The sequence below is a fragment of the Cinclus cinclus genome, chromosome 5 (genome assembly GCF_963662255.1).
Source record: "Cinclus cinclus chromosome 5, bCinCin1.1, whole genome shotgun sequence".
Taxonomy (NCBI): Eukaryota; Metazoa; Chordata; class Aves; order Passeriformes; family Cinclidae; genus Cinclus; species Cinclus cinclus.
The window spans coordinates 32,085,667-32,355,702 of NC_085050.1; the positions used below are offsets into that span (position 1 = coordinate 32,085,667).

The 270,036-nt window shown below is 42.0% G+C and overlaps 3 protein-coding genes across 4 annotated transcripts; 2 read left to right on the forward strand and 1 right to left on the reverse strand.

The window, feature by feature from the left end:
* Nucleotides 1–556: 556 nt before the first annotated feature.
* IRF2 (interferon regulatory factor 2) lies at nucleotides 557–40,026 on the forward strand. 2 transcript variants are annotated; one of them, XM_062492826.1, is made up of 10 exons: nucleotides 557–805; nucleotides 17,642–17,768; nucleotides 18,705–18,812; nucleotides 23,737–23,836; nucleotides 24,442–24,618; nucleotides 26,605–26,651; nucleotides 29,184–29,295; nucleotides 32,117–32,281; nucleotides 37,286–37,332; nucleotides 38,681–40,026. In XM_062492826.1, the coding sequence occupies exons 3-10, from the start codon at nucleotides 18,726–18,728 to the stop codon at nucleotides 38,990–38,992; spliced, it is 1,047 nt and encodes a 348-aa protein (XP_062348810.1). In that variant the 5' UTR covers nucleotides 557–805; nucleotides 17,642–17,768; nucleotides 18,705–18,725; the 3' UTR covers nucleotides 38,993–40,026. The 2 variants fall into 2 exon arrangements, with proteins under 2 accessions (XP_062348810.1, XP_062348811.1); XM_062492827.1 differs by lacking the exon at nucleotides 557–805 and adding an exon at nucleotides 1,625–1,913.
* Nucleotides 40,027–73,699: 33,673 nt separating this feature from the next.
* Nucleotides 73,700–103,316, forward strand: ENPP6 (ectonucleotide pyrophosphatase/phosphodiesterase 6). Its single transcript, XM_062493585.1, has 8 exons — nucleotides 73,700–73,955; nucleotides 84,201–84,380; nucleotides 90,398–90,509; nucleotides 94,706–94,847; nucleotides 95,697–95,876; nucleotides 98,184–98,321; nucleotides 102,177–102,300; nucleotides 103,093–103,316. Exons 1-8 carry the CDS (start codon nucleotides 73,700–73,702, stop codon nucleotides 103,314–103,316), a joined length of 1,356 nt encoding a protein of 451 aa, XP_062349569.1.
* Nucleotides 103,317–122,686: 19,370 nt separating this feature from the next.
* Nucleotides 122,687–188,646, reverse strand: STOX2 (storkhead box 2). The gene is made up of 4 exons (XM_062493586.1): nucleotides 188,268–188,646; nucleotides 136,607–136,759; nucleotides 127,368–129,633; nucleotides 122,687–122,882 (listed from the first exon to the last, which is right to left on the reverse strand). Exons 1-4 carry the CDS (start codon nucleotides 188,431–188,433, stop codon nucleotides 122,687–122,689), a joined length of 2,781 nt encoding a protein of 926 aa, XP_062349570.1. The 5' UTR covers nucleotides 188,434–188,646.
* Nucleotides 188,647–270,036: the final 81,390 nt, after the last annotated feature.

The window sequence follows — 270,036 nt, forward strand, 5'->3', positions numbered from 1 at the left end:
GTGCTCAAAGGATCTGATCGGTGATTGTCCTCGTTGTGGAACTACAACATTGTCCTTTTCCAAAGGCAATGACAGCCCTTGCACGCGCGTATACCAGACCGAAACCAAGACTCCCACTTCAGCAGAGGGGCTAGAGACGCAAGGAGCTATTCAGTCGGCGCCGGTAGAGCAGAGCGGCAGAGATTCCTCTCTGGTCTCCGAGAAAACCTGCTTTGAGCCCTGCGTTTGTGCGTCCCAGGACAGTGCTTCCTCTCTCTCCGGGGCTGGCTCCAGCTCTCGGTGCCGCCTTGCGTGTTGCGGGAGGCCGGGGATCAGCGGGAGCCGGTGCCGGGCGGCGGTCAGTGGCGGACCTCTGCGCTGCGCCGTGCCCCGGCGCTGTGCCGCGCCGTGCCGTGCCCCGGCGCCGTGCCGTGCCCCGGCGCTGTGCCGTGCCGTGCCGTGCCGTGCCCCGGCGCTGTGCCGTGCTGTGCCGTGCCGTGCCCCGGCGCTGTGCCGTGCTGTGCCGTGCCGTGGCGGTGACGGGCGCAGCGCTTCCGCGCCCGCCGCCGCAGCCCTGCCCCCGCCGCCTGCGCGGCCGGCCCGGCCCGGCGGAGAGGCGGGGGGATTTCCAAGCGCCGGCGGCCTCGCCGCTTCCTCTCCTTGTTTTGCTTTCGATCTGGCCCTCTCTCCGCCCGGGCGGAGGCACTGAACTTTTAGTTTTGCTCCCGCGATTATTCAGCGCCTGTTTTCATTTCCATTTCGTGTCCCCTGGCAACGGCGGTAACCTTGAGGAATTATATAAGGGCCGCGAAAACGGGCCGGGAAGGTAATTCTGAATTGTTTTCTAATTTTTTTTCCTATTTATTCTTTTCTTCTTATTTAATTTTCATTTTATTTTTCCGCATTGCCGCCGTTTCCGTGTGCAGGGTTGCGGGGGCTCCCGGGCAGACGCGCATTGGTTTTAAAAACAAAAGGTCGGGCTGCAGCGACCGGGGCCGAGCCCGATTCCGCCGCTACATTTGAGAAGGGGGGGGGGGGAAAGGGAAGACGCGACCGCGGCAGAGATGGAGCGGCCGGGGGGTACGCGCCGCTTCCCGGGTGTGGAGGGAGCTCGGGTGCACAGACAAAGGCTGGGGGGTTGGATCGGGAGGGCCGCGGAGCGGGCCGGGCCGGGCCGGGCAGGGCCGGGGAGCCCCCGCACTTGTTGCGAGGCTGGCGGCTGCGGTGGCTCCGATAAGGGAAGGCGAGCGGCGGCGCGGGCGGAGGGGCCACGGACGGGGGTCGCTGCTGGGGGGGGCGGGGGGGGGGGGCGCTGCCCCCGCGGGGCCGGGGGCGGGAAGGGGCGGGGCCCGGCCCGCCTCCCCTCCCCTCCCCTCACGGAGGGTCCGTTACACAAGCGGCGGGGCGGGGCCGCCACCCCCCGGGCCCAAGCGCCGCCGCCCGGAGGGAGCCGGGGCCGGGGGCACCCCGGGATCCCGCCCTGGTGAGGGCACGGCAGCGGCAGTGCGAGGGGGGAGATGGAGCGGGGCTGGGGGCGGGCTCCGCGGGAGCGGCGGAAGGAGGAAGTGGCGCTGCCGCTCGCTTCCCTGCAGGAACGGCCTCCCGTGCGGGCACGGCGGCCTTGGCGGGCGCTGTCCTGCCCCACGCGAGCGAGCAGAGAGCCAAGCGATGGACGTCTAACCCCAGAGGGAAGTCGGGAACCAGGATTTTCTTTGTGCGCAGTACTCAGGGTCAAATTTCAAGCGTCTTGAGATGGCTGGGATGGAAGTTGCAAGTACCTGAAGGGCAGGACCTCTCGGCACAGGTTCCCAAAGGTCTCTAACTCTCGTTTTGATTAGTGTGAGGTCCTAAACAGCAGAGTCTGTGCCTTAACCTCACTTCTTTAGACACAGAGCTCAGATAAAGGAATTCCGGAGGGCAGAACTCTCCTTCCGGTAAGTGTGCAGTTGTAATTTATAGCCCGCCATACCCTGCTAAGGTCTCGCAGACAGCATTCTATTGAAGGAATGAGCAGCTGTAAATTAAGACCTCCGTTTCTGAAGATGAAATACATGTTAAAGGTTTCAGTTATTTTATGCAAGTCTTAACAACCTTTGCAGAATGCCTGTGTTAGTACCATAAAAAGAGAGTTGAGCAGCAACGTTTGAATTCACCCTAATATAGAGACAGTCACACAAAAGTGGCAGATGGTTTCAGTCTGAATTGCAGTCTTAACACCAGCCCCTTCAGATGCAGCAGTGTCCTCCTTTGGTTCCTGTTGGTAACATGCTGCTAGGGAATTACTTCATGTGCCCCTTTCTTTCTGCTGATTAACCATGATGAAAGGTGTGAGAGCTCCGATTCCTTAGGCACAGTATCACATCATTGTGGTCATGTGCCACACTGCAGGTCTTCAGTGAGGTACAGGCATGGCAAGGTGTCAGCCTGTGAGCCCTGTGTTATCTCTCTGAGGCTGGGGGGTCCCAGCAGGTTGGAGATGCAGGAAGAGCAGTCAGTCATTACTTTTGTTTGGCACGTATATTAGCACTGCTGCCCAGTTACTTGCTGATGACAGAAGTGACAGATTTTAGGAGATGTCAAGTCAGCCTCTGGTGAAGAGCTGTTCATCACAGGCCACGCCGTGTGGAAATGGCCAGCCAAGAGGTGTGAGAAGTAATGTGCAGGCTATTAGGAAGAGGGGTTAAAGGCCCCTTTCTCCATTGAGCAAAGGTCTTTGATGGGTGAGACCAAGTGAAGTTAGAGGCAGCTTTAATACAGGGTTGAGAAAATGATGAAGAAAAAAGGGTGCTAAGATTCCAGAGAAAATAAAAATATTTTTTGAATAAATAGAGTCTACATTAGAAGAATAGGCTTTACGTAAATAAATTTGCAGCCAGGCTATGTATGCCTTCAATGAAAGCATGTGCTTATATATGCCATATATTTATTTATGTTTAAAAACCAAACAGTGGTAAAGAGCTGATGGATAAGGATTGTAAAGTTTGCCATGACAACTCACTCTCTCAAAGTAGTGCATCAGCTCCATGGTGTTAAAACATCTCTTTGGTAGAATACTTGGAATATCAAAAACTTTGTGGATGTATAGAGAGGACTGAGTTGCTTGCATGTGCATGATGTGGGAAACTTTTAGTTAAAGAGGAAATAACTGTTTGGGGAAGTAACACAGGGTCCCATGGCTTCATGTTCTAGGCCTGCGTAGGAAGAGTAGAGAGATTAGGGCTATATGACTGACTGCCCAACCTAGATGTTGGCAATAACTGTCCTATATTAAGGGAGCGTAGAGAAGCTCCAAGAGTAGGAAATGCAATTGTTAATTAGAGGCCTCAGTTGCCCCCATGGAGATTATGTCATGGCCCAACATGAGATTTGCCCAGGTGCTAAAAACCCCTACTTTCTGTGTGTAGCTTGTACAGATACACTGGGGGTAACAACTCTGGACAAGGTACTGGCCACAAGAATTAAGTTCAGAATTTTGCATTCAAAATCACAGCCAGTTCTGACATGACACTGGTCATAATGACCTTAAACTCAGTGTTTAAGGAGCAGCAAAGGCAAGAGTTGTTGTGGCAGTGTTTAGTCTTCTGAAGTAGATCTTCATATAGCAAGGAAAGAAATTAATCAAATGGTAAGAGGCAGCCAAAAGTGTAAAATAGTTTCAAGTGGCATGTACTTCTTCAGACACTAATAGTAAAAGCTCAGAGTAATTGTATGTCATCTGTCAAAAATACCGAAAAACCTGAGCAGGCCAACAAGTAAAGTAAAGCAGTTCAGTACAAGTAAAATTTGTAAAGGTTTTGTCACTTTGAAATGTTAAGATTTTGTCTTCAAATAGGAAAGGTGGAAAAGAACAAAATCTGTGTCAAACACAATAAGGTAAGACAAAGAGTCATGCTGCTAAAGGCATGAGAACCATTAGAATATACCCTTTGAAGCACTTCAAACCCGGGAAGCTTGCTGATAAGTTATCCATGTGTAGAAGGACTGCCCGAGGAAGATAAAGTCGGTGGAATACTGAAACAAATTCTCAGAGCCTTGCTTCACCAAGAAAGAGTTTAAGGAGATTCTTTGCCAGAGGCTATTTTTTTAAGGAATGAACATGTTGGGGACTTTTTCACAGTGAAGTGTCTGTGAGAGAGGGTTTCAGAGCAAACCATTGGGAAGGATGAAGGAAAGGCAGGAGGTGATACTTATCACAGAGTTTTGAAACAACCTAAATGGAAAGTTGCTGATATGTTGCCTCTTGTGTGTAACTCCTTGAGTAGGCCTGCTGTGGTGCTCCAGAAATAGGATGTAACAAATGAGCTGTCAGTTTTTCAGGGTTTCTGTGGAGACTCAGAACTTGAGGATGGGCATTGTTGGTTGGTTGGTTGCCAAGGATTTGTGAATGGGACTAGTGAACGCGGGTATAAATGTGAAACAGTGACAAAGACTAGACCTGACTTTTGTTGCCAGGGAGTTGAGTGTCTTGACTCTTCTAGCATTCTCTAAAGATATTGCTGGGGTGTTGTCTGGGTGATGCAGTCTTTACTAAAGCAGCGCCCATTTCAAGGTGGGATCCGTTTGCTTCAGGCTGTGCAGTCATGACCAGTTTGCTCAGTGGAAAGAGATTGTTAAACTCACCCCAAGTCTGCCCAGGACTATGCTATTCAAGGGATGGAGGAAGGGATAGCTGGGAATGTGACAAGTTTGCTGATTGTATTAACTCATTTGGAGCATGAAAATCCCGAAGGCTGAACCACAAAGTCTGCAGAAGTATCTTATTTTGAAAGTGGGGATGTAAGTTTGCAGATGAAGTTCAATACAGACCAATTTCAGTGTAATGCATGTGGAAGGGACTGCAATCCTTATTTTCTGTACACAAAAATGAAGAGTGGACTGGCTTTCTACTCAGGAGAAAATCATACAACTTGTAACTTGTATAATTCAATGAAAAAATAAGCTTTGTGCCAAGATGTGGCTAATAAAGGACAGAACAGGTTACGAATTATTAGGAAGGAGTTGAAAAAAGAACACAGCATCATGCCACTACAAATACATATTGCTCCCCTCTCCTGATTCAGGAAGTAGTGAAAGTTGCTGAGCTAGAGGAGGATGTCAAAGATGATGAAGGGTAGGAAGGAGCTTTTGTGAAAGAGTAAGTAGCTCAGAAAAGAAGTGACTGAAGGGACCAGGGGGATATTCTTTAAAATCATTAGTGTCATGGAGAAAACCAAGAGGTGAGATGAATGAGACCCAAATAAAACAATTGGGAGGCAACTTCAAAAAACCAGAAGTTTGTCCTGCAATATGTAAATTGTTGTGCTCACAGCCACTGTGAGTATGTCAGGAGTTTACTCGGGTTCATGAGTGATTAGGCAGTCTTTTGGAGAGAAACTTGCTGTGCAACTTCGCAGTCAGGACAGTTCAATATCAAATTTTGGGCACTGACTGCTGACAGATCTTCAGATGCTGATCAAGAATCATTGCTGAAAACCTGCTAATAGAAATTTCCACTGAGAAGCATAAGCTATGGTCCATTTGCAGATAAGAGAGAGAAGCAAGGCCATGTGTTATGTGAAACTTGTAGCATAAGATTTTATCAGACTTCCAGGAAAAAAATGGTCTATGATGATCCTGTTTAATTTGGACTTCCTACCCCAGCCATTGTTAACCTGACACCAGTTACAATCAGGTTAAGTGTATCCTGTATGCATTTAACACTGCATTGGAGTGGTACCCCTGCAAAATTCCTCTGACAAATGCAGGATTAGAACCTCAGTTTGTATTTTATGCACCATATATTAAAAGTCATGGTTCATTTCTAGGTAAAGATACAAAGCTAATCACGTTACTCTTGCTTATCTCTGTGTCTCATTTGTAAAGACTGCTCTTTTGAAACCTGATTCTTCAAAGGCCTTCAATGATTGTGATATTGAGGGCATAAACCATGAGGCAGTGTTTACAGAAGTTTTATTGTAGCTTGTGCTGCTACAACCTGTGATTAGTGCAAAACTTTTTCTGGTTTGTCCTTTGAGATCTCAAGGACAAAACAACAAATAAATAAGCTGAAAAGATTCTGGATGGGGTAAATGAGAGGAACAGATTAATTAAGTTGCATATTCCTCATGTAGGAATAGCATTATGCAAAATATCATTTGGTGTAATTAAATAATTTCCTCTTGAGGTTTTTTGGTTTTGTTTTGGTTTGTTTTTTTTCAGAAGTTATATTGGAACTGTAAGAAAGCTCTTTTTTTATTGACTGTGTGTAAACTCTTGTGTTAAGATTCAAATAGCCTCTAAAAAACCCCTGAAATAAACAATTCACAGTTAATGGAAGGGAATCCATGTTAACAGTTTAGAGTTTAATGTCAGCCTATGTGTATGTAAATATATATATGCACATATAAACATATCTATGCATCTACATATATATAAATACATAAAACTAAGATATTTTGTGTATAGCATAAATAATGCATTGTACATTACTTCTTATTGACAAACTGAAAAGATTTTAAAACTTGCTCTTACAGTTAGTACTGGATATGTTTTCAATTTCTTGGAAGCTCATGAAAAATTTCTGTTTTTTGAATGACCTAGAGAAGAAAGAAAGAAATGGTAAGCAGTACCACTGTAATGTTTGGTTTCTGAATTTGTAATGTATTGCACGCCCAACTTTCTATATACTGGAAATCTTCTGACCCCTTTGTTTGCTTGGGAGCAGATTGCATTAAATCAAGTACAGCAGTCTTTGGGACAGGGCAAACATTTTATCTTGTTGTAGCTTGGACATATATCCAGGAGCAAATCTGTCTGCATGTGGCATATTGTTTCACCCCATGTGCAGAATTTAAATTTTAACTCTCAAGTTATTTTAACATTCAGTTGTTGCCTATATAGGTTGCTATCTTTCAAGATAAGCTTGGAACTAATAATTTTCATATTCTTGTCTATCAAATAGTAGGGCAGATTGCTGTTTGATGGTTTTTAAGCTAACCTTGACAGGCTTGGTTTGTAGCTCCCAGTGTATTTCTGGTGTTTTGAATTGCATTAAGGTGCATCAAAACTGGTTAAATCTGTCCTTTGTTCTGAGCTGCACATGATAGTGGATGTTGTCCAAGCATTTCCCTTTTGCTGTAAAATTAAAGTACTTTTTAAAGACTTAGATACTTAACATTAATGCAGCACAAAAGAAGGAAGGGTTGCTTACGCATTTGGTTTTGAAAAGTGTGACCTGTGGTTAAGTTCTGCTTTTTGATATGTATGGTGGGATATGTGGGACTTGAAGGGCCTGATAAGTGCACAGAAGACAAAGCCTGTACTGTAGTATTTCTATTGATATTGCAAATTTCTTGACAGCATTCCAGGCACGCTCTTACAGCTTTATCTAAGCAAGATACTGCCTTTGTTGTGTAATAAATTAAGGTAGCAATAAATTTAGCTCTTTATGTGCATTTCATGCATATATGTATAACACATTTGGTGCGTGATGTGGGTTTTTGTGCATTTGGTGTACTGGCTGCTCTTTTAAGGTGTTTTGTTGAATCCTGTAAATGGTCTTCATATGCAACTGAGACATTAATCAGGTAGAAAATAGTGAAGTACTGAATTTAATTGGTTGAGGCACATAAATCTGTAAAATCAAAACTAAACAGTCCCACCCCAGAACACTTTCCAAAATTGTGACAGCATCTTAAAAAGTTTATCTAAAATAAAAGTAATTCTGCAATAAGAAAACAGGCGGGATAGGAGTGTAATGTTTTAAAATTACTGAAAGCTTGCCTGCAGCATTTGAAATCCCAACAGTGTTACATGAAAAAGATGAAAGCAACACTTGAGTATAAAATTGAAACCAAATATAAACAAAAGTGAAACTGACTCCATTGGTTTTCATTTCCCAGTTGGCAAAAATGAAAGAATAAACACTGAAGAAAGAAGCATGAGAGCTTGAAAAATTAGTTTGGTTTTACCATTTATTTAATCTGTCATCTAAATTAGACTACTGCATGGCAGCACTCCCTTAGCAAACTATACAGTAGAGGGTAGGGATTGCACACCTGGCTTATCCAGGTACCACTTTTCACAGCCAGAGGTCTGGGCAAAGGCTCTGCAATATGGGAAGTGGTGTCTTCTTCAGTCACAGAAGTGCTCTTTTGAAATGTTGTGGCAAACACGTACACAAAGTACAGTGGAAGTGATGACATCCAGGCTGATGGAAAGTGAATCAGTAATTCAGCTGGCCAGAGTGCTTGAGTTTTAGTCATGTTGAGATTCCAGTTGCTAGTAGAATTTGCTATAAAATACATAGGTGACTTTTTTTTTTTTTTTTTTGCATGTCACCTTTGGGGTCATCCACTTAGATCAGGGGCAGATCAACAGTAACCAAAAGCTAGTATCAGCTTTGCTGATGCCATGAAATGACTGTGAATGGTTTCACTCAATTTCCACGGATCAGTCACAGCTAAAATGTGCCTTGTGACCTTGAGAACTATCTGGTGAATTAGCCAAAAGATGGACAAACATTGGGTGGCTGTGTAATCTCAAATGAATGTCTGTCTCCTATTTAGAGATGCACGATCCTGGGCTGTATTGAAAAAAAGTTGGGTGTTGATGAGACACTTGGACAATCTCTGCTCTGCTAAAGCTGTACTGGGGTGAAATGAAAAACTTTAATTCCAGAGGTCCAATTCTCACACATTTCAATGCATTGCATTCAAGCATATAAAAACTAAATTTTTTGGATGCCAGTACAGTTCTGAGATTTGAGTTTGGTGAGAGAATCCAAAGAAGTGTAGTTTTGTTTAATTTAATAATATTTATGCAGCTTAGATGAGAAATGAAGATGAGGTCTCTCACTCTAGCTCAGTAGTATTTTAGGAAACTTTCGAGATAGGAATAGCTGTTGCAGATCACAAAGTGAGACTAATTGCTTTTGGTCTGTGGTCAACACAAAAACTTTAAATTAAAAGCACATTTTATAACCAATCCTATTAACTATTCATATCCTGTATCTCCTGTGGCAGAGGAGAGTAGCATTTTTAGAAAAAGGAGCATTAGATCATGCAATTTCAACAGGCATAAGTACAAGCATTTAAGATTTAGTACACTTTAAGTGCACACCTTTCAAATGTGTGTACAAGAGAAAGGTAGTTCTCTCTTAAATTCTCCAGTGTCAAGCAATATCTCTGTAATAATTAATTCAGATTTTTTTTCTTTGTGCTCAACACATCTGCGTCTTTCATGGTGCTATTTTTGTAACTGTAAATCAGTTCATATGACAGACATGTTTCCAGTTCACAGTGGGTGATTCAGAGGATCCCAGCCCCCAAGTCTCTGCCTTCCATGATTCTCTGTAAAGAAAGTGTATAAGTAAACATGAGAGTGTTTTTTACAAATCTGGAATAGTGTATACTTTTCTTCAATACCTTTTCTTAGAAGTAAAGGAGAAATTTCTTTGCTGAAAGGGCTGGGTTTGCTTCTCTTGCTAAGGTTAGGCAGAGGTAGTTTGTCTTTTGCTCTTTTGCTGCTGGGTCTGGGTGCTGTGCTAACAATTAGAAGTTTGGGTAGCAAAGGTGTAATTGTGGGTTAGCTATTAACTTCAGTGGTAGAAACTGCCCTTGCCCAGACAATAAAATGAAAGCTTTAAACAAATATTAAATCACACTTTAGTGTAGTGTGCAAATAGTTCTTGGTGTGTGTTGCAGAACAGTATGTTATACAAACAAAAGTAGCTGTGAGAAACAACCCCAATCCAAGTGAGGTGGATTACATCAGGTGCAGGTCATGGTCAGTGAATGTGAAAACTCTTCCTTGAACGCATTTCTTGGTGTTTTCTATCTGGAATAGTTTTTTTCTGCATCCCTTAGTGCCTCTAAAATGTCATTGTCTTCTTGCAATCCTGTCTGAACTTCACAAGCCATCAGTGTGGGAGCAATGAGATCCAGGGCTTTTACAGTGGCTATTTTCTAATATATAGCACCCTGTAAAGCACTCACCCATAATTAGGCAAAGGAATGTTAGGCAGGACACTGAGATAAAGGCTGCCCAAGCTCTAAAAGGTACTCTCACAGTTTAAGATCTCCATCTTGAAGGTATGAGCATGCATAATTTCCCACTGCTTTCCTAGGTACCCATATAGAAAAAGTCCTTGTTAAAAGTTTTAGGAATGTCTCTTGATAACCTAGTCATAGAGCTCATGAGAATACAGTGGTCTAACAGAATGACGCTGAGTTGCATCAGTGAAGTGATTGTTTATAATCGTTTGAGCTTTAATAGCCTAGTTTTCACCAGGCTGGAAAATTCTTTATGAATCAGGTGTCAAACGCTGAGTTTTCCTGACAGCCTTAAATAACACACAGAGTTTTGCTTCCATGGATTCCAACTGGCACAGCTAAGCAGCAGCAGCAGATACATGTGGGTATTCAGGAGTGGATTCGCATATGAAAGCTTATTTCCAGAATAAAATTGATTATTTTGAGGATAACTGCTCCCCAGTGAAAGGAATTAATTACTCTCTGACAACCATGACAACAAATCTCTTGTTGTAAACAAGTCCCTCCCAAACTTGTCTGAGTGAAATACAGGAAAGTCACTACCTCTCTTTTAGGCAGTATTTGAGAGAAAAACATTTAGAAATTCCAGATACTAAGGACAAATCATGGTCAGTCATCAGATGTAGCACAAAGCTTAAGAAGAAAACAAATCAGATATTGGACTGATTATAAATAATCATTTTATGACTGCTTTTGAGACTCCTGGAGGCGGTGGCAAAGGATAGTGTCTCTTGTACAGATGTGCTGTCATCCTGATGCCACCGGAATCTGGCATCTCCCATCTTCACTCGCTGCAAGACCTGAGGAAAAAAAGGAGAGAAACCTCCAGGAAACAAAATATTTTTTTAAAGCTGAACTTAAAACAATCATTTTGTATTGTCACCAGACTAGCGGGCATTGATGTGTGTGCAGATGAGCATTGTGGCAAGGATACTGTGGAGATGATCTTTAGCAATCTGTTAAAAACCTGGCCCAAATTCCCAGCTGATGTAGGTTGCTGCAATGCCAGAGAAGTGGATGTGCTCAGCCACAGACATTGTGTTCTTCAAGTGTCGTGATAGCGTTCAACACAGGAGCCAGCACAAGGGAAATTTCATTGTGGGTGTTGAGAGACTGAAGCCTTGCTTCGTTATGGCTAAGTCCAGAAGCAAAAAAAAGAGCAACCTTCTATGTTTATTGTATTAAAATAAGATGGATTTTCTTCAGTGAACTTCTAGTCTGCAAATCCAAGGGCTAACTTTAGTGAGGCCTGAGATCACTGCAAAGTAACAACTCATGCCTTTGCTGCTGAGGGAGAATAAGCTCTGCATGGAAACCAAAGGAAGGAGTCTGTTTTGATGTGTAACGTCTGAATCCCAGCCAGAGCATGTTAACACCCTTTGGGTGGAACAGAAATGCTATAGGGCTGATGAAACACACTCCATATACAGTATGAGTTCTCACAGTACATTTTCCTGGGCGTGTTTAACAGGCAGTCTGTAATGCTGATTTCAGTACATGTTTGAGTTACTTTTGCCTTTGTTTTCTTTGGGTTTTGTGTTGTTTTGTTTTCAAGAAAAGTTGGGTTGGTTGTTTTTTGCCCTCTGTCACTTGAGGATAAAAGGGCTTTTCTTCATTCTACTTTGTGTATCGTTCTTGGGTGCAGCAGCAGGAGAGGAGCGTATGCTGAATGCTTCCCTCCTCCTCCATCTGCCTTGCAGTGAGGGGGGCACAACTTGGACACTGCATTGCAGAGCCTTGGGAAGTTGGGTAGCTGTTGCTAGCATGAATCTGTCATGCAGCAGCCTGATTTCCCAGGTTTTTCACCACCCCACAAAGCTTTCCCCTTAGCAGCCATAGTCCTGTTGTAGCCCTGCCACATTTCATTTGGGAACCTAGGGAAGCAGGGGAGGTATTGCCTAGTGATTGCCTGTACATATTCTTCTTAATGGCCAGGCCATGTCTTACACCAGTCTGCCCAGGACCTGGGCTCTCCCACCCTGTCTGCTCTCCAGTTCTTGGCTTTCTGGCCTGTCTTGATGAAATTGCCTCCTTCCTCGAGGCACCAGAGCAAATAATGTACCACCTTTTCTGGCTGCAGTGAATGCTTTCTTGGTGATGGACAGGAAAGACATAGTCTTTTCTGCTGCCACCAAAACATTAGGAAAGAGCAGGAAAAAATATTGCTGTTGTTGCAGTGTGGATCAAGTGTTACAACCAACACAGGAGCTGGGTCTGTGGAGCAGACCGACCATGGCAAATACCTTAATGGAGCTCACAGCAAGAGGTGCTTAGTGAGAAGCAAATCTGCCAGTGATGTGTCCCCTATCCCGCCCTGTTCAACAGGGCATCAGTGACAGAATAATGGTAAGGAAAAAAGAGGCACCATTAAATGCAATTAAAAGACCAGAGAGGGTAGGTTTTAAGTAGCTATGAGTCCAGAAAGCTGTTACCGGTTTTTCTGGGTTTTTCTGGCTTCGTATCTGTTTTCTAAGTGAGGATTTCCCTTTGAATCTGTAATCCTTGTACCTCTAAGAATGGCAATGCCCACTTTTACTCATTTACTACTCTTTAATGAAGTGGTTTGCTCTTAGTTAAAAAAAAAAAGATGTTTGCATAATTTGGGGTTATCAGGAAGAAGGTATGCTCTGCAGCACTTGTGGTAAGATTTTCTTCTACCTCATGGCAGACAGGAAATGTACCAGGCAGAAGTCTTGCCTCCCCACACACTGTGGGCAGGGAAGTTCAGGTGTGCACAGTCAAAGCAGCTGGGTAAAGTGCACTTCTGTTGTCCTTCCAGTGTCAGTCTCACATTTCTGAAATAATTCTGGGCAGATGAGTCTAACAGGTTCTCTTACTTGGGAGAAGGCTCTATCCCTCTGATGAGTTTGACTTCTAAGCAGGGCTTTGCTCAGAGTACAGATGGTGAAATCTGTGAAAGTGGTATTCACAGCAGAATAGCTGAAAAAGGTGGTCATATTGCAAAATCCTATATGAAGGCAGAGTTCAGTCTGTGACCAAAGAGCAGAATTTTGCTCCAAGTACTGTTCTTTAAAAAAAGATCATATTTCCTTGCATACTGGAACAGTCTTGGCACAGACGCAAATACAGAACCCATTTCTCTGAATCCTAAAATTAGCATATGGTCTCATTTCAGCATATCTCTTTGGTCACACGGGATGATTGATGCTTTGCTTAACTGCATCAGCCTTAGCAAACAAAGGGAATAGTTTAAAAGTTTATCAGCAGAGCACAAGTAAAGGTAACTTTACAAAAAATAATATTGCTCATTCTGTATTTGCAGAGAAAAGATAAATCAATGTCATGCAATATTCTGCATAAGTCCTCTGAGGAACAGATGTTTTTCCACAGCTTTGAGCATAGGCTGTGACCTACTTCATAAATGTGCCTCCAAGATCTTATCCCACCTTAACTTTTAACAACCATTAATATTTCCATGTACTGACAAACCTTGTAACTAGGTACTTTGCGATAGGGAAAGAAGAATTGCTTTTCTGGCCTTTTTGTTTGTTTGTTTGTTATTTTTTGGTTTTTTTGTTATTTGTTTGTTTGTTTGGTTTTTTTTTTGTTCTATAGGAATTTACTTGTAAGAAAGTACCCACAGACAGAGAGTGGCTTGTGTTTTTGGGATAACCTTTGTGTGTTTTCAGTTATCCAGGTGCTGCCAGAGTGAAACTGAAGGAAAAAGAACATCATGTACTGCTCAGATGTGGTGCCTGCCATGCCATTGCTTTCACTTTCTGTCTACAGCTGATGTAATTCTAGTGAAGAGCTCTTCATTCTCAAAAGTTACACTTTCTGTAGGGCAGGAGTGTTATCTCTGTGAAGGAAAAAACAAGTCAGACTTACTAGAATGTAGAGCATAGAGTAGGGAGGGATTACAAGCTCTTTATCAATCATTATGGAGTGAAAATGTGTGTATATGCAGATTGCAACCAGTTTATAGCTTGTTGGGGAGTAACCTTCACCATGTTCTTGAAATTTCTCATTGCAAAAAATAAGCTGAACTGACCACAGGACTACCATGAATAGTGCAGTAATTAAAGCTTCAAAGAAGATCGAAATAATCCCTCCATAAACTGTGGTGGCAGGCCGTCCGTGCTTCTTGTATGGGAATAGCCCTTCACAGGCTCCCAGTGGCCTCCCCCTCCATGCAAATGCCAGTGAGTTGGGGCTGATATCTTTCCCACTCACTGCTGATTTGTGAATAATTTTATTGCTGTCTTCATGTCTATCGATATATTTAAGCTCCCACCCCCAAAACAGCAAATGCCCCCTCTAATATTAACAGGTGGTAAAAATAGAGCAAGAAAAGGGAAATTATATTCCTGGAGCTACCAGTCTTGATACATTTGTAGGAGGCATGGTTAAAAATAGTGATTTTTGAAGACTGGCTATCTTGCTAAGAATGCCTTACTAAGAATTACAGAGTGATATCCTATCAGGTAGTCCTACTTACAACATCTAAAGGAGCTCTTCTTTTCAGATAGGGCAGAAAAATGCTTTCTTAGGTCCCATCTGCAGCTGGCTGTGTTTCTTGATGATTAGTCTTCCTTTCCTCCACCATGAGACAGTGATAAACCAGAAGAAAAAACAAACAGGAATTATTTTCTACATAATGCCAGAAAGATTTGGTCTCTGGGAGTACTAATCATTTTCCTGTGTTCTCAACAAAGAGATGGTGGGGGTCAGTACTATCCATATTTAAAGCTGTTGTCTAAAACACAGGAACAGTTTTGGATTAAGGGGTTCCTCTCTGTCCTTCCCAGCTGCTCCTTTCCACTCCTAATGCCAGAGTTCCTTCCTGTCTTGGTTGTACTGTCACACATGTCTTTGAGCAGGATGAACCATGGTCCAGGTTCAAGCAGATGAAGAAGACACTGCAGAAAGAGTTGTTGCTTGTAAGCCTGCTAAGTTCCTAGACTTCTTCAGAGAGCTGCATATGCAAAGAGTAGTGTTAGCATGCAGCAAAACTGGGATGGGACCGAAGGGTGATGGAGTATGAGGTGCTTCTTTGCCACTGGTGGAGCTGATGCTGCTTCTTCCCTCTGCTCTTTCCTCCCTCCTGGCTGGCTCTGCTTCTCTTCCTGGTTCCATCCATGGTCTCTGCAGTGTAGAGGAAGTTGGTGTCAAGTGACTCAAAGCAGGAATTAAGCCATTTTTCTCCTGGTTAACCAGAGTGTGAAGGTTCAGGCAGACAAAAGTAACCAGGCTTCTGGAGAGGTTTGCATAGGCCAGCAGATTTTTTTGCTGGGTGGGCTTTGCTTATCCGTAGCTCAGGAGATGATGATAGTGGTGAAGCCAGTGGGAACTGAATTTCTTGGCAGCTCTGAAAATGCTGTTAGACATGCACTTGCCCCTGGTACAACAAATACCAGTGGCTGTATGTAACTTCTTCTAGGTGTGAATGTGCAGGGGAAGTGCAACATTTAGGATGACCACGAGTGGGACATAGGTGGGAAAGTGCTTTTAGTTTTACAGCCAGCTCCAGATTATAAATGTTGATGTTTTGTTAATCTTAAAAGTATTGGAGAGAGGTTGGCAAGAAACTTGGTGTACCTGCTGTTTTAGGCTCACCTTAGTTTCTGTCTTTGTAGGTTTGTTTTATAATTGATATATTCTGTTGGATGGTGAAGCTGGTGTGGTGTTAGGCAGTAGTCCCTGAAACTTTACATGCTTTTGCTGCCTATTTTGGAGCATTTCAAATGTCTTTACAAACTAGAATGATTCTTAGTGTCAGATGATTGAATCTGTACTCACTGATGGACGGACGCCAGGTTCTCCCACCCAGAACCAGTGGAATAAGGCTTCAAGTGCACCCAGTAATGCCATTTATGGACAGACAGGAACTGCTTTTAAGGCACTGCAGAAGCTGATATTTCTTTCTGTACAAATAAATCATGAGTTTGACATATCTCTGGATGAAGATATGGCACCTTCATTTCTACAGGCAATTACTCTGTAGAGTTGACTTGGTATTTTCATCAAAAGGATGTTGTTGACATGCAACTGTCAAAAACCCTGCTACATTTTAGCACCATTGTGGTCAGTGCTGTTCTGAGGCAGACAGGTCTGGGTATGTCTTCTGAAGACATCCAGCTTTATTTTCAGCTGCATGTTCTCTTAAAGGAGCATGGGGTGGGGGCTGTGTTTTGATGAACAGAAGCATGGCTATGCTTGCTCCTCTGTGAAGGACGTACCTCCAGAAGATTCCCACTGTTCCCTCCACTGTAAGATTATTTTTACCTGGGTTTGAATTTACTTTCAGATGAACAGGTCTTGGTAGCCACTCCTCTCTTCTCACAAGCCAAGCTTTTCTCCTGATTACCTTGGATTAATTTGTCTTGATGTGGGTGATAGGTGGGAAGGTATGTACTGACAGCTGCAGTTGTTAATCCCAGAAGAATCCCAGGGTGCCAAAAAGAAGATGAGCACCTCTCTGCAGCATCTGTAGGGGAGCAGCTGGGGAAGCCCCCAGGGATGTGGGAGGGAAAAGACAGGTTGCCTCAACTCTGCCATTTCGGGCAAGACTGGCTTCCTTGTAGTAGCACTTGTTGGCAGCTTTCTCATTTCCTGAAATGTATTGCTTTTTTACAAAGGCAGCTTCTGTTTCTTCCAGGTTGCCTGTCCCAAGTGGGATTCTATGCTGCTCCTTTCAAGATGACTTTTCTGCCTTCTGTCTAAGTTGTTCATTCAGATGGGCTTGAAATTTGTCTTAGGGGCTCACTACCCAGAAGACAAGATGAGTCTGACTGCTAAATGAGAACACTCATATTGAATGTTGAATCTAATGCACAGCGTTTCCAGGAATTGTTTCAAAGTGCATGCATACTTAAAGATACCTTATAAAGAAATGCATCTGTAGCAGATAATTGTTTCTTCCTTGTCAGACAAATAAAAATTTGCTCATGTTTTTAGTACATTGCCATTTGCATTTTTTCAGCTTTGACTCAAACTGTAGTAGGGGAGGATGGTAGAGATCTCCTGTACACATTCTGCAACTTGGATGAGAATTGTTGGTGCCAAAAGGAGGGTTGTGCAGTGGCATGGCCAGCTGTTTGCCACCAACCTGGGGGCTAAAAAAGCTCAACCCATATCACCCTTGCCCAGAAAACAGCTTCCCTCTTACACAGAGAGGGGATATGCACAAGGGCTCGTCCACTGTTGGATTCCTGGGGATAGATGTTTTTTCATATCTGAAGTGAACCTGAAAGGGAGCTGAGCAATTGCAACCATTTTCTGAGCTATTTTAGAAATCAGTAGTTATTGCAAGAGGCTGCAGCTGAGGCACGAGTGACCAGCTCTGCAGAGTAGTAAACAAAATACCAGTATGTTTGCTAAGAGATTAGTGTGAGCATGGCTGCTGGTAAATTCTCTAAAACACTTCAAAGAACCTTATTGTTACATTCAGGTTTTAATTCCTTATTAGTTTCAAGGAAATACATGTCCTCAGAGCAATGAGAGGAAACTTTGAACGTTTTTCTTCCTCTTGTGCTGGTTGTGGGCTTGGTACTGCCTAATTGTTAGTCTGTCCCATGCCTGTACTCCCATAGGAAGCAAGAACAAACCCATTTACATTTTTGTCATTGCTGCATGCTTTCAAATTTTTCTTTCTCTTTTTTGTTTTTAAGATCAAAGGTGACAATAGTGGAGCAGAGAAGTTAAGAATGATGCAGAGAACACAGATGTGAAGAGCAAAAGAGAGAGGAAGGAGCTGAGCCCAGTGCAGAGGGCACAAGGAGAAGCAGCAGCCTAAATGCAAGTACTTGAATGTGGAAATGATGTGTTCCACAGTGCTTAACAGGCATTTAATGTGATGCTTTAATCTGCATCTAGTGCCAGCTGGTTAATGTTTTTAAAATTTTCTGCCTTAGGTTCAAGACTTTGGACTCTTATGTCAATAATTTACAGCTCTAAACAGGGAAGTGGCATCAAGGTCATGTGTGTGTGTGTGTGAGAGAGAGAGAGAAAAAGAAGTTAGAGTCTCAGCTGGATAATATAAGGTGGCGTAGTGCAGCTGAGAGGTGTGTGAAGCACTCACTTCATGGCTGAACTGCACTGAAATATAAAATACAAGCTAAAAAATCAGTGACTGGATTGATCAGAGAAAGCTGGAGCAAGGGGGTCAAACTACTCAGCCAAGCCAAATTGGTCTGCTAAATTGCTGTGATGTAAAATGTACTTTTATTAATTCTAGTCAAGTCCATAGGACTGAAACAGCCATTTGATAGCCCTTTTGTTAGCAGAAGCATCATTTTAGCTAGTACAATGATGCCTCCTGAATGCGATTTTTTTTTCATTACATTTTTCTTGGAGATACCTCCTTGTGGTCCACATACCTGCAAAGACAGGTATGTGGACCAAAAAGTGGTATCTCCAAGAATGTAAGTGTTTGTATTTGTGACTTCTGGTGTCCCACCTGCATCAGCAGAAAAGCTTTTGCTGATACCCTATGTCATCTTCAGCTGAAGGTTTTCCTAATACAAGTGTACCAGAAGAGTATTTTCTGCCATAAAGAGGACTTTTTCATCTCAGTTGCTCTTATGGGAGGCTCACACACAGATCTAATATAATGATTATATTTACAATTGTTCAGTTCCTGCAGAGCTTTAATAAGTGTACTGTGCAGAGGTGGAGGAGCTGCCTGGAAGTTCTGCCTGACAAACAAGTAACCTTGTCCCTTGTTCCCTGCAGCTCCTTCCCAGGTGGGTGACAATGCCTGTCGAAAGGATGCGGATGCGGCCCTGGCTGGAAGAACAAATCAACTCTAACAGAATACCGGGGCTGAAATGGCTAAATAAGGTAAGGGGAGGGTCTGCATGCACATGCTGAAGGGGAACTTGATAGCAGTGGCTGAGATATGCATAGGTAAATCAGCTCATTCCTGGTTTTCAAAGGGGTGACGTGTGGAGGAAGGGCAAAACTGAATGCTTCCTGCTGAACCAGTTCCTCCGGTCTTGGTCTGTCCTGCCAGATCTGAAGCGTCCTGCTTTGGCCTGGTGGATTTGTGGCTCATTTAAAAGCATTTTCCAACTCTTTGTTGTTGAAGTGAGTGTTTCTGGAGACTGCTTGGACTTTTTTTTAACCTGGGAACATATTGTTCAACAAGTAGCATCAGAGGGATGTATTCAAAATACTCTCCTGAGGAGGAAGACTATGTTCTGTGTTACACCCGGAGTTGGAGCAACTTTTCCTGTTTCAGACTTGTGTGACTTCTCTGATACTTTTCAGCCTAGGAGAAAATAGAGTGACTTTTCCCCTGCCAAACTCAAACTTAATATTCCTGGTCCTGAGCTCTTACTAAGTGCGCAAGACACTTTGAGTGAACAGTCGTGAGCTCAAAAATGTCAGTACCCAATTTGAATTTATTTTGATTGGTTGAGTAAAACCTAGGAGTGTATTTGAGACTTTGAATAAAAATGAATTGTGGAAATGTTGCGTGCTTTCTGCACCATGCATGAGGGTAATTCACCACACTGAAAAGGCATGAAGCTGTTTTTGCTACAGAGGCTAGTTTATTAGCAGAATGGGTGGAAATGCACAAAAGCAGGCGCAGAAACATAGGAACTGTCTGTCTGGTTAAGTCACTAAGACAAGTAGTCTGGTATCCTCCCTATAGCAGCAGTAGTTGTAGCACTCAGGTGCTCATTTTAAGAGTTGAAGAATGACAATTGAAATTAGTACTTTATTTTTTCGGCTTTCAAAGCTATAAATGCTCATGTCTGTGAAATTATAAGGAGTGCTTTAAATTTCATCTATGAATCTTTTAAATTTCATCTGTGAATCTTTTTTCTTAGTAACTTCCTGCATCAGTGACTTTCATGTTGTGGCTGAGTAAATAAATATTGCTTTATCCATTCCCTAGTTAGCTGCACTGTGAATTTGACTAAGTCCTTGTTCTTGCATAATGGTGTCACAACTGAAGAGGAAACCAGTTTTTACTCTTGTCTTTGTAATTTGAGTCCCATGTTTTGGTCCTGTTCCTTGAATATCTCTATTTTGGTGTTAGCTTTTCTACTGACAGTCTATGTCTGCTGTCCTTTGCTGGGTGTTCCTGCCTAATCGTGAAATAATTTCTCTGTCCTGAGTTTTATTAGACCCTGATTTCCCACTTCTACCCTCTGATTTGGCATCAACCTGGATGGACTTTATTATGCTCAACAAATCGTTCTCCTGAGCATTTCTGTTTAAAAATGTTTACACATTCATTCCAACAATGGATCGTTAAACCAAAAATATTTCTATTTTTACTGTAAATCCTGACCATAAACAAAGCCATGCATGGAATCAATGAAGTGTCATGTGTATCACAGCCTATTCTATACCCACAGAATCAACTTTATTGGCTGTAGTATTTTAATCAGAGTTTGATAAAGGACAATTCACAGTTTAGATAAGAAGGTGTGTCAGATTATCAAGAGAATGAAACTCATGTGTGTACATAGTTTTTAAGGAAGTAAGATTTAAATATGAAAGAAATTATTACCATTCTGAGTTGTCATTGGCTATCTGTTTTTGGGCACTTTTTCTGAACTGAAGAAAGAATTAAACTTCTCTCAGAAATTGCAAATCAGGTACAGTTTACACATAATTCTTTCACCTACTGTCATTTCATCATTATACCTCCAGAACAAACCCCTCTGTATAGGGCTTAAAACATAAATATTTATGTACCTCTCTGGTGAAAATGTTATCCTTCTGAGTGGCATGAAAGAGGAAGGGAATTTCTTTACCTTCCCAGAGCGACAAAACTGGGAGGGTTTAATGAAACAACATAGTTCAGTAGAGGGCAGAGGGGATGTGAGAAGGGGGATTATGAGAGGTCAGTGTTCCTCATAGATCTGGAAAAGGAAACATTCCGAGTAGCTCTAACAGAGAGGCAACCTGCTGCTTTGATGGATGCTTGCAGTATTATCTTGGAGATGGATTCTGCTATTTAAGATTTGTCCTATGGCTTTGTAGCTAGTATGTGGTCTCACACTCAAGTGCTTGTTCCAAGCATTTTGCAATGCCAGAATTCCAAGTGATCACAGAACATTCTGAGTTGGAAGGGACCCAGGAGGATCATCAGGTCTAACTCTTAAGTGAATGGCACCTGTGCAGGGATTGAAACTACAATCTTGGTGTTAGTAGCACCGTGCTGCTCTAACAAGCTGAGGTTTATCTGCTTTCCTCTTCATGCCTATTTCTAAGAATGTCACAGCTTTTCCCTTTTGGTATTCCCACTGGAGTTTTGTAGGAATTCCTGTTACAAAGTTTTTGTGGATTGTGCTTTTTACTTTAGGTGAGGCTAATTTTTAACTGAAACACAAGATTCCTACACAAAAGTCTAGTGATGGAATGCTGGACCAGTCAGCACATGGTCTTCCAAGTCTGAGAGAAAGCACTGATAAGCCCTTTCCTGTTAAGGTTATTATTAAGCAGCACTGACTGAAGAAGAATATAGGTAATGTTTGATAATGTGTGAAATAAAGTAGTAGTATTTAAATAGAAAGTATCTAGGTAAACTAGAGCAGAACACTCAACTACTTGGTCTTGATGTTATCAGTTGTCTTTGCATGATTTCAGGGAAGATTACATATTTCATAGTTGATGAGAAAATCTGTAGTTTCTGTATAGAAGTTTAAACTTATATATGATTATAATACACATGCCTTCTGTGATTTTGTGTTATAATTTGGTATAATTCATGTGCTTCAACACATCTGGGGTTGGGAAGAACTTTCTGTAATGAACAGAAGCACTGTAATGACAACCTAGACTGCTGTTGAGTGTCCTTGCAGCTTCTTTTAAGCAGTGAGTACAGCTGATGATGACAGGAATCTATGTCTGGAGTCTAGTTTAGTCTGCTAGGTTTTGAATTATCGTATGGTCTATTTTAATCTGGTCTATTCTTACACTTCTTGTTGATAGAAACTTTTTTCTATTGAAGTATGGTTTTTTTCCCCCTCATGCTTATTATAGTCTATGAAAGATTAAAGGCAGGGTAGCTTATTCTGGGTGTAATGAATATAGTGTTATATTCATCAGACTGTTCACTGTGAATAGTGTTGTGGATAACAAATAGTGGCTTTGAGGCTTGCTTTTGACTGTTTTGAGTTGGGGAAAGACATATCTCTGTTGATGATTTACTTATACATAGAGGGGAGAGTAAAGAGACAAAAGACATGTGACAGAAGTGGTGGAGCTACATTAGGAGGATGACTGAGAGAGTACGGACTTGAGGGGACTGAGGAATATGTTAAATCAGTGGTTACACCAAATTAAAGATGAAGCCAAGAAGGGAAGAAAGCAATTCTGAACTGGTAATTGTGACAGAAAGGATTAAAGACAGGAACTGAATGACGAAACACAGGCTCAGAAGAAGAAAAGATCACATGGGAAGGAAGGGAAATAAACCTAGCCTTGGCAGAGTGAAATATTAACCAGACAATCAGGCAAGAAAAGTGGTTGTTGGGGGAAGGGAAGGGGTGAAGGATTCATCTCACCTGACCATGTATCTACAATGCAGTTGTTTAAATGAGAGCTGCCTGTCTAGAGTTGTATGTAGTCAGTAGAGAGAAAGAAGCGTGCAATTTTAGGATGAATTTCAGGCAGGATATCTCAGGTGGCTGCTGCAGGAGGAGGGTGCATTTTGCCCTGGAAGTACTTTTCTCTTCACAGACTGATAATTGGATCTAAACCTGCAGAGTTTATAGTGCAAGATGTCTGCATGTGAAGCCAGATAAATATTCTTCCCAACAGGGGAGAGAAAACAGGTGTTGTGGAACAAGCTCAGTTTATATGGCTTTGCAGAAGACAGCATGAAGAATTCTGAAGCTGCCCTCTTGGTCAGGACAAAGGAATTCATTACCATGTTGTATGACATAAAAACACCTCTGATCCAGCATCCTTCTGGCCCAGTATTCTGTGTGCTAAGTGCTTGTGGAAGTGTAGGAAACATGTTGTTCAAGCTCTGAAAGCCATTGGGCCCCCAGAGCTGGAGCTGCATCCTAAAACTGTCATCTTTAATAGTTGCCAGGGATCTTCCAGGATCCCTTGGGGAATCAATTTATAATGGGACCATGTAAGACATGCCATGATTTAGTTGTGTGTTAAGAAAACAATTTTTTCCTTTGCATTTCTTGAAGTACACTTCCCTTTGGTCTAAAGTTTCTGAACTAAAATGTGTTCTGGTATCTACAGTGTACTTCTTCACATGAATGTCTGGTTTTTTTTTTTGGTCCCCACTGGAGAGATGTCTACTATTGATAAGTTCTTAGGTCTGTTTGGTTGGCATACAAATTTGCAAGATCTCTTTTCTTCACCGTGCTGGTATTTACTGGTTGAATTCTAAATCCCTTGATTTTGCTCTGTTCCTATGGTGGTTTAGTTTCAGATATATTTTTCCTAATCATAAAAGTGTCTGTGCTGACAAGACTACCCTTTGTATGAAAGCTTAGAAATATGTAGTACTGCATGTTTTTTCCATGTGTCAGCTTGGAAAGCTGCCAGGCTCATCTTCTGTGAAGTGGCTTCTGAGTATTTCATACACTTGGACTGTGTTCTGCTTTTGGTGACGCCAGTGGATATTTTCCTGTTGATTTCAGTGACAGTAACACTGGGCTAGAAGGGAGCAAAACACTTGGAGATGCTGAAACTGTGCTTATAAATTAGTGACTTAAAATCATCAGAAGATTCCTCAAGCCTGACAGTGTTGGCATTTCCTGTTTGTTTTCCCTTCCAGGAGAAGAAGATTTTTCAGATTCCCTGGATGCATGCTGCAAGACATGGGTGGGATGTTGAAAAAGATGCTCCCTTATTTAGAAACTGGGCAATTCACACAGGTATTGGAACTCTTTTTTTTCAGAACAGATTTTCACATTGTTTTCCCTTTTAAAGTTACATTTTTCTTCTTTCTTGTCTTTGCTTTTACTAACACAGAGAGTGAACTTAAGTCTCCAGATTTGTGGGAGGCTATGTTTTTTCAAGGCCTACAGTACTCTCCAGCTTAATTGAAGTTCCATAACTCATTTGCATTGAGGAACACAGTAAAACTTAATTGATTTAAATGTTAACAACATTGGGTCAAAACTGTCAGTAGAGCACAGTCAGCACTTTGTAGACATAGGCCCTTAGGCTTTTTATGCCTTTCTATGGATTTGAGCCAGACATAATGAAGGTAAATGCTGTGCAAGCTTCTCTGTGTTGTTATGGAGTCACATCAGATCTGCAGTGCCCTGGGTCTTTCTTGAGCACAAACTGTCCATCATCTGTTCTAGAAATGTGCATGAGAATGAGATCACAGCACTCTCTTGCAACCTCAGCTATTGTTCGAATTCTTGTCATGGGAAGCAAAAGCTGATACCTTGAAGCTAACCTATGCTGTTATTAATTTGCCTTGGTTCTTCAATCACATGTCATATGTACCTAACTTTCTTTTCTTGCTTAGGAAAATACCAGTCAGGAGTAGATAAACCTGATCCAAAGACATGGAAGGCAAACTTTCGTTGCGCCATGAACTCCCTGCCTGACATAGAAGAAGTGAAGGATAAAAGTATAAAGAAAGGAAACAATGCCTTCAGGGTGTACCGGATGCTGCCGTTATCTGAAAGACCTTCCAAAAAAGGTAGAAGGGAGAGCTTAATGAACATGAAATGCTACTGAGGGCATTGTGTTGAGTAAAGCACTTACTGCAGGTAGCTCAGTATGCCACAAGCCACCAATGCAAGCGGCACATGGTGCCCTGGCTGGCAGGGAAATGGCTGGAACTTAGGAACAGCTGTTTGAAAAATGGGCTATATTCAGAAGGGAGAATCAATGAGATCTGATACCCCCAAGGTGTTGATATTTGTCTCTTAAAGCTGATGGAGTTGTGTTCAGAATCTAGTCTCAGATCTCCTTCAGTCAAGGAATATGATTAGGGGGTATTAGAGCTCAACACATTTAACTCAGTAGGGCCATTCAGAATATGGTGGCAGACATTTTGGATCTTTTTTCAAGCAAGGGCACAGTTAAACAGGCTCTGTCTTGAGCTGAGTCAGAGCTATACACTCCGCTCAGAACATTAAACAATGAAACCATATTGTTAGTTGCAAAGACCATGAAAAACCAACCCACAGAGCATGATAATGGTGAAATGGGAAAGTATGTGAATCCCCAGATGTAGGGATTAAATCTCCTGCCTGCCAGGAGAAGACCTAACCAGCAGGTCAATCTCATGAGTATTTGGGTTTCTTTTGAAGTAGAAACATTGGTTTATTTAGGGCTTATTAGGTTTCACATGGCTTCCTTACTGGTTTATGCAGTAGAACAGTGGTTTCCTTAGTCCTCTGGTATCCTTTGTTGGCTAGAATTTTGGATGAAATAATAACTTGCAAACCAAACACATGGCGTTCCTCTAAAATCCAGTTCAGTTCACCTGTAGCTACAGCTTGCTATTTTCTTAGATTGAGAAGTGAAAGGCAGATCTTCAGTTTAAGGTCAGTGTGACTGGAATTGATGAACCGTGGCATTTTTGGGGCAGAATCATACTGTGAAAGGGAGATCAATGTGCAAAAGGTAGAACATTTGTTTTGAAACTGTTTCCAGTCCCTTGTCAATAGTCAATTTTGTACATTTAGGTATATTCCCCTGGACCATAACATGTCCCTTGGCAGTAGATTCGTTTAGGAACTACAAAATTTCATTTTTAAAGCTGAGATTTTGGGAGTGGGGGCTGTAGCAGGAGAAAATTCTGCAGAAAGTCCAGTTACTGTAAAACCCTGACATAGTTTGGGCCTCATATATATTTTCACATTCCCTTTTTTGTGGCATGTGGCTAAACATGAGTGGGAACAAAAGAATCTGGCTGCAAACATTTCTAATTTTCTGTGGTGTCATGTAGTAGAGATGGGAGAAACGCCTGGGACAAGTCTGTGCTAATAGTGGGGTAGAGCTGAGCTTGCACCAGCAAGACTGAGCTTCAACATCACGTCAGAGCAGGGGCAGCAACACTGGGGTCTTCCAAGACACATGACAACTTGTGAGGGTCACATGAAGCATGTTTTTTGGGATTCCCAAGTCCGGCATGATTGCATAAACCACTTTTGCCTGAATTGTAATATGCATTTCTCTACCAGGTTGCAACTATTTACAAAAATGTTGGTTGAAGTTTATTGTGATCTCTTTTCACATTAAATCAATTAACAATCTCCCTTTTCCTGTAGCTACAGAGAAAATGTCAGAAATGTGAAATACATATATTTTGATTTTTCTTCCCTTTAAGAATGTTTTTCTCTGCCTTCCTTTTTTTTAAACAGGCCTTGTTTTGTAATTTGTTGTTCTTCCATATTTTGCACTTTGACTTTTTGACTGCAGTTGCTTTCCTTGGTCCCACAGTGATTCTCTTTTGTTGCCTTTTAAAAAACAAAGCCAGAGCACTAAAGGTGAATTTTTTGCTGCCCAGGCCTTAAGGGAAGGGTAAAATTAAGCAAAATTAATTATGTTCTTCCTTTACTAGGAAGTCCTGCTATTTTGAGTGTCATTTTGGGGCTATTTGTTGTTAAATATAGAAGGTGTGGAGGATAACTCATGGCACACAGGACTTCATGAAATCTTCCTTCTGTTGTTGCAGGAAAAAAGACAAAATCTGAGAAGGATGACAAATTCAAACAAATTAAGGTAAGAAGTGTTTTTTTAACAGTGCAAGAGCTTGTGAATACAATCTGTTGCAAATATTTTTTAATAGCCCCAACAGTATATTGTGGTGGGTACTTGTGAATGCTTGTGGTTTGGTTAAGTAACTACAGTTACCCAGGATGTTTGGGGTTGTTTTTTTTTGAAATGTGAAGGCTGTTAAAGCTGTGACTTACGTCATTGATGGACACAGCCCTTGTGTTACAATGCCTGGAGGCTGGAAAACTGGCAGCCTCAGCAATACATTTGCCATTTGTTTGTCTCTGTAAGGAGAAATACAGTAATTAGGGAAAGAATGCTTCTGAACAATAGAGCTACCTTTTGGAGCAATTAATTTCTGTGTATAAAGCACTGGAAATTCATTTTTATTTAGGCAAGGGTCAGAGTTGCACTTTGTGCTTGTATTTTGCCAGTTAGAAGGCCTCAGCTGTAAAGCTCTTCAGCTTGAAATTTCTGCTTGTGCAGAGCATGGGCCCAGACTGACGTTGCTGTCCCTGCAAGGCACAGTGTTTCCTACCTTTCACACCTCTTCCAAGTGCCTCTGCGAGGTGGTCAGTATTACACACCAGCAGGAGCTAGTCCACCTTCAGATTTTCTTAAAAAAAGCAAATATCAGAGATTTCAGACTCTCAGTTTTCAGTAAAATTGGTGTCCTTGAGCTGTCAACTGTGTCTACAGTGCAAGGACAACTTGGTCCGCTATGCTCACTTGTGAAGGGCTGTGCCACCCATGCCTGGGTTCAGGCTCTGCAGTCCCTGGCCAGGTAAACTCAGAAATCTGGGAAAAAGTCCTCCACTGAAACTGGGTTTGGAAGGCAAGTGTTGCCCCAGGAGCTGTGATTTGTGGAGTGACATGTCAGAATGCGTAGACTTCTAGATTGTCTTAAAGGAATCATTTTTGAACTGTCCTGTTTGGCTCATACAGCCATGTGTGCTTGTTATAAAGTGACTCTGATGGTAGCTGATGTTTAGAGAGAGCCAGTAAAACTGCTTTTTACTGGTCAGTACTGCTGGTCAGAACTGCTTTGGTCAGAGCAGAACAGCACATACACCTGCCAGCACATACACCTACCTACCAGCGATACCTACTGTTACTTCTTGTAGCTGTGAGCTGGCACCAGGTAGAATTCTTGTCTGTCCCCCCATTCTGACAGATGTGTGCAGTGGCTTTTAAAAGAGGTGTGGCCTGCTTTTAAAAGAGGTGCTCTTTCTGTTCTCAGCTACTCTTAGGCTGTTGAATGTTGAAGGCTGTAGTAGTGAAGAAGGGTAGTAGGTAAATTAAAGCAAATGCATGTTTCTGAGCATGAAAGCTGCTTATAAGTGCTTTGCTTGGTGATGTGAATTCCTGAGATCCAAGTTGCATGTTTTGAATTGATTACTGTACAGTTACCCTGAAAAATCTCTCTTAGTGGAGCCCAGTGGTAGGCTACTCCAGGATTTGCCTGATAACTGCAATGGAGTGATAGCAGCAGAGGGAGAAGCTGTGTTGAAGTGACGATTTTTTTTTTTGAGTAGATCACAATCACAGCATGTGACATCCAGAAAAAAACAGTCACAGTGCCCCCAGTATTTTATCCCAAAGATTACAGTTTGTATGGTTAGTACTGGGATGGGCTGGCACCATAGGTCCTGAGGTTCACCTTAGCCCTGCCTTTGATGAAGTGCTTTAGAGCAGTGAAAATGAGCACAGTGTGGACAGCTCTGCACCTCTGTGTGAGTATCTCTGGCTCAGCAAGCAGGGGAGAACTTGCAGCCTTGCAGGACTAGTAGAGTAAGAATAGAAGACTTTAGACATTGTAACCAATAAACCTGTGAGACAGTCAGTACCAGGGAGGAAGTTGAAGGTATAGAATAATACTTTTAAAGAAATCTGAGTTAATGGAATTAATTTTTTGGTGTCTACTCTGAAGGGATTTTTTAGATTCCCACTTGAGTATATCAAGTTTACAGAGAGGCATCTCATGGAAAGCTCAGTCTTTGTAGAACAGGTGGTGTTTTCCAAATGCTCTTCCCCTGTGGTAATGTTTATGATGTGATCTAAAAGGCTGTATTTAGTGTAAACACTCTGGTTTGCTTTCAGGCTTGCTATAGAGAAAAATTAAGGCTAGAATTTAGTAATTGCTATACAGAAACTAAAGCTTCCTTTTAGAGAATGCAAAGAGATAGGGCATATTTGGAAGGGACTGAGGATGAATATTAAATAGAGTACTGTTTTAAAGCAGTGTTTCTTCCTTGTTTGTTTCAAATGTTAATCTCTTGTAGTAAATGGCTTACTACTTTCTTGCTCTCAGAAGGCTTACTCTAAATTTGAAAACTAAAAATAACTTTCATTTCAAAGCACAAGATTTGGAAATGAATTAGTCTTGGGCTTCTCAGAGAAATATTTGTTCCAAGGCAGTGTCTTGCAGAGAGCAGGGGTGGGCAGAAGTGATGGGATTTATTACCATCTCAGAACAAAGAGATGAACTGTCTCTTCAAATAAAGCAATCCTGACCCAATGGTACTGTTTTCATTCTAGCAAGAGCCAGTTGAGTCATCTTTTGGGATGAATGGGCTAAATGATGTTGCTTCTGACTATTTCCTGTCCTCCAGTATAAAAAATGAAGTTGACAGTACAGTGAACTTTGTAGGTAAGTACTCCTATGCTTTTTTTTTTTTACATACTAAGCATACAGGTGAGTTCAAAAACCCTTTTGATCTGCCAGACTTATCTTTCCATCAGCATTTTGCACTTCAGGGAATGCCACAGTTGCAGTCAGGTAGACCCATTTCTCAGGCCATTCAAGATTGTGGTTGCAGGTCAACCCCATCACTTTGCAGAGACAGTGAGCAGTACTGTGCCAGTGGGGTGGTTTCCTTGAGAGTAAAGCGCTTACAAGCACTCTTAGCTTGCTTCTCATGATGGGGACTTATTCTACTGAGGGTACTCCTCAGCCATGAGGAGACTGTAGCCAATGTCATGTGGAAGTTAACTGCAGTCAGATGGCCGTTTCCCATTGCTTAAAGAAGAGGTTTGTATAAAATACCATTTTATTTGGGAATTCAAACCAGCAGGCTAAAGAAATTTGGTTCTTTTTACTGATACCTCAGTAGCAGAGATAGTTTTTAACATCACTGAGCTAATGAAAAGGATCATCAAAGACTGCATTTAGAAACTAGTACATCAGAAATTAGCTGTCATCTCAGCACATGAATAATTGGTCCTTGGTAGAATAATTGGACTGGATTTTGGGCAGCTCTTTTTTGGCTAAGGTTGTCATTGCAGCAAGAGTGCCTAGTAATATGACCCACATACCATTTTGTCTAGAATTTCACTTTTAAATATGACAAACATGGTAATATGCTGCTTGGAAAGATGGCAGAAATAATGTGCAGTGACTGTTTTTGATCCCATTTCTTAGGTCACAGGGCTTTGCATAGTCATTCACCTAAAGTGCTTGTGTGGCTGAGGAGTTTGTGAGTAGTTTTGCTCTCTTTGTAGCAGTTCATTTATTCAGCTGTTGCTTTGTAAGAGTATTAGAACATGCTTGTTGCTCCTACTGTTATAACTCAAAGGAATAGCACTGTAGTGCTGTAAGTGCTTCCTGTTCACTGACTGAGGATCAGGCAGGGAACTGCTATCCAGTGTTGTTTAATTACTGAGATGTGAGATGTGCTGCTTATCCAGATTGGAGAAAGAAGCTGTTATTTAGGATTGCAGAAAGGATTTTAATGTAAACAAGGAGGAAAAATAAATTACAATTATTCTGCAGAAAGACAGGAAATCAGCTGGAGGGGATGAAAGACAAGCAGCACTTGCAGAGTTTGGCATACATGCAGCTCACTGGAAGCTGTGGCATATTGGCCAAGTGAGCAGTAGTTTTTGCTGTGCATTTTATCTCTCAGGATGGGTAAGAATTTGTCAGGTATTGAGGAAAAAGATAAAACAGTGCAGATGGCCTGCTTATACCCTGTGTGGGTTGCGCAATATTGGTTTCTCCCAGATAAAAAAATTAACTGTGTGTGCTCTTGCACCACTCTCACCACACTCAATAAAAAGCTGATTGTTTCAGAACCAGGAAAGGTGAAATAGAGGGGAAATATCTGAAACGTAATTGTAGTGATTCAACTTTTGAAGTCTATCCGGTATGTAATTTTCTTTTTGCTGGCATTGTTGCTTAAAATACACATCTAAGTTTTGAAGAGTTTCCAGTGGTTACCTGGCACTTCACAAAGCAAAATAATACGCAGCTTTTCCCTGGGAAAAACACCTGTCACTTTTCTTTTTCAAAAATCCCTGTCTAAAGGTAGAATGAAGGAGTGGATTGTGTGTATAGACATGTGCATTCATGTTTATTTTTCTTAGTTCATGCAGGAATGGATGCTATCTTTTGACTTTTTCAAATTTAATAATTATTATACTGAGGTTACTTAACAGAATAATTGCAAGGTCTGTTGTATTTCATTGCCTACATGTTTTTCTCTTCATGGGTCAAGAAAAAAATTGACTGTTTGAACAACACAGCATTGTGTTTGTACAGAATTTATCCTTTTGTTCATTCTGAAGTTTTATTTTCAGTGTAAGAATACCTATAGTCTTTCTCTTGGATAACCATGGTTTCAGGTTAGCCATCCTCTGAGATTGTTCCATCCCTGTGCATTCTTGTGATATAACTCATTGGCTTTCAGTTCTGTGCTGGATTAATGTGTTTGTCATGTGTTCATACAGCTGGGATTAAAGGAGTTGTCCAAGTTGTACAAGACAGAGGAAATTCTGTCAAGCAGCTTCAGATAAATGAGCTTCTGGCTTTCACCATACTTTTGCTTTGCTCAGTAATTTCTTGGTACCTTGGTTTGTCAACCTTTTTCAAAAGGTTGTGTAGAACAACTAATATCTGCAAAGCATTTCAGGACACTTGGAAAGCATCCATGTTTGCTTCACTTTGTAGGAATAAGTAATGCTCCTTTGATATTAAATGTCATGTGCTCTTTTGGTGTTAAATATCATGTGTGTGGGGGAATGGGAAACCCCTCTGTTAATAACTGACTGAACTGTAGCTTTCTGTCACAGACCATGGGGATTGCAGGTACAGCTTATTTTCTACAGACCATTGATGGCATTGCAAGGGTCAGTGAGAACAGTCATCTAATTGGAAGAGAAATTTTTCATAGATTCATGTCATGTATATAAGAGTCCCCCAGTGTTTTGCTTGACCCCATGGCCAGGTTTTTGCATGCCTGTTCTGGTCTTTTGTTGTACAGTTTACATGAGAGCATTGAGAGGCCATGGGATGTTGGCAGGCTGCTTGTTGAGAATCACAGATATCCTTTGGAACTCTCACTGAAACTTATATCTCCTGAAAGCAGGTGGTGGGCATGGAAAAAAGTGCTGAGACTATTGAAGACTCAGTCAGACACCAAGCAGGCTCTTCGATGTTATCAGTAATCAATTTTCTTGTTTCTAATCTCAAGTTGTAGGACAGCCACACCTTGATGGCATCAGTGAGGAGCAGGTGATAGTTACCAACCCTCCTGATGTTTGTCAGGTGGTAGAGGTGACAACAGAAAGTGATGAACAGCCCCTCAGCATGAGCCAGCTGTACCCTCTACAGATCTCCCCGGTCTCATCCTATGCAGGTAAGCAACTTGACATTACTTTACACCCCTTTTTTTGGAAGTGTTTGGAAGACACTGGGGAAAAGAGGGCTCTTCCAGGCTAGCTAATGAAGATTCAGGAATGCATACTCATCTGCTTTCTGAATTGTTAATGAAACTCAAAAATGCACAGTCCTCTGCTCATTTCGTTGGAAAACAACTTGACAGATCTGAGTTTGAAAATGTGAGCTGCAGGTTTTAGCCTGTGACCAATGGAAAAAGAACTTTTTTTATATATAATGCAGAGGTCTTTTAGAGAGGGGTTTCAGTGGTACAAATGACATGCCCTCTGCCTTACTGAAGATCAAAGGTCTTTTTTGCTCTATGTTTATTCAGTGTCTAGCACAGTGTGCAGTGCTAAGGGCTGCAGTAATGGTGCGCATGAAGATATGGAGCTGAGGGCCCAAGGTGGGGGGGGATCTGTTTTGCTGCAGGCTGGAAGGGCCATGTAGTGACTGATAACAAGTGATCTTTCAGGCAGCAGAGCTGTGGACATCTGGCTTCCAACGTCTGCCTGCCATCTGGATTCTCTGATACCTAAAAAGAGGATGAGATAACAGGCTTTCCCCTACTCCCAGTGAGGTTTCTTTTTTCATCTAGCCCCTTATTTTCATGTAACTGTTAGGAAGTTAAGAGTCTTTGGCACTCATTTATCCCTTATCCAAGTTTAACAGTATGTTCAGATGTTTTTAAGGGAGAACAGACACAAGTGTACATGTGGACATGCTATACAGAGACCCCAGAAACATAAAAGCCTTATTTCATAGGAAGCAGGAGAAAGCCACATTAGAAAGTAGAAAAAGTTCTAACTTGTCCTTTCTGTTCTAACATGGTGCTAACTTGCAAGCCTTAGGAGACTGGGTAGAAACACAAATATCACCTTCTAAGGCAAATTTAAGTATAAATTGTTCTCCATGCATTTTATTATTTTACACATGGTTTTGCCTTTGACTTACTAGTCTGAAATTTCTTCCAGACACATTTCTATAAAGTATGTATTTAGTAATTTTTATCTTTGGGACCAAGTGAACAGTATGATGTTCTTTTGGATTGTATCCACTGTTAGTCTCACACATGTTGATAAACGATTATGCTTCCCAAAATGTTTAGTCTGCAATGACCAAAGCATTTAGAAGACCTTTGCAAAGCATAAGGCAGGGAGATATGAGTAAGTTTATTAGCAGCAGGGAGACAAGGGCCTTTGAAACATTTTTCCTCTTTACAAATTTGTCTTGGAAAACTTTTCCATCTATGCGAATATGACAATGATGCAATCTTTTAACTTCAGCTATAGGATATAAATTCTTGAAACGCAAAGAGAAGTCTCTGTCTGGAAGTCATGGTGGTTTCTTGGACTAGAATGACAGAGAAGGGTGGACTGGTGACCACCTTGACATGAAGAAATAATGACTTACCTTAATCATTGCAACCAGCCTGCATAAGGAAAATGAAGGATGATTGAAGTACTTCTGCTATCCCCTTATGCTGTCTTAGTACCTTGGTGGCCTTCAGTTGTTTGAACTTATACCAGGACCGGCCAGCCCAAAACTCAGATAACAGAGTGCATGCCACTGGCAGCTTTTGAATGCCTCTCAGGGCAGCTCTTGAAGATCCTGGCTACTGTAGCTAGAGGCCAGCAAGAAGTGGAGTACTGCAAGTGTCTGTCCTGGGACAAGCCTTATTTACTATATCATTGAGCAGAAGATATGTTGGAGACATGTTTGTGAACTTTACAGGTGACACCAAATAGGGCACACCAGTCGATATGTGTGAGGGCAGAGCCAGCATCCAGAGAGTCCTGGAGAGATTGCAGGAATGGGTCAGCAGAAACCTTATGAAATTTAGCAAGGGCACACATGAAGTCCTGTGTGTAGGAAGGAAGAGATTTTTGCAGCAATAGCGGCTGGGGCTGATGGTATGGAGAGCAGCTCTGCAGAAATGTGGATAGGCAGTGAGCTGAGTGTGAGACACCAGAGCACCTCAGCCATGGAGAGAGCCACCAGTTTCCAGAAGCATGGCCAGTAGATCTAGGTAAGTGATTATCCTCCTCTACTCAGCACTAGCTGCACTACTTTAAAAGTACTGCATCCAGTCTTGAGCTCCCCAGTCCAAGAAACTTGCAATCAAACTGGTGCAAGTGCAGAGAAGGGCTATGCAGGGTATGGCCTCTCTGTGAGAAGATAGAAGGACTGGGGCTTGTTCAGCTTGGAGAAGAGATGGTTTTGACGACTTAATAGCAGCTGCTTCTAGTGCAGGGATGTTCCTGAGAAGGCAGAGCCAGGCTCTTCACAGCAGTGCACAGTAGGAGGATGAGAAACAACAGGCTAAATTGGAACCAAAAAATTCGGTCCAGCTGGATATAAGAAAAAATACCACTTGTTCCACCACAAGGATAGTCAGGCAATGGAGTGGGATGCCCAGAAAGATTGTGCTGCCTCCATCCTCAGAAGTTTTCAAGAACTGAAGGGATAAGGCCCCAGAGAACCCAATCTAGTTCTGTAGCTGGCCCTGCTTTGAGTGAGAGGCTGGGCTGTAGATCTCCTGAAGTCCCTTCCAGCCTGAATTGTTCTATGAACCACTTGTTTGTTTGTTTTTTTTTAAGGATGTATTTGCTCTTGAGACCAGAGCGAGGACAGGAGTCTGTGTTAGAATCCTGAAATTTCTAGGACACTCCTGTGACTATTTGTGCTTTGTCTTGCTCCACACAGACCTGTATAAAACCACAGGAACCTTGGCCCTGTGTTTGTGGGTTTGCTCTGTCAGGTGCTACTGGCTGAATGGCAGGAAAGAGTATGACCATAGCAGCTGTGCAGGAACAGTTAGTTGAGCTCTTCTAAAACAACAACTAAAAAAAGTAGCCAAATATGTCAGCTGTCCTACATAAATCTGGTTTATTTCAAAACACCTCTGGTTTCTTTCTGAGGTTACTCAGGCAAATGATATGAGTCGCCCATGTGAGTTTTTTCATATATCCACTGATGTCTATGAAATCCTTTTGGTTTTTGTTACTGAGGCTGTTTTCAACCGCCTGTTGTGTTTGACACTAATTCAAATACCCTTCTTGGTAGAAATAACCTCTCTAACTTTCCATGCCTACATGGCCAGCTTCCCTGGCTTTGGTAACTATAGTGTTATCTTTTGCTCAGCATTTTGTTATGTATGAACACCAAGGATGGATTCTTTTCCAGCTGCATCGCTCTTGTTTTGTTGTGACGTGCTTCTTCGTGTCAAGGAATATCTGTTACTTGTCTCTACGTGGATTTCTTCTATTGTTTCTGTCTTCAGGGCTGTTTTTCCTTTGTGTGAATTAATTTTTCCTCTCCTCCCCCCAATATGGCTTAATTAGCCAACTTAGTCACATTGGCACATCTTTCTCTGCCTGGTCAGTGAAGGAGAAGCCCTGCAGTGCATTAACTTCACAGGGCACTGCAGTTAGATTTAATGTTTTGGACTGCTCCTCTGCTTACTGCACGCTGTGGAGGAGAGGGGCTGGCTTTGGAAGCAGCAGTCTGGAGTAGCTGGGCTGGAGTAGCAGGACTTTGGGTACAGTTTCAATCCCAGGGTCTGAAACAGTGATTCGGCCCATTGGTTTACAGTATTCTGCCTAAACCTAATGCTTAGCCAAGCCTTGAGAGGACAGCAAGGTAGTGCCAATCCCTCTGAAGACGTGCAAGGACACAAGGCACGATCCATGAGCTCTTAGCTCATGTTATGTCCAGTGCAGAACATGAGGTTGGTGTCCAGGAAGGCAGACTTGCAGGGGCTGTGCAAAGCAGTTTGCACAGACTAAAATGCATAATACAGAGCTGAGAGTGAAAACTGGGGCTTTAGAGCTCTGTTGCCTGCTATGATAATTCATTGCATCATTCCTTGAATTGTGTGATTTCTGTGTTCCTTGTGGATGAGCCCTATCTGTGCAGCCCTGCTGTGGGGGTAGGAGTGTTGGTATCCTGATAGGTGCCTAGGGTTACTATCCTCCCAGGAAACAGGACACAGTGGTTCAAAACCACACCAGCTGAAGGGAGCCTGCAATCCAGGCTGCCACTGGATTAGTCTGAGGAACCAGTGGCTGTGCTGAACGCAGCAGCCATCACTGCCGACTGAAAAGAGGGGTTTCTGCCCTGTCTCAGAGGTATCTGAGGCACAGCAGTCTCAAACACCTGTGGGCCAGGAGCCTGACCCACAGACAGTAGGAGACATGTCTTCAGGCACATGTAGGCTTGAAAATACAGTAAAAATTCCTGGAGTTCAGGCTCTTCTGCAAGGGAGGGATGCAATTGCAGGAGGATGGCTGTCCCGCTAGAACTGTGCCCCTGTATTTGTACTCTGGTTGAAGTGATGAGGGTGAGGGAGGCCATGTGCAGTGGGGGGAGGTGATGGGGCTGGAGACTGTAGTATTGCTCAAGTGGTGGGTGAAGGTTTGAGAAATAGGCTGGGGTGTGGTAGCAAAAGCAAAACTATTCCAACTGTACCAGAGTGTATCAACAGTACAGTAAAGCCCCAGAAGTGACAACAAACCCTTGAAGTGGCAGGCTCAGATAACAGTTAATGGAACAAAACCACGTTTATCTCCTCTAGGGTGGAGTTGTTACTGATTTTGCTGGGAGATAAAGATTTGGACAGAACTTTGCTGGTTGTGGGGCCTGGACTGGCTATAGAGGGGCAAGGGAGAGAGGGCACCCCCTGCTTGCTGTAGATTCTTCCAATAAATCACAAATCTACTTCTTCCCTCTCTATTGCTGTCTTTTCCAAAATATAGACATGTTAACTGTAATAAAAATGTGAATTTACCCCAGTTGTTCAAGGCAGCTGTGCTATCTAGCCCTGCTGCGGCAGGGTCTCCATTCTTCTCCATTGTTTTCTAGTTGTTTGCCTTAACTCTGTTTGGTTCCACTTGTTGGACCTACATCAGGCCTCTTGAGCTGGAATTTGTTACTATAGATAGAATAGTGTGAGTTTCATTTTTGTTTCTATTTTGTTTGACAGAAAGTGAAACAACTGACAGCGTTCCAAGCGATGAAGAAAATGCAGAGGTAAGTGCTTTCTTGATTTTTAGCATTTTGGACCAATGTATCAAGATCCATGCCCTGAGATATTTTTCCCCTTTCTCCATTCACCTCTCTCTACCAGAGGAATATTAATTTTGGTAATAGCCAGGGGAGAAAAGCAGACCAGGAAGGTTCAGGGGATACAGATATTTGGATGACTGTTACAGAATTAATATCTCTACAAGTTAATTTCTCCTCATCTGTCCAAACTACAAGATTAATTTCTATAATAAGATGTTCTGCAGAGCCATCAATAGTGCCAGCTATATGTTAACGTGATGCATCAATGGGTAGCAAATATTTTATCTTGGTTGAAAGCTCCCTCACTATGTTTTCCTTGAATGGCACCTGAACTCATATAACTGGAGGAAACGCTTATATGTATGACTGAAATGAAGCTAGAATGTTTGAGGTAGGTGGGGCAGAAAGCTTTCCTGAGCAGTCAGTTGGGTATTGCTGGGTGAAAGGAATCAATGGGGAAAATAACTTGAGCTGCACATACACAAAAACACCACTTGCCTTTTATTTTGGGGCCTGCCATCAAGGTACCAGACCCACCAATCTCCATGTGTACTTAAAGGCCAAGTGAAGCTCATTGAGGGCTCTTGGATGCCCTGGGCTTCAGCTGCATTTTTGCATAGGGCCTTTTGCAAGGCTCTCTCCTGCTGTGGCCTCCACCAGAAGCTCTCTGAATCCTCATTCTTGGAGGACCACCAGTTGTGCGCCTGTATAACAGCACAGCAAACCCACCTGATCTCTGGTGCTTTGGCTGGGGTGGTATTCCAGTAGACTGCCAGCAGTGACTCCACAGACCTCCTTTGACAGAATACACCATTGCAGCATCTGTGGTGGGCAGACAACTGAATGCTCATCTTCCTTTGATGAACTTATTCCCTGTGATGAGGGATGCACTGTCAAGTGACAGTGGTTTCCAGCAGCCTCACCTGTATTGCTGATTTGGGTAATATTGGGTCTCTGTGCCTTCCTCGTGGCAGGAAGATGTTCTCTCTGGTAACAGAGACACTACCATTTAGAGGTCAAAATGTCTGCATCAGTTTTTGTCTCTGGCATACTGGGAATAAGGCCTTTATTTTCCGTTCACAAGAGCAGATAGTGCCTCCTGAGTACTGAAGAGCCAGCTGAATTTAAGCGCATGACTTCAGAAAAGGAGAGCAAAAACATCCTGAGCCAGTGGCTAGAGGCTCAGGCTCTTAGAGGTGGGATAATTCCTGTGCAATTTGTGGATATTTCTATCTTTGTGTTGTTACTTGGAGTACTTCACAAAGTGGTGTTCACTTATACAGTCTTTCCTTCTTTCTTCCCCCATTTTTAGGGACGACTTCATTGGCAGAAAAAAAACATTGAAGGCAAACAGTATCTCAGCAATCTAGGAATGAGGAACACTTCTCATATGCTTCCCAGCATGGCAACTTTTGTAGCCAACAAGCCTGACCTCCAAGTCACCGTCAAAGAAGAAAGCTGCCCACTGCCTTACAATAGCTCCTGGCCTCCTTTCCCAGATATCCCTCTGCCACAAATAGTGTCCACAGCCTCTACAAGCAGCAGCCAGCCAGACCGTGAGACACGGGCCAGCGTCATCAAGAAAACATCAGATATCACCCAGTCAAGAGTCAAGAGCTGCTAAGCCTTTGACAGTGTGTTTTTTTAGCTTTGTTTTTGTTTGGTTTTGTATTTTACGTTTCTCTAAGAGAGGTTCATCCCTTGACGCACACAAGACAAACCCTAAGGTAAAGCCTTGGCAATATAAAACATTACAGTGTCTGACTCCAGTGCTGGAGTGTTTTTAACTCAGGACTCCAGCAGTCAGTGTGTATATCTGAACCCATATTTCCAAGGTTGCTACATAGGAAAAGAATCCAAGAACTTTGGCCCACTCACAGGTTCCAGTGTTTCATAAGAGGACCAACCCACCACAAGGGAAGTGGTGCTGCTGCGCTTCTTGCTGTCAAGGCTGTGATGGAACTGAAAGCCTCAGAATGGGAGAGAAAATGTGAACTAGCTGGAATATTTTTAAATAAAGAAAAATCTATTGTGAATATTGTACATAGTGCAGTACTAGCAAAGTTGCAGTCTGCTTCTGCACCTTATTAAGAAAGCACTTACAAAAGGCCTTTTATTACCTTGCTCTACTTAATGGCACATTGAAGGTCCCTCTCCACCTGTATTCTTTTCCAAGGCTATTCTTGCTAAAGTGTCTTTAAAGGATAGAGGAAGGGAAAGGAAACGGAAACTTTCCATGTGGATTTCATACGTTCTGAGAATGCTTTCATCATGTTTGTTTCTAATCTGCTATGCTTGAATGCCGCGTGGTACAATAGAAAAAGAAAAGAAACTTATTACAGAGATATTATGCAAATTCCCAGATTTAAAAAAGAAGAAAAATACTCTAATTCTAACCAGAGCAAGCTTTTTTATTTTTTATACAGGGGAATATTTTATTCAAAGTAAAATTCTAAAGTGAATATAATTTTTTTTAATCTTTTCTACAGCAAAATTTATAATTTTAAGATTCAGTCCTTGGTTATCAGCAGTTATGACATCCTTGTGGCACATTTTTTTTAATTTTGTAAAGGTGAGATAGCTTTTATGAGCTCATGTAGCAATCAGATTATCCTGTGGATTGATAATAAATATGGTATATAGTTAAATTTTTAATAATCCTCTTGTTTGTCTCTCATTTTTAATCTTTCAGAAGCCCTAGAAGGCATGGGTTTGATAGGGGAATGTGACGTCTCAGAGTGAGCAATTAGCATAAGCTGCCTTTATAATTTCTGGAACACCCATCCAACAGGATGGGAAGTGCTGTGCCTGAGGAAACTTGAGGTGGAAAGAGCAACTAGAACTCAAAGGTCACTTATTCAGGTTTGGCCTCAAATGTAGAGGTTGTGAGCTGGGGCACCTTTCAGCTGTTACTCCATGGTTGTGCTTTGAGCAAGTTACCTCATGGAAGAGATCTTGTCCAAATCCATCCCCCCATCCAATGCAAGCTCAGCTGTACTTCCCCCATTCCTCATAGATCTCCATGTGGCTTGCTGGCAATTTCCTTGTCTGGAAAAAAATCTCATTTTGAAGTTTCAACCAATTAATGGAATGAATCAGAAATCAAATTAGCGTTGTCCAGGGCTTTCAACATTACTACATGATGGCAAGTTCTCACTCCTGGAAAGCCATAGAGTATCTGAATAAGGGTGCACGATGACTTGCATGGTGGGCAGGCTGTGTCCATTGCAAAGCACTGTGCACTTTGGGCTGGCACAGACACAAGTTGAGAGCACTCACCCTTTTGCAGCTTTATAAGATGTTGGATGTGACACAGATTGATTCAGGTACGTAAAATATGTGGACAGAGTGCCCTTCAGATGTGATTACCATTCTCATACCAGCCTGACAGCTGTGAGAGCAGAGTATATTGGCCTGATGAGCAATAACATGCTCAAAAACGGCTGTGTCACAGGCAGATATGCTAGATGGCTATTGAAAAGGGAAAATAAACAGAAGACTTTCTGTGTTCTTAACCTGATCCTACAGTTCCAAGTTTCATCACAAGTCCATGTGAAACTTGAAATTTTGTCATCCACTTTCTGGTGGCCTGGGAAGACAAGGTTAGAGCTTGATTAGAGTTGGGAGTAAGAGGAATGCCCAAGCAATATTTGGAGTGGGACTAAAAACTTGCAAGGGTTAAAACTATGTATGTAAACTTCTTAGTTTCTGTCCCTTTCATTTGGTGATGTATTTACCTTTCCAATTTCTTAGCTTCCAAGGCTGATTCAGGTAGGCACCTGGAGCCTGACCCCCAACAGGGCTGCCAGAGCAGAGTGAGAGCTGAGCTGTCTTTTCTGTGTGTTCTGCCTGACTTGCCTTCAGTAAGCCCAGCTGGTCACTGGGGTGAGAAGGGGTTGCCCAAGGGCTGCCCAGGGCACACAAATGCTAATTTGCAAAGTAAGAGCTACCACTTGCCAGGAGAAGGATTTGCTGCTCTTAGCATCACCTATCTGAAACTTAGGAATAGGCAGCAGGTAAAGGCAAGCACCTTCAGCTTAACCCATGAATTAAGTTTTACATAGCTGGAGAAAGTGACACGGTCGCATCTCCCCTCAGGTCATTCCATGTGAGAGTAGGCACCAGCGTACGCATTGCCAGGCAGCCTGGCTTGCTCTCCCCTTGATCCTGCAAGGAGGGCAGCTGAGCTGCAAAAGCACTGATCCCCACCCTGCTCCAGTAGCTGAGCAATAGGAGACACACAGCTCCCCCTTTGTGAACAGTGTGTATGCTTGGCAAAATCCCCTCTTCCCAGGGCTTGTATGTTTGAAGCATTTCCAAGAGGTATCCAAGCATGGGAGTTACAGTATGTATCCATAGCACTGATCCATCAAAGAGAGCATACACCTTGCAAAGACAATGACGCCTCTGCAACATGCTCAAACCAAATGCACTGTGGGGTTATGTAATGCAACAGAGGATTTCTTTGGACTGGGACATCAGACATTCATTCTGAAATCCAGGGTTCTATTGTGTTTGTTACCTGTGCTTCCACAAAGTCATAAAAACCATCCAGCCTTTGATAACATAACTGCCAGTTCAGCTCTGAAACATGGGGAACCAGGTTCCTGTCCATTAGCACTACAACCAATACCAAGTTAATCTTGTGCAATTCTGTGATGTGTTCAGCCTGCAGGAATCTCTGATGGGAGGCTGGGAGGGAGGTAAGAGCCAGGTTCTCCCTGTGCAGCTACCACAGAGCTTGTGGCCAAGAGCACTGCCCATGCTCTGGCAGTTCAAGCAGACCCCTTTGGGGAGCTCAGCTAGCAAGGAGCTGTGACACCAAGGTCTCTGACAAAGTCTGTTCCCCTTGAAAGGGACGTCCACAAGGTAGGAGAGAAGTCATCAGGGGAATAGCAGAAGTAGAGAAGATAGATTCACTTGGGTTCTGGGCTGTGCCCAGAGGTGCTTCCTGGGATGAGAGTATTTCTGAAGCTTCACTGTTTACGTTATGTCACTTATACAACCTCCCTCTCTCCCACCACCCAGTCTCCTTATGAACTTTCTAGTGAAGGGTTACCTTACACAGCATCCTCTTCCTCAGTAAGGCCCTAGTGAGAGCTGCCTTTTCTATCCAGGCATTTGTTTTCTCAAACTCTTAGGAACTTTTAATAGGACATGTCTAGTTGTAGAACTGTTTAAGTCAGGCAGGGAGGGGCAGATGCCGATGGGGTCCAGCCTGATGATGTCTCATATCCTTTGTAAATCAGAGGTTTAGTCTGTAGAGTGGTGGAAGTCTGACCACGTTATCAGCTCTGGTTCTGGCTGCATGAGATGGTCTACAACTACAGAGAGCTGGTTTGAAGTCTGAGAAAAAGTGAGGAATGACAGTAATGAGCAAAAATGAAATCTTAGAAAAGACAGGCTCCTCCTGTCTTTGCAGATTTACCAAAGGGGAATCACCCCTCTCTTACTTTGCATGCCTTTGACCTCAGCTATCAACAATATCCATCACCTGAGCTTGTGTTTCTTGCCTTTTCAAAATCACCTGAAGTTAGCCTGTCTTCACTTGGAGAAGGTACTGAAGTATGGATATTTATCTACCACATGATCAGAAAAAGAGGTCATGTACAGGGTCTTGGGCATTTAAAAGATGCAAGCCTGAAACAAGCCATGAGGTTATCTTTACACGGTCTTCTGCTCCCATCCCATACATTCATAGTTTACTGAGTAAACTAGGTAGATTATATTTCCATAGGAGGAATATATACACCTGCATGTAGGAGATGAATTTACAGAGAAAACAGTTCAGGGAAGCTGGGTTGGATTCATTCCCTTGCCAGGAAAGCTAACACCAGTCAATTATTTTGCAGGGGAGTTTATGAATGATTATATATTTTTTTTCTTGGTTTGGAAGGGGTCAAGACTACTACTGAAGGACTCCTGTGAAGGTAGGATCACCCTTTCCATAACTCAGCTGAAGTAAGGGGAAAAATGAGGGAGAGCATAAAAAAAATTAAACTGATGTTCCCAAGCATAAGTTTATCCAGGTGTGCTTATGAGTCACATAATATTACAATCCAGGCCCCTGCTGGACATCCTCCTGGAACCTGGCAATATCCTCATACACAAAGATATTCAAATCCCATTCAAAATTACTCTAGGTGGGTCAGCTCAAAATTCTCCAGGACCAGGCCCTTACTCTTTTTTTTCCCCAGCAGTCAGGGATGGCCTCAGTTCCTGTTTGCAGGTGTCACCAGTGGCCACCCCATTCCCTCCCCTGCCTGCATGCATCAGCATCCAGGCAGGCAGGGAAATGTGGTGTACAACCTTATGCTTTTCATCTTTGTTGGGAGTTCCTGGGATTCAGTAGCCAGGCACAACCTGAATATCTCTTCCCCTCAGGACTGCAAAATACATTCACTCTGCATTGGGATAAATGGGAGAAAGAGGTGTCTGTACAAAGTGTAAAAACTGTCCATGCCAGTGCAAGCTTTGGCTTTCCTTGGGGATCCTTGGAATTACCAAGGTTTGTTAAAGGGTTTTTGCCTGGGACAGCAAAAGCCATCTGGGTCTTTAAATTGTTCCTCTCTCACCCAAGATGCATCTCTTTCTCCTTTCTCCCCACCTCTGCTTGCATCTGGGGCTTCAGCCAAGTTTAGAACAGGTATTGCTACATATCCTTTGCTACAATCTCTCCCTCCCTGTCACTACCTTGGGTCAGACACTTGGTAGGGGAGCCAAGAGGTGGCCATGGCATGGGGCTGTGTGATGGTAGCCTTGGAAGTACGTGGGCCAGGACACCCATTTCACATCCTTAGATGCCTCAGGGAGGCACTCCCTGCCCCTGTGTCCCTTCTGGCATCGTCCCACTTGGTAGTGCAGGTGGCAGACCAGGTTGGCTTCATCCCTGCTGCCTTAGGTTAGCTGCTTTTGCAGTTTGTCAGGTTTTGGTGGGGGGGGGGGGGGGGGGGTGGTTGGTGAACTTTTGCCAGCTGGATTTATTGCAAGGGGCTAAGGAGGGGATTGCTGGCACATAAGCAGGTTTTTCTTAAGCCATTGAGGGTGTACTATCTCCCTGGTGATGCTATAGCAGAAGAAACAACTCAATGACCTTTCTGATGAGTGCTTTGAGGGGGATTTCCACCTCTGCACTAACAGCAGCAGGTGCACAATGTTTCTGTCAACAAAAATGAAAATAGTAGTGGGGAGGAAGGAAACCACAGAGACCACAAATGGTGCTTCGCCCAGGACCCTGGACTTTCTGAGGAGGCAAAGGCAGTTGCACAAAGGCTTGGGATGCATGAAAGTCAGCTATGGTACATTACTGGTCTTCAAATGAGCTTCCTTTCTGTGTGTGGCAGCTTTAAATAACTCAGCAAAGGCACAGAAATCCCTATCAAAGTTTGGTGTATTATTTTTTGATGAGCAGCTGATGATAGGTAGCTCCTTTGGGCTAGCTCTGCTCTCAATTACACACCCATGCTCTAAATAATTCAGCAGCAGCTAAAAGGTATGTTGCCAAGTTTCTCACTGCTGCAACTCCAAGCACTGTCCAGCCTCCCCTGTGAATTTGTGTTCAGAGCTAATTTTGGACTGGTGCCAGAAGGTGAAATGTCAGTGGAAATAGCTCCTTGTTTTATACAGGCTAATAGTGGTGTAGAGACAGTGGAGAGGAATCCGAGTCACTGATTTTATTTTAATTTTGGAAGGAGCACCTCTCTGAGACCTCTGTGCCATAGCTGTTCTCTGGAGAGCACTTGGTAGTGCCTGTGGCTGGGACTCTGGTACTGCTTTCACCCTCTTCACTCTTTTGAGTCTTCTCAGCTGATTTATACACCTCATCCTGCCCTTCAAAGTCAGTGCCTTTGTATATGTTGCTCCAGACTGTTTCTTAGGAGAAGGTGAACTTTTAAGGTCTCCAAACCCAGGCAGTAGGGTGGGGATTTGCCAAGGTGCTGCATTATTAACCCCTCACAGTTTCTGCCCTGAAACATGGCAGAGCAGCAGGAAGTTGGGCGGGTGCTGTGTGTCTGTTTAAAGATGTTATCTCTCACAGTCAGTGTTGTCAAGTTTCAGTTTTCGGTAGTATTTTTACTCTCAGGCAATTTTTTTCCCCGTCTTTAATTTTTTTATTTTTAAAGAACTTTAAAAATTACTGCCACACAAGTCACTGTAACATTATAAAGGCCATATTTTTTTCCCATTGCACATGACAAGGCACAGGTCTGTCAGACACAGCAGCTGGGATACTTTTCTGAATACAATTCTCTTGAGAAAGGAAAATACAGAGATATAAATAGGGGTGTGGGCTTGTTTCTGGTGCAAGCCCTTGAGAGCTGATGGCTGTTAAAGCGTGCTTTTATCCCTGGGGTGGGGTCAGTCTCAGTGCCCCAGGAGGCTGCATCAAGCTTCCAGGTGGCCATGGTATTTGTATGCACATTCAGCCACCTGGGTATTTGTGGGGCTGCTGTATCCCAGCCCAGCTCCTTCTGCCTTCATTTTTGTTTTCCGTTTGGTTTCCCTTCACATCTTTGGTTCCTTTAGCCAGGTTTCAGCTGTTTCACATGTGCACTGTGTGATTCCTGCAGCTGGAGTCTGCCTCATTTCCATTCCAGTCCGCTCCTCCTTTATCCCTCCTCTCTGGATGCCTTCCTGACCTCTTCCCCCTGCAGTCTGTAGGGCCCTGCCAGCCCCCCTCATCCCACCCTCTGATTTTCCCTAGCTGTATGACTTGGTGCTTTCAGCCTCTCATAAACAGCCTCCAGCAGTGCCCTGGCCATCTGTAGGGAATACTTCGATCCTGTACCACCCTTGGGGCAGTGTGCTGGTTTAGGCTGGGGCCAAAGTCTTGGGCTAAATGAACTTAGTGGACATTCTGTGGATATCTAATGCATATTTTTTTGAGGTCCTAAGGGAATTATATGTGTGCATTTTTCAAAGGATGGGAAGGGGGAGTGGTTAATTAGGATGTGTTGGATAATGTGGGACTTAAGCTTGACATAAAGGGTATGGGATAAGGAGTGGAGAACATGCTGGTTTCAGCTGGAGTAGAGTTGATTTTCTTCATAGTACTAGGAGGAGGCTATGTTCTGGATTTTGAACCAGAATTGCCCATTGTGTCACCTAATGCCTTTTGCCTCCAGCAGACAGCCACACGGTGGGAGATGATAAACCAATTCACAGGGATTACATAAAACATGGGATAGGGCAGCCTTGAGTCACCAGAGTGGGGCTTTCCCCTTGCCCAAAACACTGCCTTGCTCCTCGCAGCGCGGCTCCCACCAGCACAGCCTGCGTGCCTTTGGGGGTGCTGCATCTTCCCGTGGGGTGCTGTGGTACCCCACTGTGCACAGCCCTGCTGGTGTGAGGCCAGAGGACCCTGCAGATGACGCCATCCAAGCTGTCTTTCCCTAAAAGCCATTTCCCTGAAGGCTTCCACTGCCCCGGCAGTGTGACTCATCCTTGTATTTGCACTTTTTGTGGTTTCCTTTGGCATTTGCCACACTTTGCTGGAGAAAATGAGATAGTTCCTGTTTTGCTGGAAGGCCTTACCGTGCCATGGCTCAGTGCATTTTGGGAGAGTATTGCTACTCTGGTGACTGCTGTTTGGAGACACAAGTTTCTTGCTATCACAGAGAGACATTTTGAGCATTTGATGTTTATTGTAGAGGAGAACTTACAGGGAAAATGTAAATGATGAGCATGAGCAAAGCTGATACAAGACCTCTTCATGAGCATTTCAAAGGCTTCTTCTAAAATGAAGTATGTAAAATTAATTATATAGAATAATAGAATCTCTTGAGGTTTAAGGGGGCCACCAGGATCATTGAAATCTAGCTCCTGGTCCTGCACAGGACAAGAGTCACACCATGTACCTGAGAGCATTGTCCAAGAGCTTCTTGAACTCTGACAGGTTTGGTGCTGTGATCACTTCCCTGGGGAGCCTGTTCCAGTGCCTAACCACCCTCTGGGTGAAGAACCTTTTCCTAATATTCGACATAAACCTTCCCCGACACAGCTTCCTGCCCATCCCATTGGTCCTGTCACTGATCTCCACAGAGAAGACATCACTGCCTGACTGTGGAAGGAAGCTGTAGACCATGATAAGGATCCCCCTCAGTCTCCTCTTCTGCAGGCTGAACAGACCAAGGGAACTCAGCCTCTTCTTACAGGCCGCCCCTCAAGGCCTTTCCACACAGAATAAATAGTTCTAAAATTAATTGTGTGTAGATGCGCCCTTAGGGACATGGTTTAGTGGTGGGCTTGGCAGTATTTGGTTAATGGTTGGACTTGATGATCTAGGAGCAAATGAATCTATGACTAAAATACAAGTGCAAGTTTTCTGAAAGGAAAGAAAACAAAAACTGAAATATCAGTTTAGAATCAGTTACCTAGAGATCAACAACCCACTCTGCCATGCCTGGGCTCTCAGATGTTCTGGGGAGTCTGCCTGGGCACCCACATGCCCAGTGTCAGGCTGAACACACCCTCCCTTTGGGAATGCACCCAAATGTCCCAGCCAGCTCCTGCCACAGCTGGAGAGTCAATGTAGTGCTCCCACCTAGCACAGCAACTGGTAAATGTGAGCTGGGGAGCTCACAGCACTGTGACAGCAGGGCTTCCTTCACACAGCCAAGTGGCCATCTCTGCTGAAATTACCCTCACCTGAGGATATCCTCACCTTGTTCATTTTATGATTTTATACTTTCAGGTTCTAGGTGAGATGGAAGAAAAGCAAAACCAGAGAACCACGATAAATAGTAGGGAATTACATTTATGTCAAGTCCACATTTATTCAGGGAAATCTGGTTAACTGGGTTCTAAATAGTTTTACTTAAATCTCTTAAGTTTCCATCTGAATAAGACCTTTAAAAGCAGACAGATGATACTAAATCAAGTTCATTGCAGGCTTACCTGCAGGAACAAGTTATCCCATCCCACTGATCCACTCTGACTGTCTGCAGCAAATGCTAATTTGAGGTAACATAGCCTTGATGAAGGAGAAAAAGGGGATTAGCCAAAGGAACATCTATCCCAGTAAGTCAGAGTGATGTGATTTTTATTTAGATGCTTTAATTAACCAAGCACCATCTTTTTGTGTAAAGAAGCTTCTTGCTGCTCTGTGGGACTCGGTGCATTCAGATGCAGGACAGCAGTGTCTGAGGACACTTCATCAGAATTATTACCCCTCTCACTGTTGGTGCACATAATCACCACAGCCCAGCCAAGCTGAAACAATGCCCCAGCTGGGTCACTTCAGGTGAAGCCAACAGGATGTGCACTGGCTTCCCTTCCCTTGGCAGCAGCACAAACATCCCCAGCGGCACGCCGGGAGCTGGTGCCCATGGCCAGAGACATGCTGTCCCACAGTGGCTGGCACCCTCTAGACAAGAGGTGCTTATTTTTCTCCTGTGCTAAATGACACACAATGCCAAGCCATTCAATTGCCTTACAAAAGAAAGCCTGGTCTCAGCTGGCATGAAGCTGCCTGGGTTATTTTGGTCCTCCTTTGGATGTTTCTTCCTGTGCTAACTTGAAATAAGATGTTGAAAGATAGGCTTCAGCTTAAAAGGCAATGTAAGGAAGAGCAAGCTGCCTGCCCCAAGCCAGTTGCCCCCAGTGGAAGAGGTGAAGGTATCAGGTGTGGCTGTCAGGTTGTCAAGTACAGCTCCAAAGCCCCAGAGGGATCTGTACCCGGCTGGAGGCCATGGATGGCACAGAAGTGTGCTTGAGGGTTTCTAGAGAAGTGCTGTCATGAGCTATGGGGAAGGATGCCCTGGGAAAGATGTGCCCAGCACCTCTGCTGCTTTTTCCAATGTCTTTTGTTGATCTGGAGACAAGAAAACGGTTTGGAACTACAAGAGCTCTCATGTTGTATATCCCTCCATACTGTCCTCAAGCTCCTTGTTAGGACAGAGATAGAAACAGAAACAATATCCTCCAGGATATCCCCACATCAGCTCAGATACTGGGGTGCCTCTGCATCAGGGGTTCAGGGTCTGAATGGCCACACCCTGATGTCCAGAGAGCTCAGGCTGAGGGAGCTGTTATAACTCACAAGCCAAATGCATTTTTCCTGGATGCCTCTCCTTGCAGCAAACCAGGTCTGTTTGGCCAAAGCTCAGGTTACCATTCTGAATACTGTGTCAGTTTGAAAAAAGTGGGGACCCTCTTTTTTGGAAGGGTAAATCATGCTCTTGAATAAAAATTTGTGCCAAATTTATGCTGAGAATTTATCTGCCTAATAAAATTTATATGCATTGGTTGAGGCCAGTTCTGGATTTTTAGCAGAGGTCAAATTGATGAAGACCTTACTCTTAGTAGTGTCCATGGCTTCTCTTTGTTATAGCAGCAGCACCTTCGTAGATTCCTTCATTCAGGCAGTAATGTCCTTCAGCTGACAACCTGCACACCTTCTTATGCATTCAGAAAATGCCAGTAGCTGCTTTTGCTGCAGTGCTGCCCTGAAAACTCACACTTGATGGTTTCTTCAGTGGGAACCCCACACTGTCTATCATCTCTGCTTTCCAGGATTCAGGACAGAGCCTGCCCACCTTGTTCCCAAGCTGCCTACCTTCATGCTTACAAAACAACCAGTATAAATACTTCAGAAACTTTAAAAAAATGAAATATTATTCCTCTCTGACCCCATTTCTATTTAAAATCCTGCCAAACTGGGTGTCTCCTGCAAATATGAGTGTAGTTACTGTCAGACAGGCAGTACTGCCCAGCTGCATTGAGCTCAACTCCATTTTTGTCATGATAGGACACCAGTTTTGTGAAAGCCCAACCACATCTGCCACTGAGACTGCACTCTCCTTGTGCTTTTGTATATCTCTTATAGGTGTTACTGCTCTGCTTGGAAACTCCTTTTTTCATTGCTTTCCCTGACTGAATATATATGTACTCAGTGCCATGACATTGTTCTCTGAGCTTGGACTGTTTCCAGCTGATTAATTATTACAGCCATGAGGTAGTTTTTATAACAGGAGGACAGGGATGTGCGTCAGATTGCTGGCCTGAATGGACCAGTATCCTGTCTCCAAGATTTTGGATAAGTATTTGGACAAGATTATTTGAGCCAGGATAAGTGAATTTGCCTTGCCATAGTGAATTTGTCCTTGGTAAATCCCTCTGCCATTTGCTAATCAGCATTTTGAAGAATTTCTGAGCTGGAGGTTGTATCTGAATGATTATTTAATCCTAATAGACACATCTTGCACAAATGAGCGCTCTGATATTCTCTGGCAATGAGTTTCTTCATCCAGATGTATGTTGTGTAAAAAAGTACTGCTCCTCAACTGCTTCAGAGCAACTGCCTGATAATTTAACCATAGAACAAGCATTCTCATTTTTTTCAGATATGCAGGCTAGGAAATTGATGCCCTATATGTTCACATTTCCCAGAACCATGCGTTCACATGGTTTGGGCACAGGTTGAATCTCAGTTACCTGGACAAAAGCATTGGTGACAGTGTTTAGTGACACTCTCTGGGCACACGCTACTGGTGCCACCTCTGCAGAAGCCCAGATGAGACCTACAACCCCGGGGTTTGCCGGGTCACTGGGTCACCAAATGGACACAAGCGGTCACCATTCTTCAGAGGCGCTCCCAGGACAAGGGAGCGTGAGCTGGCATGAGAGGTGCTTTCAAACTTGAGTGGTTGAGCATGAGCCACTGTGTAACCCATCCCTGCTGCTTCTGGAAGCACCCTGGAGCTGCCTGCCATTGTGCTCCCTGCCTGACCATAGGCTATGGCACTCTGCAGAGAGACAGCATGTACAAATGTCCTGCACACCTGTATTTCCAACCACACAAAGAAAAAAAGCCCATTGTGTGCAATGAACAAACACATATTTGACGTTTTTTACAAAAGCTTTTCTTTCAGACTGCTGTCTGGTTTTCATTGAGGAGTGTTACTTTCTTTCAAAGAGGAAGCAGGTGCTTAGAAAGGATTTGTTTTTGCAGCGAGGGGAAATTGCAGGACCCTTGGCCATAGCTCAGCCCTGCTTTGCCTGATTCAGAAAGCCCCATGCTTGGCAGAGCTGTGTGTGCTGAGCATCCTTCCCAGCCTGCAGGGTGGCAGCAGCCAGCAGCCCCTTCCCCTGGCAGCTCAGGGGGCACACTGTTCATGCCTGTGTGTGTGTGCCTGCACACAGGCTGTCCCTGCAGTGTGAAGGGCACCAGGCTGTCTTTATGTTTTACTACTTGACAAAAAGCAGAGATAAAAGAGAAATTTCTATGGTGACAAAACAGTCCTGGAAACAAGTGTTGCTGCCAGTCAGGGGCTGTACATGGCACCCTGTACTTGGGGAGTCTTGGAAGCTTTGGCCAAAAGCCTAGACTTGACAGGGATGGGAATGAGGAGGAGAGGAAGGCAGTCCTGACTGTTTCTCTGTCCTTCTCTTTGTCTACCCTTTCTTTCCTGCTTGATTGAAGGTGGCTACTCAATAAGAGGCTTTCGAGCAGAATTTACTAACTGCTATGCCACCTGCTTCTCCACAAACCTGGCAGAATCCCATTTTTCTTCTACTTCACAGGCTTTTTGAAGAAATAGACACAAGTAATTAGTTTTTACCAGAGATTTGCTTCATCTCATTGCCTCACCGACACTTTGGCCATTCCATAGAAGTTATGGATGAAAAGCTGTTTCATTACACAGGAATCACTCACAAATATGGGGAGAATTCCCACTGCCCACGCTCACCTTCCAAGGCAGTGGTGTGCATGTGTGCTGAGCCAAGGTGGCTGTGATGTCTGTGCCCAGACAGATGCTCCGTGTGGCCTTGGGCACTGGCAGTGAGAAGGAGCATGCTGAACAGCAGCTGATTCCCAGGCTGTCTGCTGACAAGTGACCCTGGAGGCAAGGCCAGCCCAGGGTTGAGGAGCAGAGCTCACTCCCTGTCAGCACTGCACATCTGGTACTGCTCAGTGCAGGGGCTGCCTGGGCATGGCACGGGACAGGCACAGTGTGCTCTCCCTCCTTCCCCTCCAGCAGCCCTTTGCACAGGCCTGCTGAATGCAAGGGAGGAGAGAAAAGAAACAGGAACCTCTCTTTGGAATCACATCATCCCAAAACTGAGGGAAGAAGCGAAAGTTAAATAAAAGGCACTGTTTTTACCAAAGGTTGTTGAACTTCCTAACCTCACAGCGAGCAGTTTCCATGCTACAGTCTGTGCAGGCATGGCTTGGGTCAGTGCAACAGTTTCAGCTCCATGTTTCCTGTCACTAATTTGTATTAATTACCAGCTGGCATTATATGAAACATTCTCTTGGGTGTCTTGTAATGCAGCGGGATATCTCAGACTACCTCTAGAGTGAGATGTAACAAAAAATTATTAAAGTCTCAGTTTCTGAGTTACTAGGGAAGCATTAGATGAAAGTAGGTGCAGCTTTCTACACCCACTGTGGTTAGTATGACATATCACATACTTATCCTAGCCCAAAAAAGAAATAGCACCTTGACTATTTTTCTGTGCCTGTGTCACTCAAAAAAGTCTGGCACAGTAGAAGTACAGGCCTGATTTTCAGATGAATGGCTGATACAATTTTCACTTGCAAAGGCTGAGAACAGCATTAGTGAGAACTCACACCCAGCAGGACTTTCAAAAGTGGGTGGGTGGTAAGGTTGAATGGCAGGTCAGGAAAATTTTAGCATCAACTCTAGTGCAAATATAGCTTGAAATCCTATTAAACTCTAGGGACACAACATGTTAGCAGGTACCAGTGACCTCACAGGTATCACCAGAACCCTGATATTTCCTCTTGTTTCATCATTGCATATCCCAGCTGTGGTCAAAACCAATTTTGATCAAAGGAGGTAGCCTTGTTTTTTTTCCCAGATTGAAAACGGGAAAAAAATGGGATAACCACAAGCATTGTTCTATAGTATATAAGACTAATCCATTAAAGGTGCACAGTTACAATTTCCATGGGAAAATAAATACAAACTATGGCATGCTCCCCCATAGCTTCCATAAAGTGAAACTTCAGTGTGATCAAAGGTTCAGAAAGCTGTGTCTTCTCTCAGATAGACCCAGGACAAAGAGTTTCTTGAAATATCATGAAAAGTGCTGTACTGGGCACTTGATAGTCTTCCCATCCTCAGGATGGCATTCACATCTGTTGCTCTGTGAATAAGAAAGCATTTAATATTTCTTAGACAAAACTGGGCTAAGATGGAATTATAGCTGGGAGGAGATTAATAAACTCCAAGTAAAACATATTACAGGACTGTAGCAATTATCTATCAAAACAAAGTATGCTAAAGCTCTAGAAAAATCAGACTTGCAGGTAAATTTAAATTGAAATGTTAAGACATGAACACAGAGAGACATAGGCAGCCAAGCATGGCAGGGATGATGGTGCCTCTCTGAGCATGATGTCAGTCCAACCCCACAATTTTGGGACAGCACCTCATGGGATATAACCTGCTTCATCTGCTGTGCATTCAGCTGAGGGCACTGGGGCTTTGTTCTTAAAGTTTTACCTCCATTTAAATGAAAGTATGTATGAAAAATGGTGTTGATTTGTTTTCATCAGATCTGGATATTATCCTGAAACTCTTTCCCTTTAGTTGGTACAGACATTAGAATATGTCAGTCCAAACCCCTAAATTTATTACTACTTCTATGGAAGGTCATACCACCATAATATCCGTAGTTACCCCATATTTAGCTTTCCAAGCATGCTGCCACGTTGACTTCTTATAAATTTTTAAAGCAGTTATGCCATCTCTTCATTTCAAAAAGCGGTTTATATCCCCCTGGTATTCATATTGGGAATAAGACACCAAATCTCTTATTTTCTGATTCCCAGACCCACCTTACAGATTTGTTAGATGACATGCCTAGTTACGGCTCCCTCACCCAGATATTTACTCTTGGCTGTAGTCGCCATCAGCAATTCCACTTAATTCATACCTGAGGAGCCAGAATCACCAGCCACCCCCCAGCTCCAGTTCTGCTTGCTGGCTGAGGAATAGCCTATCCCCCTCACACAGAGATTTCTTTAAACCCAAGCCTGTAAATAAACTACTTTGAGGTTAGAGTTTCATGTCATTTTCAGGTCAGACTGAAAAATGCTTCTAGCAGCAATAAAAAAACTCCCCACCCTCCTTTCATTTCACCTAAGTTTAAAAGAGATCGCATCCACGTTGTTCATGTAAAAAACCCCTCATCCCCTCTCTCAAGTGGTTTGATGGGGTTTTACATCTCTATCTGATCTGCAGGGATTTTTTTCCAGGCATGCCCTCCTTGGGGCAGGTAAGCAGAGCTGCTTCTTGACTCGTAGGCTTCGCTTCAGGTCCTTTCTTAGAAAGTACAAGCCATGCAGAAAACCTTGCTGAAAAGTCACTGCATGCCTTAGAAAGTGAAAAACTTGCTCTTGAGCAGGGCCTGAAAGTCAGACTGTTAGCACCATGCTCCAAGAGCTGGCAGGCAATGGAGCTCCCTGCAGCCTTGGGGAGGCCATGGGTGGATGCAGGGGTGGCAGAACCCCAGTCCCACCCCTCTGGCCTCCTGTGGCTTCACCAAAAGCAATTAGTGAGCAACCATCATGCAGTTTAATCAGATATTATGTCATGCAGCAGAGACAGTTTAAAAACAGGTTTCTTGGTGGCAGCCCAAGCTTCCAATCCCTTGCTGTGTGTGTCTGTGTCTGAGTCTGACTGTGGCAGTCATGGAGGCAACTGAGCAACTTTTTCTAGCTAGTTTCTGCAGGTACTTTGAAGTGTGCTAGTGAAGCTGCTCCTGTGGATTTATTTCACCTGTATTCTGGAGCTGAAATTAATCTCTAACAAAAGGGTAGAGGGAGGAAGAAACACTGGGGCCTACACTGCTGCAAGCTCTTTGACAAAATGGATTTAGATGCAAAGTATGTGTGCCATGGCCTGGGCCAGTGTATGCAGAAATGAATGTGACACTGATGAGCAAAGACAGCCCCAGCAGCAGCAACTCCTGTCCCAGAGTCCTCAGAGGAGGTGTAAGGTGGCTGCCCTGAGGTGGGGGCATTTCCATCCCCCTCTCCACCAAACCATTTTTACCATTTCTGTTTTCAGGCTGTGCTGCTCAAACTTTTGCAGAAACCAAGTTACTGTCCCATAGCCCAAGGTTGTCTTGCTGTTCCTTAGTAGGCTGAGAGTGTTAAGATAATTCTTGGAATACATGTCCCCATGGGAAGTTTATCAGAGAGTACTTGTTTTGCCATGTGAGTGTGAGACCACCCTATGACCCACTGGCATACACCAAAACCAGTAAACACTTTGGAAAAACTGAACTTCGCATGAGACGGACTCGAATCAGATATTTTAATGAGAACAACTCACATACACTGCCTGTTCTTTCATCTTCCATATCACATAAAGATTTGCAGATGGTTTATGAGATGTTATGGTCTGTGCTCTCACAGCTGCAAGATGTTCAAGTTGTTTATAGAGACTAGAAGAGAACAAATTCAGCCTTGGCCCCTTCTCCACCTACATGTGAAGTGATATGTGGAACAAAGTGTCTAATGTTTGCACTGAACCTCGCTTCCACTTGCAGAGCTGAAGACACGAGGAAACAAGAGCAGAAGACTGCAGGACCTGAATATAATCACAGACATTCACTTGAGGCTTCTTTCAACACCCTGCTCTGCAATACAGCTTTAATGTTTTCACTGTTATTCTGACTGATAATTCTTTCTGATATGATCTTACTGGAGAGAAAAGGTGCTTTCTGAGGGGATCTGCAGCTGTGCATCCAGAACAGACACACTAAAAGTATCTGCAACCTCAGCATGACAGGAAAAAACTTGGGTCTGCCAACACCACCCCTTCTCTCCAGCTTGTCATCACTTGGCAATTTTTGGTGTTCAGACACACTGCTGACAGAAATTGTGTGAGTTGCTTAAACAGGAGAATCTATGCTCTGGATAATGCCAGTGAATCATCATCAAACTTCTAGGAAAATGTTTTTACCAAGGTTAGCCAACAGAGCTGTAAAGTCACCTACCCCAGAGAAAAATGTCACATTTAAAGCAGCAAAGGGGAAAAATCTTGGCTAAGTGAGGGAAAGGCTTAAGAATCGACATTACTCTGAGGGAAGGGATAACTATCACATGCACCTTAATTTGCTGTGAAATAAATTCGATACAGCAAAAAGTAGCATTTACAGAGAATTCTGCCTGGTCTTGCAACAGCTATGAAACCCAAGACTACCAGAAGAGCAAAAATTTTTGCTCAGTGTGTGTTGAAGGGACTGCTCCAAGCTGCTGTCTCTGATGGGTCAGCCTCTGATGCCACAAGGTGTGCCGAAAGCTGACACTGCACTGTGAAGGTTGGTGTGGCTGAGAAGCTTCATCTACAACTGAGAATATGACCTAGCTGACTGAAGAAAGAGCAGTGACATCTGAAGGCTTGTGTTTCATCCTCCCAGAAGAGGTGCTTTGGTGATCAGGAGCCGGCCAACAGGCTGCCTTGCTCTGAAGCAGGTTTTTTATTACACAATGGGACATGGAATTAGGCAGAAAGCCTGGGGAGAATTCTCACTCTTGGATTAAAGAAAAAACGTGATTTTCATAGTTTGAAGGAATGAATGGTGAATGGTAAGATCAGCTAGGTTCATTTTCGTGAACGTTATATTAAGGACATCTGAGAAGAGCAAAATGTGATTGAAGACGGGTCAAAAGAGTGGCTTGCTCAGGATTTTTTAAGCGGCACAGCTTCTCTTGGGACTCTGACAACAAAATAAATATGAAATGCAACAAACCAGGACCCTATCTGACTCCAGAAAAACTGAAAGGTCCACATGGAATTTTGAACCACAGAGGTCAGAGATAGATTTCAGGGCACTGGATGGCTGAAGCCATGAAAAAAGTGTTACATTTCAGAGACTGCAGAACACAATACCACTGCCCAAGAAAGGTATCATGCTGCAGAGACCAGGAATGGCATAACGGGCAATGAGCTAAGGTCTAAACCTTTGCCTTTGCGGGTTCTGAACTCAAAACAAGAGCAAGCCCTGGATTCTGGGAAAAGAATGGGTGGGAAGGAAGGGGAGGGGAAAGGAGAGGGAAAGGAGGAGGGGAAGGGGAAAGGGAGGGAGGATTCAAAATCTAACCCAAGAAAATCTTATGTACTTGTTGCAAGTTAAAAGCACAAAAATGTGCAGTCATTATAGGCACAAAGGCATTAATCTTTATGTAATTTGACTGGGGAGGCCCAGAAATTCAGATGCACAAGGTTCCTGTTTCTGTGTCATAGGGGATATTGCTATGAACCATGAATATTTTGTTCATTCTGGCACTGAGCAGATAGCAAGAAACTGGAAGGGATTCAAAAAACAGTAGATATGATTTAGGAGACGCTGGAAGAACTGGTTTGAGAAACAAGCAAACAGATGTAAAATGGGATGAAAAATGTGCTGGAGCTCTTTAGAGAGTATAAAACCACTGAGAGAGGAACTATTTAGTTTTATAGAACAGAATATAAACAAAATGGATGTACCATGAATAACAAAGAGCTCTGCAAAATTAACACTAGCTAGTCTCACTGCACTGATTTAAGTTAGCAGTCCTTTTTCTTGCATCTCATCTACAACCAGGGCAGCAGCAAACAGGCAGTGCAGCCTCCCCTCCACAGCCAGCCCACTGCACGATGGATTTAAATCCTCACTTCTTCCAATCTAGAAGTGCATGCCAAACTTGGGTGAGCTTGGGTGGCCCAGTGCAGGTCTGCTGCCATTGCTCCTGCCCCAATATCTCCAGCAGTGCAGGGATGCAGAGGAAACAGTGGTTGGCAATTTCCCCAACTACCCCAGCAAGAGCTTCTTGTTGCTGTGAGTAACCCCCAGGAGCAGCTTGTCTGTGGGGGTCTTCAATAAATCTGTATGGAGGTGAGGTGATAAAAGCAAACACCTTGATCTGGTGCCCCACACCAGAACCCCTCTCTTGAGTACTGCCAGCTCCAGTATGCACTGTACACGACTTCACCTGCTCCTTACAGCTGCCTGGCCATCAGCTGCTGGGCACTGCTTTCCTCTTTGGCCACACTACCTGCAGTGCATCAACAGACCAGTGAGCCCCAACAATTTCAGATGATATCTCTCACTCCATCACAAGCCCTGTGCACAGCAGGAGACAAGACCAACAGGAGGGGTGAGCTGCCTGTTCAGACAAGCCCACTCCTTGAACTCCTGAGCACCAGCTTTTTTTTATCACCTTCATGACTTGCACATGGACAGAGAGCTGGCAGCGTGTTGAGCATCCTTGCAGCCCCACCTCCTTCCTTTCCAGCACTCATCCCTATTTCTAAAGCAGACATGAAGCTGCAGATGCTCATACTGAATCCATGGAAAATATTTCAGCCCATGCACATCAGAGCTTTGCTGTGAGACATGTTTTGCTCCCAGCTGGTGGCCCTTTGTGGTCTGCTCATGCCTGCAAGTGACCAGAGGGGTGCTGTGCTCCCAGTGAGGTGCCTGCCCTTGCACCCATGCACTCCCACCCCCACACACTCATGCACCAGTGCATTGATGCACCTGCACAGCCATGCACCCCCCTTCCAATGCACCATGAATCAATCCATGTGCCCGGGAAGTCGCAGCAGCTCCTGCCAGCACTGCAGCAGAGCTGTTTGCTGCCTCCACTTCAGTGGCCATGGCAACTGTTGTTGTGTAATGAAGTGTTGCCAGGATCCAGGCCAGAAGCAGAGCTCTGAAAAGGAAATGAAAAGTAAAAAAATATCGGACCATGGAAAGGCATGATGTCAAGCCAATGAAATCCAAGTACCCCCCCTTCCTGGCGTCACACGCACTTTTCCACACTGGCTGCCTGCAATCCAGCCTTGCCACGGCTGACCCAAGGACCAGCAGCTGAAGAGTCACTGCTCAAACCAGTGCATGTGGTTGTTTATGCTGCCGTGTTCTTTCTTACTCCCAGTGATAATCAAGAACAAATTGTATCCACCACTCATCTAGTTGCTCTTTAAGGAAGTGGTTCAGACAATGGAACACATCTTACCAAGCAGCTAAGCCAACAGAACAGACTACCTACTTCAGGATACCAGGCTGGATGGAGCAGCTCAAATACTTGTTCTTTTTCCCAGAGTTGTTTCTCTTTGCTTTGCTGAAAATCTCTTCATTGAAAGAAGAGGTGTTTTTAAAAGTGCCAGAGCTTGAAGGTCTCTCTAGGTTTGTCTCCATGAGGGGCAAATTCACCAAGGAAGCAGGAGGCCTGGGTGCAGCCCTTTCTGTGCCAGCCAGTTCAGATGCAGGAACTTCATCCCTGCTATGGTGAGCCCTTTCCAGACCAAACAAGAATATGGGAAATACACTGCACCTTATGGAGCTGCAACTCAGCTGGGTTTTGCCTGGGTGATTTCTGAATACCTCTCACTGCATAACAGGACAGAAGGGAAGACAGGAACTGGACAGGGAAACACACATTAAAAAAAAAAAAAAAAAGGTGGGAAAACAGGAACAGAGGTGAAGGAGCAGGTCTGCTAGCCTTTAATTCCTGGATTGCACAAGGGCATCTCACCTCTGCAGCCTGTAGCCCTTGCCAGGCTGGCCTGCCAGTGAGTGTATTTGTGAGAATGAGAGGGAAATGGAGAAGGAAGGCTGTTTTCTAAACAAGGGAAGGGGAAATTGCCTCTGTCCCCAGACAGAGTGGAAATTTGAGGAAATGCTATGTTTGCACTGGGCAATTTCTGTTTTTCTCTCAGAGTTTTCAGTCAATGCTAGCCTTGGTAAGTGGTGTCTGTGAGTTAACACTCTGGGACAACAATGCTGTGAGGAGAAAAAAACACTAATGGAGCTTTAAACTATTTGCAAAAAGTACCCTGGTGAGTGCTGTTTCCCTGCCACTGCTTCCACTCACTGTAAAACCCAAAGTGCCCATCTTACTCTGAGCTCAGGAGAGCCCACAGCTCGTGGCTCCTTCCAGGCATCACTCACAGCTGCTTTCCCTCTCAGTGGCAGTGAAACCTCGCAGCTGTCACTCTTCCCTGGCAGCATCCTCCAGGACGGGAGGCGGGGAGCAGGGAAGATGCAGTGAATGGTCTCCAGGAGATGTCAGCCGCCTTCCGTCACCCCTGCGACAAGGGCAGGAACTTCTGGTGAAAATTTTCACCCCTTGTATAAATGTATAGTATATGTATATGTATATGTATATGTATATGTATATGTATATGTATATGTGCATAATGTGCATTATAATGTGTATGTATATAATATAATAATGTGTATGTCTATATGTACATGTATAATGTATAAATGCATGTTTATTTAAAGAGGGACTTTGCCACCGCAATGCTCCAGCTCCGCTCCCTGCAGGGGTGGAAGTTGCCGGCGCAGCCCAAGGCTCTCCCAGGCAGCTCCTCCGTGGATGTGCAGGAAAGCGTTCGGAGCAGGAGCACTCGCGTGTTTGGGCTGACATCTAGCGTCGGCATGGACGGCGCCTTTCCTCCCAACATGTCTACAGTGATCTGAAAAGAAGAATGAAGAGGACATTTCTTTGATTAGTACTTTTAATCTAGTTAGAGACCTGACCCATAAGCCCAAAAGTATCTTTGCTCCATTAAAAAACAAATAAAATAATCATAGAACGCTCAAAAGTGGAAATAAATATTGTTAAGGAAACTTCTCTGCCCTAGATTTCCTGCAGCAGAGTGCCAGGTGTCTGATTTCAGAAGGGCAGGAACATTAGATAATGGAGTGGTACAGCAATAGGAACAGCTCAGCCTAGGTGGCTGCAGGGAGGGACCACAAATAAAGGAATCCCTGGGCTTCTATACTCTTACAGTCCATGTACCAGTTCCAGTGGTTATTTTTGGGTCTGGGGTCTTCCAGCTGTTCACTAGCTAGACAGTTATCACCCTGTGTTGCCTCTCACCTGTGTTTTTCTATTTTTGACTTAGATCTGTTCTGACTTTTCCACATAGTACAATCAGAAAAAAAAAATGTAACAGCTGTTTTATCTGAAGCTGCAGAAACAGACTTCAGGCTTATAAATATGTGAAGGAAGAGGAAAAAGTGTTTGTGCTCTACTTTCCCCACAGAACTGGGAAGGATTCTTGTGCAAGAGGAGTCCTTAGGCCCTGTTGGTCAAAGTCCATAGTGTTTATGCAGGAGCTGGCTTTGCTGAAAGGGTCAGATGGAGTCAGGGAGCAGACCTTATCATCCTGACAGAGCAGGCATCCTGCCATTGAAGTTTCCCCAGGAAGTTTCCTGTTGCTGTTTAACCTTTAAATATGTGGTCTTTCTTGTCAGATTTCCCATCAGATATCCCATTTCAGACAGCCAGGGAATTCATACTTAAATTCAGATGGTGCAGGGAATCTTGTGGAACCAATAAACTGCCCTGTACATACATTTGAACTTCAGAGTGTACATGGAGATATTTTATATTAAACTCTGGCCCATTTAAGGACAAAATAGTCCCTCATGTTGTTTTAGTTATAGTGTATTTTACTTCATGAAGCATTCAAATATATGCGTATATGTGTTTATGACCACTGTTTATGTTTGATACAGATGCTCTCACATGGGCACATGGCCACATTGCTGCCATCACACCATATGCACTCTGCCTTCTCAACACAAAACCAAAACAGCAGAGAGTTGATCTTGGCATGTGGAAATAGGCACTGAAAACAAATCTCTGTAGAGGAACAAGCTTATTACCCTGCAGTTATTGAAAGCATCCTTTAGTGACAGGTTTCCTCCTGGCTCAGCCATGATGCTAAGGGGTTTGGTGGTGGATCCTCTAGGGAGAAAATGATCTGACATAGCACAGACAATATACATGAAAGGTAGTAGCAAGGGTTTGGGGCTTCATAAACCTCTTCTATGATACCAAGGCCATCATACCATTTGAAGAACTAGTTTTCTTCCAGAAGCCTTATTCCTGAGCCAGCTGTTGCTAGAGGTACCCACTTGAGCAAGCACTGCCTCTGCCACAGCAAACTGCAGCAGAAGGGGATGCTTTGAGACCACACCTCAATTATTAAATCTGATGTGTTGGCTCAAAAGAAGACAAAACCTACTTCTCTTTTGCAATGTATTCTTTTAGAGTGAGTCCTGTAAAGCATTAGTGGTTTCATATTTCATAAAACCAAGTAATGCTTTTGTTTTGAGGAAAAACATACTAGCAGCTGCACAAGGGCCACATAAAAACTACTTTGGATGAGTAATCATGAGTTTCTGCCTATGGGCTATCCAGAATGAAACTTGGTTCAGAGACTGATGCTTCTCTTCTTAATAGGAGTTTTTCCAAGCTCCTCTGATCTGTATCCCACAGATGAAGTTCCTCAGTCCAGTGTTTTGTCTGCTTGGAAATCCTGACTTACTTCCAGGGCACTTGTGAGTCTCGCCTTTTGGCTGGTGGCAGCAATGCTGTGCCACCCACAGAGAGTTTTCTAAGGAAAATGTCTCACAGTGGTGCATGAGCAGCATTTACCTTTCAGTTTCTTTGGCTTCAGGTGTGCTTCAAGTGTCATCAGTAGGAAAACATTTAATGGCTCATGCAATGTATCTTTAATTACGATGCATCCAGTGTCTTGCTTACAGATGCTCATGTCACACATTTTAAAATAACATACTTATAATTCATATTTAGAAAGTATTGGTCCAATCTACTGCTTGTAGGTGATTCCTGTGGCTTATTCCACCATGGCAGCAGTGCTATGCTGATGAGGACTGAATGAGCAGGGAATGGTACCCACGGCACTCCCAAGGGATGTGCCTGACTCCTGTGCAATACTAGTTCCCAAAGGAGAACAGAAATTGGAAATCACCTTCCCAGCCTACCAGAGCCATGAAGGATGCTGGAGATGCTGGGCACAAAAAGTGCCTGGGGAATGGTGCAGTCACTGGCAAGGGGCAGCATGAGCTGCTGGCATTCAGATGAAAGGAAACCACATCAGAGAGACTCAAGTTGTTGTCAGACACAGTGACACTGACTCTTTCCCCCAGGGAAGGGAGTGGATAACTCTAGTACTCTGCACAGAGCATGGGAGAGTGTGTTGGCACAGGCTGTGCTTCCACAGCAAAGGACCATCTCCTGGATTTGTGCCTAACACCCACTGTGGGGACCTCAATACTTCTCCAGACCAGCCAGGGTGGACACAGTTTGAGATGCTCCCTTAGCCCATGTTTAAATCCTCACCTGCAGTACTGGAAATATTCCTGTTTTTCCTGAGACTATGTTGCCTCTGAGCTGGTGCAACCATTTCCAGCTTGTGGAAGAAACTGCAGCTGTGGAGGAGTATAACAAAATAAGCCAAACTCCAAACAAGAAAAGCAAACTAGCTCTTAACCTTGTTTCTTGGAAAAAAAAGATATCCATTTCAACTGTTTCTTGCACCTGCTAAATGCATTAGCAGTGGTGTTGTATCTTGAACGAGCAGTCCTGATGAAAGAAAAAATAGCTTCTTTGTTGTGATCCCGTGTGCTTGTGACAGCCATTGAGGAGATGATTTACAACTCTGTGCTGGAAGCTGGACAACCACTCTCAGTATTCACATGGCTGCTCTCCATCGTTTCCAAACTTCCTTGAAAGAGCTAAGCACTTTGCCACCTATTTTCTCTTTCAAAAAATCATCAGAATGAGGTTTTGCACATGTTGACCAAGCCAAGGAAAATAAGTCCTTATTGGGAATTGGAGGCAGAGGGCCATTTGCCCTGGAGGTTATTACAGGGTGTGCAGTTCCAGCAGCTGACAGCACTGCAGGAAATTTCAGACGTTTTTTGCTGCCATGCTGTGGATTAACACATCAGCATAATGTCAGGAGGAAAAATACAGAAAATATGAGCCACGTGCTATTAAAACAGACTGAGCAAAGAGCTTGGTTGGCGTCAGGCTGCCCCAGGGGACTGGTGCTGGAGGAACCACCCATGCTTTCCTCTTTGGGCCACCAGCTGCCTCTGCTCTGCCTGTGTGGCTTTAGCCACGCTTTTCCACTCCTCTGCATGGGAGTGGCCAGGGACATGCCTAACAGGATGCAGTCCAGAAGCCAGTACCAGCCCTGGTCAGCCCTGACCTGTGGCAAACAAGAAACCATTTTTTTCAAATAGGTTTTCACTCAAAAAGAACCATGGGGATGGGAGCCCAGGCTATTTCTGACACAGTATATCAAAGGAAACAGTTGTGGCCTCCAGCACCCACAGGCCAGCACAGGGTTCCCTGGAAACAAGGTGAAAATGAACTTTGGGAACATGAACTACTTTGCAATGCCTTTCTGTGGTGCTTATTTAAAGCGGCAGTGAGAGCACATCATTTTGTCAAGATGCAAGTGCTATTTGTGTGTACTATTTGTTTGGGTGATAAAAGAGGAAGGATGACAAAGAAAAGTTTTTACTGGTTATCCTGAGCAGGGGAAAGGGCACATTTTCACCTGCTTCACTGTTGGTAGTCAGCGTGGTGCCTTCCAGCCCATTCCACTCCTCCCCACGCTGTGTCAGCCCCAGGGAACAGCGTGGGGAAGCAAAAGCCTGAAGTGATTTGGCTTCATGACAACTTTCCTTACCCCCTCAACAGGTGCCTGATCTATCAGACAGCTGATATAGGAGGCCTACCAGAAGAAAAGTACTTCTCAAAAAGAATACAAAGCACTGGGACTTCTGGGATCCCCTGGGATGATGTTTGCTCAAGAAGGAGTAATCCTTCCTACTGTTTATTTCTCTTCATTTCAAGTGATCAGAGCTTTGTTTAGCTTCTTCTCCAAGAAAACCATAAACCTTCCTGCAGCCTTAACTTCTCTGAGTCATACCAGGTGAAGGGAGCATTCAAGAGCAGCCCAGTGCAGTGTCCAGTCACTCGGGCAAAAGGGACGACAGTGTGTCAGATGACACGTACAGATGTGCTTCACACATGCTCCCCCTTTGCTTGTTTGCCAGTGTCCAGATAGGCTTATCTGGGCTAGAGGAAAAGCTGTGCCACCAGAGGATTTGTAAAACAGCAGGACTGCAAGATCCCCTTGGCTGGAGGCAGGGAGGTCTCTCTGCAGGCAGGAGATAGCCCTTGGAGTCCAGAGTCATTTACAAAAGAAGGAGAAAAGGAAAGTGGGGGTCTTCAGGTTTTCAGCTTCTCCTGGCAGCATGAACGGTTGCTTTCTAGAAAAGGTGAGACTGATTGAAAACATATTGACTTCAGGATGTCCATATGAAGAGAAAAGCATTTTTACATAGCACTAAATAAGAACCTCCACACTGGGGGCATATTTCAGGGAAAAGAAGGGTATGATTTCACTCAAGTCTAGGATAAGGGCCTTGACAGAGAGCAGAAGAATGTCAAATGACAGACTGTCTTCACTACTGGAATTGGAAGATGTGATTATAAATCTCAGTACTTTGGAGAAGAACAGTAATACAAAGTCACAAAGTCAAGGTAACAGAAATAGGATGCAGATATGGCATAGTGAATTCAGAACACACTAAACATCCTATCTGCAACATGCAGATCCCACTGAAATTCTGTTGAAGTCTGCTTTGACTTGCTGTAAGAGATAATGAGGACAGAAACCAAGGGAATTTGTCTCAGACAGAAACCTCTGAGTAGTCAGATGGAAAAATCTGATCAGATACTGCAGGATTGAGGGCTGTTCTAGCTCCTGTCCTCAGATGAAAGATTCCTACCATCACTGAGACCAGCTCCAACCAGAAGTAGTATGTTAGGATTTCCCAACCTGAGTACACAGCTAGTGAGAGAAAGTAATGCTGATCCTGATGTCAAGATATGACTGTGCCTTCCTGTAAGGAAGGACGTCATCCATGGTGCTTGGACAGGGATGGGAATTTACCTGTAAGAAAATCTGATGCCGATAAGGCTTTGCTTGAGAAGTTGTAGCTTGTTGATGGAGAAACACCCAAAGCTGGGTGAAACAGATATCATGTGGATATTTCTTTACCCAGAACAGTGGTTGGGTTGTAAAACAGCTGTCTCTTCTCGGTGGGAGCGAATTCCCCAGAGGTGACTCAGCAGTCAGCAAGATGAGAACCAGACACTCCTAATTTTTGAGCAACGGGCAAAACTGAGATTTTAATCTGTGTCCTCCAGGTGAGGATTTCAACCTCCAGCATAACTTTACTAATGAATAAGATACAGTAATGAAAAGCCAGGACTGATGAGATCAAAAATATGAAAGCCAAGATGAACAATTTGCAGTGGCACACCAAAAACAGTAAAAGCAACTGCAGGCAGCAAACTCTCTGCAGCAACAGGGCATGCTTGCTGCAGGCAGCCTGTCAGAGGCCAGCCTTTGGCAAATAATTATAAATATTCTCAGGTTATCTTAAATATAATAAATATAAACTGCCAGAATAAATGTCTGTTTCTTTGTTAGATCATGATGCAGGCCCAAATCCTTCAGTTCTCAAGCACTAATGTCAAAAGTTAAAGATGAACTCCCTATAACCTCTGGACTATAAAGGATGCCAAATATTTTTGAGTTTTAAAATTATATTTTATGCTAGACCTGGATAGCTTACTTTGTAGGTATACTAAGTTCAAGCTAATGTTTTACGTCTCTTTGTGCTCCATGTAGAAATCTAGCAGAAAGATCAAACATAGAATATTTTTTTATTCTTGGAAAGTAGGCACTGGAACACTGATTTGCCAGATATTTTAACCTCTCAAATTGCCCCTCATTTAATGGGAAAATCTGAAACCCAAATACTTTTCTTAAATGGGTCTACATTTGATTAGCACTAGATGGCTATAAGATTGTGCAAGATTGTTAGACTTCAACGTCATACTTTCATTTTTTAAGGCTGATTCTTAAGCAAGATCATAAACTGGAAGGAACTGCTGTGCAAGGCACTGGTGGATGTGCAGAATACCTTGTTGTTTTCTTGGAGGAGCTACTGGCATATGAATAGATGTGTTGAGTTCAAGTCCTGAGGAACATGTTAGTGTCACAGCACAGCAGGATTAGCAACACCTATTTTATTTGGCTGATTATAGTTTTGTATTTTTATACTAAATACACTAAATAACCTTGATCAACCTACTTAGCTTGCCAAGTTCTCATCCCCACTCACACAATTACCTGTTGACACCAGTTTCTAGAAAAACAGTAAAATCTTTCACCACAGTTCCCCACCATACAAGAAATGACCACACAGCATAGATGAAGTAGAATACTCAGTATCCAGGTGCTTAGGACTGACTATCTGATTTTGCTGTCTAGCAAATCTAGCTTCCCTGGTTTCAACAGAGAAATGCATTGCACAAGGTTTACTCAATGAGATAAAAAACTCCTGTGTTACAGAACACCGATGTTCAGACAAGCACAGTCTTGGGCTAATTAAGTAGTAATGCTGCAGAGATGTGAATTATAAATGTTGAGGAAATAGTGGTGGGGGAGATGGGTTGATATCCAATCAAAACTCAGATTCTTTGGAAAGTTGAAGACAAGTTTCAGTCCAAGACATTGACACCCTCTCCTTGATCTGGACAGTCCTGTGCTCAGGCTGACACATCATGGGATGAGGGAGGAGGTGGCCTTGTATCACATGCAGCCATCAGATGCTGCAGGCTTCCCAGTGTTTCTTGACCTGAGCTTCTATGTATCTTTCAGTGACAGAAGTTCCCTGTGTAGTGAGTTCAAGCTCACTGGTGAACTGTGTATTTTTCTTTATTGCCTTCACGACCGCTAGGAAGTAATTCATAACCCTCTATGGCTCTGCAGGGTTCAGGTTAAAAATTGTTATTCCAACCCACACTAGCTATATGAAACATGCCTCTCCTCTCCTCTCCTCTCCTCTCCTCTCCTCTCCTCTCCTCTCCTCTCCTCTCCTCTCCTCTCCTCTCCTCTCCTCTCCTCTCCTCTCCTCTCCTCTCCTCTCCTCTCCTCTCCTCTCCTCTCCTCTCCTCTCCTCTCCTCTCCTCTCCTCTCCTCTCCTCTCCTCTCCTCTCCTCTCCTCTCCTCTCCTCTCCTCTCCTCTCCTCTCCCTGGAACTTCCCTTCTCTTTTCTCTTCTCTCTTCTCATGACCACTGTAGCAATTCAGATACTTGTGTAAAGTGGTCAACAGTGAGCTATAATTACTGCCCAAGAGAAACCATTAAGAGAAGCCGCTATTGGAGGTCTGGGTAGTGATCATATACGCAGGGTTAAGAGAGATACTGGGCAAAACACTTGAAAGGCTCTCCCACTGATTAAATACTCCTGTTCACCCTCTGTAAGAATATAAAATTCTAGGATGGCTGGAGTGTGTTCTGTTTGTGTTTACCCGCACTGGATGCACTTTCTTCCTGTGCATTTGTCCCACCTACACTTTTAACAGTCAGGGTCTCCAGGAAAAAGGCCTTGCACACCTGAATAATGCTATGGTGTGAAGAGCCACCCTCTTTGCTCATTCTGGTTGCACTTAATGAAAGCACAGCCAGTTCCCCAAGTAGAGCATTGTCAGGGAGCATTCACAGAGCAGTGCTGACAATGATGCACCAAGCCAATGCAGCTCCTTGCAAGGAAACTGGGAGCCACTGAGGGGGTCTCCACTAGTTCATTAAGTTTCTTCATCTCCAAGAGATATTGTTCAACTAGAAAACTTATTGATATGACTTGGGACTGTTGTAGTGAAGGACAGAGTAAGAGATTTGGAGACGTGCTCTCTAAATGTCACAAATGCCTGAATTGAGGTGCTTTAAAGAACATTAAACAGCCCCTGGCTGTCAATCAGGGTGGTCACTGTCCCACTTTGATGTACTCATTATTCAGCATGTGAATGTTTTCAGTAAGGCAAGTCTCATACCAGATAGGTAGGTTAGGGGAAAAACTTTTCCTCAAGAAACAGTGAAAGATCACTGCTTTTCTCCAGGAAAGCTGGAGTTTCTGGTTTTGAAATGCTCTGTAGCTAACAAGTGTATGACTTTATCTGTACATGGCTGACAGCAAGAGCAACCCACTTCTTCTGTCTTGAATTCCTCGTGACTGAACTACTGCACAACACAGGATCACAGAAATAACTGGCTTGACATAAAGTGTCATCCAGGAAGATCTGAAGGAGCAACAGATGCCTTGCCCAGTGCACACCTCTGTGCAGAAGCATTTGTGAGAATGCACACGGGAGGAGCAAAGAAACTGATGCTAAACTCCTGTGGCCAGTGACTTCTACCAAGGTAGGACCTGTCAGCTCAGAGGGCTGATACACATATTGCCAGAAGTTTTCTGTGCAAGTCAGCAGAGGGGCTAGTATCACCTGTGAGTTTTTTTATCTTGGGTTTGGTGGGGAGAAGAGGAAGAGGAACCTTAGACCAGCAGAATTAAAACTTCAGACTGGAACAGATCTTCTTCCTCTTCTTCAAAGAAATGCAAGCGGCTCAAGGCTTTTATGTCTGGATGTCACCTGCCTTCTTCTCTAATGACAGAAAAGAAACAGCCGAACGAGTCAGGCTGTATTGGCCAAAGTGTTCTACTTCTACTGTGTGTGAAGGAGAACAGGAACTGAAAAGGAATTATAAGCTGTCAATGAGTCATGTTATGATTCTTATCTTTCTTTTAGAAGAGAAAGAAGGACAAGTTTTCCTCTTAGATTTTCTAGTTCACTGGGGAAAAGAGAAAGAATGTTTCATTTTAGCAGCTGTTTTTCTTGCATGCACTCCTGGACCTAAGAACAGAGATAGAGGTGCACTGCCAGGAAGGCTGGTATAGCTGACAAGGTAGATTGAACTATTGGTGTGAGCCTAGAGAATTTTCTTTCATTTCTATTGTCATATTTGTGATTTCTGTAGGACTGGGAAAAAAAGGAGGCTTGATTAAAGGACACTGGAGGCAGTTTTTTGCAAAGATAATTTCTTGAACAATCTAAGTGGTTGAGGATCTTTCTCAAACAATTTTGGATCAACAGGGCATCTCCTCATGTTCAATTTGAGTTGCAGGATTTTCTTTCCTTTATGTATGCTTCTTCCTAAACCCTGTCTAACAGCTGAGAAGTGAGGACTGTTGTCCCTAGACACCAACCCAGGCTCTGTTAGCTTTTGTAAGAGCATTTGTATCAAAATATTGTTGTGCTGGAGTCTCCACGGCCATCTGGGGCTTTGTGCAGACAGGGTGCTTACAAATGAATGTGAACCAAAGCAAATCAACATTGCTTGGCATGAATGAAATGTATTGCTAGGATCTGCCTCTGCCAAGCTAGACTGTTTGGCTCCAGTCCCACTCTTCAGGGGGATTGTCTGTCAAAACACACGTTGGTATTATGCAGCATCCTTGTTACATGGCGTGCTAGTCCTCTAACCTCTCTCAGGCCTTACTCTTATTTGTTGAGTGGAAACCTGTAAATCTCCAATTCTTAAGGCAGACTTTGAGCTCTGGTACCTTGCACCAATTGTCACTCATGCTACTCTGGCAGCTCAGACAGAACTTTCTCTTAAGGGGCTGTAAAATAAAAGATTTCAACCCTTTTGAAAAGAATTACTATTTCTTAATGCCTTAAAATGTTAAGAGGACATATATTTGTACCATCTCATAATGGAAGCTTGGCTTCTTGGTCTAACCTCCTCAAAAACCTGGTCATCCTTTCAAGGTGAGAGTCCATCTCAGACACTTTTTTGTCTCTCCTTTATTATCCCACTCCTTCATGGGCAGCAGTTGCTGTTCCTGCTGAGCCCTGCTGGTAAACCCAGAGGCTGCACATTAGAGGACAAGCCAAGACATCAATGTGAATGACCTCATGGGTCTGCCAAGAAGTGCATAATAACATTTCCCTCCCCATTTCTGGACATGTTTCTGAGTTCATTCAGCCTAAGTATGGACATAAAAAATTACCACAGTGGCTTGGCCAAGACATAACACCACAGGTGGCTCCAAGCCCATAATACAGTTTTTGCTATAGTGAAAATCCACAGTAAGCACTAGTAGAAGTACTGTCTCTGAATACAAGTTCTGCAGGGCTACCTCCCATCCTGCAAGTCCAGCCAGGGGCAACAGGAGGATACACATACACCTTTCAGGAGGTAGATGAAGTGGCAGTTCCTCAGCTGAGACCCTGTGGAGTCTGGAGATGGCTGAGAAGAGTGGTGACTCTCCATAGGTGTGACACACAGCACGTGCCATCCCTCAGGCAGGCAGCTGCCCACACCACTGCCCAGGCTGTCACGTCGCCCAGCAGCCTGGTGTGCAGCTGCAGCCTCGTCCCTGCAGGCAGGGCAGTGGCAGCCTTGCACAGGCTGGGACGCTGTCAGAGCACGGACCAAACGCCTGGGTCACGCAGGCTTTTCCTTGCGTGGCAGCATTTGTGTGTTTTCCTTCAAAGTTCAGGCTAGAGCATGCCTATACCACCTGGCTCTCCCAGGAAATGTCTGTAAGGACCTTCAATCATCCCAGGGGACCGCAGTCCAGATTTCCCTCTCATGGGCAGGAAGTTTTATGGATGGCCCTCCAAGGCTCAGCTGTCTCTGACATGAGGTGCAGCACAGCTGTGTGACCCTGGGTTGGTTTTTGCTGAGAAAACTGCTGCTGCACTGTGAGAAAATAAATTAACTACAGTCAAGCAAGATAAGAAAAATCAAAACATAGAATTAAAGTTGTCAAGATGATGATAGCTAGTAATGCAAGGCTTTGAAAGTAAATGTTATGTGAAGAGGGATAAAGTCCCAAATAACTAGCTCCCTATGTTGCTTTAAAGATCCCTAAGCTGGAGCATAGAAATTCTCCAAGTCCTTGGCTTAGGTTTAACTGATGTGACTGTATGTCCTGAGTGTTGGACTCCAAGATGGGAATGGAAAAAGGGGTACATGGAGACAAAGGGGAAAAAAAAGTGGCTGGGCACATGACAGAGAGAGAGATGTCCATTTAGTCCAGTGGTGGGGAGGAAGCATGAGGAATTCTACTGAGAAGCTGAGCACAAGCACAGGCAGCTGAAGGGCTTGAGCAGTTCTGCTTGGCTGCAGGTTCCTACTCCATCAACTTCCACCTTCGTGGAATGACTACCTCCTACAGAAAATCCCAGTACCCCTTCCCTGACAGATCATCTTCATTCTTGAGCTCAAAGCCCTGCGGGATGAGGCCATGGACAGCACATCTCCAGCCTTGTCCTGGGAGCAGTGACCTGCAGGCAGCAATTCTGGTTCATGGACACCAGCACCCAGTACAACATTGTGCAAAAGTCAAGCCAGGACATGAGGGGGATTTGCAAGGATGTTAATAAGTGCTTGGGGCAAAGGGGGCTGAAAGCTGTCTTGCTGAGCTTGCATCAGACCAGTATTTGGTAAGAGGAAACTGGATATGCTGGATGTGCAATGGGGAGCTTTGTAAGGAGCAAGAAGTTCAGATGCCCACACTGGAGTGGTGGCCAGTTATTGCAACCTTGCCCAGGTGGAAACATCTGCAAAGGGCATTTCCCACAGCAGGACAACGTTATGAATGCTATGAAATTCTTTTATTTGGGAAAAAGAGTTAAAGTAAAGCAAGTAATGTGCAGTTATGGTGTACAACAGGTGATGGCATAGCATTAGAGGTATAGTTAGAAGAAGAACCTGGTGATGACTCATGACTAAAATGTGAACATTTTTTTCGTTTTTGCTATGAAATTAGGTACCATCCAATACTGAATATCTAAATAATATCAACAGCTAGAAAACAAATATATCAATTATTGTCTGGCTGAAGCTAGATTTTTCTACTGGTGCATCAGGAGTTTGACTTGTCTTAGGGCAGCACAGAGGGAACAGAGAGGACAGGGACCTTTAGAGGGACTTGCATCCATGTAGAGAGAGGTGAGTCTGCTCAGCTGGAGTTGTGCGGTATCACCATGCCATCGGTATCACATTCCATGGAAATGTTGGACCTCAACTCACACATACTGCACTTCCCAACAGGGGAGATGCTTTGTCTTAATCTGAGCTCTATCAGAAGCCGCTGCCGGAGAGATGCGAAGAAAGCCCGCGTTCGCGCTGCTGATAGGAGAGGTGAGGCTGTGCTTCAAAGGCTGCAGCCCCTCTCTGCGAGACCCCTGCGAGCCGCAGCCCCGGCACGGAGCTGGACTGGGCTGGGCTGGGCTGGAGCAGGCTCCGCTCCGTGCCGGCGGCGGTGGGAGCGCGCGGGGGCTGCGGCTCCTCCTGGCCGGGGCCAACGGGCAGCGTGCCCGCACCGCCTCGGGAGTGTCTGCGGAGTGTCCTGAGAGGCTCCAGTTACTTTTGTGCTGTGTGCTCCCCATCGCTGCGAAGCATTTTTTTTTCCCCGCAGCTGGGAAGTACCAAGCTCTTCCCTCAGCTCGAGGTTAATCATCTGCTCGCAATTAACCTGTGACCTCCCACGCCCTCGGCGGGGGGCAGCGCTGTAGCTTTAACGCGGGCGCTGGCAGCGGGAGGGGGACAGCGGTGCCAGGTCCGGCCCCGGAGCTGCTGCAGATCCCTCGCCGCCGCCTGCCATGGAGAGCCGCAGCCTCCTCGCCGCCCTCCTGGCTGCTGCCCTCGCCGCCCTCCTGCCGCTGTCCGCTGCCTCCTCGGCCCACCGCAAGCTCCTGGTGTTCCTGCTCGACGGCTTTCGCTTCGACTACATTGATGACAGTGAGCTGGAGAGTCTGCCGGGCTTTCGGCACATTGTGAACATGGGAGTGAAGGTGGATTACATGACCCCAGACTTCCCCAGCCTCTCCTACCCCAATTACTACACGTTGATGACGGGTGAGTACTTGTATTTCTGGGTTGTGATGTTCCTCAGAGCTGCCAGCTCCCTGTGACTTTTTCTTCCGAAGAAGATATAAAAATAACCCAAGTCGTGCTTTTAACTGGGAATTTAAAAGTATTGTGGTGTTACAGCCCAGAACTGTGTTCTCTGAAACGTGATCCAAACTTGGAAATGCCACCTGGAACTAGTTTTTGAAGGTCCCTTTTGCTCATCCAAGGTGTTGCCAAGTCCCTACCTGCTGCCACCTCAGCATCACGGCTATCTGTGGCTCCCTGGTGCAAGCACCAATGGGGACTACTGCATGCATCTAGAACATAGAAACAACTGGGAATGCGTGGAAGATGAATACAGAGACTGCTCAGGGGCTTTAATAAAAATTTGTGTGACCCGAGCGTGGCTACACTAAGAACTTATTTTCAGTCAGCAAGTCTGTTTGGTTTATTTCAGTCTGCAGATCTGTTCAGCATTGCATTTCTTTTTGAACCTTTTTTATTTTGTTTTCTTAACTTTGCTCTAAGTCCTCATATCTGTAATAATTCAAAATAGCCAAATGGAAAAACAGTCAGGATTTTTGCTTTTACTTCCCTGCAGTTTTTCAGAATGTCCAGGGGAGGCTTTCAGAAAATTGGGAGGAGAGTCATAGTTTTCATGGTGCTGATTTCCTTTTAATCTTATGTGGAGGTGCATGATTACAGTGACATTAGGAAAGTGCAGAGAGTAGAGATGGTCCAATTCCTTCAGAAACAGACACAAAGGAAGTGACAATTAAGTAAATAAAACCAACAAAATACATTTTTTTTTCCTGGCGTTTCCACCTGGATTTTTCTCTAGATTTATTGAATAAACAAGAGTTTCTACCTCATGAGGAGGAATAAAAAAATCTATGCTCTCCTAAGATATGTGGCATCTTCTGCTATTCTTGGAACAATGCAGTGCCCAGTGATTCATATACTGCTTGCTGGGAAAGCAAATAGATGCCATTGTAAGACAAAAGTCTGACATCAGTTGTGCCCAGCTTGTTTTGAAACTGCTTAACCCCTTCTTCCCTCTTTCTCAAGAAAAACACTTTCCTCTTGCTCATCACTGATCAGAGGAGTAGAAAACCATCACAGGGTTGGTTTTGATCCTTTTCATTATTTGGTGCAAATGAATGAAGAATAAATGTCATGACTGAAAATAGGAGGTGTGCCACTCCACGCCATATTCTTCAGGTGTACATAGGCAAACCATCCTAACACTTCATAGGTGCAAAAAATCTTTGGATGGAGCTGTTACAGAGAAGAAGAAAAGTGAGTGACATATCACTCCTAACTACATTTATTCATCACTCCTATTAAGTGTGTATATGTCAAGTGAAGTCTATAATCAGCCTTTTGAAGAGTTTTGAAAACCTCCTACTTTGTACTCACAATGAAGGAGTTTTGTTTTAAGAAATGGAACACCACTACTGGACTTCTCATGGTTTCAGCAGAGTCCTGCACATCAGCCTGAAGCAATAAGGTAGTCTGTGAGCCCAAACTCAACTCTTCTTGCAAGTCTCCCAGACTTTATGATAACAATGCAAATACAATTTAATTGCAAATACCAATTCACCTTCCTAACACATGAGTCACAGTAGGATTAAGTAGGTCAGGAACCAATTGAAGACTAAGTTTAGGTGGTGAACATTGCCCAGAGGAAGATTCAAGACTGCCCTTGAGCCCTTGGGGTGTTAGTGAACCCCATGACTGTGTCTTGGCATGACAGCAGGGTAAATCCAATAGCCGCACTGTTCTTAACCTTTGGTGCCATGGTGCCATTTCCACTGAAAGCAGGTTTTATGGGGCGGTGGCATTAGGAGTGCAGAGCATGTGGAGATGTAGTGTTAAGCTGTGTTCAGTCTGCATCCATTAAATTTGCAAAGCTAGGGCAGGTTTTGGAGAAAATTCAGCAGGGCGGGTTGACATAAGCATCCTGCTATAGTGACCTGCTTAGGGAATGGCAAGCTGCTGTCTCCCTGGTGCTGCTGTATGGGCACGGGGGAGCTTTCATCACATCTCACTGGCCCCTCTGCTGCAGGCGACACAACTGTAACTGGTTTTATTCCTGTTTGTGACTGGGATGTCTGGGAGTTAAATGCTGTCACAGTACCTTCTGGTAAATCAGGAGCAAATCATTCTTCATGCTTTGTCCTACATTGCTGTTTCATGAGCTGCTAAGAAAGACAACATTTTGGAAGTTAAAATGCGACTTTTTCTTCATAGTATATTGGCATCTTTCAGCTAAATCAGTTTGAGAAACTGCACATTCTCACCCCTGGGCTGTTTGTTAATATCCCACTTTGGGTTTTTGGGTTTTTTTGTTGTTTTTTTTTTTTAATAAATATTTCTGTCTCTTCTTTCTCTGCTCATTCTCAAGGCCTTATGGCTCCACATCTGTTCAGGAGCATTCACAGCTGCCAGGTCTTGGACAACATATGCATAAAAGTGTTGTAGTGTATATGTGTGTCTATTGTCTCCATTCTTGTGATCAAGGCCTTTCCCTTCTGCCCTTCATCTCACATCTATGCAACCTTCATGACTCCAGAGCAGTTGAGTTGTTACTAAATGGGAGAAGTCCTCCATTGTTTCTGTGGCTTTGGAGGAGGACAGTAGACTCTGACCCTCAGATACCATCACCACTGGGACAGGTCTGCCTCCTCAAACATGAACTCACTTCTTCCTCCTGCCCAGACCTGCAGGCAGAGGTTATGGAGATCAGCAGCATCAGCCCCAGTGCTTATCAGTGCAGATGCCAAAGTGCAGCCTTCGGCCCTGCTAGAGCAGAGCTCTGCTCTGCACTGGCAGCTCACAAGCAATGGCACACAGCACAGCTGCTCACCTATCTGTGATCACCTATCTAGGATCTTCTAGGCTGTAGGATCTTCTAGAGTATTTTACTTTACCAGTAATTTCAAGAGGGCAGCCCAACTGAATTTAATATTCATGGGAAATGGCAAATGTACAGAGATTTTCAAAGCTATAACCAAATCGATGCAACCATAGCTGTTGACCAAGAGCCACATATCTAAAAACAACTAATTAACATATACTAATGAGAAGCACACCCCTTTCTGCAGAGACAAGGTGCTGGGTGAAGCACTGACACAGCAGGACAAATAGGATCCAGCCTGATGAACAAGAAGGATAAATTTTGGAAGGGAAGCATAGGAGGGAGGTGACTTGCCTGTGGTCATGCAGTGCTGCAAGGCTATGCCAGAGCTCTTCACGGGTCCCCCTCCTGCTTATATCTGCTGCTGCTGTTAACCTGTGAGAAGATATTTGCTGGAGCTTTCCCAAGTCATACAGATAGCCTCAGCCCAGAGCCTGCTTAGAGATCTTTTCCTTTCCTACACACCTACCACAATTATGAAAAAGAAAACCAGAGCACAGAAAAATGTAAAATCCTCAAGTCATTTAGCATTTGGGATGAAGCTCCAGTCTTCCTGCAAGCCAAAGCATGGCATCAGGACCTGCTACTTGCTTGAGGAAGCATCAAACAAAAGCCAACTCAGGTCTGGTGCAAAGGGATCTCACTGACAAGCAACTGGAGAAGCTGTTTTGTTACAAAAACCTGGTGCTGTGCAAGGTAGCTTGAGGATGTGCTAGCTTAAAATCCAACTCTTTGAAAAGCAGTCTTGTCTAGCAACTTCCTTTAGGCTGTGTTTCTTAGTACTGGCTTCTACTGTGACAGAAAGACTCACTTTTAGATGGTTGGGTTGCTTTCTGAGCTGTTAGACTGAATCCTACCTGGTGTCCTGGCTCTCATGGTGCACTGACAATATTGCTGAAAAACATGAAATGGAGAATTAGGTAAAAGGAGATGCTGCAGCTGTGACAGAGCTTTTGCAGGACTCTTTGTGGGCTTGAAAAGGGAAGGAAGAAGCGAGTCCAAATATGTCTATTCAAATAGGCTCCCTTAATCATACCATGTGCTGTTTGTTTTGGAAAGGAAGGAATTAAGACCACAAGCCACCTCAGGTTGTTATCCTGTGGGGAGATTTTAATTTTTTCCCTGCTGTGGCCTGGCTCTACAAGGAGCTCTCATGCCAAGTTCAGTGGAAAGTCTGAGGTCTCCCTTGTAACCACTGCAAGCAGAAGTTAATGTTTTGGGGCACTCCATGCCATATCTGTCAAGAAAAGCTGCTCATACTCTGGTTGGGTTACCTGACTGACTGCAGGTGTTGGAGGGGTGATGAAGAACTCCCTGCAGCCCAGCTCTCCTGAAGTCTCCCCCAGCTGAGAGCACTTGGGGGCACCTCACATTTCCAGCCAGCATAAACATGAACAGACAGTATCTCATCTAAGATAGAAATCTGGAAAGCATTTATTTTCTAAGATCATAACTAGAAATGAAGTCCTTCTGGCAGGTCTTCCATGTGGATGTGCCAGCTGCCTGGTCAGCTGTGCAGCCCCACATCCAGGAGTCATATTTCACTTGGCCTCCACGGGAAGCAAAGGGAGCCCCTGATTGCAGAGATGGGTGGGGAACTGCTTGGAGAGGAGCCAGCAAGGAGCCTCCATGTGCCTCTTTGGACAGGACCTGATCTTAAATAAGTGACAGAGGGGCTGTGAGATCCCCTGAAGCTTGAGGGGTGGAGGAGAAGGTAGATCAGAGGACATTTCTGTCTCCTGCACTCAGAGTGAGGGCTGTGGCCTTTGCAGGGGTGTCCCAGACTCACTGTAACACAGTGATGATGCCTTTGGGACTTGTCTAAAATACAGTGATAGTGTATGGTGTTTTCTTCACCACTGCTGCTCATCCCTACATATGAGCCATCACCTCCTCCTCTGCATAGCAGTAGGGAACAGGGCGACATGGCAGAGATCCCATTGATAGTTGACATCAAGGTCCACTCTGCCAGAATGAAGATTTCACCCATCTTCCACGTTTCAACAATCTTCCCTTCACTCCTCACCACTGGTGTTGGCATACTTAACTGCTGAAGGGCATTGGTGGATGATGCCAAAGTCTAACAGTCTACATCTGTTCTCCCCTGAGCATAGCAAATCAACATATGCTGCACCCCATTTATTCCGTGTTTTCAGGGAGAAAATACCTTTTGGGCTCCCAACCCTAGAATCCTCTGGACTCTGGCTGATGGACATACTAGTATACTTACTGTTTACTGTGAGAGGTTTCCTGATTAAAAGCACAGCAGCTCCAGGCTCCTTCCACTCAGTACCTGAAGGAAGCCCAGCCTTGTGATGGTTCCAGTGGACACCTCTTTTCTCCTGCACATTTAATGGCATCCTGACTCCAGCCTGGTCCAGAAAAAGATGCTGACAATATCTGTTCAGCAGTTAAGCAAGTTCTTAACTATGTAAGCAATATGTGTATGTTTTCTGAGGCATAAAAACTGGAAGGATAGGAGTACAACAGGGAAGTTTATAACATACACATGAACTAAAACTATCTCTACTTCACTGTCCAAGCTTAGAAAAAATCATAAGGATGCAAAATGCATGATGAGTGACAAGGAAAAATTATTTTTTCTTTTTGGTCCTCTCAAACAGCTCCAGATGCCAGCAGCAGCAGAGATTTAAAAGGTTCTGTTTGTGACATACAGCTCTGAAATCAAGTCTCTTCCTTTTCTTGGATTCATTAGCTTTCTGTTTTTAAAACTCTGTGTTGGGAAGCAAAAGAGCATGAATAAGTCTGTGGTAATGCTGTTAACTGGCAGGGAAAGGGTATTATCCCAGCAAGAACAGGCTGGAAAAGATAGTGGGAACCAGGAGGATTTTAATTTTCACATTCTTCCTCTCTCTTTGTTTATTCACCACCTGCAGAAAGGCTGCAATACCAAGTGTCAAGATTTTTCTCTTTTACATACAAAATATTGCAAAAATCTGTTTGCTTTCTACCAGTTAAAAAGATGGAAACACTTCTAAAATGTAGAACAGAAAGTTTTTTTCTAGCACAAGTTCACAATGCTACAAATTGAAATACAGAGTTTTTTCCTTTTTACTACTTACAGTCTCACAGCTCACTAATGTACCTGCTACCAGCTGTTAGCTAAGTAGCCATTCATATATCAAGGTATTTCTTAGTCCAGATCTGAAGTCACTGCCACAAGCTCATACCCTGTCTAATAGTGCAGGCAGCAGCTTTCTCCATTGTTCTGTCTGGTGCTTGGAGCTTCAGTGCCCTTGAGCCACACCCAGCTCTGGGGGTACAGGGGTTCCAGAGTGGTCCCTGAACCCACCAGAATTCAGGAGAACAATCAACAGCTTGGAGTCCTGGCTCTCCATGGACACAAGACATGACTTCCCACACAAGAAAGCATCTGCAAAACTTCAGCTGGATGATTTATTATCAATTTTTGTGCACCCCAGCCCTGGCCTCATGATGAAAGTATTGAATTAAGACTTTCATGCTCTTACTAAATGAATCCCCTTTAGGGAAAGAAATAATGCTGTGTATAGCATTTTTTTTTCTGTGCTTTTTGATGTGATCCTACTTGAATTGCAAAGTCTTGCCTGATGCAGGCTGAGGTGTTCATACTTTGGGTCTGTCATATTAGAGGTCATCAGAATTTGGAAGGATTTTGCCAGCAAACTTCTTTGGAACATGAATTGTCTATGCACATCATGCAAGTACAGTTTTTACTTGGGGGTCTGCAAATGGCAGGGCCACTTTGCCCAGGCCAGTGTTCCCCCCACACTTCTCATGAGCGCTGGCCTTCTCTAGGCTACTTGGGATTTAGCACATGGGTTTTGTTTTTACCCTGTGGTCTTTCTCATCAAAGCAGAGCAGGTGAGACCTATCAGGGGAACTAGTAGAGCAGGGCACATACCAAAGCTCTGTTCCTGGGGAGAACAACCACTATATCTGCTCCAGAACAGGAATATAGTGCTGGTGACTTTCAGGTCCTGCTTTCCTTATCCTTATGGGAGGCAGCATAAACAGAGCAGAGCATTTTGCAAGGTAAGTCATCCAGCTGTTTGCATGGAGGAACTTAACTCTTCCCCAAACTGCATAACCCTGTGGCAGCCTGTGCTTGCATTTGCCCCCGACTCCTATCACTTTACAGAGAGTGGGGGCATCATGGTGGGACATGAGTGGAAAGGTCTCACCACAGTGCCAAGGCATATATATAATATTGCATAGTACTTTTAGCTGATTGCATGTACTGATGTTCACCATCAGATTATGGTACATTTGCTGCATTGGCTAACATGCACACATTGTGTGTTCTCTGATAAATCTGATTTGCTCAGTGCAGAGATGGCAAATGCCCCAGGAGCACATGCTCTGGTTTCTGGGTCTCCCACAAAGCCAGTGCAGGGTGCACAGCACTCAGTGTTACTGTGCTGCTGATGCCGTGGGTGGCCAAGTGGCTGTATGTTTTGCTGCTTTTTAAAATTTTGGTTTTGTTTTGCAGAGATTCATTTGAATGTTGATGAAAGTGCCTGGAGACATGAGAATGTGCTTTAGACAAATGCTGTATGAAGTGTAGTGTCCAAGTAAGCTGTAGCATGCAGACTTGCAAATGCGTTTGCTGGCTCTCCTCCAGAAGGATACAGCAGTTATCATATTCTTGGGAACTATACCCTCTTTGTTCTCCTCTGTTGCTTAAAGAAGGAGTAATTTTTACTACAATTACAGTGAGTGTAAATAGTGACATCTGTATGCTGGAACTGCTTTCTGCCCTGTTTCTATTTTTGAAATTAGTAATATAACATTTGATTACAGAGGAAAGCTGCAGTAATGGAAGAAATAAAAAATGTGGAATGTTATGGTGACTCTTTAACACCATGTTGCTATTTTGATAATGATTCAAAAGAAGCACAACAAAGGTGATTTTTTTAGGCTGGAGAAAACAAGTGAAAATGGGATATAAAGAAAAAGGGTTGGACAGGTGACCCAAAAGAAACTTGAGAAATGCCCTTAATTTTGTGTATGAGTATCCTGGGAGGGAGGGGGCAGGGGCAGAAATGCCAGTTATTCCAGGGCTTTTCAATCTAGTGAGCAAGGCTAAGAATAGCCTTGGTTGAAGATTAACAAAGGTAAAAAATAAAATTGGAGATCAGGCATATTTCTGAGTAGTGTTTACCGATGACAAATCAGTAGGAGCAATTCAAATTGGGAGGAGCAGCCCAAGGAAGAGATTAATTGGTTGATTATTGATGACTTCCAAGGACATCTAGGGTCTTTCTGAGACGTAGGCCTCAGGTAAGCAGACATGAATGGCATTAAATGGTTGTCTTTTGATCTGTTGCTCACCTGATCTTCTTTTCTGACCTTGTGAACCAGGGATGTCTGCAATGAAAACTGATGCCTTATAGTCTTCTAGACTTCTTTTTTAATAGTTAAAAAAGGATTTGGAGTCCATAGAAAATTGAACTAATCTAAGGTGGAAAACAGAACACAGTCTTCTGTATTAGCTTAAACAGTTAATTAAGCTTCCCAACAATACTACAAAGAAGAATCTTTTCCTTAAAAATGTGGACAGACAGCAGACCTTAAGTTTTATAAGATCAGTAGCAGCTAGAGCTCATTAATTCTGTATGAAGACTACACAATACATCATACAGACACCTAATATGTAGGTTTCACACTGACAGAGCTTCAGCACTGATCTGCAGGTTTCCCAACTGGCACAAATTACCTGCTGCAGTTTATCAGATTGATAAATACTTAGGAATACATGGACTTTGAAAAGCTGAGGTTGTCCTGTAAATTGTAGGGCTGCGTTTCTGGTGCTCTATGGAGATGTCCTTTTATCTCTTTTGGGACTTACAGAAAAGAGAGCACTTGGCAAACCTGAAGAGAACAGGCTAATGCCCATCCAATCCACCAGTTCTATATTAAACCTGTTTGGATTAGTATGATAAATAGTGACTGCCACAAACTGGGGCCACTTTTTTCCTCTGGGAAGGAGGAAATGTTCTGCATAAATGAAATACTTTTTACTAGGAAAGGAGAGTTCAAAATCCATTTCAAGATCATATGCACTCAAAGTATACAGAGTCCTCTGCTTGAAATGATGTCTTTTCAGAACAATACCAAAGTTATTTCAGTTCTGATCACCATGCTCAGGCTCAAAATAATCAAAGCCTGTTATCTGGATCCCTGCAATAACATGACTCACCAGCTAATGAGGACAGTGTCTATCATATTATTCAGTCATTGCTTTTTAAGATATGCAAATAAGGAACTTCCAGTACAACTTATTCTTCAATATTTCTTTTCTTATTTCTGTTAATTAATCTTCAGAATAATTATTAAAATATAGCATCTTCTCTTCTGACAATTACAAGAAGTAGAAGATATCTCTCCGTTATTATATACTAGTTTCTTGTATCATGAAGTTGCCTGAAGGTCCCTCAGATGCATTAAGAGGCCTGAACATGTCTGATGAAATTATTGCTGTGCTCACAACCAAGAACAAAGCATAATCATTACAAGAGAAAAAAAAAACAAAAACAAACAATAATGGAAAATAAAAGTAACATACAAATGTGTTTGCCTAGTTTTTGCCTGTTTGCAGAAAAACAACTGTGCCCTATAGATAAAGGAAGAAGAAATGCAAGTTTCTCCATCTTTGTTCTGTGTTTCTAGATTGTGCTCTTATCACCTTCTGTTCACAATTTGCTTCCCACAGCCCTCAGGTTGTGAGTGCTGATACCTTAGAATGGCCTCAGACTTGGCAGGTGTTGGGTGTATAGAAAGAGCCAGGTGTCAGCCAAACATGTGGCATTCATGGGCTGCTGCTGCTGCTGACACAGTTCGTGTGTGGGGCTGGGTTTGAAATCCTGAGCAGGACACGGGGTGCAAGGTTTGTTTCTTCTGGCCTCAGCTGTCTAAAATTTGTCTGCCTGAAGCTGAGAAAAGGCAGCGATCTTTCTCTACCAGTAATTGAGAGCTTATGCACCTCCAGATACCTGAGATACCTGTCCTAAAGTGGGATGAATTGCTTTCTAGATGTGACACTTCTTATCCATTGATTGTGAAGGGAACACAGAGGGCTGACAAGCTTCAGCAACTGACTTTTGGGTGTGTGAAGTGGGGGATTTAGTAAGCAAACTGGAGCACCTCAGTGAAAGGTAAGAATCAGGGAGATTTTAGCAATGGTTGCAAGGTAAGAGATCCTGGAATTCAAGACAGGGCATTTCAGCTGATTTGCTGGATGATCCAGTAGTAGCAGTGGTGGTGCTGCTAGCATCCTTCTACTGAAGAACACCAATCTGATTGTGCTGCTTTTTTCTTCATTTTCAAAGGTCGCCACTGCGAGGTCCATCAGATGACTGGAAACTACATGTGGGACCAGAAGGCAAATGTATCTTTTGATATTGGTGTGAATAAAGAAAGCCTGCTGCCTCTCTGGTGGAATGGATCAGAGCCTTTGTGGGTCACAATGATGAAAGCTAAAAAGAACGTTTCCATGTACTACTGGCCAGGTTAGTATGGGAAAAATTGCTACAATGTACCTTGACATCTGAGCACTCCATATACTGTAGGAATGGCTCCCTAATACAGCTCTGAAATACAGATAGGAATTTAATGTATTTTACTAACCAGACGTAGAAATTAATTAGCTTTTCTTCAGTCATGATAATTTGATTATGCATAGAAAGGAAAAGACTGAAGTGTCACTAGAGGCAGCTTTCCACTAAATGCTAGCTTCAGGAGGGTGCTGGCTTAAGAGCATCCCCCTCCTCCATCAACTGCTTGTTCCTCCTGCCCACCTGTTACTTCTGCTATGCTGAGTGGTTGCTCCATGAATGGTTCATGGTCCAATCAAAGTTAAACAGTAACCACCCTCCCCCAGCGCTTCTTTGGTTTTAATCTGGAAATTAGTAGCTGAGACCTGAAGATGATATGCTCTGTGGGGTTGAGAAAATCCAGCTGAAAGCAAAGCATCCTTGTCCTCTGGTCCTCCTTCATTGTTAATTCATCTGTGGTCCCAGTTGCTCTGAGTCTGAACCATTCATTTGGAGGGACTTGGCCTTTTTGTTCCTCATTTGTTAGATATTGGACCACTGGAATGACTAGGGATGTGTAATAATGAACCCTTTTTAACAAACAGAAGTATCGTATCCTCTTAGGCTACACATTTAGGGACTCACATTGAAATAGATGTTCCAGCTGAGCAACCAGACTGAATTCTTTGCAAAGCACCCAGATTCTCAACTTTTTTACCTTCAAACTGCTGCCTACCCTAAGCAGTCTGTAGATATCCTCAATGTGCCAGTGGAGGCTGGAGGACCAAAGAGCTGTTAGAAGAGCTGCACTGAATACAGCCAGTGCCAGCAGGGCAGTGGCAGCTGATTCACACCATGGGCTCCTGGCCAGCTTGTCTCTGCATCCCAATGCACATGTGCCTGGCCACAGTCTTTCCATGCAATGTGGCTAATGGTGTCCTGGCAAAAAGCCCAGGATTTTAAGGAATGGGAAGAAAGAGCGAACCAAGATGGAAAACATTGAAAAGCCATGCAGAGTGTTTCCACAGTATGGAAGAGCAAAAAGATCTGAGGGTTACAATATTGCCTTATGGATTCAGAGGCAGTCAAAGAGTTTACATCAGCCCCGAAAAAAAGTGCTGCTTCCTATTGAAGATGTCTCAAGTGATCTAATAGCAAGGCAAATAGTAGGATCTAGAAATTATACAAGAATGTAGGAATTCTAAAAAAATACAAAAATATCTCTTTTGTATACTATTCATTTTTAACTCCTATTGTAATTGCTTTCAATTGGTATAATTATGCACTGAATAGATTTAACAGCCTATGAAGAGCTGAAATCCAAAAAAACTGTATCACTTTCCATTAAGTGACTTTGGACTTTACCTAGCTCCTTCATGCCCTTTGAGCAGTGCTTCTCAGGGAGAAAACTTATGAGGTGTATATATATGTATCCCTGTACATAAATGTGCGTTCTTCACTCTGCCTGCTATTTCTAGCTGAGAATTGCAGGGAACAAAAGAGACTGCCTCTTCCCAGTGCTTATGCCCCCAACTGTATGCATTGAACCCTCTTATGACACAGAGGGGGAATTTTTGTGTGGATCTGGCATATTAGCTGTGGACTGTGACAAGTACCTCTGTCTGTCCTTAATTATTTAACTGTGATGGCTAACCTTTGGCAAAGCCATCAGTGCTTCAGTTCAGCAAAAGCCGAAGCACATGTTTATTTTAAGGGTACTCATGGTCTCAAAGGACACGTTGGCCATACAGGGTCAGTCACAGGAAGCAGAGTGAAATGTGGAACTACTGAACTAAAGTACAAGGTTGTTGGGCTGCAGTAGGACTCCAGGTATAACTGGGGTGAACAGAAGTCACTTCAAAGCATTTGTTACATTTTCCCTATATGATTTTTTGGAACCATTTTCTTGTTCCATAGTAAGGACAAAATCCGTTCTAACAATTCTAAGTCTAACATTTTAAAGCTTAAATTCTTAACAAGCCATTTGAATAGGGAGTGATACCAAACAAAATGAAAATAGAATCCCAAGAATTAGTAACCAAGATGAGTAGAGGTCCCACAGACATTTGCACGGCATATGATCTGCTATTAGTTATTTGCTTTCCAACCTAAAGATACACTGCTGCTTAGCAATGAATCTTGCAATTATTATAAAGAGTCTAACAGGAGAAGTTTGGGAAACTTTTAATAGGAATTACAATCTATAGCCAAATTCATCACACTTTGTTCTGGAAGATGCCGTTTTCTCTATAGCCAGCAGTAAAGACAAACAAGATCAGTGAACCATAGCAGGAATGCATTGGAAATGCCAGTGTGCTGATACCCAGGATTAACTTTTACCAGTGCCATTTCCTTCTCAGAGCAGTTCCAAGCTTTGCAAAGTTTGAACCCAAAATCTGCTGCTTCATTTTCTTCCCCATGCTCCTCTCTTATGGGTAGTTGCTGTCTAAAGTAATAAAATCCAGACCCCAGCACACAGGAATGCAGAACAGGAGAGCTCTTGGATGCAAACAACAATCACACAGCTTTATCTGTGAGCCTAACATAAACACAGCAAAGATAACTCATGGGCAGAATGCATCTGGGATCTCTTGACTCTAGAAGCAGAGGAGCCAAACTATCACTGTGCTGGGGGTCCCAAACACCACTTCTGCCAAAACATAAGGCCTTGGCTTGTAGGGGTGCTTTTCTCCTTTCTCCATGCTATGCATGAGGTGAATGGTGCAGCCTCACACCTGGGTTGCCTGTTCAAAGTACTGCTGCTCCAGCAGGTGGAGAATGCCCAGAGGAGTGCAAGAGCATCCTGGCAGTACCACCGAGGTCACAGCTTTGGAGTGGTCTTCACCCTCAGCCCAGTAAGTGGCACCATCCCAGGTGCTCAGATTTCCAGCAGCCTATGCAACTATTTCAGCTGAAGTGCACTGACAACTTCTACAAACACTGAAATGGGAGACAGAGGGGGGAAGAAAAAAGACTCTAAACTCAACTTGTGCCATTTAAACACGATATTTAGCAGACCATACAGCTAGTCTGGAAAGTTTTCAAAATTTTCTGTTATGACATGAAGTGTCCAACTGTTACATAAATGTTTATAAATGTAATATAAAGCTGGCAGGGATTCAGGTCTCCATGTCAGATAGATAAAGAGGGGCCTATATATCACTCTGAAAGAAGTCCTTATTCCTGCTCCAATAGTTCAGGTTTTTAAATAAAGGTTTAGCATCATACAAAACTATGCAAAGGTATCTAGCATTGCATCTTATTAAATGCAGCTTAACTATTTGTAGTTTAACCAAGAAAATCTTAGCATTACCTTTGGCTGGCCCAAATCTGTTTAAATTTTCTTTCCCATAATATCTAAAAGAGGAAATTTACCATCTGTCCTGTCCTCTAGCAAAATGAAATTTAAATATTAAAGGTCTTCATGGCCAGTATTTTCGACTTGTAACAAGCTTTAACATTAAAAACCCCTAACTTAATTTCTATTCATCACAGAGTCTAAAAAAAAAAAATGAAAAAGGAAGGTCTTGGTGTCTAAACATCTTGAATTTCCAATGGTACTTTCAATGAACTGCGCACTTGAAGACCACTATTTAATGGCCAGAATTATTTCTAATTGTTGCTACACTGTAGTCTTTTACATCATGCTCATAACTTGACAACCTAGAAATAGCAAAGATATCTCAGCAACTAAAATATCCCAGATCCCCAAGAGCTTAATGCTCCCAGATAAAATTATCTCATGAGTAATTCTGAGGAATGTTATTGGAGAAAATTACAATCTGATGTCAGTATCTGAAGAAAAAAAAGGCAAAATGATCATATTAGTCACTGGCTATGAGCAGTCATCCACCTGAAGTAAAACACAAGGCATTTCTAACGACTTTCCAAATGCATTCTCAACTTCTTGCCTGGTTTTGGAGACAATCTTGAGCCAGACTCAAGTATGAAAGGAGAAATTGACTCTAAAGTTCCAATTCAGTCCTGAAATACTCGCAAAGCCCACGGAGGACTACTGCATCACCTCTAGCATCTGAGGTAGCTGAAAGCCCTTGTTTTGCCACTGGTAGCACCCAGAATATCCTACCACAGACTGCAGCTCTGTGCACTCAGGAAAGGGGACTTCCTGGATATGACTTCAGACCATTCATGGAATACATCTTTCTGATGATTTGGTAAGGTATCACTTTGGACCCATCTCTGTTGCACAGTGTAATTTCATGGGGATGCTGTGAGCAATATCTAGAAATTTTATTGTGGGATGATCTAGACAGTCAGTTCTTGTCAAGTAATCTGCTGGCTATTAATCCAGGCTGCAGACAACTGTCATGGTGGGTCATGGTGGAGAGATGAACACTAAAGTATCTACATGCAGAAAGTGGAAGATTTAATCCTATGTTTGGGGCAACAGGGGAAGAATGAAATGTAGGCACCATCCCACAATTTTAATAGAAATTAGAATTAGATACAGGTTCAAGAGTTGGCAAATGTGCTTTTACAGGAAAGTAAATCAGTTGACTACATTTGATGTTTATTATTGCAAATAATTAATTAATCATAATAGATGGGGTCCCTTGAAACACACAAAGTGTGTGGAGACCTGGGAGTTGCTACCACAGGCAAAGAGACTGAATCTGTCTTGTGTGCTATGCCCTTTTAATTTTCAGAAAGGATAATTTCCATCTGACTTGTCTAGTTTTCTGAAAATAAGTGAGGATTTAAAAAATTTCCTAAGCTTAAACATTTAAGATTTTCTAATTTTTTATGGTACTCCTGAACCATCACATCAGAAGACTTCTAGCCATCTTGGCCTGCAAGTGGTGTGCTTTTCCCCGTGTCCCAGTACTGTACCTCAGTGATGTGAGCTCATGGGAGCTGAGATGCCAGATTGACAAATTCTCTTTATTGAGTGTCCCAGTAAGGAAACCACTGTAAATCACCTCTGACAGCAGCTCTGCTTGCTCTAGGGCCCTCACTGTACTAACACTTCCTTCTTATGCCCCAAGCAACAAGTCAGCTTATGACAGTCCTCACTGCCTATCACTTTCCTCCCAAAGGAGAAGAAGAGGGACACAGATATAGACAGATTCAGGCTTTGGCTTAGAGTTGCCTTTTTGAGCAGACTGTGTTGCCATATACAGAGGCCATTTTGCAAAAGGAAGGGGTTTTTTTGGTTTTGATTCCTCTTTGTGACCCAGGAGTACATCAGAAAATATCCAACTGTGATAGGATGACTCTGGGGTTCTGGAATCATAATTTGCCTTAATCCAGTGCTTCTGGAAGCATGCTTCTTTTAAATATTAATATTATTCAGCAGCATAGTAACTGGAGAGCAAAAGGGCAAAGAAACCTCACAAAAACACGTTTTTCTATGTTCAGGGCCATGTTCTCCTGTAGGATTTGTTGCCATAAATTTTTAGGCCACAAAACAGGCTTTGTTTTACAAGGAAGGCTGCAAGTTACCAAGAGTTAATTGGTTTACACTGTTTTAATAAGACCTCCTGGGAAACAGAAATAATAGTGGAGAGTCAGTATCACATAATAAAATATGGTTTATAGAGGATATTGCAATGTAAGATGCAGTGTGTCTAACTGGAAAGTATTTGCTGAACTTTCAGAGAACAATATCTAAATCCATTATGTTGGAAGCCTGGAAATGAGGCTATATGACCACAGAAGTTAATATATAAACAAGCTGGTGATTTAGGTGGAAATGGCCTGCCATGAGGGAATCAAACTTTTTATTGTGGGAAGGTCACACAGAGACCTTCCTTTTAGAAAGGGAAATAAAAGGATCCAATGTACAGTTTGCTACAAGCACTTGTCAAACCAACCTCTCTCCCCTTTTCCCTTGCCAACCACATGGTTTCCTGCAGGGAAGGCGTAAGGTAAGTAATGTCACAGGGAATTTACAGACCTGAACTTGGACACCAGGGTGTGGGGTCTGTGGTCAAGGTGAAATAGCAGAGCTTACCACATTTTTTTGCTCGTAGGTTGCGAGGTCGAAATCCTTGGAGTCAGACCAAGTTACTGCCGTGAGTACTTCAGCGTCCCAACAGACAAAAACTTCGCAGATGCCATCAGCGATGCCCTCGAGTCTCTGTGGTACGACACTGGATTTTTGTGGTGTGGGGTTTCCTCTCCCTAGGACAAGTATTTGGATTTACTATCAAAGAGATTTTCAGGATGGGCTCCCAGGTAGGAAGATGAGGGCCACTGCTGCTTTATAGTACCATCATAGAAACAACACTATAACAGAAATAGGCCCTTACATTAAGAGTGGAGGGAAGAATGTGCTCCTCTGTTTCTGTGTAGGCTGCAACACGGAGGAGACATCCTGACTTACTACTTTTAATTTGCTGTTTCAAACAACTTCACTATGAGCCTGTGCATGTCTGTTCACTGACCTGCAAGAAAAGGCTTTTAAATGCTTGTATTTAGAAAGGCAATTGGGAAATTCTGAAATTCAGCTCCAGTCAGTTGTTTATGAGACTGATGCTTTGGCTTTTTCTTCATTTTAGAACATCTCAAGCAAAATATTTTTGGAGAGGGCATTCATTTTGTGCAATATGAGTGTAGAATAGAGTAGAATAGAAGAGTTCAATTGGCAGGGACCTACAACAAACATAGTCCAACTGGTGGGAATATATCTCTCAGACAACTCCTAGGAATAATGTATGCTCCAGACCCAGCTTTCAAGTTCCACCATCTCTCATCCGAACATTTACAAGAGACAATTCCACAAAGGTGTAAAGTCAGAGAAGATTGTACCACCACATGCAGAACCGATGCCTTACTTTGGCTATAACTAAGCTCCTCCTTTTAAAACCTTGTTGGTTCCATAATTAATTCTAGGAAGCCCTTCCACTTTAGTACTTGAAACTGCCATAGCAATTTGAATCTGAAAAGTTTTGTATTCAGATGCTGAGTGTTGATTTTTCTTGAAGTAAAGGGTCCAAAATGATGAGAGCGCTGTTGGAGATGTTGCTCCCAGTTGCACACTGGGTCCTGCTGCACAGGTGCTCACAAACAAGTGTTGTTTGCAGCACAAGCTTAGACAGAAAGTGTCTGAGACCACATGAGAGGTTTTATCCTGAAATTATTTAGCTTAGATTTAAAGAAAGTTACCTGCATGTGGCATGAGGAAGCTGTATGTGCCATAGGAATTTTTCTGGAGCTTTGGCAATGCTTTTAATTCAGTGAATTAAAAAGGGAATTGAAGATGTTATAAAGACATCAGCTCTGGCTTATGGTGGAAACCCAGAATTACTGTAGAAAGCTTTTTGTTCTGGTATTATTTTGGGATGGGTCAAGATATTCTTGAAGCTTCTTGCCTGGTTTCTGTGAAGCACAGTGTATAAGGGTTCTCAGTACTGTTTTTCAGCTCTGTAATTGTGAACATGGTTAAAAATGAGGCACAAAATCTTTAAAGTACTAGCCCTTCAAACTGTTATTTTGGGTAGCTGGAGAGTTTCAATAGCTAATTCAGTCCAAGCCACAAGGCTGCCTGTTGCTGTCTGCGGTGGAAAAGGAAAGGGACACAACAGTGCTGGTGGAACAACTTGCAGGAGATGAAAGCTGATGATTTCAAGAAAAGTGCAAATCCCTGCTACCAAGATGTCTGCCATAAATAACAGCTACAGTCTTCTGAAGTGCTCGAATCCTAGAGATTATCCCAGTGCTGCAGGAGGTCCTGTCTCAGGTGTCTGTTTGCACATCATCCCTGGTGAATTTCTTCCTGAGTTCTTTTTCTTTAAACTAAGTGCCCTGTCTCCAACAAGGCATGAAAGAGGAAAAAGGAATGATCTTAGATAAAACTGATAATCAGGTTTGGGTGTAAATACTGCAGGGACTTAAAGCAAGAAGTGAGGTAGAGAATGAACAGATTAAAAGTCTGGTAGGTTTTCCTTATTCTTTCTCTCATCCATCCTCTTTGTTTATTTCTTTAAGATTTAGAAGAGGAAGTTCCATGCTGCTGAGACAGCCCATAAGAAGTAAAGCCTCTGAAATGCTTTTATTGTAAGCTTATTCATTTAGCAGGATTTAGCATCTCTGAGTAGAAGAGTCTCCAGCTTGTCATCTATATCTTTTGCAAGTGCTTTTGACTTTTGAAGCTGTTCAAAGGCTGGCAAATGCAGTGTGTTTCCTTTCCACACCCCAGGTAATTGGAAAAGCCCATTAGGCTGAGACTGTCCTTAGCTATACCTACGAAAACAGCCTGTGGCAAGAGGAGTCTCTTGTCTGGAGCAGTGCCCTGCTCTGTAACCCTAATGGCAGGTATTAGTAATTAAAGAACTTCACTTGGGCTCCCATCATTAGCTAACCTTGCAGGGACTCCAGGGTAGAGAAGTACCTAATTCATCAGGGAGCCACTGAGCTTTTCTTACAACCTAGGGAAATCATCTTTCAGCAATATTCTCCAGTCTCTTCAAACACGTGCTTCAAGACTATTATTTGGACCAAGAATATGCAAAACAAAGTCAAGCATCTGTTTTTCCAAGTGAAATGAAAACTTTGCTTGCATCTTTTCAACAACTTTAACTTAAGGGCTGTTGGAATCTACCTACCTTCCTGGAGAGGTGTCATGAAGTCTGCATCACACTTGCAAAACGTGCTGGTAGAATACAAAATACTTTTTAGTATTGCCATCAATGCAGTCCAACTTTCTTCAGCAATCTTTTCTAAGTCATGTATTTGGAAAGTTACTGGTGATGGAGGAAGACAGAACTAACCGTTAGGACAGAATACTTCTCCCATGCAAGCCATGATAAAGGTTTTCTTAGAAAATTTAGAAAACCCCTTTTTTCCATAGAAAAACAAGCAAAAATGGAAACAAAGTCAAACTCCAGATGTGCTGTACCAAATCCTGCAAACTCCTATGCATGCTGCATTACTGGAGCTTGTCCCATTGAAGTAATTAAATATTCTTCTTTACAGCATTGAGCCTTCACTGAGAAATCTCACCACAGCCTAAATAAGATCACTTGTTTTATGCAATATATCTTTCTTAGCTTCTATCTTGATCAAAATGATAATTTACTTACAGGTGAGAAGACATAAATTAGTTTAAGTAGCTCATAATACAGGCGCTGCAGCAGAAGAGAATTCAGTAGGTTCAATGACTGTTTATGCAATAGAGAAATTACAGGGTTAAATTTTAGAAAATAATTTATGCCTAATACAGATGGAAAGTAATCCTTAAAATGAAACTGGGGAGAGGGGAGGGCCACTCCATTTATTTTAAAATCTTGAAGAGTGAGGAACAACAGTGTTCTGCAGGGCCAGCAGTGAAAAATTCCCACCACAGCAGACATCTTCAGCTTCTCACAGGGCTGTTCCTCTGAGGCCTTCTACAAACTGAGAAATGCAAATGACAAACCCTAATTCATTCATTCAGTCACTCTCCTCTGATTTTGCCTCTTCTGTCCCACTCAGTACACCAGACTACACAGGTGTCTTTAATCAGAGACACTTGGACTAAGAAGTGTTTTTGTAGGGATCTTCATATGGATAAGAACATGCAATATGGATGGTATGCTCTGCCATATATTAAGTACAGCACAAAAAGCCTGTGTTTGAACCTCACGAGTATAGGTTTATGATTTTATCCACACAACTTCTCTCAGGGAGATTTACAGTGAACAGTAAAGTGGTCATGAAAATAAAATTAAGCACTGATGTGTGCACTGTCTCCACTAATTAGGTTGAGAGCAATCAATGCAGAAAAGTGTTATCAGCTAAACTTGTGCAATTCTGAGATTACCTTAGTTTCGCTTGCTCATGTTCCTGAATAAAAGGGCCCCCTTCTAAAATCTCACCCCAGTTCATACTGCTCGGTGTTTTGTAAGGCAGAGCACATCCTGAGTTGACCTCTGAGGTTTGGAAGACCTCACACAGGAGAAAGCCAGAAATGCCAAACTTTAATTAAAGCACATTTGACTGTTAATTCCCATAATCCTTTTAATAGGGGCATTCAGCGCAGAGATCCCATTTTCTTTGTTATTAAAGGGAAAGCTGCCTTCCTAATTCAAAGAGGTTAGTAGAGGACTGCCAGGCCAGCCTGTGCTTGCACATGGCAGTTTCCACCTGCTGCCTCTGACAGGAGTCCCAGGGAAACTCAGGAGACCCTGGGTGTGAATAATGAGTCCAGCAGTGCAGTAGGTGGTAGGACAGCACAAGCTGGAAGCAGAAAACAGAAGGGGTTTTGTGGCTTTACATGCTGGTGAAGACAACAGTGCCAGCAGCCAGGAGGTCTCCATGGGTGCCAGCCTTTCACTCCTTGCCCTCTCTCCCACGCCCAGCAACAACAGCGCCGAGATGGCCGCGGTGTACTACGAGCGTATTGATGTGGAAGGCCACCACTATGGCCCTTCATCCCAGCAGCGCAAGAATGCTTTGAAGGAAGTGGACAAAGCCTTGAGCAACATGATCTCACTCATTAAGGTAAGAGGCATCCATAAATCCAGCTCCTGGGTGCCTTTGGTAAAGGCTTTTAAAACTGGTGTTTTTGGCACTGCCGAGAGCCTATTTAACACCTGTAACTGAATGCTGTGGCTGTAAATGTTTATTTCCTGAGAAACAGGCTACTGAGTTCATGTGGAAGTCAAGGCACCATTACCCTGATTATTATTTTCATTGATGGCATTATAACCCTCCTAATGGATTTATACTAGTAGCCCCAGGAAGCCACAAACCAATATATGTGTTACTGTTTATGGCTTGTGTAGCCAGCTGAACTTTATTGTAGGGGAAGGAATCAAAACTGTGTTTCCTAAGGTTTGTGGAATCAGACAATTAACTTTTATAGCAGTTTTTATGGCAGTATTCAGAACTCTGTGCTTTAAACTTGGTTTTAAAAAAGCATTATTGAAATGATTTTGCAGCAAGAAAATCTTTTGGGCAAATGGCAATTCTATGAATATTTCTGACAGTGATAAATGCATGTTGGAGTTTTTATGTGTTTCAGTGAAGAGAGGAATATGTATCTTCAATTTCACTAAATATTAAAAGCTCTAATGTTAAGTCCTCATGTTTGGGAGGGAAAGAGAGAAATACCCCTTCCGTAAGTGGTATCATGGCAAAATTGCAGTGTAGACTTGTTTTGGAAAAACTCTGGTGCTAACCTTGCAGACTCTCCAGAGCAGCACACTGCAGGATGTTCATGGACATGGTCCTTCTGGTTAATTTCCACAGAATCAGTAGAAGTCAAAAGGTGATTTAAATTTTCCAGCAGGCACAGACAGTGCAAAGCTCTTACATGGCCCTAAAAGCTGTCATGAACTTTCTTCACAGAGCAAAGGCCTTCAGAATGATATCAATGTCCTCCTCTTCTCTGATCATGGGATGACAGACATCTCTTGGGCAGATAAAGTGATTGAGCTGAAAAACTATATCAATATGAGTGATACCATACAAATGAAGGACCGAGGTCCTGTTGTGAGCCTCTGGCCGACTCCAGAGAAGCATGCAGAGGTGAGTACAGTGTATACAGCGTAGTTGTACCTCTCAGTTTTGTGTTTTCTGTTTTTATGCCAATTGCATGTTCTGCTTCTCTTAATATCCAAATACTGCTCTCAGAGATGTGTGCAAAAAGAAAAAACAAAAACAAAACAAAAACCCAAAAAACTCCTATCAGGAGTCAGACTTGGATCCTGTGACACCCTTGTTATGCTGGTTTCCAAAGGAAAGTCACACAAGGCAAATTAAAAAGCATGAGCTTTCACTGTTGTATGGCAAGGATGCATACTTTTAAATCCTACTCCTAATAGTTTCTGATAAATAGCTACAAGATTTTAGCTCAAAATGCAGTTTTAGAATTTTATATATATTAGTCAATTTATTGACACTCTAGCTAGGATTTTCAAATTATCTGGATCAGGTTCAGGCATTCATGTTCCAGTAAACTCCCACTGAGGAACCAACTCCATTAGACCAGAATTGCAAAAAATATTTTTTTAACAATATTTTCCTTGGAGGAATTTTTGATGAAGCGTGTTGGATTGAGTCAACCATAAAAGCTCAATGCTAGAACTTCAGGGTTTTGAGGGATAAATTAAAACAATAGAGAAAAGATTTGAAAATTGCTTGAAAAGAATGAAAATGTAATTTCTCTGACTAATGGACTAGTACATTGTAGACTAACCAAAAAACAGTGCATGAGAAGTCGTTACTGCTGTCCTCAGAATATAGATGAATGGATGTACAAAATGGGCAAGCTGTTCCCCAGGCAAATAGTTTTGGTTTCTACATTATATTTTATCCATTTCCAGTGCATTGTAGCCTGTGCAATTTTTTAAAAGAGAATATTTGCTGATCTTTGCACCCAAATGGTCTCTTCAGGAATTGTGTATCTGTGATATTGTGAACATTTCAAATTAGTGCCAGAACTGAAAGTTGTCTTAGAGGCATGCACAACAATTCACTCACAAGTGCATCACAGGGGATCACAGCACTGATATGCTTAACCCAAAGCCCCCTGTTTTTGTAGGCCAGACCTTCAAACAAGGCCAAGTTGCAACTTCACAGAGTCATGGGGTTTCATCCAACTAAGCTCTTCAGCACATGCTTCTCTCTCGCTGAACAGCCTAATATTCATAAGGAGAATAAAGTACAATGCCTTATACTACTGTTTTTGTTTCCTTCCTTCATTTCTTTTTAGAATTTTTTACTGGAGGGCTGCTTTTTAAGCAAAATAAAGTTGATTTTCAGTTTCCCAATAGCTAGATTCTCTATTTCTAATGAATTTTAAAGAGCTATGTTTATGAGTTGGAGTGTATTTTAACAGAGTGGTTATCATCTCTAAGAATTACTCCATTTCAAAGCACCAGAAGTACTGTGGACCACTCTCTAGCCCTGGTCATAGTGGGAAGAATTGTGCCATCACACCCTGGTGCTGTCCTTATGGTCACTGCACACATGTATCTGTATATCTGGTATGCATATACACACAAGGGTGACTTAGCTGAAAGGCTAGTGAAGAACCTTTCATTCTTTGAAGACTTGAGCTATTTATTCCTGAAGATTATTATTCTTTAACTTGTTAAAAAATTAATATAGAGTCTGGGGACTCCAATAGGTGCCTTCTCTTTGGCATATGAACATCATTTTCAGGCATTTAAAATCTATTTTCTGAATAATTTGAGGTGTAATGACTTTTTTGTGACTATATTCCAGACAGTGTGATTAATATTAATAAACCACTTGCATGGAATTGTGCAGATTCAAAGCTGCAGGCTTTGGCTAATTAATTTCACATCAGATAACTAACAAAGCAGATAACTGAGCACTGTCAATCCCTTGATAGTGATTGACTGGGAAAGTGCAAGAAACTTGTGAGGTCACATTCATTCCCCACCCAAGAGCACAAAGAGGGAATGAGTGGCAGATGCTGAAGATGATACTGCTTTCCACATCTGTACACAGTCCACATGGTGCCTTTGAGTGTCTCACCACTTCACTCACTGCCTCCTGTGAAGGCATGGTTTCTTTCTGTAGGCTGGTACACTCACATGTATATATTTGTGAATGTGTGTATTATAAATACATTAATTCATGTATTCCTATGTGTTTATGATCCAAGTTTTCAGAATCTCCTAAACCACACAGGCAGGTTTTGTCCATCAATGATCTTTGGACAGGCAGAGTCCTGGTTTGAATGTGCTGGTGACTAGCCATTACAGGGGATTACCCATTTTGCAAATTCAGTTGTTTCCATGTACCCATGACTGTATTTATGATCTTTACAGCTATATGGTGTCCTAAAATTAATTTGTTTTGCAGATATATCAAAAATTGAAAGCTGTGGAACACATGGATGTTTATAACATACAAGATATTCCAAACAGGTTTTTCTACAAAAAAGGAAAATTTGTGTCTCCACTGACTCTTGTGGCTGAAGAAGGATGGTTCATAGTAGAGGTAAAGTATAGATAAAATACTTTATTAAATATAAATACTTAGGAGTGTGAAAAGGTGCAATATATTGCTGATCACTGAGTTAGTGTCAATGGGCTGACTGAAAACTAATGTCAAATTCTGCAGTGTGCTTAAAAAAACTTAAAGGTATTGCAGCTATCCTAAAGGCAGACAGTTAAATAGTCAAGATGCCTCTTTTTTCTCTGTTGTCATAAAGCAGTAGTTCTTGTATTTCACATTCCAGTTTTGCTGCCTTCCTCTTCTTCCCCCTTCCATCTGCTTTCATTCCAGGCACAAAAAGAGTGTTTCCATTTCAAGTCTTTATTACCCCTCCATTCAGCAGTACCTTATGGCAACCTTTTCTTCTGCCTGGCTTTCCTGTCACCAGACTGTCCTAAAAATGCCCCATTTATTCAAAGCTCAGCAGTCTCAAAAATGTCTGACTGGAGATTTACTCCTCAGAGATGCCCTGTGCACACACTGAAAACCAGGGAACTTGTTAAGCAGAGAACAAAGGCATGAAAAGATTTTTCATACTAACTTATTTTCTTACTATAAATTGTTGTTGTTGTTGTTACTTTGTGCTTGTGTCATTACTGGGTACCTCCATATTACAGACAGTAATTGCAGCTCAGCACAGCTCAGAGGGTGAGACAACTGTCTACCTTCCAAGGAGGTAAATTGAGCAGTGGTATTAAGTGATTTGCCCAAGGCCATACATGAAGTCAGTAAGTTGGCAACAGAATCAAGGAGTCCTGGGTTTCTTTCATGTCCCAGCATAGTCAGTGCACGTTGTTGCCTTGCAGGGTTATTGTAACTCAGCTGAGCATCTTCTTTCATGGCCTTCAGAGCTAATGCTCACCAAGCTTTTCTCAGGACAGTCCAAACTACCACATTTCACACCAGTCAACCTGAATTTAGCATAATAGTTTCTACAGCTGAATACAAATGCACCTCTAAAAAAACCTGATGGCTTTTGAATACAGCTGGGTGAGTACCACACTTCTGATTTAAAATTTAAAAAAAAGTATAAAAAGCCAGAGTTAAGATTTAGACAGGTAAAGTAGAAATCAGAAACATTTTTTCCAAAATTATTTTTAAAAATTACAACTAAACTCATTTGTACAAAAGTTCAAAACAGAATGTTTTTACATATTCTGTAGAAAAATAAGAAAACACTTAAAAATCATTGAAACTCTGACAAACCTTAATAACAGCGCAGCAAACACTACTGCTATGATAATTATTTCTGTCTCTCTGCCCATTCCCTCCCATTGTTTCTGAATTTCAAGAATGTCCTCTCATTAATGCTGTCAGATTTTCCTTCTCTTTGGTACGCTTTCATTATCTGTGAATAGGATATGAAAATGAAACTTCCCTGTCATATTTTTAAAGAAATTATTGAACCTTCTGTTATACTTCCTGCCCAAACCACTGAAGAGGGGATGTGCAGCTATTCCTTGTCATGCTCCCAGGGTTTTTTAACTCTCTGTTGGCTAGTGGATAGCTAAAAGCTGTTTGAAAAAGGGGATTTTGTTGGTGGTGGTGGTGGTTTTTGAAAGAGACAATGGGGATGTATCTGGAAAGTTGTTTTCCTCATCACAGAGCATAGGAACAAAAGCACATCTCCATTTTGGTTACAGCAGGATGAGGAGGGATTTCAGACTGTATCAAAGCTGATCTCCTCATATCAGCTTGTTCCCTTCACGAGTAAGTGCTCCCCATCTTTTGAGCCTAAGATACCCCAGTTGCTCTCCTGTGTGCAACAATGGTGTTAACCCTCAAGGCTGCATGCTCACTCTGTACCCATCCCAGTGTACTTTCCCAACATTTAGAGATCAACTGCAGTACATTTTCTAAACATGCACATGCAGGGAAAAGTCCATTGCCCACAGTCTCAGATATGCCTGTTTCTTCTTTGACAAGGATTGTTAGCCCAGGCTTAGTCTGAGTATGAAAACTTATGTCTCAGACAAGTTCTCTATCCCATTTGGACTTGCCAGGCAGGCACATTAGTGTGCTGCCAGTGTCCTGGCCCCAGAGAAGCCCCAGGAGTTTGTGGGGTTTGCTGCAAGGCAGAGCCTGATGCCCTAGAAAGGCAGTGGAGATGCTTGCACTGTCCCTCAAGCTACTGCTGTTAGTGGCTCAATTTCATGAGCTCTCACTTCAGCTGCAGTTATGAAAGTTAGTAGTGTGTTTTCTGACTCAACTTGCACCAAAAATGATGGAAATGACTGTGCCTTTGACAGCACATTCTGTTGCAAGTAGGTGTCTCCTGATGCCTGGGTGGATTATGGAAAGCACACTGCCTCCTCCTGCATTTGATATTTTTGGGGAAGCAACTGTGTCCAGGACATCTGCTAGGATCATGGAGGGATGTAGGTATGGCAATGTCATGATGCTGCTAAAGAACCACTGCAAATTTAATGTGACTTCACTTGTCTGAAGCTGATGCTGGCAAATGCTGTGCAGGTTACCTGATGGCAAGCAGCACACTTAATCCCCAGGAATCACAGGAAGCTACAGCATAAGGAGGTGCTATGGTAGGAAGAGGAGGACTCTGTTTTCTCCTTGGCTTGCTCTGAGCAGGGAAATAGATGGGGACAGGAAAAGAAATTTGTTAGCCAAAATAGTTTCATTTAATCTGGAATTACCAGATTAAATTACTCAGATTACCCAGAGAAACTGTGGAGTTGCTCTCACTGGAGATCTCAAGAACCGGATGCACTCCTATGCAATGTGATCTAGGACAACCCTGCTTGAGCAGGAAGGTTGGACAAGATGATCCACTGTGATCTCTTCCAACCTGACCCATTCTGTAGTATTCTGGAATTATCTGGTACCCCTGCAGAGTATTACATATGAAGAAACAGGGGGTTCTCCTGGAAAGTAGTTGGAAGAGCTACACCTCTCAGTCATCACTACTGATGTCCTCAGTGCACAGTCAATTTTATTTTTTAAGGAAGACAAAAATCAGACAAAATAAATGTTTATAAAAGGAAGGGGATCCTCAGTTAATCTGCTTCACCATCTGCAGGAGTAGTGGCACCACTACTACTAGTGGGATTGTGGGAAACTTTTTGGGTCCTTCTGTGCCCAAGTGTGAAGGCCAGACCTGGATGCTCTAGAGGACTGTGCAGCTACTTCTCTGTAATTATCAGAGGAATTAATGTCATGGGTCTGATGAACTGTCAGTTGATGTTCTTTGTTCAAGTGAAATTCCTGCCATAGTTTTGGGGTAACGTGGAGTGCTACATTTGTCCGCTGGTATCCCTAAGAAACATGGGACAGGAAAAACTCATGGACAGGTTGGTCCAGCATTTTGATCAGCCCATAGGGACTGCTGCTCTGACAGATATGGCACTGCTGTAGGTAAGAGCTGTGAATACAAAGCAGGACACAGTAAGGAGGGAATTTAAAAGTACATCTCAAGTGCAATATGGGCTAGGAAGAACAAGATTTATGATGGCAAATTAATAAAGCATAGATCCACTGAGCAAGAAAATAAAACAGAGTTTAGGCCACAGAGAGTGGGACTGTCTCAGGTTAGAGCCAGTGTTCCCTGGAAAAAAAACTCATTGTTTTAATATGAAAACAAGTATGGAGAAGAAATAATAATTAGAAAATATCTAGTAGGGGTGATATTTGTATTGTTAGGCTGACTAGTACTAAAACGGAGCAAAAAATTACTTACTTTTTTTAATTTTCCCTCCTGGGGATGAGCTCCTGTGCAGGTCACAGCACAGTGTGGGGGCCTGATGGAGTAGTACAGCACATGGAGACACAACATGGCACCCCACAGTGCCCCAGCACAGGCCAGCAGGCATGCACTAACTACACTCTGCTATTTTCACCCAGAGCAGGGACAAGCTGCCCTACTGGGAAAATGGAACGGGGAGGAAGGAGGCCTGGCAGAATGGCTGGCATGGCTACGACAATGAGCTCATGGACATGAGAGGCTTCTTCCTTGCATATGGACCAGGTACAGTGCCACCATCCCTGGTGTTCCACTTCCCCTGCAGCCCCATGGTCCTCACCCCTCCATCCCTGCAGCCTCTGGCACATCAGGACCCCGATGTAGCACTCTGCAACGCCCAGAAATTCCAAATAGATGGCAGGACTTCCTCACTATGGAGGGTTTGTTGCACTGCGTCTATTTTATAGCTGAAGAAACAGGGCAGAGAGATATGAAGGACTTGGTCAGCCTCTCTCTCATGTCCCAGTGCAGTTACTATCTCTGTCCTGTTTTCCTAAATTTTGGTCTAAACTTTCAATTCTATTTGAAACACATGAATCCTGCTTTTGTTCTCAGGGGATTCAGACTCGCTACAGCGGGGCACTTTCTTTGGGAAGGTTGTAGCATACCTCACCCCCGACTGATGGGCACACAAAACTCCTGCTTTCCACTTCATCAGGCCTTTTAAACAGGGCAGAGCACCAGGCTGCAACTACAGAGAGGAGTTAAAGCATAATGTTCAATACAATTATGTCGGGCTATTATGTCTATCAAGCACATACAGTAAAGTAGCTCCTGTACTTAAAAATTCAGGGCTTTTTTTAGTTTTTAGAATAAAATTGGTCTAGAAGTAAAAATAATGAATAAAATTGCTTAAAATGTATTTGCTGAGCTATGTTGTAAATTGTACAGCATGCCATATCCCAGCCTGGTGGGTAAGTCCCAAGAAAGGCAAAGGAGCACATGCCCCGCAGCACCCCACATTCCAGGGCCTGAGCCACAAGTTGCATGATGCCAACTCCTCTCTTTTGCCTGCAGATTTCCGATCCAACTACCGAGCGCCTCCCATCAGATCCGTGGATGTTTACAACATCATGTGTAGCTTGGCAGGAGTACAGCCACTGCCCAACAATGGCTCCTGGTCCAGGGTGGAGTGCATGCTCCGAAACACAGCCCCCTTGGCACTGCTTCCCCCGTGCAGCAGCTGTGTCCTGGTACTAGCTCTGCTCTCCCTGTTCGCCAGGCAGATCTCCTTACTGTGATCCCTGAACAATGTCAGTCAGTGTCACCAGCAACTCCATCCTTCTCTGTTCGTTTTTTTAAAGTTCTTCATTTGAATAATAGCTTCATTAATAGAGTGCTGTCCCAACCCCCTCCATTGTGCTCCACCAGGCATGAATCTGACCCATCCTGCATTTACAGTGGTTTTAACATGAAGCCAGGTTTTGTGCTGCTTCAAACACAGACGCTCACCTAGATTTACAGCACTGGCAGTAAGAGCAGAATCCTGGCTGGCTATCCACAGAGTTTTCTGGTGGGTGCACATGGGGATCTCTGAGCAACAAAGACATCTCACCCCAGCATTTTTCACTGAGGAGCTCACCCTCATGGTTCGCTATACACAGAGTGGAGACCAACCTCTTTGCATTTAGCTGAGTTCATCCTGGTTCATCCCTCCAGCTCCAGCTCCACTAGCAGCAGAGCCTCATCTTCTCCTTACAGTGTCAGTCAAGCCCTGTCTATACAGATGCAGTCTTCAAAGACCCAAGAGCTTTGCTGAGGGACTATATTGCCAAGAGAGGTGGGTCAGCAGGAGAGCAGTGACAGCATCCTACTTCTCTCAGTCTTTCCTTCTTTATTTTCACCAACATGAGTACTGGGTCTGCCCATTTCCAGGGCCAGGCTTTCCTCACAGACCACAGCAGGAAGGAGGGCTGGGAAAGAGAAAAGTGACAGAAACCCTCCAATTCAAAGCCAGTGGGAAAATGAATAGACATCTGGACACATGAGGGTCAGGAGGAAACAGGATGAGGAAGCCTGGCATTTAACAGCCTTTCTGCTTTTCCTGATGAAGATAATATCATCTGATCATGTTTTGACGTTTTATATCTAATTGCATTTTTCTGAAGGTTTTTCAACACTTACTGCTCTTCTACCAGCTTTTGCTCCCTATACCTCTGCCCGGTGATCAGCACATTTTATTCTGTAGCAGGGAGAGAGGTCTACACTGAAAGACCTCCCACCCTCCCAGCTAATCCTGGTGATTATTTCCACCATGAGCTATCAAGCACAAGCAAAGTTGTAACAGCAAAGTTAAATTAAACAGAGAGGATAGAGCTGTTGCCAGAGGTGCCTTCTGGAGTGCACAGCGCTTTATCTGATATACCTCTGAACCAGGAGCTTCCAGCAACAAACTTCTTTGGAAGGATTGAGGTCCCTCCCCATGTAAAACAAACCTCTAGGACTTATGACTCTACTGGATCCGGAGACACACATGATCCGGGTATGTGTGGTACAGTGCATTTAAGGGTGAATGATTACACTGTGGGGAAAAAAAAAAACAAACACCAAATTAAGCTTGACAAAAGACTTCTGTAATAACTGTAAAGATTTATGTAATGTGTTTTTAAAGCTCAAGTGAACCATCAAATCAATTGGGAGAAAAATGGAAAAAATCAGGCTTTGTTATTAGACTGTTGAGTATAAAAGGCAATTTAGTGCTTTCGAAGCATTTGCAGTAGCTGTAAAACAAGCACCTATTGTTCAGAGTTCCCTGTTGCTCTTTAATGGACCAGGCTTAATGAAATCACTGGAGCACATTTTTAAAGAAACGAAAAATAGAAAGAAAAAAGAAAAAAATCAACATACAAGATAACCAAATTACCAAGTTTTGTCTGAAAATCATCAAAGATAGACACCATCAGTGCCTGCTAACCCCTCCACATTGTGCCATTTTAAGTCTTACCAGCGAGCAGAAGCCAAGGTCTTCTCACAGAAGAAATGTTTCTGAAGGTACAAGTGTATATTTGGCTCCTCAGTTACACAAACAGAAATTGAATTTAACAAACTGGGTCCCTTGAATCGTTCCACGGATGGGCCATGATGTCACTGATCCTTGTGAGTACTTTTTGTCAATGTTCATGTGCAAATACTGATGGGTAAATCCAATTGCAATATGATTTGTTTGACCTTAATGCAAGCATTGTGTGTATGGTAAAGGACACTTGGTCTGTAAAAGGAAAATTTGATGGTAGATCTTCAAGAAGCTCACTAGCTTCAGGAGAAGAACAGCTCATTGTTTTTTGAAAAGTGCATCTTTCTTCCTCAGAAATGTCATACCTCTGAATCAGTTCACGTTCTCATTCAAAAATCAAGTGTCTTAACTCTTGCCTATTTTTCTGTATACTATGCAAAGGAGGTGGGTGTATTTTAAAACCTATTTCTGAATGATGTTTTTATACAATGACTGATTGTGAATGAGTGAATAATTCTAAAAATTGTGTTAGAAAAAACACTTCTTTGTAAATACTGTAAGATTTTTGAAGAAAAAAAAAACAGCCCAAAACCTTCCCTTCAACACTTTGCCTTTCTTGTCTAATTGCTGCATCAGAGTGTGATAAACAGTGTTTGAAGCTTGTGCTGATTAATTATCAGAAAGACCAATGATAACATTGTTTAGAAATGGCAAAGTTGTCAGCATGTAAATGAAGGACATTAAATGCATCACACGAGATGATGTAGCTTGTATATGCAGCCCTTTTTTCCAGATGTATTTAATTGCTTAACCTTTTGAACATCCATTCAGGAACATGTCATTCCCACTAGGCAATGGACATGAGAAAACATTTTGCACTTAGAAGAAGAGAGGTGAGCCCTGGATGCTCTCTCCAGACTCACTTCTCTAATCCCACTGTGTTACCATCACATCAGCTGCTTGCACAGAAACTGAGAGCATTGTCACAGGTATGAGGGTGCACTAGACTCATGCTCTCCAGAGCTCCCTTGTTCCCGGTGGGAGATGGTGTAAATGTCAACAAGACCTTGAAATCCAGTGCTACAGGCCTCAAGGACAAGAGGCCCCTGCTCCACTCTAAGCTCCACAAACCAACAATGTCTATGGAAGAGACTAATTTAATAGAAATAAGTCCCCAAACCTACTGAGTAGAATTTATCTCCTTTCCCTTACATTAACTGACCACAGAGCAGGGCGTGGATGATGGAGGAGGACCAGTGCAGGTATGCCAGCGAGTCCTTTAATTCACAGCAGGATTCCCTCTGAACCAGTAGCACTGCCAAGGTCTGCCAGAGATGTTCCCTTTCTGTTCCATGAACCTGGTCCTGAGAAAAGGAAGGTGCTGAGGGACTGCCTGCATGGGAATAATCTCAGGTCCCCATAACAGTGCCAAAAATGGCAATTTCACAGCAAAATAAGCTGAGCCCTTTTTACCAATGACCTTGCTGGCTATGCAAATGGAGTGGCTGGCTAAGGCTCAGCAGGTGAGCCCTCCAGCATCCCTCCAGATGCAGCCTGCATTGCCTGCACAGACTGCAGTCTCGTGGAGACTCTTTCTCATTGGCCCAGACACCAGCCTGCACCCATCACAACTACAGAGACTTCACAGATAAGGGGTGAATGAGAAGGTTTTGCATCTGGTCATCTTCCTTGTCTCCTAACTAATACATCACAATATATCACAAAATCACAGAGCATTCTGAGCTGGAAGGAACCCACAAGGATCATCAAATCCAACTCCTGGCCCTGGGCAGGACCATCCCCAAGAGTCACACCATGTGCCTGTGAGTGTTGTCCAAGAGCTTCTTGAACCCTCTCAGGCTTGGTCTGCCAGATGTTAACCCATACACCTCAGGGGGAGGTGCAGACCACAGGAGCTCCAGCCACTGGGAAGTGAAAGGCATTGGAAAAGCTCCATGTAACATTTCCTCACCTTCTTTTCCCTGTAGGGCTGCAGCAGGGAGGGGCAGGTCATAGCAAATACAACTGGAATTTTTTAGGAACACATGGCCTAACGAAGAGGAAGGTTTGAAACCCTGCATTTTAGCATAAGGCGTCTTTAACAGCTACACAGAAAAACATTTTTTGTGTAAGTATCAAAACACATCTAAGTTAAGGGAAGGTTAAAAAATAAGAACATTTCAGACTTACAGTTGACTGGACACAGTAATTCTCAAGCTTCACAGGGATGGACTGTATGGATTATAAGGACTGTACTGATTATTCTGGTATTTCAAATACATAGAAGTTGCTGTGGACTTAAAAACCAGTATGACGCTATCCCAAATCTGTATCAACTACACTCTGCCCGCCCAGTTTCATCAGGAAAGCACCCTGAGCCGCCAGGCAGCCTGGCCTGGTCTGTCCCTAGCCCAGCCAGGGGTCGGTCCGAGATGCGGGAATGCCTTGTGCAGCCACACCACCGCACCACGGCCGATGCCCGTCTGCTGCCCTCCGCTGGGCCCGCTCCGGGAGCTCCACGTCTCTCCTGTGCCGAGGAGCCCAGAACGGGACACAGGTTTTCCCCCACGCTGCCCGTCTCCCCGTCTCGCCCCGGCCCGCCTGGCGGAGGCGGCGAGGCCGCGGCCCCTGAGGGCGAGCGGGAGGAGCCGCGAGCCCGGCCCGGCCCGGCCGCGCCCCCTGCCGGCCTGCCCGCGCTCTGCGCCTTTGGGACACAGCGATCGCGGCCTTCGTGAGGGGGGAGCATTGCCGCTTCTCCTTCGCAACTTCTCTTTCTCTCCTTTAACTCTCCCGGCACTCTTTGCGCTAAGGCCGATTCCTCCTCGCCCCAAACCCACTGCCTCCATGTAGCACTCTGAGCAAGCTTCCCACTTGCTCCTGCTCCTGTTTCCACAGGAAGACGAGCGGGCAGGGCAAGACCTTCGTGTGTACGCGGCCCTAAATGATCCAAGAGAGGAACCAGCTGGTTGTACTCCCCACTCCCAGGACTTAGGCTGAATCTCAAGCTGCCTTTGTTATCATTATAGCCTGATCCCACTGGTGGGAAACAAGGCTCATGAAAGCCGGGAGGGGAGGGGAGCAGGGGGAGTGACACGGCTGCTGCTCTGCTGCTTGTGTCGCCTTGCAGCTTGGCTCGAGGCTGAACGCAGAATCCTTGGGTCGGATGAACCAGCAGCGCCGCGCTGGGGACTCCGAGCTTCTGCCAGAGCGGGGGAACTCCGACTAGAACAGTCACAGGTGGCAAAGAAATGGTGAGGAGGGATACAAACAGTGGGCTGAGGTGGGGGAAATTCACTGCCCGCTTCCCACGCCAGCACAGATCAGGGCTTAGCTGAGTTAATTTCGATCTTCCCTTGATTGCAGCAAATGAGGCATTTTAGTATCAGGATTGTATCAGTCTTCAGGAGCAAGGGGCACCAGTGCATGCATAGAAGATGTTCCTCCGTCCCTCACCGAGGGGTTGCAGGCAGCCAGCCCCAGAATATCAGCATTGTCTGCTGGGAATGCATGACCAATTTTCTGTGGCTGTCAGAGTGGGCTTTGACAGCTCTTGAGCAGCCTTCTGTTTTTCCCAAGAAATTAATAATACACTAAAACATTACTCATCACTTAGATATATTGTTTGGTGAATATTAATTAAGCCTCAAAATTGGCTGGAGACACTGTCATTACTTCCTTGCCAGATAGAAAAAGGGAGGCTGAGGTGGCATCAGCTGTTGCAAAGGCTTTGGAACGCAGGTAAGGCTTGCAGGGGATCATCCGCAATCCCTGCTGAACACCCCCTCAGCCTGCTGCTGTCATTGGGCTGCCTCCATGCAAAGGCTCCTGGCCACCTAAATGTATATACCTGGGCTGTGTGTCCATTAATCTTTCAGGCAGTTTTAACCTTTCTTCAGTGGTCCCACATGCTGTTCATCCTACATCACTAAAACAACTAGTGCACTGGCATTCAGTGCAGCCCCTGTTCAGGTTATTGTTAACCCTGCAAGGACATGGCCATACCAACTGACTAAGCAGGTCTGCTTCTGATTTCTGAGTGGTGCCTCACACCCTCTACATAATCCCTGGGCAGAAGGAGGCTCTGACAAATTAAAAATTAATTTTTTGGAAGGGCTTATTTGCCTCCTAATCCATCCATCCATCCATCCATCCATCCATCCATCCATCCATCCATCCATCCATCCATCCTTCCATCTGTAAATTGCACTCTCCCTTGAGAGCTTTTCCATGAACTCCACACTGGTGGAGCTCTGGGGTGCAAGACTTTGTTTCTTTGCTTGCCAGAGCAGCAGCAATGTGGTTTTCATCTTAGAGCTCATTCATCGTCCATGAGAATGTGAGGGCTGAGAGAGGGGTGACCCTGCTGACCACATCCCAACTGAGTAGATTCTGTAAGAGAGAGGGAAAGCAGCCCTTGCCCATCCATGGAGGGATTCTCCAAGCACAGCTATAACAAGGAAATCATTTTGGGCATACAAACTAAGAGTTTAAAGTAGCCTTCAAATAGCAACTCTGAAAGAGGACAAAAAAAAAAAAGAAAAAAGAAGAAAAAAGCTGAATGTTTTTTAAAGTGTAATTTAAGGGGTTTATGAGCTGGATTATACAAACTGCTTGCTTACACTGGCTGCAGGGGCTGGATGAAGCATCCTGAAGCATCCCGTCCTGCCTTAGTCTCAAGTGGTTTCTTTACAAGAACACTTCTGACAAAGAAAAATAACTGGTTTTCCCCCTCAAAACAGAATACACTTGTGAGGGCACCAAGTTTTCTTTGCATTTCATACAACTTCTTTCATCAAGAACAAATGGGATGAACAAATCCAGGTCCTATGGAAAAGAAGATATTTAATATCCATAATTTAGGGAGCTTTCCAGCAGAAGACCAACTTTGCTTTATGCAGAAATGGTTGAGAGCAGCCTGTAAAGGCCTAACAATTAATCACGCACTTGAAGAAACACAACACGCTCATAGAGGCTGAATTTTAAATGCTTGCTGCTCCAGTTTGGACAGTGACAAATTAAGGCCCCCAGAAAAGCAGGTGTGGCTCTTGAAGAAGCCCTCTGAGGGCAATTAAAAATGGGAAACCAGCTGGTAACTGCAGATGTGACAGCTAGGGCAGCTCAGGAAATTAATACAAAGGAGGAGGATTGAGGAATAAGTGGTGTAGGAGCTGAGGCAATAGAAACAGGACCTGCTCTCCACAGGGGGTTGCTCCATGGTAGGTGAAGTGTATCATTATGTGGGAAGGGCAAAGTTGTGACAGCCACATATCCCCATTGCCCTGGAGAGACTGCCACAGACAGGCTTCAAATTAATCTCTCACTGAAGGACCCCAAAACCCAGAAGAGCTGGTGCTTTGTGTGTCACACAGTTTCCCCTGGTGCCCAGGGGATGGCTGCATTCAAGGATGTCTGAAGCAGATGGTCTGGGCACATCTGAAATTGTCTGTGGTACCCTGTGATGGAAAAGGCAAGGGATGAGATCAAGGGTGGATTTTCCCAAATCAGCTTCAATGAGCTCCAATCCAAAAGATAATATCTAGCCAGGTTTCACATACAGTGCTTCATTGTTCCTGGTCAGTTCATTGTCTCCAGAGTTCACTGTTCTGAATCAGTCAAGAAAATAGTAGTTTGTCCCATTGAAAATACTGAAAATACTTCAGATATATGACAGATTATAAGGAATTTGTAATTTCTATTTAGGAAGTGTGAGCAAAATTGTAAATAGTGCCATGCAAACAAACTATTTATCGGTACAAGCCAGAGGTCCTCATCTCATTTGGAATAGGATGTCCCCATGACTGTCATCACAATTGCTCAGTGCTGTTCCTCACACATCTACTCCTACCCTGCCTTTCTCCACACATCCAGTGTGTGTGAGGCATCACTGGGACAGAATTTTCCTTCTACCAAAGTGCAGGTTGGGGGGCTGTTCCCATCAGTCTGTTCTTCTAAAGTAATTTGTTGATAAAAATCTCTTTACTGATGTGAATTATATGGATTATTTCTCAGAAAAATCCATCAGCAGAGATCACCATAGATTACTTTTTTATTGTTTTTTTCCCTCTTGTCCATAGGAAAGGTGTACTCCTGCAAATGTTAAGCTTTGGTATCCTTCCAGGAAGCTGAGCAAAACAGCATTTCATTTGAGACTGCTGATACTCTACTGACTGCAGTAGACAGGGTCTTTACCAGTTGCAACCTCTAAAGAAAAAGATCTCTCTAGTGAAGAGCTGCTTGGCCACTTGCCTGACTTGGTGAAGCTGAGTATTCTCTTCTCTCTTGAAAAACAAAAATCTTGTTTTGTTAGCCCTATTTCCAGCATAGTGTTGAAGCATAGGAAATTTTCTTGTGTAAAAGGAGTTATCTTTCTGTGTTCCACCTGAACACTTGCTGCTTGTCACCAGTGTGGGTCTTGGCAGTCCTAACAGTGCCATCATAGCCAGAAATGCCAAATAATAAGGCAGGTGGGCAGCTTCACTGTGAGAAAGTACCATCCACAGTACCTCTGTACCTGGGCACAGGTAGTCATTGCAGCACAGAGACCCTTTCTGGCCTAACAGCTTTCATACGATAAACACATCCTAATACTAAATAAATTCTTTTATAACAAACTCAGCATCCAGGGTCTCAGCCACGGACAAGGGCCCCAGCTGGCCAGGAACAAACCCATCCTCAAAAAGCAGAAATTTTTTGCCGAAAATCCTGCAAGGGTAGGAGAAATTTTGGATGCAACCAGAGAGACATGAACACAGCCTGAGGCTGTACTGAGCACACAAACAGCAGCCACAGGGTGGAGATGATCTCTGCCAGCACTTTTCCTCTGTTTGAAGGGATGGTAATGGACTAATTTAGAACTGGCAATAGGTAAACAGAAGATATAAGATGAATCTTATAGAATGATCTGAACCTGTTCTGCATCCTCCTCCCAGTTCACCTGATAATCACAGCTAGAAATGGAGAAGGCTTCAAGTGATGTTTCAAAGTTTTCATGTACCAGCATGGCAAACAGAGCCAACAGCAAAATTTCCCTGCCTCCAAGAGGGGACAAGAGAAGAAATTGCTTGGTGCTCATCCATCTTCCTCCTGCAATCTGTTGTGTCTGGCAACTGCAGCCTCATGCAAACATCTGGGATGCATCACAGACCTTCTGCTGGAGAGATGGTTTTTTGGACACAAAATAAATTTAGGGGCACTTAGCAGGCTTTGCAAGGGAATGAACAGCAAGCTATTGCATTTATAAGAATGGTGGGGGGGGAAAGGAGATTTTATTCTAAGACAAATGTGGGCACCTTGAAGGTGACCAAAACTTTCAGGATCAGAAACTTGCACACATCAGGAGTGTGAGACAAACAATTAGGACTTGTGTTTTAGGGGACTGCCTCAGCACAGGGGAATACCTCACCAGGCTTGCAAGATGTGCCTAGTTCCTACCTAGTGGTGAAGGGTGGCAAGCTGTTCTTCAGACCAGGAGTTAACCAGGAGTAAGGAGGGCCATTGCACTTGGGCAGCAGAGAGGAGGATTCCACATGGCCCCTACCAGGCTCTCTCTCCATCCCTTCCCACAGGGCTTTTTCCAGAACCCCACCATGCCTGCGAATGGGGCACCTCCAGGAAAGCCAACCCCTTTCTGCACTGTCTCCTGGCCCCTACTGGGCATCACTCAGGGACACCACAGACATGTCAGAACATTCCAGTATCAGTTGTTATTTATTTTAATTCTGTATAAACCATGAAGGTGGGTGCACATAGTTCCCCACCTCAGCTGGCTTTTGGGAGTTCAGGATCCCCCAGCCTTCCAATAATGCAAAGATGTTTTCTTCTGTCTTGAACTGGTGTTTCTTCTCCAGCTGCTTGTCCTAACTATGACTCCCCTGCTAATGAATAACATCCTCACATTCCTCTGTCCTTGAGTTTTCCTCTTTATTTTGGTGAACTCTCTCAGGATTTTAAGCCCTGATTCTCCAGTTCCCTCATTTTCCTTATGGAGAATGGTATTCACCCTCCTTCTCTTCCCCTTGAGTTACAGAGATCCCAATTTAGAAGAAATCTGGGCAGAAGCTGATTGCCTGCTGACTCGTTTGTTTATGGAGACCCATGCCAGAGTTGCACCCCTTACTGCATTATCCATGGCACAAGGCAGCAGTCATGAGACACAGAATTCACATAGTAATGCCAATATAGTCTAGAGATTACAGTATTTTCTTTCAAAAAACCAACCAACCAAACAAACAAACAAAAAAAAACCCCAAAAACAAACAAAAACAAACAACAACAACAAAAACAACAAAAAAAGCATGAAAAACCCCAAAAAATAAAACCAAAAAACACCTCAGCAAGCCAGCAGGTGAGACTAACTCACTTGCTATTCTCTGTCTTGAGAGTGGACCTGGTGGTCTCAACTGACTGGACCTGATGACCTACTACTAATCCAGTGTCAAAAGACAGCTTCCTCTTCCATAACATCCCAAGCAACTAATTTTTAGAAACACAAACAGTTCTGAAATCTGCAGTGGTCTAAATATTTTAAGGCAATAGTCTTGCATTAGTTTCTGGATCAGGAAAGGTTCACCCCATCTCCAGGCCAATGTTTTAAATGCAGTGAAAGAGCTTTTCTAAGCTGTTTGTCATTCTGTAAAGCTTTATTTTTCTGGAATTTTATATTTTTTATTTCTGTCTGCAAAAATAAGTGGGTTTCTCACTTTGGATTTTTTCCTGTACCAACTGCAATTTGGTCAAACTTCTCTGCTGCCTAAGAGCAAAATACAAGAGCTAATTGTCTCTCGATATTGGGTTATAGGTAACAATAAAACCATAAAGGTGAAGGGGTCTACCTTAAAGGAGGAACAGTAAATATATTGTCTGCCTTAGGTCTTCAGGGAGGAAGCTGAGACTGGGGATTTGGCTTGAGGCTACTGAGCAAGGAACAATGGTGCAGAGGGAAGAGGGAGACCTCACTATATGGAGGCAGGGACATCTACCATCTGCCATAGCCAGAAAGTCAAATGTCCCTCTCTGTTGTCCTTGTCCCTGCCATTGCCCATAATCCTAAAACACACCTAAGCCCAAAGGTTTGCACTTCTGAGTCCTTTTTGTTTGCATTCTTGATAGCTGCTCCTGGGAGTCACTGCCCAGTGGTACGTGTAGTGTGTGCATGGTGGACACACAAAAACAGCAAGCTCCAGGTACATGGATCATGGGTAGGACTTGCATTCAAACCCTTCCAGTGCACAAGCTGCCCTGTAAAGTTAATTACTTAGGTCCTCATTTTCCAAGAACGCAGCTAATAGAACCCAAAAAGGCTGTAGTGTTGTGGCTCTGCTCCTGATGTGCATCCTCTGGTACAGAAGTTTTGTCAGCAAGTGGTGCAGCCCATCTGTGCTGAGACTGCAACAGGAACCACAGCACAGTGTGTGTGTGTGCACCCAGGACAGCCCTTGCTGGAGCACAGCCTTGCTTGCAGCTAAAGTGTCAGTGCTGGTGTACCAGCATTTGACTTCTGCATGAGGAAAGCCTATATCCACAGGAGAGGCCCCTGGCTCTTGCTTGTTCTCTCACTACTGGTACCCTACTGAACACACTGGAAGCTGCTACTTTGCAGCTTCCTGCCAGAGCGACCCTCTTTGGCACTTACAAGGCAAGTGGCCTAATTTTACCAGCAACAAGCAACAGGACAAGAGGAAAGAGATTGAGAGAACTCAAAACAAAAGGCTTCAGGCTTCCCTAAGCAAGCAAGCAAGCAAAGTATATAACCATTTCAGTGTATGCACAACCATGTTGGCAAATTTATTTACTGTCTTTGCTTACTTTCACATAGCTGGCAGAACAGGGTTAGGTTTTATGTGCTTATTAGGATGAGAGAGAAGAAAAAAGATGTTAAATAAAAGTACTTGGGATTTCCCATTCCTTGTCCCCATTTATCACTTCTGTGACAGCTGGGCTAAAAATACTTTGCTAAATATGAGGACCTACGGGCATAGAAGGAAGTTGCTTATAAATGCAAGCTCAGCCATCTCTACACAAAACCACAGGCAGTTATCAAAGCCCCAGCAATACTGACTACTCAAAACCCTTCTCTCTTCAAGTACCAGCTACAGTGAACAGGAATGTCAGAGCCATGGGCTCCTACCCTGCAGTTCAGGAAAGGCTAGCAAGTAGAGGCCATTTTCTTCATATCCATTCTACAAAGCACAGCTGAATAAATTGCTTTTTTAAACATTTACCTGAGGCCTTGCTTGATGCTCTGAGGAAGACAGATGTGACCTGGGGTTGCAGTACAGTGTGGGGTTTTGTGTCTTCTCTTTGAGCCCTCAAATCACAGAGATGCTAGACAGAATGGTACATAGTCTTTAAAAGAACCAGGAGCAGCAGCCAAAAGGAGGAAGAGAACGGAAAGGAGAAAAATATGAGGGTGTATTTACATTCTTAAACATTTTTAAAATTAAAAACTGCAACAGCATGGCTTGAAGGGAAGTGCTGATAGGAGCACCTATCCTGAAGCAGCTGACCACCTTTTCTCCTCTAAGGTCTTTCTGAGCAGGGAAAGTGAAAAAGGGAAAGTAATGGAAAACTGGGAGAAAGACACTCTAAGATTAGAATGACATTTTGAATGGGGAGGATGAGAAATGGGCCAGAAGAACTCTTGTGTCAAGTAACATGTAGGGAAAAAAAAACCCAACCTGAAGGAGAATAAATGTCAAAAAGAAGATGAGAAGATTCAGTAGAAGAAGGATATATAGAAAGTAAGTTGTGAGGAAAACAACCGACTGAAGAAACAGTTGAGAGGCTGATGGAGAAAAAAATCTGGAGAGAAGATATTTCCAAAAAGTAATATTACAGATGTAAGATATCTGTAGATACAGAGGGATGTAAATCCCTCAGTGCTCTCAACAGAAAGGCATGACCTAACAGCAAGAGAGTACTTCTTCAGCCAGGTAGTGGCTGAAGTTTTCAGCCACATTTTCAGTGTGTTACAGGCCATGTTTGACCAAAATGATGTCACTTGATCAAGATCTTCAGTCTACCCGTCAGCAGAGTAAGTATAAAGAGAATTCAAGTCAAGCTTGCTAACAAGTTTTAAAGGGCGAGGCGTGGTAACTTTGGACAACAGTGGTTTCTTTCTAGGTAATTAATGATTAGATTAATTTAGCACCTAAAATACAAGCACACCATAAGGAGAGAAACAAAGTGCTCTGTAAGGAGGAAATAGTGCTTGTAAACTTCTCCAGTAATACTGAAAAGGCCTTGAAAGTCTGAGTCTACCAAAACCCAAAATTGATTTTGCCTGTGCAAAGCACTGGGTTAGTGTTGACATAAAGCCTTAACCAAACCCTGTCTGGCTTGGGGATTTTTCACCCCTGTAATTCAAAATAAATAACTTCATGAAGATGGATTGCAGTGGAAGCAGATGGATGAGCTAACAGGAACAGTATGGTAGTAGTATGTGCTACTAGCGGGTGACAAGCCAAGGTGCTTAAGATAGCATCTACTTATAAGAGTTGCTGCTTTGTTTTTAATCTCATAAATGTTGTAAATTGTCATAGCTGACCTTGGCAAACAGCAGTTCTCATGCCACAGTTCTGCCAAATCTCCTGGACCCTGAACTTCCTCCAAACCTTCTTCCAGGTGGTGGTAGAAGGTTGGAAAATGACACTTGCATGTTTCATTGTCCACTTGGGCCTTTCCAATCAGGAGCTATCAGTTTTCTTGAAGAATGTGAAAAATACTCCTTGCTAGAACTCTCTCTTGGGTGTGCACCAGGTCCTCCTTTAGCTCATGAGGATGGAGAGGAAAAAAGGGACCTTACACCTGTTGCCCTTGGCATCAGGAGGTCCTAATGGATTTCTCATTTCCTGGAGCTTGAGTGCATTTCAGCTCAGCATTCACATTCAGTGGAGATCACATTCCCTCTGCAGTTGTCAACTTCAGATCCAGTCTAAACCAGAAAAAAAAGGTGTATTTTTCTCCCTTGCACTCTTAATGGCCCAAAGGGCTTTTATAAAGCATAGAGGAATACAGCGAGTTCTTACAGTGTTTGTGTATCTGAGATATCTGGTTTGTTGTGCAAGGTTTCCTAAGTGAGGGAGAGATACAGCATGTTAAATGGAAATATAAGTATAGTCCCTAAAAACCACCTATGAGTGCAAAGAATCCACTTAGAACATGTAACCAAATGTTATTTAATATCTTAAAAAGTAACACAATCCAAAATGGATATTTCACACAACACTACATAAACAACATGAACACAATATTACCATATGGAGGGACTTTCAAATATAGACTTACAAAAATCCCTGTCCTTTTTTTTCCTTTAAATTATTATACTAAGCATGACAAGTAATCATCATTTACAATATGGTACACTGACACAATAAAAACCATGTTACAAATGTGCTGTTATAAATCAGTAACGTTAGGGAAGACATTTCATGAACTGCAATTATTTCATATGAAATACTATACAATATAAACAGAACATCCATCTTGGATGACCTTTACAGCAACCAGAGACCAAGTAATTTTTAATTTTTTTTTTCAGTGCAAACACATTTATACAAGGCAGTCTTGGCTGCAAAACTCCCTTCTAACATACAGTAAGTCCCACTTGCATTTATTAACTCATTTAAACCTAATGCAACAGCCACATTCAGTCACTCACAGAAAATTACCTGCAGAATTATGATCCCTTTAAACTTAAAATCTCCTCCACACATAAAAGTAACATCTGTGCCAATTACTCCAAGGGCCCTTTCATACATCTGGGTGGGTATCCTTTGGGTGGCTCTAACCAATATACAACACAAGGGCAGTGCACCACGTGGAAAATCACCCTTCCGAGGTGGGGCACACTGGTGGCTGTCACAGATCCCGGCTGGGTGGCTGTGCATTTCAGCAGGGATTCAGCCCCGATTGCCCGTCCAGAGCCAGGTGCGTGGCCTTCTGCTCCTTCTCTGTGTTTAGTGTCTCGGGGCGGGGGGAGGAACACGGAAACCCTCAGCTCAGAACTGAGCTTCAATGGAGTTAACGACCCATTCCCATCTCTCTCAAATCCTCAGAGATCAGGGGAGTTATGCCAGATTTAAACTCGCATAACTGAAACAAACGTTTAGAGCGCCACTATAAAAGAAGTGTGATAGTCCTGTTTTCTTCTAGCACCAGCTTGGCTTTTGGTGGGTCCACTGCATTTGTCTCATGCAGTAATGATGCACTTTACTTATGCTGGGGGGAACATTTCAGATATATAGCCTTTTTTAAAAAGAATTTAATAAAAAATAGAACTTTTCTCTCTAATACTGTACAGTTTTCTTCAGAAGAGCAAAGAGAATTGTAAACTGTGGGTATGACACCAGATTAGAAGTGCTATTTGCTTTCTCAGCACAACAATTTGAACAATTGTGTTGGGAAAAGCACTACAAAATGTATTTGAAAAACAAATTTTTAATTAACATGACTGTTTCTAAAACCACTGCTGCCAGTACCTGTATGACTGCAAACTTGGTTTTGGAACTGCTCATCTAAGAGTGTCTGCAGAGCTGTAAAGTAGTGTCTTACTTAAACAAACTAAATGTGCCGAACGGATAATTTCAGAATATAAACATTACTTTGGTTAACTGTTAAACTTACTTCAGTAACTTTAAAAAAGCAACTAGTTAATAAGTTAGTCTGCAGACTCTTAGCCTCTGCTTTTTCCAATGGGCCTGGACAAAACAGTAGGGTCAGTGAACTCTGCCTACCTCACAGGCAAGTGCTTTGAGACCCTCAGGCAAAAAGGTGTGATTTAAGTGCAAAGTATTACCTGTGTTCATGATGGCCTCTGAATACTGGTTTGCTTGTTCTCTTTCCTAACAATGACTACTGCTGGCAAGCACTTAGGCCATGGTTTTCATTAAAGCATTTGTTTTCCAATACATTTTTAATTTTTTTAAAGTTGAGTGAACGTTGTTTCGCATATAACAGTCATTTTACAGTGGTGCTGGGAGTCAAATGGCTAAATGTTTTTTTTCTAAATTTTAACTGAAATACTTAAAATGGCAAAATTAGCTCAACTGATGATTGTATATTAATTTGCAACAGGATAATGGTACTAGGTTTGCTGAAAGGTGTTCATAAATCGGGATTTGTATATAATGTGATCTGCTTAGGTTCAACTGCCACTTTCTTCCTTTAGTTCTTGGAAAAAAATCTTTCTTTCTTCCCTCTTGAAAGGTGGCTTGTTGCAGCTGGCTATTTTTCAAAAGCCAGCTTAATTTTTCTTGGAAACTTGCCCATGTTCTTTGAACAATAGGCACATACCTTGAGTAGGGACCCTAATACTGCTCCCAGCAATGTCAATTAAAGGCTGTTGGCAATTTCTATAGGAGCAAATGTTTTAGATGCACACAATCTAGAGACCAGAGTGTGTATCATTAAAGGAAGAGCTGTTTTAACACCCTTGCCAGCTCAGAGAAACCAGGACGTACTAATGTTGACAAAGATGGAGGCAGAATAGGGCCCCAAAGTATCTGAAGGCTGCCAAGAAAATACCCAGAGTGTCTTCTGTTAAACCCCAAACTGTCAATCATATTTCACAGACTGTAGATGTTTCTAATTTGCTAAATTACAAATACATTTTCAAGTTCTACCAGGCAGAAATTTTAGCAGTAACTGGGGAGAGGATGGAAGGTTTCAGCCTTCCTTTCACTTTTATCCCAATTATGCAGCCTTGTCAAAGTCTTTAAGTGACTCATCTGAAAGCCATCCTTTTAACATTGTAGAAGGAAATTGTGGCAATGGAAACATGATGACTTCATATGCAAGCTTTGACACACAAGAGAACGCCATGACCTAATGCTTCAAAGTTTCTAACCTTGCTTTGTACAATACACTTTTCATGTTGCTGCATTTCATCAAATTCATGGAGGTAGTTATATGTGTAAAAAAAATTACCATAAAAGTAACATGTTGTATTATAATAATACATATTAAGTGTGCAAAATGCCGACAGATTTGTGTTGACCCTTTACAGTTGAACACAACACAGATTCAACCTAATCTAACTCTGTAAACCTTTAAATTGATACATTAGAAGAATGATAGATAAGCAACCACATAATACAAGGCTATGATTTCATCAAAGGATTAGGGTGACATAAAGCACTCAAGATCCACTCTCGTGGTTTTGTTACCAGAACCTCAAGATGGAATTTTCTTATTTTCCATTGTTGATTTTAAAAGGAAAAGAAAAAAAATCAAGATTAGAACGTTTCTATTTGAAACTTCTGTTTACATTCCATATTCCAAGAGTCACATTAATATTGGTACCGTGCCATGTCAACATTAATATGACATTTATGTTGTCTGCTGGTCTCTGGGAACTTCAGGAAATAACATACTATACAGTTTATAGGTATGCACTATAACATTTGGTTGGAATTATGTCTTCTGTACAACCAGCTGCCTGCACAAATTCTGATTAGCTTATGACAAACAATTATTTCCCCAAAGGTGAAACCTGTTTCTGCTCTTCACATTTTAATACTGCCATTAGTACTTCAGATCATTGCTGTAATTTTTTTACCATTTCGATTTTTATTTTTTTTTATTTACTGAATTGATACATACTACTGATGTCAGAGCTCATCTCAGAAACAAAATCACAGTCAGCCACTGCATAGTATATGACAATTTCCCACAAAAACTCTGACTCAACAGTTTGCATGGAATAAGTACGGCTGGAGTTACATATCGAATAATAAGATGCATCATGCAAAGCATTATATGGTAATTAGAGCACATCTTGGAAGGTATGATAAGGCAGAAGGCTAAAGGCCAAGTGACTTTGATAACCAACCAAAAGCACAATAATTTCCTTTATGTCTTATTGCTCCTACGAAATGGAATTTATACACTGAAATCAATGAAAACAGACCTGTGCATTAACTGGGTATTCTTGACAGAACTGGAAACTGATTGTGTCCAGAGTTAGAAAGCTGTTTTTTATAACTAAATGAACTATATCTGATGGTGTAACATAAGGCTGAATCGCCAGTAAATACTTCTGATGACAATACAGAACATAAGTGAAGCTCAAATTACTTTGTATACAGAGTAATAAATGTCACCAGAACCTGATGAAAATACTGGGGTTTAATATGTACAGCTGGGTTTCATACCGGTGTACTACAAGAGCTAGACAGGCCAAATGTCACTTTTCTATGAAACTATTTGGGCTGTTGCACATTTTAGTATCTTTGTTACTCTTCCACCAATTTGTCTGTTCTGATAAAAAAGTCAGTTTGTTGCACTACCAGGTTGCATGAATAACAGAGCAGAATGTGACCCTATACCTAAAATTACTCTTGGAGTTTTAACTATTTGTAGAATTTACTCTGCAGTAATTAGCATGGTACTAATTACATCAGAGTAACTGTTTAGGGAGAGCAATTAGGATGTACCGTGCCTGCAGGACTCAGATTTCTACTGCAAACCAAGTGGACATATAGAATTTCTAGAAACCAGACATGTCCATAAAATGCTAAATTGCAAATAACATCCACTGAATAAAAAGGCCAGAAGTTTATAATTCTCTAAATTTTGTTCTCTGATAATCATTACACTGTATGCTATTTTTAATAGCCTAATTTAGGCACTCTATTTAATAAGCTACATAAAATAGATTTATGTCCTTCCACTAGAAAGAAATCAATTCTTCAGGCCATACTTGTCATTTATATCATTAAGGATATTTTTGTTCCAAGAAATTAGTTATCTTGATTCCTATATTAATGGCAAGTTGCAATACCAGAAGTGACACAAGAATTAGATAATCTTTTTAAAATAAGTGAATTATACTGAAAACATTTAATATATTTCGTGTCACTCCACATTGTGGCTCCATGACAGTTACATCTTTCCCTTCCCTCCCCGCTCCCCCCTTTATGCAAAGACCCACCTCCTCACTGGTGACTATGGAAGGTCAAGTAGCAAGTCTCATTAAGTAAACATCTCTCACATTTTTGGAACAAAAGGAGGAGCCTCCTCCCTTCCCACCCTCCACACCTAGGAAAAAAGCAAATCAAAACAAACCCCAAACCTCCTTTTACTTGCTTAACCAGGTATTTGTAAAATTATGTCACAAAAATGGACAGTGAAAATGACTGATTAGTATTAATAATTCAATTATAGAACTGAGGTCATGACTTGTCATGTTTGGCATTGTTTTTCCTCATGGTGATCCTGGCTGGTTACTTTCAGCAGTGGCTCAGTTTTTGAAGAAAAAAAATTATGAACTCTGCAGCAGAGTTTAGCCTCTGACCAGGGGCATCACACATCTGTGGCATTTTTTTAAAATGAAGTTGGCAACTGCATGGACATTGAAAATGCAGATTACACTTACAGTGTCTAGACTTTCATATATGTGCTCAGTTACAATTAAGTGAAGCAAAAAGTGTACATATTATCCCTACTGCTATTCTGTTGCTACAGAGCCGCAAATGTGAAAAGCAATACCTTGAAATAAAGACTTCTTTGTTGCCCCTAGTCTACATAGCAGCACAGTTTAAATGAACACTAAAACTGTGGTTGAGATGCTTGTTTTATTTTTCCCCAAAGATGTAAACATCAGTCCCAGTGTCGTAAACTTTGCTGTATAGGATGAGACAGACGATCTGAGGCAGGCTATCAGACACTAGTGACAGAAGCTTGCAGGCAGTTACCAGGTTTCTGCAGTTTCTCAGCTTCACTCGTGGGTGGGTCTGCAGTGGCTCGGAAGGTGAACGTTGGGCCCGCGCCACCATGTGCAGGGCTCAGAGCGGGGTTCTGACGTCTGTTGCTTTCAACAATACTTGAAGTGTTGGATGCCAGGCTCTCACGAGTACTGGAATGGAAAAGAAATATATATACACACTCGTATATGGCATGCCTATATATCTATCGACCAGAAAGGAAAGGAGAACAGAGTGTTTTATAATAGGTTTCCTGTGTTTGTATGTAATGTCACATCAATGAATCATCTCATTTTGACAGTTCACATATGTTCCTCCAAAACGCGTCCCAGAGGTGCTCAGTAGTCATCATACCATAACCCAGGTATAGCACTAAGCACTGCTGAAACTGTCACATAAAATGTAAGCTGAACCAGTATCAAGCATCTGGATTTTTCACTCAAGGAAATAGCTTCCATCTTGCACTCAGAATGTGCTAGTTTTCTTTCCTGGCTGGTGCAGTTTTGCACAAAGTGGCTTCATCATATCAGCTCTTTGTCTAGGCAGAGCTAGAAGAAGTAATCATATAACACACCATTCTTTGCTGTCTCCTCTTCTACCTATGTTTTTGTACACAAAATATCAAATAAAAGTTTTACCTTACATTAAATCCACAATGTTTCTAAACACAACACTTCGATTTGCTTTGCAGCTGCGATGATTGCAACTTGCCAAGACAATGAGAAATCTTAACTGCCTGGTCTGTGATTTTGCCCTGGACAACAACTAGTGCTGCCATTTCATTCAGAAAATGGACAATGTTCCTTTAGTCCTAACATATCATTTAACCACAAGATTGGCAGGACACTTAGCATGTTTTTAAAAGATGAAACCTTTGAATGATACATTAATTTCAAATGCAGAGAAGCTTGCATTTTAGTCTACAACTTTTAAAAAGCTCAGCCATGACATGCTAAGGCTACTTTTACCAGTACTACTGTTTTTGTTGTCTTTACACTATTAAATAATTTTTGATCTCTAAACAATGTGTGCCTGTTCAGGAAGAGACCTGCTTTCAAACATCCATGTGGCCCCTGGTCACGTATCCTTCACCTGTACCCCTACTTCTTTGTAAAATGACATCATCACTTGCTATGGAGATGTTTACAGAATACATTTAGAGAACTGAATACAGTTATTAAATAAGCAAGGATACTAATGACCAAAGTTTCATAGTCAGTTTAAAGTCAGCCTAAATTTACCTTCTACTGAAAGGGGTAGCTCTTGCCTGCCTTGTGTGGACCTGACCCTGACACATGTTTCTGCTGCTTCCCTGACTAAGCCTTGCAGGCAGCCAGCCAGATCAGAGACCACTCTCAGTTAAATACAAGCCGTAAGAAAAAGAAAATATTAGCGCTAGCATCAAGGGAAGAGTAGGAATGCACAGCTTTAGATGTGGCAGGGGAGAGATGTGTCAGTGCATGGCATAGAGGAAGGAAAAACTACTTTTCCTACTCATAGGGCACATTTAAATAATCTTAAACTGACTAAGTGTGGGAAAATCAATGAGGCTTTTAGGAAAACTCTCACAGATCTTTTAAACTGGTCAAAATGGATGGTACTGATATTCTTCTGCCAATGACTGTTTCATTGTCCACAGTTCCAAAGAGCTATAATGGATGACACACATAGTAAATGATTCCTGTAAGCTGCAGTGATGTATGGTGCACTTCTCTTGCTCATTTTTTTATTCCTCTCCCTCTGCTTTTTAATGAAAATAGATGCAAATCTTAGTTTTCAGAGATGATTTAGTATTGTATCACTCCTTATGGGACCACCAATTCCAGATCTTCAGACATGCTCAACGCTGATGTTACAAATTGACCACTACAACATATAAACACAAAAACTGCACTGAAAATTTTGCAGGCAGAGTAATGCCAAAATTAGCTTTCTTTAGGTGACAAAGGAGCAACAGTATTATACAAGCTCTAAAAATAAAAGAATATAATTATTCTTGACAACTAACATTTACTACATATTAACTTGCATAAAAGCAATGCACAAAATATTGTGAAGCTTTTTTTCCCAATGATAATTAATATGTTCACACATTTTGCACACAAATACTTTGGAAGTCAAGTGACCATTGCAAATCTCTTTAACTGCAGCCATTTCTTTATAAATTTTTTTACTGTCCTTTTTTCAATTTATCAGACTTTTAAAGTATTTTTTCTTTTATAGTGTGAAATTGATAATTCTGATTCCCCAAACAATGTTGCATATTTCAGTTTGAATGAAAAGAGACCACCTCACCTCAGGAAGCAGAGTTACATCATCAGTGGAGGCTGGAAGAATATACCTAAAGGACACTGTCACACCTAGCTGAATCTTACCAGATGGATGCTGGATGGCTATTTTGTACTTCCTGGAAAAAGGCTGTGGAGTACATTTTTTATTATAAGGTAGGAAAATAATAACAACACAGTATTTTTAGCCAAATGGCCAAATTCACCCTCAGCTCAATTTATTTTTGGAGACTTATACCAAGAAGTGACCCAAACTCAGCAAAATCATCAAATTTAATAATTTTGATGCAATGCTCAATGAAAAAGCTGTGAAACATCCAGAATAATTACCAGTCTCAAAAAAACAAAATACCCTACAGAATGTTTTGGTTTGTTTTTTTTCTTAAGTTTACTTCATGTGCCAAAAAGCTTACTTTTACTTGCCAAAAAATAGTATTTGTTAATAAGTAAACAGTAAAATTTTTAAAAAAGGATGTGTGGAACACAAATGTAATTGAAAGTTGCTCATCTGTTTCTCTTTTGATTTAAACAAAGTGGTACAGCAGCACTAAATCAGTATGCTCACCGCATCCTGTTCTCTTGCTAGCTAAGTTTAACATAAACAGAAATTTTAGCTTTTGTGTAAATAATTAGGGAAGAAAATGTCTACCATTGCATTAATCAGAAACACAAGTTTTATATTCAGCTAGCATACAAAACAGTAGTCCAAGAACTGATTTTTAATCCAGTTGATATCCTGTGCTGGAGGTGACTCTCACACTCTGCGGAGTGAGACAGGTAAACACCACAACATACTCCCTCACAAAAACTGACTGCAACTATAGCACTTCAACTACTGGAAGAGATCACTTTTAAAAGAAGAAAAGTGCAAACAGTTTCATACAACAGTTCTATGTGAGAAAGATATCAGGCATCTGCAGAACAATAAATAACATATTCAAATCCTTCCCAAGCTTCTTTTTTAGAGTGGACTCAGTGGTATGAGTTACTCAAATTATGATTCAGATTTTTTACTCAGAAAAAATATGCATTCACTAGAAGCCTGCTCTAGTTCGACACATCACTGCAAGCTGCATCAGCCTCACTAATTTCTGTCTTGTCATTAAGTGGGAGTAACCATCAAATCCAAAGGAATTTCCTCCAGAGTGACAAGACTTCAACTGAAAATGAAATTTAGTCCTGTGTAGAAACAGGAAATCCATAACATACCTGAGAGCCTTTGCTATTGATGGAAAAAAATATATACATCTGGGGAAAAAGAACACCATTTACAGGAGAAAATAAAAAAAAAAAAAAGTTACAAAACACCCGAACAAAAACTCCCCATTTTTTTCTCACAAAATACAAAATCAGTCTTGGAGGTTTTATTTTTAAACACAGGCAATAAATAATTTAAGCTTGAGTAAGCCACTCTAAGAGCACTACTACTGTAAATTATTTCTGTATTCTTAGAGTCATTGTTCTGAACTCTGATGAGTTGCTATGCAGGCCAAACAAAGTGGTCATGCTTCATTCCATCAAGGATCTAGGACTGCCAAAGGTCAGACAGACAAGGAAGAAGGCTGGCGTAAAGGATTCTTAACCTGGAAATGAACTTAAGAAATCTCCAGGGCAGGGAATGCACCAACAACTCTCTACTCCCTACATTCATAAGACTTCTAGCACACTGAGACTTCCACGATGCCCAAAATCCCTGGAACAGTAATTACTAACCAGCACCACCACATGCAAATATCTGGACTCTTTTCCCAAGTATCTTAGACAAGGCAACTCTCTCTCAGCAGTGTTAAGTCACATTTGAAGTTCAGATATCCTGAGCACTTTTAACTTTAAGTGGGAATGGCTACTCCAGTCTCACCAGTTTGAAATGATGACTAGATACACTGCCAACATTTTTGAAGAAAACAAACAAGGAAGCCCGAACACAAAACAATATAATTTGTTTTTCTCTTTGTCTGAGCCAAATATTATGCCACCAGGTCATGCCTAGCCTTTCCATTAATCTTGTTGATGGCATCTTAGAGGGAAAGGGAAGAGTATGCAGGAGCTCATCCCTTTTATTCTAAAAGCAAACACAAGTTTAATACAGAAAAAAATTATACAGGGAGGTTTTCAGCAAACAGAAAATGAACTAATAGAGTCAATGCCACAAATGGTCATTGGTTTCTTACTGTGTGGTGGGATACCCACACATCTGAATGGAGGATTCGAGAGCTGTAGAAAAAACACTGTCTGAAAACATGTGAAGTTTTTTCATACAGCCCTACATTCTGTCACCAATATCACACACCCATAAAGCCATAAATGAACTTCCTAGTTGTAAAGCTGCAATGAATGTGACAGTCCTACCGTGGAGAGTTGAACCCGCTGTCCACAGTAATACTGCTGCTGTCCATGCTGTCCAGGCGGGCTGAGTGGGTGGCTCTCTGGTTGTTGCTATTTTCTGTTTCCTTTGGGGTGAGAAGAGTAAGATTCTTTTCAAACTTTCGCTGTAGATCCCTTTCCTTTTCTCTCTCTAGGAGCCATTGCATTGTACCAACATCATCCCTGTTCTTTTCTTCTTCGGCATTTTTGTTGGTTCCTTCCTCCGAGTCATCATCATCAGATACGTTGTAGTAGTCAAAGGAGGCCTCCTGGTTCCCGGCTGTCTCTTGCTGTCTCTGAGAAACAGGCATGACTTGTGTGACTGAGGTTACCATCGCTTGTTCAAGTTTCTCACATCTGACGGGCAATGTGTCAGAGGGGGGCTTTTGATGGGGCTTTAGCAGAGGTGTGTTAGACTTATGATAACTATTCACAGAAAGAGTGTTGTGCAGAGGCTTAAAGAGTGTATCCTTGCTAAATATTTCTTTCCTTTTATCAAGGCTGCTTGATTCAGTGCTATGGTGTTGAACCAGCCGTCCATTAGCAATCACCTCTGGAGTCTGGCCAGCAGGCACTGAACCACTGCTTGGGCCCTTTGGGGACTCCTCCTTGTGCACCCCAGACTCCCTAGCAATATGTTGAGACTGTCTTTCTGTGGGAGTCATTTTTTTTAGCCCATCTGTCCCTGTTAGTGTATCATGATCCTCTTTATTCTTTCCCAGTGGTGATGGAGCAGTAAGCACAGTCTCACTGGATGTGTTGCACTGAAAATAGTCATCAACTGCAGATTTTGTTGTGCAGGAGTTGAGCTCACTATATGATGGTAAATTCTCTGTAGGCTTGCCTTGTTCCAATAGGCTACAAGAACTGGGGGTTTCTACACTGCCCCCAGCTATTTCAGGGATGCAAGTCTCTTTGTAGGTTGCAGATGAAATCAGAGCCCTTTGATGACTGAGTGACTGAGATGGCCTTAAGGTACTATCATCAATGTAGGTTTGGCTAGTTGTTTGGTCATCTGGGCTACAGCCTTCACCTATATCTTCAGGTGTGCCTAAAGTTGCTGAGCCTAGAGGTCCCTTGGAGTTATCCATGGATCTAGACCTTTCTTTAGCCTTACTGGACCGCTCATTCCTTGATCTTCTATCCTGTGTATGGCTGTGACTCCGATGGACCTTGGAGTGGGAGCTTCCCCTGGAAGGTTCAGGGAAAGGCATTTCAGTTCTTCTTTTGGCCAGTTCACCAGACACATCCCACTCTGGTGTCATGGGAAAGTGAGATTCAATCATGTTCGGATTGCTGTGCATTATATAATTATCTCCCTTGTGCTCTATTATAAAACAGCCTTCCCGTGGGGATCGAGTCAAGGGATCATAGAACTCATACTCCCTTTCAGCAGGCATATCCAAATGAGAGCCATCGGATGGGTCTCCTTTGGACACCCGGGTCTTGCTGTGCGACCTCGATTTCCCATGAGACTTTCTGTGATTCCTGCTCTTTTTACTTCGTCCACTGTGGTGAGCTGAAGACCCTGCTTTGCTTCGTTGAGCTTTTTCTTCTTCAAGTTTCTTCATTAGTGCAGTGTGTCTCATGACATTTTCCACAGTCAAGTCTGGGTTAATGCGCCTAATAATCTCCATTTCTACCTCTCTAGGTATAGTGGTAGGGGTGTCCTCATCCCTTAGCGGCCACTCTTCCGGAGGAAACTGGGCAGAGAAATTTGCCAACTGTTTGGTCTTATCCTTCTTAAAACTTAATCGGAATAATTTGAGTCCAAATTTCTTAGACTGCTTTTCTACATCCTTAGGCTTTGTGAGTGTCTCTGATTTATATGAAAAATTGACAGTACTTTTACTTTTCTCAGTAGGTGGGACCTGACATAATGAAGGAGGACAGTATGAGTCTTTACAGTCTTTTGCTGATTTCCTCTGTAGGGTAGATGCATGCATGCTGTGCATGTCTTCTCTGCAACAATGGCAGGAGTCGCAGTGGTTTTTGGGTAGTGTTCGGTCCCTGACACATCCCGAGGTGGAGGGAGTTAGAGTTCCTTGTTGTGGAGAGGTACATTGAGACCTGTCAGGTATCCTCTCATCCAAATGGTACCATTTACTGTTAGTTCTTATGAGAGATGGTGTTATAAAGTAAGTCTGTGGGGTTACAATGAAATAACCATCTGGAGTTGGGTATATTTTCCTCTCCCGTACAAGCATATTCAAAGTATGCCGAAGGATTTCTGGACTGGGTGTTGGAACTCCTAGAAATAACAGTAAACACATATCAGAATGTGCATAAAACTGTGTAGAACTCTGGTTTCCCCCTCCCTTACAAAATGCTAGTTTTTCCAATGTGCAAGCTGGAATATGCTGAACAAATAACTTAAGAAAAGTGTTTTGTTAGGCATTCTCTTCTCTGTTTATTTCTCCACTTATGTCCTACACTTCAGACATATCAATTATTAATTAAATAGTAGGCCATTAATAAAGTTCTAAAAAAAAAAGCCCCAAGAGAACTTCTAGTCACTTCCAGTGTGCAGGTCACCTTAAGTTACAAGATGGAATCACAGAAAATCAGAGTGTCAATGGAAATACTTCTACCTTTTATTCTTCTTCCAATAAAGTATTTATATCCAATGTCACGAGAACTATTCTTATGATGCCCTGTCACACATAAAGCAGTAGTTATTTGTTACTTTGGATGTCTAAGCTGCTTTTCCCACAGAATACCACACAGAAAAGAAAAACATTTCCTCAAACTGTCCCTTTATCACAAAACTGATTTAACTGATTTGCTCTCCATTAAAATATGTTTCAACTACATCAGCTACTCCAAAACAGAGACATCCTGAATGATACAGTTCATCTTACCCAGAAAATCTTTTCCATTAGGTTGGAAGTTACAGATTTTGCTCCCAAAAATTTGCTTCTCAGAGTTCCTTGTCTTCCAGGTGAGATGTGAGGGAGACTGTCTAAGTGCACATATTGCATACCAAGAGAGGAACAAATATGACTACCCTGCATCAATGGCATATTGGTATTGTGAGCCAGATCCTTCCCTTTATCAGTGTACCTGCTGGAATCAGTGGTGCTTGACAAATACTTCAATATTTTATTAGATAAAACACTAAGTTGCATGTTGTGTATAGGAGTAAGTTCCATCTAGAGCTAAGGAAAAAAGAACTTTAGTTCACAAACTAGTTTTTAAGAGTCTGTTTATGCTGAATAAAAAAATTAAAATATTTCAGTGGAAAGGTTATCTTCTATCAATACATTTTTTTTAACTAAAATGTATTTTAATTCTGAGTACTAGTCTGGTTTACATTTTTATAATTAGAGACTTTTTTTTTTCCAAAGGTTTGGATGGTATATTTTAAACAGAAAAAGTTAATATTATTTATTCTGTGTCTTAGCTTTAAACAAAAGTAATTTAGGAAAACAAAAAGAATCAGAGAGCAACTTAGGTTGGAAGAGAACTCATGAATCGATCTGGTCAGCATCTCAACTCAAATCCTGGCCAATTTAGATGAGGTTGGTCAGGACCTTGTCAAGTCAAATTCTGTCTTGAATAGAATTTCAATGCCTGCAAAAACACTTCAGTGAATCAGATTTTTACAAAAACACTTCATGGAGTAATCTCAGCTGGGGTATCTGCCACAAACACAGTACCTCCAGGAGCACACAGGGTCTGGTCACCAACTCTTCTCCAACACGTCAAAGGTTGGAGCCTGCAAGCTCACTGACCACCTTGTGACAGCAAAACCCATTAAAAGCAACAAGAACAAGAGAATTTGTACTAATTCCTTGACTCATCCTCTTCCTTGCAACTGGGTTGGAGGAAACATATTCTTATGTCTGACTTGGAGTGTTATTTGAACTTAGTGACACGACCATACTACTCATATCCATAACTAAAATCTTAAAATGGAAACAACAAAGGGTTAGGAACAACACTGACATGAGTGAGAGCAGTTACAACATGGAAGTCACCAGGGAGAAATACACAAGGACATGTGCTGATTTTGACTAGGGTAGAGTTAATATAGTTCATGCACAGTCCATAGAGCTGAAATATTTGGGCCACTTTGGATGCAGGAAATGAGAGGCCAAGACAAGATAACATTCGAGAGCATAAACGAGAATGAAAATTAGAAAAAAAAATATGGAGAATTGGCAGCATGCATTTTCTCCCCTTTTCATGCAGGTGTCCACAATTTCTGCAATAATCTGAGCAAGAGTAACAAAGACCCTCAGAATCTCTAGATGAGTTAACATGCCAGAAACAGAATCAGGCAGGAAAAGCTGGAATCCAGAGAGCTGGGGGAAAAACAGGACTATTTGTCCCTAACCCAGAATTCTGAATCTCTCTGGGCTGAAGTAAACAATATGTGAGCTTCTTCTGGATTATGAGGCAAAGCAGGCTGTCCTCTGCACGAGCTTTTGATAGCACGCAGGAACATGAAGAGTGATTTCAATCCCTGTAACAACCAGTTGTCATCTAACTCTTCATTCCTGCAATGGAGCTGCTGTGTCTGCTTGGGCACGACCATCCCTTTGACATTATGACTTGCATCACAGCAAGACATGGATGACCACAAAACTCAAGCCCATTTGTTTTTCCAGCCTGTGCTGAATATGCATTGCAGGGTCCAACCACGGTCCAACTCAGGTGCACCTGCTCTGCAGCACCCAAACTTTCTTCCTTCCTCTACATGAACAACCTGCCTGAACCATTGCACTCTTCAGAAACTTACAAGTAAAGACTTCAACATGCACTTACCTTTATGAGAACCTGGTTCTTCATCCTTATTTTACTAAAAAGATTTTTTTTTAACATACTGTTTCAAAAACATCACAACACAAATAAAAGGGATGAAACTATTTCTCCTGAGAGCTTAGAGAAAAGCTAGGGAAAGAGACTGAAATTGATGTAGTGATGTTTTACAGCAATTTAGGCAAAAATGCACTGCAAATACATGGTAAAAATAATAATACGTATTTTTCACCAGTAAACCATAAGGGCTACAATGTGTTGGGTGAGTCTCCAAACACTGGATGCACAGTAGTTACATTAATTGAGTGACTCCTGTGAATGGAGAATGGAGATAAACACCAAGGGAAAAAAATCAGCATGCCTGGCAGACAATGATGCTGTAAAGGTAATCGTGTCAGCCTTCTCTCTGGAGTTGAAGCCTATCATTTTTATCACTCCCAGCGTACAGTCCATGCTGTGGTTCACTAAGCCAGCAATGATGACAGCAGATGCAGATCTTGGAAGCTCAGCACTGTCAGCTAAGGGTAGCTATGGGTTTTATTCCAAGCTCTTTTAGGTACTTACAAAAGCAGAAACAGACCCAAACTCAGCTTAGGCTTTCCTGCATGGCAGACAGGAGCAATGACATTAAAAAAGGAACAATGGGATTCAGAGTGAATACAGATTTTTTTGGCTTTCTCATGACTTTACTCTTTAAAGCAATCTGCCCACATAACATCTATATAATACAACCTACCCCCGCCCCGCATTCGAAGGTCTCCTTATGGTCTCCCTTCCTCCATTAAATAGGAACAAGGGAAAAAAAAAAAAAAACAGTGGCTTACAGACTCTAACCCATAAAATATTGCATGACAGCAGTGGTGTTATTTAAGATTATGTAGTGGTTTAATAATTCAAAAGCAGAAACTGTCTGGACACTGAATCATCAGACATGTACATTTTCTGTATCTCAAGAGAGTCTACTATGCCATCCACTGAGCTTCCAGACAGAAGATTATGTCTTGTTTGCTGCTTACAAAGAACACTGACCTAGAGTGAACTCACTTAATGTAAGACACTTCTTTTAAGTGCTACACATATAATTCATATATTTAAAGAGTGAAGTTATAAAGCTGATTGTCAGAGGAATTTGCAGCTTTCAGAAAACTGCCTCCTTCAAAAGCAACCTAGGCCAATACACAAGTATTTTTTACACTGAAATTTTGAATGTTTTAAAATTATTTAAACGTGTATGTGGACAAAACTGGGGAGGAGAAAAAAAAAGAGACAAATATCCTTATTAAAGGCAGCATAGACTAAGGCCTGATGTTGTCTTCATCCAGGTTCATACAGATAAGAGTGTCTGGTTGCCAAACACAGAACAGGGGTTACATTTTTAGCTCCTTATACTGGATTTCAAAGATTTACATTTAATGTATGGGATTTAAACCATGGTCAATAAATTGCAAAGTAGGGCTGTACAAACATCTCATTGTTTAATTCTAAGTTAGAATAATGGAAGCACATACAGGAGCAGTCCTCCTGCTTTTCTAAAAATCTGACAAATAACAAAATTCATAAATAAGATGTGCATTATCAATACAAACTTTTTGAATAAAATAAATTCATGAAAAATACATCTGAAGTAGTACTTAAATGGTGTTAAATCTGCTAAAATGATTTTCTCCTGAGCTGATGCTAAGGCTTAACAAGGGATAAAAGAAATACTCTGATTGGCTCATGAAATACTAGTTAAAGATGTGGAGTGGTTGCTATGTGATGTTATAAATAATTAGCATACCTTATTTCAGATAGAGCCATGGCCCAGATTTATGCCTGCACAATGGCTCAGCAAACTAGAAGGCTAGACAGCAACTGTAAGACCCTGCACTAAGGAAAAGGGTTTATTATTCTTAGGCAATTTTGAGAATAGCATCTGGAGTCTTAGGAAATTTATCTTCACCATGAAACACAGTGAAAGATCTGTTCATTAAAGCACAAACAACACAAGCAGACAAGTGCTGCTACAGAGGTATGGAGAGGTTATGTGATAGTAACAGACATATCTACAATGGTAACGCTGTTCTCTGTCTCAGAGCATCAGCACCTATTTAGGAAAAATAAACTATCAGAGGCCATCAGATGAGAGGCCATCAGATATTTTACAATAGCCACAAAGAATACAAGGGCTTAAAAAGCAACAGCTTTTTTGTATTAGAGGGGTTTGGGCAGAAAAGTTAAAAGTGTCAGCATAAGAAGTTCTGTTTATTGGAAAGGAGAAAATTTTTGGACAATCCTCATACACTGAGAGAATGTGCTTGCTTGCTATGTTAAATATGTCATGCCTGGGAAAGAAAGGCATTTCTCTAGAGAAGGGGAAAAATTGGTCAACAAAGAGTGGATTTCTTTTCTTCAAATAACTTTCTCTACATTTTGGGAAGTGAGGTTCTCCTTTTCCGTTTTTTTTTTTTTTTTTTTTTTAAATCTCAGACTTAAGAAATTCACATGTTAATGGCTAGTGGGAAAAAAAAGGCAGCATGAGACTATGTGCTAACTTGCCTCAGGCTTTGTCTGAGCAACGTCTACAGAATAATCCAGCCAGTTGAATTATTTTTTATGTGTGGTTCTGTCTAACAAGAATAGCACAACACACCAAGTGAACTGATAATCACGCTCCCAGGAAATTCAAGGGATGTCACCAATAAATTATAATTTCCACCATGCAACAGTGTTTATATAAAAATATTGATAGAATAATTGAAAAAATACTTGCAATCTATGAAATTCTTCTAGTACATAGCATACATGGAAAAGATAACTTGGGGGAAAATCATCAAAACTAATTAAAATAATTACAATTGAGAACTTTTCCTTCTTTGCATTCTAACCCTTACAATTTTTACCACTGATTTTATTTTCAAAATCAGCCTGATAAACAAAATTACAAATAGGGAGAGAAAGCCAGTATTTACAAAATATGCTTGAGTTTTTTTTTTTCGAAGTGCAATTATTAAATGTCAGAATTGTTTATTCCAAACACAGCTCTCAATTGAGAATTGTATTTTAGATTCTCAGAACTCAGTATCAGTTATAGCAAAAGATGTAAATTTCATTTCAAGGCTTTAAGTAGCTCTTGCTCTGAAATGTAAGCAAAATAATTCCAGACATCAAAACATGACTATGGTTAGGCTGCCTAGACGAGACAGGTGCATCAGTAGCTTTCCTACTGAGGCATTTTTAATTAGCTACTTTTTGCAGCTATAAAATAGGTACAGTGGAGAAGTTTCTCAACTATTTTAGAGAGCTGTAAACTCAGACACAGAATAGGTAAACAACTTGCCCAGGATCATACAAAGCACAACTGAAAAAGTTCTGCTCTCTTGAGCAGTAAACCTCTGCCCAGTGCTTTAGTGCCTCAGTGTAAAATGCCTCTACAAGATGCATTTTGCATGATTCACCCACTCCAGATACAGATGGCCAGTGGAGAAGCAGCATGTTCAAGAGTACTTGTTATAGGATTCCCTATTTGCAATGTTACTGTATCTTTAATCCAAGACCATTTCCATTTACCATTTGATAAATATCAAATGCTGACAAGAATACCTTCTGAACAGTTTGCCAGCAAGTGGCTCTCCAAAACTTCTAGTTTAGTCATGGAGAGATATGTCTGTTCTTCCATTGTTTTTCAAGCAAGGGAAATACAGAAGCAAAAGCCAGAACTGTGTCCAAGAAGGATCTGAGAACTCCTGGAAAGCAGGCTGACACAGTCCTTTCACTTCAAATCAAACCTCCTCCTGAAGCAGGCACATCATTGTTACTGGACTCTACTACTTGCATCATGTCACACATTGAGAGCCTCTTCTAGGTGAAGGAAGCCATGCATTTGTGTGGGAAAACTGGTCTTTAGGAGGGAGGTCTCTACAGAGATCTCCATGAGGTTACCTCTTCAGAAATTGGACAGTGGCACTTGAACTGTTTGAATGATGTCAACAGAACTCTTATGAGTTGCCTACAACCAGCTTGAAAGCCACAAGGAGAAATGAGTTTGTTCCAGCTATGACACATCATGCTTTGCTCTCCATAGCTACTAAAGAAGGCCTGCACTCTTTTGGCTATGATGATAACAAAGGTTATTTTGTGAGAGAAGTCACAAACAAGCTTATTCTGATACCATCTGAAAAAAGAAACAAGCCAGTATTTTGTTGTTTAGTACCCCCAAGTAATTTTTATTACTTACATAAACTCAGGAATTTACCCTGCAAAATGCATTTCACACAAATGGTCTTATCAAAGAGAACTCAATTCACTTTATGTCTAAGAATAAAGAAAAAGTTCCAAGATTAGAACCCTAATGTCTCCTTTTACTTTTGGTTAGAAAATCAGGATTAGTCAATATTCCCATCTAGAAGGTACTGAGGATTCTTTAACTACCCTTTTAGACATGTGTCCATCTGACTGATGATTTATTAATGACTGGTTACCTGGGAAGCAGGTGGTTAGGTGTTCCATTAGTGCTTCTTGTGTGACTTGTTTTCGGGCAGAGTTCATTGCTGAGATGGCCAGGCAAAGGATTTCCCCAAGCGGAATAAACTGTGACTGAGTGATGGGAGACATGCTGATGGGTGATACATCACCTGTAAAAAGCCAAAGGTGTGCAATGAAGCATTTTGTTTAAAAATATGCTCATAGGACAAAGAGGTAGAGATACAGCTGGTGAAAATTCAGAGATCTCTAGTTTTTGTACTGAGCTGGGGATAAAACTCTTACAATGGAGAACCACCCATCAGCTTATTTCAAAACTTAAGACACAAACAGCTTCAGAAAATGGGAGATATACACTATGCAAACATAGTTTCTCAAAAAGTACAATAGACAGACTCAGAAAAATGCCAGTAAATTAGCACTCATGGTTGCAAAACCTCCTGCTTAACATCCTACTAGGTAACAGCACAAATAAAATAGTCACGAGGAAATTTCACTCTCCTTTCAAAGTATAGATCACCCCCCCACCCCCCGTTTCCCTTTGATATAGTACCTTTTATTAATATTAACAAAGTTTAAAAAAAATGTTGCTAAGTTAATGAATGACATTTAAACTCAGCTGATAAAGCACAGAACACTTTTTAGAGGCCCAAAAGCATCAAAACATCTTAAGACTGATACCCTGAATAAACCTTGCCTGATTCTGCATGTCAAATGCCTTTGTACAAACTATGTATTTTTTAGAAGTTTTAATGGTTTCAGGATGGCCTTAAAATTGTTTGCTGTAGCTTTTCTCATGTTGTGTTACAAACTATTCATTAACTTACAGTTTAAAAAAATCATCAAAAGATCTTAAAGTTATGGGAGAAATTACTGTTTGATAATACTAGCATGACTGCACATTTCAGCATACATTATGCAAGTGCATAAATCTTTGATTCTGCTCTGTTACTCTTCTTGAAGTAGTAACAGCTCCCCAGTTATCTCAAAGAGAGGAAAGCAACAGGCAAAAATATTTTCCTTGTCAGTGGAAAAGAAGTAATAAAGAGTAACAGAGAAAACAAAGGGTAAGAATCTTGTTCTGGCCACAGGTCAGTCAATAGCCAGGGATTACGTTTTAGCTAAATGTCAGGAAAATCACTGTATTCCTGCTGTCACAAAGCAACACCTTGTGATCAAATCATGAATCAAATTACTATAAATTAATTCAAATTCAAGTTTTCATTCTCAATTCAGAAGATCTAATATTTGCCCCATTAATTCTATATTCCTATTATGTCTACTAAACAAGAGCAGCAGCTTCTAAAATTGATTATCAAAATGAATTTACTCTGGCATTATGCTCAGCACTACGGGGGGAAGAAATTGGTGAGAGGAGTAAACTGCATAGCTGTCTCAGCGAGACTTATGAGCAATATTTTTTAATCATGAACTCTTCTATCTGCTCTACAACAGTGATACACATTACCCAAGACACAAGAATGATTTAAAACTAGACATTTGTGCCATGCTATCTCCTGATTGCTTTTGCTTAATCAGAGCCGACCATATCAATACTGCACTCCCTTCCCAGCACGGCACTAGTCCTCCAGCTTCAGCACAGTGAAGCCCATGATCATCCTCATTCTTATCTCACCACAGAATTACGACCTTAAAATACAATATTCTTTGGACATTTTTTACTCAAATACACCTAGAAGTTCCTGCCACATGCTTTACAGACAACAGCAAAGAAGATGACGCAGTTTACAGAGAAACATGAGAGAGGATGCTTCCATATGACTTGGGAGCAACACCATTTGTCCCCTCATCATCTGAGTATGGGTAAAGAATATCACAGTTATTATATTACTATTTACTAATAATTACATCTGCTGTCAGTTTAAACTTGTTCGTAGACAAGTCTTCGTAATCAGCCAGACGCGTAAGTTTACAGACTTTGGTCACCAGTCACCATACACTTTGTACAGGGGATCAGTTTCATTAATTTCATGTCTAAGAAGCATCAGAATTAAGGTAAGGATTATGCAGATTTAGCTAAGAAATTACTGTCTTTAACACAAAGTTTGTGTGTCACAGGTGTCCTTGTGAGAACTACTAAACTGAGTTCAGTGCAATGTCTGACGGATTGGCATATATTGACCACAGTTGAGGTTTGATCTTATCAGGTTCATTGGGCACTGAAATGGGTTCTTTGGTGTCCTGGCTTTGCCTGGGATAGAGTAGCTTTAAGGGCATCCAGGCAAACGGCAGCCACTCTTAAATAGTTTTATGTGCATCATCAAAGATCTGGTAATTTCTTAAACCTAAGCAGCCTGGCATGGGTATCCCTGTGCCTGTTCCCAGCCATGCACTCCCACTGCCACCTACACAGGTGCCAGGACAGGAAAGAAGGAGCAAGACCTCTTTCTTTCCCTTGCATGGGAATGATCCATTCGCAGCTAACAAGAACAATACTTAGGATGTAAAGAATGGGCCTTAATACTGTAACCAGCTTCCTGAAGTGGGAAAGGGACTCCAGGAGTTTTATACCTGAAGCTTAGCTCTGCAGCCTTGTAGCTGCCCCCAGAAGGATGCTTGGAATGAACTCAGAATTCAATTACTCTGCTCATGCCCAGGAGCAGCCCATCCCTCTCCTCTGACTGCCAAGAGCCTGCAGAGATCCACCTCTGAGATCACTTCCAGTGGGGACTTGTTAACTTAAAACTGGCTAAGTACATGCTAAGAAATGATAAAATTTGTCTGATTTTAGTAACTTCACACAATTCTTCCTTTTAAAGTAGGCCTTCAGCATGGAATTGCTTTCTAGGCTAGTGAGCAGAAAACATTCCGTCTGTGCTGAATTTGACCCTGTGGCATCAAGACTGTTGTCACCAAGAACAAGCCAGCAATTTCCACCAAAATACTAACTATACTTCACATAACTCCTCAATACGAAACATTCAGTATTGGTTCCTTAATGTTAACACAATTTCTAGCACAGCACATTACAGTTAGTATACCAGGGTAACACGCATCCTGCTTGCAAATATCTGGGAACTTGACAACCATTTAATTAACTACAAAGATTACTATAATTGCCCATAAAATCATAATTTAAATGGCTTTAAATGAAATAGAAATGTTTTAAAAATACTGGTTTATGTGAGGGGCTTTCTGGTTTCTAAGGGAATATCACAAGTTAAGCCTTATTCTTTTCCACCAAGTGCTCTTCCACCTTCTTCACTATGACAAGAAAACTGTCATTTCACTTCTGTTGTGATAGAATGATCTCCATGGCTTCTTGTACATAACTGTCTGCTGGAGATAGTTACTAGCTCTTGTTTAAAAAGGCTAGCACATTTTGAGCAGACCTAGTGATAGAAAACCAAACTCCCCTCAGTCAGGGAAGCTCTAATTTGCCAGATTTTATCTTGACTGTCCCGTGGCTCTGGGAAATCACACACACTCTGTGGTTATAGTATAAGTCAACAAACTTCTTTGATGCACAGTAACAGCAAATATCTTGCATCTACTATATGATATATTAATATCAATTACACACATAAATACTGTTAGGCTGTCGAACAGAAGGTTTACTACAACTTCTTTAGGAAAAATCTGCTCAAAAAAAAAAAAGCAAATATGCTTTTCCTAATTTTTTTGAAGACCACATCACTTACATAAAACATCTAGCATATGGCTCCTGTTAGCTCTGACTGATGCTTGTCTCAAGCAGCTTTCTTTTGAAATCAAATTACTAGCCTCAACTTTCATATGTTTGTGTTCCCAATTAAATGAAACTAGAGCTCAGTGAGCAGTTTTCACCAGCTGACTGCATGTTCTGTTAAAATATGAGATATATGCTTGTATGTATATTGCTTCAGCTCTGTTTCTGCAATGTCTTTCCACACCATTCTCTAAATAATTTTTTGTTAAAAAAACCCCAAACTTTCTAGACTTCTTGTATTAAGCGACATTCAATTTTAAAGAATGTCTAAGCACATAAGAAACAGTGAACAGGAATTATACTCATTTATGCCTTGGGGATTTTTATCACTAGCCTGGGGGAAAAATTATTTTTATTACTTAGAACAAAAGATTATGTAGCACATAAAATAAACACTTAGCTCTTACATAACACTTTTCTTCAGTGGTTTTCAAACACTCTGAAAAACTGGGAACCGTAACTATCCTTACTATACAGATGAGAAATTGATGGTCTAACATAGCTGGGAATAAAAATTCCCATCTCCTGAACCCCTACCAGCTAGAACTTTTTCTGTGGCAGTGTATCTAGTGTGTCTGCTCTCTGCAAGTCTGGGTAACACCATTTTGAGAGAAAATGAGGCAGACTACATTCTGTACATGTACCAGCAATTAAAACATCAACTACTTTCTGATGACAGAATTTTTATTAGTGATTTTACTGCTGGAAAGCAGTGACCTGGAAGTCAAACCCTTTGGCTCACAAACTTTGCATAAAGATTATTTGAAAAATCACCTCTTGACTTACGAATGGAACCAATTCAGTACAATCACTGTGAATGAAGAAATTACAGCACAAAATCATACTATATTAGAATTTATACATCCTATTTCTCTGAAATAGAGAGGAGATCCTCTGATTAACAGTCTGCATCCTGAAAGTACAGGAAGTCAAAGCCCAGTTTCACTTCTTCAGACTCTCAACACCTTTTTAATCTTTCATTTCTTATGGCTCAAGACAAGTTTTAAACATAATTTTTTGCCTGGTTTCCACAAAAAATGAGGCTTGCACAATCACAATCTGTGTGTTTGTATGTATCAGGGAAATTGAGCCTCACTAGACAAGAGTAGTGATTCTAAAACAAGTTGCTACACATTACATCTATGCAGAGCTTCAGGCATAGCAACCTCCCACTAGATAGGACAGAATCCAGTCAAAAAACACTTGTCAAGGGAAATCTGACTTCACTAATTTTGTTGCTTACAGAATTACATTATTGATCAGAAAACACTGAGCTAGAGCACAGGAACTTCATGGCATCTCATGGTTATAGTGATGGTTGCAACAGAAATCCCCTACAAAAATTTTCTTGTGAAGAGCCAGTTCTGATCAACACTTGCCTAGGATTTCACCCTGGAAAGAACTACAGAAAGGTCATTTTCAAACAAAACTACTTGTAATGGGCAAAGGAAGGCCTAGAATATTATCATTTTTTCCCAACAATACTGAAAGCAAAAAGTCTCTTCTAGGAAAAGTACATTTTCAGATTTAATTAATGAAGGGACAGATGCTGAAGAAGTTACATGTCTGGCCTGGGTTGCACAATTATCCCTTATTGCTCCAAACCCCAACTTGACTGAATGATGCTAATTAAAGAATACTTACATAGATGTAGCAAACCTATTCTGATGTGAATTCACAACAAAGATATATAATTGGAATTTTAAGTTAGACATTCCCATTTGATTGAACAAAAGGAGGGAAAAGGAAGAATATGCAGATTTCTTTAGTAGTAACCAGACAACTATGAAATACCTTGAATCTGCACCAGCATGCTAACACAGGAAAGATCACATTTCACTGGCAAAATCAGAAACAAAGAAAATCAGAAGAGATGTTGCTTGTGCTGTTTCCAGATGTAGCCTAAATCCTCCTTTTAGGCTACATTTCCTGGAGTATTTTATGAAAAAAGCTGCAGGTTGTGTTTACTGGGAAGCTACACATATTAAAGAACTGATAACAACAATAAAAAATACATTAAAGGTTTTTCCATTTATTCCTGTATAAGAACAGCTTAACCAAAGGCTCAACAAATGCACTAACACATTTATTCACTAACCAGCAAGTTCCTTCTGCATCTCTGAAATGCACACCCACAAAAATAAATAAAGAACACTTCCAAGAATGTGACCACTCCAAATCTACACAGCCTGAAGAAAACATGTCAAATTTAGTATAACCAGTATAATAAACGTACACAGAGTTCTAGTTCCTTACTATTTATTAACTTCAACTGTGTAAATGGATCTTTTCAATCATTCAGACCCAGCTAAAATCATGATTTCCAGGTTCACCAAGTGGCACTAACTTACAGAAACAGGTGCTAAATTACCCACAGTCAGCAGACTTGTCTTACATGCATTCATCCTGTGTATTTCCTGTGATTTAATGCTCCTTTTCTTTGTTCATGTCCTGTGGCCAGCTGCCTCCTGATCCAAAGTGATATACCAGCACGTTACAATTATGATCATAAAAAGTTTCTGCTGGAGCACGGAACTTTCTCAGAGGATTCAGTTGAGGAGATTTCTGTAGCGTTTCTTATCCTGGGAAGGAGACAGAGGGGACTGTGGTTTTTTAATATATTGTGTGCTTTAGAATGTATTCCCCCAAACAATATTTTTCAAATGCATTTTTTAATAAATGTCCATGTCTATATTCCTGGCACACAATATGTTAAAAAGGGGGGACTTACCTGAACCCCTATGGTCTGGTTCCGTGCTCCAGTACAGTATCCAGAGAAGCTGTGATGTAACAACAATGTGCATATTGGGGCTTTATATCACTGTGGAAGCTGGCTGAATGCAGCATAGGTCAGTGCCACAGGAGCTGAAAAAAGAAAAACAAAGCATGCTTTTAGGCATTAACATGCTAAACACCCACCTCTCAAAGCAGGAAATAGGGGCATACTGAGGAAAAAAATGCAGTTATCTATGCAGGTCCACTGAAAGGAGCACTATTTCATGCAATTCTCACATAAGCATGAGAAATAAATGGTTAAAAAATTACAGAGGAGGTGGAGAAGAATCTGAAAGGGACTACAAATATAACTCCCACAAAGTGTTTTGAAAACATCTCTCTCTCTTTGCCCTGTTTCCATGGAATGGCTGAAATCACGTTCTGATACCACCCCCTGTTCCGAAGGCACTCACAGTCTTTGCAAAGCACCTCTCCACTGCAGTGCCTCAGGATTCTGCAGTGTCACTCCTCTTCTCCCTGGCTCTCTGCAAAGTGAAGTCATAGGAATGGATCAGCCAACCTGACTTCTCACTACCCTGCCCAGAATCCTTTGTGAACTGAAATGAGTCATCGCTCTGAAAAAATCCACAGCGCAATGTTCCAGGTTTCTCCCCGTGTCTGCACTGGCTTCTTTGTCTTTGAAATGAAGTGCCTATGCTTCTGGAACAGTGCCCAGCTGCATTGTACAGGATAACAAGCCAGTCTTCTCATTAAGTGGACAAGAAAGCTATTTACATGCATTAGCAGAGGCAAGTTAAAGCTTTAACCCTCTAGTCAAGATAAAAAAATCACTTCTAACACATCTTCTTGATGCAATGCACAACTCCCCCTGTACACAGAAATATAAATGCACAGACATATGTGGGCATACAGATACTTACACAGGGCAGTATTTTCTTTAACTATTCACTATTTATAATGACACTTACCAGTTTTAGGTCTATTAATTGAAAAGAAAGATGTCTCTCTTTTGTCAGTCCTAAAGAAAGCTGCAGATGTAAATGTAACTAGCAGCTCTGCTGTGCACTAGATCAAAGTTGTGCTGCTGCGAACTGTTAATCAAAAAATTAGAAGCAGTGGACAAGTTCTTGTAAGCTTATTTTTCATTATTCCATTCATCATTTGGGCTGGAAACAAAGTGAGCCCTGAAACCATGCCAGACAGAAAATGTCAAACTGCTCCAAGTGCCGAGGGCCAGCAGAGCTGCTTCAGCTTCTGCTACCACTGACAAAGAAGGTAATGCTCAGAACGAGGTCACTGTGTCAGGATCTCACTCCCAGTGCTAGGTTTTCCTTTGCTTGGTGAGAATATGCTAAGGTAAAGGATCGGGAAGACACAGAAGAAATAGGAATAGGGGATGAGATAAGAGACAGATGCTGCTTTTTCAGAGGAACATTTTTAATTGTTCTGAGATTTTCTTTTAAAAGAAGGAAACATTTAAAATTGCCTTTACAGTAACAGAACTATTTCTAATCATGACCTAATCATCAAAATCAGACCAATATGCCAAAATGGAGGGGCAAAAAGAAAAAGGAAGCTTTTCCACAAAGCTCTTCTTTAAAAATTCCTACATTCCAAGCATTCTGAAATCGTTTGAAGCATAGCAGGAACATAATCCATAAAATTTTGAAACACAGCACTTTAGGACTCACCTGTGCTATGCTGGAACAGGCAGTTCTCCTAAGTGTTTCACCAAATGAACACACCAGGTGCTTAGGACTGAATGAAATACAAAAGTCACCACCTCCCTGGCCCTACAAGAACCCTGGCAGTGAAAGAGTCCAACCAAGCCTAAAGCAGATCTGTGTGTTTCAAGAGGACAAGTAAATAGCTGGGTTATACAACTAATAAACATCACTTTTGGTTACAGGTCTGTTGTGGTTGTTACGCAGCAAAGCCGTGTAGCAGATTAATTTACAAGTGTAAGGTTAAGGGGATGCTTTGCCACACCAGTAGTTAGTTACACAGTAGCCATAATCTCAGCATTAAAAGCTGTGGGCTCGCTACACACACAGTCAACAATTTCTGTGTTCCCTGAAAGGCCTCCTTCCAGGAAATCTTCTTTAGTTTTACAGAATTTTTGCCTTCCCTGGAGCTGCAGCATCAGCCACAACACCTCTATTGAATCCAACTTGGCATTTAAAACGTTTTGGGTCCCCTAGGATTGTCTGCTAAGTACACACCCACAGTACAGCAACAAAACCCACCCCATGAAGAAAAATTTAAAAGTGAATTAGAACAAGCACTTACTGAAAGTAAAAACAAAGACTCCAATCTTCTTTTCCTTTGCAGCAGACAACCTTCATGCAAAACTAAATGGGTTCATGCATGCAGCGCTGTTTTCACAGACACGCACAAGTAAGAACTTGCAGTAGTCTTACAACTAACACCAAAGTTAAAACACTGGCAGAACAAAGCCAAAGGTAATACTGCAGCCTGAATATCTTTTCTCTCTAACAAATTTCTCTAGCACTTGAACCCATATTATATTCTCAGGACCAACTCAACTATTCTGAACAGACTAATACAAATGCAAGCTCTTTCAATGAGACAATTCCTCTTGCATGTGTGATGCCTACAGATGCCTGGAATGCACCAAGAATGCACATGTGTCTAGGGTGCGCAGACACCTTGTGTGCATGCACCTAGGCATGCCTTTACTCAAATTCATCAGTTTACAGCACCATTACACAGCCCTTTAATCACTATTAACAACAGCAAAAATTACCTGATACCTCAAGCATAGGGGACAGCAAAAGTGAGAGACGAGCAGTGGAGAAAATATAAATGAGAATGTTTAGAAGAGCTGAAGGTGATGGACAAACCAGTGCTGCCATCACCAGAGATGTTACAGCAGCGTGGCCTCACAGGAGGGAGGCCTAGCCAAGATACCACATGCACCTCCTAGCCAGGGCAGATACTCTGTTCCTGCATCCCACATCTGCCCCCACAGCACGACAGAGGTGGGTACTAAAACAAAAGCTGCCTTATTGACAGCGTACAGTGCAAACACACCACATACTTCTCTCTGTACAACTTTATGCATGCACGTGCATCCAAATAGACCATTACAAAATACCGTATAGCCTAACATCAATCTCCATCACACACTGAGGAAGCAGATAATCTAAAAATCCCAGTTTCTTTCTTTGCACACACTCCTTTGTCAAACTCTACATTAGCTTGCATATATATATATGCCTCAGTCCTTCCGTCAGGGCTTTTGCCACAGCCCTTTCCCAAGCACTAGAGGGAAACTCAAGAGAAGGAAAGGAATATGCTAAAATGGGGACACACATACACATGTGATAACATATGACAGAAAACAAAAAAGCTTAAAAAAGAACATGGTCAAAAGAAGCCAAGAAGGTTATCAAGACTACAATTCCATCTCCCCTGTACCAGTTACACAAATTTCTGAGGCTAAAATCAGCCATCAGTGCTCAGCAATTGTAGCTGCAGAGACCACAGTTGACTACCACAGGATCATAGAATATTCTGAGTTGGAAGGGACCCACAAGGATCATCATGTCCAACACTAGTAAATAGCTCATAAAGAGACCAAACCTACAACCTTGGTGTTACTAGAACCATGTTCCAACCAACTGAGCTAATTTCAGTGTTGGTCATCATGACCACCTCTAAAAGAACCAACTTCACAAAGCAGGAACCACCCAGACACTACACTAGGAACACAGCCCACAAACCCTGTGGCCTCAGAAGAAACTAGATGAAGGAACATCTGAAAGATACCAACTTACACTTCCATTTCTTCAGAAAATATCTTAATACTAGAAATTTTGACTATTAGTGTTCCACAAACAACTTACTTGCAGTATGCTAATAAGTTCTGCTTGACTTACCTGAACAAATCTCCTGGTTCTTTAAGAAATCACAAGAGGAAACATGATCAGGGTATTAAGTTAAATAAATCCCTACTACAATCCCAACAACTAATGTCCATCTGTTTTTGTGCTAATGTGTTGTCTAGGAGCTAAATACCCTTTCTCGCTCTCTCTTTTTTTTTTTTTTTTAACTCCTGCTGCTTATACCTCAATTTATTAGCAGAGAACACACCTCCCCTCCTTCAGATCTCATTCCACTGGCTTTTAAAAAATCACACTCTCATAGTGTTATTTTGCATCTCTGCCCTTCCTGTTCCTTTAATCCTGTTAGAGGACTTCTCTACATTTGCTTTAACTTACATAACTTTCCTTTAAAAGCAACAACCAGAATACTGCACCATATACTAGTGTTCCATCTAACCTCCCACCTGCATCAGGTACCAGGAAATTGGAATTTCCTTACTTTTAGTGGAAAAAGTACTACTTTTTATCCCCACAGCTGTATTGTATTGGTGACTTGCTGTCACTCTACAATAGAGCAAGCAGTTCCAGTTAACCTTTTTATGATGACTGCAAGTGAGTTTGAAGCAAATATTCCTAGGTTTGACTCCCAAGACCACAATCTTTAATAGCTCACTCTGGATATGATTAACAATCTTTCATCATCCAATTCTTCTCAGCTGTTACCCATTTTTAAGCATCTCCGCTTACCACATTCTAAAAAAGAATCTCAAAACCTAAGATGAAAAACAAACAATGCTTTAAGTGTTACCTAATGCAGGACAGAATCATTACCCACTGTGACACTTGCTAATACAACTACCCAGAAAAAAGCATTTGAATGAAAACATCTAGTCTTAACAGGAGAACCAAGGCAACTCCTTCCCTCAGAATGCCTGCTAGGTAAAACAATTGTGCCTTTTTAGAATACAACTGCTAAATGAGGCTTCTTTAAATTATAGCTCATTGGAAAGTACGTGATATTTCAAACCACACAGAAGAATTCTCTAACATATTTTTTTGCTAGGACCACGAAATGAGAAGAGAGGGGGGTTTGGGGCTTTTTCATAGAAATCTGCTTCTATCAAATTAATTTGACTAATGATAATGCTATATTGTAATCAACCACACAAACACCCCACCCCCTCAAAAACAAAGCCTGCTTGTTCTCTGGCACCAAACAGAAAATGCAAGGATAGATAGAAGCATTTTAAAAATCTGACACTAGAGGAGGTTTGGCAAGAGAGAGTAAGCAAATGAGAAACAAAAGGAACAAAACCCAACAAAGATAAACCTAGATGTTTTCTTGTGGGGTGGAAATTTTAGAAACACAGATAAAAATACTCCTTTCCAACTCCTTTTCACTTCTAAAAGCACAAAAATATGGGTGTTGAAGGTCTTAACCACATTTTCTTCACTATCCTCTTCAGTTTAGCCAGAATACATTTGCAGTGTGGCTGGAGATGCTGCAGCAAACATACAGCAATAATCTAGTCAGCAGAAAAAATTCCTGAAAGGTGAAGTGATAATTAGTAACACAGCCCAAAGACATAGTGCACTCTCTCTCATTTATATTGACTGCTGTAACCATTAAAAGATTTTCAGACCAAAGACAGTACTGCAGTGGTTACAGCTTTTCAAACCAATAGTGATGACTGGCAGATAACATCAGGTTAAAATAAGAACCTGCAACACTGAACACAAGTCCCAAGGTACTGCAGCAGGCTTTAACAGCCCAGTTTTTCCTTGCTAGGAGAGAACTGATGAAAAGGCCAGGCATGGAATCAATTAAATTAGTGCCAAAGTGCTTTTAAAAAGAAAAGGTTAGATGCTCCAAAGACTTAGCAGTTGAGAGTTTACTGGGTCATTTTTTTCCCTGTGGTCGAAAGCAGAGTTTTCAATATGGCTGGAATACCTTTAAGAAGATGTACTTTAAAGTGAAATTGAAATATTTGACACCTCAATACATGAAGAACCTATACTAGTATATTCTGCCCCTGTGATCTACGTGCATGAGGAGGATGCAATGACCCCTGCTTCCCACAGTGGTTCAAAATTCTTTCAAATTCTGTCCTTTGGTCTCACCTGTGTGGAGATTAGCTGTGAAGATGGGAATAATGGAAATGCCATGGCACAACAGTTCAGCAACTCACCAAATCTGCTGCCTCCCTCATGCTCATCAATCGTCTTAGAGGAAGCATTGGAAATCCAACTGCACACATTACCACTAGTGTACCACTATACTGCACCTTCAAGGAAAATGCCCTTGCTCCAGGCAGAAGCAGTTCTTTTGAGATCCCCAAGGATTGCCATATTTTGACTTTTTATCCAAATGAGTATGACTATCATCAAATGCATTACCAAAACCTACCTCCCTAAATAAATGACAGTGCCTGGAACCAGGGGTTCTCACAATTAAACAACTAACTGGATGAAATATTTCCTCCTGTCCCTTTCACAGATTTTTTTTACTTGTGAATTTTACTGAGGACTTATTTACAGGAAGCAGTAAACTAAAACCTACAACAGATGTTTCACTACTGTTAAAACAGTAATACCTCTCCATAATACCTTTCTACGTACTTCTCTATCATTTTTAAATGAAATTTCAGGAATCTGAAAATTGCCCTGTACATGAGCATAAAAACAAACACAGTATCCAAAAGAATAAAATTACCAATTTCACAGAGCAACCTCTCTTGCATGACTTCTTACATACCTCCTCATTTATAGTCGTAAGCTTAGACTTTTAATTACCACTCCTGACTCATCTAACACATTCACCATTGACTCCAGTAATATGCAGTCATCATGCTCCTAAAAAAGCACAAAACTTAACAAATCTAAGCACTATTTTGTCAGTGCTCACTGCACTGCTTTATGTTACAGTGCTGATGTCACTATTCTGCAGAATTGCTCAGCTGTTTCACTCAGCTGTCACTAGTCCCTTCTAAAATCCTCCTCAGCAGTCTTAATGAACCTGAACAACTGCGATCTGACAGACAGGGTTACCACTTCATTATCCATTCCATCCTTCAGATTTTTAATATAGCTATTAAACTCCAAACATTTGGTATTGATCCCTGCTGCAGAAAGCACCATTAACCATTTACAGCGACCAGAAGTGGCCATCCTTCTTTTTTCTCCTCTGTATACTAAACTGAGCTTGACAAGACTTTTCTTTTGGACTTTCACCAAGCATTTATGAAGCACTAGAGCGTGGAGTTCTTGTGCTCCCCGAGTGTCGCTATGACCCAGTTTTCTGAAAGATGAGAGCACATAAAAATAGTTGTCTCTTTGCCCTCTTACTCAGTATAAGAGACCTGAACTAGGATATCAAGACTAGATTCCTGAGATGATCTCAGGAGCTGCTGCTGATCTCACCTTGAACTGAACTAAACCAAAAGGCTAGCAAAAGAAAAATCAAGGTAATTTCTTTAACAGATTTCACATGCAACTCAGGACACAGTGAGAAAAAATCATGTATCGAAAAATGCTGAGATCAAAGCATAGGGGATATATAAACCCCAGCTCTGAATTACTACATTATTTTGCCATAGCAAGATAGTTATTTTCTAATACACTTTAAAACAACAAAATAAATAATTCCTTATATCTTGCCACTATGTTGTAATTCCTTACTCTTGGCCATAAGAAAAAAGGCCTTATAGTACCATCATATTCTTTCAACGAGTAAACTCTACAGGCAGTGCTTTACCTTATCCAGATCTTATGGGCCTGAGGGCACATCTGACTTAGACAGGTAAAAAATTTCTCAGTCAGAACCAGAGCTTGAGAAGGCTCTCTACTTCAAAAGCATTTCTGATTATCAGTAAACATGGCACTGCACATGGTGAAGGGGATGGTACATGCCTCTCTCACCTGGCCACCTCCTTTGTGAGGCTGGAACTGCTGCACAGACCAGCCCTCAGAAATATCTACAGGGGATGCAAGTAATTCTGAATGCACTTTTTGAAACCCCTGCTGTTCTTCCTCTCTGACAAGCTACACGTTTTAAAGAGTTGATATAGAGGCTACCTAAAGAAAAAAATAGGCTAGAAAGATTGAATTAGCAGCAGAAGAAGACAGGAGAGAAAAACAAGAAACAGTAAGAAAGTAAGAAAGAAAGAATGCAGAAAAGGTTAAAAGGAAATGTGAGGAAAAAGCTGATCTTTGATTCTTAAAGCAGGCAATGCAGCATCTGAGATGTTACTTCTGAAAGAAGACTTGTTAAAAGAATCTAAATGCTTAGAAGGGCTAGATGGAAGCAGAAATAATAACCAAATGGTAAGAAATAAAATTAGTACCTCCAGCTGTAGGAAGTCTGGGGAAAAAATAAGGACCCATCGAATTGCTGGAATAAGCAAATTGGGAATGGCTACATGTATTAGTGAAGAACAAAGGACAGTTGTTTTGTGACAGCTGATCTGCATGTACTCTGCATCCACTTGGTGCTTGCCTTTGTTTTGTTTTCTGGGCTGACCTTCACCCCCTGCCACAAAGAGGATTCAGTGAAAGCCTCCACTCAAAGTCTCAATTAAAAGCCCAAAAGAACCAATGTACCTTGCCTGAGCCCAGGTGCCAATGACCCAGCAAAGGCAGCATCTCCAGCAGAGCACCAGGCTCCTGCAAGGGTACCTGCATATTACTGCACCACCTTGCAAAGAGCCCTCCTCCCCCTCCCAGTGTCTTGAACAGGCAGAATAGCTAAAAGGAAACATTTAGCTTCATATCCAAAAGGCTGCTTCTAAGCTTTTATGATGAAAGATCAAAGCTAGGGGAAGGGTGGGAGCTTACAGGACAGTAAAGTAGAGAGTAAATTAGTAGTGTGCATGCTAATAAGACACACATACAACATCACTAACGGAGCATGTAAATAGTTTGGGTAGTTTGAATGGAAACATGTAAAAGGACTTAAGCACATCAGCACCAATACCGTCTTTAGAAGTGTTCTGCTGCTTTATGAGCAGCTCTTCAAAACACACATGCACATGTAGTTTCATACAAAGATAGTGTAATCCACAAGAACTTGAAAACGTGAGGTTACCCAAAGGGTGTCCTGCATGGTCTGCAAAGCCTATTCATTATTAGTGTGAATTTGTGCTTTAAACTGTAGTATTTCATTTCTGCATTTAACTGAGTTATTCTAACATAGATTTGTTATGCAGTACCCAGTTTGATACATGCTCGCAACATAATTTGGAGAACATCTGTGCAACAGAGATAAGATAGAAACTGACCTCGGGCCTTTAGTCTAAAAGACTAATTTACTTGGTGTGACTATACCTATGTAAATAGCCATTTATTCTGCAGTAAGAGTGTTTTGTTCAACCTGTTTTAGCTTATACAACTTCCAGAAGTTTTATCAATGGGTTTGGTAGTACATGCGTAATCCTGCTAAATTCATCTGCATGACCTTTCAGTATCATGCATAAAAGGGTGAAAGTTAAAAATTAAATAATCAATAGTAAAAATAAAATAATAATTTTGTTACAGGCAAGCATATGTCTTCCTGTTGTTTAACCATATGATCCCTAATGCATTCAAAAACAAAATGTTTAAACAAAGTATTTAACTTTTTACTAGTATTTTTTTCTGGGTTCTGATAGCTTCAGTCTTCAAGAGTATATAACCATTGACATTTCAAGTTGCAAGTACTATTTCTGTAAAATCTTCCTGTTATGGAAAAAGGCAGAGATAGTAAAAGAGCCAAATGTGGCTTCTATTGCCATATGTTGTTTCTAATAATCACAGCTTGAGTTTCAAAACTGATGTAGATTTCAATTTCCCTTTATCAAGTGCTGCTATACTATCAGTACTTCTTAAAATCAAGACTTAATAATAAGCCTAACTTTAGGCACTCATTTCTCAAACATGGCACAGAAGTTCACACCCAAATGTCAAAAGGATCCAGGCATGTAAGATATCTGGAAATACCTGAGAGTCTTGGACACATCTCCTTCATACTTCAGTTTACAAACAAGAGCCTGAAAGTCTACTTTAGGGCAGGGAGGTTTGAATGTGATTTACATGTCTTTGGCCTTGCTCCTGACAAACATTTTTTGATGGAAGTTTTAATTAGTGTTTCCAAGAAAAGTTTGGGGTTTGCAAAATTATATTCTTAAGAGGTAAACAAAATAAGAAGTTCTTGCTGTTAGAGAGTATAATTCTGTTATTCTTTATGGTATCTTTGGAGACTGAGGATACAAAAGTATCCTCAGTGTAGCTTCCCAGTGACAGTTTTCTTCCAGGTAACTTAATTCTTTCAAGGGCAGAAATTATCTTGTAGACATAAAATCACCACATATTTTCCCCCTCACATGCAGCCTGATTGTCTCATTCATCACCTAGGTAGAGAGACATTATGCAATTCTGTTTGCCACATACTGCACCTCAGGAAGCATTTCCAGAATAACAAAAGAATATAAACTGCCCCTCAGGCCTCCAGAGTGGGTCATCTTCACATATGGCTTCCACCAACAGTGCAGTCACAGCGCTGGATTTCTGATATCACAACATTCTCTGTAGCAACAGCCTATGAGGTCACAAATAAAGGATTATCACTTTGTTGCAGGATTAAGCGAACTAAGAAGCTGGTCTGTCAGGAGATGGGCTTTACTCCAAATAATGGGCATTAGGAGAATGCTGAAAATAAATGGGTTGTAAATTGTCTTTGTCTAGCATGCACCCTTTTTTTTGGATAATACTGTAAAATAAGGTATTGCTTTCATTAACAGCACCAAAGTAATGGAATGAACTACAAAGTACCTCCTGAGTTATTACATGGGAGATGAATTCTCAAAGAACTTTCATATCTTTGGATTCCTCAGTCATTTGATTTTGCAAGTGTAGACATCAGTCAGACCACTCTGCTCAAGGGTCTGCTGGCTAGTTTATTCACAAGTGTTCAATGCTAGTAATAAATTTCAAAAAGTGACAAGAAAAAAAATACAAAAAGGAAGTTTTGAAATATCTGCTGGAGGAAGGAAGGATGAAAGGAATGATGATACTGGGTGACAACCAACTTACTACATTATGCACAGAAATCCTATGACCCATGCATGCTTGCACATGCAGACTTTTCCCATGTTTTTGAAGTAATTACCCACTTTTCTAGATGCCTGGAAACTCGGGCTGCCTGATGTCTGGAAACTAGCTACTATATGCATATAGTCTTATTCCACATGTGCAGCAGGTCCAACACATGCGGTGTACTATGTATGCATAATTTATCCCTGAGTGACTGTCCCAGATTTTAAGATTAAGGTCTAAAAATCCTAAAACAGCTTTGGCTTGTAATTTTCAGTCTGACCTGTAATGCAACCAGTACAAGCAATTGTACAGTGTGATAGTATCTTGCAACTTCAGGAAGATTTATTACTAAGGCCCTACCTTCAGCTTACAGGAGCTGGACGGAGGTACTTCCAGCATTATGAGTGTAGGCACTAATACCAATTTCCATTCTAGAACTGGAAGAAAACAAGATTGGCAGTAGCTGATCAAGGCTTCACCTGGATTCTCACCCACCAGTCTGGAAAATTTGTATTTCCATTTTGCAGCAGGACAACTATTAAAACCATTGAGAAGCAACAACGCAGACCGACTGACAAGACCTTTCACAGTGTTTTAAATACGCTTTGAAATTTTGCAACCTATTTAAAAACGTTGTTTCTTTTGCCCTCCAGCACTGGAAATAAAGAACCTCAAAGGAAGCGCTTAGATAGACTAGACCTACTCGCTTTGCCACCACGCTCTGCAGCTTTCTAGGGCTGTCAAGAGCGGCTGGGCTGAGCCGTGCCGTGAGACACGAACCACCGCGCTCAGCCGCCTCCGCGCACCCGGGACGCTGCAGAGACGCTCAGCCTCTACCAGCACCAGCACCAGCACCAGCACCAGCACCAGCACCAGCACCAGCACCAGCACCAGCACCAGCACCAGCACCGCCACTCGCTAGCAGCCCGCTACAGCCCGCCAGTGCTAATGCCGGGCACGCAGGGCACGGCACCACCCGCGCCTCCCGGGGGAAGCGCTGCCCCGCCGGTACAACCCGCCCGCCGGGGAGGCGGGAGTGCAGCGCAGCCTCCCGCCGCCCCACGCTGCTGACGAAGCTTTTATCGCGCAGCAAGGCGGGCAACCGAACCAAACGGGGAAGGAGCGCCGCGCCCACCCCACCCCACCCTACTCCATCCCATCCCATCCCATCCCATCCCATCCCATCCCATCCCATCCCATCCCATCCCATCCCATCCCATCCCGGAGGCCCCCGGGGGCGCGGTACCCACCGAGCGGCACCTCCGCCCGCCTCCCTGGCAATGCGGGGCCCGTTCCCTGCACCTCCCATCCCGAACCCTTCACGGAAAGCTGACAACGTTTTAGGGCGCCCGAAACAGGGAGTAAAAACAATACGTGCCTAGTAGGAAGACGGGACCTTTGCACATTTTCAACCAAAACCCAGCGCAGTGTTCTCCTCCAGCAAAGACCACCCACGTCCCAGCCATTTTGGATGCATGAGCACTCCCACAGGACACTCACCCCCGTGAGCTGCCGCTGCTGCCTCAGGAACGGCCAAAATCCCTGAGAGGGAGAGCTCAGAAACAAAAATAGAAGAAGAGGGGGTTTGTTGATCGGTTTCTTTGGCCCAGAGGTCGTGGGGCTTTGTGGTTTTGTTTGAAGTTGTTGATTTTACATGATGGTAAAACAGATTTCCATCCCATTCATCTACAAGCACTCTGTCCTCACAAGAAGCCCTGGGGTTGGTACTCCAAAAAAGCAGTACAGGCATGAAAAACCCTTTGCCTCCCCGAGGGCAGTGGTGTGATGGGACGTGTGCTGCTGATGCCAGAAATAAATCTGAGCAGACACTGCAACTAAATCCACCTCCTGCTTCAAAAGTACTTCAAAATATCCATCAAGTATTTTATGCAACCTTTCAATTCAACATGGCTTCATGATTGATCCAAGGTTTTTACTGTTTTGTTTTTAGAGTTTAAGGGGGTCAAAGGACCAACAACAAAACACTCCTCTCGTGGAATCTGAACTTGTGCAAAAATTTCAGCTGATTTGTCACTTATATTTAGAAGGAAGTTATTCTCTAAAAGGGCAAGCATAATGGAAATGTTTTTGAACAAGAAGTGTGGAAAAACTCACTGCCTCTATTTTAAATAGATGCAGAAGGTTCTATGACCAAAATATGGTTTGTCAAAACAGTGATTAGCACACATGCTGAAAACCACAGCTATAGAGCAAATCGGAAAGCTAAATCAAACCACCTTCTCCATCTCCCTTGGTTTCATCAAAAGCAAGTAGGAGAATTAGTTTATGAAGGCAGATCACAGGGTAACAATAGGTACCTGCTGTGGATCCTAAGGATGAATTTTAACTTTGCTCTGAACTGGGCTCAGGGCTTTCTTCACAAGTGTAAATGTGCATCTTGGTTTTTTGGGTTGGTGTATCTCATGGTCCTCAGTCATCAGCAACATGCACAGCCTAACCACACCTAGCTGATGGATATTTAGAAGGAAGCTAAAGCAGCATTACAGTCACAGTAATTCAGTGATTGGGACACAGCTGGACAAACACTGGTAAGACACAGGAGGTGTTTGCAGTGTGATGTGGAGAAGAATCAGCACCATGACCTCATCCTCCTCCAGTGCTCAGGCACAGAGGGAGCTGAGATCAGCCTAGCAGCCAATTAAGCACTCATTCAGCCTGAATCTCAATATTCCTCTCTTTATAAGCTTACTCATTGCCTTAATTATTTAAGGAGGATGTGCAAATGATTTAATTCCAAACTTTGACATACAAACCATTACTGGAGCTAAGGTAAACTAAATAGAAACTTTCCACTTGAACAATGGATTTAAAAGACCAAGAAGATAACTCAGCAGAGTAATATCTATTCTGAAAGGCAATTACCAACCCCTCCAAGCAAGACTGAGAACTACTTGATGGCAGCACAATTGCTAGGGTCTCCCTCACCCTGCAACTACACACTGGGCATGCATACACAATATCCACAAGACCACTGGCACTGCCCTTTCATAATTGATGAAGAGCTAAGTGGGAGAAAAAAACAACCAACCAACCAACCAACCAAAAACCTCTTCTACAATTCAAATTTCCCCATGCCAGGCAGTATAAAAAAAGCAAAAGCAGGTGATTCGTATGATCATGCAACCTCTGGCACACAGGAAATCCCAGGACAAGACTCAGCATAGAAGCAACAAGCCAAGACAGTGCAAAGTTTATGTTTAAAGCCATATGACCATATTGTGTCTGAAACATTTTCTAGCCTATACATCAGTTTCACATAGTATTGCTTTGACTTCTCTCTTTGCCAATAACCTCCAACACCTTTACACGCTGGCAATTGTATTTCCTTCACTAATGCCACTGACATCCATTGCTTTCTCTACAAGGGTCAAATATGAGGAAATAGTTCTTTAGTGGATGACAACAGCTCTGCCTGGCATTTTACAAGATCTGGAAGACTGGCACTGCCTGAAGGACTTCACAGCCAAGCTCAGACAGAGCCAACATATTTCAGATACAGTCATTATCTGTGAGGCCATAGAAGCAATAAGATCACTTCCTCCTTGCAATCTTCAGCTTAACATACTCATCAATTACTGCTCTTTTTAAAGTTCCTTTGGAAAAAGAAAAAAAAAAGGCTCAAAATGATTTTATCAGTTTTGGTGTTTGACTTTGGAAACAACCACCAACCTTCAGTTATTAAATATTTATGATTCCCTTTTCCCTCAAGTACAGGAGGAAGACTTTGGCAATCAACCAGGGAGGACAAGCTGAATGACAACAGCTTACAGCTAAACTAACAACTGCTTAACCAAATTGTACTATCCACAGAAGATGCGCCATAATTATTATCTTGAGGATGATAAGTCTATTATCAATAGCCATGATTTCTATTGGCATATCTTGTTTGCATCTCAATAAAATAACAAAATAATCTGATGCTCACATATTTCTGCAGTATCTGGAAGCAAAGGATGCCTTAGCTTTCTTCACATACTTTCTGTTAATTGAAATCCTAGAATCATCTAATTACTACCTTCATATATAGGATTTGCCCAGCTACTAAAATTCTGAAGCTGTAAGCTTACAGATGTTTTCGCTCTTTTCTCTTTCACTGCTAAATAGGAAAGATTATGGCAGAGATTAACTAGACTAGGCACTCAATTTGTTCCAATTTCTTACCTCTCTCAGATGCTGGTTTAAAAATGTCAACCTGAACTGAACCAATGATCATCAAGCAAATCAGTTACAGCAAGAACCAAATTTGAGACCCTGCACTTACCAGTAAGAACTCCAGGAGGTTCTCAAACAGCACACGTGGATTCTTCCAACCACCAGGAAAGGCTCCAGGGCAGATCTAGCACACTTTACACTACTTACTCCTGCAGGCTAGTTTAGATCCTAAACAGCACCAGGAAAACAGCTTTGATTTAAAAGCAAAGAATGGTCAAGATGTTGGAAAGCTACTCAAGACATCTGTGCTGCATTCAGTGCTGTAACTGGAGCTAACAGAAATGTATCTGGATCAGATTCATGCTGCCCATGTGGGAAAGCTCACTGACCATTCACATAGTTTCTGTGGTCTGTGTTGAACACTGTGGTTCAGCAGCTACTCAGCTCACATTAACAGAGCTGACCAGGACAGAGAAAGCTCTGGTCTGCCTATACAGCCCCTAGTACATGTCATATCCTAGAGATATGTTTGGCCCCCTTAGACTTCATTTATTTTGAAATTTAAGTACCTAGAAAACCTTACTGAATAGCTTATGCAAAATGGTATCGCCCATGCCAGAAATCTTTCATTTATAAGTGAGCAATAGGGCTAAACAGGAAATAAAAAGACCAAACATACCCATCCTTGAAACACATCAGATGTATGATGGAAATTACATACTCATCTGTGCTAAAACCTGACAAGAAAATCTGGAAAATACTGTTGGATATCATAACAGCTACTTCAGATGGCCTGAGAAATTCATCACCATGCTGGTAGTATACTGTGGTATTTCTCCTTTGTTCACAGGAAAATGAAAGTCTTTGCACAGACAAGTCATCATTTCTCAAAGCATTCATCCTAGATGCCTAACTGCACAACAGAACTACCCAACCAAAAGGCTATCCATTGCTCTCCTCACCCAGGCCAGGCCAGCCCACATATATTCTTGATCTGCTCTCACAAGTTAGTTTTGGGAGCTAACCTAGCAGAAGGCTACTCCTGAAAAAAAAAAAAAAAAAAAAGAGAGAGCAAGAGAAAAAGAAAATAGTATTTTATGTCAAACTCTGACTGGGTGCTCTGTTAAGACTGAGAAGATCCTCTCTCAGGGCAAAGTAGGAGGCAGTCTGCCACAGGCAGTGGAGAAACAGGACCTCCTGCTCTGGGAGCTAGCAGTTATAGGTAAGAACTGCTCAGTTACCACAAAACTGCATGGTAATATGGCCACTCACCACTAAAATGACTGACAGAGTCACCACCCTGACAGCAGGTCCATGTGACAGCTGGAATTTTCAAAGGGCTTTAAAAAAGCTTACTAAATTCCATTCGTTTTCATGTCATCTGGGTTCAGGTCAATCAGCACCAGTTTCAACTACAAAGGGCAAGGCTTGCAAAAGCAAGCCTGATTTGTCATATCGGACAGACCAACAAGACTTGAATGAAGTAAGGACATGCAGCTGGAATAAACAAGGATATAAGCAGCAAGCACACATGCCAAGAATATGTTTAAAAATAGTGCTGTTCTTACAGAGACAGCATGTACCCATTTTCATCAGTAGTTCCAAAGATCTGGTAAAAACCATCACTTGCAATAACTGAGCTTCTCAAGGAATATGGTCTATTAGACATCAGATACTGAGCATTCTAGTGGAAAATAACATGCAGAAGACAAGAAGAATCCTGCATTTCTCCATCCACTGCTGAAGTATCTCCCCAAAACACAGATGACATAGTCACAATGAATGGCAGACATCCTACTGTGTAGAATACAATTTCACTGATATTAAAATGTATCAGAAAACCATACTTTTTTATGTATTCATTTTAGAAAGAGGGAGAAATATTTTGACAAATGTCAGAACTTCCTGTTACGGCATTCCTGCAAGAAGTGTTTCTTTCTCTCCTTTCAAATTAGTTTGTTCCAAAAGACTGCATTAGGTAGAGCAATATTTAAAACATTTAAACAGTCAAATTTGAAACAAACCAGTTTGATCCTGCTGGAATTAAGTGTTCTATGTGATCTAAAAATACTAGGTTTCAGATTTTCTTCCACATAAAATCTGTCTACTTAGGAGCTCTGTTTCAAATCAGAAAACAATTTCCTTAGAATCTCAAAACCTCCACAAAATAGAGCCTCTGTCTACTAGTCAACTGTATGCAAGCCTCAAATTTTATAAAACAAGTTTCAACATATGTCCTTACAGGAATATCCAGTATCATGTATTTCCTCATGTGAAACTTGAGAATCTTAATACATTAGTTTAAAATGAAAACTTTAATTTAGTCTGAGCAGGATTGAAGTATTTTTGTTTTGTTCTGCATCTCAATCTGTGTTTTATTAATTTATCTTGTGAACATAAGTCTTGATTGACTTGCATGTGTTTATAAATATGTATGTACAACTCAGAATAGGAAAGCAGCAACAGCATTACATCAGCCTCAACACCTGCACCATGTTGACTGAAGCAGAGAAGACTGCCTATTGTTTCTCTTTCTTACTAATGCCTGCCTTCCCAGCCTTACAAACGCCTTACTGCTCCGCCAGTAACATAAATCATGCTGACTCTCTCTGACTTGCAATTTCCACTCTGACTGGGGAGGCAGGTCTTAAAATAAAAAAAAAAATCAAACAAAACCCCAACAAAAACCAGTGAAAATATCTAACAAATATTCTTACAATTTTTATAATGACATTTGCCCCAAGTGCCCATTTGTGTGGAAAATGTTTAAACTGCTTCATTTTAAAAAGTCTACAGTCCTAAGGGAGCTTTTAGAATTATATACGAAACATTTTCATGCAGATGGAGGGCATTAAGTACTTCATGCATGCAAGAAGGAAAAAAAGCTTGAAGAAATGTTTCAAGAAGAAAGCAGGAATATTTTAAGACTGAAACAGAGATCTTGTTCATCACAGTCACAGAGAAAACAAAGTGAAAAAAAACCCAAAAGGAAACAGCTGACATACTATACAACATATTATCTCCAAAAACTTAGTCAGCATCTAATGTGACTGTCTCAACAATTATTCTTCTAAGCTAAAATGTAAAAAAATACCTAATTAAAAAATACCTAATTTTGCATCACAGAAGTTTACTACTCTTTAAGATAAGCTATGCATTTAGGGAGAACAAATGGTAAGGATCCAAATCAGCCAGTACTCAGGGAGACACTCACCATACGTCACCCAGAAAACAGCAGTTTCAGCAAACAGGAAATCCAGACTGGAACTGAGACCAAGACTGCTAGCCATGACAGCAGTGAGTAATGGCACAGTCTTCTAAAAGGAACAGTGGGGACAAAATCTGGTTTTAAAATTGATCACTTATGGAAGAGTTTAAAGGTCGCCTGCAGCAGTTGCAAGAGGTGGGACTCAAAGACCCCCAGTGCATCTATCTTCAGAATCAGGTCCCTACCAGAAGGCAGCTGTGGGAAGGATGTTAGCTGGTAAACCATCTGAATGCCTAGAAGACAGGCTACAAAGGAGCAAACATTAAGACAAACCCCTGCAGGGCAGCAGGACTGCTTTGAAAATGTTTATTTTTAATTTCAATCTTGATTCTGGAGTGATAACATCATGCCAGAAGCAAAGGAACCAGAATGGCAATGTTGTCTAGAGCATGATTTCATCCTCCCCTCCTTGCAAGTTGCTTATCAGCTCAGAAGGACACTGTCAAGCTTAGCAGCACAAGCTTGCTGCTGGAAGAATGTGGAGCTAGCAGGGTTTTTCAGGTCAGGCTGGTACAATGCTGCAGATTAAGCAACTTCAGTGAATGAGGTGGGAGTCTTGGGAGCAGACAATTTGCTCCTGGGAATAAGATTTAGAGCACCTAACCAAGCATTTATATAGGAAGGGACTGCCAGCTTTCAGTTTGCTCCCACTTTGATGTTCAAGGGATCCGGAAAGGTAACCTTTCTGGAAGTGAACAAATCATACTAAGCAAAGCATTCTGTATCAACCATTTCTAAAGTTTACAAAAATACTGTGGAAAAACAAGTTTTGGTTGCTGCATGGCAAAAGCTCCCAAACGGTTTTAAAGATCTGCTGTGGTTTTGTCTTAAAGCTCATCAATGCTCAAAGTCCATGAAAAGCTGTCATATTCTCACTGCTCATGAACATACCAAATAGCAATAATAAACAAGCATTGTGAAAAGAGGATCTGGCTGGTGGACAGGTTCTTGAAACCTGGACACACACTCAGGTATTTGTCATTTCTGTGATCTTATGCCTGAGGTCTGTTGTCAAGAGTAGATTATCTGCAAGTCTTTCTACCGCCTCTTATTGGAGCCCAGATCCTTAATAGCATCATTTAATATTCATTATCTATTACCAAGATGTAAAAGGGACAAGTTTTGTGACATAAGTCCTGCCTCTCACAAAGCGAGGCACCTAACACCAGCTGTTTAAATGCAATTTAATGATAAATAGTGTCTCACAAAACAAGGTAGACATACCACTGGAAATGTCCCCATGCCTCTCTTGTATTGGATGCATCATTCTTGTAACCTTGCAACAGTCAGGGCTATTCATTAACCAGCTATTAGCTGAAAAAAATAAAATGTCCATTAAAAAGTAGCACCAACTTTCTGAAAGTATAATAAACTGAGACACAGGTAAACTTTCAGAAGCAGAAAAGGATTTTAGCTAGAAACTTCATCCGTAATCAGTGCTTTATCTAAATGGATTTTGTACTTTAGTAGAAAGCTGCCACAATATCCAGGTAAATTCCGAGCATGTGAAGAGGAAAAAAAAAGATGAAAAAAAGAGAAAACTATGATCTTTCAGGAATACCCCAGATGCTGCCATGCAACCTCTTCAGAAAGACAATTCCTTATGTTGGGAGTTAATTTTGTGCCACCTTCTGTTATAAACCCAAAGGATGCACACAACAATATATGGATGAAAGTGATTTAAAATGTGTTTCTAATAGTGCTTGAATGATGTCCCAGTTCTGGAATTATTCGCACAAACTATTTCCATTTGTTAAAGCCATTATCCCTACTCTCTGACTAACGCCCTTGCACCCTTCTAAAAAGAGGGGAAAGAAAACAAACCAAAGCAAAACTCAACAAAACAAAACAAAACTAAAAAACTAGAGAACAATTTAAATGTTTTGATGTGACAAATGCCAGACTCCAAAGCTCATAAACGTGCTCAAACAATGCATTTGAAACTCTCATCCCAGCACCTTGCATCTTCAAATAATCTCCTGAGCTCATTTAAAATGCAAGCACTTTTAATGTACAAACATGGAAAGAACCTCCCAGCTCTTGTAAAGAAGATAATGAATCACAAAGTTAACTTTTTACTTTCAAGATGACTCCCAATCACTGCTTCCGTGATTTTACTTTCAGCCTCACCCTGTCCTGATCCTGGCATGTTCTGCTCCAGAACACACAGAGAGATCAGAAAAGCTGAGCTTAAGATTCAGAAAGAAGATAAAAAGTACAGGTGATAGAAGTGTGCTCTATCCTGCCAGAAAGGACTGAGGGCAGGGCTGACAGTGATGGGGGGACAGCAGAAGAGCACACAAGAGCACATACACAATATAATAAGAAAGGTGAAAGGCTCTTCCAAAGTGAGATGGAAAATGAAGGAAGCAGGGGTGGATGGGAAGCCCGAAGGGGTCTAAACAGTTATGAAGACAGAGACCGTTTTTAAACTCACAAGAGAAAAATCATCTACAGCTTTACGGAAATTAATGCAACTTTAAAAAAATTAAGATAAAAGGCAAATAAACAAAAGATTTAAAGTAAAAAGTAAGAGAGAGACCTATTCTGAGTGGGTTTCCAGTAGATGCTGACACCATGCATTATGAAGCCCTGGATTTTAAAAGGGGAACATGTCTGGAAAATTATTTTCCTTCCAAGCAAACTAAGTCTATGACCAGGACAGACTTACAAGCAAACAAGCATCAGCACCCTTGGCTACCAGACCAAAGAGACAGAACTAACAAGCTCTTCACCTGGCTATGGGAATGAAGGGATGGTCATTTGCGGATGGCACATGCAAACCACTGCTAAACAGGCTAAGTATCCTGAACACATTTTCCAAGCATTTTTTGGATACAGGCCTCTGCTGCTAGCCTGGAGGATGGCAGGACTGGAAGCAGGGTGGAAACCACAGCCTCCAAATGCTGCTCAGCACTTCCAATCACAGGATAACCTGGTGGTGCAGAGAGGAAGAATTTCTACCCAGTCTACAGCAGAAGTCAGAATTTCTCCCAGGCAGCAGAACCTTCACTTCATTCCCACTATCCAAAGCTGATTCTTAAAAACGTTTTTGGGGGTCGGAGGTTTGTCATTTTCAGGTTTTTGTTTGTAGGTTTGGAGGGGGTGGGTGAGGTTTGGGGACTATAGGATTGTTTTGAGGGCTTTTTATTTTTCTTTCTTGGTTACTTTCCACTTTCAGGGTGTAATTAAGGTTGAAAGTCAAGAAAGTAAGGGAACCACGTCTGTGTCAGCAATCAGCTCAACATCCTGTTAATATCTACCCATAATCTCTCCCAGTCTAGGCATGTAATCTACCTGAGAGTTAAATTAATTTTCCAGTGGTTGCTTCCATGGGTTACCAATCTCTATTGGTTGTTACACATTTAGTTACACAGGCATAATGTCTCCTGAGAATACACAAACAGGTATTACTTCACCTCCATGAACCCCATTCTCTTCATAGTCGAGACTGCACCTCCACACAAGGAATATAAGTTTAGTTAGAAATGAGAAGCCCTATTTTCCCATGCACTAGGACATCCTTTACTTTACATATTTAAAGAAAAATACAACTGAGTACAAGCAGCTAGAATTAACCTCAAAAGGTTTTGGACTTTCTTTTCCTTCCAGTGTTTTTACTTGTTAACAAATCAAGCTACTTTCACAGTCTCTAGGTGTCATTTCTCAGGGAAAAAAAAAAAAGATCAGAAAGTTATAGTCACAGCTTTTAACAAGTTCTCAAAGTTCCATAATACCTCATAAAACAAGTATCACTTACATCCCCACCACCCAGCACAGTGATCCATATTGAACATGTGCCACAACAGTGAATGCACACCATTTCCCTCACAGCACTGTTCAAGCAAGTCAAACTGACATGTGAGAATATGGTACCCCACATTTTCCATTTTTTCCCTTTTCCCATCCTTAGTGATGACAGGTACCAGGTCTGAACCCAGCTTTGTCTTGAACAACCCTCAGGGAAACATTATATCATGAGGGACTTCACCTGCCACTGTGGTAGGACCGTTCTGGCCATTCTGGTAGCCACAATGATTGGGAGCAGATAGGCAATGCCCATTGCTCTCCCAATGTCTTGGGAAAACAGGGTTTGTTTAACATCAAATCACTGGAAAGAGGTGACCTAAATGCTAAACAACATCTTACATCCTCACTGCTAACAGGATTATTCATTCCACAGTGGACAGGATGTATTTTACCAACAGTTTTCTCTCTTTATATACACACACTCCCTAACACACACACACACACACACACACACACATACACATACACACACAGGTTCTCATTATCAGACAATGGTTGAATGATCGAAGGTTAAGAATCACTCCTATCTCTTTTTGCCTTGTTGATACTTTAAAAACAAAAATCAATTCAATTTATGCATCATTTATAGAAATTGTTTTTAACTCAGCTGTTCCACACAGGGATTAGGAAGGTAATGGCTCTGCTGCAAAAAGAGGGAATAAAAGCTCCCAGGCTCCCAAAGGATGATTTATTCCACACTCCCCAAATTCAAAAGTGAGGTTTTCTCTTGCACACAATAGTTAATAATCTGGATTCTTCTTTGCTGCACTATTATTTCACTGACAGAATTTACGGGCATGTAAAATGTAGGAGAATATTTTATTCCGCATATATTTTGCATCTCCATCTCTTTTGCATCTTATTTCTCTTTCAGTACATAGAGTTTAAGACTTCACAGCATTTACAATCCTTTATTTTATGTGCCCAACACAACAAGTACTCAACTGCAATAAAAAAAATAATTACAATAAGAATAGAAGGGTATTTTCTCATCAACTACACAGCAGGCACCTGAGTTTAGGTCAAGTCTCTGTGCTTGTAGAGTCAAGACTTGAATTGCTGGTCATGGAGCCGTCACTGACAATACAAAAGGAGAGCAGCACTGTGTTGGGACAGCGAGGAAGAGCAAAGTCCAAGACTTACCCTGCAGAGGTCAGGGTAAACCAAAACTTCAGTGTCATTACGGGTCCTAAGAAATAGTCTCTTGGGTTCTTCCCACTGTTTCCCCTCAGAACCAAACAACAAGTATTTTTACAATGTGACAGATACCTAAGAATTACTCTGAAAACCAATTTAAAACAGCAAAGACTTAAGTTTTTTTGACAAAATACCCTTGAAAAAGACTAAGACAAAAGCATCTGACACCAAACATTTTAAGAACTCAGTACTATTGTTGGGCAAAAAACGTATTAATTAAATGAAATAAGAATGAAAATCCACTGTAGCAACATAAACAAAATACTATGCATGCTCTCCAAGAGTATTTCAAGTGAATTTTGTGTCGATACACACACCATAGCAAATGCTCCTAAAAATACACATTGATATAAGTATTCATAATGACAAGGAGAATCATGAAGGGTCTTAAGAATGTGGGAGTCATCTGTCCACAAAAATCAAAACAAAAGCATCATGTGTGTGATTTAGCACTTAGCACAAAAAGCAGAAGACAGAAAACACTAAAAGCAAGACTCATGGAGACAGAATAAAGTAAGTCTGCATAATGTGCTCATATGCATGACAAAGAATCTACATAAGCCCCCACAGCTTTCAATTAAAAATGTGAAAATACTACAAAATCCTAACAAAGGAGATGCAATGTTCAGTATCCCAGTAAGTTGCATTGAATCAAACTAAATAGTATAGAATGTAGAAAAATGCACCATCAAACACGTATATGTATTTGTGATATAGACACATACATGCAAACATGCATTCATTGTTAAGTAAACTTTTCTTCTACAGTCAACATAAATGTTGGGGGTGGGTTCAAAACATGTGAATAAGATTTTAGCACAGGTAAGATGTTCAGTAATATTTCTTATGACAGTTAATACTAGAACATTGCAGACAATGCTAATTACACCCTGAATATTGTTTGAATCAAGGGGTTTGACACATCATCCAACACTAAGTATGCCAAGCAGCAACACTGCATTTTACAGGGGAAGACATCAGAGCTGTTACATAGTCATTACATTAAGGAAGCAAAGCACCCCAAGTTTAACCTAAGCAGTTGGTAGGCAGTCAGTTGTTAATATTTAAAATGCCCAAGTTTACAATCCAAGGCAATGGATTTTACAGTCCTTCTTGTAGACCAGACACCAACACTCTAGGTTATGCTTTAATCTCCTTTTGTTGCTGCTTACCAGAGAATATCAAGATTGGTGGAGGCAACTTTGGATCACCTCTGGACCTCTCTCTTTGCCTTGCTCTGTGGTCTCAGAAACGTTTGATTACAACTGTCTCCCTGAAGCTACAGCATGCAGAAGTCTTACCCCAGAATATACCTTCTTTTTTTCCTAATAGTCACCCAACTCAGAGATTGTGTGCTGTCCTCTAACGGCATCCCTAAAACTGCTTTATGGTCTCTGCACTGAGGACGGTTTATTTTCAAGCAGGTCACAGGCCCTGAGATGCAGCTCTATTCCTTTTGTTCCACATTAAGTGGACCCATGCAGTCCAAATGTTTTCAACGACTGTATTTGCAGCAGAACTAGAAGTGGCTTGCAACTTATCTGTATTGATATTTACATTTTGCTGAAGGGCTGCTTTCAAGTCTTGGCTACAAAGAAAGTTTAAAAGAAAATGACCCACCTCAAGGGAAATACAGAGTTCCTAAATCGCTGCTATATTATTATAGGACACAGTTTTATCTGCATAACACATGCATAAACCTTTCAGCTCTGATTATGAAATAAAATATGGTCACATAAAAGGTACTGCAGGGATGCCAGAAGTGGTTCTTTTCTAAATGGAATCCACATTAAATGCGACTTCTTTAGCGTACAACTTCTGCAAGGATTGAAAAAACCACACCTGATATCCTAGAGAAGTAACTTGCAGAGTGTTATATCAATTATACTCAACAACAGTTTGAGCTGAGGATGAAATGAAATACAAATGACTAGTAAATACTACCATTACTCTTTACCATCACCTCTTCTGCAAAGCCAGAATCAATCACAGCGATTGCAAAAGCTGGAACAGGCTCCCTCATTACTTGAAAACTACTAGAACTTGGGATGAAGTCAAAAGGGAGACACAATTCATGTCATGAAAACAAGACAGACAACACCAGTGCTCCTCCAGACATGGCCCATTCATCTGTGCATCCTGCAGACAATTTTTCGTCTATCTGCTATGCCAGCCACCCTTGTTCCATCTCACAGCTAGTGATTAATTACACTTCAGTGCAGCAATTCATCCAAGTCAGACCTTGGAAACAGAAAGACACTGTGGGAATCTTATGCTTTGCTTTTTAAGCATTTTCCCCTACTGGTAAAACTAAAAGTAATAAAGCCACATGGCATCAAAAGGTAGTATTTCTGACTGCTTTGTGGGACAGAGAAAAAACCCAAACTATTATGCATCTTCCTATTAAGTACTTAGCTGTCACTTACCACATCTATGTTCAATGAAAGTTTCTTCAGTGGAAGGGAAAGACTTTTTAAATCCAAACCTATAACACACATCATCCAAGCAACACTGTTCTTCAGCAATGTGTGCCGATATCCCAGCTTAGCCCTTGCTGCACTTTGCCAACCATGGAAATGTCTAATTGCATTCTGCTTTTCCAGACCAGAACTCCTTGTACTGCAGCTCTCACCACTTTGTTGTGTTTCTCCGTGTTTGTTTCGACAGCTCTTGTTAAAGACCAGCCAAAATGTAAGTCTGGTTTAGACAGGCAAATCACCTCACTTATACAAAGGCAATCTTCAAGCATGCCTCAGTAAATTAAACTTACAGTTATAAGAAAATAATGAGAAGCAATCCCATGGGCTCAGCTGAAATGTGGTGCTAGCTATGAGATGCAGCCCTGAATAATTCCAGCACAAGTCCACCTTAGGAGACAAAATACACAGGATTTGAAAACAGGGTGGCGTTTTCCCTTTCTGCTTTGCTTATTCTGACCAATGTCACAACATACTTTCTTGGGTTATTCCATCAACAAGTCACAAAACTGCATGAAAAATGCGAACAAATACACACATGTGTTATGCAATCAATAAAATCATTATTTTTTGCAACTAAATTGCTATATTTAACAAAATACTCTTCTAGGTAAGATCATTAATGACAAAATGAGTAGTTCTTGAATTAAGAGTGCAATTTATTTTAGTGTGATTTGCATGTAGTACACCCCAAGTAATTTAATAGAATTTACTTCGATTTTAAAAGCACTGTTTAAACACAAAGATTTAAATCCTCTTGAAAGGAATGGTGTGGCCTCACAAGGAAGAGGGTGGACTACAGTTACCTGGGATCCCTTCCAATCTGAATTTTTCCTATGATCTTGTAGTCAAGGTGTACAGTCAGATGCTGGTCTGTACAGGCTATTGGGATGACTGGAGACAGGGTATGGGAGAGCCTGCACACTCCTATAGAATGTAATACAAGTTCTCATGCCAAACTTCTTATGCATGCCACTCAACACTAACAGCAAACAGTATCAGTCTCAAATTTGTCAGTTCAGACATACCTGTGTCCTATGACTCATGCTTTCACCTTGGATTTGTTAGTAACAGCTGTTCAAGCAACCAAAGTGTAAAATGTGGCCTTAATGCCATTAACTTAACTTATACATAAAAATATGTATATTTTTAATAGAATATTTATAATGAAAAATTAAAAGTCACATCTAAGTAGTGTTCTTGTTATCTTTCCTAATGCATTGTTAGCTTTTGCTAATGATGCTACAGAGTTTGTGCATGTTTGGGATTGTCTCCTTTGTTTTGCTGGCAGGATCAGGGATGTCCCAGGGCTGAGACTGGTGGAGAGGCAGTGTTCCCAAGGACTGTACAATAGAGCAGTGTTTCCTAAAGTAGGTTATGTGAAGGACGAGCAGAAAGGCATCAGAGGGAGGGGTGACTGTGGAAAATATGGATGATGTCATCCTCAGCATAGCAGATCTCTGAAAATACATGGTAGTGATTTATTTTCCTGGTAGAAGATAAGGAGCTACACTTCCAAAAGTTTGGAAAGAGCAGACCTATCCCAGTGTTTCCTTGTTTCACTGAATCCTTTCAACCAACCAGCTCTGGAAACATGGACAACTTGGTTATAAATGGCCATGTGCTCAGCCTTTGTCTTAAGCCTATGCCCAGATGACCCATTTTGCACATTTCAACCAAGAATAAAGTGACCTCATTTTCAAAAGTGCTGAGCACCAGCTGTTCCTATTGTGTTCACAAACTGCACTATAGGTTCCTGTCTTCAAATTCTTGACCTCAAAAGAATTTTGAGGCAGCAGAGTGGTTATATGTTCTTCCACTTGCCATATGCCTATTTATTTTAGTTCAAATATAAAAGTCTGGGTCAACTACTTCAAAATCCTGAATGCACTAAATAGGTACAAGTACTCTTGTCACTAGAACATAAGTGCAACATAAGTGAGCCATGTGATCTAAAAAAATATATTTTTGCACAGAAGAATGACTAGATTGAAAGTCAAAGTATTTTGACTTTCGCTCCTGGTTTCTTTATTATTTTCTTTAATGAATGGCCTAAAAATGGGGGGAAAACAGCATCCCAGATGCTATACCTGAATTTATATTTCTGGGATTAAGTTTCTTTGCTACCTGCTATATAAAGTTAGGTTAAAAAATTCAAGATCATTTTGCCATAGCTTTTAGCTAATGACTTTTCCCTAACAAACAGGTATTCAGAAGTTTTAAACTGTTACTTGAACATAGCACTGTCATCTCCAGACAAAATATCACATCGCTTGTGCAAACAATAAATGCAACTACCTTATCCCCCCCAAACCTTAAAGCTTCAAATCAGCAAAATCAACAAAATAACTTACCCACAAATCACAAAACGAGTCATGCTGATGATTGGTGCACAATATTTATTTCTGATTTTTAAATTAAGCAGTTTTTTAATAAAAAGATAGCAAGAAAACCTCAAAATATATTGATCTTGGTATGACTTCTTGTTGATCTCTACTGAGAAGACACTGATTTGCATTGCATTGCATTCCAGTAAAACATCCTGACTATGTGTGAGGAAAGCACTACTGGTTTTTGAGCATAAGTAAATGAATCCATATAAAGACAATGCATAAATGCACACCACCTAGTAATGAAAAAACCCATAAAATACTGTATTCGGAGAGAGAAAATTTAATATTCACAGTAACTTGAAGAGAAATTGATTGTACTCTCAAATCCAGTAGATCCAGATACCCTGCTTATGTTGATTAGAGTTCTGTTTTGATTCCCCTGTAAAAGCAAACTTGGTCTTGCTTTGTACTTCTAGCTCTGTGTTTTACAACAGCAGAAAGCAAAGTTGTGGGAAGGGAGCTTTCCTGAAAGCAGGGTCATTGGGTGGGGGCAAGCACCCAGAAGAGGGGAGAGTGAGATAAAGGCCGGAGGGTTCAGGGCAAAGGCCAGGAGCAAAAATGTTTTGCTGTTGCACAGATGGACCCTCATCTCCGAGAACCAGAAGTAAAGCAGACATACTAGTAGCTCAAAATCAGTGGTTTGATATGACTTTCTGAAATTCTCCTCATACTTGCTGACATTTTGCAGGTCAAACTGCCTACAAATGCCACAAGAAACTATCTGAAAGTTGCTGGTAAAGTACATATGAAGAAGTAACATTTTTATTTTATTTTGAAAACCATTCAGAATAGAGACACAAATCACCAAAACTCCTGAGATGTATGAAGGTGTTTGAGCAGACACCACAAGATAACAGTAAAGGAAAAAAATAAAAATGGTCTCTTTCTCTTGGTGACAAATTCTTTAAAATACAACTTGTTTCCTTGGTGTGAAGAAGATTTGTCAGTGACCTTTTGAGAAAAAATGGCTATAAATACTGCCAAAAACAGCTTATACATCCCTTCATACATCAGTACTTTTGGCTTCACTTGTACTGCTCATGCTCTGAGAATCACCAGAAAGCATATGCCACCCTTGACCTCCAAAGCCAGACCACAGTATTTCCAAGTTTTGAGTTAGTGGCAAGGAACAGAGATTTGCTAATGTCACAAGAAGAGCTGGATGGTCTTGCTTGATGAACTACCCTAAGAAAAGATTATCAATTCAATATTAATTTGATCCTTAATGCTATTCTTCCAAGTAAACTATAGCTGCAAACACAATGAGGTCATCTTCTATAATCATGAATGCATGACAAGCAACATAAGATTCTGACTTTTGTGATTCACACACTAAAAGGAAAAACTATGCAGCAAACATCAATTTCTTATCTACCAAAGCAGGTTATATCTTTTTGAAGAACAAAACCAATATAACAAACCCACCCATACCAAGAAATATCTGAGCATAACTATGATTTCTAGATCACTTTAAAACAAGCCATATATATGCTCTTTATATATTCTCACTGCTGCTCTGAACTGGTTTCAGGCAGCTTTTACAGTCTTTCAACACAGCAGTTACCATGATCTATTCAACAAATTAAGCTGCAATACACCCATCCTTTCACAAATGCTTGGTCAGACAGGCTTGGTGGCAGGCCATCAGCTCCTTGTGCAAGGGGTCTGAGAGTCCCATCACCCTACCCCTATGTCATCCAAACCTATTTTGGCTGTGAAAGGGGTAACAAGAGGGCGGGAGAGGATTTACACTCATATAACTCTTCTGTACAAAAGACTTCAAAAAATGACAAAGCAAGTACTAAAGAGAAGGTTTAAACACAACTACCAACATCAGTTCTTGCAATTAAACTCATTAGACTTTGGCCTTTTCCTTCTGACTACATTTGTGTTTTCAAAGATAAAAGTAGTCAGGCCAAGAAAAATACCCCAAATGCTCACACATAAAATGCAGCTGCTTAGCATATGTCATTACCACACTGACTTCAAAAATACTGAGCAACTCAAACCTGCAAACCACTTGGCTTTAGCTAGAGATAAATGCCTGAGATAAGAGAGGTATAATTGTTCAGTGTAATACTGCAGCATGTTTTATATAAACATTTGCTAACGCTGCGCTTCATATATTTAATTTCAGTGTTGTGAAGTGCTGCTGAATGTTCCAACTTTATTTATGGCCTGCTCCTTTAATATTTGCACATCCAATATTCCCCTTGAAGCTGAATTAAATATACTATCCTAGCTTCAAAGTAGAAAGGAGCACTTATGCTTTACAACACAGGGCATAGCCTACAGATTTCTAGCAGTTACCTAGTTTATTTCTCTCCACTGCTGAAAGAGGAAAGAGGCAAATTGGAAAAGAATGTGTTAATTTGTGAAGAGAACTTGAAATTTGGATTAAACACAGCTTTTGACTTTAGTAAAATGCTTTGGGTTTAACTATAATTTTTCTATAACCTAAGTATCAAGTAAATTAAAACACCTGAAATTATGGTCCCCACAGAGGAGACAGGTTTGACTTCTTGGGCGGTTTGGTTTCATAACGGAATGTGTGGTGTGACACTACTGACTCTCCTAGTACTGTACTGTCAGTTCTTCCACATCATAGCTCTTGGACAGCCTCAAGCAAACTCCACAGAGAGGGGAGCAGCCTCAAAGGTCTTATGTTCCCACATGTCTTGGTGACCCACCACAAGGTGTACTGAGGAAAGACAGAAGCCAAAACCCAGACATGCAAAGAGACATCAAACTACCTAGAAGGGAGAGATGAGAGAAAGGCATGGAAAACACAGCTCACAAAGACTTCCTGGTTTTTTTCACTTTAATAGCTGGTTGTAACTACCAGGGAAAAGTCCTGCAGCCTCCACTCAAAGAAATCTCCCTTTGAATACTTCAGTTTTCTGCCTGCTTTTCTGCTGTAAAATCAAGGGGAGGGACTGCCATATTGCAATGACAGCAAGGCACAGGTCAGAATCATGGGAAGGAAAGGTAAACTTCATGATATCACACCAGAACACATTTCAGCAAGGCATGATATCTCACCACAAAACCTGGAATCTTGCCCTGATTTTAGGACAGTCTACAAGTAATACTCAGCAGTAACCACTTCAGGCTCCAGGTCTTTCTCTTCTGTCATCTACATGCTTTTGATGTAAGTGCCTCAAGGCCTTCCCCTCCACCTAAGCACCAAGAGCTGTAGATCCTCCCTTTCACCATTGTGCAAGCAGGGGATCACCAGCCTACAAGCACATGGGAGACCACACTGAGGGCACCACTGCCACAATGTTAACAGCACTCACTTCAGTGATAGCTACTGAATAGATAGGGATGGTATTGCTCCATGCCAGCATGATGATCTTCCTTTAAATCAGACAATTAGGAATAAACCAACACCACTAATAAATGCAGGGTTTTCATACTGCGAATGATTCTTGGTCTTCCCTGAGCATCATCACGTTAAGTCCAATTTTGCTGCCTGGCTCTGTCATACAGGAACCATTCTACTGTTGCCAGCAATGGACTCAACACCATGCTTTTTTGCTCATGCTGCAATAAGCTAGCAGTAACTCAGTTAAAAATCAATAGAATCGTACTGGCATACAAAGAAGGATCTGAGCTCATGGTCTATTAGGTGATTTTTAGTGATCCTACAATTAGAGAAACCAAATTAAACATTTAACATTTGACCTTTGCTGCCACTTCTTAATTAGCTAATAGAGATTAAAAGCACATACTTTTTTCAAGAATTCACAAAAAGAGGCTCCAAATCCTGCAAAGGACATTTAGTGTATTTTCATTGTGCACTAGAGTTTAAAATGCCTTTTTTAAATGTGGAATAGTAGCTTCAGATTTTAAAATCATGGACTTTGAAGGTACTCTGATAAAGCACCAACAGACAAATTGGGTCATGGACTGGAACGGACAAAAGTCAATGTCCTATGAGAATGGTGCTACAGTGATGTTTAAGAACACTTCAGCAAATAAAACAAGAAGTGACAAATTCAAAGACTGCAGAGAGGAAATTCTTCAATTTCTTTCTAAATTGAAGTATATTATGAAAATTTCATCATTATTATATTTATTGTTTTATATCCTATATTTTCTAACGTTTGCATTGTTTTTTCATTGTTTATATTTTACTCTTGCTAGGAAACACATCTCCAACATCAATTACAATTACAGCATGCACATCTAAATAAAAACCTGCAGATATACACAAAATATAAACAAAATACACTCACATTGGTATAAAACCCAGCCTCCTCAAGTAATACATAGAAACCTTCAGAAGAAGGGTGGAGATTAAAAAGAGAAGTCTCAAAAAGAACATATATAGAAATATACAAGTATAAAGTAAAATTATATATAACATGTATGAATACATTATAGCCCTCAGCACATTCAGCAATGTAATTTTGTACATACACAGGAAAAAGATTATTCCTGTAAGCACCACTGAATGTGCACAGAGGATCTCTTGAGAGGGCTGGACCATGTGCAGTACATACACAGACAGTCTCTGGAAGAATCACCACACACAGTTGCTTCCATCCACTCCTACACAACACACCTGAAATTTATTTCAGAAAGTATATTTCTGTTATGCTGGTCTATGAATTGACAGGGCTTGGGAACATAATTTGATGGACACTTAGGCAGCTCTGCAGAGAGCAGAGAGACAATGGTGACTGTATTCAGATCCACCAGTGTTTTCAAAGGCAACCCACTGAGCACATGGATAGGGTTAGTTCATATGAAAATCCAGGTATGTGGATTTTGAAATCCACGCAGTCCAATTTATCAGCCTTTGGAGATGCTGAACATTTGCCTTCCTGCAAATAAAGCAGCACTTTCATGGAGACACCCAATGTGTCACAAGCTCAGGAAGCCATGCTGGAAAATTATGGCCTTTTGTTGCTATTTGCTGAATCAAGACTAATCTTGTGAGCCAGCCAATGGCTCCAAAATAAGGAAGAGGGATACCTTGGAGGCATGAAACATTAGGACCCACTTTTGCATCCTTTTCTCACGTCAATGCTGTCTTGAAACAGCAGTTCTGCTTTACCAATAAGCAGAAGACTTGGAAACAACTAGAGCCTTGGCACCAGATCCTGCTTGCAATTTGAATCAGGAGTTGACATTTTTGGAATATCAAGAGTTGATATAACAAGAAATTCCTGATTAATGTAAGCCTTTCATCTAGGCATGTGCCACCTTCAAGATGATATGGCTCATGAGGCCCAGAATTCAGAGGGAAAGGAAAGGAAGGAACTCAGAGAAGAAAACTATGTGAAAGGAGTAAATGGAATTACAAAAATAATTAACAAATGCTTCTTTCATGACTTCAGAAGAGACTGTGTGATGACATGAATCTTATTAATAGCCTAGTTACAGGAATCTGCAATGTGTATGTTGTTTGGAGAGATGGGATTAATGATGTCTCTTGACCTAACAGCTGATCTACTGGTTTTCTACCACTAAAAATACCAAGAACCTCAAAATCTCCTCCACATGTGCATATATTCCTCATTATTAGGAAAAGCAGCAAAAGAAGACAGGATGAAACCTAATGCTAGTTTAATATTGACAATACACACAACTCAGGGCTGCCACAAGGCAGCTCCCCTCATGCAAGGTGAGCAGTTGTCACTCCCCTAACACTGCCTGGTATCACAGAATGCACCTGCAAGCAAAACATGATGAGGACTGCTAAACAAACAGTGTTGCCTGAACCAACTGGCAAAGGATGGGAAGGATACCAGGGGAGAGCACCACATGCACTTACTTTCTCCTTCCACTTCCTTAGATACCTGTTCATGGTTATAGTTGGACACAGCAGAGGGGGCAAGACAGATCTGGGTCTTAATTGGTACAGCCACTCTTAGGTTCTTGTTGCTGGAAAAACTCCTATTGAATGGCAACATATATCAGAGCAGGTTTTAGACTTTTTTTCTCCTTGCTGGTCCTCCAAAGCAAAATAGCCCTCTCAAAGTTATGCACAGCAATCACATATATGTATCCATCCATTCAGGAGTACAGAAGAGGTCAAATGCTCTGATCTCAAAAGCTGGGTTTGAAGCTAACTTGCTATTAGAGATAAAAATGACACTTCCCATAGGTAGCTGTGCTGTCAAATTTTGACATACCTAGTACTGACAAAGCTTGGTTTGACACCAACCCACTAGTAAAATTCAGTATCAACACCTTTTTGTATGCTTTCTTCACCACTTGATCCACACCATCTTAGTGAACTGCAACATTAATTAGTGAATAAATTATGATGACACAGGCATGTTGAGCTTTTTACCTCAACTCTTAAGTTACCTTTTTGTGATTTAACTCTAAATACAATCTACAGTGAAACACTTCACTATACTTAAGTACACTGCTGTGGGTGTGAAAAAGAGATCACTGTTAGGATAAAAAAGAATAACCATGAAAAGCCATGTGCACTGTATTGTAGAGCCTGTTGGTCTGTTTGGAACAATCAGCACTGCAATAAAAACCGAATGAGATTATCATCTGATAGGTAGAAAAAATGTTCTATCAATTCTGAAATAAGATCAGAGACATGCAAATAAGAAGGAGAAATGGTCCTGATTTAAATACAGCCAGTTTAATGGCTTAAATTGAAATCTAAGAGTGAGTTGGTAAAAGTGAAACATGCTTCTCGTGACCAGAACACATCAGCCTTCTCTGGCAGAACAGCAACTCTGCCCATGACTCCTTTTCTTGTGCTCTGCCATCCTACCCACCCATGCTTCTGGTAAAACTACCCCAGTTTCTCTAGCTGTCCAATCTGTGGCCCTAATTCAAAAGCAGAACTCAGTTAAAAGGGAGCATTACTCAGAAGTTGCAGCAACACCCTCCTCAGCCTTCCCAATTCTCCTGTGTAGGCAAAGAATATGTGCAAGAGCGATGGGTACATGCATTGTTCATGGAAGGAGCATTGCTGTGTGTTAAGGTTTCCCATCTAAACAGTCAAACAAAAACTTTGTGCACTTTTCCCACTAAAGGACAGAATCAAACCCTTGGGGCCTTAAGGTACATTCTCATGTAGAACCATTAGTACACATACACAGAGCACAGGCTCGCTATGTTTCCAATTAAATAAACTTACATAAATCATATTTCACTGTGCTGCACAACAGGCAATATAGCTGACCACATCTGGTGAAAAGCTATTGTGTGTGGCCCTAAGATAATCAATACCTCACATAGCTACTCCAACCTTTTGTGAAAAGAGGTTAAAGTGAGGTTCCTAAAACATGCCTGAATTTTACACCTATGGTTACTGAAGAATATTTCTGCAATTAAAATAATTATACAGACTGAACCTAAGACTGACTCAGAGGAAAATGCCTCATGATTTTAGCAAAAAAAGAAAAACTGCAAAATGTTTCATTTAGAGATGGCTATATATTTTTCCAACAAAGCTGGAAGAAGTTGTTTAGAAACTGAGATTTCATTAAAGCTGGAAGGAAAAAATGCAGAAAACTATTTTTTGCTTCTCTGTTCTGTGAAAACATTTCAGTCAGATCCATTCCTACGCAGACACCCCATGAAAATACAATTTTAAGATTTCACTCCAGAAATTCAATGCTTATGGAACATTTGTACCTAAAGAGAAAAAAAGTAACTACATCCAACCATTATGAAAGCAGAGACTAAAGATCTATTTGTAACATATTACAAACTTCTCAATATTCCCTGAAGATGGACTTCCTTTTGAAGTAACTTTTGACTGGACTAGTGCAAGGGGAGGAGGTCAGTGCATGGACAAACAGCCAGCCAATCTGCTTCCACCCGTGATCCCATCTCCTCATCCGTGGAACTGCCCTGAAACCAGAGGATGAGGGATTGCATGTGCCTTGGGTGAACTTCCCATGGCCACTGGTATTTGTCCTCCATCTCTCAAAAGAGATGTACTGCAGACATGCCAAATTTACAAGTGGAGGTTGCAGCTGTTCCAAACTTCATGTTAAAGTGAAGAAACTTCTCCTCTGAAGTTTCTGGTCACTCTACTCACCCAGCAACACAGTAATTACACCTAAAAGCACAGAAATCTGAAGAAAACCTTACAAAAAATATTTCAGTTTCACTGTTTAAAAAAGTATTTAGTTTAAGGCTTATATATTGTGGCCACAGTATGGTACAAGAATGCAAACTCTCAAGAAAGCAGAATTTAGAATGTCCTATGAAAATGAAGAAGAGTACTTCACTCTAAAATGCTGTGAAAATTTAAGAGACAAAGTTAAGTACCGCAGTGAAATTTAGTACATCCTCTTTACTGGCTTATAGGATAAACAGTCCAATTTATAGCATTTACAACATTATCACATATGGTCAGAAGTTCATCTACAAACTAGGTCACAGGTCATCAACAGGAAATTCATAGGAAATTATGGAGGAAATTAAAAGAACACAAATGGGCAAGCAAACTAATTTATACACTCTAGGTTCTCCCAACACAGCTTCCTGTGTTATGATGAACTCAGCTTTCATACTGAACTTTGCCTTTTCCAGGCCGCACTAAGTAAGTATTTCTGAACTGTCTATTATACTCTCCAAGCCTCAAAATGTGGTAGGTCAGAGTCACTAAAAAGAGCCATTCAGGTTTTCCTCTTTAAACAATATAGCTGGGAAAGGAAATAGTAACAGAAAAGGTGTTTTGAGATGATTAAATGCAGATTTATCACTATTTGGCACCTCAACAATGGGTGTACAAGATCCTTCATTGACACAAATACCACAGTGAGGACAGATACCACCCCAATCACAAGAAAATATTCTCATATTCCTTCACTTCCAGCATCCCACCCAAACTGCACTTGCACTCTTGATCATGTTTGAGAAGTTGACAAGTAGTATCTGGGAGCCTGTTCTACTCTCTTGTTAGACATGCTTTTCGAAATAAAACCCCGGTCAGTAAGGCACAGGAAGAGAGAGAGCTACAGCTCACCTAGGTTATCTGGACAACTTTTGAAAAGAAAAACTGCCAGTCAGAAGCAGTTACTGCTTAACAGTTTAGAGCTGAAAGCTGAATGCGCTGTACTGCCTATACCTTTAATGTATCTCACAGAACCAAAAGTTAAGAGTAACTTTGCAAGACAAATACAAAATGAAAGACTGGCAAGATGCCTCAGCTGTCTCTCTTCTTGCTCCTTTAGTTAAAAAAAAAAAAATCTAGTATAAATGTGATCATTCCTTCATTCTTTTTCACAATACCCAAATAACCACATAGGTCCACAAAATAAAAGCAGTTCATTCTTACTCTGGTGCTTTCACACCCTATCAAATTCAATAAAAACACAGATCTACTTTTTCAATATCACAGTTTGAAATTTCTAGTGAATTGTGTATCTGTAGCTATCATCTGCAGATAGTATTTCCCACTGCACCAACAAGAAACACTCATATACTTTAAAAATTATAGAAATCACATAATCTACAATTTGATGAAAAACGGAACTATTTTTGGGTTGTGAGGAGTTGGTTGACAAGGTAGAAGGGATAACAGTACTGAATAACACTCATTCCATATCATTTACTGCTGGTATTATAAACAGGCTCTCTTTTTTGGCTTGCAGGAAGTGAGATGGAAAATTCTAAGAGCACAGTGTTGATCTGAATACAGGATTTCACATGCAGAATGAGGACTGATACATTCACACTGAACACACCTATTATTGGATGTCTGTTCTTACCCATCATTACCAAATCAAAGCCTGGGTTGAGAAAGGATCCTTTTTTGTGATGGGCAATATTACCATATAAAACCAAGGAGAAGATTCTCCTACTGAACCAATTACAACAGAAGTGCAGAGAACTGCAGAAACAGTTAAAAGCACCCAGGAAAACAATGTAAATGACTGACACAACTGGGAGTACCTCCCTCACCTACTAACTTTCAAACACAATGATATTAATCTCTCTTTGAGGGAAGGAAATGGGAAAGCTGCTATCCTCTTTATAATAAATTAAAACCTGTTGAAAATCACGTTTTCTTGTTTCGGTTACCTTTTGCAGTCTGTTTAAAAGCTGCCAATACAGATCAGGATTCTGTCTAAACTAGACTGCTCTACCCACTCCATCATGATGCACACCCAAATATACTTGCCATAAAGCCAGGTCTTCCTTTTTCCCCACCCCCTCCACAGGCAATTTGAGGAAGATAATTCCAGCACCTCTATGCCATCCAAGAGTGAGATACAAAACAGCATCAGCAGAGCAGCCAACTCAATAAAATATGCTGAAAAAAGGAAGCCAGTAGCTATAAACAACTTTCATACCCTTTCATAGCTACAGGCAGTCACTTGGGAGCAACAAATTCTGGTTTGGGAAATTTCTGCAACTTCAGTATTCAAGCATTTTCCCTAGGACTACTCTGGTTGCTACTGGCCTTGATACCAAAAATTTTGCAAGAACAAGTACAGAAGTACAGTTTCCTGAGACGCTTAGAAAATATTTTAACCTTTGTTTCTGATTCCTGTCCTATTTAATTTGGCTAGGAAAAAAAACAAACCTATAAATGAAAGTATTCAGTTTAAATTCAGGCACTCTGGTCTCAGTTTTAATGGTCACTATTCTTTTTCCCTCTTCTGATAAAAATTAAACCAAATGGTTAGACAGAATTGCATGAAGTATTGATTCGTTACTTCTTACAAGGGACAATTATTGTTTCTAAACTAAAATTTACATCTACACCACCAAACCCATCAGATATCCAGTTTTAGTAATTCAGTGGTAGTTTTGTCATTTAAACTAATGGAAAGAATAATGTTTTTCAAGGGAAAAAACCCAAATATCATTAATATTGTGTTATTTAGCAATTCTTACACAAGCTCTAACTTAGCTGACAAATTTTGGTCATGATTCTCATACTGTCTGGCCACTGCCAACTATGTAAAAGCATGCTCAGGGGGGATCCAAGAATAACTACCTGAGGTTTTTTCAGCACAGTTTTACTTGAGTCATGGCCCCAAATTTGGATGTTGATTCTGTTTTAATGCTGTTCACAGATATATACTACAACCTGCTATGGGATATAAAACAGAGTCACACTAAAGAACTTTCCCAGAAAACTGAAAAGAAACCCCCAATTTTGGGAGGATTTATACATGCTTAGCAAAACAGAATCTTTCTGGTCTTCTGATTGCTCTTATACGTCTTTAAACTGTGCAAAGAATGTTACAAAGATGGTAGTTTACTCTGGGATGAACTCTCCAGCACACAAAGGAAGGCCTATTGTTGCTCACAACTGAGCAGGTCATCAAGCTAACTCAAGGTGATCTGCAGAATCCTCACATTTCAGCCCCCTCCAACAAATAATGCATTTTGCAAAGATGTGGCTGCTATTCAATTCCAAAATGGCAAGATACTCAACACCCTTTGGGTTTATCAAGTGTTGCCAACAGGGTATAACTTCTACACCTGTGAAAGACTGGGAGCTACTTGTGATGAATCAGTACTGTGTTTGTTCTGAACCCTTGTCTATTCTTGAAAGACGAGCTTCCCGTATCTTCAGTAGTCTATCATGATACCTACTGTCTATATATAAAAAAAAAATACTTCAGTCACAGGAATACAAATGTCAATTACAGCCTTTGGTTGACCCTGAAGCATCTCTGTGTCCCCCAACCTGGCCAAAGGTCCAAGCAAACCAGCAGAGAGAACATGGAGACTTTGCAAGCAGGAACAAGGTGCTAGGAAGGAAAAATAACCTGGAACTTAGCCCTGCAGAGAAGAGTGCTTTGAACTGAGATAGAAACACAAACAGATCTAGGTAAGATAGGCACACAGACAGTCTTCTCTTTCTTTGCTGAATTCATTAGTCTTTGATTTTACTTCTAAGAAAAGAGAGAGTCTGGATCCCCATACTCATAGGTCACAACCGCCAGCAAGGGCAACAAGTATTCAATTGCAGTTTGGTCAGCTGAATGCACAAGCAGTGCTCAGGACACTGACTACAGCTCAGTCTACACGTGAATTCATGGGTATGCAGAAAATATCTTGGTATCTGGTGGGCAAGGACCAGGCATACCTGTGACATAACACACAGGCACAGCACTGTATGTGAGTTAATACCACACATACAACTGCAGGAATGAAAAATAGGGCTCTGCAGAAGGAGAGAAAAGCTTGTCTTTTGTATTCTTTTAGGCAAGAAACTGGGGAGAAAACAAAAATAAGTAGAAATTGTGCAAAAATGACTGGTCCATGAGCTTGAATCAAGTTTTTTGGCTGAAGAAACAGCACACTTAGATCCTTCCCTTGTATCAGAATGCAGTGAAATTTCCTAATTTTCTGTCAAGGTAAGTGGATGCCACAGAGACCAAAAGGCACTGGAAAGACACAGTGAGGCCAGTAGTAACCTCCCAAGCAATAAAGCAGGCACAGCCCCCGAACTAACTGAATAGAGTGACCCTCTCAGGGCTCACCAGTTCACCACAGAATGAAGCAAAAGAGACAGAGCAGGATCCAGATGTAAAGCTGGTCCTATTAGCCATTGACACCCACGCACTCTCAGTTTTTATTGTCCCAGTAATGGGTCTAGCCTAAAACAACACAAAAGTACTCAGAATTCAGGGAGGGAAAGAGATCACATTAAGAAGATATATAGGAAGGTGTTTCCTAATACCACAACTTCTTAAAAAGAAGGTGATGCAATACTGATTATTCCATTAAATATTAACTACAACACAGCTGCTTTCAAGCTACAACATATTCCTTTAGGTAAGTGAATTCAGGGACAGGAGAACTGAATGAGCTTTGTGTGCATCTGGCACTTCTCAATTATGTTAAACTGAATTCTTCAGTTCATGTGTAATTATCTCCAAATACTAATCTTTAGACTTAGAGGTTCAAGCTTAAAAAAAAATATTTAGGACTCTCAAATTTGCTTAGATGACTCCCAAGGTCCTTCTAATTGTTCAAGGAGCTTAAAGAGTTTGTCCTAGACCTTTCATCAAACATTCCTGAAAGAGAGAATGAGGTTATCTTTTCCTCCTATAAATTTTAATTTGCATACAGATACCATCAGTTGGATCGCAGGGTTATATACTTCTCTCCTTTCCCTTCTGCTTGAACTTGGTAATCAAACTCCAGTTACAGCAGGCAACACTGACACTGAATTTAACTCTTCAGCTTTGAAGGAGTGAAACCTCAGCAAGGAAAATGTAAAGCAAAGAGCAGTAAAGTAACTGCATACTTTTCAGAAGATACCCTCCAAATGACCATGCTCTGGAATTAGTTTTTACCATTGCAGAAAGCTCTTCATACATTTCTTCGTGCTGTGTGTGTTAGACTGTTACCCTACACCACCTCCCTCTCTGACACCAAAAGTGTCAATTAAAGTAACTGAAGAAGGGTGCAGGAAAAGTTATTTCTTTCAATAGCGTTTCTCAGTTCCCATAATATTTAATGGCTGAGTCAATCACAGGGTGCAGCTCCTCTCTCTGCTAAAAAAAAATCCAGGATTTGCTTTTGTATTTAGAAGGAAAAAAGGAGGGAAAAAAGCAAGGAGCTTCCAATACTTGAGAAGCTATATATATTATTTAATTTAACTATTTGGAGACCTCCTAAGTTGCATTAAGTTTTATCCTGCTTGGCAGTTGCATAAGATTTCTTTCTTTTCCCTTGAATTAAGCAGCAATATATCAAAAACTTCAAGTATACTTCCCCCTTTTCAGTAACAGGTATTGTATACATGTATATGAATTGTATTGGATTCAAACTTTCAGCATCTCTTGTCACGCAAGGGCAAAGCTTTACGTTGTCGTCATTTTCTTTTTCAGTGTTTTTTCTCCAAGACAGTCCTCCACTGGGAAATTAATATTCTGCATGAACAATGAACTCCTTGCATGGCCTTTGAACCAAGTGGTTGCTAGGAGGCCTAAAGAAACCCTGGAGTACAGCCTATTTAATAGCATGTATCAAGAGATTATCCAGAAGCAAAAATGTGTGATTTTCTAAATTGTCTGCTTTTTTCCCTTCTTACTTCCATCTCCATTCATCTGTCAAACAATCTTTAGATTTCATATGAATTGCATCTGCATCAATTTTCTATAATTATGGGCAGTTTGTTCCCTGAGTATTGAAAATGTGACTGGCCAGCCACCAATGCTGCTTCAAATCAAGCAAATATCAAACTGCTCCTTACTCAGTTTTACTGAAAAGGCTGTTCAAAATCAGATGTGCTTCACCACTGTAGCATGAGGTTTGCACTTCCATTATAAACATGGTTCTGCTTAGAGACTGTATTTTCCTCATACAAAACACCATGGCACTGACTGCAGCACCATTACTCAGTATTTCTCTGTGCTGAAAGAAATATATATAGCTTCTCCATGCTCAATTCAAGCATACTTGAATATTAACATTTCAAGCTTTTTAGGATCTTACTGAAGGTAAGATTATATGCATTTCCATATTTCCCCAAGCACGGTAATTGAGGCAAAACCCCAAGGTTTCTTTCCCACCCTCCACCCCCTTTCCAAACAATGAGGCATTTAATTAAAAGATAACCACAACAATGCTAATGGTGATGAGGTTAAATGGTTGGATAAACAGAATGCAGCCCTCTGAAAAGCCCATGTGTTTTGGGACACTTTCTCCCCTACAACATTCTGGGTGACAAAGAAAGTACTTGTATTCCTGATCCCCACAATTTTTAAGCCAGTGGACTTCCTACAAATTTCCTGCAAGGAAGAGAACTTCCTTCAAACAGTGAGAAGTGTTTAGACACAGTAGCTATTCCTCCCAAAACTAATATTTGGAAAGCCAATGGACAAGAATCCCTTAAACATAAATGAATGTGGCAGCTATCCATTACGAGAAAACAATTACATTCCCAGATAAAAGCCTAATAAATTGTTGTTAGGGTTAAAAAAACCAACAACAACAAAAAACCCCAACAAAACCAACAATTATTTGCTGATTTTAATTGTCAACATGTTCTCCCTCCAACAACCTTAGCAAATTAGTAAAACTTAGCATGACATTTGTCGTTCACCTTCAGTTGTCACACTTGAAATCAATGCCCTCTATATTCATAAAGAAGTATTCTTGGTCTGGAGATTACTTTAAAACATCTATAGCAGATTAAAATTCTGTGCCTCCTCCTACCCCTCAAGGACACAGGTATCTGGCAACAAATGCAGGGTGACATCTGATTCTGCAGATTGCTGGAGCTTGACTGTCTGGTTGGATTGTACCAATCTTGCCAACATAAAGCTTTCACAGAGCCAGACCACTTCGCTGAAGAATTAAAAACAAGCAAGAACCACACCATTTGGCACAAACTGCTCACATGAGCTCCTTCTCTTTCAAATACGGGCTTTCACACAGAAAGGAAGGCCTAAAAAGTACTGACTTCAACAGAACTGAATCAGGTTATCTTATACTGGGAATATCAGGACATTTATCCAGAACAACAAAAATCTTTGCAGTACTGTCAGAGTCAGCTTTCCAAACACTTTCAGGTTCTGCAGCACCAACGGAACAAATCAACCACTACGCCACCAGAACCATTCTCTTCTTCTTCAGCTGTTCAAACATTAATTATCCTTGTTGTTGCCACTTACTATGTGACTTCCTAGGAACCAGAGCACCAATTGCCAAAATGACATAATATTCTTATACAGGCAGATTTTTCAATAAAATGCATATTATTTCTCTTGTACTTGGGCATTAAAGAAAAAACAGTCATGAGACATTTTTAAAACATGAGAAACCAATCCTGACTGAAGAGATATGTTGATTAGGGCCAGAGACAGGAAAGTGAGCATATAACTGAAAACCACAATCTTTGGCTCAACCTTTGCAGCAGAAATGGGGCAGGAGGGGGACAGCAATACAGGGCTGGAGACATTTTCAGTAATGCATTATAAATACCTTCGTTTTCTCCTTTAAAGGAATCTGCCTACTCAACCTAAATTGTGCCTCAGAGGGAGAAATGTGCCTTTGTGATAAATTGGAATTTGCCATCATAATAAGGAAACGTTACATCCTATCATCACAATAAACAGGCAGCAGAACAACAAAGGAGGTTTCCAGGATTTTCTGCCCCCAGCCCCCTCCCCATCAGCATTTTCCTAAGTCCTCTTTTGGGTGTTTATTAAATGCCTTAATTCCAAGTCATTAAGATGCATTTCTGGATGGAGCAAATTCTGCTAACAGTACTGAGGCTTTCCAAAATCTTACCAGCACTCCATCGGAGGCCAAGCCTCTCCCTGATGCCTGCCTTTCCCTGCGCTGTTTTTTGTTTTGTTTGTGCTTTCTCTTTCCCATGCACAAACATGTTGGTGCAGTGTCCATTATTTCCCTACGGCCTTCCTTGAAACCCATGGACAAATGAATATACGTGCACGTGTGTGTTCCACCACATACACAGGTCTGGTCTCCTTCTACACCTCAAAAAACAAATGCAAATGCGTTTACAGTAATTTTCACCAACACATGCCTTGCTATTGCAGAAACATGCAGCTGAAAGCCAGAGAGTCTGCAACAAGGCGACTACGTTTGCAACTACAAGTAACCCTTTTCCTTTCCAAAATGGAAAAACACGAAAGCCTGATGAGTTAACTAGAGTTAACTGCATTTAAAGAGGACTGTGTGAGGGAGCAGTAAATATCCAGCACATGCTTTTACGCACAAAAGGTGCAAAGGGCTCCATGCTCTGCACATCCAGTCATTTTTGTCTGCTCTTCCACAACAGAGATGCAACCGTTTCTCTCATACATTCTATTTCACTCGACTAATAGATTTTAAACACCATATTGCGAGGACCCCGCTGTGAATCTTACAGAGGTACAAAATGGTGGATGTATGCTATTTTTTTTTTTTGCATTATTCATAACAACTCAGCCTCCCGATCGCAGGCTCCCCTCTGTACCCACCAACACAGCCTTCCCGGCCAGACACACATCCCGAAGCAGCCTCGCAATAAAGCTCTCTCGCATACACAAATTATGTTACAAACCTGATGTCATGTAGCCCCGTGATGCCTGGGAAATAAAAGCTGGGGGGAAGTGCTTGTGCAGTCGGTAGTCCTTCTCGCTGCGGGACCTCATGCGGTCTGAGGCCCGGTCGGAGAAGTCGGAGCTAGGCCAGGCCCGCCGCAAGGTCGTACTCCGCGTCTTCTTCATCCTGAGGATGCCCGAGCCTACTCCGCCCGCCGCAGCATGGGTCAGGGGTGCGCGCTGCCGGGCATCAGCCTAGAGCGGGCACCGCCGGGGCGCAACCTGTGCGCATCTCGCCGCTCCCTCTTCTAGGGCGCCAGCCGCAGGTCCCTTCCTTTTTTTTTTTTTTCCCCCTCGAATGATCCAATTTTACACACGTCCCACAATGCATTACACTTCATTTGCAATCGGTCCGGCTTATAGCTCCCAGATTTGCGTGGAGGAAAGGCACGTTTTGTGGCTTCTCAGGCAAAAAAAGGAATGGGGGGGGGTAGGGGGGCCGAAATGGGGCTGGGGACGAGAGATGTGCAGCAGGGAGCTCGGGGGTCTCGAACAATGGCCCAATTCAGCCCGGCCGTGCTTAGCCAACTGTGAGCCACGACACAAAAGGCCCAAACAAACGAGGAAAATCCCGCGGCCGCCGGCTGCGACCCCGACCGTGGCGCGCCCGGCGCTGGGGAGGAGGCGGCAGCTCCCGGCGCGGCGGGAGGAGCGGCAGGAGGAGGAGGAGGAGGAGGGAGAGGAGAGGAGAAGAGAGGAGGGAGGGCCCACAGACGCCTCTCTCGGCCGCGGGACGAGCGGATGCAGCGACCCCCCACCCACCCCACCGCCGCCTCCTTCCTCCTCAGGCCCGCGGCGCCCGGGCGGCCGGCAGTGGCCCACGGCGCCCGGCACCGCCGCGCCTCGCCATGGTGGGAGCCGACTCCCGCCCGCCTGTCCCCGGAACTCGCTCGCCGCCGGCTCCGCGCTAGGGGCGGCCGGCGGGGGGGGCGAGGCCACCGGGGAGGCCGCCGGCCGCTCCGCCCGCCCTCTGCCCCGCCGTGCCAAGAGCAGCCGCTGCCGGAGCGCCGGGTGCCGCGCGGCCGCCCGGGCTCATGCTACTCCCGCTGGAGCCGTGATCGTCCCGCCAGGTTCCGCGCTCCCCCGCGCGGCACCGGCTCGCAGGCGCCCGCGTACAAAGCCCCGTGCACAGCGGGGACCCGGCCCCCTCCCGCCGCTCCGCCTCCTTTCCGTCCGTCCGTCCGTCCTTCCTTCCTTCCTTCCTTCCTGGCGGTGGCAGGGACGGCGGAGCGCCGGGACCGGGCTCGCAGCGCTGGCCACCCCGCACCACCGGGCTGCGGCCAGCGGGCAGGAGAGCGGCTGGCAGGGAGGCCTTGCGGGCTGGGCCCTGGCCATCGGCCCCTCCGGGCGCCGCTCCCGCCCCGGGCCAGCCGCGGGGCGCGTGGACACCAGAGAGGGAAGGGCTCCGGGACAGATCTGTATCCCCGGGGCACCCCTGCGCAGAGCCTGTGGGGTTCACCCACGCATCCTCCGCCGCCTTTCCCCATCGGCGCCTGAAGAACGGGCTCTCCCCAGGAGGGCCTAGCCAGCCCCGCCACACTCAAATCCCGCCACACTCCACAAGGGTACCCAGGACACCCGGGCTGTCCCCCTCACTGGCGGGAAGGGGGTTGCCCACTCTCTCACACATCTACGCTCAGGGCACCCTCTTGAGTGGGGCCTGGCCACCTGGGCATTTTATGAACTCCAGTTAACCAGAACAGTGCAAAGGGACTCGGATTCTCCTCTGCAAGGCCGCTCTGAGCACGCCTGGTGTCAGGTGTTGCCACCGTTACCAACGGGGACAACTGCAATGCAGGGATGTGAAAATGTTGCTTTTGCAGCTTTGTTAAATTAGTTACATATTTACATTTTTATAATTAATCTTTCTTACAGTGGTTTTGTTACATTTCTAAGAACATTGAAAAACAAAGGACTGTAATTTTGTAACTGGAAATTTTCAATAGTGGTGAACCAGTAAAAGGATGACCATTAGTGAACGAACTTAGCATCAAAGCCAGTGGACCATGAGATACTATCCCTTAGCTGCCTTGCTGTATGGCTGTGGGTTAGTCACTTCAGTAGCCATCTCAGCCCATCTGGCTGTGCTACTGCAGACAGCACACACACCACAGAATTATTTGGCGGTTCGTATATGGGAGCCCCTTTCACATTAATAGAATACACGTTAATGAAACTCAGCAAGAAAGTTGAAAGCTAAATGCTATGGGGTTCTTTCTCATTCAGCCTTATCTTTTTCCAACTGTGAAAAGCCATCAAGAAAAACATGTTTCTACTGATGCTTTGTATACTGGTAGGAACAGGAAAAAGTTAAGATGAGGAAAAAGATGGCCTAGAGCTCCTCTAATAAAAACAAGATTTTTCCATCATGAATCTTACTCATCTAGCAATTTACTCATCAACCTACGCAAAGCTTATAATAGAGCATGTTTTCACCCTCAGACCAGAAAAACCATAGGAACTTTCAGAATCATTCCATTTTTCTCCTTGAAGGCTGAGGTTGAGGTAAATTGGTTAGCACCACTTAGTTAAGTCAAACCTTAAAAAGTACCTATTTTACCAGATGTAGAAGCAAATTAAATTCTATTTAGGAGCATAAATTCACATTGCACTATCTGAATGTTGAATGAATGATGGCTTTGCCTTTCTAGCAGTCAAGAAGTGGTTGAATATAGCTGGCCAGCTAACTTCAACTTATTCCTGAACTAAACTCAACTTTTCCCTAGTCTAGACACAGCCCTAGATATCAATCTGTTCCATTAAAAGAAGACATGAGACAAGAGACAAATAGGAATCAGCAATGAGAAGGAAAAACGAAGTCAAGTAGAAAGACAGAACAAAGCAGGACACATACATAACAACAAACAAGGCCACCGTGATCTTTATACTGGCTTTCTGTATAATTATTCCCAACTAAAATATTGTAACAAGTATCAAATGAAAAAAGATAGGAAAGCTCTCCAACTGTCAGGTAAAGCACACATCCCAATTCTTTTCAAGCAATTTGCTGTGCACTAATGAACTGGTGACAGCACACAGAAGTTTTTCAAGTGGCTTTAATTGACTTAATTTGTACACTTCCATGGACTGTCACAAGAGTAATACAGTACATACAATTAACACATGGTATCTTCTACTTATCAGTTGTAAGAATTAGACTGGTTCATAGTTTTGGGTACAGATAATGACACATTTTCATTGTGTGGAAATTTTAAACGAATAATAATTTGCTCCTACAACTATGAAAGGAAAAGGGAATGAAAGAAATAAGCAAGTGTAGTGGTTTTACCATCTAGCAAGGTCAAATTTCCCTTCCCAAATGTGGGGAAATCTGTTTAAAAACAATTTTGGAGGCCTTCTGTTAGTATTGAGACATTGTTTCTGTGGCCAGCTAAAGTTCCTTTTATTAAGGAACAGTTATCTTGTTTGGTTTCAGCTTAAAGTCTTCTGACATGGTATCTGAAAGAGCACTCCTCTTTGAAGAGAGGAATTCAGAGCAAGTTTCCTCCTGCTCTTGAATTGTTTGAAGTCAAGTGTTGTTACTGGGATGAATCAAATATATAATTAAAGACTAAGTTTAAGCTTTGGCTGTTTTCTTTGGAATAAGAGCTAGAACTGTGTGTGTAATTGATTTTTTTGCTTCAGTGACCAAACTGAAATAATACTATTTTTTTCATGTGATCTGAAAGCTAAAATTTGAGAGCTTTAAAAAACAAACAAACAAACAAACAAAAAATGAACAAACAAATCCTCAACATTTTATTCTGAGACATTTAAGTTTGTTTTTTTTTTAATAAAGAAAAATAAATTTCTGGATTCGTATGGCTATGTCAGAGCAGAGTAAGGAAAAGATTCTCAGCTATGTAAATGTCTAATATAGCACACTAGAAGTAAGGAAAAATTCTTCCAGGCATGAGTTGTACTAATAGGAATCGGAACACTTTCTAGCAATGAGAAAAATGGACATGGTGTCAAAGCGTTTTGCCTGTGCTTTTTTTTTTTTAATTTTACTTATCCCTAATTATTTGGAGGGGCTTTGGTTTGGGTTTTGATTTTTTTGGTTTGGTTTTTGTGGGGGAGATTCTTTGTTCAATAAGGGAAAGATTAAACTCAGAAGCTTTTTATTGAGAATCAGATAAAGCAGTCATTTTTTATAATTTGGTATTAAAAGTCCAACAGGAACCATCTCTATCATGGTTTACTAGAGGGAGACGTGATACTTGGATAAACAGGTCAAAGAGATCTTGGGGAAAAGGTCTGAACTAAACAAAAACTAGGTGTCCTGCCTCCCTCATAACCTAGCAATTCCTTATCAGGAATTGGTAATATAATAGTAGCCATTTCAAAGGTATAGATTAAACATTATGAATTTTTAAAAAAAGAAGCTTAGGTTCATATCAGACATTACAAAGGACTCTTATATGGTCAATCACAACCCTCCTTCAGTCCAAGTTCATAAGGAGACTGACGTCTTTTGGAAAAACAATTTAAAATCTTTGCTTCTGAAAATCTGTTTTATCTTTTAAGAAGTAAGAAAACAAATACTACTAAGACTATCTATTGCATGTCATCTTCATAAACACTTACTAGTTGCTAATCAGGTCTGTAGATGGAAAACATAGAAAAGGACATAACTGGCCAAGAAGGCTATAGGAAATCAGTGGCAAATGCACTGTTAAAGCTTTGGGATCTCAGCTCCCATTTCATAGGTTTATTTTTCCTTATCTGAAAAATAATTATGTAGCAGAGAACAATGTGGTGAGCTGCATATATATTTTTCCTGCATGTGTATGTGCACGTTTGCTTGTGCATATACGACAATTGCTGTAATGTAATGTGGTATTTCAAGTTTCAGCTGTGACTACTTTTTTTTTTCCTCCCTATGACAAATAAGTTTTCATTGGGACAGCAGCAGGCTTCAGCAAGAAGGTGGAGTGGTGTTACTGCCTTAGCTATTCCCTTGGCTTGTGGACTAACTGCATGAGGTTTTTCAATTTAAATAAGCACACAAGCCAAATACTAAAATAAAAAAGGCAAAATAATAGGGCATGCAAGGAGGAAAGCAATCCCTCTCTTCACTAAGACAAGCTACACCTCTAAAATCATTTTCTCTCAAACTATGCATTCAACATCTGGGTTCTTCCTTATCCTGTCACTACCTTGCCTGTTGCACACAGCCTGAACAGGCTGCCTCACAGAGGAAATTAGAAAGGCTTCACTTCATTACTGTCAGCTGAGCTGGTGCCTGACAAGCAACCAACACCACAAGGGGAGCAAACACTCACAAGATGCCAGGTGCCATACAGTTTTCTGATATCACACTCTGCAGTTCTATGATAGGGGTCCTTTGCCCGTGCTCAGCTTCAGAAACAAACACTACAAAAAACATTGGTCATACTGGGACACATGGGAGACTTTGCACTAAGGAAGGCCACAGTCACAGGCAAACAGGTAAAACAGGGAGCAGAGGGTCATTCTGTCACCTATGAAAACAAACCCATCACATTCTGAAACATTTTTAAAGGAGGGGACAGGACGCCATGAGATTCAGGAAGGAATTGCAGGGTCATTTAAAGTAGGAGAGGTAGAGCAGAAATGAATAAACAAAAAAATAAAGTGGTGAAAAAAGTCTGCAGTACAAGCAGTTGTAAAGCAGAGGAGGAAAAATGGAGTGTGAGAAGAGGTGGGAAAAATGTAATTATGAACTTGTTAAAAACCCCAAGCTCATGTATAACATCACAGGCCTTGGTAATCTATGGGTTTATTAGATTTACAGCTATGCATAATAGTGTTCCTGAGAAAACACATTGCCAGCATTTCTAACATTATAAATCCATGAAGGCGAAAGTTGTCAATTTCAGAAACTCACCATTTTCATGTGTGGATACTTGTATCTCTGTATTAACAAAGGTGCAGAACTCAGACACTAAAATACATGCTTTTCAGCAATCCTTTATGGGTTAAGGAGGTCTGGCAATACACACTGTAATGGTCTTTGTCTGTAGGAAGCACTACTTTTCCCTTCCAGATATTTGTAATCAGATATACTAGCAAGAACAAACCAGAAAACTCACTCACACCTTTTCACATCAGTCCTTAGACTTCTGACACTAACACTATTAATTTGTCACCTCTCACTAGTACTTGTTACTCAAATATGCAAGAGAAGCCAAGTACTTGTAATCCATGCTTGTGGTCCAGGTCACAAAACAAGGCAGCCTTTCTTGATGGATTTATTGGCAAGGGAAAAGTTGGGCTTGCCCAGACAACTCTCTTCTTGAAGAGAGCATTTGAGAAACTCCACCAGAAAGGGAAAGAAAAAAAAATCCCAAGGGCAAAGGTATAAGTGAAAAAAATTCCAAATATAAAAAAAGAGAAGTGTTTCAAAGACTATCACAAGCAAGACTTCAGTCTTGCTATCAGGTTGTGTTATACCACGGTAGTAGTGCTGGCTTACTTACAGCACCTCTTAAACTAGTTTCAGATCATATTTCTCTCAGTGTTATGCTTTGGGAATGTGTGATGACAGGAATGCAGCGCTGCTGCTGCACACGTGCTGTAGCTCACTGATTCATTTTTCTGTGTGCTGCCTTATGTGCTGTGGTATTTATTTTAACTTGCATGACTTGTAAGAAAAACCTGTCTGTGTAATGAGAAGAAAGGCTTCCCTGTTTTGGTCTTTTTTTTCATGCCAGACCTTCTGATTGCATTTGTACTTCCTCTGCACAGAAGACAATTGATGCAGAAGGTCTTTCAATCTGGGTACCCAAGTCTACCTAAAAGCCAGTGTACAAGAAGAAACACTTGTAGGATGCAGCTTTTGTTTTGATGCATGCTTTCCCTGTCCTATTATCACAGACTCAAAGTGAGTTAGTGAAAATGAGTGGAAGCTGGGCTTGTAACTCCTCAGTGCACAAAACCAATGAGAGAGGGAAACAAGCCATGAATCCTGTGCAAATTTCCTCTCACACAGAACAGAATTCTAAAGCTTGGAGATGTGGACTTACAGCAATTCAAATCACAAGTCAATTCATTGACCAGCTGTTCTTCCAAAGGATATAGCAGCAAAAGATATGCCAAAAATGTTGGCCTCAACTTTCTTGTTTTCCACTGGTGTCACATATCATTAGTACCCTGGTATTTAAATAACATACTGATATATGGGGGCCAGCTGTACTCTAAGTCAGAATAACAGCCTAACCTTCTGCTTTGGGAGTTGAAAATAGAGAGCAAGAATGAACAGCCAGGGTAGATCCCACCAGCAGTAAAAGCCAGCACATATTATCTTCCTAGAGACTAATTCCTACATCTGTGTGTCCATCTATTCCCATTCCTCCGTAGAGCCTATGTTGCAAAGATGGCACCATGCATATGCAGGCCTTGGGCTCTTGTGAAACTTTTGGGTGCTACATCAACACAAACAAGGAGACTGTGTGTGTTAGGTAGGTAGTACTTTTTAAAGAAAAAAAATCTATTAAGAAAAGATGGCCCTTGGCAGTAAGAAGTGGGCTTGCATTGTCCTGCAAAGAGGACAATGAATGTATTGGATGGGCAGTCCTAAAAGCAGCATACCAAAAGAACTAAATCCCAGCAGCTGCTATAACACTCCAGAACATTTGCTGTAAGGGCCCTCTCAAAATTCTTGCTTATACAGCTGTGCAATATAGTGAGTATATTTTATAGTTGCATATATATAGCATGTACAAGAGGCAGAGTTCCTTAAAACCTTAGAAAAATTGAGAGGTCTGAAAATAGGCTACTCCACCCTTTGTAAACAACCTCTTGTCATTCAGTTACTTCCATATGTGCATGAAGCTCTGACTAAATTAAAGAGGCTTTTTAAATAGTGGTTTAGATCTGAAAATATATGGTTTCTACCCATAAGTTTGAAAAAAAAAGTATGCAAGAGATAAAAGTGAAAATGCACCAATTTCTCACCTCACAGAAAAGTAATTCAATCACTTCTTGGATATTTTATTATAGTTTCAGATTCAGAGGCTGTCTCATTGGCACATAGATTTGAGCATGAAAAAACTCTAGAGAGGAATCATAAGAACAGACAGAAATTAGACGACTATACACATGCCTGACTCGAAGTCTGCTGCAAAATCAATGCAAAATTGTCAGTCTGCTTGTTCTCTGGACCAGAATGAAGCCTTGCAGAGTCATTTTGTTCCTGTCAAGGTGGTACTCTCTAGTCATTGGTTTTCAGTGGGACCCTGGAGCTTGTCCCTTCTCTTCTGATTCCACAGTAGCACCCATCAGAAGGAAAATTCCACTCCCAGGACACCTATCCTGACTACCCCGGGTTACCACAGCTTGTTGTCATCCTCCACTTGGCTTTTGAAGCTGTGATATTATCCACCTGTGTGCAACCAGAGACAATTTCCCATTTCCCTGTTCAGATGAAGGTTTATGCAGGCACTACTTGCAGTTGCCTCTCTGTAGAAGCTGTTCTTAGCACTTCTCCTGAATGCAGAAATTTTTGTATTCTAGTAGGAGAATAAGAAAAAGACATTTTATAGCCCCGAATCTCAAATTTCTCCCACTACCTTGTAAGAAAGTTAAATACTTCCTCAGGGGTCTAGTGCAACAAAATAATACTTGTCTTACTAAGTGGCACCCTACACAACAGTAGCAATCTGATGAAGCAAATGTATCAACCACAGAGAGCTCTGCTACTTTCTTTTTTAATATATCCTTCTATACTATGGCTGTCAGTTGCTTTGTAATTAATTAATTTAGTTTTAAACACAAAGAGAGACTTAAATACAGGAGAGCACTGTTACTTCCCAGATTTCTGCAGGTCAGTGCAAGATCTTTGACTCCTCTGTGGAGCTAAGCAGAAGGGAGTAGCATCCAAAGCCTCACTTCAGTAAAATGTTTCTAACACAACAATGAAGTGTCACACCGGATACAAGAACAACCGCTGGTGTGAATTTTTCAACCTGAAACTTTTTGACCAGAGTTAAGGATAAGAACAAGAGAAACATGTAGATGCTATGAAGAAAAAAATTCCTTTATGACAAAGAAATATCATTGTGATAACCAAAATAAAAATGTGAAATTAGGAAAAGTAAATTAATATCAAATTAGAAAATGTAAGAATAAAATTACTTTCTAATTCTGAAAAATGTACTCCTCACTTCTACCACAATCTACCACAAAACCTTACTTACATCCTTTAAAGCACATAAATAGCAATAGCACAGGATAAAATTTCTTGCAAAATGCTTTATGCATTACAATGAACTTTTGTAAGGCACAGAAAACCACTGACATTTCAAATTTCCAGAAACCTAAAAATACCTTTCTCAAAAGAAACAAACATCTTAAGTGAGACCATTTACATGAAAGTAAAATTTCCTAGCAGTAGAATTCTATTTGAAAGAATCATATACAAAATTAAGAGCTAGAAACTCTTTAGTCTTCATTAAAACTGATCACTATTGAGCTGAACTCAATACCTACACAACCCAACTGTGGTAAATCTTATTAGTTATGGCGATCATCTCAGAAATGTTAGCAAGGAGTCACCACGTTCCCATACACAAAAATTTCAAGTACTTTGCACCCCCAGTTATTCCAGGAATCAACAAATATACTCAGGACAAACGTTTCATAGATTGTTGTATAAAGTAAAAGAAACTCCAAATGCAAGGTGCTCAGAGACTTGCCTTTGATCTTTGTCTTAATGGGGGAGATGTTTAGTAACCTTTCCATCTCTCAGACAGTGTAAAGTAGATCAGGCAATCTGCCTTCACAACTGGCAGGGTTCAGATTTGTCAGAGCACAATGCTAGTGTCAAATTGGTTTTGTCTTTCTTCCTCTCTAAAGACGGATCTTACTATTATCCCAGCTGATGGAACGAAGACAAAATAAACACAGACATCAGGACTGAAACAATGATAGACTATCTGAAAAGGCATTTAAGTGCCCGCAGTCGTCCAAGGAGCAAAAAGTTATAAAAACAAGTACTTCTTTTTATTGCCCATATCCCCATGTCATTGCTGAGGTACTTAAAAAAACCACAAACCCTATGGATTTCTACCCACCACATAGTAATTACTGAAATAACAAAGAATTGGAAAAAAGTCTTTCCAAAGCCTGATGCTATTACCGAACTGCCAGTGAAAAAATTCTCACTAACACCCCTTAAGTCTATCCTCCTGCACTCCCTAATCTGAACACAAAAGGTTGGGTTTAAACACCCACCCCCCATCCTGAGATTAAAACCGCCTGCAGTTTTCAGCTTCAGGCCAGCACTGACAATACTTTAAATCCTTGGCTACTGGCTTCATGAAGGCACAGACTACAGAGAGTCCCCCAAAGTTCTTTGAAATGTTAAATACAAAGCAGGAGGAGGTCATAAAGGAAATATTCTTTACAAAAGGAATGGATATCATATGCAGGCTTTTCAAATACATTTCTCAGTTGCTTTGCTTCCAGCCACCATTTTCTCAATCCTGCATTGTCTAAAGCTTTTGAAATCAAATTCAGGAATTAAATAAAGCACACAAATTAGTGTTATGAACAGCTGCCAATATATGAATTTGTTACCTTTTAGGTCTCATAAATCTCTCCTAGATATATCCTACTTCTTGTCTGGAAAAACTAATTATTTACCTAATAAATGGTCCTATAGCAATTATCAAAAAGCCCAGCTATGTAGAAGTAACACACAGGTTTTATTGCATCATCTTGTGTAGCATCTGCCCAATTACTGCAATAGAAGCCAGTGTGGTTCCCTGCTGCCCTGGAAATCCAGCTATCTTTCTGCCAAGAGCCTTCTAGAGTGCACAAAAGGAATGGGGATTCAGAAACCTGCTTTATCCCCTCTTATCCCATAAACTAACAAACCTTTTTTTCCACTTCAACTTTTCTCAACAAAACCAGGTAATTATGCAGGATGGGATTTTCAAGGTAGGTAAAAGGAAAAAAACCAGTCAGTTTAGCATACCAGCTTTGCCAAGTACTGTCACCTTAAACACTGAGAGACTTGCTTGCAGTGTGGAGGAGCTGGCAAACATAATGATGCCCTGCCACTGACATAGGGCCCAGCTGTAAGCAATGAGCTTTGTGGTTCAAAACTGTTAATAGGTGGTTAAGTTTTCCTGTCCACTTCCATTCTCCTGGAGATAAACAGGGTGGTAGGAGCTTTATTTCTGTTCCCTGTCTCACCCTGACACTTAGTGTCTCTCCTTTCTCATTTGGGTATCATAAACTCTTCCATAAAATGAAAAAATGAGTTTTACATTAATTTTTCACATTTGTTTTGAAGAACCTGTGTTTGGCTTGCTTGTCTCATAAGGTCTTTTGAGCCCTATCCATAGTAGCTTCTGACAAGATATTCCACCAGATGTCCATAAAAACATCCCTGCCCAAATTCACAAATTGTGTACTTGAGGAGAAAAGTAGAAAGGAGAAAAGGTTGTCATAGTGATGTTCAGTCTGAGGAGCCTTTGGACTTCAGTGTCATGACAGGTACGAGGAGTTTAAAATCTCCAACTAGACCAAGTCGTTAATGGAAGCAAGTACTCCAGCCAGTAGTAAAATGCATGCTTAAATCACTGATTATTTAATTATTTAATACATTATTTATGTTTAGTGTTGGATTATTTGCAAATTAATGTAGCTCAGCTCATAGAAACTGCCACTGCAGTAACTTACATGCATGTCTGACAAGCTGCTGTCCCCTGCTTCTAGACATCGGTATAATATCGGGGTACCTTGACAGGGGGGAAAGCCTGTTCACAGAAATGTTCTGGCTACAAAAAAACGACTGAAAGGTTATAGCAAGCTCAGGAACATCGCATGCTTTTGGCAAGGTGAGATAGAGGAGGATGAAAGGCAAAGGAGGGTGAGCAGAATCATTGTTCCTCAATGATTAAACAAGCACAGAAACTATGATTACAGATCACAGACATCTTTCATAACATGCCAAACTAGCACACAGAGAAACATGCCTCAGTAATTCAGTCATACAGGCAGTATTGGCACTCCACAATTTGAAAAAAGATGAGGGTCTTCTGAAACAAGAGACTCTGCCCTGACTCCCTGCTTTAGGCCAGTGAAGTGGCCCAAAACCTTTGAAGTATCTGGAAAACAGGCACTGCTGGATATAGCCTTGGCAGCCAAAAATGCTCCTTGCATTCAATCCTCGCTCTTCATGGCAGGAATCAACTGAAGATACATAGTGATCTCTGCCTGTTTGTTGGGAGTCCTTACCTCTATAAAACAAGTAAGAACAAACTCCAGGCAGTTGTAACCTGAACCTAGGCTTCAGCAAAGCACACAGCTAAAAAAAGCATCCCTAAAAAAACCCTAGCAGGAAGGTAATTTATTGTTGAAGGAGATCAGGTCCATAGAACTTCCTAGGACTGAGAAACAACGATTCAACAGACACAGTTCAGTCTTGTCTTGCCTCACATTGTGCAAATTATCAACTACCATCAGTCTGCCTAGTTTACCCAAGAGAAAAATAGAGTGTTTCGGTATGAAACTAAATTCCTGGTTCTCTATGTGCTAAACTAAAGTAACCTACCACACATTACTTGCAAAAGAATGTTGATAACTCAACAGTTACTGGTTTTTTTTAAAAATCACATCTTTCTGATAAGACTTCTCCATTTTAATGAGACCACTAACATTACAAAAGTAATATTTTTTTCAAAACTGTTTGAAATTGTATTCTTGTTTCTATGTTACCAGTCAAAGAAATTTCCAACATTTTATTTTGTCCCTATTAAAAAACAAAGACACAAAAAAACCCAACAAAACCCCAAACCAAACAAGAACACTGACCTCTGAGCATGTGACTATAACACAAATTTCTCTTTTAGTGAACTGTGATGTTGAGCAGGCCATTTCAAAAGTGACAAGCTCTTGGTTCAGAGCATGTCTGAACATATTCCTGTTTACCACTTCTGAAAACTGCATTCTCCCTTATTGCTACACCTTCAAAATCAGTGCAAAGCTTGGTGATTTCAGAACCAATAGATTTCACCATATCCAACTTCTGATAACAGTATTACACCACCCTGGAACAATTACGTAAGAAATTGAAACCTTACAACTCATATAATAATGTAGAAGAGATTTAAGCATACGAAGTGTGAGTAAATTCAGCAGTTAAAACAAAAAACAAATTCAGAAAACATTCTATCTCTGCTTCTTGAAGAAAGAGTATGATCCTATGCACCTTTAATGGCCAGAAAAGCCCATTCCTTTTCCAAAGCAGAGGCATAGCTTTAGAGTCAGTTATAGAGATGTATACAGCAATGTGAATTTAAGTTACAACAACAACTACAAGCAGCAACACCTCCCAGGTAGTGGAGGCAAGTTATCAGGTACTTAATGCTCCTATTAATTATGTCTACACAAGTTTTAAGATATTCCTGCACAAGGTAGGGTTTCACATTTACTGAAAAGGGGGTTACTCATCCTGGATGAAAATTAAATAACTCTAGCTACAAAATAGTTATTCAGACAAACTGGATAAATTATGTTCATAATTTGTGTGTAAGGTCATGTTTTGCTTAGCATTTTTGAAGGAAATTTTTTTCTGAATATCATGATTTTTGCAGTCAGAAACAAAACACAGACACTCAACATTCCCAAGGATGCTTGCAACAAAAGAATTATGTGAAGATGGCAAGCAGAAGCTCCTTAATTTTTGAATATTTTTAATACAATTTTGTATCCAAAGAGCAAGCAACAAAAACAGAGTCACAGAGAGAAACAGATGGCCAGTGAGTTATCACTCCTGATCTGATGACTTATGTGGGCTCAACTTGTTTATTTACTCACATATTTGCAAAAACTAACTTTCCTTATGTTAGCAGCAGCAATATTGTGCATTTTGTATGTATTATATACACTGTACATATTTCTACCACACAACATAAGGGCACCAGGTATTTATCCTCTAATTATGGGCTCTCCCACAACCATAAAGGTCACACTTGACCCTTCCCTGGGCCAGAGAGCTAAATGACTGATGTCTAACACCACAGCTCAAGAAAGGGTTAAAAGAGGATCCATGTTACAGCTGCCCTGTTCACTGGCTTGGAGACAGGACAGAAGTGCTCAGGTCCTCAGGGGCAGGGAAGTGAGTCTGTAATTACTGGCTATACCCTTTACACCATCCAGTCTGTAATTAGTGGCTGTATCCTTTACACTATTAGCAAACTGCTACCTCTCTCTGTTCACTACTCCCTGTTGATGCAACCCCCATGCTAACCTTGCACGATGCATGACAAAAATACTGTCATATGGTTCTGAAGCAATAGGCACCATTTGTGTGTCAGTGAGTCCTGTCAAATGAACCATCCTTGAGAATACAGATTCTTCTTAGATCATCTCACCCCCTCTTTAGGACTGAACTCATTATCTTCACTTTAATTGTTCTCATTATCTTCTGGGCATAGAAAAATAATGCAGCCTTTCTAAGGACATTAAATCCAATTATGTAAAAACACAGTGTTGGAAAAAGATTAAATAAAATATTTCAGCTAAAAAATTGCTAAAAATCAGGAAAGATCAGTGTGTAACCATTTAAACCCCCCCTGAAAATTACCAGAAAGTATTTTCTAGCTGCAATTACAGTAATGCTACTGCCCTCAGCTATGGTTAACCACCAGCCTTACAATTGTAAAGGCAACTGATAACCACCTCTTTGCCTGCAAAGAGCAGGCAATGGACAGAACTTCTGAAAATAAGAACTTCTTATTTTCCCACTGGCAAAGTTTCACTGTGTTCTTGTGGTGCGACTAAAGTAAGTAAAGGATTCAAAGTAGTCAGTGTAATTTTATATACTGGGAAAGTCCTGAAAGTAGAGAAAGACAATTTACAGTAGATTCTTCAAATTGCCAGGATGTAAATGTGATGTGAATGTGTTAGGCACCCTCATAGAACAGTATGTGCTGATAAGATTGATGTAGTATGGTTGCATTGATCAGCTGGTTAAGGATCAGGAACCCTTCATGGGTATATTACCATAGGGATAGACAGGGGAGTGTCTTTGAATAAATACTGAGCTCCAAACAACTTCTGCAACAATACCTCTGCAGTTCTGAGGACTTGAGTGGGACAACAGATAACAGCAGATCCCACAATAGCAGTCTGGAGACTGAAACCTGAAAGAAGGAATCAGATACATTGAAAGAAAGCTGAACTCCAAGGAGGATGTTCCCTTCTGACCCACCAACACCTGGTGCAAGACAGCCTGGTGCTGTATCTGGTGCAGCATCTGAGCCTTTGTGACAGTGCAGAGAATTCTACTCCCATCATTCCACCCACTCCATGGTGTAGGAAGTGCTGCACAGACAGACTCATGAACACCATCTGCTTAAACTGTGGCATTTGACTCCCTTCCTCGAGCATGTAATATTCTGAGATGGTCTAAGCGCACAAATACAATCTTAGATTTTTCATGTCTATATGTTGTGAATCAAAAAACAAAGTGAAAATATACTTTTCATCTCCTACAATATTGTTTTTTGTTTTCTAAATGGATTTGCTTGCAGTGTTTCTTAAAAAGAAAAAAAAAAAACATAAAACTCTGGGGGAGCTTGAAATTCTTATTTGAATAAAAATTAACAGGCATAAACACATGTAATACTTACATCTGCACAGTAATGTAAAGTCTACAGAGGAAACTATTTTTTTCCCATGGTACCTTTATTCATTCTACTACAAAGAAAGAACACTATATTTCATACATTAATGCAAACACAACAAAAACTTCCATCCAGATCAGGGAAAAAACCTTCTTCCTAAATATGTGAAATCACTAACCATAATTTTCCTATCCACATCTGCATTTTAAAATGAAAAGAAAAAAAGTAATTTTCAAGTACTTGGGTGGTCGTGTCACTGGGGTTTATTAATCACACAAAGTTGTATTGTCTATTAATTATAGAGAAGATATATATTACTTACAGCATTTCTCTAGCTTGGAATGCAAGTAACTGAAATAGCCCCCAAATGCTCTTGGAGGTACGTCAGCTACTTAGAGGCATACAACATGGTACACTCTCTTTTTAAAAGCTGTTCAGTGATTTGCTGTGTCTTTCATAGTGAAAAGGATGATATTTTTTATTTATTTTTCACAGAAGTCTGAAGTCCCACAATTGCAAAAGTGACCACTTGGCTCTCACCAGGCTTCAGAATCCCAGGGGAAAAAACAATGAGAAAATCAGTTCCCAGCAGGCTCCAACTGAGAGTCCTAAAGGGAAACACCCCAGTACACTGCTTGCTCTCCAGAGCATCCCAGGAAACTCACCCAGCGCCACTCTGAGAGCAGAGTTATAAAAAATCCTCACATCTTCTAGTGCCAGCCCTACACTTTAACGAGGGACTAAAAGCATGTTTCTCCTGCATATATTGTGTGTGGGCTATATGTCAGCTTTCCCTAAACTACCAAGCACAGATAGAAGGACAAGGGAGCTTTTGACACACACAGATACAAATTATCCTAATCTTCCATTTATCTTTAATGCAAAAGTACCTGTACAATGACTTTTAAAAAATAATTAAAAGGATTTAATTTTTTGCTCAGCTTCATGATAAAACTGTTTTGTTTGAAATGGGAAAGAACGGCATAGGAAAAAAAGGAAAATACTTTTAACACAGCAGTGATTTAACACAGGAAGAAGAATGAAGACTACTCACTGAGCTCATACCACACAAAAACCTTTCACCTGTCAGAGGAAGCCCCACCAGCCCCATGCTCAAGCTGTCATCAGCTTACATCTGAAAACTGGTTCTGCCCCATCTCAGCCCCCTTCGTGTAGGCATGTTTGCATGTCTCTTGAGCATCCAGGCAGGCCCACCATGGGCACTTTCTGCTCAGGGCTAGAAAGAAGGAGAAAGCAGAATATGAGATACTGATGCTGATCTGAAATTGTATATGCAAATAAGCAAAAGGGCCAACTCCAAGCAAAGGGATTATTTCTGATTCACGTAAGACACAGAAGCTGCAAAACTAAGAGAAACACAAAACTGTTACATGAAATGCAAAAGGATGACACATTTTGAGTATTTGCATGTGCACAGGACTGGCTTGTTTGGGATGATTAAAGCAACACAGATCAAACCTCCAGTATGTAGTTCTGAGTGCCCTCCAAGCCCAGGCAGGCTAGCCAGATATGGAAAAACCCAGCCAAGGGAAAAGATGTTCCCCCAGAGGCTGGCAAAAATACAGCATCCACTACCCATCAGCCCTTAGTGCCTGCTTGCTCCAAGCATCCACAGCATCACGGTACCCCCTGGCATTTCCACACCCTGCTCTGCACAGGCACTCGCTGGAAGATGAGCGCTGCTGGGGCAGGGGAGCAGCCCACTGCCAGGATGGTTCCCTGGTCCTGCTGCACAAATCCCTGCATGGGCAGCAGCTGCGGTGCGGGGGGCTCCCCCCCAGTAACACCCCCCCGTGCAGGGCTGTGGAGATCACACAGAGACACAGCGAAAGGTTCCCTTCAATTTGGCACCGGCACTACTGTGCTGGACAGAGATGCAGCGAGTGTGGGAGGTGCAGCTATAACTCCCTGCCAGGACTGGCTGCCTTTCTGCTAGAAGACAAGGCTGGACTTACTACTATGGCCACAGCACTTGTGCAACAAATGCACATTAATTTAATCCAGAATTCTATGTTTCGGTCATTTGAATAGCAGATGGCATTTGTAACCAGCTCAAATACCATGATTGTCAGGATAAGACTAAAGAAAGCAGCTATTCACCTTACTAATCTAACATTCTGCACACTGGAGATACATTAGTGAACTAACTGAATATGAGACATCAGGGATGAAACATAAGTAGCATAGTTATTTGGTTCAACCATTTTAGGAAGTTATTCAACAACAAAAAAGTACAAGAAGGTAGCATTCGGAAACATTTGGAGAAATACATTCTTAAGTGAGGCTTAAAAGGCATCTGAAATAAATACAACAGAACTCTTCCAGAAGCAGGGGGTTATAAATATGACTTATAGTCTGATACCTAAGCAACGAATGTAGTCTGTTATACACCTGAAATTGTTCTACATTTGTGATGTATTTGCACAAGAACTGCTTTCAATAGCCTGATTAAAAAAAATAATAAAATTATAAGTCCATTAAAATAGAGGAAACACCCTAGCAATCCCCAGTACAATCTAGTCCAATATTTAGTCTACTAAAGAGGCCAGCAGTATACAGCCAGGGAAGAATAAGGTGGCACCTACACTTCCCCATAAGAGTCTCTGTCTCCCTCCATTTTCAGCTTAAAGGATTTGCCGTGCCTGCTCTTTTTCCTCTATTGAGTAGTCTCTGTGAGGCCTCTCTGCCAAAGGCTTGTCCAGTCTTTCCATCAGCCTATGTAAACTTCTTGCACTCACTCAGCATCATCTGAAGTCCTGCAAGTCCTCCCTCTGGCATGAAGAATCACCTCCTTTTCCTTTTAAATCCATCTCCCTCTAGTTTTATTTCCCCTCAAATTATTTAACTGAAGAAGCAGTTCACCTCCTAATCTCTTACCAACAAGAATGTTTTCATCCCTGACATGTTGTACGTAAACACAATGAACTATTGCCTTCTTTTAATTTCTTTTTTAACCAGGCAAATTGAATGTACTCAAAAGATAGTACTGATACAAACATTTTAGTGTAGGGCTATGAAACTTGTAATGAACCATGACACATGCTTTTTATGTAATAGAGCTTCCAGAAAAGTTTAGATTATTTTGATATTGAGAGAAGCACTTATGTAATTATGAAAAATATCGTTGCTGTTGAAATAATCAAAATACTTCTGTCTCCAGTCTTACAGTGGTTACCAAATTCTTCAGACTTCAGCCCAGATTTTCTAGGAGCTCAGCTACATCATTGTAGGATGAGAAATCTGTCTAGGTCTTCCCCGGTTTCACCATGATTGTCCCCAGAAACTTGTAAGGAATGATAAGGACAGTGATGACTGCAATTCAACTCAGAAAATGAGTTAACATAACATCTGTTTGTTTTTTTTTATATAAACCAGCTGACAGACTGCTCTTGGATGGGCCACCTCTCTAAATTTTAGGAAGACAAAATGTAACACACAAAAAGACACAGACACCAAAAAAAAAGTAGTCAGTAATTGAGACACATGAGGAGTACTCTTAAGGCAGTAATCTGGGTAACGAAGAAAAAAAAATGCAGAATTTTCCTGTACTTTAAAAGCAAAGCACCACTTAGTGCCCTCTGCTGCATACAGAGGTAATATGCAAAGCACCACTGAACAATGACATCATCTGATATTAAACAACATGATATGTTGCCTCTATGACAAATATTTATTTCCTTAATTGCCCTTGTTTTCTAAAAATACTAATAAATTATACAAATATCTTCAGTACTAGCTTAGAGCAGGTGCTTTTTACATTCTCTCTTCCCATGTAGTATCCTGTGTTCTGCCTGCAAAGCAAGCTGTCACCTCGTCTCCCACATCTTACACAGTGGGAAATTCATGCTGAGTGAGTCGAGATGTAGGGTGGGGGAGCGTACAGCACCCTCAGCATGAGATTTAATCATAAGATGCTCATGGCAGCCAAACAGCTCAGTGGGACGTGGTCTACACACCGCCCCTGCTACTCCTACTAAACTCAAGGGAGTGGGAAGTGCCCATCTCTCCCTACTCTCAGCTAAAAGAAACAAAACAAAGACAAATAAACATAAGGGAAGGTCAAGCCTCCAATGCAATTTTCAACTTCCAAATAAATGTGCATTAAGAGTCTACAAAAGGTCCTTCACACACAACATGAAAGAGGTAAATGCAGACCGGAGTGACTGCGACCCTGAAGAGGATTAATTGATTGTCAGACAGAACCAAGGTCTCCGTATGTGGAATACAAATATTTAATCTGATTCTGAAATCTTATCTCCTGCCTTTAAGAAGATTAACAGAAATTCTTTTGCAGCAGACTACTATTTCTGATCCATTTCATGAACTAAGAATATTTTCCAGAAGCAAAGTTTGTGCATTTTAAATAGTTTATTAGCATTCAACTCAAAATCAAATTCAAAAAAGTTGATCATGATTAAAACCCGTTCAAGGAAGTTAGGTCATAAAAAAAAGTCATTTGCATGCACTCACCTTGCATTAAACAGGCATGCCACACACGTGCACAGACATGAAAATGAAAGATGTGAAAACTTAAGGTATCTAATTTTGTGTGAGACATGATGCATTCAAGGTCTCTGCACTGTACTTGAACCAAAATTGGCATGAAGATGTTATGGCAGTAAAGTTGTTCGAAAAACCTTTTTCCAGGCTGATAATCCCTGTTCTAGCCTGGTTCAGGGAGATTTCAGAGAAGGAGGAAAAATTAATTCATACATCCTTTTTCTATCTTACACAGACTGAGTACAGACAGACACTTAATATCATTGCTGTGCTTGGCTCTGTCTGAGGAATCCATGTAACTGGTGAAGTTTCAGGCATCTCCTTCATTTTTCTTTTGAATAAACTGACAAGAAAAGGGAAGTACAGCCAGCTGGCTTCCTTTGTCCAGCTTCCTTACTCCTGGAGGAAAGCAAGGGAGCTGTCCTTCCAATTTCTATCATTCCTGCCCATAAGCTAAGCCAGCATTGTGCCAGATAGTCCAGTCCTAAGCTTTTGGTCTGTTTTTTCCTAGAAATCCAAGGGCTCCAGTAGGGTGAAGAGCATGGTAGGCACTACAGCAGAAGAAAGGAAAGATCACTGCCATCACTCCTGCCTCCTACATGCCCCCTGATGATCCAAAGTGAGATAAGATGCTTGGGGCTCTGTTCCATGGTCACAAGCCACTCCATCCAGCTCATCCTGCTGTCCTGATGAATGCATGGCATCTCTGCTGGGTGATAGGAGTAGAGCGATGGTGATACCAAACATCTTTTTAAATCAAGGCTGAGAAGCATCACACATCAGGCAACCTTCAAGAATTTGGCAAGTTTGCTTTAGATCTGTGTTGGCTGGTTGAATTCAGCCTGTTTGTGTTTAAAACGAGCTAACCTGCATTTCATTGCTAAGTAAGGCTTTACCTGGGAGTGGTCAGCACCATGACACCAACCCAGTAGCATCCAAACTGACACTCCTGCTTTTTTCTCAATAGTCAACTCATAATGAAGCTACTAGGTATCAGCTGAACATTATCTCTACACTGTTAACCCCAGGGCTTTTATTTGAGATGCCAAATAATTCAAATAATTTTACATTTGTCATGAGCAAAGACTATGCATACAGCTGCAGCACCTTACATGACTCAGTTTGAGCCTTTAATCTAGACAGGACCTTGATCCAAGGGCAACTCAAATCAGTTCTCAAGTAGAACAAAGCGTGGGCTTTTGCTTGCTACCTGAGAAGGTAATACAATGCACCACTTGTACACATGAATGCCTGCATCTTTCCTGTAGTCAAGGAAACATTTTTATTATGCTTTCATTTCTAAAAAGTCCAAGGGACATTATTTTTCTAAAGCCTCTTGATAATTCTTTATATTATCTAGAGCAGAAATACCTCTTTTTCACACTGAACTGTACAGAATCACAAAGACATGGGCACAATGCCTCCTGAGCCCATGGGAACCCCCCCACCAAAACCATCCTCTTCAGCAGGGTTTAATGAGTACTTCACAACCATTATTTTTGCACATAATAACCACAGTCACGAAGCAAGTCTCCCCTACAGCAAAAATATTTAATAAGAATCCTTGCATAATTTCAGGTAAAGCATGTTAGTTTCCAGTTCTCCCTGTACCTTCTTACAAAAATATCCAGTCGGCAAGAAGATGTATGAACCCTTGAGGTGATGCAATAATGTCACAAATGCATTGCCTTGTGGACAAGGACACCCTTCCTAGTACAACAGCCCAGATTCAAGCATCCCTCACTTGAATCCCCAGGTATTTTCCCTCATATACCTATGTAGCTAGTATGAAGCAGAAGCCCTGGGGAAAAACATAGTACGTGGTCATGTATTTTGTCATGCTCTCAGCTGTAAAATGGCAACAGAAACATATCCTTCTCTAAAGGGCTTTGGTGATAACAGAGACAGAAAAATGTCACATACATTCTGGTACAGAGACAACAAAGTCTCCTTATATATACCCTAAAAGAGGTTTTGTCCATCATAACCCATAGGCGGGAGAGCATCAAAACTTCAGGTTGTTCCAGAAATTAAATACCTGCCATTTCTTAAGCTGAAAGCAATTGCCCTCAGAGGTTTTAACTTTAGGTTTCTGAACATAAATTTCCAAGGTATATTAAGAAAAACAGAAAGTCTGCTAATTACATGCACATCCTACACTACATGCATACAACCCTAAATATCTGCTTTCTTACATTGTGGAATGCCATAATTCCAGAACATATTGCCCTGATGGGCCTCATGTTGCTTCCACCATTTTTGCCCCCGAGAGTGCTTTGTGCCAAGTTTACAGACATTAAAAGTTATTCTTCTTCCCTGACCTTAACCCAAAACACTAATTTTCAATGCAATATACTCCATAATACATATGCAAAATACCTACTGGCACCAGGAACCACTACATGACATAAAACTTAATTTTATTTTTTTTTAATTCAGATGAGGCAGATTATATTGGATGTTGCTCATGGAACTTGATCCTGAAGTTCAGCACATGTTCTCATCTTGAGCAACATGACATGATCAGGAAAGGCTGTGGCTACCTTGTGAGGAAGCAGGACCAAGAGAGAGAGCTGCATCCCCAGCACTAAAAGCCTGAAGGGTGCTCCTGGGCTGCTCCCAACTGGAACTGACTGCTTTATCAACTGGTGCCCTCCAGCAAAGTACCTGAGTTACACACTGGGTGTTGGGAAGTTCTCCTTAATCTTTCAATTTCTTAGGCAATGCCAGGACCTTTCTGGCTGCTGATACTTTAAAGGCTGTGTGGTCAGACAAAGCACTTATTTTCTGACACAACTAAAGTTTCTCAAGGAATGTAGGCCACGGTAAGAAAATTTTCATTTTCTAGCTCTCTCAGTAAAAGCAGAACTTCCCAAGTCAAAGAAAAGATACTCCCTTAAGCCAAAGGCAAGTTATAAGCTGCTGCAAACAAAACCAGTTTTAGAGTTCCTCTCTCTCACCTCCTGCTTTCCCTAAAAAAAGGAAAAGCCCCAAATGCTCACAATGCTGTGCATCTGGTGGCCTAAATATGGGTGTTACCAGATTCCCCACTGACATAAAGAGGTCAGAATTCGAAAAGCTGAGAAAATGACTTAAGCTTCCACAAGAAAACCCGACCTGGAAAAATTAACCTGAGAACAACACTAGAACAATGCCCCAGAAAGCTCATTTCCAAGAGAAGTTTCTGCTGGGAAAAGTTTAGTACTTCAGGATTGCTGAGAGTAAGTTCTCGCATTTACACCTGACACAATGAATTCATTTGGACATGCAATACTCTTAGAACCCATGTGGAAAAAACAACTGGCTTTTGCTACATCATTTCCTAACCTCCTTATAAAAATGCTAGGTGTAACATGCCACCACATACTTTTGGCATCTGCCTACAGTATAAAGGAAAATTTTGTTACACAGTTGCAAAACCATTAAGCTTCGTCCTTGTCTTCCAGTATACTTCTCACACTGAAACCTAATTACCAAGGACCACTCCTGATCACCTTTACAAGTTTTGATACACTTTAAAACGTTTTCTTCAACTACAGTCAGCATTTTTAACTTTTTTTTTTCCTCAAATGTGAGAAGTAAAATAGCATACTGTCTTCTGTCCTTAAATAAAATTGCCTACACAGCTACTTTTGATCCATCAGTGCTTGTTCTCCCTCCCAATTTTTTCTGCCAACCACCCCCCACAAGACACACTCAGATTATTTGATTGAGGTTCTTTTATTAGCCATCTGGTGCACAGATAAACACATGAAAAAATTACAAATCAAAGACAGAGAGGCAGATAAATGGGCTTTCACTAACCTTTCGCCAGGGTGGGGAAGCTGAAATGACCTGTGAAGGTCGAGCCAAAGGGAACTACACCAGGCAGCAGGGTTGCTCCAGTCGGCTGGTGAGCAAGTGAGCAAGCAGGGAGAGCTGGTGGCTTGGGAGGGAAGGAGGAGCACACCAGGGCAGATGAGTCATTAGCTACTAAATTAGAGAATAAGCAGCTTGGAATTGCAAATAACTGTATGCAGTCTGGGAAGTGAAGAGGAAGAGACATTTTCTGTCAAACTGCCCTGAACTGACAAACAGCTGCATTTTTCACTCAGTAGGGTGTCTGCCCCTGGCTCCTCTGCCAGCCTTCCCTTTGTGCCAGCAGGAGGCTCCTCTCCAGCAGCTGCAGACCTCGATTTTCACTGGGAACACCAGCCTGGTTAGCAGGAAAGCTGGCATGTGGTAAACACACCTGGGAAGGAGCGCTGGAGAGCCTCAATCGCTCCTGGGCGTCCCTCATTGCTGCAAACCTTCCATTGTGGGAGGAGCTCTCTGCACAAGTTACAAGTCTTTTTATGGTCAAGATAGATGCAATGTTTCCAAAATGCTGAGATTGCTGCAGCTGCTTTAATGGCTTAAGAAGGTCTGCAAAAGCCTGAAGCAAGGGAGACGTGATTAGTCTCCACAATAAAATTTTCAAATACTCTGATGAGGAAAAGTCAAAGAATAAAAAGCAAACCACAACCTCTGACCTACACCTTTGCTACCTAATTTTCTGTTAGTAAATACCTCTGCTGACTGTAAAACCTAAAACTTATAATTATGAAGCAGAACACATTTTTGTTATGGTTGGATGGTTATGATTGAAGAAACTTTTAAAAGCAAAATGACTAGAGACCTTTCACAATCAGAATCCCAGATGTCATTTGAAAAGTAAGAGGATTCAGATTCAAACCCAACAGTTTCAAACCTGATCAAGACTGTGCTGAAGCCAGAACACTAGAGACCTTAATTTTGCAGACAACATTTAGAGAAGAGATTGGGGGTTTTTCAGTGGGGTCAACAAACACCTCATTGTACTCAAAACATTTCTGGTCAAATATTAAAAAAAAAACAAAGTGAGAATAATCAAATATTATTTATATATTATTATATTTTATTTCTTATTATATTTTATTTATAGGTGATACATATTTTTTACAAAATCTTGCAGGATGTGCTTACAAGGTTTCAATGTCATTGCTGCAGATTAATCAGGGTCAAACCTTCAGCCCACATGAAAACAACAACTCCTCACACCCTCTCTGAATAAAACTATTAGCTGTAAAGTACCCAATCCTATTTTGACTGCTTTTTTGTTCACATTTCCACTCACAAAATAATTCTTAATCCCTCTTTTTAAGTGGGCTGTTTCTGCTTTGTTTTCTGTAATCACCAGTTAACTCACAAGGTATGACAAGGGAACAAGTCATAGCATCACCGTGCCTCACTGCCCTCTCCAGCAGCACCCTCTGCCCTGCATTGTACTGAGTCCTTGCCCAGTGGTTAGCATTAAGCTTTCTTGTTAGTGACTAACCTGTACTTCAGAGTCTTTGGTGCCTTGCCCAGGTTCAGCAAATAATTATGCCTTTAGTGTTTCTGCTTTAGTTTATGTTAAGACTTGGGTTATTTTCTCCTGCTAGCCAAAATGCAAATACATATTGAAGTAACATTCCTCTTTTCCATTGAGATTTCTAGTTTTGCAATCTTTTACCAGTTAGTTTCACATATTTCTGTTTCTTGGGCTCTTTGTAGCTGACATTTCTCTTTAGACACCTACAGTGCTATAGCACAGGAACACCAAATTTATTTCTATACCCCTCTCAGATAGCTTTTTGATGACAGAAATGTTACAAACAGTCTGGCACACCTTCAGTCTGCAGCACATCTATTCTGTGAATATTAAGGGAGACTTTGCTTTCCAGTCCAGTCAAACCAACATACTAAATGGGTAAAGGGAAGGAGAAAAAAAAATACTTCTATAACCTAATTGCATACTTATAAATAGCATGCTTTCCATGTGTGTCAGATATCAAATAGCTTAATGACAACTGATAACTGGCTGATTTCTGCAATCTGCCATCAGCTGCTATTTTCAAGAGAACATGAGCTATTCCTAATACCATAGTTCAACTCCATTTAGTTGTGTAGGAAGCTTACATTTTTCAACCAGATGGCAGGTATATACTATTTTAACCAAAATCCTGTTTTAAGAACAGCGGTTGATATAATGACAGTGCTTGACAAGCCAAGAGGAATTTAAAAAAAAAAAAGTAGATAACTACATAATACCATTTAATATTGGCCTTTAAAAATATAACATACTTATGAACAGCAACAGATGGGCCAGGCAATCAGTCTGCATGACCTCATTTGCTGGGAAAAACAAGGTGCTTTGTTTAGTTTTTTTTTAAATTAAACTTCAGTTTTTATTTTCAAAATATACTTTGTAGAGCTAGGATGTGATTTTCCTCATGTATGTATCAAGCCAAAAAGCCTCTTCTCTCTGAGTCAAGCAGAGATGAGCTGTTTGGCTGCATTATAGTGTGATTAATCCATGCAACTGCTTTAACACCCAACAGAGAAGATAAGCCACCTCTAGAATAGAGGGTTTGATATGATACAAATAACTTGTTCTTAAATATCTCTATCATTACAGCAATGTGTACTAATTAGGAAATACATCATTTACACTGGTATTCCTACAGTAGCAGAAGATATTATCGTGCTCTTTTTCACTGATGTCTCCTATGATGTCTCCTAAATAGCAACAGAAACAGTAGCTGTGAAATCCACTTTACATCTCACAGAAACAAAGTAATTCTGCATCTTTCAGAAGCACTGTAGCCCCAACACTTTTTTTTCCTGCACCCCAGTAACAAATATCAGTGCCTTTTGGGATCTGACCCACTGCAGTCTCATTTTTCTGCCCTTAACATAGGACATGGTTTCCCCCTCTGTACTTACATTATGTCTGGAATCCTCTCTCCAAGCACAAACGGAGAATCAAGGGGTGAAGTAGAGTCTGGGTGACTGAGCAGTACACTGAAACACCCCAGGTGATCACTGTGGCTTCTCCTCTCTGCTGTGTCAGAGACTTCACTTGTATTCAGAACTCATTTCAGTGGGGAAGAGCCAAGGTCCTACCAGTCAAACACACTGAACCTTTAGATCCTTTAAAGCCTTACCAAAGTATTTAGCAGTAGATGACTATATTTACCATAGTCTTTTTTTGGATATATGCCTATGCAAGAAGGAAGCAAACTCTCTTTGTATTTCACACCCATTTGCACTACATTTTTTTCAGGATGCTGCTGAAAGAAAAAGAAAATTCCCAAGCTAGCTTCAAATGGCCAACTACACAGCCATTTATTTTCCTCCGGTTATCCTGAGTGAGTTATTTTCCCACACGTTCCTGATGTGGTGAATGACTTGTCTGAGCAAGCAAGATAATGCTTTAGGCAGCAGATTAGAAAATGCAAATGAGCAGGGAGTCCTATAGGCACCTCCTGGGTTGCGTCCTGCCAGTGAGGTTTGGTCTTCTATCCCAGCTGAAGCTGGAGGAGGTGCCACCTTTCTGAAGGCTTACACTGGGGATCTCAGGCCCTGAGTGAGGTGCTACAATGTCCCCACGTCCCAGCCCTGTGTCTGAATATAAATAGTGAGAATTATTTCTGCCAGCAGTGGACACCTAGATTCAGCCCTGCTAGTAACTGCAGTGACAGCTACCAGCTTACCAGTCCAGGGCAGACTATTCCAGCCAGGACAGATGTATCACTTACTGGGGAGAAGAGAGGATAGCCCAGGAGCACCACCATTCCTACTGCATTACTTAGATGTGGCTGTGGCAAAAAGGTCAAGGAAAACCAGGGACTGAAGGGGTTGGACTGGATCAGCTGGATGGCTTTGCTTGCCCCATACCTATTCCCAAAAAAGGACAAAGTAGGTCCTCACCTCTTGCACTCACCTTTCATGGCAGGGAGCACCATGTGGGAGAAGTGTCCTAGGCTTGTGGGGTCATTACTTACACTGCCTCCTAAATAAAGAGTCTCAGGAATAAAATCTACAGAGAGAACAGTGCCACATATTTGCCTCTGACCACTTTAAGTGCCGCATCATAATAAAGATCAAAATATCAAGACTTTCCTGGAATAGGCTGCCCAGCAGGGATGTGCTATCCACATCTCTGGAGACTTTCCAGTCTCACCTGACTGGATCAAGCCTCGAACAATCTTGTCTGATCTCACAACTGGCCCTGCTCTGAGCAGAAGCTTCTGGAATCCTCTTCTGTTCGACCGCACTCAAACAAATGTGCTGCTGACCATTGATTCTCCAACCAGCAAATCCTCACAAGCTCAGCACCCTCACAAGATTTTGGAGCAAATTAACTGCAAAAGCACAGCAAGGTACCCTCCTCCTCCAGCCAGGAAGGTCTCCAGACCAGGGTTCTCCTAATGACTAATAGCTCGCATTGAAGAGCTTCTAACACATACGAGCTTGAGAGTCAAAAAGTGCAGAAATAAACAATGTCTCAGTTATAAAGAAGGATCTTATAGATCTTTCTGTAAGCTTTTACTTCTAACACTTTGTTGGTAAGCTTTTACTGTAGAGTTTACTTTTTTTCCTGATAGAAAAATCTATATGGAACTAGCAAGAATAAAAATACCACTTTTTAATCATTTACAATAACTGAAAATTTGTTGTCACATTAAAATCTTTACTGGAATTGGGAGTGAATTTTACACATGGCAACAATGAAACAATGCTGAGAGGGAACACCCTGACACCTCTCTTCACAGGCTCATCACTTGAAATTGCAATTACAGTGATCTAAGTAGGAAAACAATTCTGACATTAAAAAAAAAAAAAGCTGTAATAAAACAAAACACTGTTTTCAGTTTGCAGGGAAATCTTGAATCACATGTGTGCCTGGTCCATGGAGCACACCCCGGCTGCTGGCAGGATGGGTCTGCCAGCTGCACCTCACCATCCTCCCCCCATTACTTGCTTCAGACAGTGATCAAGAGCATGGCTGAGACACCCAGGGTCACATGCCCACTGCCCAGCAGTGCAGAGTGGCATGACAACTTCTCCCGGGCAGGAGCCTGGTTAGGGGCAATGGCAAGGCAGAACAAAACCTATACCTGCTGCAAAGACATCCCAAGCATCTCACAATGCCAATCAGTCTGGCTCCCTTCCATCTGACTCATGCCCACATACCAACACAGCTGGCAGATGGATGTGCAGGAAGGGATGCCACGTTTCTCCCCTGAGGGGGAGCTTGATTCATGCTAAAAGGTATTCCAGTCTGGATCTCAAGAGCAGTATACACCTGTCCTCCCTAACACCAAGGTTTTTTAGCTCATTCCCTGTGCTCAGCCCAAGAGCCTCAGCAGTTTGGGTTCACCACACCTGAGCAGCAGTGGCCCCACATGGGGCAGAAGGGTTTATGGACAGAGTGATGTACTTCAGATATTCAGAGTGCCCAGATCCCATTTAAAGTTTCACAGCAGGAGAGGAAAGGGGAAAAGAGAAAAAGAAAAAACAAGTTAAAAAAGATGCAATAGATGTGTTCACAGAAACCTGAAACACAGACAGTAGCCCTGTTATCATTGCTGCAGCTGGTATAAAGACAGCATGTTTTCATGCTGCAGTCACATTTCCAGTTTCTTCTCAGACCTACCTGGAGGGACTGAATAATTTGCATCTCTCTTTTTCCCATATTATTTGCACATTCCACATATTATTTGCATTTATCGTGAATGGGTGGAGAATAATAATGCTTACTGCAAGAAACAAATACATTAAAAAAACAAATCAGTCAGTGCTGCCAGTCAGACAGATGCAAAAGTTGACAAAATACAGCCTTTCATTATTTTTTTCATTCCAACCAATGCACAAAACACATAAAATATAAAAGAGTGCCTCCAATAGATTTTTTCCAGCTGAATGGAGCTTTGACAGTCAAGAACACTGCATTTTTCACATAATAAAATGTGATTTTCCATCAGTTTTACCACTAATGAAAATGCAACATACAGCACAATCGCTTGAAAGCCAAGCAGCTGAAGCCAAGGGTGAGGTTAGAAGTTGCAAAACTGGGAGCCTCAAGGGAAGAGAAGTGATGGATAGACAAAAACTGGTTCTCTGCCATTCACTGAGTTTTCCACAAATGTCCCCCCTCCCCCTCAAAAGGGCTCCCCCTCCTCCTGTTCCTGGTGTTTAGCAGGAGGGACAACCAGAGCAAAACCATCCATCTGGTTCCCATCACAGAAAGGACTGCCTAGGCTAGCTCCTGCCAAAGCCTGTCATTAGCAATCAGCATGAGAGAGAACAAGAGAAAACACAGCACAGCTAAGACAACAAACCTAATACTTTTAATACAGTAATAATAACAACAGTACTCAATTTTGTTCTTTCTAGAAATACCACAGAAGTCCGATGGGTCATCCTGGTAGCCTCATTTTATCAGGAAAATTAATATAACAGGCAAAAAAATGTTATTTTCTTATGTCACAGTAGATCCATCAGCACCTATTAGAAGCATCTACAGGAGTGAAATATGGCAAATAAGGATAATTTGATTAAGCAGGTGCAAAATCTTGCTACCTGTTAATACACTTTGTCTCCTTTTAGCTACAGCATAATAGACAGCATTTAAATCCTGATGCTGCCACTAACTGTAATCCAAGATCTAGTATTTTATGAAATCTTTGAGAGATGACCACCAAACTGCTCACATTCTCTTGCCTCAGGAGTTCAGCACAACCCTTCCCAACTCCCTTAGCCTTGCCAATCACGCAGAGTAACACCAGCATTTCCAGTTTCCACAAACTGCTTGTCTTGCATATCATCTTTTAAAGTCTATTTTATCAGTCTTTCTTTTCAGATGGCCAGTGGCAAAAAAAAGCCAAATCAACATCCAAGCAGTCTGTAGCAATACCTCCTACTGCTGTCATGGGAATGAAGATCTACAGAGATATTAGGACCTTGTACCACTGAGTACTGCACACAGATGAAAGCAGAACTGCCAGCTGGATTTTGCAGGCACAACTTTCCCCCCACCTCAGCAATATAATCACACACTCCCCTAATTACTGAGTAAGAGCAGTTGTTAATTACCTATCCAAATTAATGAAACCTGACTAGGGTCAAAGTGATCTGACAGTAGGGAACATAGAAAGCAAGCTCTAATCCTTTGCTCTTCTCCTAACCTGCCTCTAACCTTAAACCAGATCTATCAGGAGTTTGTTCTCCTCCTCACAGGCTACACAAACTCTTTGTGTAGAGTGCTTCTCCAGGTCTCTGAAAGCCATGTTTTTCCCATCACTTTGACAAGAACTGCCCCTGCTCTACTGGCACAATCCTGCCATCCTGGAAGAGCACACTGGAGCAGATGAACACTTTGGGATCTCCGGGAGAGCAGCCTGAGATCAGCTTTGCATCACAATGCCTCCCTTCAGCTCCTTGCCCCCAAGTAAGAACAACAGCACAACTAAGCAACAACCAAACAGCAGCAACCAAAACTGATGAGTTCCTTCGTAAACACCTCCCCTTCCCACAGTTCCCTGTACTGGAAGAAGGGAACAGAGATGGGAAATAAAGAAGAAACCTCCTTAAGGAAGAATTACCACTTCCCTGCTTAAGGATGACATGGCTCAAACCCCCTCAGGCTGTCCCAGGCACATCACTGTCACCTGGCTTGCCTGTACCTCCTTGCTTTTGTTAGGCTGTTCCCACGCACATCTAAGAATATTCTGGTGAATATGAATAACAGCTCTTTCTTCCTCCTTTCAGGAAACTATTTCCCCATTTGTTTCTCTCCTCTCCTTGCTTAGGTATTTAGCTGTAAACGTTAATGACCCATTTAAGAAGAGGAAAGCACCTTCTAGGAATGACTTGCCCCCGGCTATTCCATGGGCTGCTCAGAAGTAAATCCCATAATTTATACCCTCTTTGTCAAAGAGGAATATTCCCAGGACCAAAGAAAAGCAGAGATAGACACAGAGGTGGAAAGGGAGAGGAGAATGTCATGTTCTCTCTTGCACATTTTGCTGTTTGTTATTCTAGTGCTTTAAAAAGTAAAGATCACTGGGATATCAGGGCTGACCCCCAGGCAAAGTCTGCTCTGACTTGCTGCCATGTAACCAATGAAAAACTTTTCAAGATGTCTTCTTTCTTCCCCTTTGTGCATTTATGTACCAGCCTGCTACACTGAAGCTAAGACAAGCCTCCAGAGGGTCAGACAGGCATCAGTGCCATGTCCCAGGATGGAACCACAGCTGAGGGCAAGGAGGCAGCTCCACTGCAGGAACCTGGCAATCCTTACCCCTGACCTGGCTGTCTTCATCACACCTCCTGCCATTCATTCCTGCTGTCTTGGCTTGACACTGCATGCTCACCTGCAGGTTAGTAAAAGGCTGCATACTCGTTGGACTCCTTCAGGCTGCTTGCTGGACCCTGGTAACCATTCCCCCTCCCAGGAACAAGATGCACAATCATGGGAAACAAGCAGGAACAAGCCATAGAGCACTGCACATCCAAGAGAGCTGCAAAGCAGGACAAGATGGAGAATGAGGACAGACAGGTCTGTGAAAAGCAGCTTTGAAGGAAGGGATTTGGTGGAAACAGAAGCTGACCCCTAAAAAAGAACAAGGAAGGGTGTGGAAGGTCAGCCCATCTGCTGTAGACTGAGCAGTTGGAATTGTGAAAGAAACAACCAGGTTACTGCTGATGGATTGATGAATGAGCAGTTCAGTTTCTCTCCTAGACCTCCCATCATAAGATGGGAAATGGTTTGTTAAAATCTTCATGTGGTAGAGCTAATAGAAATATATGTTTCATTTATCCCTTAAAAAGTCATGGATCAAGGAAAGTCAAAGGACTTTCTTCCCTTTCACCATTCTTCTCACCTCTGAAGCATTTCCCCAGGCTTTTTGCACTGTAAATCTACACTTGAAAATAATAGAAGATACTGTGTATAGGTAGCCACCCTCTTGTTTAGACACAGTCAAATCTAAACAATATGAAGAGGAAAAAAGCAGATGGGAAGACCCAGGCAGATGGGATGAACTGTGTAGACAGGCATTGCAGCTTGAAATGGTGCTGAAGCACCATTTGCACAACTTTTAACTCCCCAGTTTTTACAAGCTAAAAAATGCAAATAAAAAATCTGACTGCAAGGCAGAAAGTTAGGAGTTCAAGTTTCAGCTCAGAACTTCATTCCCAGTGCTGTTGTGCTTAAGGTTATAAAAATAATACATCTATACTGAAAAGGCCGACTTGGCATGCCTCTAAAATAAAAACAAACAAACAAAAAAAAGCCCAAACAAAAAAAAAAAAAAAAAAAAAAACCCTGATATCATTTGGAGATGTAGAAAAGGAAAAACAGTGTAAAACATGCTTTTCATCAGTTGATCACATATCACTTGTTTTTAAGTGAATACATATATTTATCATTTATCATGGAAGTGTTTGCCAAAAATTCAATAAAGCTTCTGAATGTTAAGGAGTACCTCAACACTTTTTGGTTACCCTACATTTCCAAAACAGCTTTGGACATATTTTCAATGCATAATGCTTGCTATTATATAGACCACGTATACTTAGCAGAACAGTTCCCAAAAAAACTGTAAAAACATATCCAGGAGTACTCATGTTAGAAAAAAAACCATACTTCCCATCCCTTTCACTTGCAATTACTGTAAGGCCAAATGAAGCAGACTGCAAGGACAGGGTAAGCACCCAGCAACACCTTGCTCGAGAACATACCAACCATGCAGATTTTGCTCTCTGCACCCTTCCCAGGGCCCATCTGAGATCCCTGAGTTTCAAACTACGTCAGGGCAGCTGAGCTGTGATGAACTACCCTCATTAATGCTGAACTTCTTTGTTTTGATGAGGTAAATGAATAATTATGTTTGTGCCCTAAGTGGACTATAAATCACCAAGGCATTTAGCACTTACCTAGTACTGTCAAACATACTTTGCATTGGCCAAACACAATCCATATGATAAATATATGCAGCTGAAGTCTTCAGACCACTAGTAATTTCTGCCTTAAAATCCTCATGACTAACAAGAAAGGCAGGACAAAAAGGAAAATAGGGAATAAGTAAGTACCAGTGACTTGAAGTGGCAGAGATTTCCCAGAGAATATGACAGCGGAAGCAGAATAAAATAATCCAGAGCTGAAAAGGCAGAGGTAATACTTTCAACTTCACATTTCTGTGACCCCATATTGTGTGTCAGCAGAAAGAAGGCTGCTTGCAGAAATTGGTGCAAAACATGGGATCTGTGGAGGCTGAGCCACAGATAAGATTTGGAAAGGAATCTACCTTGGTCCACTGCTGGGGCAGACCTGCACCCATTGACACTCTTTCAGCTCAGCTCACCTCCTGTGGGGTTTGTCTGGGGATCCACTAAGGGGACTGGTGCCAATGAACCTACAAAAATAGAGGGCCACAATGCATCACCTCCCTTTTCACAGAATCACAGACTGCTTTGAGTTGGAAGGGACCTTTAAAGGTTCCAAATCCCTGCCATGCACAGTGACATCTTGTCCTGGTTTGAAACCTAACACACATCTTCAACTGGATCATGTTGCATAGAGCACCATCCAGCCTAACCTTGAATGTTCCCAGAAATGGGGCATCTACTTCCTCTCTGGGCTATCTGTTTCAGTCCCTCATCAGCCTCATAAAAATTTCCTTGTATCCAGTCTAAAACCCTCTCTTAGTTTAAAACCATGACCACTTGTGCTATCAATAAATGCCCCGCTAAAAAGTCTGTCCCTATCTTTCTTAGGTTAGATATTAGAAAAAAGGTTTTCCACTCATAGGGTATTTGGAAGTGGTCACAGCAATAAGCTTGACAGAGTTCAAGAAACCTTTGAACAATATTCTCCAGCACCTGGTGTGACTCTTGGGGATGGTCCTGCACAGGGCCAGGAGACTGACTCGATGATCCTTATTCTGTAATTCTTATAAGCCCCTTTTGGGTACTGGAAGGCTGCTCAAGGTTTCCCCAGAGCCTTCCGTTCTCCAGGCTGAACAATCCCAACTCTCTTAGCCTGTCACCAGAGAAGTGCTCTAGCTCTCCAGTCATTTTTATGGCCTTCATCTGGACCCGCTCCAACATGTCCATGGCTTTACAGTGCAGCGGTCCCCAGAGCTGGATGCAGCACTCCAGGTAGAGGTCCCACGGCACCGGGAGCACAGGGGCACACTCACCTCCCCTCTTCCCTTCTGCTGAGACGATCTTCATCTTCACAGAGGCCGGATCCGATTGCGGAGCCCTCCCCCGGCCCCGCCCGCCGAGGGCTCAGCGGGGCCTGGGCTCGGCGCCATCGCCGCGCCTGGAGGGACCTCTAGCGGCTCCCGCCGGCCATTCCCGAGCCACGCAGCTCGTCCACACGCAGCCACCGGGAACCCCGCACACCGCACAGCCCCTGGGCTTCGCTTCCCGGAGCCGGCTGCCGGAGTCGGTGAGAACGCGGCAGCCGAGCCACCCGCGGCTCCTCCCGCGCTGCTGCCATCGGCCCCGCGCCCGCCGGACTCCAGCTTTGGTGCTTGCCGAGGGTTTGCCATCCCAGCTATGGATGGCCCAGCCCCTGAACTCTGGAAGAGGTATCCCAACAAGTGGAGGGCCAGCATGCTTGGGGTGAGCAAGCTCCAGAAAGCCCAGAAAACTTTAATCTTATTTTTCTTCCAGTTCCGTGCAACGAAACCTAGATTTGCGGCATGATCTGGGTCAACTCGTCCAGTATGTCAACATTTACCCATCAGTTTGGAAAACGGGGACAACAGCGAGGCTGAAGGCTCGGATGACTTCAGGGCTGTATTTGCTGCATCACAGATAAACACCCCACGCACCCTGCCAGCGTTCCCCCATGGAGATGCAATTAGGCAGGCAGCAGTCAATTGCTCATGGAACATTTGTTGTGACAGAATTTCCTACTAACACTAAGTTCACCACAATCACATTAGAGTCATGTTTGCAACCCCATTTAGAAGTGGAATACCAAAGGGAATGCAAGTCCAGGTCCCATTGCATTCCACTCACTTCCAAGCTATGTATTTATGGATAAATACTAAATAAGACTGTTCAGGTGGGAAGGGACTTTGGGAAGTCTGCAGCTTCCTGCTCAAAGTAGGGCCAACTCTGACTCCATGTGATGTTGCACAGGGCTTGGTTTACCTGGGCCTTGAAAACCTCTGAGAGCAAAGCTCCTAGAGTCTCTTTAGGCAAGTTATCAGTGTACAATTTTCCTCATGGAGATATTCTTATATTAATATTTTCTCAGAAAATCCCACTCCACTTTGCAATCCTTGTCCCTTGGAGCTGGCTACATCTTTTCACCAACTTTCCCATAGATAGGGCCAGGCTGCAGTAAGGCCTCCTCCAAAGCCATCTCCTCAGGGGTGAACAAACCCCTGTCCCTCAGTCTCTTCTTCCAGAACACATGTTCCAAGCCCCTGGCCATTAGAAATCCAGCCCTTTGACTGTTTCACATGATGCGCCACTCATATTTTATAGAAAGTAACAAAAAATGCTTAAAATACATGTGCAAAGCCACAGGTCCAAATTTTAATAGTTCTCCAACAAAAAGGCAATAAACCCACAAGCTATGCATTTATTTAAAGGAAAGGTAGACAGCAGAGGCCATTTATGTTTAACAAAAAGAAAAGCAACCCTCCTTCAAGGCAGCAGAGGGAACCTACTTACCATTTTTCATTTAGCTCTCTGTGAAATACACATGAACACACTTAATTCCTTGAAAACTTAAAGCCTTCAAGAGAAGTCATGCTCCAAAATGCTAGCAAGCTTTACACCAAAAAAAAAAAAAATCTTCTGATTCCCATACCAGCAGGAGTATAATGATCATTTGTTGCAGGTAAATTATTGGCAGGAAGGTCATATTAGAAAATAACATGCTGGAGTCCCAGAGACTGTGATCCGTGCCCAACTCTTGGGGAACACTACAAGACTGATTAGGACCTTTGTATATGTTGATGGCCACAGCAATAATTAATTATTATGAGTTCTGAATACAACTCCCAGGTGAAGGAAGCACAGGAGGTGTATCTAGCCAGCCTGGAAGATTACTCTCACAGCAGCCCTCCTCCTCTGCTACAGCCACATCCTTGGGCAGAACTGCTAGGAAGTGCCAGTCAGAGCAAGTACTGAGCCCAAGTGCAGCTCTTGTACATATTTGGGGGCCCAGGCAAGTCACTGCTGCATTAGTAGGAAACCCAGCCTCTATGCAAAATTACATTTGTACACACATTTGAGTTGACACTGTCAAGAGCTGCCACTCAAATGCTGGCACAAACACAGCACCCCAGCTCAGGGACACCAAATAAAACAGATTCAGCTGCCTTTTTGAAATCCGGGAAGCTGACACCAAAACCACCCAGCCAGACTGGTTAGCTGGCTATTCCACTCCTCTGCATCAGAATCAGGATTTCCAGCCTCCTCCCCAAGTGAGCTGGAAAGATGAGCTGTCACCATGACAGAGCTGCATGGGGATATGATGAAATCACCAGCAAGGCTCCCATTTACCTCAGGTAAACTCTAGAACACACCATGACAGGCTCCAGAGAAACTCGACAGAGACAAAAATGAATATCACTACTTTTTTGGATGAGAAAAAAAAAAGCTATTTCTTGTTCTTTTCCCATGCATTTCTGGGGACATCACTTGGAAGCTTCTCTTCAACTAACAGCTAATCACCTTTTTCCCCCCTTGGTTATATTTCAAAGGTAAAACCATCACACTTATTTAGACCAAGAAGGTATGAGAACAGTCAGTGAACAGTGAAGACTCTTTGAGAACTACAGTTGATTTTTGAAGACACGTCTTTATTGTTTCAGCTGCAATCAGTAATTTTTTTCAAACAAACCAACATAAGAAAAAAAAAATCTCCATTACTACTCAGCATGCCAAAGCATACTTGAACTGCTTCAACACGCTACGCTGGAATTAAAACAAAGAGTTATTTCAGGTTTGTTTTAATTCATTACTAATGTGTCGACTGTTTTAGGATCCTTTGCCAAGAGCAGCTACCCTTTGCTGAGAGCTAATGAAGTTAAGATCAAAAGCATTGTGTCCTGGACCAGGCCAGTGTCAGGGATCAGGTGGAACTGCAGGGCTTAGCTGTGCAGTACATGGTTCCTGGCAGAGATGTGATGTTTAAAACGTGGACCAGAAGTGAATTAAAGTTTAGGGTGGTTGCTTACTGTACAAGATCGACTTCCCCAGGTTAGCAAGTTTCTGCTTGGCTACCCAGGAGGGTGTATAGGGATCAATAACTGCATCTATTGGCAGCAGGTCATTTCTAAATTAGTGTTAACCACTACCTCTCTGTCTCTGTTTGAGATGCTTGCAGGAGAAGTCAGCTAAGCATCAAGTATGGTTACAAACAGGGAATGCATGATATGGATATGAATGTTGTGTCCTGGGTCTGCAAGGGTGAGCTGCAATACCATGGAGCAGCAGGGAGCCCTCCTCCTTCTGATTCCAGAGTTCTCTAGAACCCAACATCGCACAGGCTGGACAGCAGATACAGCTTGTTGATCCCCTGTCACCCCTGCAGCTCTGCACTTCTTGGAGTGCTCTGGGAAGAGGCTGTGAGACAATAATGCCCTGCCAGCCTTGGAGGAAACAGCCAGGAGGTAATGAATTCAGTGTCAAGGGCAGCAGCAGGGCTGGAGTGAGCAAAGATGAATTTCATCTTGTGTGCAAGAGGCTACCAAAATGCTTTGAGAATGACTCAGTGCACCATGACAGGGAGACAATCTGAACACAAACATGACAGATCAATGGAGAGACTCCCACCTGCACAAGCATGTTCACAGCATGAGGTGTCACAGCACCCAGCCAGAGCTGGGACCTGGCTACAAAGGGCTGGCAACCAGGGTGCTAATTCATATTGCATCCGTAAACACCTTTATTTCTCTGGAGCTACATCAAGGTCTGGAAGCAGAAAAAACAGTTACTCCAAACCAAAATTTGGCACACTGCCTCCACTTGTGACTATTTAAGAGCCAACAGATTCCCAGAACAGTTAATAGCTCTGTCCTCTGCTCAGAAAAAAGTACTCCACAGAAACAAAAGTGGAATAAAGAGAAAGGCAGCACTACCACCAAAACACCAAAGTTACAAACGGGTTTGGAAATGGTTCAGGCATCAATGACACGCAACTTCTGCAAGGACCCCCAAAGCACAGACTTGGAGGGTATCATAGGCACAGTTCAAAAGGCAGCTATTTCTTTTTTGCTCATCAGCTGTGAGGCTTCAGATGGAGACTTTTCCCAGTCTGGGAAACAACCCTTTCAAACAAAAAGCAGGCACATTTGGCATAGAGTCTGAAAAGCAAGTAACAAGAGCCAAAAAGATATTTGGACTCATGACCTATAGGGAAAAACTCAGGTTCTTAAGAGGCTACAGAGGTGGCAAATACATCCTGAGAATATAGAGATCTGAGGCCAGGTAACTGAAAAGGATAGTCAGCACCTGTTCTACTGCACAAAGAATAAAACCTTACTATACATCTAATAATTTTTGAGGGTATCATGAAAATATTTTTTTACAATATGGAGAGTAAAGGCCTAACACAGGATTTGTTGATGGGTTGTAAAATCACCCTCATCAGAGGTTTTGAAGATAAACATCTAGCCTTCTCAGGGGCAAGGATGTGGATTAGAAGATATCTTTAAGTCGCTTCTGGCCCTGAATTTCTAAGATCATTCCAGTTCCACTGGTGTGCCCTTTCTTGTCAGTAGGCTTTGATTAGTAACCTTAAAAAAACCCCTAAACTTGTCCTTCATTGATTTCTGTGATGCCAATTCTCATTTTCTGCCTTCTTATTTTATTTGGTCAACAGATCGTACACCTCTGTATCAAACTGCAGGGAACAAAACTCCTTGTGTTCATACATATAATGGACACGATGGACGCAGAAAACACAAGCCCTGCCAGCTTTAAAACAAAAGACATTGATTTACTCCCTGGTAGCATACCCTTGAGTCTTGCACAACACCCCCAGACACTAGCTTATCAAAACTAAATAGAGAATTTTGCTGAGCAGTAGAAAGTCAGAGGTGATGGGCAGCAGGGGATAACTGAAAGGTTTAAAACTAATATGTAATAGTCAGATCTGTTTCCTGTTTCCAGAGGTAAAAGAATTTCCTGTTTCCAGAACTGGCTATTTAAAGAAAATCCTGACAACAGAAGGGGGTCTTTTTCCTAATAATGCCAATGAAAATAAATTAATAGGGCTGGTGTTCCTGAGCTCATTCTTTGGAGACGAGTGACCTCTCTTTTGCAAGCCACACAGATTACCACACTGCCAGGTGCCTTGGTGGCTTAGCACTCCGTGATGGAGGATGAAGAGGAGGCTGTGACACTGGAAAGCCCAGCAAGCACCAACAGCCTGTGGAAGAGGGCTCTGCCATCAGCCTCTTCTTTCAGTTCATGCCAGAAATACTGAAGTCAATCCAGACTGACTAGTAGGAGCACAGGAACAGCAAAGGGCCCTACAGCCAGCTAAAAATCTCAGCTGCTGCAATTATTTGATGAAATACTCAAAGACTTCTCCAAACATGAAGCTGGATTCTTTTTGTTCCAGCTGTTTTTGCAGTCAGCCAAGGAGGGGAAAATAAAATTAAGAAAAAAAATCCTAGATTGTTCACTTATGGAGCATTTCTGTCATGTTGTCATTTCAGTGGTTTTCATCTCTGCTCCAGGGCAGTTCAAACAGCTAAAAAAATGGGGTGGAAAAATGTGTACTGAAAGGTGCAGCCCTGCTGGAAACTGCAGGAGAGCTCTGACCTTCTCACTATAAAAAAGGATGGACATTGGAAGTGCACCTGTGTTTTACACTTTGAAAATGTGAAGGTTTCATATATTTTAAATACATAAATAAAATTAAAAGCAATTTTAGCTATGTCACATTTGCAGGTTTTCAACACTTAAAAAGCAAAATCCTGTCCAGGTTTGGTCTTGAAGAAAACAAAGCTGTGTGGCCATTTGTACTGTATTGCATCAGGATTTCATAGTGATTTGTGAAGGTAAACCAAACTGATTGGTTTGCAGAGAGGCTAGCTGGGCTCAGGACTTTCATGCAGAAGATCCTGAAGGTAGGAGGGAAGCTGGTGCTAACTTGGGGACAGAGACAGGCGGTGTGACATCCACCGCTCAGCTCACACGTGCACAGGCTTGCAGCTAGGGACCCTTCCATGGTAGTAAAGGTAAAAAATACACAATGAGGTATTTCTAGGGATGGAAGCAAAGCAGCCTGTGACCAGTGCTCTGCTTCCTGCTCTCCAGGGGCCCACTTTATTCTTCCATACATAAAATGGCACAGGGCTCAAAGTTGCACACTCCTAGTTTGCATTTTAATCAATGAACAGAAACACTAGGGCTCTGATATTATCCTGATCTGCAAGTAGAGAGCAGAACCTGAGAAGTTCCACCAGTCTTTGTAGCACAAGAGTTTCCTGATGCTCCTCTTATTTCTCACTCCACAGGAATGCATGGTCTTGCCTGTCTGCCAATTAGGCAAAGCACATTTAAGCAGGCACAAGTTTCAGGGACAGAAAGGGAGTGGGACAGGACTGCCACTAACTACCCTTCAACTCCCTTGCATCCCTCCTGTGATTAAGGGAACTGGAAAGATTTGTTATGGGGAAAGATGATGGATGGCCAAATCCAAACAGGGGAGCAGGTGGCAAAGACAAATGGGTAGAGGAGAGAGGATAAGGCTTTCTCTAGCTACCACTTGACATGATGAAGGCCTACACATAGTGCTGGTTTTGCAATGCTTGCTCTGAATGGAGGCAATTTTTTTTAAAAAAATGTTGCTTTAGATATTTGCAACATTGAAAGTAGGCATTATTTTGTTATTTTTATTATCTCAGCTGTGAAATATCTGGGACATTTGAGTCAATGCATATACAAGTGACAAAAAGATTGAAAAAATATATTTCCTGCCATTTTTCACACTGAAACAGATGCTGAATGGAAACTGGCCTTCTCACCCCAGCTGCCAAAACCCAAATTGCCTATTGCAAAAGCCTAGTCCATTTTTCCTGGACAAATTTTCCACCTGTTTCCTGGTAGGTAATGACACCCAAGAGCAGGGAAGCAGCAGTGTTTAAGGGTCATGGTCATAGCACTACCCACAATGGGTCTGTACTTCAGATCCATTCTCGTGGCAGATTCTTTTTCTCCATCACATTCCCAGTTTGGATTTCTGGAGACCCAAAAAACCCCATTCTCACAGCAAGCAATCTGCCAGGGATGGCCTTCCTGCTGCTGCCACCAAGGAGGGCTCACATGGAAATTAGAAAAATGACACTTCGGCAACATCAGCTTGCTGAACCTGCTCAGAGGTGGCCCCTCCATGTGATGCTCTACAGAAAGGCAGCCCCAAACACCAAAACCCCTGGGTTAACATGACACTCTTTCTAGCATCCTCAACGGCTGAATGTTTTTTCTACTCTGGAATTTCAGAGTAGGCCAGGAATAAAACAAGCTAAGAACACACAGGAAGGCTTACAAAAGATTTTTACTGTGGCATTTGAGTTTCTTCCCAAAGTTACAAGACCTACTTGCAGCCAGCAGCTATCATAGAGCTTGCCAGAGTTGTAATGATGGCAGCATGCAGAAGCTGCAAACATTACTGCATGCATTTCACAGAGACTATGGTATTTACCATGATGCTGTAGGACTCTCAGTGTGCAACCACAGCAGCATTCCCAGGATCTCAGGACTTGAAAAGTCATAGAGCTTGGGGTGTGTTCACTTAGCTCCAACCATTAAAAATGCTAAAAGGCAAATCCTTACCTCCTCACTCACTCTCCCTGCAGAGGAATACCAAGATGGCCACACCAAGCCCCCAACAACATCACTAAGAGCCATGTGAGACATTTGTTATCAGAGGAGGACCAAAGCTGCCTCCTGAGTGACTGACCCCCAGAAACAGAGCAGACATTGAAATAAGCCTGCAGAATCATGACCAAAAGTCAGGATTAATACAGCACGAGTAGCAGTAAGTTATTCAGTAATGTGAAGCATCAAACCTCCAAGACCGGCAGTCATTCAGAAAGTCTGGAAAAAGGCAAAATTAGATCAGATTTCAAAAGCAGCAAAGCAAGTACAAGCTTGACAGCAAGCATTCTGCAGTTCCCGACCTTTGGAAAATGTATTAAGCAGGGAGAAAAAAATTTAACTTAGTACATGCCTAGACTGCCTCTACCCTAGTGTTTTACAACTTCCCCAACATACCTCTCCCATGAGGTGGAGGTGGCTGGCAGGGATAAGAAAGGAGAGCTTCTGAGGTCAGCAGTAATAACCTAAGTGACGTGACTAATGAGAACAGAAATCAGTAAGCCTTGCTTACATGCTTACCTTCATCATTGCTAACACCACTGGGGAAGCATTTGCCAAGAATAATCTAGACGGCAGCAAGGCATGGAGCTGCCACCAGACTCACTTCACTGAGAGAAATGTTCCAGAGGAACCAGAAATGATGGGTTTTTTTCAATGTCAAAATCATAGACTAGAGCGAGTTTCTCCAGTTCCTGGCATGTAAACTGTCTCCCACATAACACAAATGAGGACATCAGGTATTAAACTAAGGGCTTGCTGAATGGGAAATTTTAAGTGTGGGATGGTGCAGGGTTTTCCTCCCTCATCATGTACAACTAGTGGCCTGGATCCTGCATATTTCTGGGTTTTTTTTCACTGTGATTTAATGTTACAGTGACTTCAGTCAGAATTAGTAAGACAGTGTGCACACCAAGTAAATATTTAGGCAGTATTTAAAACCAAGTTCTTGGTTTCAGGTTTTGGCATAACTGTGAAAAACAAAATCACAGTATGTAGGCTAGGTGCTTGAAAAAGTTAGTGCAAGATGTTCTAACATCATTCCTGTAAAAACTTTGTTATCATCATGAACTACTTGGTGCACAAATAATTGTCAAAACCTAGGTACCTGCAGACCACATGCAGAATCTAGACCTAAGTTATTCAGACCGTTCAGATAAAAAACACAATTGCTTATGGCATAAAATCAAATACAGGGTCACTTCCATCTTGTTTACAGCTAAACAATTTCATTATATTGCTTAAACTTTCTATTGCTGTTGAGATACCATTTACATTTAATAACTTCCATTTCACATAAAAGCTGTGGCAGTCAAGAGACAACAGCTCTATGGAGCAGAAGAAGGGAAGATGGTGGCTTACACACACAGAAAAGATATTACCATCATCTCCACAAAACAGGAATGTTTTGTGGAGATGATGAAATCATCATGATGAAACCATCAATGAAACTGGAAAAGGGAAAAAAAGGCAGAAGGGGAAAAGCAAATAATATGTCAGTTCACACTACACAGGAAAATGGCTAGGCTGAAGCTAGCTCACAGAGAGCTGGAAGCTCCAACAGTCAGACTTTTTTTCAGATCACATAAAAAAATTTATATTTCAGCTGCTCAAAAGAGAAATCTGTGCTCTCCATTCTATGTGGAAGTCATAACTTTGTTACTGGAAGATACGGCTATTGGCAGAAACTGGATAAGAGCTAAGAAATAAAGTATTTATTTGATTGTAAGTTCAGGGGCACTAAGAACCACTTACACTTAAATACTCATTTTACCTTTGTGCTTATATTTGCATCTGTGCAAAACTTTTGGACCACTATTATCTCCCCAGAATTTTCATGGAGCAACACGTGACTCTACAGTCAGGTTGTTCCTTAAGAACATTATAAAAATCACATGACTTTGAAGATCAACTCCACCACATCCTGAAGTGATTGCCTGTCAGTTTCAGGTGGAGTAGCTTTAGAGCCAGGAGACTGAGGAACAACTAATGACAGCAAGTCTTGCTTGCATTTTGAAACTGTCTCCTCCTACATGTGGTTTCTACAGTGAGACCAGGACACACTGGATACTCTTTAAATCCAAGGCATAAGCCTCTGCCTGCAGGCTTGGTAGAATAAATGTGATGCTATGACACAATAAAATCCTTAATACAATTATTCCATATTACACTTTTTTCTAAATGGCAAGGTTTAAACATTTTCCTTTTAAACTGGAAAATTTAAAATAGGTATCAATGTTGTAGATATATTAGCTGTTACATATCTATCTATAGATATACCTGTTCTCAGAAGGTCAGGACGCCTCTGGACAGCACACACGTTGCTACCAGCCCTCTGGGGCTGGTTTAGCCTGCCTCGAAATTTTAATGTCTACTCCAAAGCAGATTCCTCCTGGGATAAATTAAATCCTGTGAAAAGTAGTAACAACATTCATGCTCACAGAGCATGCCTTAGGACCCCAGATCTGAAAAGTCATTCACCAGTAATTTACTAGGGAAAGAGAAATTGGCATTCCCACACCCTGTGACCTTGCCTCCCATACCACCCAGGGAAACAGGGGTAGCAATGTGCCTTGATCCAGACCCATGCAGCAACTGCTCAGGGCTGACAGATGTGGATTTCACCACATACCTATGGCAACAGTTTACATGGATTAGCTGGTTTGACTCACTTCTCTTTTGAAATATGAATACATTTTGAAATTACCTAGGAAGTGGTGCTGCCTGTGTATCCAGGCTCCCTAGTCAGAAGAGGAAAAGGTTGCTTTATTCAGGTTTGAAACATGGTTTTCTCCCTGCAAGTTTTCATACCCTTCTCCCCCTCACCTTCTGAAGTGGCCAGCTGACTAATGCCAGTTGTGTTTGCCATGCTGTATGTCACAGCCCAACTGGGCAGGCTGGCAGCACTGCCCAGACAGATATGGGAGGTTCAGGATTCCCAAACATGGGTGTTCCTACTGCATGGTCAGACAAACTGAGTACAAGTAGTAGGCCAAATAATTAAATAGCAAGCTAGTATTTGGTGCTTTTCATCTGTACGTTCCAAACGCATTAAAAGAGAAGCAGTGTATTATTACTATTACTGCTGTTTGCTCTATAGGGAAACTGAGGCATGGAGAGAGGAATTCACCTATTAGGTTCACCTAGTGGGTTGAAACAAAGCTTGGGAGGGGACCTGTTAGCACAAGTTTGAAGCTAAATAGCAAAGAAAACGAAGTTATTATCTGCATTCCATCAACTGCTGTACCATATGGTTAGATGTTGGCATGAGTCCAAGCAGAGCACCCAAATGACTCCTCCAGCTCTAATGCAACAAACAAAACCCAAAACACATCCACGTATTAATCAGTGTAATCCCTTAAGCTTTGCCTGTGTTTCTGCTGACACTATGTTATGAGGATCTATGCTGAAAATTTAATGAAGGGTAAACCCAGCAGATGAGCACCATCTCTAACACTACATATACCTGATCCCATCTTCTCAAAGCTCTCAGCTTCCAAGAGGGTTTTCTTTCCTTTGACTCCAGGCTCTTTTCTATTCCTGGTAAGATGGTACTTTACTGTATACTTTAACAAAGCATTTGCTAAGAGCACCTTGGTTCCTGATTACATCTCCAGCACGTGTCAGGAAGATACTGCACACACTAATTATTCTTTATCTGAATCAGAGATTCTGAGATTTAATAATTCAGAGTCTGAGACACAAGAATGAGCAAGTCTTCTGTTATTAAATATTGTACAGTTTACCAAATAGAAGAAAAAGGAAATGAAAACCAGATATAAATGGCCTTTGTTTCCTTTGAAAACTGCTTTGTTCTGCTGCCCCACTGCTTGAAGTAGATGAACTCATGTACACCAAGAAATGAGGAAAATTAACCAAGGGATGAAGGGCAGGAGAGGGAGGCCTTTACACAGGTGCCCTGTGCTGATGGGCTGGATATGCAGAGATTTTTTAATGTTTAAATTTACATTGTCTTGGGCTTCTGCTCTTAAATCTTGAATCAAGCAATCCTGGATTGGAAGTTCTACCCTTGAAGACCTGCCAGAAGGCCTCCAAGGAGAAGCAGGGAGAAGACAAAAGGATATACCATGATTGCTCCACTGATTCTGAAATCAGACAAGCATGCCCAAACCAGAGTGAATGCAGCAATACTGCTTTGTGTCTCACATCCAGGGGCTTCTTCTCTGTATTTTAAGGGTTTGGGCATTTTACCCAAGAAACAAGTGGCAACAATGTTCACCGTGCATCCAGGGTTAGAAAAAGCAGGTATATCGACAAAAGTCTGTTTCTCCATGAAAGCTTACTTTTTATGTTCTCCATAAATTTGCAGACGGCCTGCAAGTAATTTCTTAAGTGATTGGTGTGTTTTTTCATTTTTTATAATGATCAGAAAAAGAACTTAACCTCACTGACAGGCAATGTCACACTAGGGATAAGTTCACCAGAGCTGTTAAAAAAAATTATTTCAGTACCACATTAGGAAGATGTTTATTTCCTAGGATAGACTAAAATGTGGAAGCACCCTTATGTAGAAAGGTGCCCACTTGCCTTAGACCAGGAGGGCAAGACAAGGAGAACTAAGGGGAACAACAAAATCAGAGCAGTGGTGTCAACGCTGAGCATTGACAGGGGCCCAGACATGCTACAGAAATGGCATCTCCACACAAAGGTGTGAAGGTATCCAGTGGAGGCAACAACTGGGGGTATTGTCAATAGAGTAAAAGTAAGGCCCAGCCAACCCAGAAAGACACTGCAGACACACACAGGCAAGTCCTTCCTCACCAGCTTGATGGGCACGGGTAACGCAGGGAACAATACCTGGCAGACAGGAGGAAAATGAGGTAGAGCCTGGAGCAGCTGAAAGAGTTGTGCCAAGGGGCAGCGACAGCAAGTGTCCAGTGCAGGTGAGGTGATGGTTGCACAGGCTAAAGACCTGGCAGAGACAGGGACGTGGTATATGTACACGTGCGTGTGTGCGTGCCTGCGTCAGGTGAGCCGGCAGGAAAGAGGTCTCAGTGATGATGGCAAGAGGTAATTATAGCCTGCAAAGGTTGGAGCTCATAAAAATGGAATTAGATTTCCTCGAAAGTGTGTAGCTGCAGATTTTGCACGTAGTCCGGACGTAAGGGATGAGTGAGGGACTGAACAACTACTCGCTGTGTGTCCAAATGGGATAGGGCAGGCAAAAGTTGTGAGGGGATTAAGAAAAGGTGTTTGGGAGGGAGGGTAAGGAAGTGGCTCATACTACCAGTAAGCTATGGAGAGGAGCATCAAGGAAGAGACAATGAAAGGCTAAGTGGGAAGCAATGAACAAGGGAGAGCAGGTGAGCAACGTGGAAAGGGTAGTCATGGAGCAGGCTGTTGTACAGCAGGCAAGGGACTGGACTGGTGAGAGCCAACAGGAATCTGCAGGACAGCCCAGAAAAGGGGCAGGGAGAACTGAACCAAGGGACAGCAGGACATCCAGAGAGGTCAGTGAGGATCAGGGGATAAGGGAGGGAGAAGAGCTGAAAGCAAAGCAGTCAAACCAAAGCAGTCAAACACAGATGGCAAAAGGTCACAGTGGCCTGGCCAAGAAAGAATGTTGAGACAGAAAAGATCTGAAGATAAATTAAAGCTCAAGGAGAAAGCTTCCTCATGCCCAGGACAAAGATTGTAGGGAAGACAGAGAAAAAAACCCCAGAACTTTTACATATCATTGATATCAGAACCCCAAACAGACATAACCCACAGGCACAAGTCATGAGTTTATACAGGTGTTTTACTTTCTGCCTGAGCCTGAAATACTTGAGACCAAGCACATACATTTTACAGGGTACGATTAAACTCTGCTCTCCTTCCCACCCGTCTGTAGAGGAAAACCAAAGCCTGCCAAGATCCTTTTTACTTCATAGTTTCCTTTCTTACTGCATCATTCAACTAAACCAGCACAGTAACAAGATTCAGAGAGATCTATGTTTATTTCCCTTTGCTATGTAGGGCACAGTCCAGCCAGAACAAGGATGACAATTATTTCCTACAATTATTACCACATTTCACACCCTTTCCTCTGGGTTATGAGAAGCAGCAACCCTTCCTTGACAACACCTACAGTGAATTTCCTTCCTCACCAGAGACATGCAGATGGGTTTTTCACTCTGTCCTCTCCCCCTCCATAAAGAAATAGGGTTTCATTTTCTACCAGAAGCAACTTCATCCTTAATTTCATCAGAAGAAAAGAATTCACTCGGCACTAGTCAAAATAATTTTTAAAACAATTTAAAAATCTCATTTACACAATTATTGCCCCATTCAGAAGCAAAATTCGGTTCTTTAAACTGTCTCTAATTTCTGGCACAAGGCCCTATCTGGCCCATCACAAGTAACACAAGGCTGTCTGTTTTTCTGCACAGCAAAGGGGACTGTTCTGCATGTTCTCTGCAAGGATGGCTTTGATTTATTTTCCTCATCACTACTGGGTACTACAACACCATTCCCTTGATGACACTACCAGTTTTACTTTTAAAGGGGTGGTTGTTTTACCCCTGCAAACAAACTTAAATCACTCCAAATGCCCTAATTTAGACAGAAGGGATTTCCCAATCTCTTGGTGCAATTCTGAACTGGCTTAGTTACAGATCTTCCACGGGTGTATAAACAGTGAGCCAGAGAGCACCAGCCATTTTCAAGAGCTCTCCATTAATATCCCTGTCAAATTCACTCCAAGGGAGTGCCAAAGCAGTAGAAGGACATGCAACACGGTCTTCAACTTTATTTTCATTTTATAAATGAAGAAGATTGAAATAAAATGAGGGATTGTTTTCCTGAGGCCTGAAGAGTCAGTCACAACTCACAAGGAAAAACATGATCTGTGTGAGATCCTGGAACAAAATACTTTAAATCAAATAGATACACTTTGCAGATCACATTTAAATTCTGCGCACCTTGTCATCTCTCTGCATGGGAAAACAATTTTATAGGAGGAAAATGCTTTATCTCAGTTTGAATGAAACACCCTGTGCATTAATGGGAGTGATTTGAGGAGATCTATGCAGAAGTTTTCACCAAGGGGCAAGAAATCTCTTCAAATAACAGTACAAAATGAATGTTTTGGAACCAAAAAGCTCCATTTTCAGTATAAACATAGTCTGATAGCTAGAAGACGCTTATAGGCACATCTTTACCAAACACTGCCCATCCACAGGCTCAAACACATCCTGCCTTGGATCAAGCTTCAGCTTCCTGACCCACCTCCTCTTCCTCATTTTCTGGTAACAGTCTTTTAATTATAACTGAGATAAGACAGCTAAACGGCCACTAGCAGGCTAATAAGCACAACACACCTACATGCCTAATTTCAGAAGATTACATCAAGCATTCCTTGTCGAGCTGAAACTGCTCACAGGACTGTAGGATCAGCACTTAAAATATGTGTATTTTGCAGGAGAGAAAAAGCAGGAGGAGTAAGGTCCTGTATCACCTTTAAACAAGGCCATGGGAGAAAAATACAGCTATTTCTTAGCCTTCTTTTCCTGTCAGAAAGGTCTAAAACACAGCCCAACTTGACAGCATGACTTAACCAGCCTGCATTCTTCACTGGGATAATTACACCCATAATAGCTGACCCTCTGTTCTGCACTGCGTCAGAGGGGTTTACCTTTTGTAACATAAACCCAAGAAATGGCTTAGAGCAAAATGAGTTAGGCTTTACCAGTCATCCAGCAAGACACGCATACCTTTGCTTCCACAAGGCAACTAATAAGCTGGACAACGCCATTATAGAATCAATTATGTTGGAAAAAACCTCCAAGATCAAGTCCAAGCTATGAGAGAAGCGAGAGAGAGGGTGAAATCAGTACATTTATGGAGTTCAGTGCAGGGGAAGATGCAGGCTGGAGTGCTGCTCTGTAATAAAGTATACCCACAGCAAAGATAAAGGCCTGATTTTATAACTTTCTGCCACTACTTCAGAAGAAGAGAGCAAGTACCATAATGTCAACAGAACAGCACAGGGATAAATCCTCCAAAATACACAGCAAAGCAAACTTACACAGTGGCAAGGAAACCCACTGGTTTCCACACTCATACATCTTGCCTCATCTGGGTTTTAAAAAGGAAGAATAGTTTGGAAGAGAAGAATGCATCAAAATGCAATGATAAAACTCATTTCATCAAGAAGACACTCCTGCCTATTATTCTATTCACATTCTGATCAATAAATTCTCTATGTCCATTATCACATTATGCTTACAGATTACTTGTAAAACTTCTAGACAGAGAATCTTTTTGACATCCTGATTACACAAAGGCCAAAGCCCTGAAACCCCAGCCACAATCAGGACATACTGCCACGACCACAGCACAGTATACACATGTACAAGACTCACAGGATGACTTACATTGGATTTCCTCTCCACATGAATTCATAACCCATATGTTCTCTTCACATTTACTATTTCTGTCCCATTTCTTTCTTTCTTTCTTTCTTTCCATTCTCTCTTCCCTCTGTTCTCCATAACACTAAGACCATACATAACCAATGTGATGATGATGATGATGATGATGATGATGATGATGAGTGATGATGTCTCTCTGCCACCAATCTGACTAGCTGGGCCAGCCAGAAAATGCAAAGGACTAAGCTCTGATATTAGGATTTGCTTCTGAAAGTTTTGGTTTTCTTAAGCTTGAAGACCAGATTCCCTTGCATGCAGTTGCAGCATAAATTCTCCTTAATAGACAATCTTACTTCATGTTTGCAGGTATCAGTGCAGTAAATGTTCTGTCAACAATCTGTTTGGTGCACTGCCCAGCAGACTGAAGCATAAGGGAGTGGTTATCCCAAAGCATCCATGGGATTTAAAGATTTCTCCTAGGATCTAGCATTTCACGAGGTGCCTTGCCACTAGGACTTGGTCTGGCTGAGCCACACTAGCAGGTAAAAGTAAAGATTTTTAGAAAAACATTCAATAATGCTGAAGCCACCACAGCAAGGAAAAACAACTGCAAGGGATTAAACATTCTAACATTTCTTCTTTCTCCTCAGTCTGCCACACCAACATCTGCAAGCCTTATTCCTGAAGCTGCCATCAGTCTGTCTTGCACACAATCACACCAACTAAGGGCACAGTCCCTAACATGCTCAGCTTCCCCTCTCACTATCCCAACAAATTGCCCAACACCCAACATGGGATTGACCTTGCTCTCCAACCTGTGGAAGTGAGCCTTTCCTCTGTCTCCACCATACCTGACATTTTTGCATATGCATGGCTCAGCTGTTTGTTTTCTCTAGGGATGGCAAAGCAAAGCAGTATTCAGGGACACACCATTATAGGTTGTGTCTGTTCTAGGTAAATCCCAGGAGCACACTGACAAGCTCTTTTTTCAGCTCAGTGCATCCTGTTCAACCAGTTCTTGAGCAGATTTGGGTAGAGGAAGATTTCCAAGTAACTGCTTCTCAAACCATCACATGAGATGGTGTAGAAAGCCCTCTCTCAAGTCAGCATCTTGCTGCTTGCAAATATTTTACTTATAGAGGGCCCAGCGACTTCTGTCCTTTCTATTACCTGTTGCATACAGCACTACACAGCAAGCCAAAATTGGGAAGTCATTCCTACTGGTTGACCTAATCTTAAGGAGTCACACTAACAGAAAAAAAGCCCACTAAGAGTGTTTCATGCTATGTCATTTGCCATGCTGAATTGTCCAGCAGGAAATTTTTAAAAACAATAACCAAAACCAAACAAAAAACCACCCCAAACAAACAAACACCTAAGCAACAATCAGGAATGAGCAAAAATCCTAAATGAGACCCTGTGTGGGAGCCTGTATTCCACAGAAGTTCAATAAGGATATTTTTAATTGTCAAATAGTTTCACAACACACAGGTAGCAATAAAGTATTTTTTTCTTTTATTGGAGGTGTTAATGAACTGTTATCCTCGTCTTGCTCATGCTATTTAACAGATGTGACAAAAGAATTCTCTACACTTGTCTAGATTTGCATGTTATTCCAAATGTTTCTACTTCATGGTCATGCTATGGAAAATATTCACATGAGTAAACATGACAGTCATTATAAGTATCCCTATGAAGAGGCATTTCATTTCCTCTTCTGGCATTTGAAGAGATCAGGACTCAAAAACCACTAATGTGCTGAACTCAGTTTGTTTCCAAGCTCAGCTTTTTAAAATAAAACAGCCTGTTTTGAAATCAATACTGTAGCAAATATCTCCTTTTGTAAGGAGCCCCTGACACCAAAACCCCTGGCTTCATGTAGGTCCTTACAACTCTGTAATGAGCTCCTGGGAGGTCTCCAGGTTTTTCTTTCAGCAATGGGGGCAAATTCCTTAAACTCACTTTTCTGGTCCTGGAAGCAAATTATCAGATGAAAAAAATGATGCGTCTGCAGAAGTAGAAGGAAGATTGTATAATAGACGGCATACCAGTGCACTGACCCCCTTCAACCCACGATGGGAATTCAAACCAGCATTTCCAGGCTGGGATCTTCTGCTCAATCCACTCGTGCTTTGGTTTTCCTCGAGGAGGGGCCCCTCTCTCCCGTGCCCACCTCTCAGCCAAGTCAAACTCACACGGCTCTGAGACCACAGGCCAGGTACTTACCCTGGCCCTTGGCACTCGGTGGCCACTGGCACAACACAGAGCAGAAAAAGGAGCAGCTCCAGCCACAGCTCCCTTGAACTCTGCTGGGAGCCACCTGTGGCTACAAAAGCGAGCTCCAAATTAGTCACAGGGGGAGCCAGGAATGGTCTGGCAGCACACAAAGAAGATCTTGTATATGCCAATTTTTTCTTCTGTAAATGTATCCACTTACTTTTGAAGAGAAAAGCTTCAGGTTGGGGGTGGGGGGCAAAGGTTGTTCTCTTGTTCGGGTTTTTTATGAGAAATCTTTCATGTAAGGTACGGAGGATACCAAAAGTCTAAGACATTATTTATTCATTGTTTTATTATGCTTTCTGAAAATACAGCTCTTTTGTTTGTTTCAGAATTACCTCCTAATAATTTAATTTGATGCTCCTAAATCCTTACATCAGAAAAAAAACCCAAACAAACAGAAAAACATAATTGCTCAACTCATTTTCTCTCAGGACTCATAATTCAATCAGCTTCCACCATATAACTGTTACATGCAAAAATGATTCTCCAAATCTCAAGAACACATATCCTTACATATTTTCTAGTTTTCTGGCTTTTTAAAATTGGTATTCCCCCACCTTCCATTTTATTACCCATTTCTTAAACCATCAGTTTATTGGAAAAAAATACTCCTAAGCATATATATAAGTTCAAACAAAAAAAATTGTTTCAGTGGTAAAACACTGAAAGTTTCAAAAAATCAAAGATGAAGCTTAAGTTCCTGCCTTTATTCAATTATTTCTATTCTATTTACCTATTTTGTTATCAACTTGAGTATATTCTCAAGTATTTTCCTATTATTTAGACAGAAAATGTCCAAGTATTTTGCTGCCTAAAAAAGGCTGAGCAAAACCCCTTGGTCCAGTTGTCTGGTCAGCAGAATAAATACTAGAACTCCTGCAATGGAAGAGCTGTGACCTTCAAAGAAAAAAATAAATACAACTGCAGTTACAAAGGTAAGTCACACCCTTGCCTTTAAATATACCTAACAAACATGTTCTTTAAAGGAAAAAATGCCATTTTAATTGCGTTTGTTGTGCATCTGCATTCTCAGCATTGTCCAGTCATCAGCATGAACTCCTGGTCATGAGTGGCAGGAGTGTGGGTGCCCAGGCCACCACCACAAACAATAACAGACAACCTGACATCCAACACAAACATGGGATGGGGAAGGAAGTTATTTAAATTAAGGGCAAGTAGAAAGAAAGGAACTATAAACTGCATCAACAACAATCTTTTTAAAGTAACATCTATATTTTCCCCTCCTTGTTTACAATGCACAGTAATACATTTTGCAAATTTCCAAAGAAACAGAATGATGCTTTTACTTTCAAGAAGTCAGGAGCTAACAGTATGAGATAGCTTGCCCAGACACTGCTAGCTAGTCAGGGGAAAAAAAAAAGAAGAAGAAGGAAAAAAAGTGCCATCTAATAAAGCCAAAACACAGAATCCTATCTAATAAAGTCAGGCATGCCCTTACCAATGTATTAGTCGGACAGGCATCTCTAGATTCTACATTTAGAAATGTAGAAAATCTTCTGCATATTAGCCTATTAGCCTGGGCTTGCAAATGCCACTATATCACATTTCTAGCAATGCTTTGGACAGTGTATTTTGTCTGAGTTACATCAGAAAAGGCTCACAATCTTGCTCAGTTGGCAGCAAACTTTGCTTGCACATATAAACTTCTCAATGGTTTAAATGTAACTAGGACACATGAGCAGAGAATTGCTTGATTTTATTCCATCGTCCCTTCTACAGTTCACTGAAAACATCCACTTACATCATCACAAAGAAAGCTACAGTTTGTGCAAAAGATAATAGAAAAGTGAGAAAATGGATATTAAATAATCAGACCCAGGGCAAACTCTACGTTTCATATATTCTTTTTCTCCTGTGTTCCTCTTAGCTTGAAGCATCTCTATTTCTCATTTCACTGAAGATACCTTTCAACTCCTACTATCAGTAGGAAATTCTCACTGATGGAAATAAGTTTGATCTTACATGTAAGATGGGATGGAAAGGTCTATAATTCCCAAGCCTGCCTCTTCCAATAACCCACCTGGGTTTATGTAATACCTTCTAAAAGCAAAGGCATCATCCATCTACTTTGCTTCTTCCTTCAGCAAGACCCTTTTCAGATCTGCTGTGGGGCAGATGCCCAAATCCACTGACCAGGCACACTGAACACAGCCAGTCTTACCAAGAGCAGATAAATAGATCTGTTGTATTAGAAATTGTAGCAGATGAGCCAAAACACTCACAAACTTTATGTGTCTTCTGTGGGTTTACTGATGATACCATGCAAAAAAAATGTATCTAGGGTCTTTTTATTTCTTTTTGTTTTGGTAAGTCGTTTATTCAGACTGCATTATCTGCAAGTCAATGAACCACGTTTTCACAGCACAAAGGGTATCTGTCAGACTGCAGAAACACTGAAAAACATATGAGTGGTCAACATCTCCTCCTCCCCTCTATTCTGAGGCCAACTTCAAGGCCTGCAACCTCCATTAAGTGGCTTCTGCCACAGCTGAGGTAAGAATAAAGAAAGGAGATAGGAAGGAAATATTGTCTAAGAGTAGTTTGAGAGTCTAAACTCTGATGAAAAACATTACTTAATGAGCTGAGTAAAAAGACTGTGGTTGCACAAGGAGCAGGTCAACTGCAGACAGAAAAGTCACAAAAGAAGTGGGAAAATGAGGTTATGAGAGGAAGAAAAACTACTTGATGATTTGTTTTCCATGACTTCCAGTGACCAAGTCATTACAACCTAACTTCTCAGCATTTAAAATTAAAGAAAGGCAGGGGTTACTGGACATTTCAAAGGATCTATCAAGATTATCTAAATCAGATATTGTTGAGATTTAAAAAAAAAAAAAGTTTAAACCATGGGTTAAGTGGTTAAAAAAAAAGCCTTTCCCAAGACAAGCATGGTAAGAAAAGCTCTTATTTAAAGCTGCTGGCGACTGCAGGTCTGTCAATCACCTTAAGGATCTGTCAAAACACAGAAATATATCTGAGGCAGGCTGGGGAAGGAGTTACACTTTTTTTTAGACAAACACATTTCAACTAAAGGCAGCAGCTGCCTAATCCCATTCAGAGCTGTGCATTCAAAAAGGTATCCCATTTGCCTCAAGAAAGCCAGTGTCCAAACAGCGTGGGTGGAAGAGACAGCCAGACAGCACCGGGTGCTCCCGGGCCCCCCATTATGCAGAGCACCTGGAGGCAGAAGGACCAGGGGAACCTGTTAGGCAGGAGCCAAGTTTCCAATAGGACCTGTCCCCAGAAAAACATGTGGGAATTGGGGAAATCATTGACAAGATCCACCAGAGCTGCTGTTGGTTGCTGCTGTCTTCAGCAGGGCATTACAAGTCAGATGATGGGAACAGTTTACCCAATGTCATGGCTGTAAGCATGAGGTCAGAACAGAGACCCATGGAGGTCTCTTCCTACAAAAAACCTATGATTCCACACATTCAAAGACTATAATGCAGAGAAGATAAGGCAGCACGTCCACAGAAATTTATCATGAACTCTCTTTTCCTCTCTCCTCACTCCACGTTAGGATTTTGGCTTTGAGATGGCTCACTGTGGGCTGCCGTGTCAGAACAAAGGCTGTGTGATCTCCTTCATGCTTACTCACACCAGCTCAAATCACTGTGGCAGTGCAGGTACAGAGGGAAGTTCAGATCCTGCTAAGTATAAGGACGGCTGTATTACTGCAGTCAAACGTCTGGAAATGAACCTGTTCCTTCTTCAATGAAGTGTAAACAGAAATAAAAAAGGCGAGTTCAGGACAGCACTGGCACAGATTGACTGAAGCACTTCCCACATTCACCCTAGTACATCCCAGCAGTTGGTTTCTCAACTCCATTTTTCCCACACTGTTTGGCATCATGCCTTGCCTTTACCATCTAATGTTTTTAAGGATCAAAAACATGCACTTTACAAAACACATGGTCTGACTTCAAAGCATAGTATCACCATATCCATTCCAAAAGCCAACTTTTGAGGGCTCAGCCCCAGCCAGTACCAAATGCAGCCAGTGAAATTTCTGGAGCCATCACGAGTGATGAAATGTCTCTGAAGAAGGTAGATTTTGTAGAAGCAGGTAGAGCAAAGCCAACAGAAGAATGATGATGCTACAAGCAGTGAGGCAGGTAGGTTGAGAAGAGACAGGCTGTTCAGGGCACTTTATCAGACTGATGTGATCCTGTCACAAAGCCATTGCTGAAGAAGATGACAAGAGTTTACATGCTGGTATGAGTTTTTAAGCAGAGAGATAGCATTGAGAAAAGGTCAGTCATGGATAAAAGTAAAAGCCACACTAGCTACGTTCACAGAAAAAGAAATTCAAAAGGCGGGAAGCAAAAAGCCTTGAGGAATTCACTGCAACAGCTCAGTTTGTAAAGGAGAGTTACTGTATCCCAGCACTGCAGTCTGGATAAGCCCGAGCTGGCTTTAATCTAGGAACTCAAGTCTCTTACTGCAACAGCTCATCACAGGCTCCCTAAGCAGCAAGGGGAATTAGACACTGCTGAAAACCATAATTATTGCAGGAGTTGAAGAATGCAAACAACACCTGAGCTGGCTACTTCAAAACTAACTCAGATACATTTATGTTCAGCTGAAACACATGCAGGAAAAATCAAGGAGCCCAAGGCTGAAAGAAAGCTTAGTCATCTTGCAGAAGTGCTGAGACCTGTGGTTTCAGGAAGGGAAAAGAAAAATGCCCCACAAGATACCACTTCTCTTTCCACTTCTGCTTTTCCAGGACGAGAGTAGGTCACTTCCACAGATGTACTTCTGGGCATTGCCACAGAGAGAAGAGACCCTACTGACAAACCTTAAAAGGACTGCACTGACAAACATGCTCTGGTCGAAGATGCAGAGATACCTTGAGGGGCAAATTTCCTAATTTCTTACCACATTTAGGAAAAAACAAGCCTGTGAGGGGCCATATACAGTACTACAAGCTACAGGTAACGTCACACAAGAATCACTACCTTGCAGTTTATTTAAGAAGCACCATATAAACCATGAGAGGCACCAGTTCCCTTCTGTGCAATCACAGATAGTGTGTACATGTCAGATATCAAGAGTACAAGACCACAGACTGGGACAGGGCACACATCTCCTCTTATACATATTGACCAATTGCACCCTGCTCTCATTTTCATAATTAACAACTGGAGCAAAAGAAGCAAAGATAGCCATTTATGAACTATTACACACTTACGGCTCCAGATTCAAGCCAAACACATATTTAAGTCTCTGTGATTGCAAACTCACCACAACTCTACTAAAGCCTTCAAGACTTATACATGCAACTCATTCATGGAGCAGGCTGAGGACTGCCACAAAAAGCAATTACTATTGCCCAAGTGATGAGAAAACAGGTAAAGCAAATCCAGGCAGGTTTTGAGCAAGAATTCTTTGCCTGGCTGCCTATTTACAGATTATCTCTTGTTCACAAATAACCTCATATATGTGTATTATTATATAAGATTTTGCACTGTGAGAGCACCTAAGGACTTTAGCCCTAGCTAAGCACTGCAGTGCCCAGCACATCGGTGTGACAGAGCCACCAAGTTCTCTGCCCCAAAAGACTTGTGTCCTCAAACACAAGGCAAGGAACAATGCTTGGACCAAACTTTCCAGCCTGTAGTCATCAAACTCCCTGTCATCCCTGCTGTTCCAAAAGTCACCACCACAGATGTCCTTGAAGAAAAAACTATGAGGAAAAGGTGCAGAGCAAACACTGAGGCTCAGGGCAGCTGTCGTAGATGATAAATTGTGGATTACTTGAATGGAAAGGTTGGTAAGAATGCAGCATACTGCGAGGGGAGCACAAGCTTCAACTGTGTAGGTACCTGCACTTTCAGGTGTTATATACTGAGTTTAGTGAGGTCAAGAGTTTTCAACTTAGGGGCTGCAGGTCCCCAAGTGATTTATTTGTTCTCTTTTCCAAATGGTCCACAGAAAGACAAAAGTGAAAAGCACCACTTATATTTGCTGTATTTTCACTGGAAACCCAGCAACCTGCAAACTAAAGAAAGGCGAGGATCATCACACTAGTGGATTGTTACACACCAGGACAGGAGGGAGCATAAATGACCCAGAGGGGTGTGCAAGCCAACAAGCAAAAGTGCTCCCAGCACAAAAAGAAAGGAAAAAATTAAATAATACATCCCAGTTGTTAAATATTTTCCTAAGTTCTGTCAAAATTATTCCTTTTACCTCAGTCACTCATCACAAAATTCAATGCTGAAGACTGTAGCTCACTTTTCTACCCTCTCACCAAGTGATTGGTATCTAGTGGTTCCCAACAGACAGGATATGTTTTGGCCTTTCTCTCGACACAAACATTGAAGAGACTGGAAACACATCACTGGGGTCAATTTAAGTAACCACTGAAACCTGAAGCCCAATGATTACTGAGAAGAAAATTTGAAAAGACTCATGTGCTGGCACACAGATGAATCTGCTTTCCCCCTTTAAGAACAAATAAGTCACTGAATGAGACTAGTTATTGACAGAGAAAAACAGAACAATGATAGATGTAAAGATTCTGACACTAAAACATTTTACAGCCATACTGCGCTTGAAAGGCAGCCAAGAAGCAAGTCCCTACAGACCTTCCAACAGCAACTTGGCATCATCTTCACTGAGGAACTCTATCTGTACACCTCTAGCAAAGACAAACTAACAACAAAAAATACCTTGGAAACAAAACCAAAGTCCTTGAATTAATAAGAAATCTATAAGCTAAAGGCTACAAGCTACTGCCATAAATAAAAAAATGACAAGATGATAGCTATTAATTCCTACCAATGGAAAGAAATCAGAACGATTGTAGGTCAAGTTGCTATTTTTTATGACCATATCTCTATTGACAGAGTATTAATTAAGACTTCCTCTTCATACTTTTATCAGAATATTAATTAATACTTTCTCTTATATTTTCCTGAAGTCGCTTACAAAAGCTGGGTGAGCTCTTCTGCTGTTTGTTTCTCAGAGTATTGTACACATCAAAATAAAAATGTAATGAATACCAGTCTTGAATTCCCAAGCTTAATTCTCAAAGGGCTCCTGGTTTAGACATGGATGACCCACGCTGCGATTAACCAGGAAGAGATTCCTCTGGGAAATCTCTTAATAACAGTCAGGCAAATGCAAGAAGACACAACATGCTTGTATTCAAAAATGTGAGTCCTTCCACCAGACTCAACTTACGATAAGCACATGTGGGTATCTGTACCTTGTTGAATCAAGACCACTAAAAGAAACAGAAAGCCTCTGTTCATACAGCACTTAAAACACTATATACACCCTCACACATATGTCTATATGAAGCAAGCCCAGCTGAAAATTGCCCTAAGCTTCCAGCAGGGAACATTTAAGCACACAAAATTTCTTCGAGAAACACTTCAAAGCTTCCTGGGCCTATGAACCCTATGTTTTTCCATCCCTATGTTGCAGACACATCCCAATCCCCTTAAAGATGGGGATATAATATAGCTAGACTTCCTAAGAAAATGCATTAAGTACTATTAAAATCTCCACTTTTTATAAAAACAGAGCAGATCTGACATATATCAACCTTGCCTCCTCACCACATGAAGCACTAATGTCCAAGATTATGTGTTCATTTCACTAAAAGTTTGGCTGGCTTCCCTTCTCTTCTGGTCTCCCGTTCTTTCCAGACTCATATTCATAAAAGAGGATTCCCTACAAGGCTGACATCTGGTCTGAAGATAACTGTTTGAAAAACAAATTTTTTTCTAGAGCATCTATGATTGCAGAGATTTGGAGTTATTTTTCTCCCTATTTTTATCCACAGTTTAGTCCTTTATGAGTTTTTTTTTTCTCTGCTTCTCACAAAACTATAATTTTTCCCTCAAGCTGCCTAGAATTTTTCAGTCAGGAACATAATAAAAGAATTCTTTTTATCCAATAGGAGATGGCAGCAAAGTTTAGTGTCCTCAAAGCTTTTTCCCTCTCCACTTCAGGGACAGTAGGTGAATGTGCCCCCTTTAAATTCTCTTTTCTATGACTAAACCAGGGAGAAAAATTCCTTCCCTTTTTATTTATTTTCAATAGCCCCTTCTGCTAATAATGACTACTATGATAAATACTGTATTTGGTTTAAAATAGATCTTAAAATCCTGGTTTTCAACTGATTAAACCACCTTATGAGCATGTGACTAATTAGGACATCCCTATAGCCCAGGTGAGTTGTTGACTTCTCACAGCAGAACAGGGCCACTCAGGTGAAATCAGGCACCTGTAAACATCTGTTCAGGTTCATACAACTGTCCATAATTTTCTTCTCCTTTGAGCCATAGAAACACTGAGTAAGGGGCAATCCACCAGGACTCCCTTCCTCTACTCTCCTTCCTGGTGCTGTGGATGTTTCACCCTCTGCTTTGTGCTCTCAAGATTGCCCACATCAGCCTGGACCGCCCCACTGGACAGGGACTACTTGCAAACAGGGACTACTTAAAAAGCCTTACCACGAGTAGCAGGCACACCAAGTGGATGGAAAACTTCACAAGGGTGCTGACCTACTCCTGACTTCACAGTCCAGAGCATCTCAACAGCACCCTCAGATTTAGCAATGTGTACAGGTTTCCCTGAGCAGAGACAGTGGAGACAAAGGAGGCCCTTCAGGGAAACCCAAAGAAAACACTGAGCTTTCTCTTAATGCCAGCTATTGTTATTTCATCTGTCAGTGAAAAGGGAACTTGTTTGGGCACTAGCCCTACAATATGCACAAGCAGGAGAGCAAACATTTAATGCCGGTCTGCCAGAGTGGGAGTCAAGGGCTTAGTTCAGTTCCATTTTGGAGAGTGGTTGGAAAGCTCAAGGGTAGGCTAAGGATGACTAGCACCCAAAAACCACATCATGAATCCTTTGAGCAAAACACCTCCCCTAAAAGTAAAGCAATACGAAAAACAGAAACAGAAAAACAACTCTCATAAAAAATCCAATCCCACCCCCAAAACTACAAAAAACCCCCACCAAACACATAGAAGTTCACTGCAGCATCACATAGAGCTTACAGGACTTCAGTTACTTCTTTAGAATTTAAACTCAATAAAATAACAGGCAATGTTAAACCTTATTTATGCCAAGTTGATCACTTTGTAAAGGGACATAAATAATAAACTGTATGCACTGCTATTGGCACAGCAGCAGGACTCTGTAACCTCATGCACCCACGAATATTGTTAACACAAGGTAAGTAGACATGATCTATTTATTAGACCATAAAGCCTTTCCTCCAATGACTTGGAGAAAGGCTGGTACATCCAGAAACCTATTTCTTCCATATTCTTTGCACATAGAAAGATATCCATGGACATTATGACCAAAGTTGAAAATACAACTATAATCTGAAAAAGTTAATATTATTTTTTCTTCTTTAGCTAAAGGTTTTACTAGACTTGCAATAAGGCTTTTTTAAAAAACAAAAAAAAAGTTTCTGTTTTTAAAAATAAATACTCATTTTATAGCCTGTCAACAATACCTAAAACTCTGCTGCCAAATCTCAAATACACTGGCAGCACCCAGCTTATTCTAATGCTAATAATACATTGCAAGTTTTACAACTCCAGTGAAAACACAGTCCTTGCAGTTTCACTCCTTCCCAGGAGCCTCTGAATACCCTGTGAGAGAAGACATGGCAGTACATGCAAGTGCAAGGCAGCAGGTAAGCAGGAGTTACTGGAGCTGCAGTTACTGATGAGGATGGACACAGCAATGTAACTGCTACCAGCACAGGAATTGAGACACTTGCTCAGCTACAGACCAGCCACCAGGCCCAGCACTTACATGCTACATTCCCCTTCTGCTAGCACCAGAAGAAGGAATCAGCCTGCCTCATGGCCAGCCCAGTCCTATAGGCCATTGTGGTTTAGGCCATATAATTGTGAAAGCCATAGGGTCATCATCCAAGAGGATTCTGCTCTCTCAGTGGGATTCCCCATGCTGGGGCTAGTGATGGGTCCTTCAGCATTCTCATCTTCCTTTAAAGACATGCATGAGCAAACATATGTACCCTCTGAAGCACTAACATTTACCAAAAATTGCTTTATAGCTAAAGCTTCTGGAATACACCCAAACCAAGCTCTTTTGGTAGAAGCATTTTACACAGTCACAGTATACTGATTCTGTAAAGAATTGGAGTTGTTACCCAGAGCTTAAGTGAATTGGTTTGCACTTCTAAAAGATAAATCTTTGATACCCCTGCCTGTCTCTTTATTAATTATCTGATGGTGGAATTCAAGGTTAAGCTAAAAGGCTACTGTGTTTTACTCCATCTTCTGCCATTTTGCTACCCCATCCTGTCCTCATGTGCAAGAACAACAATGAGGTTTCATATTACATGGATTAGAATTATATCCAGCTCCAGAAAATACACTACAGAGTCATTACTCTGTGCATTAATTTAGTGCACAGAATAGTAACTTGTTTTCATAAGAAAACCAAATATAGCTTAATAACTGCTGAGGGTAATATTACACCATTGCTTTTCTGTTACAGGAAAAAAAAATGCAACTAGATGAACCCTTATTCAGATTCCCTGGGTAGTTATTGACCTTTGAATGTACGCCCAATTGCTACTGTGGCTCAGAACAGGACCCTAATTTAAAAAAGGAGGCGTGAAGACCTGCTTAAATATCAACATGAATACATTTTATTTCATCAAACTGTATGTGTTTGTACATTCTTTACATTCAGATACTTCCCATCACAGGTCTCAGGTGAAATCCCAGGTCATAAATAGAGAGATCAAGTACAGCGGACAGAAGAAAGCACGTCTACGTATTAGGTGAAGAGATTTTGTTGCTAGAATTTAATATCCTTAAAAATCTTTCCAGATCTGGCCCACCCAGGGAGCAATTTCAAATACTGGAAACGAGAGACTGCAATAACATTCCCAGCAGTCAACATCATTAGAAAATAATCAAAACATTTATGTTTTTGTATTGAAAACAAAGAAGAAAAAGTTTGGAGACAGTTTGAATTTTCAGAACCCTGTTAAATTTCTGTTGAAATTTAATTTGCAGAAAACCATTAAGAAGTTCCTTCCATCCTCACATTTCACAGCCTCAGTTTCTGCAGAGGAAACCACCATCTGGTTGCAGTTTTTATTTTCTCTGAACACTTCAGGCTTTCCTTGACTACTAAAAGAAAAGAGGAGCCTGCCTAACATGTTTGCTGTAGCCAAGGAAAGGAGTGATGTTGCTTGGGAGGCAGTCTTTGTTGCCAGGAGTTTCGGAGGACACCCAATCCACCTGGGTTGTACCTTTTCTGCTACACTTTCCAAAACAGTGTTGAAAATGCAGACAAAAATGTGGAAATGCTTCGGCATATCCTGTTGGGCGACAAGCTGTGATTCTCCTGGCCTGCAGGAAGGAGGAAAGATTTACCATCCAAAATCATGGCCTGAGGAAACAGCACCAGACTTGCTGGGAGAGAGCGCCAACTTTGTTATCACTGCCTTTACAAAAGAGCTGAAACAAAAACCTGCCAGTCAGGCCCAGGGACAGTGTTTTCAGACACAGTTGACCCTTCCTATAGCCCTTCTCTGGGCACTACATGCACATTTCTCTCAGGAGCTGGAGCACCTCTCTCATAGAGACAGACTGAGAAGATTCTGGGGAGGCTTTCTAGTACCTTTCATTACCCAAAAAAGGCCTGCAAGAGAAGTGGAAGAGAGACTTTTCACAAGGGCTTGTAGTGATAGGACAAGGGAAATGGTCTTAAACTGAAAGAGAGTAGGTTTAGCACAGGTACTAGGAGAAAACTCTTTACTGTGAGGGTGGTGAGGTGCTGGAACAGGCTGTCAAAAGAAGCTATGGGTGTCCCATCCCTGGAAGTGTTTAAACCAGGTTGAACGGAGCTCTGAGCAACCTGGTCTAGTGGAAGGCTCCCTGGGCACAGCACAGGGGTTGGAATGAGGGTATTGTTAAGGTCCTTCCAACACAAGCCATTCTATGAATCAAAATTCATTTAAAGTAAAATTTTAAACTGTGGCAACATGCACAGAAGGTCCATACTTCATCAGCTAAAATCATTACAGTTTGATAAGTAAAGTATTTAACAACCTGCCTCTTATTAGCAAATTTCAAAGGTGGACAAAGGGGAAACACAACTGAGTTTTCATGCCACAAAATGGTAAAAATGAGCAGGCAAGATGGAGGTGCCTGTGACTAGCAGCTCCACAGTTATCCATTTCATGGGTCCTGGACACCTTATTCACCTCAGTCATCTTCAATCCAAAAATGACTACGTAAAAAAGAAGAGTGGAACAGATGGAAAGGTGACTTAGTGACTGGTCTGGTGGCATATGATGCTGGCAGCCCAGGAACCTGCTTAAGTGCTGGGAATAACACCTGACAAGGGCTTCATTCAGTGCACACCCACTGTGCTGCTCTCCAGCAAAGACAAGGGCCCTTTGAGGAAGGGAATGAGGACCATTTAATTAAAGACCAGACCCTCATGCACAAACAAAGAGATGGAGAGAGGGAGAGATCTCTTGCTTTGTCAAAGCCCCATGGCCAAGGGCTGCTCTCGGCCACCACGGCTCCCTTACAGCACTGCTTTTCACACAGAGCATGCACTTAACTTGCAAGGCTGGATGACTTATTTGCCACCGGAAAAGATGTTTTCCTATACAATGGTGCTCTTTGTGGGGAGGAAGGAGGTGGGGAGACAGTACTAGCTGGCTATTAACCTTATAAATTCTTCCCCTGAGTTGCACAATTAATACCACAGATCGGTGTATTTGACTGCTTGTTCAAGAGAAGCTGCTTTCAGTGAAATAAATGAAAATAAATAGGCCATATCTTTCCTTCCCTTGTCTTTTTTTACTTTCACAATACATTTTTGATGACTAGTACTAGCCTTGCAGGCCATCCACAGTTTTTCTTTAAAGAGCAGAAAGCAATTCTGACTCTAAGAATTCATTCCCACAACACAAGCACAAACCACATACTGAGAAATCAGGCACTTTATATGCAGTCCATACTCATTTAGCTCTTGTCTCTGTCTCCCCAACCTCTGAAAGCTGCTTTTACCAATTACATTAAAGGCCCAACCCTACACTTGTGAGTGGTGAAGTTCTTTACTCAGAGTTGGGAGTAAATTCATAAGCACTTCAGCCTGGCCATAGGTTTAAGTTTACCCTTTTTATTCAGGCTGCAATAACCACCTCACAGATATAAAAAGTGCTTAGTGAATCTCTAACTTGGCTCTAGGTTGGAGTGGTAGAGAAGGAGAAAAAAAATTGTAGTTTAAATACACTGAATTTCCCATGGTAATACCACAAAACATACAAAAGGTGTAGCTGAGTGTGTGGTAAAGTCATCAGAGGTTTTATTGCTATGAAACCTAATGCTCCCTCACTGAAAAGAAATTTTCATTATAAAAAGGAGATAATTGGAAGGAAAAAAAAGTAATTCATGGTTTATAAATGTCTATAGATTAATAAAATTTAATGTCCAACAGTCTACACTTCACCATAATCATCCACTAATGACTGCAAAACTTATTCTTACAATTACTGAACTTAAATTGGTGGGGTGTTAATTTAATTTTTTGGTGGCATGAGAGGATATGGCAGGGAGAGAAAAGAAAGGGAGCACTTAGCTCCAACTCCCAGCGTGGCAAAAAAAGTTTCCCCCCTACGCTTGGCCAAGCAGGAACAATGCACAACAGCCTGGCCCTGCCGACTTTGCTGAATTATAGCTCTTGCTAGTTAGTTTAATTATTGCACATACATTTCTTAAAAACTCCATCTGAGCATCAGCTTCTAATTGGAGAAATTGCTGTGGGCATGGCCAAAGGGTTATTACAAAGTTTGGTCACTTCTTTTCAAGCAATCTTTACAAAAGGGCATGGCCCTTCTGCGAAGTGTATGAAAACTGCTCAAAGATGCCCATTGTCCATGACACAGAAATCAAGAGCAAGAGATACAGAAGGAAGTCTCATCTGGGAACACAAAAGGCAATGAAGACATGAAAATGAGGTGGAACATTCTGCTACACTGACAGCACCTAGCACAGAAGAGCTGAAAGATTAAAAAAAAATCAGCTTCCAAGATGACAAATATTACTGAGTGCAAATAGAAGGTGTGTCAGAAAAAGAAATCTTATTAAAATACTAACGCTTATTAAAGACTTAGGTTGCAAAAGTTGTGCAAAGCTACAAGAGAGCTTCCGAAGACAATGAATTTCATCACTAGACCTATAGATTTGCATAAGGCTTCCTTTACCCCCTAAATCAACATATTAAGCAAGTGCTGGTTTGGGGATTCTCTTTATTAAAAGACTACTTATGTTTCCCGAAGTTTCCCACCTGCCAACTTAAAAAACTCGATACACCCAACAATTTCCTAATATCTGAATAACTTTGATCACTGCAAAACTGGTCATCGAGTAAGCTTTTATGGTGGAATCATTTAGTTTAAGAAAACTGCCAGAGAAGTAAGTTTAAAAGTTATACATTAATCACTTCATCCCCCGCACCCTCCAGCCCTAAGATGTCAGTGCTATAAGTAAATTTCTCATGTGCTTCATACTCCTGCAGTATTTCATTCTAATGTCTAATTCTATAATTCAAATCTTCAGACACTGGAATCTCATGCTGATTTTAATCCATTCACTTTGTGACTCAGGTACACCTGCACTGAGCAAAATAAGACTGTCCAGTCCCTGTTAACTACAGATGATACTTTCATGAACCTTTCATTATCAAACTAGGGTGACTTAAAGGTGAGAAGACTATTCAGCAGTGAGTCTCTCCTAGTTTACATTTTACAATTTCAGCAGCAGAAAACATGCTATGCAAACTAGAGATTTAGTATTCTGTCCTCCTCACCAGCTACTTTTTCCTCCAGTTACTATCTCCACAGCCACCACAACCCACAAGAGCCAAGGCTCTGGACCACATTGAAAAAGAAACACCAGCAACATCAGCAGAGGTTTGAAAGTCAGGCTGCAGTTGTGATTTCTGGGTCATCTTAGCACTTAACATAATATAGGGGAAGGAAAGTGTCCAAGGCTCTGCACTAGCTGCGCATGGAGACTGTGCAGCTGAGGAGACTTTTCTGTCCCTTGTCCCATGCTACACAGCAGCAGGAGGTTGGGATGCTCCCCCCACACCACTATGGGGCAAGCAGCTGGTCATCCAGCTACTCCATCCCAGCTGGACTCCAGGGGCAGGTGAGGCAGAAATCTGCCCCCACCCGTCTGCAAAGGGACAGCCAGCCGAGAAATGAGACAAGAACCAACCCAACAACTTACCACAGCATTATCCAGGTATTCCAATGACCCTGGGGTGCAGAGAAAGACCCCCTGGTCAGTCCCCCCATGCACCCTGCCACTGCCCAGGCATGGCAACCCTTATTCCCACCACAGCATGGGGACATCCAGCTGGATCAGAGCAAGAGAAAACAACAATGTCGCCTTCATCAAAAACACTGCACCACTTTTTTCCCTTGACCCTACCAGTTATTTATTAACAGGAGTAAAATATCACTATTCTGCAACTCCCAGCAGGCAGGTTTTCCTATCAGCCTAAGATACCAACCACATTTTCTAAAGCTGAAAAGCATTAGGAGTTTTTCTCTTTGTCTATGTATTGTTTGCTGCTTTAATGAAACAAAGTAGATAATAAAGTGTGAGAGAGTTGTTCAGTAAGTCACAGCCATTCACATATTAGGTACCTAATTATGTTGAAAATACAATTACATGCATTTAAGCAGATGCTCGTGCCCACAGGCCAAGCCCATTATTTTGACAATTCTTTAACTTTACAGTAAGTGCAAGTTGAATCTACTTAGATACAAGACCTGAAGTATCATTCTGGGAGTGGAAAAAAAAACCAGTTGGAAAAAAGTGAAAACAAATCAATCAGTTCCTCCCATCATATTTAGCACAGCTAAGACATTACACAACAGGCAAGACTCCAACAGGTCCCTGCTCTTCTTTCATAGCCTTTAATCAAATGCTGAGAGGCATTTGCTATTTTTAAAGCCAAATGAAAAACTCTGGCTCCAGTCTTTTGTAAATTTGCAGCAAAGATAACCCCCCCAAAGGAATGCATATTATTTGCACACTGGTGAGCTTACTTATTAACATGAACTTCTAGCAAAAGTTTTGCTTCCATATTTTAAGATAGGCCACAAAGACCTGTTTACATTCCTTGGGTGGCTTTACTAAAGTCAAGGTCAGAATGCACCTTTCCACAGCCCTCCTGGAGTGCAGGCTGAGGAATGTCACCCAATGAGCAAGGTCCAGGAACACCCAAAAAATCAAACACTGACCCTGATACTCCATCAGGTGACAGAGCCAATTCAAAAGCTCTTCATCTTCCGTCTAACTGCAGCCAAAAAGCCCAGATGAGCTAGGCTGAGCAGCTAGCACTAACCACTGTACAAGTTCTTCCCTTCTCCAAATAGTGGTGGACCACAAAATACTATCACAAGAAGAGGATTAACCACCTGCTTGGCAACACTGTCTTGTCATCTGAGGTCCAAAGGAAAATTTGCTATTATGAGGAAAAAAACGTCCATCAGTTCATTGTTAATAGGGTAACTTGTCTTGACCTTCCCTCTCAGCACAGAAAAAAAATGGTAATATTCAAATAATTCTGATGGAGAAATAGTGAGTGGCAGACAAGTGTCTGACAATTCTGCAAGAGATAAGACTGCTAATAACTAGAAATTATAAGAGTCTGCATAGCTTGTTCAAAAGGAGAAATGCAGCTAAAAACATTCAAAAGCCAGATTAAAAACAGGAAACTGGGAACATCGAATATTCATGTTCTATTCTTTTCAGGAACCTTACTCAGCTGATTAAAAAAGAAAAAAAAAAAACACAAATAAATGCATGGAATCATCCTATTTTAAGGGTCTGAAACTCCCAGCACAGAGAGAGCATCTCAGGCTTTGTGATCTGTTCATGGTGCCTGCTGCATAGGACATAGATGATATAAATCATACATGCAGAAAAGACATCCTCATCATCACTGCAGCAGCCATGGCAAGTAATCAAGCCAGCAATAAAGCAAATCATCACAATTTCCCTTCTCTCTACAAGAGAAGCTGCATGTTTCAAGCTGTGATGAATGTTGAGTTGCCTTAAATCCTAAGAAAAACTTCTCTTGTTCTTCACAACTCTCCAGTATACCCAGCAAATAGCCACAGCTTTATATCTTAGGGTTTGAGGGTAGTGGTGGAGGGCTTGGGTTGTTTTCTTGGCCGTATTTGTTGGTTTTTCTCATGTCAAAAAATGTGCTGAAACAGTTTTTCTTCCCATGCCAGGATTTTTTCATTTCCTAGAGAAAATTCAGGATGAGGTGTGCTTTGTAGTAGGCCACTGCACAGTGATGGGGTTCTCTTAGGGAATCACACTGTAACTTGAAACTTCAGCCCACCACAGCATGACAGACTTGCCGTGTACAGCTCCGAAAGCCACCTGCCTTGCACCGCAGAAACCCGCATGTTACTCATCTCTTACTACTACTCGCCGTGAAACACACCTTCACAACAACAAGCCGGGATATCACAGCTGGGATACAAGTTTGATCTAGCACGTAGAGCCGAATATAAAGTAAAATATTGTTTTAGCACGCCTGGAAATACTAAACAGGACTTTTAACTCCCGAGCCAAGCAGCCCCGGCAGCACGCTGCGGGCGGAGCCGGCCCATATGAGGCCAGCGGGCATTTCATCCTGCAGGGGGTATATTCCAGCTCTTCCAGTTTATGTTTTACCCTCTCCCGCTGCAGGGAACGGGGAAACGCACCTCTCCAACCAGCCGACCGTGCAGCCGTGGCCGGCCGCTCTCCCGGAGAACACCACTTGGCCGCATCCCCGTAACGCCGCCGCTCCCATCCCGGCTCACCCCTTCCGCGCACACCCATTTCTGGGAGCTAAAGCCCCGCGGTGAGGAGGGCCCCCCTTTCCACCCCGCTCCCTGACCCCTCCGGGCACCTGCGGCGGCTGTCCCGGGGCAGCTCCGCGGGCCCCGGCCCGGCCCGGCCCGGCCCGGCAGCACCTACCCAGACACTTGATGTGGAAGCCGCTGGGGGGCTTGAGGGAGCGGCGCGCCCAGCCCTGCCGCAGCACCTCCAGGTGCTCCTCCTTGCCCTGCACCAGCAGCACCTGCTCGTCGATCCAGCCCAGGAAGAAGGTCTCGGCCACCGCCGCCGTGGCCCGCCGGTCCCAGAAGTGCTGCATGTTCTCCCGCTTGAAGTCCGCGAAGATCTCGTAGCCGATGCGGTGGCGGCCCAGCTCCGCCGCCGGTCCCGCACCGGCACCGGCCCCGGCACCGCTGGTCCCGCCGGTCCCCGGCCGCCCCCCGGCCGCGGCGTCCAGGACGATGGCCAGGGAGTGCGGGGCGATCTGCAGGCACCTCTCCGCCCTGCGCGGCATGGCCGCTCACCGCCCGCCGCCGGGCACGGGCACGGGCACGGGCACGGACATACCTCCCGTATCCCCGCTGCCTCCCGCGGCCGGCTGTCCGCGCTCCGCCCCCGCCGCGGCCCGGCCCGGCCCGGCCCGGCCCGCTCCGCCCCCGGCACACCCCCGGCGCGGTCCGGTGCCCGGGCGAGGCGGGGACGGGATCCCGCCGCTGCCGGTCCCGCAGCTGGCGGCGGTCGCTGTCTCCCGGCCGCGAAGTCCGCACGCCCTGCGACTCACTGCCTCAAGCTTCCCTGTCCAAGCACGGGAGCACCATCACTAGAAAGGAAACCAGCCCGGTCACTGTCCCGGCCGGTGGTTTAGACTTCCCGGCCCCATCTCCTCTCCCCACCTCCGGGAAATCCTCACCCTCCCTTTCCACGAGTGAAGCATTCCCCAGCCATATCCAGATTATCCCAGCAAGTCTAAGAATTCCGTATGGTTTTATTTCTTCCAGTGGCTACATATCTCTTAAGTGCACAGTGAGCATGCAATGTCCAAATGCCTCTCTCTTCACTCGCTCTAATCCTGAGTCACTTTATGTCTTAGCGGTACTGAAATGTGGAGCAAGCGTAAGGTTCGTTCCTAACTTCGGTAGCTTTTTTCCAGCAATTCAATATTTTGCCACCTGTGTTCTGGATCAGCAGCTGCCCGTGAGGCTCAAGAGAGAGCTCAGCAAAACTGAGCACGGTGCAAGCAGAACTGGAGGGGTCCTTGCTGGCAGTGCAAGTCTGGCAGCTGGGCTGAGCATCAAGGTAGTAGGTGGCTGCTGAGCTGCAGGTGCTGGCAGCAAAATGCTGGTGATGCTTGTGAGAAGGCAGATTTAGGAACTTCACTCCTATCTTCTATAGGGACCCTCAAATGCACAGCAAAGCTGAATCTCAATTTTGAAAGCAGGGCTTGAGTTTCTGACTGGTCTGTAGCTGTCGGACATCTTGGTGTTGTATGAACTGTGGGTGGCCTCAGCAGCAGCTTTCACCTTGCCCCAGGGAGCAGGGCACCATGGCACTTGGGCCACAGGCAGTGAAATATGAGATTGCAGCAGAAAGACAAATGACACAAAGAAGAAAACTACTGTAGAGAAGCAGGGGCAAGAGCAGAGGCAGAAGAGAGGTGAGTGAGAGGAGGGAACAGGCAGCAAACTCTCTGCCAAGCAGCAGAGATCTGCTACAGCCACAACTCCCCATGCTGTGCACAAACGACAAGGTTTTACCTGTTGATTCTGAGTTCACTCACATAAACATCCCTTGACATATTTGTCCCCCTTAAACTATCACCCATTTGGTTTTAATCTCATTCAAATCCTGTGCCACTTTCCAGCTGGCTTCATCCAATTCCTTCTCTGGGTTTCATTCAGTGCTGTCATTGTACTGTGGAAGGTCAAATTTTACAGGATCCCACTATCCCAAGGAAACAAGTTGCATGAAACCCACATTTCCAAAGGGGAAATCAGAGGTTAAATAAATTATCGAGAAACACTGTAAGTAATTTTGAGCCAGGAGCAGAGAGTATTAATACTCACTTTGCAAGTCTCTATCCCTTCCCAAGTCTCCAGCACAGCAAGATCTCAAGAGGCCCCTCACTGCACCCAGGAATAGTTTTAATCTTGTTGCTGAAAATCAGGATTTCAAAGGAGCTCTTTTATTAAAATTTGCAAGAGGACCCCCCTGGCACCCTCATTGTCCTCCAAAATGCTTCCCGAAGTTCAATTGAGCCACTGGTTGTCTGCTGAAAAAACTAGTCTTAGTGTGTTGAAATTACTGTCATGATCTTGTCATATTCATGTTATCCTTACCTTGTGCCTTCCTTCTCTGCATTATATCAGCCTTTTATCTTGCCCATCATACTTGCATTTCAGTTCTCTGGGCAGGGCTCACCTTTGTATTGCTTTTATGTGGAGCACATCACACTGACATCTCAACTGCTGAGCAGAGTCACCAGGTTCAGGGCTTGGATGAGTTTTCATTTTTGTTCCTACATGCAGAACAAAGGAACCAAATTGAGCCCTTTAACTAGTTTTAGGCTTTTGCACCAGATACATCCTGAACACCTTGGTGTGTAGTCCCACATTTTGCCTACAGCCCCCAAATCCCAAGCACTAACCAAATCTGTGATCCTTCTGCTGCCTCTGACATAGACACATGTTCAGTGTGGCATGCCTGTCAGCCTTTGGTCATGGCATTAGTGCAGCTCTCTCCATGAGCTCCTTTTCCCTCCAATACTGATTTCTGAAGCAATTGGTGTGGCGAAACGTGCCACACAGTCATTTTCTTCCTCCTTGCAGTTAATGTTAGTGGGCTGTCAACCTCTCCCTTACCCCTGGCTCACTCTTCTGTAAAAGCTATTCCCCAGCCTGCTAGTCCTCTCCCACCCCGTTTGCAACATCCTTTCCCTCACACCACATCAGGCCTCTGTGCTCACAGGCTGGACCTCCCTCCCTCCCTCCCACCTTTCCTCTCCTCTCAGAATGCTGCCCCTCTCTGCAGCTTGCACACATGTAGTGTCACACACAAGTGTGATGACAAGGCAGTGAAAGAGGGCATGCAATAATTTGTCCAACACTTATCAGATGAATCTGTGGTGCAGACAAAAATTCACTGTGTGTTAGGGGTTAGGTGCTGTCCCCACAGAAACCAGTTCCAGGATTACCTAAACAAGATCTTGAGGGCCTAGTTAAGAAACACCCAGGAGCAGGGGATAGGCTGTAGACAACAAATATGTAACTGAGTAAACTCAGTTTGAAAGTTCATCTTTCATTATTTCCCTTTTTTTTCCCATCTCCTTATTGAGTCAAACATTTTTATCCTCAGAATTTGGGGTGTTTGGTTAATTTTTGTTTATTTACATTTTTTTGCTTGTGTGTTCGGTGTTGAGTAGCATCTCTTTCCTTTTCATTCACTCACTTCAAGGGACTTGTTCCAAGATATCAACATCTATAGCCAGACTAAAGCCCATCTGCTATTTCCCAATATAAGTGAGAAGACAGCCTACAATCTCTTATAGCCAAATTATGAAAGTGGGTGAAGTGGAACTCCTAAGTGCCTCTGAAGTGTTTGGAAAGGCAGAAGTTTAGGTTGCTAGCAGGACAAAATCCCTGAAGATTTAGACACTTTGATTCGAAATACATCAGTGGTGCAGGAGGTCTGCAGGAAATGGTGTTGTTCATTCTGGGTGGGAGCAGAAAGCCAAACAAACCTGACAGAGCTGTGTTCTCTGGCTGTCTGTACTGACCCATAGCTCAGGGGTGGCATCTCTGTCTGCTGCAAACATTGCCTCATTAAAAACCTGCTGGGAAGAGGGTATTCTCTCAGAATTAATCCAAGGCCACAGAATGGAAAAGCAAGACTGAGGTGGAATATGTCGTGATTTTGTGTCCCCAAATTGTACATAATAAGGCAGGTTACAGAATTTCACAGCCTATGCAGGATGTCAGCAAATGATCTGCTTCAGATGCAGTACGCAGGCAGTACATCAGCAAGTGCCTTCTAGGAGAGGTTTTGAAAGACTATTTCATATCAGAAAATTATTTTTAAATCTCTCTAGCCATTTTATACAAGTAGAAATGGTACCTTCTCTCCCACTGTCCATCCAGTGTTGCCAACTGTCAAGACAGTCCTGGACACTTCCCCCACCCAGTTGTCTCACTCCCGAGAAGAAGTTTCTCTAATCATTATGTGGGTCTTCAGCTGATTGAAGCATGCTTGGCACAAAACCACCAGCTGCAGGATGGTCATCTAAGATATTTCTGACAGGATATCTTTTTGAATATATATGTATTCCCACGTAGAAGGCTGACTGAAGCTTGAGACTCTGGTGGTTGAGACGCTGGTGGTGCAGTCCCACAGCTCAGTGCAACTGCTGCTGTCAGAAATGACACTGACTGCAGCCCTAATGAGACAAGAGCATGCAGACCTCAATAATAAATTGTGAGATGAGTTACGCCCTCTTCCTGCCCTGTTTGAGACATACATGAGCCTGGCTAGACTTTCCTGGACATGGAGTCAATGTAAACTGGGCCTGGCTTTGCTGCAGTTGTGCAGAAGGGCCAGCAATAAGTGTGTTAGTAACACATGGGCTGGATGCTGCTCTTCTTGCAATACTGTGAGAAAGACCAGAAGCAATCTTAGAAAAGTGAAGGTTCTAAAACAGCAGGTCATGAACGATGGCGGGGACTTGCACCTAAGGAAAGCAAAATGGTGGAAGTGGCATACTAGTAGGTGTTCCTTAAAACTCTTCCCATAAATATGGCATCCTTTGTAGGTAAATATAGCTCTACATTCACCTAGTTTGCATCACATGATGACACTTACTTGCTACCAAGAATTTCAAAACACTACTGTGTTTAGCTTCATCCTTTTGTTTTGGTAACCAGTTTTTGGAATACAGGTATAATAATACTTCTCACATTTGTGAAGTCCCTTGAGGCCTGCTATTAAAAATCAGGAATGGCTGTTTCACTGTCTCTGCTCTGGTAGGAGCCAAGTACTTCTGTGCTCAGTCCTGTCCTGCCATCCTCCATCAAGAAGCCCCTGCTCAGAAATCCTTGCTCAGACAGTGTTCCCAGTGAAGTCAATGGGAGTTTCCTGGGTGAAGAGTGATGAGCTGTGTCCAAACTAAACACCCAACTAATAAACAGACCAGGAAATAGCTGACTGCATCATTTTTAAGCTCTGTGCTTTTACCTGACTCAGACACGCTGGCATCAAGAAGGATCCTGGGGGCAGGATGCGACCCAAGGGAGGAGAGGAGATCCCAGGTTAGAGGCAGGTGTGTCTATCTTCCTCTTCAAGAAAATCTTTGGCAACAGTGTTAAACCTTTGCAGCTAGGTGAGTGCTGCTTGGATAGGTGAGCTGGAAGGTAGACTATTATCTATTGTCTGCTTAACAATAGCCTACACATGCTGGGGAAGTTACAACTGACTAGGAGGAAAATCACCTCCCAGCAGACACTGAAAACAAGTTGCCACTTTATTCACAGAACATGTGCAATACAGGGTACAGATTTCTCACACTGAAACTCAGGCGCCTATGTTTAGACATGTAAACAGCACAGCACTGAAACAACTGGATAGGAAATATATGAGTTTGCAAGGAGGGAAACAAGACTTGCAGATGTTTTGGAAGAAAAAAATAAAATTAAAAAAAATGTAAAAAAAAATAAGTGTACAGCTGACAACAGCAGTGTGGGTTAAAGGGGCCAGAATAGATTTTCTGCATGGGAAATTTGTGACTGTAAAATTATAAAGGCAAGAGAAGGGTAAGTTTATATCTTGATTATATAAACTCTTTTTTCTAGAGATGTTTTTCATCTGCCTTCCAACCTATATTTCTGTCTTACCTGCTACAGTATTGATGATTGCTTTTGACCACATTACAGTCAGACACTAAGGTGGGGGCTTAGATGATATATTTGACCAAGACAGGATTTTTTTCAAACACTGCAATTGTACTTTATTGAAATCACAAAGGACTTAATACTTGGAGGAAACATATGATTTTAATTTTGTAATTGGCACACCAGTTTTCCTTCAAAAATATCTGCTTGTCACATTACCTTGCAAGAGCTACTGAAAAACACATTGAGGCTGCTCAGACACTGACATGCAAAAAGAACTAGGGTTTATTTTTATGATTCCTCTACTAGTAATGGAAAGAGCTTGTGAATGAAATGGCCATTAATTTTCATGAGTGCTTTGGAAGAAAGAGCAATAAAATCTATTTCACCACCATTTTTCATATTTCCTTTTACAGCCTGTGGCCTGAGCCAGCCTAGCAAAGGCATGTGGTTGATCCCTGGCAGATCTCATACTGCCAAATTAATTATACCAAAGTCAGACCAAGGAGATCAGAAGTTCTTCCCCAGCCTTGGCATTTTAATCTGAATTTTCTCTGCTTTGAATAGAATGCTTTCCTCCTACAGTCCCTTGTCACGTAGTACTAGGCAAGTCCTGTAGGTGCTGGGGGTAGTACAAAACTGCACTCAGGAGAACAAAATTCCAGTGAGATAGCTATAACCTATACCCCTAAGAGTATGTAAATGTAAATGGCATACATAGGCAAAGTGAGATAAAGAGTAATCCTTGCTCATGTAACATGCACAGCCAAGAGCTCCAACCCGTACTGGGTCAGTTTTCCTGTAGGGACCCCGTTGGACTGTGGGCCAAAATGAGAGAATGATCACCTGTGGCTCAACACTTTCATTTGGGAAGTACATCTTGTGCCTAAGCAAGAAAGCAAGGTAGGCAGAGCTGACCACTTCTAAGTGAACAATTAAATGAACTCTTCCACCTTGCAGAAGAATTTAATCAGGGGCTGCTATTGCAATATCCATCTGGGATAATAAATAAATAAATAAATAAATAAATAAATAAATAAATAAATAAATAAACAAACAAACAAACAGGATTCTGTGCCACAAGACACTCTGCAGGCAGGCTGATCAGTGCACAGAGTGAGAGAACCAGAGCTGGGCATGGCTTTGTAAGCAGCCTTTGCTCTGCCCTGGTGGCAGAGCTGCAGGTGACAAGGAAACACTGGTCTGAGCTGAACAGCTCTGATGTGAGCTTGAAAAAGGCAGGAATATCACATCTCTAATTCAAACTGCAGCCATAAAGAACTGCATTGATGGGAACCATACAGTCCATCCCTGCAGGCAGAAGTGAGGGATTTTCACTGGTGCCCACTGGCATGGGGAGAGCTGGCATGAGGTGCTTGAAGGACAAGTTGGTGCATGTTGGCTTCTCTGAGAATCCCTTGGTGGCACAAATCTTGGAAGGCTTTCCCAGATCACAGGGTGGGGAAAGTTCTACAGTCATTTGTATTGCCAGTTTTTGGATGGCAGCTTCTCCTTTCTGACTAGGCAAAGGGAAAGCGACCCATGTTGCTGGTTTAAGGTAAAAGCTCTTTGAGATTTTGTCCTGCTCTTCGGTCAGGCAGGCAGCCACCCACTCTGGTACGCAGCACAGGGATACAATATATATATCAATATACAGGGAGGCTCCACCTGTGCCACAAGATTCTTGCTCTTCCTGCTAAGCGCAGTCTGAATGATGGGCTTGCCCTCTGCACCCAGCCTGTGACATCTTTCCACTTCCTGTGCACTGATCCGCTAACTCTGTCCGAGCTCAGAAAATGTGACCCAGGCTTACAGCCTCCCTCTGGGCCCCCCTAAACCAAGGGCTTCTCCTTCCCCCCCACAGAGCTTTGCAGGAACAGGATTTCTGCAATCAAGCGTAGGAAAATGCCTGTGGGAAGCAGAAATAACACTTGCTTGCCACAGTCTTTGCAGGTAGGGAAATGTTGGAGGCAGCAAATAATGTTGGATAATATGCTCACCTTGAGTTTTGATTCTCTGCTCTTGCTGCTTCTCTAGCCACTACCAACCCTACCACCATGCTTTTAACTCATCTAAGCCTTTTCTTGATCGGGATACCAATTTTTAGTGTTTCCTCACTTGATACAGATACCTCTGGAAAAGGACAAAGTATTCCTGAGAAATAAAGAACCATAATGTTTTGGTTTTCTTTTCTTCTTCTTCCTTCATGGGAAGTTCTTATTCAGATTTTTCTCACTGTTTTCTCAATTCAACAACCTTCTCTCTTTTCACTTCAGGCCTTAAGTTGCTTGCTCTTGATGAAATCAGATCAGTCAAAGCCATGCTTGGTTTACAAATGAGAGTAATAGGCATCTTACAGCTGCCTACAATAAACAACTATTACTTTTAAAAACGGACCAATTCCTGTTACACTGTTCTGTGAAACATTCCCTTTTGCTCTTTCAACAGGTGAAGGGTGGTGGAATAGCCCAGCAAATAGTCATGTGCACAGGGAGGGAGGTAACAGACCCCTTCTCCAACAGGACCTGCCACAGCTCTTCCAGCACTGGTTTTGTGCCTGTTGGGTGAGTGCCAAAAACTGGCACACATTCAGGTTACTGTGTTGGCCAGCCATCAGCTAGCTTCTTCACTCCTCCATCATTTTCATTTCACTCAGAGCAGAGACAAATATGAAGGCTGATGGGTTCTATGCTTGCCTTCAGGTCCCCTTCGGCAACAAGGAATTGGTGAAAGGGGTGGTGGGGTGGATGCAAGAGAATTTATTCCTGATTTAATAGCCCTTCATTAGAGCTAAGCCTTTTACATAAACAGCAATTTGGCTCTCATCTCCTGAACATTGCTCCCTTGTATTAGACCTTCTATAACAGCTGTAATTACAGTTGCAAGCTCTGCTTTTATTTTATGGGAGCCGTGGTAAATCTACCCAATGTCCCAAGTGTTGATTCTCAAGTACGGCCATGTCTGTGAGGCAGTGTCTTCATGCAGCAGGATCTAATGGGTGAGTCATAGCAAAGACCTGCCAGTTTCTTCACTAGCCCTGCCTGCTCTCAGGACTGATCTCTCTTGCAGGTAATTTTAAGCAGCCACTATGCTACTCTCCTGCCTTGGCTTGTCAGGATTAGACAGTTTAACCAACGACCCCAGTTGTCATCAATCTCAATATTGAATGCACCAAGATGATACAGGCACTTCTCTGTGGAGTCAGGCATTTATGAACTATTTGTGAAACCATTTTAGCTCAAGAAGACAGACAGCTCTATTTTGTGCCTAATATTGTCTGACAGGGGTGGACACACCCTGGGATGACTTTCTTGTCATCCCGACTAGAAGGTCAAGAGTCTACATTTGACAGAGAATTGCCTTTGGCACTCCAACAAAAAATGAAAACACAGCAGCATCCAGGGAAAAAAAGAGAGAAAGAGAGAAAGAGAGAAAGAGAGAAAGAGAGAAAGAAAGAAAGAAAGAAAGAAAGAAAGAAAGAAAGAAAGAAAGAAAGAAAGAAAGATAAAAAAACCCTTTGTAAAACAGATGTGTCAGATTTAAAATTTCCCAGAGCTTAATTACTTTTAAATTTTCTAGCTCCTCTTTGAAGATTGGGCCCAACACCAGGCTAAACGAGAAAGTTTAGCTTTTTGTTCTTCTATTAGCCATTATCAGCTTACTGTTTTAAACATCTCAGGCATGGTGGGCAGTGTTTTTCCTCTCCCCTCCCTCCATTTTCATGCTTTCCCTAGGGACCTCTATGCAATACCACCATGCATTTTCCTGCCATCCCCAGAATACAGCTGAGATCTACTGTGGAATGTGAGAGCAAGGGCTGACCTCAATTACTGCAGCAGTGCTGTGGTGCTGGACATGCCAGTCCCACCAGGATAAGATGGTTGAGTTCAGAAAAGAAAGTTCACCAAAAGCTCAAGATCTCAATGGTGGGACTATAAGCCATATCAGGTAAGCTCTCCTGGGTTATTTCCTCAGCAATGCACATTTCAGCAACTAAATCTGAGCCTACTCCATTGGCAAATATCAGACCAAGGAGAAAATATAGTTTCCTGCTAAAGTAATAAAGATGATGCCTAAAAATGAATCTTGTCTTGGTTTTGTAATGAGGTTCCCTGCTTGTATAAAAATAGACACACCACTGCTTCATATTTGTGCAGAAGAGTTGTAGCCATGTTAGTAGCCAAGAATCAGATCATTTCTTTGCAAGGAAGAGGTGGGAATGAGTAGCTTTTACTATGAGTTTTATGGGAAGAGCTTTGCCAGGGAATGTATTAAATTTAGAAAAAAAAAAAACCTCCTTAGACTTTTCCTTCTCTTTGCCATAGGAAATGCTGCAAGTTACAGATCCAAACAGCCACCTTTTGTACTAACTGCTTCCACACACTGCAAGGACACATTCAGCAAACAGCCGTGGTCAACCCATACTTGACTTTTTGACCCTTTTTGAGGCCAACTT

Coding starts and splice junctions, on each gene's coding strand:
- STOX2 (XM_062493586.1), bottom strand. CDS start 188,433: ATGAAGAAGACGCGGAGTACGACCTTGCGGCGGGCCTGGCCTAGCTCC. Junction 136,760..188,267: donor ACGGGGCTACATGACATCAG/GTTTGTAACATA, acceptor GGCTTTTTACAG/GTGATGTATCACCCATCAGC. Junction 129,634..136,606: donor CCTAACCACCTGCTTCCCAG/GTAACCAGTCAT, acceptor TGTTATTTCTAG/GAGTTCCAACACCCAGTCCA.
- IRF2 (XM_062492826.1), top strand. CDS start 18,726: ATGCCTGTCGAAAGGATGCGGATGCGGCCCTGGCTGGAAGAACAAATC. Junction 23,837..24,441: donor AAACTGGGCAATTCACACAG/GTATTGGAACTC, acceptor TTTCTTGCTTAG/GAAAATACCAGTCAGGAGTA. Junction 29,296..32,116: donor CAGTACAGTGAACTTTGTAG/GTAAGTACTCCT, acceptor TCTAATCTCAAG/TTGTAGGACAGCCACACCTT.
- ENPP6 (XM_062493585.1), top strand. CDS start 73,700: ATGGAGAGCCGCAGCCTCCTCGCCGCCCTCCTGGCTGCTGCCCTCGCC. Junction 98,322..102,176: donor AAGGATGGTTCATAGTAGAG/GTAAAGTATAGA, acceptor ATTTTCACCCAG/AGCAGGGACAAGCTGCCCTA. Junction 102,301..103,092: donor CTTCCTTGCATATGGACCAG/GTACAGTGCCAC, acceptor TTTTGCCTGCAG/ATTTCCGATCCAACTACCGA.